Source organism: Polyodon spathula, chromosome 8, assembly GCF_017654505.1.
Source record: "Polyodon spathula isolate WHYD16114869_AA chromosome 8, ASM1765450v1, whole genome shotgun sequence".
Taxonomy (NCBI): Eukaryota; Metazoa; Chordata; class Actinopteri; order Acipenseriformes; family Polyodontidae; genus Polyodon; species Polyodon spathula.
In genome coordinates, this window is record NC_054541.1 from 46,109,819 (window position 1) to 46,398,176 (window position 288,358).

The 288,358-nt window shown below is 38.5% G+C and overlaps 1 protein-coding gene across 9 annotated transcripts; it reads right to left on the reverse strand.

Annotated features, from left to right (window-relative positions):
- Nucleotides 1-11,001: 11,001 nt before the first annotated feature.
- LOC121320039 (neuron navigator 3-like) lies at nt 11,002-169,834 on the reverse strand. Of its 9 annotated transcripts, XM_041258175.1 has the most exons (41): nt 169,405-169,834; nt 119,842-119,959; nt 119,463-119,515; nt 108,633-108,705; nt 105,422-105,605; nt 99,868-99,936; nt 91,616-91,758; nt 77,764-78,799; nt 71,434-71,549; nt 65,617-65,725; nt 63,194-63,583; nt 61,754-61,873; nt 44,700-44,838; nt 43,788-44,064; nt 42,489-43,164; nt 40,495-40,980; nt 39,747-39,788; nt 37,791-37,951; nt 37,282-37,473; nt 36,878-36,930; nt 35,987-36,010; nt 35,643-35,720; nt 27,990-28,073; nt 27,204-27,315; nt 26,201-26,322; nt 25,985-26,005; nt 25,171-25,194; nt 24,233-24,399; nt 23,516-23,599; nt 22,936-23,089; nt 20,643-20,832; nt 20,050-20,147; nt 19,544-19,639; nt 18,930-19,098; nt 17,064-17,299; nt 16,175-16,329; nt 15,086-15,157; nt 13,954-14,150; nt 13,149-13,267; nt 12,438-12,641; nt 11,002-12,041 (listed from the first exon to the last, which is right to left on the reverse strand). In XM_041258175.1, exons 1-41 carry the CDS (start codon nt 169,648-169,650, stop codon nt 11,922-11,924), a joined length of 7,209 nt encoding a protein of 2,402 aa, XP_041114109.1. In that variant the 5' UTR covers nt 169,651-169,834; the 3' UTR covers nt 11,002-11,921. The 9 variants fall into 9 exon arrangements, with proteins under 9 accessions (XP_041114109.1, XP_041114101.1, XP_041114100.1 ...); XM_041258167.1 differs by lacking the exon at nt 23,516-23,599; XM_041258166.1 differs by lacking the exon at nt 23,516-23,599 and having other exon boundaries at nt 19,544-19,642.
- Between the last annotated feature and the right edge of the window lie 118,524 nt (nt 169,835-288,358).

Below are 288,358 nucleotides of genomic sequence, written 5' to 3' on the forward strand. Positions count from 1 at the left end.
ATACATTGTAACTGAATACAATGTTTTAAGTTGAATACACTATGTAGTTATTCTCACCTAGAGTAGCATGTGCTGGAATAGTACTGACAGAGAAACGAAGCTGTGCATTATAAAAGTGATGCTGTATAAAAGTGTTGATGAAAATGTTCTGGTTAATTCCACTGAGAAAGCCAGGTCCCAATTTTGTCACCTCAATAAATCCATATAATTGTTTTCTGTCACTTCATGTTAAAAAAAAAATACAGATGTTTTTCTGATACATTCTTTGGAGTGTCAGCAAACAAATCACTGATGTACCCCTGTCATCCTCAAAATGGAATGAATCCTACACAAAAAACATGGAACATTCCACAATACATCAGCTCTTCAGCTCCCTCTTCTGTCAGCTCCGAGCTCCACCTTCTCCAATCACACCTTCAATACAAAACCTGGAATCCCTGTTTACACACTGTATAGGACTCTTCTTATTGTTGTCACTCTGTATATCATTCTATTTGTAGCTACAGATTTTGTGTTAGGGGTTCTCTAGTGAACCTCCAATATAATCCCTAATCAGTTCAATCTAACACAGTGTCTTTTTCATATTTCTCAGTCATGTCCAACAATAATAGTAAGCAACATTGTGTCCCCACCTCTGTGTGAGGACAGGGCATTTTGAAAGTAATTATGCGTGTCCATGGCCTAACCTGACTGACGCGCACAGTAGAGACATGGCTACAGTCCTTTTTCACCAGCTTGTCTTGCTGTAGTGGTTGCTACATCTGTTAGTCACACATCCTGCTGCATCCCTGTATAAAATGTATTCCTCCTCAGGAAATCTGTCATGTGATTTAAAAAGCACAGTAACAAAAGGGAGCTAATTCCACAGAGGGCAATCCACTGCACTTAAATTTTCTATGGAAACACATGGTAGGCTAAATCCCTGAGGGATCTCAGAAATCTGTTCTCTCAGAGTGCAGGGGAGGCACACATGTCATACCGTGTAGAAAACAGAAAGTACTGATTAGAGGAGAAACCTCAAAATGGAGCGAGGTAACTAGTGGAGTACCACAGGGATCAATATTAAGTCCTCTGCTACTCCTAATCTACATTAATGATTTAGATTCTGGTATAGTAAGCAAACTTGTTAAATTTGCAGACGATACAAATAGGAGGAGTGACAAACACTGTTGCAGCAGCAAAGGTCATTCAAAATGATCTAGACAAGATTCAGAACTGGGAAGACACATGGCAAATTACATTTAATAGAGAAAAGTGTAAGGTTCTGCACGCAGGCAATAAAAATGTGCATTATAAATATCATATGGGAGATACTGAAATTGAAGAAGAACTCCTATCTAGGAGTTTATGTTGCCTCAGAAATGTCTTAATCTAGACAATGTGGAGAAGCTATACAAAAGGCCAACAAGATGCTCGGATATATAGTGAAAAGTTTTGAATTTAAATCAAGGGAAGTAATATTAAAAATGTACAATGCATTAGTAAGATGTTATCTTGAATATTGTGTCCAGGTCACCTCGCTACAAAAAGGATATTGCTGCTCTAGAAAGAGTGCAAGGAAGAGCGACCAGAATTATTCCGGGTTTAAAAGGCATGTCATATGCAGGCTAAAATTGAGTCTTGAACAAAGACGACTACGTGGCGACCTAATTCAAGCATTCAGAATTCTAAAAGGTATTGACAATGTTGACCCAAGGGACTTTTTTGACCTGAAAAAAGAAACAAGGACCAGGGGTCACAAATGGAGATTAGAAAAAGGGGCATTCAAAACAGAAAATAGGAGGCACTTTTTTACACAGAGAATTGTGAGGGTCTGGAACCAACTCCCCAGTAATGTTGTTGAAGCTGACACCATGGGATCCTTCAAGAAGCTGCTTGATGAGATTATGTGATCAATAAGCTACTAACAACCAAACGAGCAAGATGGGCCGAATGGCCTCCTCTCGTTTGTAAACTTCTTTATGTTCTTAATATTGAATCTGGTCTTTAGTTTGTTTTTGAACCTTCTTTCAAAACTGTCGTCCTGTGTACTAGTCTAGGAAAGATATTTACCAACAAAAAAAGCAGATTGCTCTAGTAGTATAGGAAAGATAACTAAAATGGCAGACCAGTAAAATAACCGATATTCGAATATCTTTATCTAAGCCCGTTCTAATGTGTTGTTTCAGTATACGACTGAAAGAGTTCAAATAAAAAGGCTAACTCAGTAAGTGAGTCTTCTCAGTGAGACCGAGCAACTACCATCGAACAGCTGAGCCCAGCAGCAGACAGGAAAACGGCTTATGGGGGAAACATGGACTGACCAAACATCTCTCCCTAGTTACTAACTCTTAGTGCTCTGGAAAAAGGATACTTTCTTATGGAAATAGTAGCTTTGACATAACAGTATAAGCTGGTTTTAATAGCCTTCTATTTATAGAACCTTCAGAAGTTGCAAAAGACAGCTGACATAACAGTGCTCATCATAATAAAAATGAGTCTGCTGGTAGTGCTTTGTGACTATGGTCCTAAATGCCCAATTTGGACTGTATAAAGCCTTCTTTAAGATCATTAGAGCCAGCGCATTGACGATATTGGCATGGCAGACACATGATGCAGCAACCAGTTTGAATACGTCACTGTACAAAGTAATGCCCCTACTCTGGGCTTGGTGTTTTTCTATATCAATTCTTATTGATAAATGCAGATTCCAATACAACAGAAAAGATCCAGGCCTTTTTACATACAGTTTTAGTGAAAGAATACTAAAGCGTTGCTTGTTGCAGCAGCTTGTGATCTACTGGATGAGATCTCTGCTCATGAAACTCTAATGAGGCAGTAAATGTCAGCTGTAGTCACAATGGTGACAATTCATAAGCAAAATGGGAAGTTTATCAAAAATATTAATATAGTGAATAATTAGAGAATATTTTCACTTTGTAAGATACCGCAGACTTACGTCATTGCGAAGTAATGAACCAATGGTGCTGTGTTGATGTTTTATCAATATTAAAATTGGCAGCTACTAAACCACCGATTCCGGTGGCACCGTGCCAAACTGTATTAATGAGGCACATTAGGTATCACACCTGTGATGTGCCTACCCAAAAACAATAAGTCATGCGGGTATTTAAGGTATGAGACAGCTCTTGAAAATGAAAATTAATGTTGTTTCCTGTCATGGTTAGGTAACAGTGTTTTAATTTAGAAAAGCCTACTCAATCTCTAGTGAAATTCCGTAAGGCAGTTCAAACTGTTCTTTTGAAGACTCTTCTGTTCCATCTTCAAGCAGATTTGTTACTTTTAATTGGGTTTATTCTACTCATCAAGTCATGTGTTTTATTACACAGATTGGTAGAGGCTACCAAAAAGAGCAATGATAAACTGGTTGCAGACCGCAATCATGCACCCTGGTACAGTACATGATTAGCCTGCTTGCTGAACAAGTCTCAACAGTTCATCAAGATTATCTCCTTCTCTAAATGTTAGTCTATAGGAGTCACATAATCAGCAGGTACATCACAGGCAGCTCAACGATTGGAAGTAAGAAATGTCATATAAGGCTGGGGTAAAATACACTTCTCTCCCGAAGTGTGGTTCTTTCATGATGACCATACATTAGAGACATGCATACATTTGTAGCAAGTGAATAACCGTGTAGCATTAAGGCAAATTCATTTATTAGCTTTTAGTGCTTTAATTGGCACTGTGCATTTTACTTTTTGTAATTCTAGTCTCTGTTAATTAGTATTTGCAACAGAGCGTTTCATATAGTTTTGATAGGTATGATAAATATATGAGCTGATGCTGTACTCCTCTGACAAGTTTGCCACGCTGAATATGAGTTCTGTATTCTGATAAGACACGGTTACCCCCGGTCAGGGCACAGCAGGAGCAGAGTGGCATTCCATCTAGGAATGGATGTGGGCTGCTTTTTTCATGTCAATAATGTTCTTATTCCCGTCACATTCGCTTTTTTCCACATAAGAATACCTCTGCATTAATGTAAGCCTTTCAGTCTTTCTTATGTTATGAAATTAAGACATGGTAAGAAGATGACCTCCCCTAAAAATGTACAAAAAAGAGGTATCATTATTATTTGTAAATAATATAGACTAAAAGCTTTTGATCAAGGTGTCAAGATGTATTTTGCTTAAGTTTTGAATAAAAAAATAAAGATATCTTTACAGCTGAGGGGGAATGCAATTTTCTTAGTCCAAAAAGCAATCAACTGGTAACAGCAGCAATTAATAGAAAATGTATGTTCCGACACTTCAGCAAGGCATTTTTTACAAAAAACCCCAGGGATTCGGCTCTCTAAGAAAATTTTTAGGTAATTTATTTTCTTCTGATAAGAAATTTTAAGTAACCTACACAAACGTCTTGAATTAGGAAATCACTTTAGGGGATAGACATTTTACACCATGTTGTTCACTTTACCTTCACACTGAAAAACCTTTTGAAATTATTTTAAATGATCAGCTTTCTGAAACATTATCTTTTTCCTAAGCCCTCTAATTCAATTTGCAATCTTTTTAAATCCTCTATGGCTGCAACGTTACCAGGGGGATGGGCCTGTATGGCAGTGGCAGGGTGAAAGCCCTGCTGTTGCATGTGTGCATGTTGGGGTGGGGAATATTGGGTTCTCTCTCTCAAAACACACACCCTGAACAGCCACGAGTGTATAAAATATGTGTTCACGGGCGGTAATGAGAAGATCAGAGTTGATGCTGGTGATAGAGGTGGAGGGCTATGTTCAGTGTTCTGTACTGTGCTGTTTGTTTATTTTCATGAGTTTTTGTCAAACTTTTTGTTTTGGCCCTTGTGCCCTTTATTCGACCAGCGTGGTTTTGTTAGTGTTTTGTCCGTTTTGTTGTTGTGTATTTGGTTAATTAAAGAGCACATTTGCGCATTTAACCATACAGCTTTCTGTGTCTAAGTCTCTGTCCCTGCCTAAACCACCTGGGCTAGGAGGCAGGTAGTTTGAAGGGAATTTATTTCAAAATTAGTTACAGGTCCAGCCTGCCACAGAAACCATGAAGCTTTTAAAATCTACACTCAGACTAATAGCACATAAAAGAAAGTGAATTCCACAAAGTGGGTTTGTAATTGAAGTGTAATGAGCTTAACATAGATGCCAAATACTTTGCAAAGGAGTCTAATTGTGCATTTGGCATTGCATGCTACCAACAGTTTTAATGAATATAACCTTTTGTATTTGGCAAGTTTCACTGATGTGTGATTTACCTAAAGCTACTTGCATGTGGCTGAGACACCCCATGCCATTCAGGGAATTATGAAATGTTGCTAAAGCAAGAATATGGTTCTCCTTATTATCAAAGCAGACCCTTGCCGAGCTGATCTGTTACACACAACACACCGGTTGGCTTTATACCTATTGTGCTAGTGACACCTCAGGGTGTAATATCTAAGACTTTAAAAACAATGTCTATTTTACCCCTTGTCAGCATTTATTCATTTATTTAAAATTGTATTAGCTGGAAAAGTCACAAACAGCTTGTTCACAAACGCATCCCAAGACAATTCTCACATTGTTTTTGCAATATAATTTTTGGTTTTCACACTGACTTAGAAAGAGAGCCCACTTATCTTGCTGCAACACCACAGTATACATTTGTAGTACCATTATTCTGACCCCACCAGAGATTTTATATTGCAGCATGCCTGGAGAATGGCACCTACATCGAAGGATATAAAACAAAGCATGCCCTCCACATTGTGGTCAGGCTGACTGGCCTGCCCAGTAGCCATTGTTATTAGCATGACAACTGCATTGACAGCACTTACAGAAAAGCCCTGCATGCAAAGCTGATGTCGGAGGTAATTCAATACAGAGAATGATTAGAAGGTAACATTACTCAAAATCATATTCACCCCAAGATGTTCCTCCAGTCCTGTGTTAGGTGACCTGTAACCTCGCTAGCTAGCTATTACACTTCCGGGCCCCAAATAACACTTTTATAGGTAAATAAATTACAACACTTTGGCCCAAAATGCATTTCTAGCACATATAGATGCATCACTCTGGACTGGCTAATCCACACCAGAACTACGGTGCATTGATTTTAATGGGAGAGCTAAATGCTGCCACCATATTATCCTTTCACCTGTACTGTAACACAGGAGGTGAATGGAGAGAGGAAGCCAAATCTCTTTAATCAGTATATTGCAGTCAAAGTGAAAAAATAATAATCAACACAATTAAAAGGGATGTTTTGGGTAATGTTTTAAAACCTTGATTATAGCATCTTTAACAGCACCCTCTCATGGTGCATTATCCTCTTACTGTAAATACATTACTCTCTGTTAAGACCAATTGTAATTATTTGTTACTGTCTAAAATAAACCATTACTATCATTGCCTTCAAACTACAGTGATAAGTAAGGGGCAGAAGGCAGGAACTGGAAGCAGTGAATGCAGGTACTGTACACAGAACGCTAGAAGGAAGTAGAGAGGCTGAACAGAACACTCACCAGAAGCATTATTTTGTTTTCAAATCTAGAGTGTGCTAGTTTGCTTTAAAGTTTTGGGTCAACTAAATAAAATGTTTTATTCTATGTGTTTAATAATGTGTATATTGTCACTAGGTGGCAGCAAATCTCGCCTATTAGAGAGTTCATTGTACTAACCTAGGCAAAAGCTACACAGTGCATAATATATATATATATATATATATATATATATATATATATATATATATATATATATATATATATATAATTTATTTCTGTATTTAAATAATGATAAAAAACACACACATACAAATCATAATACATGTAGGAGAAATACAATTTGAAACAAATGTTTCTCCTTTCCTTAAAGACAAAGAAGATTGCATTTTCATACAAGTTCACTTAATATTGAGAAACCCAAATGTCAAAATGAATATGGATTGAATTGGTATAATTTACCACCTACAGTAGTATAACACAGCGTGACTAGGCTGGATTGAGGCACAAGGAGTTAAGTGACCTTCCCATGCTGGGTTTGAATTCTTAATCATTGTTTTAACCACTGGCTCAGGGTCACATAGAATAGGACTTTATGAATATTTCCTGAAATCAATTGTCAGAAATGATCCAGTGTAAAAAACAATTTGAAGATCAGAATGTTAAACTCAGTTCTTCATATTTTAACCTAAATCTTAAACATGTTGTGTGTAACAGATTGATGACTACACAGGGATGTACTTGGATTTGAAACTATTGAAGCCATTATTGAAGCTATTGTTCTAGGAGAAACAAAACCTGTACATCCACACTGTCTTTATGTATTCACAACACACAGCTTCTGTTAAATTACCCTAAATACACAACATATGGAAGCTTGGGCATTGGGCTCCAAAACAAATCAGTGTTTGAGTCAGGTCAGTTGGTAGCATTCATTTTGATCACAGCTGTTTGTTACTCTTGGTTTGTTGTACAACACAGAATAGGTGATACAGTAAGTTGCAGCTGGCAGCCGGTATGAAGGGTATCATGTATCTAGAATCATGTATCTATGACCCCATGCTACAGAACAGGGTTTCTCTTCCCAGCTTTGGTGTATGCTATTTAACAGAACTGCACATACATTGCCTTGTGAAAATGGAAAACAAATGTACCATTAGCCCTCCCCTGCATGGCACATCTGCATTTTGGGTCACTTGATTACCATATAATTCTTGTACCAGCATAGCTGTAAAAATCAGAGGAGACACAAAAACCTGCCTTAACATGCTTCCCATCTATAGTACGGGACAAATAATTTTTAATACGTAAGGATTATTATCATCTTAATTACCAACCATTCTACACAGATAAAAATGCATAAGGTAGTAATTATATTTCATTCTTTTGTACCAATTACTGGTTTCAGTCTTTTTTATTCACCTCTGAATGGAAAGATCAGTTTCACTCATATTTTACTTGTAGGAGTCCATGAGGTCAACCAGTCTTGCATGTTAAGGCTACAGTGCATTCTTTGAGAATATGAATGCCTTGGTTCCATGTGCCACTGGGACTGGGTTGATCAGCTCAATATGGGACCACGGTCGGACTGCCATCAGCAGTGAATAATTCAATTAAATAAAAGGAAAGATTTAAAGAAAAGGTCATGTGACAGTACTCTTGTGACCACCTCTGAAGAGCATTGCTGTGTGCACTGATCACCTCTGAAGAGCACTGCTGTGTGCATTGATCACCTCTGAAGAGCACTGCTGTGTGCACTGATCACCTCTGAAGAGCACTGCTGTGTGCACTGATCACCTCTGAAGAGCACTTCTGTGTGCATTGATCACCTCTGAAGAGCACTGCTGTGTGCACTGATCACCTCTGAAGAGTACTGCTGTGTGCACTGATCACCTCTGAAGAGCACTGCTGTGTGCACTGATCACCTCTGAAGAGCACTGCTGTGTGCATTGATCACCTCTGAAGAGCACTGCTGTGTGCATTGATCACCCCTTTAGAGCACTGCTGTGTGCACTGATCACCCCTTTAGTGCGCTGCTGTGTGCATTGATCACCTCTAAAGAGCACTGCTGTGTGCACTGATCACCCCTTTAGTGCGCTGCTGTGTGCATTGATCACCTCTGAAGTTGACAACCGGGTTTGATAAACCTCTATGGTGCGCATCTGCTAACAACAGTACAATGGTCAGCTCCTGCATAGAATGGAATCGTGTTATTTTCTTCATGGTGGAAGACTTGTCACACCTTCATCCAAGCTACATATAAGACAATACAGGTATAGAAGACAACTGAGACATTTGTTTCAATAAATAATGACTTTTAATGGCAAAGTAATAATTTAGACAGATACAGTGTGCACATCTGCTAAAAATATAGGGCAACTGGTTTACAAGCTAGAGGTATAGCTTTAAAAAAAAAAAGAATAGGAATACATCATCCAGTTTACCCTGGTGATGTCAAATACTAATTATCAGGGCTTTACAAATACTACAAAATTCTTCAGATGATTGAAATCACTGTTTCTGTCTATTTACATGATATGTTACATACAAATGTACAAAATATAAAACATTTAAAGACAAATGTTTCACAACAAACTTTTTCAAAGTAGGAAACTCTATGCACTCACTGAGATGTATTGGTTGAAGTACCCACGATGGCCTAAACAGGTTGGTTTGAATGGTTCACACGACTGATCATCAAGATGTTGACAGAAGGCAAGCCAGCAGGCTCTTCAATAACGCTGTTTCGCCTTATTATTATTATTCTTTTTTTTGTTTTAAACATTGTGGAAAAAAAGTAGCTAATTACTGTCAGCTCTTACAATGTGTGGCAGATGTATTCTGTAGGTCTGCCGGTTGAATAAAAAAAAAGGACTATCCTGAGGGTTTCTGTTAGTTTTTTTGCAATCTTGTATTTATTTGTTTTGCCCAGCAGCAGCAGCATCACGTTCTCATAAATGGCCAGTGGTTGGCTGAGATAGTTGTTAGCACCTGTGTTTTACAAGTCCTAGTTAATGCACTCAACCCAGACAGCTCTACAGGATATCACTGCCAATAAATGAACGCCTACCTCTGTTAAGAAATATAGGTTTGTAATTGCAGGGAATTGTCAATATATTAGAAAATATGCTAAACATTGCACACAGAAGCTAATATAAGATTCAGTAGAATACTGGAGTAGACCACAGCGTAGACCGCTAATGTGTGCTCCTTATAAATCAACAGAAGACAACCACCTTTAAAAATAATCCACAGAGAGAGGCTGGGATTATCACTGAGAACTGCAATTGCTGGCCAAAAAGTGTTCTCATAAATTCAACTGACATTGATAAAAGAGAAAAAGATTTAATATACACCCAGATAAATTTAGCTCAGTATACCCTTACAAGTGAACACAATAATTTGAGTAGCTTTCTTTGGAAGATTTCACTTGTAATGGGGTCTGCTGCATAGCTCTCTGTGGGTTAGGGTTGGAGGCCAAGGTTCATATTTCATACAGGCTCAGTATTTGTTCTGCTTGATTTTGTCATCGCATTGTTTTTCTCTTGACTATTTCATTGTTTAGTTATTTTTGCTTCATTTCAACAGAGGTATTAAAAAACATGCTTGGCTTCCTTAACAGTGTATACATTTGTGTTTCAACGTAACGTTATCAAACTGGCACATGCTTCTATATATTGTGAAGCCCCTGCATAGGCAAGACAACCAATCATTACAGGACAATGCACACCTGTTGTACTAGCTTTTAGGTTTGCATTTTTCTTTAGAAACTTTTTTTTTCTTTTCTTTGCAAAGTACACAAAATCTCAGCAAGTTAAGCATAAGTTGACACCAATAGGGCAGAATGCATCGTTGTTTCACTGTGCAAGACTTCTTATTTACACCCCCCCCCCCCAAAAAAAACTGTGCAAAACCAACCCGCATTTATTTATTTATTTTCAAAACTAAAATGCAATAAACCTTCCTTTCCTTCTTCAACATTGCTTCATTCGATTTGTAAAAGTAAAAGTTTAATGTACATATAGAAAAATCAAAACAACATGCTCTGGAGCTATAAAATCAAATTTGTGCTCATGCTGATTCAAGTGCTCCCAGCTCAGCTGGGCAAAAATAAAAATAAAAACACCCCTCCCTTCAAATGCTTGTTTTTTAAAAAATCTTAATGTTTTAGTTATAGCCTATTTTAGATTCTAAAGTAAAAGAAACATAATAAAATAAAAATAAAACATGTAGCAGTCGGTGTGATCTCTGGTAAAGTGTTGCTTCCAAAGCTAGGCAGCCAACCCTATTCACAAGGGTTGAAACTTTGAGAATGTTGACGAGAAAGAAAAATGGGAAAAAGGAGAAATTTTTTTGTGCTCGACTTTTTTTATACATCATAAGAATAAAACACTGTGTATATATATATATATATAATAGATAGATATATATGATATATATAATATATATATACATACATATTCATACTGTATTACTGTATTTCCTGAAAGTATGACATAAAGGACATTCTTATTACCTGTACTAGACACCAAGTTTCGTATTTGACAAGTTCTTAGAAATTTGCTAGGAACTTTAAGGCAGTGAGAAAGCACCATTATCAAATTTGTTCCCTTCTTGCTTAGGTTCTTAAATAATAATAATAATAATAATAATAATAATAATAATAATAATAAAGTGAATGCTGAACTGCAGCCTTTCACATCTTTCTATTGGTATAATGCAATAAATCTGTAAAGGTTGGGTGGATGACATGCATACCACTTCATAAATTATCAAAAGAAAAAACAAAGAAAGAAAGAACAATGTCTATTGGTAAACTACGCAGCAACTGTGGGTGTATACATCACTGTGCACTTGACAGCTCTAATAATGTATGATTGGCACTTGTCCAGTGTTTCACAGTAGTGGTTGTTTGGGTTTGCACAATGTCGCTTGTGCTTGTCATGAACAGGTTGCATGGATCTCAGAATGGGCGGTGGTGTAAACCAAAGACTGGTATAGTCATGTGACCAGCACCATGTGGCACAACTGAGGTCCGGATTGGATGAGAACAGCGCAGGCTGTTCAGGTTAGACGGCACCTCAGGAAAATAAACAGCAGAGCGCCCTGTAAACGTTAGCAGTCAATAACAAACAACAGGAAATTCTAAAAGAAAAACTAATTCCAGTTTGTTTTTTTTGTTTAGTTTTTTTAAACCGTATGTGCAGCCATTTTTTAAGTGCCCTTAATTTGAGCTTTTTTTCCCAGTAGACAAATGGAGGTCTGTCATTCCATTATTATGGAAATACCTTGAATTCAAATTAAATGTGAGCTTTCGAATCTACTCCGCTTCTCTGATAAAAGCTGCTGCCTACCTGCAACACCCCATTACCGTTTCAAGTCTCTGGTGGGTTGCTTTTACTTGCACTGGCAGTGGAACAGGTTTTTGTTTTTCTCTACGAACGCCTCAACCCCACTACTTCTCGCTTTTCCTATAGAGTAGACTCCAGCGACGAGTCCAGTATGTCATCGTGGTGGCCAGTGCTGTCGCTGTCACAGCTCTGTGCACTTGAATAATTGGCAGCCTCTTGCAGTCTCATTAACATATTCATCTGGAAAAATAAATAAATATAAAAATGGGCCACGGTATAATGTAATACAAAAATGTAATCAACAATCTATGCAATGCTTCTTTGTTTCTCTTCATGGCTCTCACATAATGAGTACACAGTCATGACAGAATTAGGTCCAATAGGGGAAGGTGACTTTCTCTTGTCAACAACATAAAAGAATGTATAGCAGCAAACTTGTTAAAATGAAGGTTAATCTAGTGATACAAATAAACGGCTGTTTTTTTGTCACAAGAAAACACCATAGAAAAAAAAAAAAAAACATATCCCGCCTGTTTCTTGTGGACCTGTAACTGGCCAACCCTGCTGAGTGGTTCTTGCAATGCAAGGAGGTATATAGTAAGTGCTACATCCCTTGGCTTGGCCTGTTGGTCTTACCAGTGGATCGCCCTCTGTGTCACTTTGTGAAACCTGCTTGGAGGAGCCTCCCTCTTTGGCTGAGGTGTACCCTTCATATCCCACATCTTCAGGCCGGAGCTGAAGCAGTGCCTGCCAGTCGTGCTGCAGAGATGCGGAGCTCCACGGATAGGTATCAATGACCCATTTTGAAGGGTCTTCCCATGCAGCTCTTTTACCATACAGCTGAAACAAAGGAAGATGAGAAGTAATGGGGTGGTAGCAACGTTTTATTTAACATCAGCATCTGCAAGCAGTTTTCTGAAAACACAAATTTAAAAAAAAAGGTACGTTGAAATGTACAGGTTTGGACAAAATTTTTGCATCACCTAGAATTTTAGGATTGAGACATCATTTTAAAAAACTACCAAAAAAAAGCTTATGAACATAATTGAGATATTTTATTCAACATTATGTAATCAAAGAAACTACAAAATGACACCGCTACCGGGAGCCTTTACAGTAGTACAGTATTTCATGTTAGATTTAAAAAAAATGTAATTGTTGTTTTATTTTGTCAGTTTTCTGTTAAGTATACGGAAAACTACAAAGCAGTATGTATTTCAATATGTTAACGTAACATTATTCAGCAGGTTTCTTTCAATATTATGAAGCAACATTTGCTAATTCTAAGGTGATACAAAACTTCAGGCCACAGCTATACACAATGAAGTTCTTTCTCTGTCCTCTTACCTGAAGCCCCTCTCTCACAGCCTCCAGCAGGTATGGTACCAGGGAATAGTTCCACAGGTCTGTGAACCACACTCTGCAGCCATCTGCATCCATAGGACAAGACAGGAAGAGTCTGGGACCTAGAGGGCAAAACCATTAGAAGACAAAGGGGGGAAAGGACCTCTCCATTTTTAACCACTTAAGGTACACAAGGAATTGAGCGGTTGTTGTTCCAACAGTTTCTTCTTAAAATACATTTGAGAGTGACTCAAGTATCACGTGGAAACTGACAATTGGATCCGACCTGTCAGTACATTTTAAACCCTGTTTTGTGCATATCATTGCAAAAATAAGAAATTTAGCATCACTGTATTTGTGGGACAGATGTCCCTTGTACCTTATTCTTGTGCAATTCATTTTATTTACTCTGAAGGTATAACGTCCCTTTTCAGCTACAACACTTGCTGTGCCAACACACATGCTGTGCCCATCCTACAATACTGAAACTGCTGGCCAGGATTACTACCTGCAGACTATCAGGGGGAGGTGATTGCTCTAACGCTGTGGAATTTTAGAGAAGTAACAAAAGATCACATGAGAAGCTGAACCAAACAAAAATGACGTTAGTAAAACTTCTGACGCTGACAATATAAAACCTTAAACGTGGTCTTATTACAAAGAGCAGTGATATGATCAGAGGGGAGAAATCCCACCATTCACAATACACTCTTCCATCTTTCAGGGCTTTCTTAACTCAAATGTATAGTAAAAAATTGCATTCTGGCCTGTCGTGTTTTTTTAACAGTTCCTCATCTGAACAGCTTACCGATGGTGACGTCGGAGGAACTATGAGCTTCCAGGAAGGTGTTGAGGTGCTGCCAAGTTTTGGGGATCCAGTCAATGATTTTGATGAGATCATTGTTCCTCATGTTCTTGTCGATCTCTGTCTCAATGAGTTTTCTCCTGAGATATCGGCCCAGGAACCCCTTTACTGGTTCTGTATGATTGGCACACAACACCCACCTGCAAACAGGGATGAGTCATTACCATCTGTTAGCAAAATCCACAAGATCACGAAAAAAAAATATATAGTCCCATGGTAGTCAGGCTTGAGTTTCTAACGTGAACACATTTTAAATCGATAACATTAACTGAGAAACAACTGATTAATCTGATTTATAACTACATTTTGATTTTACTGCATGATCATCACTCCAGGTACAGCAGGGTTTGTTTAAGTGAACCAGATGGGTTCAGAAGTGAGATGAGGTGCTGGGGAGTATGGGAGTGGTGAAGGCTCAGTGAAGCACAAGTCATGGATTCCACCCATATGAGATAAATCCTGAAGGCTAAACATGTGTCATTAATAGAGCTTGAATAAAGCAATCAATAAACTGAGAGGCAGACACAGAAATGTGGAAAATGTACTCCTTCCAGAGTATGACCAATAAGAGTGTGAAAAGTGAAATATTTCACCCCACTTCTGCCTTGCACTTTGAATATCAATTTAAAAAATACATATTTTTAGATAAGTGGATTGAATATATACTGTATAACAGGAAACAACTATCAATTGCATATCAAGTTAAATGATTTAAAATGAACTGCTAACACTAACAGAACTTCTATGTAAATGATCTTTTCAGACATCCTTTTAGCAAAACATGCCTCACAGACATGCAGTACACATGATTCTTGCTGAAGCCGGTCTTAGGCAGGTACACAATCAAAGTGTTCATACTTTGCAAAATGATTTGCTTAATAGCACCCAAAGGAGATCATTCCTCTTTACAATAGCTTGCTTTAGGTCCACTGGTCGCTGTCCTCAATCCAACTGTTTTATAATGCAAATGTGAGGACTTTGATGATGAAAATTTGTTTTATGAGCCTGACAAATGGTAATCGAAGAGACACAGAGCATCACAAGCTTCTTTGTAAATGACTGCGACCCAGTTTACCTGAAGTTGTGGTGGAGCTCAAGGTTTGGTGATGAAGAGACAGCCTGGTTCATGGTTCCAATAACATATGGACTAACAATAACAAACAACAAAACAAAACACATAAATAAGGTAAGAATACAAATATATTAGACATTCGCATGTTACGCTACTTTATTGCTTGTTTTATTTACTCTCTTTGTCAATAATACATTGGGGCATATTAAAGAGTCAATTCCTATTTTCTGAAAATAGTAAAACATCTCATTTTATAAAACTAGAACAAAGCAATGGTACGTATTAGAATACTAACTTTATGCACTCTCTTACATGTATTGAGTGTGTTACGGAATACACAGGTTATGGGTTATACACACTGTGTATAGTATTCATATGGGGTCTTCGTTTTCAGTCTTTATTTTTGACCACTTGATGTCCTTGTTTTTGAGCAAACTCAAAAAAGTGTTGATTGTGAAAAAAGTTCACTTTAGTTTTTTCTCATGTAACTTGATTGAGACTGTGATTCTGTTTCATTGATAATGTAAAAGGCAGCTCCTTATTTTGTATTCAAAACGAACGCAAACAGCGAGTGAAGTTAAATTGATTTAATTAAATCATAATGAAGAGGAAACTATTTCTCTTACAACAAGTCATTAAGATGTTCAATCCAGGAAAAGCAATTTAACTGATAAAATAAGGAACTGCCTTTTTTTCACATTATCAATGAAACAGAATCAAAGTCTCAATCAATAAAGTTACGGGAGAACAAACTAACGTGATCTTGTTTCACAATCAACACTTTTGCAAGAGTTAAATAAAGAAACTGATTTGGTTCATATAACTTTAAAAGTGAAATCACGCGACCAAAAAAAAAAAACGAAAACAAAGAGCCCTAAGTTTTCTATATATTACACTACAGTGTTTTTGATAGGGTACTATACACAAGGAAAGCAATCCAAGGTTGCTGAGTCATGTGACTTATACACAGGGTGCACCTTATCCTATAAAAATTACTGTAAAAAGTGCTACTCTCAAGTCCATTAAATTCGGCTGATGCCATAAGGAGTGCTTACACGAAGGCTTTGTGTTGCAGAATCACACAACACTTACCATTTACGGTATTTACAGTTCAGGAATCCATTAAAAATGTCACTAAGAGAACCAATATGGTGGAGGTTATCAAGTATAACCACTACTGGAAGATCAGCTTCATTTCCTTCAGAGTTGCATTGATCTGCAAGATTTGATAAGTACTGCCTCAACTCCTTAAAACAAGACAAAACAAACACATATTAGGAACAGCTAGCCCTGTTGATGACATCATTATCAAATCAAATCAAATTGTATTTACAAAGTGCCTTTCAGGTGCAGGTGCCCTGTGACTGAATGTTCTACTACCTGCCCTTTGCTTTAAAATCCTTGGGACAGATAACAGCCCTCCATCTTGGGAGCCAAACCGTTTAGGGCTTTATAAGTGATAAGAAGGACCTTAAAGTCAATCCTGGACAGCACCAAGAGCCAGTGCAGGGCTGCTAACACTGGGGTAATGTGCTCACCTTTTGTTTTGTTTTTTTAACATCCATACCATTCTGAACAATTTAATTTATTACATCTCAAATTATTTGGGAGAAATGTCTCCTCATATAATTAACGATGTATTTGTATTATTATTAAAATAGACTAGAATTATCAATGCACGTGTTATAGCTATAGAGAGAGAAAACGTTGACCTTCAAAATTACTTTAAAACACTTTTTTAAATCTCACTTATATTTAGACCAAGTGTTTTTTTTTTTCTTTTCTTTGTAAGCTGCACTGGAATGCATTTCATGAAGGGAACAATAGTTCTGTAATTTGCATTTTGGTTATATCATATTAAAACACTCTACCTTTATTGATTGTGCTGATCTGCTAGCTTTAGGCCATGGTCACTGGTCAAGACATTCCTGTTTCCTATATAAGCCTGAAAAAATGTCGCCTTGCATTACTTTTCTCTCACCTTGCTAGATTTTTGGTCCACATTAAAGCTTGCTATATTTCCTTCTCCATTTTCCCTCCCGGATTTGCACACTACGTATTCTGCAAGCTTGTTGGCCAAGAAGGTTTTGCCGGTTCCACTGGGTCCGGACAGGATTATTCTTCTGTGTTCTATTAACAGGTTAAGGTATCGCTGTGAAATCGTTTTGGGGATTAGTGTGTCAAACACCAAACTGTCAATACTGTTCTCTTTAACACCTACAACAAGAAAAACAAAAAGACACAAAGAGATGATATTTCACCAGGTGGTACAGCAGCGACTATGATAGTGGCGTATGTTAAAATAATATCCTTCTGATTTATACTCTCTGTTGAAACCTGTGTGGAAAGCAAATGTTTTATACTGTTTTGGGAATATACTGTGTTAAAAATATGTATAATAAATCTATCTAACAAATGAGGTCTAAAATGTAGGTTAAAACCAGTTTTCAGTCCACAGAATCTAAGGGCCCGTTCACAAAACTTTAAGGTCTGTTTTTGGAAATAAACATTCTCTAAGCTTCTAACCCTTTCTAAAGCTGTTAAAATGGGGTTAATGAATTGCAAACTGATTGAATTATAAAAAAATGCACTATAAAAATAACCCTCAACAAATCATTCCCTAAAACAGTCTTGAGAGTAAACTCTTTCCAGGGAACAGAACAAATCCAGCTTGAGGTGGCAAAGAATAATCAGTCTACTGGCAGCACTAGCTGTCTAGGTAAAGACCCAGCAATGAGACTGGCAGCTGTATGTGTATCTGATAAGGTGGAAGGGTAATGGTGCTGAAACCTGATGGAAATAAGTGCTTGCTGGGGCTTCTAAGGCCACAGTAATTGCCAGTTGATCCCATTATGACATGAATAATGGCTAACCGCTAAACAGCATTACAAGCTACCGACTTAAAAACTCAATTAATTAGAGCCGAGTCCTCTCACATTGCATTGATGGGGCTCGTACAAATCAGGGCTCCGTCTTGTTCTCATGGAGGGTGTTTGTGAGCAACATTCTGTGTTTAGAGTTATGTAGTTGAAGCACTCTAAGCTTAATCTTTGTGTTTCTTTATTCTCATAGAAGTGACGTGAGTTAGGTGTCCTTCGGTATTCGCACCCCATGCACAAATATCCATTTTAAGATCTATTTTATTATCACATTGAAATCTAAACAGTAAAATATCATTTTGTCAGAACCTAGGCATCTTGCTGAATTGGATAAACAGGTGTGTGTCTTTTTTAATCTCCTTTTGTTGAACTACATTCCATTATATGTCTTTTTTTAGATGTTTTTGTTTTTCAGCGATCAACCTTGTTTTGCAAAAAGAGGTTCTTTATTTGGATAATCAAAGCAATTCCATATTATTCATATGCTGTCCAGTTTTACAAGACATCTGAAACCACAGCACTTCCATCCACCAATCAGGAAGCTCCATTGCAGGGCATTAGCGGGTAGATGACCGTGAACAATTCAGATGAAATGTTTATATTTAAAACAATGAAATGGTAGGAAAGCAAAACCTTGAAAAGGTGCATACATATCTAAAATGATCTATATAAACAGTCAACACACTGTTTACCAGTTTCACAATTATACTCTGCTCATAGGACATTACCTTGGCAGTTGACCTTGTCTGTATGATAGTACCCTTGTCCTTGCTTGGACTCTTACCTCCCAGACACGTTCAATTGCTTAATTAAAACTATAGGGATCAATTAGCTGCTAGGAAACGGACAAGCATCACTGAGTCAAACTGTATCGTATTCATAGCTTCTACATATAATACAAAAAAAATATACATACAAAAAACAGGCTTGAAATACTGAAATCTAATATGTGCAGAATAGGCTCATACCTTTGAGGTTCACAGTGATCACATTATTGACGCCAACCAAGTATCCACATGGCAGCAATTCAGGGATTTCTACATTGTGGGCTCTGACAATATCCCCTATTCTGTAGCTCTCAATGCTGTCTGAGTTCAAGCCCAGGGTTGTCAGAGGATCCACACGGAAAATATATTCCTATTCGACAAAGCAAACAAGTAGACCAGGGTTACAAGAATTGTAATAATTGCATTGGTTCTAGAAGATAATAAATGAGGGGCAAATATGTTCATACCTCTGGCTTCCATACACATATATATTAAACCATTTTATTACACTAAACATTTTATGTTTTGTTTTAATATTACAGAAGAATAATTAAGAAAATCAAGTTCTGTCTTTCCTTCTTTCTTTCTTTCTTTCTTTCTTTCTTTCTTTCAGTCAGTTATGGGGGTAGGTGAGACCTTTAGATGATGCAGACCATTGTAGCCAGGAAGTGGAATTCTAAAAGTTGATATACTATGTGATCTACAACAATAATATCTTAACGACAGATACTTAGAGGACTCACTTCAAAATGGTAACATTTGATCAACATAGAAAAGAAAAGTTACATTTTCAAAGTTAAAAGGAGTTCAGGTACCTTGAATAATCGTCGGATGACTCCATCAAGTACATCCCATTTCGTCTTCCCACTGACACCTATTGACCCAATGAGATAGTCCTGACACTTGACATCCTGCTACCAGAAGAAAAAAGTTATTTATTCAGAAATAAAATACATAAAATAAATACAAATAAAAAGAGCTGAAGAAATGCCTTTTGCAAACTAACACTGGGAGTTTCTAGTCCCAGAACAGTACTTGATCTCGTCCATTCATGCTAATTCTTGCATGAACGACATTCACACTACTGTCAAGTCTGATACAGCTGAACCGATCAGACAGCACATTTCACAAGTCATTTATTTAAATAGGATCATGTGCTGACAGTCAGTGGTTGAAGGAGAGCCCACAGCTACTCTATTCCCACCTGACTAGAGGCGTTCCTGCCTGCCGATTGTCTAATTAATGGAAAACGGAAATGGACATCTGGAATGGTTTCATTGTTTCTATTTTTAAAAGTTGTTTACATGGATTGGCGCTTTACCTTTGTGTTATTTGAACCTTTATGGATTGTAACGACGATCCTCACGCTACGGCCTTCTTTGCGCATCGTTCCTTCATATCCATCGTTATGCAGAACATCTGCAAAATAAACAGATTGGCCTCCACAACTTTAAACGCTCAGTCATGCATTATGAGGCAAAACTAGACGGTGTTATGCTGGAGGCATAGGGTTAGGGTTAGGGTTAGTGTACAGGAATACTTTATATTACAGGATTATGTTCTTCTGGAGGTATGAGAGGTATTTCACATTTATGGGATTACTGAATTAAAGCTTTTGCTTAAGCCCATCATTATTTAAATATCTGAATTCCAGACTTTAACCAGTAAATATTGGAATGGCAAACAGTCCAGGCTGCTATGGGTCTACAGCTGCAGAGTGTACCGTTGATAGGCATGATATCCCACACACTGCATGCAGGCAGTGAGCAAGTTGTATTGACCAGAACACGAGCTGGGAGTTTTTAACCAAGGACTGGTGGCGTGGCCGCTTTCTTAGGAACATTAATGTGTGGCATTGTATAGTGTTGCTTAACCGTCTGAGGTAACTGACGACCTGTGCTAGGTTTGACTCACCCGACATGATGTTGTCTGTGACATTGAGGTTGTTGAGTGACAGTCCCAAAGACAGTCGGGAGGAAGACGAGGAGGAGGTGCTTGACGTTTCTGAGGAGGGGCGTCCAGTCTTTGACCTGGCGGCCGCAGGGGTTGGGCTTCCACTCAGCTTCAGCCTGTCATTCTCAGCTTTCAGTAGTTCAATTTCATTCTGAGGAAAGTCAGGCTTATTATCAGTTTGTGTGCTACAGTGTGTACACATGAGTCAAAGCTAGTTGACATAATGGGAGTATATGAGAGGGTACTGCAGACAACGATAAAAACCACTTGGATTTTAATATACCCTACTAGCACGGCTTCATAGGACTTCAGGGGTAAGCTCAGCCGTGGCAAACTACAGTGATGAAGCTAGAAAACTGGATCAAGGAAAGACAAGCAACTAGTGGATAAGGCCAGTCTGAACCTTGGAAGGAAAAAAACAAGTTAAATAATTGAAAAAAGTCTGCAGCACCAAACTTTTTTTTAACATGATTTATATTCTTAACTTCCTTTAAATATCTTCATTTATGCTACATTGACCTTTAAATCTGTCTGTTATTCTTCCCAAGACAGGATCTTCTTGACACTAACGGTCCCTGACAGCTAAGTAAGCAAAGCTCTGGGTTGTCGACGGTGCCAAAAGATTACTGGGCTTGTGCAGTTCAAATGAATGGACAGGCTCAACAGAGCCTAGCACTAGCTAGCTATGACCTCTCTGTCACTTCTGCCTCATATCACAAAGTATTATTTCCATATTTAGGTATTACAGGAATTGCTTGTCATATTGTCTAACAAAATCGAATTTCCACCCTATCTACCTTTTCAATAGTGCCAACTCACCCATTCAACTGCTGATAAGTCTTTTGAGTAATGACACTTTTACTGTCATGCTGTAAGAATACAACTCCCTCCCCAAACAAACCCCAATATAGCCTCCATTTACTGCTTGACAGCCTGAATGTGGGAACATCTGAGAAACAACTTGAATAATTTCTTCCTTGCAACTGATTTTGTTACCTGCAGTGTATTGCTTGTTGCATTTCTGTTCTTTGTGTTCCAATATCAATCTCACTAATTGACTCTCACTAAGCTATACAGGTATGGTGCAACATATAATATACATTGAAGGACTAACTAGCACAGATTAGCAAAGCACTCAGGAAGCTTTTCATTGCAGATCTTTACCTGCAAAGCTTTATGGCAGGTTTTACAGAGACAATGTTTTTCAATGTTTTTTTTTTTTGTTTGTTTGTTTTTTTTTAACAATTTACCTCAGCCCTTAATAACATATATACAGTTCTGTTTACAAGTAAGTTAGTTTCCAGTTCTGTTTATCCTGCTAAGTACAGAAAGCCTCAACAATTAATTTTCCAGATTTTCTTTGCTTACCTCAGCTACCACTGAGCTACACACACAACGTTTTCTCTACACAGAAACTGGGACACAAGAAACCTGATTTAGCCCTTAAATACCATGGCGGTAAGAATCCTTTATCAAACTGCAGGTCTTTGAAAAGAGGCAAGTTAGAGGATATCAAGCAGCTCACTAATGATTATGTACAGCTATAGCTACACGTTTCACACCTCCCTACAGAATTCACCCATTTTGCTTCATAAAGTCGAAATATAATTTTGCGTTAACATACTGAATTACAAACCACTTTGTAGGTTTCCATATACTTAAAAGTTGAAACATTTTGAAATCTAACATGAAATACTCTACTACTATTATGATTTCCAGTAGGCTTTTACAACATAATTATTGTAGTTTCTTTGATTACAATAAAAAATCCAAATTATGTTCATATAGTTTTTTGTTTGTTTGTTTGTTTTTTTAAACGATGTCTCACTCCTAAAATTCTAGGTAATGCAAAACTGTATGTGTGTAAGGTGCCAGGTTGACCACAGCTGAAGGGTGGGGTCCTATTTATCCACACAGCAGGCACAACATTAGCAGATGCAAAGCAAAAATCCCTAAGCTGTACCTGATACCATATCTGTAACAAGGTACTCTAGTCCCCCTTCTTCCAGCTTTTAATGTTTATATGTGGAAGAAAAAAAGAGTTTTGCTGGAATTTTCTTACTGTGAGGTTACAAAACCCACTACAATTTACAAGAAGAGGGCTTTGACATTGATTAAAAAGCTGGTAAGGAGCATGTGCTTGCAATCAGCTCCAAGCCAGCTTCACTTCAAGCCTTGTCAAAAAGAAATAATTTCAGATATTTGGGTCACAGGCAGGAGATGAGCCTTGTGTGGTGATTGAACCCAGACAGACCTGCATTCTGTTCATGGCCTCCCGGATCTGGTCGAGGTGGTGTGCTGAGCTCAGAGCCTCTAGGCGGATGTCAGTCAGCTTGAGCTCCTTCTCTCGAAGCTCGTTCTTCAGCTGCAGAATGATCTCAGCCTCAGCCTCTGTGCACTCACACAGCCTGCGGCAGACGCACCCAGTTCAAAACATGAAATTACACAAGATACAATTCCTTCACAAAAACATCAGGGTGAGTTTACAGTACAGATGAAGATGCATTAAAATAGCACAGCACAAAACAATACAAGGAATGCTAGTAACATACATACATCCCCCCGCAAGAACATACATAACACACACACACACACACACAGACACAGACACACACACACACAGACACACACAGACACACACACACACACACTTCAGGTGTCAGTACTGTGAAAAAGATCAAACACACAGAGACCTTATAGTTGTAACTGAAGAAATAGTGATTTATTTCACACCCTAGCATTCAATAAGTTATATAAGAAAGTTTGCAATAATGGAAAGAAAGCCACAGCACTCCACACAACAATGCCAATGCACGCAACTCCCTGAGCTGTACCGAGATCTGTGCTTGTAGCTCACATGGCCATTTTGCCTTTTCTTTGGTATCCAAATTGAAGAGGATTTAACACAATCACACTCACTATAGACAGAGAAACAGACATAGGGGAAATGACAGCTTCAAAAGGCAGAAATTAATAATTTAATACAATTTGAAAAAAATAAGAAAGGGTTTGTATACAAAAGCAGACATCTATTTTTTGGGGAGAGGGAACTTCTATCCTTTTGAAATAATGGGTCTATAAAATAATTATTTAGGTTATTGTTAAAGAAGACACCAATATTCTAAATGTGTTTAACACAAATTATGTGTTTAAGCTTTATGAATAGGGTCCATTGCATAGTGTACTGTAGTATGGTAGGCTACGTTAAACATCTATTTAAAAAGAACACAAAAAACTGTGACAAACTAATGATCCAATGATTTGTTCAAATCCCAATAACCAATGTAAACTTTGCAATAAATGCACCTGCAAACTTCCCTTTTTAGTATCTGTAATTGTGGTCCTTTTTATTTGTAATAACCTTACATGGAAAGTATATTTAAATCAGGAAATTTGAGTCACTGATGTTATCCATCAGTAAAGAAAAACTTTTTTTAAATGTAAAAAATGAATTGGATCAGGTGGGAAATGGAGATGTTATATATTGCAGTGTTAGGTGATGGCATTTGCATGACACATGAATTAGCCTTTGTCACCTATCAGAAACTTACTCAGATGCAGACTGGGATGTTTTCATTGACGGGCCCTGCTTTGAGCTATGGAGCAGCTTGGGCGACGACGGAAGTGAGTGGTCAGTGAGCTCTTCAATGTCTGAATGTGGAGAAGGGGGCTTTGCAGATTTCTTTTTACCAAAAGCCTGTTTGAACGAGCTCCTCAGCTGAAAGAGAAACCCGTATTTCAGTCAGTTGGCCACGTGCTCATTCGTTAATGTTAACAAAGCAAGTGCTTCTTTGAGGGTTAGTTCATTTGAAATTGCCATTCAACATTCAGCCTCAGGTCAGTAAAAGGGAAGCAAAGTTTAAAAGATGAAACCGTGCATCTCAGATGATGAGCTGCAGAGTTTCGATACAGCGTTTTTAATCAGCAGCAGTGTAACATTATGTATGAAGTTGTTTTTACAATACCTGTAGATTTAATGCTTTGTTTGAAGGTTTTAAACTGTAAAAACACACCTCAAATGTTATGCTTTTACAAATGCATCACCTGGTTTCTATACAAGGCAGAATGTTGTGTTGGGGGTTAATTGGATGTCTTTATTAAAATATATAAATTAATTTACATAAGCTTAAAAAGTAAAGGGAAAAAAAATATTTTCATTCTTTATTCATATAAACACATTCATTTTTTTTAAATGTATTTTGTTTTATAGTTCTTTTAAATGGTGTCGAACTGAAAGCAATGGAGTCTGAAGTTCATCTATAGCACCTGCATGTGCTTCAGCCCTGACTGTGTTAATGTTGTTCAGTCTTGGGAGTGGGATCAGTTACCATGGCTTTGACCTCTCTGAGAGACTGCCAGTTAGTTTCAGATGGGATGGTGGTATTATCATGCGGACCCCTGTCCACTTCGAACAGGGCTGAGCCCACCGCAACTCATTTCACACAGGCCAACCACCACCAGATCAAAATGACTTTCAAACACTACTGACCTGGGCTGGAATGGAATCTGTGACCTAGAGGTAAAACATACTCACTATTACAATGCTGTCTACACATAGAACCCAAATGAAAGCAATACACAGCAGGGGTCTACAGGATTCGGAAATGGGCCCAATTGAAAAACAGGCAAGGAATTTGATGGAAGCACATTGAAAGTTTCCCATTTCTGAATCCAAATCTTGCACACCCTTAAAATCCAGTAAGGTCTTCTAATGAATGCTGATAACGCATGTCATACGCACATTATATTAAACATAGAATCATATTAAATCGTTGGGGCAGATGGAGGGTGTATGGGAGGTATTGAAGGGTATAGGACTAATCAGTATGCAACCCTTCGATACTTTATAACTCCCAGAATTACAAATGTATCACTAGGAATGTGCTACCATTATAATCAAAATGAATCAACCTAATCAACATGAACACCATTCCCAATGACAGCTATACTATTTAAAAGATAGTATAAGATGTATAAAAGTATCTTTATACAGTAAAATTATGAATGTATTTGTAATCACTAAACAGTGACAATGCCATGCGTGTTTGTCATTAATGAACATTAAAATAAAGCGGTATCCACTTCTTTTAGGTAAAGGGAGACAGAAATAAATAAAAACCTGTTTAGAAAATAAGTCACAAGAGCTCTTTCATACAGAGGGAAAAGCTCTAGAAAAGGCAGCGAGAGGCAGCGAGGCAGCACCACACCTCTTCTCTCAAAGCGCTAAAGGCTGGCAGCATGCTTGTCTGTAACATTTTGTTCTGTGACCCACATGCCGACCTATTAATTCAGTTCATATTCACCTTGTGTCCTTTTGCCTTTGCCTGGCAGGTTGATATGAAAGATGAAAGAAGGTGGAATTACAAGGCATGGAAATGAAATTCATGACAGTTTAAACAGGCAAACAACAACAACAACTGGAATCAGTCTGCATGTTATTAACACACCACGCATCTACGGTTGATGTATTTGGGGGGTTGTTTGCTTGTGAAGGCCAGCAGTTCTGTGTAAATTCTTACCCAGCTCTTCTTCTTCTTCTTCTTGGCTTCAGCATCGTTTGTGCTGCCCACACTTGAGAGGCTCGTAGCACTGTTCATGCTGGAGACGCTGTCCGAGGAGTGCTGCCGTCTGATTCGCAGGTCTAACAAACATAAAAAACACACACACAGTGGCTGTAAAGGATGTGTGGTGACTGTTTCTTTGCAGTTTTGAAACTGTGGTGCACCCACACAATACTGAATACTATGACTACTACAACTACTACTACAATGACTAATAATAATAATAATAATAATAACAACAATACAAGAAGCTGTTTTTAAAACATATTTAAAAAGGTTGTTTTCTATGTTTATGTACAATGTTAAGTGTACAAAGAAAACCAGCATTTGGGGAAAAAACAAATCTTGAGCTAAGATTGAGAATGCTAAGATTGAGAATACTATTTTTAACCCTCCTTCTTCTGAAGGTAGTAGCAACAGCAGGTAGGGTTGCCTCACAGGCTAATAGTTACAGTATAAAGGCTTCAAAGGGTTTTCAATAGGTTTCAAGGGCTAAAAGTAAAACGTTTTCAACGATTACATACAGCTAAACTGTGGAAGATTGTAACAAACAGATATTAATTAAATGACTTTTAGATTAAAATTAAACACTGCCCACACAACTACAATAGTAGTCTTTAGTAGAAGCCTAAATAAACACGGCTGTATACTGCTACAGAACACTATGATATTTTGTTCTGTGCAGGGAATCCTAATTTACTTGTAGTGACCTGAGGTTATGCCAGCATTGACAGGAGTCACAAAGCTGTCCTCATTTTGAATACGTCTTCTTTGACAGATAAAAGCAATCCCAAGATTACAAGCTTAAATGCTGACATCTTGTTCAATTAGGAATCACAAAATAGAAAGGAAACAGAAGGTATGATACATATGATACAACCCTATTCACTGCCAAAGGGAGGTGAGCAGCATTCTCTTGTTGTGTTTGGACCCAGTGACCTGTTTTTTCTTGTTTCCGTACCTTTATGTAAGTGGTCAGGACCATTCAGCGCTACCTGGATGGCCGTCTGTGCATCAGTGTTCTGTGTTTTCAGACATTCAATGGTTTCTCTTAACTCTACCAGCTCAGACTCCTAAAGAAAATTGCACAAATACAAAAGATTACTTCTGCTCCACGGAGAGCAGAGCCTGCAGACTGCACGTACCTCTGTTATGAAAATACAGACAAGCCTCTATGGAAAAAAAGAGGCTACTTTGAAAAATAAGCAGTTTAATAGACAGTGATATAACAAGAATATATATACTGTAAACACTAGGATTTTTATAAAGATTCTAACTTCTACAGAGATTGTCTAACACAGGTTTGATTGAATGCTGTATAGATACAGTAGACTCTCTCAACATTAAGACATCTCTCTGTAAGCACCTTTTCATTTGAAAACAGTCTGATCTGAAAGAACACTGTTAAGTCTAGCTTTCTATTAGACCCTATTAATCAGTTCCTTTGATGTTAATAGAGCAGTGTTTGGATATTGATGGATAAAAGGCAGAATGTAATCCCCTCGTAATAGTCTGACTCTTGTTTTCAGTGAGTTTGTTAGAACAACTACTTCTTGCATTACAGAGGCGGGTGAAACGCTTATTTAAGGCTGCAAGAACTGAAAGAAACGTCATCTGCGCACGAACTCTTTTTTGTGAGAACAGTCGACTAGAAATGCTAACTGCTTTTTGAATGAAATGATTTAGTCATATTGGGGAAGGTATTGTTTAAAAGCTGGGAATGAAGTCTGCCCCTGATGAAACCCACCTTTTGTTCAGCTGTCGTTGTCAAGCTGTGCAGGCGGCAGGTCATGTTGCTTAAGCTCTTTTCAAAAGCAGCTACTAGATGAGACTGAAAATAAAACACAAATTAAATGTGGAGAAAAACACATTATCTAAGGCATCAATAACAAAAAGAAAATTAAACAAAAAAAAAGACACGTCAGACATTTCACGTCAAAAGAATACGTTCCTTTTTTGCACTTTCACACAGTATGTCCTATGATTGAGTGTTTCTTATGGATGACATAAGCAGAGGGATCAATTAACTTCCTCTAGAGACTCTGAAAAAGCTTAAAACTAATTATTGAAAAAGTAATTTATGTTTTTTATAGTGTTTTATTTTCTAACCACGCAGTACTGTAGTAATAAACACTTTGTATACCGAGCTGTACTGACCCTAAGAGAATAGTGCCTAACTTTAATCATTTCTATAAGATTCAGCTTGTTGCTTTGTTTAGCGATTTATGACCTACAACTCAAGTAGACTATTCTATTTCAAGTGGACTTGCAGTACACTTAAATTAACTTTCACTATAGGTGTCTTCTCCTGTGCCTCAATCAAAGCTGTACTAACCAAGCAATATGGCTTTCAGTGAAAGACATCCGAGGCCTGGCACACATTATAACAATATGGCTTTCAATGCAGAAGTGAGAGAAATCCAAGGCCTGGCACGCATTAAAACAATATGGCTTTCAATGCAGAAGTGAGAGAAATCCAAAACACTTCCCACAAGTACCATAGCAGTATTTACAACAGGCATTTAAGCATGGGTTATGGTTATTTAAGTGCCAATACTGTTTTTATTTACATTTTTGACCAACATTTAAAAAAAGAAGCCAGACATTGGTTCTTAAAAATACTGCAGAGTATTACTGTCGTACAATGATAGCCTTGAGGTAGTTTAATTGTAACATACCATGCAGCAGATGAGTGTGCACGGCACAGAAATTATTTTGTGGAAGACATTATCCCTATTAGAAATTATTTGCCCTCTGCCGTAATAATGGATTTTAAACTCAAAACTTGAAAGGAATGTTTTGACGACTTAATTTTAAAAGCCTGTTGCACTTCGTGCACCTTGTCCAAACATTTTTTAGATTAGTTTATTCTCATTTTTCAAAAAACCCCAAATCCTTAAGAGGGACCTGCACTGCTGGCCACATAATAAACAACCACATACTAAACAATTGTAATTTTGGCTCTGAAATGTAATATATGAAATGACAGCAAAACTATTTGACACGCTGAGTAAATGTTTATTCATAAAGGCCTTCAATGGATCTGCAGCTGGTAGCATACTCCAATATTACAACAGCAAGCGAACATTCAAAGAGGAGATTAAATGTTTAAGAGATACAAATGGCAAAATCGTAGATGAAGAAAAAAAAATAGCAAATATATTAAATGATTACTTTTCACAAGTTTTTACAAAGGAAGATACTGACAACATGCCCCACATGTCATCCAGTTCCTATCCAGTTTTAAATAACTTTAGCATAACTGCGGCAGAAGTGTTAAAGGGACTAGGAGCTCTTAAAATAAACAAATCCCCTGGGCCAGATGAGATCCTCCCAGTAGTACTCAAAGAAATGAAAGAAGTAATTTACAATCCGCTAACCAAGATCATGCAGCAGTCTCTTGACACAGGAGTGGTACCGACAGACTGGAAAAATGCAAACGTAATACCGATCTACAAAAAGTGAAACAAAACTGAACCAGGTAACTACAAACCAGTAAGCCTGACTTCTATTATATGCAAACTTATGGAAACTATAATAAGATCCAAAATGGAAAATTACCTATATGGTAACAGGGTCCTGGGAGACAGTCAACATGGTTTTAGGAAAGGGAGATCGTGTCTAACTAACTTGCTTGATTTTTTTGAGGATGCAACATCGATAATGGAAAAGCATATGACATGGTTTATTTAGATTTCCAGAAAGCTTTTGACAAAGTCCCGCACAAAAGATTAATTCTCAAACTGAACGCAGTTGGGATTCAAGGAAACGCATGTACATGGATTAGGGAGTGGTTAACATGTAGAAAACAGAAAGTACTGATTAGAGGAAAAACCTCAGAATGGAGTGTGGTAACCAGTGGTGTACCACAGGGATCAGTATTAGGTCCTCTGCTATTCCTAATCTACATTAATGATTTAGATTCTGGTATAGTAAGCAAACTTGTTAAATTTGCAGATGACACAAAAGTAGGAGGAGTGGCAAACATTGTTGCAGCAGCAAAGGTCATTCAAAATGATCTAGACAAGATTCAGAACTGGGCAGACACATGGGAAATGACATTTAATAGAGAAAAGTGTAAGGTACTGCACGCAGGAAATAAAAATGTACATTATAAATATCATACGGGAGATACTGAAATTGGAGAAGGAATCTATGAAAAAGACCTAGGAGTTTTTGTTGACTCAGAAATGTCTTCATCTAGACGATGTGGGGAAGCTATAAAAAAGGCCAACAAGATGCTCGGATACATTGTGAAAAGTGTTGAATTTAAATCAAGGGAAGTAATGTTAAAACTGTACAATGCACTAGTAAGACCTCATCTTGAATATTGTGTGCAGTTCTGGTCACCTCGCTATAAAAAAGATATTGCTGCTCTAGAAAGAGTACAAAGAAGAGCGACCAGAATTATTCCGGGCTTAAAAGGCATGTCATATGCAGACAGGCTAAAAGAATTGAATCTGTTCAGTCTTGAACAAAGAAGACTACGTGGCGACCTGATTCAAGCATTCAAAATTCTAAAAGGTATTGACAGTGTCGACCCAAGGGACTTTTTCAGCCTGAAAAAAGAAACAAGGACCAGGGGTCACAAATGGAGTTTAGACAAAGGGGCATTCAGAACAGAAAATAGGAAGCACTTTTTTACACAGAGAATTGTGAGGGTCTGGAATCAACTCCCCAGCAATGTTGTTGAAGCTGGCACCCTGGGATCCTTCAAGAAGCTGCTTGATAAGATTTTGGGATCAATAAGCTACTAACAACCAAACGAGCAAGATGGCCTCCTCTCGTTTGTAAACTTTCTTATGTTCTTATGTTCTTAACCAAAGGCCTCAGGAGACAAACCTCCTGCACTCTGCGCTCACACGCTTCTATTTGAAAAGTGAGTCACTGGAAAAGCCAACATAAACTAAAGTACAAGGTCTAGAGAACAGAAAGCTTCCAAACTGATTTTCAGCTCTAAGTCTTCTGTAAAAAAAAAAAAAAAAAAAAAAAATACAACAGCTAGATTAAAATTATATAATTAAAAAATATATCACACAAAAGGGACAGTTTATGCTAGAAAGCGTTGTATTCAAGTTGGACAGTCTTTTTCAAGGATGAGTGTAATTGTATCAGTCTGATGAGAGAGTAGTGTCTGCTCTGTTTGGGGTATGGCCTATCTGCGCCTCCCTGTTGACAGATCATTTCAAACAAGGCATGTAGTTGAGCCAGACATCATGAAAAGCCGATTTTGTTCCCCTATTTGTTCTATACCATTAACTGTTGACCTACTGCACATTCACAAATTATAACAACAATTAAATCAAATTCTGTTTAAAAAATCTGCTTAAAAAGAGTATGGATGGCTAAATATATAACTAAAAATCATTTATATGATTGCATATGTTTACTTGTATGGCCTTTTTATATGCTTCCAAACAATGAACAAACATTAAAAAACAAGCTTTCCTAAATGCATGTCTGCAGGGTCCAACAGGTCTGTCTCACTGATATTTAACAAAGTCCCGTGTCTTCACTGCTGTAGTTCATCATTTATAAAAGTAGAAATACCAAAAGGAAATCAAATCATAATACAAATAAATGATGCTACAGCCAGAAAGCTTACTCTACAATACATGATTATTCCAACTATACCTGCTTATGTGTATAGTCTTCTGATCTTACCTTTTTTTCTTAAGTTTTTTTTTGTTGTCACATATTGGATTTTTTCAGTACTGTGTACTTCTAAAACGACTGCCTGCTCTTATTTTGAGTTTGGTCAATCGAAGAGATATAAGAATCTCCTATCCTAATAAGAGATATCTGAGAGCTACCTTTATCTTCTTCAAAGCAAGATCGAAAGTTTTCTTTACTTCTCTTCTTTAATTAGCCACATTTGCCTCATCTTCCAATCTGTAACCCCTACTATTCTCCATGTGACATCCATGTGACATTCAGCCAGTACAAAGAAATCTCCCCACCTGACAGGCCTGGTGAAAGGGCTGTGCAGCTACCCAGATGTCCGGACTGTGAGTGGCAGGCCAAGCCTTGCCTCTATTGCGTCTCCCTGATCGCTTCCTACAGCTGTCCTGCCGCTTCACAGTGGGATACTGATTTAGAGCTGGCCACACCACAGGCTCTGCCAGAGAGCTGCCTCTGCTTTCCACTGACATTCTCTCTCTTCAGACACATAGCAGTCCACACTCAGAAATCGTCTATTGCCTATAACTGCCGAGTGAGTGAGCAACAGGGGCGGGGAGAAGAGCTGTGATCTGAACTCACCCTAATGGGGGGACTGGGGCCTTTGACAGTCAAAAACAACCTGCAAGCTGCTGATTAGTTGCCTGTAGTTTGTCTGATTAGAGCCTCAGTCCTTCCTTCTACAGTTACACAAGTACAGAAAAACTCTGATCTTGCAAAACTGTAAATGTATAGCTTTTTGGCTTGCCTTTGTTTACTTTTTTCAATCGCTTGAGCCACAATACAATTGGGCCACTTTACAAGAGGTAAAAAGATCAGTGCAAGGGGTTTCTGCTAATTGAGTATGCATCCCTGCTAATGCAGTGAACTACAATACCTTCCAGTGCAACACAAGGAAACAGACCAGAGGTTCAGTAAAGTGCCCTGTAATCAATCCCAGCGATTCAGTAAAGTGCCCTATTAGCAATCCCAATAGAAAACAAAAGAACAGATACATCTAAACAAAAATAATATCCTTTCAAGGCTAAATTATAATAAAACTAAGACATAATTTGAGACAATCCAATTCATTGGTGTTTGCTTCTTGAGTCACATAGCTTTTCTACTGCAGTTGCAAATGCATGCACATTTCAGCTCACAGTGCTACATTATAGCATGCAGGCAGTGGGGGAACATTTAGTCTCAATAGCTGAAACTAGAAATACTAAATGAAGTTAAAATTAAATGGCAAATGTTTAGCCCAGAAGTCTTTCAATGTCTTAGGAAAACAAAACGCTAAAAAGTGTTTAATAGGGATGAGACACTACAGAAAACAGAAGCCAAGATCATTTATTTTCAGTAAAAGCAGACGTGATTGTGTGCCGTTTTAATGTATGCAGCTACCGATAAGCACATGTCTCATTCCTAGTCTCTTATCTCATCCAAACCCTGCACTATTAGCTTACAGAGGTCATATCTTATCATAACCTCCAGAACACTGCATCAGCTTTTCACTCTTGCAACCTGTTTCCATATGGCCAAAGGTTCTGCACCTCCCTATAGAATTAACTTAATGAATTTTGCTTCATAAAGTCAAATGAAACCTGCTGAATAATGTTACGTATAACATATTGAATTGCATACCGCTTTGTAGTTTTCCCATATACTTAACGAAAACCTGACAAAAAAAAAAAACATTCGAAACCTAACATAACAAACTGTACTACCACTACTACTATGGCTTCTGGTAGACTTTTGCAATATAATTTTTGTTAAATAAAATACCTAAAATATGTTCCTACAGTTTTTTTTTTTATTTGTTTTTAATTATGCCTCAATCCTAAAATTCTAGGTGATGTAAAACGTTTGGCCACAGCTGTAGAATAATATCATTTATCCTGCCCCCATCGTCTTCTCTTCCAGCCTAGAGCAGTTCTAGAGAAACCGCAGGGAATTATAGAAGAGCGTCCAGGAGTTCAGGAAAATAATGGAGATATACTAATGAAATGTTAACTCCTGCAGCTTTATATTGCACAGTAAAACATGTAAGCCAGTAACATAAAAACTGTTTTATACATTTTGCAGCAGTGTTCATTTGCTTCTTTAAAACTATTCGTGAGGCACCAAATCGTTTTGAAGAAACAAAAATGCCAGGTTTTGACCTTGTGTTCCTTTACAAATCACAGTGCAAATAGATACAACTTGCTAATAGATCAAATTGTCTAAATCTTTATATTTTTTGAGGACATCATTAATAGTGGCCTTTGATATTTTATTAAATTTGATGTAACCCTCATATAAAGCCCAGCTAAGAAAGTTTATCCAGTCAGATATCCTGTTTTTATGATTGCTAAATAATTACACAGCTTTACTGTATCATCTGATCTTAAACCTATCAATCTTTGTTTGCTTTATATAATTACAGCCAACATTAACACATCATCAGCTACACGTTCCATTGATTCAGTCTTGTACTTCACCTTTACTCTGTTTAGTTCACCTTTACATATTCAAATGAACAGTCAGATTTTATTGTGTACAGTCAGGGGACTGTACAAGACTTGTGATTTAAACAAGGCTTAATCCAGCACATTCTCTTCCCCTGTGGTCTGAGTTTAGAATGTCAAATTACATGCAATTAGTATTAGTGAGGATGCAACATTGTGACATCTGCATGAAACTGGTTTGTGACCCCGGAATTCTTCCAACCTACAGTCCGAGATAATTCTACTGACCGCAAAGATCACACTCTCAACTGTACAGCTATGGCCAAAAAAAATTGCATCGCATAGAATTTTAGGATTAAGACATAATAAACACTTTTTTTTTCAAAATGAACAGAATTTAGATCTTTTATTTGACATCACGTAATAAAAGAAACTACATTTTCTTTGGAAAACTACAAAGCAGTATGTAATTCATATTGGCCTTAGCCGTAGGACAGTGGCAGACATAAATACCAGCACGCCCTCAAATGTCTTCAACTGCTGGGGCTCGCACCTTTCAACAATACTGCTGCTTTATTTAGCGATGCCAATAATTAGTGCAGCCAAGGATAATAAGTGTTGCAGTTCAGATCATTAAATCAGACTGGTTAAAAAAAGCAATACAGTATACTTCAGTGAACTAAAACAACACACAAAATGTAATATTAATTGAATGTTGACACATTACTATTCCCAGTGGAGATACTATGAACACAATATGTTTCCACTAGAGATTTAACTTCTGACATTATAAACAACTGGTTTCTTTGAAATTAAGACACACACCATTCTCTCTGCTTCTAAGTCCTCAGAAACTCCCCTCGCCCTGCACATTCTTGACTCTGTCGTTTGGTGATTAAAAGGATCTGCGATAAAGAATGGCTTCATTTCTTCTTTTGATCAGCCCTTTCTCAGAGAGACAGCTGATGACGTTAACTTGGGATTAACTTGGGATGCAGCAGAGTAAAAAAGCCATTTGGGTTTCCACTCTGATTAACGAAATGTTTGGTTTCCAGTTTCTATCAGCTCTAGCAGTCTGGGCACCAAGGGTACCTTGACTATGATGAACTTAGAAGCTCATTCCTATCTGTTAGTGTTACACGTCTTTATTTGCCAACATTACAGGGGTTAGAAATGCCCTGGGATGCACCATATGCATACAAGTTTCAAAAGCTATTGTGAAGAAAACATTGGAGAAAATGTTTTTCTGTGGTTACATCTATTTTGTTTAAGGGAATTTGATGGAATATACTTACATTTGATGACATCTGAGAAGTTAACGTGGCAACCTTTTCCTGGGAGGCATCAAGCTCTCTTCGCAGCTTTCTGATTTGCTGTTGGCAGAAGACAAATTCCAAGTCATGCCCCCATTGGAACCTGTCAGCAACAACTACACATACTATCGCTGAGAGTGCAGATCTTGCACTCAGAGTGTCAATGACAAAGCATTCTAGGCTTTCAGGTAAAGCTTCAGGTTAAAAAAATGCACCATCATAAAATGGCAATGTACTGACAAAACTTTCATGTAAATGGGGTGTAAGTTTTGTTGGTTGAGGGAATGTAACTCCAACCTTTAAAAACAAGAAACTAATGTAATTACCTCTGAATATGCCTTTTCTTCAGTCTGCAATGAAAAGTAAATGATTAACAGCTTATAAATAATGACATATTGTACAGAAAGTTAAAAGGAATAATTGTGGGCTAAGGAGTCTGTTTAATCAACATGCATTGCAGCTACCACCCCCAGGCTGTATAATGTTCTAAAGAAATCCAGGGGTACCGTATCCCATTTGAGTACAAGTTAATAAAATGAACCCCTAATTCTCAAACAGGTGTCTGCAAGTCAAACAAAAAGTGAAGAGCCCACAGTCCAGCAATGGTGTTTGATAAAGGTTACTTCACTTGCAGGTAATTGCAAATAACAAGATTTTCGAAGAGATCATTTTGAGATTGCATATCTTTAAGAATCTAAATTAAAACTGCTGAATTATGATAAATCGCCTTCTGAACTTAATCACAACATTGTCAGCGAATTCAGACTTATGACATGAATTCACCAGGAAGCAAACTGGAAGTAGAATGCCTTTAACTTTGTGCGCTTTTTGCAGCAGATTGCGTGTCAATACTATTCTTTGGTTTTAAAATTAAAACAGGTTTCAAAACAGGACGATCTTTTTTGAAAAAGAAATACTGGCACTCGACATGTTTGTGAACTTTCAGACAAAGGCACACATCCATAATGTATCTTGTTAAAGGCAATCATTGCAGTTTAATCTGGCAAAAAATAATGGAATAAACTCTCCATGATGTTAATTGAAACTTCCTTTGTTTTCAAAGCTGCATGGTGTGTCAGATATCTACCACAACAACAACATACAAGCCTGGCTGAGCAACTGAAGAGAGGAAAAGCACATTATCAGATATATCATGCGCTTTGTATAAAAGCAATTAAAACTACCAAAAGAACACATTTTCATAGAAGTATACTCACAGCTGAATACAGGGATGAAGTACTGGAAACCAGTGACAACGAAGAGCCATGGACTGCAAAATCACAAGACAACAAAGGATTAATTACGAAGACAGCTTCAGAAACCAAGCTAATCGTGAATATCCTGCAGTGAATGACAGCTTGATACAGCAGATGCAATTATTGTCAGTCAAGTTAAATGCAACAAAATGCTCTGTTAAGTGGCAAGCACTTTCTTTAAAACCTCTTCAGTAAATGGCACTAGCCACTTACTAAAAATGACACTTACAAAGCCTGTCCTTAATTCCGTACACATGTTCTAACAGTATTCTGAATGTATTTGTTTTGCCTTGAAAACAGGGTTAATTTCTAAATGTTCCGATTTCAGAAATCTATCGTTGCTGTGCACAGCAGCACCCCCCTACCTTCCTCCATGCTGTCTCTGAAAGACTCTGATCGGCTCATGCCTCTCGGCCGCTCCTCCAGAGACACGGCGCTGCCACCCAGGATGTGAGAACCCCCGTACAAGTCAAACGAGGACTCCTGCGCTGGAATGCTATTTGAGCGCATCATGCTGGGTCCAGGAAGGTTAAACTGGGACAGATTTGTAGGGCTCACTGAAACACAGTAATGACAAAGATTATGGCTATGACAAATACTACTACTACCAATGCTAATAATTTAAAAGCAGAAATAATGACGTTATAAAAGGTGTATGTTAAATTACAATTCTGATATGATCAGATAAAAAGATACATTCATTATAGATATTGCTTTACAATAGTTTTATTTATAAAACAACAGAAGTATAAGCCAGTGAAACAGACTTTTTCTGCACGTTTTTTTCTTTGAAGCTCAATGAGTAATACTACCATTGACCCAAAATGAATTCTGTTTCTCTCTTTTGATATACAGCAATGCTCTTGTCACCCACCCAGGTTGGAGTAGTGGTACTTCCCGGCTGTGGAAGAGGAGATAGCCGAGGGTGAAGCCAGGGGAGACTGGCTGCCTGTGTCCTGCAGTCCTCCGGTCGAGTGAGAGCGCAGCCACTCCTTCCCCTCCTCCTGTGAGGTCTGCCGAGACGATGGGGTGTACCTGAACAGCACACAAACAGAATGGTACTCACACACACACACACCACAGGGGGGCACTGAATTCCAGTTGTAAGCAGGTTACTGTAAGACAGCACAGGCAGATAAATCAAAGAACAACATGTGTTTGGTATGTTTAAAGGGTGTAAGCTACAGCAACAGAATCTTTGGGTGAAAAATGATTATGATTTTGAACAGTAAAGCACAACATTGACAGATAATTACATAATAATTGTATACAGTAAGGTTTATTACTATCAGTTTACCTAGAGAGAACTATAGAGAATTTGAATACGAACAATAGCATATACCAACATACCTGAAGACTTTTAACACTACTGTATTTAGCTGTACAAAAAGATAATCGTTCAACCCCTTGTGCAACTCGTAACTTAGTTTGTATAATTGATTTAAACTTCTTATGCTGACATAGTTATACAAGTTCTTTCCATGGGCAAAGTAGGAATTTGTGTGACCTGGAACTTGGCCTGGTGTGTTGAGTTTTCTTTTTCTTGACTTCTGTACTCACCTGCGTAACTTGCGACCTTCAACTTGCCATAGTTAATACAGAATCTAGATGTACAATTATGTAGGCTGCACTGATTTTGTAAGTTAACCAGGCCATACAATCTGCACTCTGAGCCATTTCTTTTAAAACTACAGTACTTACATCACCAGAAGGCAGATATCTGCTGTACTGAAGTCTGAATCCCATTTTAAGAATGCAACTCATCCACCCTAATACCCACTCACTGTAAATAAAGTAACATTATTTCTTCTGACATTGAAGACAGCAGTGGCTCCAAATTGCATTGGCTATAAAAAAAATACCTTACTTTAAGCCCCTGTTAAAGGAAGGGTAGCAATTTAAGATCAAATGATTGACGGTGACCGATCTTTACCAGGAATGCAACAGCTGCTTGAAGAAGCACATTACTGCTGCATGACTATAAACAACAGAGAATTGGATCAGTATTTGCTGTAACCTTTCTATTTTAGAGGGCAGTAGAAATGAAGTTGATGTTTTATACGAAAGGACACTACATGTAGCTGTAACGTGCACATTAAGTAGAGAGCCTAACGTGCACCATCAATCTAAATGTACCGTCTCATTTACTAACAGAGAACGCACTCATTTACAGGAACGCTATTTGACTAATTTACATATCATAGCGTGCACACTATATGTATTGTGAGCAATAATTAATGTGCACACTAATGTCCAAGACTTGCCCATGACCACCGTGATATACAAAGCCCCAGCAGTCCAGTCTTTTGGTCAGTGGTTTATTGTGAAAGCTGGAGGTGGCTTACATTGATCAAAAATGAGCAATCAACGGACACAGCACTCAGCAGGGGACAGGCAGAGGCAATGCAAAGTAAAACTGCACGCAGGGGAGTTAGAAATTCTAGTGGAGGTTGTTTTAAATGATAATACCTGGCAGCTTTTTACAGTTGGCTGCATTTTGAAATGATTTTCCATGAGCAGCAAATACCTCATTAATCTAAATGTGGTAGACCCTAGATAAAACCTATAGACTGTGTCTGCACCGTATTAGGTTAACACAGTAGACATAGCACTAATGTAGCATAAATGAGTAAATTATTAATGACTCATTTAATAATTACGTTCAGAGATATTAATCTTGTCCTCCATAAAATGTATCCAAAATGACGATATATAATATATATAATATATATATATATATATATATATATATAACGCCTGAATATATATATATATATATATATATATATATATATATATATATATATATATATATATCGCGCAGTAGTACCTTAGTCCCTTTTTGGGGAGAGTGTTTCTGTCAAGTTGCATGCTGTTAAAACAAAGAAAACAGACAAAAAACAAATAATTATAACACATACAACATGTAATTTGTCATTGGCTTTCAAATATTCTTGAGAACACTGGTGACATTTATAACACAGCTGAGATGCCATGAGTGAATACAAGTGGGGCTTGTCATTCAGATTTGGCCAACAACCGATTCTGCTGTCCTCTTCAGTGTGCCCACAGATAGACCATAGATTTCAGCTTGATTACAAAAATTAGAAACACAGAACATGAAGAACCCATTCCTAGCCAAATGCATCAGGATTTTCATTCTGTGTTTTATACTGCGTTCCAATCACACATTGTACCAGTCCCTTTGAATGGAATATAAGAATAAAAAGGCTGTTTTATTAACAAAACAGACCACTCAACATGCAACATATTAAGGTTAAAAAAAACATAATTTCTTGTTCGGGTAAATTTCAGTACTTTTTTAGATTACAGTACATGGTTTCCAGTAACTCTGTAATTAAAGACAACTTTTTACAGTACAGTGAAACCCTGCTATTAAAGCAGTCAAGGGACCAAAAAAGTCTAGTCAGGGGATGGTTAGGGGCAAAGAGGTTCCAAGTATAGAACAGAGGTTGACATTTAGGGACTTTGCATTCTGTAGTTTCTTAATATTATTAGTGATGTTTCTCTTGGTTAACAAAAGAAAATCAACACTCAGTAAGAGCAGTGCCACGTACCCCTCTGAGACAGTGGACTTGACGCTGCCAGTTCTCATCAGCTGGCTGTGCACCTCTTTGGGAGACGTGGTCAGTCCACTCAGGGAGCCGTGGTGGCCGACGGGGAGGTCGATGGACTCGGAGCTGGTGTGCAGGCTGGTCAGAGACTGGTAGCTCAGAGTGTCTTTGCTGCCGGCCGAGGAGCTGCTGAGGTTGGTGGACCACTGTTTCCCTCCCATGGTCAGGGAGTGAGCGGACGCAGAGCTGGAGGCCAGGGACTGGCTCAGACTGATCACGTCCGTGGTCAGGTCTGGGGGTTTACTCAAGAGAGGGCTGCTGCCTCCACTTTGCCCACCCGCACTGCCCATGCTGCCTGTGCCCGATGAGGGAGACTCCAGGCTTCCTTGCCATGTCAGAGTGGCATGAGGATTGCTGATCACTGTGGAGACTTTTGACTCTGGGCTGGCTGTAGAGCTTGGCTTGCTGCTGGCTTTGGTGCCAAATAATCTGAAAAGAATAAAGGAGCACTGGCTTCATGTAGCTTATTCACAGTAATTTAGCCTTGACATAGATCACCTGCCTTCTAATGCTTCTAATGATTTTTTGGACATTAATTACCCAATGGAATTATTTAATAGAATAAGCAGTGGCTATAATGCTTACACAATGCTTTACACTGACTCTCTGTGATTTACAATGTTTGCCTACATACTTTTGCTATGCTTTTACCCGGGGGGGGGGGGTTAGAAATAAAACTAAATCGAGTTCAGGTGTGACAACGTGGCCAGATTTCCCCTACCAGTAAGAACTTCACATTAGGGAGTGCTTATTGTAAACCTGCAGCTTAAACATTCCAGACAGCCTGATGCTTTAGCAGCATCTTAATGATAAATGATGTTTTAGCAGCAGCTTAATGAATCCAATGGAGGTTTAACCTTCACAACAAGTCAAGATTAATAATGCCAAAGAAAGAGACATAGTAGAATGCTGCAGCACCTTCTTACATTGTATTTCTACATTATTCAACATATTAGATGCAAGTCCTACAAGACGCCACAGGAGGGCATTCTCATTGCTGCTGCTCACTGTTCTGAATGCACCACAGCAGAAACCTGCCCATACAGACACCTATATATAGTTTTTATTTTCCAACAGTTAGTCCTTAAGAGAGTTGGTTGGATCTAATGACATGTGGGCAGAACAACAAATAACAGTACTCTATATTTAGAACATTCCTGAGTTGTGAATTGTTCTGCCTTAAAAAAAAAATTAAAATCTGCTTCTTATTCCATGCTGAATCACCTTATTCAAACACAAATCACACCATCCAATGAAAAAAACAACTTCAGTTCACTTATTTGCATATTAATGAGTGTGACACTTATTGATTTTGAGTGATTGTCCAGACAGTACAGGAGGCAGAGGCCTATGTGTGGCGTGACACATAAAGCAGTGAAAGCCATGCTTTTGCTTGTCGGACTCCTGAGCAGAATGCCAGCTCTGTAAAGAAAGCCCACTTTGAAAAGTTTTAAATCAGTTAGCTATTTTGGATAAAAGCCCTGAGCAGGCTGACCACTTCTCCCAAACAGGTGCACAGCCTGCTGATGAGAACAGAGTCAAGATAGCCAACATGCTTGAAACTACATTGCAATATTGAAAAGTGAAGTTCTTATTTTAAGAGCTTCAGCTTTGTGATGTGCATGTTGTAACACTGTGCTTGCTTATTATCATATCACTATGAGCCCTAATCACAAATCTTTAAGGACTGTTTGAAGGAATGTTTTTTTTTGTTTGTTTGTTTGTTTGTGTTTGTTTTTTTAAGTGTTTCTAAGTACTTTTAGGTTAATCAGTGCTTTGAGATTTCATTAAAAATTGTTTTAAAACAATCTGCTGGTATTTTCAGCTGTTTTAGAGAGGGTTTATCAGTTTAATCTTATTTTTTTAAAGCATGACTAAAAACTATTAGCGGAAGTAATTCAGTATGACAGATCATTTCAAATGAGTCTATCTCTTACCTGCGGAAGGTAGGGGAGGCGATGTCTGGGTATTTGCAGCCTGGCTGTCTCAAACTTGTCTGGCTAGTGGAGGTGGGACTCGATTTAGGAGAGCTTGACAGAGAGACGCTCTCCGAGTCCGAGACGGCCACTTTCTCTTTATCGGTCTGGTTGATTGTTACAGGGCTGCATCGGCCTGAACCCATCTTGGGCTCCCTACGCTTGGTACTGGAAGTGGCACTTGATTTGCTGCTAACACTGGAGTCAATACTGCTGGAGCTGGAGCGGTGCCCTCCCCGGGCCACAATCCCGCTGGAGCTGGACTTGGCAGGGCGAGGCAGGCTACGGTACTGCAGGGGGGTTTTCGAGCTCACCAGCGAAACCCCATCATCCTGGTTCTGGGAGCCATCCAGGCTGGTTTTGCGCCCTCCGTTTCCCTTGTCGGAGATGGCTGAAGACTTGGGGATTTTCCCCAGTGTGGCTGAACCGCTGGTCACGGTGGCTCCACTGGCAGTAATCAGAGCTCCAGACCCTGTCTTCTTAAACCCGAAAGAGCCAGTGGTGGGCGGCCTGGCTATGCCAGAGGGTGGCTTCTTCAGTTCATCACCGCTGCTTTTCCCTGCGTCAGAGGGAGACCGCTGTATGCTTTTGGAGGGAACCTTTCCTTTTTCAGAAGCCTTGGCATCATCTGTTTTACCTATAACAAAAAATAAATAAGCTCTTCTGTTGAAACAGTCTGCATCTAATGAAACTGAACTGTCCGCTAATAATAGGCTGGTACAAATATTTGAATATTATAATTGAAACAGCAGTTTAAAAAAAAGGAATATTCAGCAGCAATGTTTTCCGAGAATGTCTAAAAGTTAGAATGTGTGAACTTTGAACAAACTCCTCAGAGTTTGTATCAGCCCATGGCCCAAATACACATCCACAGACATTCACAACACCTTTGGTCATGTTTCAGATCAAGAAAAGAGCAAGATGTCGCAGCTGGTTCAAGATGCACATTGGCTGCACAGACTTCTAAGAAAAACTATTTGGTCTGAGAGCTATTTTAAAGCTGAAGTGCTCCAAAGTTTAGCCTTCTGTGCATCCTGTACCCACACATACTGTATTGAAATGTGTCTCCCTCCTGAAGCATGTTTGCCAGTACTGTACCTTGGACATTTCCTTGCACATCCATTCAGCAGGAGGTTTTAATGCAAATGTTCATGGTCTTGTCTGGAACACCTCAGTAACATGTCTGTTATACACAACACCTTTTACGGGAAAGCTCTATATATGCATACCCGGTATGCATATATATATGCATAATCCTACCCGGTGTTTTGAGAGTGCCGATCGCAGTTTTGGTCCGAGGTGGTGTTATCCCAACTTGTGCCGTCATGCCCCTTCTCCAGGATCCTGTCTGAGAAACAGATAAGTTTGTCTTCTGCCCTCCTTTCTCTGAGTCTTCATAATGCCCAGAGGAGTTACCCTTCCACTTGTTACTGGAATCCATACTGCTGTCAAACTCTTCTGCTTTCTTCAGATCTTCAGGACTGCCCCAGGTATTCTCATTGTCTGGGACGGAGTGCTTCTCCGAGTCTGTCTTTAACTGAGAACATTTAAAAAGAAACGCCTCTCATTATCTCATCACTATGTGATGATCACAAGCAGTACACATGAAACAAAACATATAACAGTAACATGCATTTAACTAAATTAGGCTGTGTTCACAACTTTCACAAATTCAGTTTAATTAAATAATATGGCTAAAATGCAAATACTGTAAGAAGAATATACTGATAAAGAAAACATAAATAAAAATAATACACTGATGAAAAAATAATAACATAAAAAAGAGGCAAAAGGGAATTGAAATGAGGAACACTGGCCCACAACCAGAATAGTTATTCGTCACCTGAATTAGCACGTCTGATGTTTTGTACATCAAACAGAAAGGTTAGAGTGTGGCTATTCTGTATAGCAGGGTAGTCCAACAGAGTCGTCTTGATTTAGGTGTGAAAGCTGGATATTTGGTAGTTTTTGGCAGAAGCAAGTCAAAGTGCAAAATGTTTAAGTGGCTAAACACGTCAAATAAGCACAAAACACCTAAAGCAGTGTGTCTTCCAGTGAAAAAAAACATGTTAAAGGGCTCTTGAAGAACTCGCCAGTTGTGGGTATGTCCCTTTCAAAGAGGTGTGGCAGCTCTGCTGTACAGGTGGATGGTTCAGTAGAAAGGAACGATACCTGAGGGCCCTTGCTCTTCCGTGTAGACGCAGCGATGTTGGAATAGGAGTTGACAGACGATGCTGTGTTCAGGTCATCAGTGCTGATGTTATCCAGGGTGTCACTGAGACCACTGCTCACCGAGCTGCTGTCATCCCAGCTGTAAGGGAAGACAGGAGAGATCCGAGCTCACTCTATAGGTTTCATCATGCTGCCAATCTATACACCCAGGACAGCAGGTTGAGCTATACTATTCCATTCCCAATGGGGGTTCTTCTTCTACCCAATTTTACAGTTGTGAAGGCTGAAAGGTCAAGTGCGAAACTTATTACATTGCACTGTACACAGTCATGTTAGAGGTTACCATTACTGGAGGAAAGCAGAATTGTTTAATTAAGAATATAAGAAAATGGATGAACGCCATTTAGCCCATCTAAGCTTGTCCGCTTCCAAGTAAGTTGATTGATGTCAAATCTTTGTCAAAAAGTTGGGTCTTAAAGAACCCAAGTAATTCTGCCTCAACATCATGACTAGGAAACCCATTCCATACCCTCCCACTCTGTGTTTTGTTTCCTGTGCCTAAGTCTATCTCTACTTGATTTCTAATTGTGTCCTCTGTTCCTGGTTTCTGAACAGCACTTAATAATAATTCATATTTTTATATAGTGCCTTTCATAGTGGACTACTATTACAAAGCGCTTTACAAGATACAAGACTAGGGTGTGTAAACTATGCATCAGCTGCAGAGTCACTCAACAACATCTCACCTGAAAGAAGGAGCACTAGGGGGTTAAATGACTTGCTCAGGGTCAACAGTGGCTGAGCAGAGATTTGAACCGGGGACCTCCTGGTTATAAGCCTGTTTCTTTAACCACTGGACCACACAGCCTCCTATAAAGTATTGGTTATTGTTAATTATGTACGCTTAAGATTTTAAAGACTTGAATTGGCTGCCAGCTCCTAATTCTTCTTTGTTCGAGGCTGAATAGATTTAGTTATTTCAGCCTATCTTCAGAAAAAGCAAAAAAGCAAAATAAAGCATCTTCACAAACGAGTTGATGGAAACCTCCCCAGTATAAGTCACTACAGGTTGTTCTGTGAGATGTTCAACCAATGTTGTAAAAATCTACTATACTTCAAATAGTATTTTATCAGTGCTGTGCCAGTATTTTAGAGTTACAAACCACAAAAGCACATGTTTTGCAAATGTGTATATGTATATAATGATTTGCTGTTATGTATTTTAAAAGCCAAGTCAAGTTTTTCAACTTGAAGGTTTGTTTATTACATGCAGTGCAGTTTAAAAGCACTCCCCGTCCCCCCATTAGCTTTTTCAACTGCATCTCTAATATACTGTTAACTCCTTCAGACAAAGATAACTAACTAGTTTCTGCACAGCATACTAAAGTGAAGTAGAACACTGCCTCTAAGTACACTCAAGGCCTCCTCCAGCTATAGGTATTGTATGACAACTCTATCCTTAAGATCCTGTTTTTTAAAGAGAATTTAGTTCTGATTCTGAGATTGACTTCAACTGAACCAGTTATGCTGTTGCTAGGCAGCCAGTGGGCTCTTTACTACAGTTATTTCTCCAAACTGGCCGCATCTTGCTCTTGCAATATAACAGCATTTGGAGTCCCAGTGAAAGTGAATGGCAGAGAGATATCCACACAAGATTATTTTATGGGTCAGCTGTTCTGAATATTTTCCAACTGTACACTGCAACAATGGTCTGCACGTTTCCAATGCCGTTTTTCTAGATGTACACACAGTGTTGAAGGAATTAATGTTGGCTTTCATTAAAAATTCATGTGGGAGAGAGTTAACTCTGCTTTAATCAGATTCCTAAAATTCTTTCTAGACTGTCATCTGTTCTTGTTCCACAGCCTGCTTTTTTGTCATATTAACCCATTTTCTGCTGGTGGCGTCAACAACTACAACAACAACAACAACTTGGGGCCTCCCTGATGATCTCCATTGGTTTAGACGATGCTACTGTCTTTCACGTTCCCTTCCCCACCTGCCAGGCTCATAAGAGGCGATGGTGGAGGAGAATATAAAGCTATAAACTAAATGAATCTCATCCTAGTGCACTGTAATGTTTCTACAGCCTTCCCAGGGCTTTTGTGAGCAGACCTTTTCTAGTGTCATTTGACTGACAACAGCTTTCAGCAATGGAAGCTAGCAAAGGAAAACAAATCCTATTTATCCATTTCTCAGACCACTATTTAAAGCTGTGGCTTTCAAACCCACACCACCGTAATTATGCATATGTTCAAAGAAGCAGACACAGTATCGAAGATCAAGAGATTTTGTTTTTAATTTAAACAAGATGTTAGGCTCTTTTATTTGTTTACCTTTTCAAAGGAATTTCTTTTTTTTCCCCCCCAAAAAAATACTGCTGGCAACCAAATGTGATAATATTAAGTGTGGATTTCTGTACTCTGTGCCAGCTTGTAAAATCCAGATCTGAAATCCTTATACTGTTTTCTATAATAATGTCCTCCTGTATGCATTTAAGAAGTGTGGATTAAAGTCATATTTCATGTCTTGGAATTGTTCTATATTTGCAATGTCTACAGTAATGTATGTTGCTTTCTTTTGCAATTTTCAAGCTATTCTCAGTCAACATCTGGTACTGCCGCAACTACTTACAATCAAAAAGCAGTGTGCGGGCCTATAGATGCTCCTTGAAACAAAACTAAACCCAAGATCTATTGGTTATATATAATTTCTAATTAGATAGTTTATGTATTTTTTTTATTATTATATATGTATTTGACAGGGAAAATGTACCATTTTTTAAATTTATGACACGTGATAAGATGCATTGCACCCAGATTTAGCTAATCGGGCAAACACAAAAAACAGAAAATAATACAAATAAAGTAACATTTACAGAAGGGAATATGATTGAGCATCAGATAATTGTATACGACTTGCATATGATAATGATGGTGTGCCACTGCTATCACATACTCGTTTTACATTTGAACAGATGGCTTTTTCTTTTCTTACAGTAAACTTAACAATGATTGCAACCGTGTATCTTATGTTATAAATCGACAGCCACATGGCTTTTGATTTTCCATTACTGAATAACTTTCTTAAAACATTGCAATAAGAAAAAAAAAATCTATTTTATCTATCTAAAAAAATCTATCTAAACCTATTTTAGTCCCAGGGCTTGCACAGTGAAATACATAGTTACAAATCAATGATGTGAAAAGAAAGATCCTTTATTGTAGACTCTATGCTCTGTACAGAATGGTCAGCTTCAGTGCCTACCTATAGTTCAGCTAATAGACAGACATTAGATTAAGGACACATTCATGAAAGATCTATAAAAGTGTTTTTCTGATGATTATTTAACAACAACCTGGAGGTACTTCGTTTTAGTGATTCCTTTCATCTCTGGATGTGTGGGTTCAAGTTAAGAGAGTATGGTGGTCTCAAACCACCACACAACTCTAGATGATTTTCTCAGTTCAGGATTTAGATATTGGGCAGGATGTACTGTACACAGTATGTCTGAAATATATAATTAACAACGGAAAGCCTTGTGAGCCGTCAGTTGTGATGCCAGGGTTTGTGGTTACACCGCAGTTTGGCACGGTCATAATCTGAGATTCCTCTCCAGGCTCTGCTACTGCAAACAAGCAAAATGTTGCCAGGAAAGCATAGGATCCCCCCTCGCCCAAGCTGGGAGGCACGTTGTATCAAGGTGTGAATATTTATTTTTATAGCTACAGAAACATAGACAGAAACAAAATAAAACAATTAATTGAAACACTTTTATACCCTTGACTAACGAGATTAGCATTGTGCATTGTTTTCAACATTCTTTTTGGTCAGTTAGAGCTGCTTAACCAACTGGGACTGGCACAATTCAATTTATATACAACATGTGTTTATTGGTCTTGCTAAGCTGAACTAAAACTGGAAATTCCATGTTTTTTTTTTTTTTTTTTTTTTATTTATTTTCTTGATGATCCAACCCATACCAAAAGAAACTCACAAGTCATTTTTTTATGATTCAAACTGATTCATTTAGAACAGATTACAGTTCTGACGTAGGCGTCCCATGACAAATCATTAATAAAAGTAAAGTTAAATGCAAAATTCAAACTGTAATATGCAGTATTTCTGGAAAATTGAACATTTTTTTACAAAATGGTATCACTAATATCATCATTCGGAACCCCCTATTCACAGTATGTATCGCTTTCTAATCTGTGCATTGAGAGTGGAATCATATTGTGGTGCAAATTATTTGACTTGGGTGACCTTTTCCATAATGTGCCCCACAAAAACAATGTGTCGTGCCCTCCCCCCTGTGGTGGTGGACACAGCCAAAATGTTGACTTTCAATCAGTTTGTCTGTCTAGATATTAAAGGCAGAATAAATAGGCAAGCAGACACAGCACCATTGATGGTTTAAAGCTGAAGATGCACCACTGAATTCACTACATATTGTATTAACTTGACATCCCGAGACATTGGCAGCTGCCGAAATCAATCTGTAATGTCCAGAACAAGCATACTATTCATAGTCTCGGACATTACATACTGTATAATGTAAACACACTTTTCCCTCCTTTTGCTAGAGTTTGCCTTTAAATGGCACGTTGTACAAAAATCAACAACTGCATCAAAGGGAAGGGTTTTGCAGTCATCAGTTACCTGCAGCCACTGGCCAGACTGCTGCACAACCACCCTCTTATTACTCAGCCAGTGCTATACTTCATCTGTCAGGCTCCTGCTTTCCTCCGAGTGCAGTGTGAATGCTGCAGTTACTCTGAAACAGCTCTGAAAAACACTGTCATACTATACTTGCTTTTATTTCATATTACCCTTTACATATATTCATTCCGCTTCTGTACAGGGAATTAGTGGTTTATCAGAAACAGAATCAAAATATGACACATTAAAACCCTGATTATTACTGAATTGCAAAATAAAGGAAGAAAGAAATGGAAAAAGTAAAATTCAATACCAAAAATATATAATTTTCTTTGGGGAGATTATCTGAGGAAAATCCTTTATCTTTATCTGTGAAACTCCAAATAAGCCTACCCCATGCCCCATAAATATGATGAAAACTGATAGTTATTGGTCAGTAGCAAGGAAGACTAATGCACTGTTTTGGTAACTGTCAAGTTGCCCTGTTATTGATTATAGAGTACTAGGCATCTTTTAGAGATATGTCATAAAATTATTGCATTCTGAAAAGCCAAAGTCAAATGGACAATCAATAGGTGAAAAAGCCCTTGAAAATGTCCTAGAAATGAATTGGGCTCAACCTCTACCACATGAGCACATTAAAACATATTTCCAAAATCTCACACAGACACACACTTTGCTCTTTTAACACCACTAAATACCAAGCTGAAGACCAATAAATAATGGCTTAATAGCTGTACGCAAACAAACATTTAAACAACAAATCAAATGTATGCTGACATCAGTCCTTTAAATATATCAATACTCTGAGAATCACATTTAAAGTAATACTTTTTTGAGCAGACCATTAACTTTGCTTTCACTTTCTGGAAATCACTTCCAGGACTGACAAAAGCAGTTAATTTCTAGTAATTTTAAGAAATTAAAAATCTAGATCACATGCTGACACATGCAATTATCAACCACCAACATCAGTTACTGCACGATATGTGAAACACCACACTGCAACTTAATTTATCACACACACCACCCTTACAAATGCTGTTCAACCTCATTGATCTTGTAATTAAAGATCATATGATGTCTAGCCAAATAAAATGCTCACACAATCTCTTAAATGACACTTCCATTTACACGCTACCCACTAAAAAGAACGTAAGGAATAAAGACCACCCCTTTCTTCTTTTTTAACTATCTTCAATTACCGCATGCCATCCACCAGAACACCACAGAATCTAACCCAATTCTGACAGGTTGAAGAGCCTCTCAATAAAAATGAACTCACCTCTCACACCGATATATGCGTTCAGTTTTGTTTGAGTGTTTTTTGTCGTTTTATTTTCACAGCCAAGTGAAGGAGCTCTAGAGTGAGACAGCCCACCTGCACTGCTGTGAATCCAGCAGTCTGCTCCTCCTCAGTGGAGGAAAACAGCACCACCTCACCACATCTCCACACTGGCTGCCCACGAGTCACTGAGCTGCAGAAAGTGCCGGTGTCACAAAAAGCCAATCAAAGCACTCCAGATGCAGTCAAGTGAACAAAGAAAAATAAATACTTTTTATTTTTTATTTTTCTTATTGATCCATGAACTGCTACACAGCAAATGAGAATGTCGAGAATGTCGTTCACTCCAGTGATTTACAGCCATCCTACTCACTGTTAATGGGAGATGAAATTCTATTGTATTGTCAGTCAATTAGTATCCAAGTACACTGAAGTACTAGTATGTATTTAAAAATATTTAGACACTATGTGAACACCATTTATCAAAACATAGCTAATGTTGCAGCAGTACTGTGCTTTTAAATGAGTTCATCCTATTAGTGGAGAATGATGTGCTAACAAGGGACATTCCCAAACTTTTCTTATATAAATCACTCATGTGGCTATGGTAACTAAAATCACCTTCTGTTTAAGATCAGCTAGCTTAATAGTATATTTACGCTGTTATGTTTGAACGTTACTTTAAAGCAGGGCGGGCCATTCCATTCAAGAATTAACATGTAAAATTATAGTATTAACTACGTCAGGATCTGGATGGTGGTTTAATTGATCCAGTTAAACAATTTAGAGCAAGGTTGTGGAAGGGGCAACTTTGTCCCTGTCCCACCCCCCACGATTTAAAAGGAAAACCTCAAAGTTTCAGCTTCAGCCTTACAACTGTAATCGAAGTTTACAGAGCAGCAGATGGTCAGAGGAATCTGTTTAAGACTGCACTATGTTATGTAATAAATATTCCACCACAAGTTATATATATTATCTGGTATATATATATATATATATATATATATATATATATATATATATATATATATATATATATATATATATATATATATATATATATATATTATAAAAATAAAAAAAAAATATCTCAGCTGTATTTCAGATGCCTTGGGGCATTCTCTTCGCAATGATTGTATATAATGCGTCCTTATCTCCTCCTATGCATTAAGCTCTAAATAAATACCACATATTTATGTGTTTTCAAACCATATGGGGGGAAAAAAACAGATAAGTAATTATTATTTTAAAAGGGGGAAAGATCAACAAAAGTATTTAATAACCCATTCATCCTTCCACGTTCAGCAGCTGCTTGATATAAGTAGTCTTGTAAAACAATAATACTGAACAAACTGCATTTAATTCAGTTCAACAGTTCATAGGATTCTCAGTGCTGTATGGGATTTTTACTCAGTACTGTGGAGTTTTTTTAATATTTTTCCTGCTTATCCAGACTCCAACGTTTATTTAGTTTTCTGTAGCAATTAATTAACATCAAAGGGTTAATGACGTCTTGCAATTACTTATGTCAGAGCTCTGAAACAGTCTAGTGCATGCCTTTCTGACTTCAGAATTTAAAAGGACACTGTACTGAGTATATATTTGTTCTGTATTTTTTTTATAAAAATTAATGTCTGTGTGGGATTTATATTTGATATATATATTTCCGCAAGCAGTGTTACAAATGCCCTTCCTCTGCAGTCATAAATAATCTAGTAAAATGAAATATTTAAACATCCTCGGCCTCTTTACTATTTTTATCCAAATGTTTCAAGGCAGCCTGTGTTTGATTTAATGAGGCTTAGCTCTTAGCAGAAATTTTTAAATCAAATATAACAATATGTATTGATTTTATCTAAACACAATACAAAACACTGACAGTGGTGCAGACATGTGGACTCTTTGTGGGGTACTAAGGTTCGTTAGGAGAGCACCAAAGTGTTGGCTACTCTCTTAGATCTAAAGGTACCGTACTTTGAATGACAATCAAAGCTCAAATGTTTCTAAGTGCTAATATTGTAGTATTATTGTTTTCTCATGATCGAGAATCCATTACATGCACTGTATTAAATTATGGAGACGTCAGTCGTGGAGCTCTGAGCTTCATTTACAAAGTGATTATCAGGTCATTTATGGTCTTCTCCAACCTAACAGGATTATTTATACTCTATATTTATATCAGGATTATTTATACTCAAGTCTGACCGTCTCTTTAGAAACCATGGCAATAGCCATAAAACATGTAGACTCTGCTATTGATTCTTCAGTTAGTCCTTGTCTGCAATGTGCAACAGTGCCTTTATGTGGCTTGTTCCTTCACGCAGGACAAGGTTTGGGACAGTTTTAGAGTTTGGTGCTTTTCATTTTAACACCCCCCCCCCACCCCCACACCTCTCACAAAAACACAGAATTAGCTGTTTTATGCTATTATACTGTTTTGCCATTTCGGCCAATCAGAGCACAGACAGTCATTCATTTAATAGAGCAACAGCAGAAATCTAACCCTAGAAATGTTTATATACGCTCAAGCACCCAGGTACACTGTTAAACGTGTAATTATAGCTATGCCATCATACTATAGCCCGGGATGAAAGCTGTATCACAACTGAATTAGATTGCATGCCATGGTTCAGTTCCAGTGCATCACATCAAGGTCATGTTACTAGAGACTGAGGAATAATAAGACTTGGTCAGTGTAAGCATTTTCCTTTGGCTTGTAATTATTCCCTTGGTATACGAGCTCTGCTGCATGATTATTCTATTTTTTATACACTTATTATTTTACCAGTCAAAACACATTTCAACACTGAAGACATTGAGGAAGACTTACAGTGAACATGTTTGTCATTGAATTTTACAAGCTTATTTTAGCATTACTACAACTGAAACACAGATCAAGTAAATGTTGCAGTTTGACCACATAAAGCAAAAAAGACAGATTTAACATTAAAGTAATAATCAGCAGTAGAATATATCCACATAAAATTAAACTGCGACATGCAACAAATAAATAATCAGACTTCTTTTCCTTTCAATGATTTATGCCAGCATCACGGCATCACAGAATAATCATTCATTTGAAGAAAAAAAAAATCGATTTTATGTATAATATTTGTCTAATTTCTTTAGGGTTACTCTCGTTAATGATGAAGAATCTTAACAACCCTATCTAATAGCTAATGCCCTTTCGAATTCAAGGGCCAGATTAAATTATAATGTTGTAAAATTGCCAATTGGAAAAGCTTTTTGATTTCATGGCATTTTTGGTTTCCCTGTGTAATTCTACATGCCTTGCTTAAAAGATCCGTAAGGTTCCAAAACCTTGATATGCATGTCTGTCACAAACAATTACAGTCTTTCCCATTGAATACAACCACTACGACAATCTTTGTTCTAAAATCTCGACTTGGGGATTATTTAAAGATTGATGAAGGTCAAGGGGGGTCCTGAAGGCTCCTTGTGTTTCTCAGCCGCCCCCTACAGTGCGGGGGTCTGGAGTGCTTTCAAGCTAGAACTAGCGCACTGCAGGTGCACATAAGATTCGCTCTATTAGCTCATGAAAATGATTTGTCTTTATGTCTTGTTTTGATTTGTTTTAATGAAAGGAGGTTGCAATGGTTGGACACCGTAAATGTAAAGTCTGCATTACAGTTTATTTCTTTGGTTAACAACATCCATCGCCTCCTTTCTTTTCCTCCTACAGACCTTACGCATTCACCTTTTCTTCCTTCACAAAGGCTGGCAATGGCTAGTTTATGTAGGACGTCTGAAACATAATTTGTTCTTGAGATCTCTGGGTTACAGAGTCCTTCAGGTTTGTTAAGGCAGACTTTGGTTTTCTAGCTGCTAATTCCCTTCCCCAGCCGTTACCGTACCGTATAACAATGCATCATAAAAGGCTCGTCAATCTCCTGATTTTATCTGTCACACGGAGCCCTGTACAGTATATCGCTAATTGAATCATTATGCATTTATGAATGTATCACAGTAAAGAAAGTCTCTGAATTATCCAAGATTAATTGCCCATTGTATATAGTTATTTTCCCCTTCCGTATTCTTTTTTTTTTTTCAACAGCAAAAACCAAACAAACCGAAGAATGCATTGAGTATTGCTATACCTTGCTAGCCTATGTCACAGTTCTTAAACAGTTACTTGTCCAGAAATGTGACTTCCAAAGGCAACTCAGCTTCCTGCCACTACAGTGATGGGAGCTTGGCGTTTATCTGCTGCGGGCAGGAAGTCTTCAGTTTAATGACCTTGACTAAATGAGATAGACCATTCACCAGTTAATGGGAAATGCAATTGATTCTCTCTCCCCTCCCCCCCTCTCCCTCCCCCTCTCCACTGGCCACAGGAGCTGTTCTTTAAGGATTTCCACTGGACTGAGATAAAGTTTCTGAGGTACATTGCAGAAAAGTCTGCAATACAGGTAAAAGAGCTAATATCTAACTGGCACACTTTGCTACAGCATGTAATACCCTTATCGGATAGCAACCAAATGACTTTAAAATTGTACTGCAGTTTCCCTATGATATTTAATAAATAATAGGCAGAGAAAAATAATATATGCAAAACATTTTTTCGTAAAGCAACTTGAGATTTCTGTTTTTTTTTTTTTTTTTTGTGGCTATTTCTATTATATCTCTACTGGTGTGAAGTTATGCAATGATATTACAAACTAAAATCAGGTCAAGTAGAACACCTACCAACTGGTTCTGGCCAACACTTTACTTCAACAGGAATAGGCCAGATACTGTATTCCTACAATGATATTTGGATTTAATTGCTGAAACCCACACCAGGTTTCAAACATACAACACTGCAATGCCTAGACCCCACTGTCAGTTTTTTAAAAAGCTTGCGATTATCAGACACACTCTTTCTTCCCATCATTAAACCCCCTGAAGCTGCTTTGTCAACAATAACAACTGCACAGCCCATGTCAGCTTCTGTCAACGTTTCTACAGAAGGGACGCTCAAGAGGCTTCTAAAAGTGGGGGCTTTTAGTAATTCATAACTCAAGAGGGAAATGCGCTGCTGTCTTTAAATGCAGTTGTTTATGCTTTACTGAATTTACCCATCAAAAACATGCAAAAACTTTGTACTGCCTCACCTATACTGCACTGTGGATATAGTTAGAGATAGGGGTGGGTTAGAGTACTCTAAATAATTTATTACTCAAGCACTCAAAAACATGTAAATAATATCTCTTCATAAATGCAAGTTCAATATATTTTAGCGACCCGGTCAGTTCTGGTTGGCAGACTTCACACGCAAGAGCTAACACATGTTACTTTCATTTTAAATTAAAAACTGATTTTGCTTTTATAGTTTTGTATGTACATATACCTGTTGACACACTAGTTTCTTTTAAAATGTTTATTATACAATTTTCATTTTTTGTACTCAATTTTTAACGCTCGAGTATTCAAGTACTAAATTACTCAAAATTCACACCCCTCGTTAGGGAGCCAAGCTTCCCTCTACAATACACCTTATGCTTTACATTTAAATACTTTCAATTTACATTTTCCTTTTTTTTGTTTGTTTGTTTCATATAACTAGGAAGTGAAGAGCAAGCGAAAGCCATCCCAGAGGCAGGAAAATATACAAGAGTTAAGGTTTTACTATCCCACATCTTTGATTATAGAACTTACAGTACTGTGTACAGTATGTGATACAATGGAAGTGTTGAAAATTGCACTATGGTGATACAGTATGGTACTGTTGCTCAATTTTGTTTCTATCTGTTGATTACAGTGGTTGTTAAACGATATTCAGTTTGGACACTGATTTGTATTTATTGATGTCATTTGTATATTAAAATAATTGTAGCAAAAGAATAATTAGTTCCATAAAATGTCCCTGCCATGCACATCTATTCACTGTATAGATCTGCAAGGTGCAGTTTTAAAAGACACTTGATATCTGGTACTACACTAGGTTAAAGAAAACGTCACAAAACATGCCTTTATTGTACTTGCTTGGTCATTTCACCTGGAGAATGGAAGTGTCCCCACCCCTTCACTGGTTTCTTTTCTGATAATAACCAATCAGCTGCTTGCCCCACTGGCTGAAATGCATCAGCTTTGCTGAGGTGAAACTACCCACTCAGTGCAAATAGATAACACAAGAATAAGCAGCAGAAATCATGTGTTATTATTATCATTTTCTTTTAACTGCACAAAATGGAAGGAGGATGATGGGATTATTTTGTTAGATAGAATTACTTTAAAGCCTTTGCAGATGCAACAAGCAGACACAAGGACAGGCAGTAATGCACGTACTGCACCTTAACCACACTTATAGCACACCCACACACATTCGAACTGATCTGAAAGCAAGTGCATGCTCCCTAGTGAGAAATCCCTGAAGGAGACTGAAGACAGAGCTATGGGACGTAATCATTTTTGAAGCTGTGAGACGGTAAGTATTTTTTACTCTAGTTTGTAAGGCATGTATAATGTTAAGTCCTTTTGTTTCACACTTGACCTTCACACGTGTTGCATTCACATAAAGATGTCAGAAATCAAAGTCAACACTTCATTTCCATCAACAGATATGAGGTGATTTCAAGATAAGAAACTGCAGACTTGATCAAAATTAAAGCCCAAACCAGACATGAACAGGGACAGTGTTACCATGAACAGACAGGATTCAGTAATATGAATTACACAATTTAGCAGAAATTTGTGTGTTAGTCCATATATGTACACTATATTGTTATATTGGGTAAAATAAGTTTTAAAAAAGGTGTTACCATGTAAATGTACTGATAAAATATAATTTAAATTATTGTCCAGCATTTATTTTTTCATCTTGTATTTAACTAACTGATTGTAAAATATCTTTTGCACATTAAGCAACATGATAAGCTTGGTCCATCCCTAACTCTCAATCATGAATCTTGAAGTAAAACTGGAAGCCTTGACTAGGAGTTCTACTCCACCCTATACTGCTAGCAGTACGGTATTCTTTTTATTGCTGCTTGTTTTACAGTTCACTCTTCATTCCCTGGGATATCAGATGGGATTCCCAATAGAGTTGATGTCTAGCGAAGTCAAGGGGCCTGCTAATGTCACCATATTAAATATTTGGATTAATCATTTTCAATAAAATGTTGGTTCACTTTAATTTCCCATCTGCCCACCCAGCTTAGAGACAGGGCATGAAACGGGAGCTCTGGCCAATCCTCTATAAGTATACCTAATATATATATTTTATTTAAGCTCTCTGGCTCTGGAGTTTCCTCATCCTGTCAGGTGGTGTATTTTAACTCCCAGATAAATTTAGCTCAACTGATACAGATAAAATTGCCTTTACCGATCGCCAAGGGAGCAGCCAGACAGAAGCAGCCATGAAAGATAAAAGCTCTCTGCAGAATGTTTATCTTAAATGAGCTTTCATTTTCATGTTTTTATGTGTCATTTACAGCACCGCATGTATATCATACATCATCTAGTCGAGGAGTATTATTGGTCAGGGAAACCAAAAAGCTAAGTAAACATTGCCTTATTTAATATTACCCTGATTCTAAATGTTACATAATATCACAGCCCAAGAGCTCCCCCAAAGAAGCAGTCATAGGATTAGTATCTGGGATATAGCAGGGTGTCTTTTTCAATATTTTCAGAATAACACAGTATTTAACATAACCAAAATTAATCCAGACCCTCTCAAAAATGTCATTTATTAAAAAACTATTTGGGCTTTTTTTTTTTTTTTTTTTAACATATTACAAAAGTGTTTGAAAAATAGTTCATAGCTTCAATAATGACGTACACAGACAAAAACATAAGTGAATTCACAGCTTTAAAAAAAGACTAAACAAAACTAAAAAAAACAGTTTCCCATCTCTCCAGGATACTGTCTACAAGAAAATGAAAGGTTTTGTATCAGGTCCTCTGTATTAATGTTAAACATCTGCATTTAAGCAGCTAGATGAGAGGAGTCACTGTAGTAAGATTTTGAGTACATAATTACCTTTAATTTACAGTATCCACCCACTGAAGATTCTCCCATCAGCTTGAGCTCTGAGCGTCACCTTTGCTGTCTTACACACACACACACACCCCAGACACACACAATGACGCTGAATTTATTGACAGTTTAATAAGAGATCTTTGGCAATAATACCAAAAATGGGGTTTGTAAGGGCATGTGAGATTCAGGGCCAGTTGTATTATGTGCAAAGAACAATGAGAAAATAATCAATGAGATTTAATAATCAATGTTCATGATGTATAAAGAAAACACAGCATACTAACCTTGAGAAAATCAATAGAAATGCAATCCATTTAGAGCTATCCACTGGTGGCAAATCAGACTAGGGTGGTGATTTGAGCATTTGATCACACACTGAGAGAAAACAGAATGAAGCTCTTCAGACAAGCTCTGCTAGACCAGAACAATACAATGCACATATTCTACAGCCTTTTTACCTCCAAGTATTGTGCTCTCCACTGCTGATAAAGCATGTTTACAGTATAGGTACTACCTTCTATAGAAACCTCGACTGAATTTCTTAGCGTAAGGTAGAATCGAAGACAGACTTCAATGAGCTCAATCCATTTCTAAAGCTAGGTTTGCAATGAACTGAGAAAAACGGGGCATTAAAGAAACAGCGGACTGTAAATGAATTCCAGGTTAGTAGATAAACTGTCATCAGGAAAAGATGTATCCTAAATAAAGCTGTGAGATTTGCAGAATCTCATACGGTAGAATTACAACGACTACTTTTTTTTCTTCTTTTAATCATCCGACACTAAGCTAACACAGGATGAAGTGAATTAAGGTAATCCCTAATCAAGAGTTTAAAAAAAATGGTGTTACTAGGCTCAAAACCGGAAATGTATATATTTTGTAAACGTGTTTTGGAAGTGCATGTGAAAGGTGTTTTGGGAAAGTGGTTCCCGCGATGGTACCTGATAGATTCATGGACAGTGCCATTCTGATGCACTGAGAGGAGATCTAAACTCATTACAGTCTACTTACACTGTGCTCTTTGCTGTGATACCAGTTGGGAAATGTCTTTTTATTTAACATTTTGGAAAAAGTAGGCCGCTAAATATCTCAAGTGGAAATTGAACACCGTTCTCTACTTATCCATAGTGCAGGAACAATTTACCCACAATACCCCACAGACGTGCCCTCACCCTACTCACACTAATGCCTAGGCTCTCTGAGAGGAGGTATTTTGTTGTTTGTGATACAGATTACTGTGTAAAAAGGAGCCTGACCTTCATCACCAACCAGATCAACTTCAGATTACTATCTGGATTTGAAGTAGCTGTGAGAGGTTTCATATCCAATTAATTTCCAATTGCCAATCCACTGAGCCAACCAGCTCTACTGAAGAAAAACCACTCAGGGGCTGGGGAAAATGTAACCTGGTGCTATACTTAAACTTGAGAACAATTCATATGAAACTCTTGTAAACTTATTTTATTATAGCATCAAATATCCCACACACGCACTTAATAAAAGGAAACAATTAAAAAGAACAAAGAAATAATACAAGTAAAGCATCTGACATAATAATGAAAAGCCAAGTTTCATCGATTTATATTCCAGGCTGTTCAAATGTTTTTAACCATCAAACAAACTATGAACTATTTAACAAATTATCTGAAGCTCATTTGATATGCATCTATATGTAGTGCCCAGCAAACCCGGTAAAATAATGGGTGAATAACGTTATGAACTAGGAACATAACATATCAAAAATATAAGTACTTCCGATACACTAACAGATTCAAACATGGCAGTCTGGACCACCACATTTGAAATTGAGTGTGCTGGATACAAGCAACGTAGACTGGACTGTAAAATAAATAAATAAATAAATAAATAAACACTTTTATGCAGATGCACATTCTAAATTGGCCCGCATTGCCCTGTCACTTAATCTCTTGACACCAATATATTAATGTCAACTACCTACCGCCATTAAATCTGACATCCGCTGCTTACTGTATAAGGTATAATTTATATCTTAAACACAGCATTATAGTCACAATGGAGCTTTTAAAAGGAAGCCATGAAATATGGCAATGTTCATTTGCAAAGCAAATATGAACTTTTAATTTAATCAATCATTCATTTAGCTGGCACCTGCTGTATATTACAATGTACAGTTCCATTGTTACAATGTAGTTTCCAATTTCTGTTTCATGGACGATCTATGCAATCCTTTTACAATTGCACAAAGCAAACCTTGTTGATGGTCCAGCTTTAATTACATTCTAAAAAGCAAAGGTATTTTTACCTGCAGATAACTTAAGGTTAATTAAGACCACCTCTATTTATAATTAAATTAAATTGAGGTCACAGCACTTAATAAAGAACCATGTATGTTTTGAAACAATGGAAATTACATCAGTTTACAGTAAATGCAGACCGGGACTGTTCACACAAGGATAAATCTCTATAAAACCTAATAATTCAATTGTTTTGAAAACCTTAACATTTGGCCTTAATTAGATACAATGTCCCTTTATTTCAGGCAAGAATAGACTGAAATGAGATGAACAAATAATGCATGGTCTACCTGACTGAAATGTTTTGCTTCACTATTATTAAGCATGCAATTTGTCCTTTTTTGGACTCCATGTCATGCATTTGACTTTGCATTTCGAAATGGAATTTGAATTTGAATTTAGTCACCGAGGCAAGGAATTAAAAGGGCAAGGTCTTACAGATTTCTCACTTGAATGCTTTGCAGATTCCTCTAAGAACCCCAGAAGAACCTCAGCACTTCTCTGAACAAAGATGTACCATTCTGTTAATAGTTCTGTCAACGTATTATGATGAAACAAATGTTTTCAGTTATTTGAAGGGTTTACCCCTTCTTGGTTTGATATTACTGGACATTATTGCATGTTATTTATTTTTCTCTTTATTCACGCTCCTCCACACACCGCCCTGCCACTACGCATTAACCTTGCTCTGGGCGTGACATCATGCTCATTTAATGTCTGTTGCTAAGGTTACAATCACTGTCAGTTGTGGCTGCAATTTACTCCTACCTGTTCAAGGTGAATAAAAACCAACAGTATTCATGCCAAGGGAGCGGTTGATACTGTATAAGACAGTGGCTTACTGTACCTGTCTGTGTCCCCTATCCCCTCATTCACCCCCCTCTGGATCACATCACGTGAGGCAGCCAGGTCTGGAATGCGGTTCATATTGCGAGAGTATAGACTTAGCCCTCCATCAGTCAGATATCTGAAAAGGAAGCATCACTTAGTATTTAGTAATTGTGCCATGTTGTTCAGTTTCCTATCTATGTATCTATTTTATAATGCATACATGTTTTGTCAAAATTATGGCAGGGCAACTTCTCAAACTCCCTACGGCTCACACAAACTGTTTAATTAAATGTGTGACTGAAGGGGTTAACAGTCATCTATTAATTAGCAATTAATAAGTTTACAGAAATAGATTTTTTTTTTTATTGATTTTTTAGTTTGTTTTGCAAAAAAAAAAAAAAAACTGAATGTTTTCACTGAAACAACAACCCACTGAAGTCCATACCGTTTTAATGAAATCCTAATATAGTGTTGGGGATGAAGGGTGATACAGGTGAAACATGCTGTTTGCACAATAACCAAACTACACAAGTATCGTGCTACTATTGCAGAAGTCCAGGGATTATTATAGTGAAACAGACTTCTTTGATTGCGCTCCACAATCATTTATAACTGTGAGAGACGGGCCAGAGACAGAGTACACACAATGACATTTTGTCTTTTATACTATTAGTGCACTGAAGCTCAATGTTCTCTTTTCAGCATCTCAGAGCAGAGCATTGCAATTTTGTCTGGATTCAGTCAGATAGGTATTTTAAATATTTACACCTCATTGAGACACTGTACATTTACGTATGAGTAGAACTGTTCTTCTCAATGCAGGTTGGCTATCGGGTTTTGATGCTTGAGAACAATGAACATTAAAATTGCACACAAATTTACATTGTCATATTTAGACAGCAACAAAATATGACAAGTTTCCCTGGACTGCTCTTCATATTGTTTTAATTACAGTAAAGCACCTCCCAGTAGGATATTGCCTTGTACTGAACTTTGTTATTAATGATGCAGACAAGCCCAGACTCTAGTGCAAGTGTTCTTAATCAGCACATATTACAGTTTCAGCACGTCTGGATAAAGTCACCAGCGTATTTTATCATTGTGGTAAAATAGAGTTTTTCAGATATTTTCCGCCTCTAACAAACTCGCTGCTTCAGTGGTGAAGAAATTACTAGTGTGCTTTTCTAGTGGTCATCTCATTACAAAAACTACTCCCTGCTCAGACAAGCTTAAACATGGCAAATATCCATGAATGCTAAAACAGTAATACATGAGTATGTTATGGTGTTTCAGCATGGTATTAGCAAATCAGTGTTTCTGTCTCATCCATCTCTTTGATATTCACACATTTCAATGTACAAACTAAAGGAAATAACACATGAATTACTTTCTCCTAACCCTAATTGCTTTAATATACAGAAATGTTTTTTTTCGCGCAGAGGGGGGTGTTACTTACCCACTGCTGATCTCATCGGTCCTCATGTTCTTGCTGAGGAGGTCCCCATCGCTCATGTAACCCGTCACATCCAAAGCCTCAGGCACTTCAAGGTCCCCTCCTCCCTTCTCACTCAGGTCCATGTGAGCCAGGTTCCCAGCCCGGGCTCCCCCCGTAGCTCTCCGCAGGGGGGTCGTGTACATGAAGCGTGAGGGGTCCGTGTGCATCAAGCGACTGCTATTGCTGCGAGGTGGGTATCCGCTGGGCAGCGAGGGGGCGTCGCCTGCCTGCAGCCTGGGACTTGACTGACCCAGCCTCCAGGCCATGTGTGACGATCGGCTGGTCAGGCTCGGTATACTCCTGCCGTTCACCTCCGTGGTCACTGTGCTGTCAAATGTTGTTTCTAAGGTGCTGTCGGGGCACAAACCAGAGAAATACAACCATGAGAGGCACAACGATGTAGTCTGGTTTAAAAAATCAGAGAACTGAAGAACAGCATTGTTTGTTTATCTGTTTTTCTGATTTCTGAATATTTTACTGCTCGTCTTCACTTTGGATTTCACAAACTCTAAGACCTATGACTAAACTTAAAACATAAACTGATATTCTTTACTGCTTGCAATTATTGTTTGTTGTACCGGCTGTGTTTAACTTTTCTATTGTATTTCGTTAAAGCAGATCATTGTTTTGTTTGTTGTTATTCTATTTTACTGTTGCAATTATATTAGTGTGCTGTTCTAGCTAAAATCCACCAACTGCCACAGATAAAATGCCTTTGCAGAAAATATCTGTTGTGACTGGCAATGGGAGATAAAATGCCACCTGCTCATGCAGCTTAAGTCTATAATATTTGTAAAGGATTTGAACAAGCACTAAATGGCAAGCAGGTGTTCATCTCCAGATTCCATTATGGTTTACTAGCTACTGGTGCCCTCCACAAACACTTGAGACAAATGACAGTCAATACACCTGCAAAATGTTCAGGCAATGAGCCAGCGATTGCACTGTTAGTTCTAACCACTGACCTGCACATACATTTGAAAAATATCTCTGAGAGTTACATTAAAAAATAGCTATTATAAGGTACTCCTCTTGGTGTGAAATGGAGCATGCATGGGGAGCTACTACACAGATTTCTGACTCTGGTATCTGGATGGGTTCCACAATGTGTAACATGTCTAGGAATTTAGTCTTGATTTATTACCAGCGGAAATGGTGTTTTGTTCAGCCCCCAATCAGTGACCACATATACCTACACCTTATGTGATGACAGTGAAAAGTTTCAAAAGAAGAATGCCAATGAACAATACTGTGCTGAAATTAGTGTGTGTTCTTCAACCAAGTAGCCAAAGCACAACAAGTTTGGGATACATCTTAGACAGGATCTGGCGGCTGATAAATACTGGCACAAAATTACGCTCTTGTCTACACCTAGCAGAGCGCCGTGTTTTCCTACACTTTCCAAGTTTCCCCATTAATATGTTGGCTTTGCCACACAGTACTGCAAAATTAGAATATGTTTTTTTCTCAGATGAACCTTGTAAAAACAGACGAAAGAAATCAACTGTCTACAGACATTCTGGATCGAATTCTGACTATCAAGGCTACGAATAGCACCAGATTCATACCAACGAAGCAGATGAAGCAATCTGCAAATGTGTCCATGTATGACCATAAGTAAATAAGACCTAAATAAATGTAAGTACATCAAACATCATATTTTATTATATATTTTATTGTTTCAATATTTTTTTTTTAAATTATGTCAGTAAAAACAATAGTGTCAGTAAAAAAAAAATTTAAAAAGCCTTTGCAAAAACTCTGGGGTTTATATGAACACAGCATCTGTGTGTTTCTATTTAAATAATTGAAAGTAGCGCACTGCAATCTGATCAGGCAGCTCAATCAATATCCATACATTATGTGAAGATGACTGGAATGAAAATATGGGGCTTCATGAAGGGAAAGACAAGCTTGACAGATTTTACAACAATCAGTTTGATTCATTGTTTGATGGTTGTAACATGATGGCTTGCAAATGGTCTGTACAAAATTCCTCCACACAAATAAGAATGACGAGTCTTATGAAAATTTCCCAGAGTTAGTTGTTCATAAATAAATAGGCTGATAATGCCTACAGTATTTTTTTATATCACTGTGTCCAGATCTATACTTTTACTAATACAAAGTCATACAGCTCAATTATATTCAGTGAGTAAGAGATAGTTAATTGATTACTTTAGAAATATGATTTCAACGAGGTAGTACTGATGATGCAGGAAGTGTTGGGTCCCACAACACAATATCGGCTCCTGGCCTACGTCAGGACAATATTCCGGTAATGTTGTTTAACATCAACAAAGAGATAACACGTGTGTTTCCCCCTACTGTCTCCCAGTGTTCTGGTTTCAGCACTGCTTGGAGGTTTCCGTCTGGTACAGTACCTGTGACTGATCTGGGTCCCTCTAAGGCTGGACATTGTCTCTTCTAAGTTTTGCCGCAGATCTGCAATGTTCTTCACTGTTCGCATTCTTCTCGTTTCAGGGTCCTCCCCTAGGGAACCGAACCAAGATAAAACTGATCATGTTAAGTAAAAAAATAAAATAAAAAAACAACATTGGAACCTCTTACATATGACAAACAAGTCATTCAAGTTAACACCAAAAACACAAGACAGCATTTATAGTTTGAAGTGACTTTAAATAGGGGAGTCAAGTTAAATATAAGCCTCAGTTTATACAGTACTGTGTAGCGAGTCACTACATGTGCACTCATAACAAAACAAAACAGCCACTACATTCATTTGGGTTGTTGTTGACTTGTCTTACTGATGCATGCTGTCAACCCAACTCTAAGGTAATAATACATTGGCTGATCCCACTGAATAACTTAAAAATGATACATGAAAAACAAAATAACCATGACACCACAGTCCTAGTATGCACGTGTGAAATATATGTGTGGCATGCAGGTACAGTGGATGGACATCTTTACTCTGGAATTTTCAATAATTGTGCTAAAGAATGTCTGGCAGCTCTTTAGATTACTGAGCATGACTAGTCGTGTAATTACATTGTAACGGATGGGTAGTTACCAATGACTACTACTCTTCTTTGGTAACTACTGTGCAATTAAATTATGCACTTATTCCACTAGTAGTAAAACTCTGATGTACATGTGACACATCCATGCATTCACCAGCTTATGATACTCTTTGCCTTTAGCAGATTTGAAAAGAACTTCAGATCTGTGTAAAAAGCATCTGTTACTGCAAAGAATCTCATCTCTTGCTCTGTCAAAATCTACAGTCCTAAGAGACTGTCTACATTCAGTATAACTTATCCTGTTCATACTTCTCCTCCTACAAATACAGTTTGACAGATCAACTACAATGACCTGTTTCTGGTGTGACCAAGTATAGCTGGAATGAGTTGATACGGTCTGTGTACTCAGGTCTGCATCACACTCAGTATTGAGAGACTAACAAAAGCTACACAGGACTGAACTGCTGTTATGATCTTTTTTAAAATTTGGAAATGGGTACAGTAATTACAATCTGCATATCAAAGTATGCCAACGCGTTCTTTCATCTTTAAAAATGACAACCACCAATGTGGCAAACACTATACAACTTTTCATACAGCAGAAAAGAACGCTTTGGTTAAAGCGTTACAGTAAGCGTCTTCAGCTGGTGTAATAAAGAGGAAAAAGCTTCCTCTCTCCAGCAGCAACACTGACTATACACTACATTCAGCTCATTTCATACATCTGGAGTTTGTTATAATAACCATATTTTGTAAGACCAAAACAAAAACGCTGCTAAAAGAATGGTTTGATGTTATGCTTTATTATATTTAAATGCTTAGGCTTCAGTTAAACACGAGGAATTAAATATCATAAATATAAAGTAAGATGGATGTCACTTGCCATTATCTGAAAACACCTTAGCAATGTTATTTTTAGTAGAAGCACTATAGGGAAAGCTTCTGAATGTAATTTATATGGAAATATATTAATATGTACTTTCTGACAAATTATTATGGGTTACAGAGAACAAAGTGCATATCATTATTAAAAACAAGCTCTGCATTATCCTAGTGAAGAAGAAGAAGGAGAAGGCGGCATTCCTAACCATATACAAATATGCAATGTACTAAGTATAATTATTAGACCTGAATGTGATGTACACATAAGGAGAATTGTTTATGCTTCAGGACAGACATATGAAAGCTAAAGCAAGCCAATGCAATATCCACCAAAAAGTTACAGAACAGCACTTACTCATTATGTTAGTGTACAGGGCCTGCTCTAGGTCCCCCAACATTGTCAATATAACCTCCTGATCCAAGTGAGCGGTCCCCTCGCGCTGACAGCCAGCTTCCTCGTCTGCCCAGTACTGGCTGCCGGTAACATTAGAGCCACAGAACAGGGCAGTATCATCATCTGACCTGCTGCTGCTGCCGCTGCCTTCCTCGTCCGTGACTTCACAAACTTTACTGGGAGCTTTTACTTCAGCCCACTGGCATCCCAGACTTGTGCATCGCTTTCTGCTGCTGCTGCTCACAGCACACAGATCCGCTTCACTGACCCTCTGTGCTGCTGCAGCCCTGGCAGGGGGGCTACCGTGGAACAGAGAGTGCTCGGATCTGGAGAGAGTCCTGGATAAGGAACCTGCTCGCTGCCTCCCATCCTTGTTGAGGAAGTTGTAACTGGTTTTTTTTGGAGCCTCAGCCTCTTCCAAATCAAAGGAGTACACCCTTTGCTCCCCCTCGCTCAGGTGTGTAAGGTTAATCAGTGATTTCTGCTTTCGGAGGCTGGACTTTCCCCTCACCGCAGGGTTCCTGCCTTGGAAAACTGATAACTCTGTGCCTTTATGCATCCTCTGAGCTATGATATATATATATATATCCACCTGCTTTGTTTTCAATGGGTTTTTCACTGCAGCAACAGCAGCAGCCTGTTCTAGCAGCAATGGATCAGAAAAGAAGCAGGCTTCAGCTGAAGGGCTTGCTCAAAGCAATGTTACATCCTTCGGGGTTTCCACCTAGGTGTCCTGTGCAGCCCATTCAACATTGTTCACAACCAATAGCATCCCATCTAATTGCAAATATCAAATATCCATCCAGACTTCATTTTACAGTGTATACTGCTGCTTTGCCCCAGCAGCACTAGAATAATCCTCAAGCCACAGCATACTTATGGTCACTAGCCAATAACTAGCTAGCTCCCTTCCCTCCAGCTGCAATTTTTTTCTCTTCCTCCTTTTTCCTTTGCCATTCCAAAGAGTTGACGTTGAGGGGGGCGGGATAAATATAAGGTTATCTTTCCCTCTCCCATTCAAGTGAGTTTAAAAACAGAGACTCACTCATTTTAAATTGCTGCCACACTGAAGGAAATGTGTCTTCCACATCAGAGCTCAATAAGAGCCGAATTGAGTCAGTGAAGCAGAGCTTAGCACAAAATTCGCCTCACTTTTAGTATTCAGCCTGCATTCACAGATCTATGTCTCCCTTCTCCTGCTGCATAGTATGATGCTGCTGCCGATGCTGGCTACCATGGCAGCAAACATCTTGGCAAATTACAAGAGCTGTCCAGTTTGTTACAGACAACAAACGGTCTTCCCAGAGTCAAAACTGCTGAGACTACAAAGGTAAACCAGGAATGGATAAAAGCAAAGCCCTTACGCACATGTTGAAATATGTTACATGACATAAGGCTGTTTCTCTCCACGCAATTACACAGTATGTGTGTGTGTGTGTATATATATATATATATATATATATATATATATATATATATATATATATATATATATATATATATATATATATATATATAGATTAGTATGATCATACTGATTTATATGAACTTGAACACAATATTAGTAGGCCAGCATGGTGGTTTTGATATGCTAATTGCTCAGGTAACTTGAGAGTTGAGGTGATAAGTTTGCAAGCAGGCATAATAAGGAGATTTTGTTAATGTATTTATTTAATTGTTCTTTGTAGGATAGCCAAACTAAGATGCCTGACCTTAACTGCTGCCCAGTGAGGTCCTGCTTGTTTCTGTTTATTTATTTTTTATTTTTTTACAGTTGGGTGGGACCTGGGCTCAAGGATGTAAAGCCAGTTCTGACTGTGGGAACTGAGTCAGTCAGTGGCTGGTGGAATGGCTTTATAAATAGGGCTTTTAAAACTCCCTGTCCTCAGCTCTAACCACCAGTGCCACATGCCAAAGAAAACCCAGCAAGTGAGTATTTTAACCCAAGCCTTCCCACTGATGTTTGATGTAACTTTGGTATACTTAAAGGGATATGTTTAGTTATCAGGAACTGGTGTTTTTAAATATAGTACTATACTATTACAGGGATGGAAATGTCATATTGCATAGCAGTTTCATGCATTCTAGGTTTTACTACGAGGTGGTTTAGCCACAGTGTATAGGTAACAAGCTCAAGTATGTCTGATTACATTTTTTTATAAAACCCTGATGGATCAAATCGCTATGCAATGGGAGTTTTATTTCCATCTCTGTATTAGAATACAAAGGTTAGCACTTATATGTTGAAAATACATCCATGTATTTATTTTAACAGTAAAATACAACCAACTACAATATACAATATGCACTGCAAAAAAAATGAACATACTGTATATATGAACATATCAGGCTTAAGGATAGGGAGGTTGGGGAGTAGTCTACTCTAATAAATAAAAAGTAAAAACAATACAACTTTGACAAGGGGAGCTTGCTAATTACGACACTACCACAGAGCAAGGGGATGAACCATAATCAGCTAAACAGGTATAAGATTATATAGATATATTATATATAGATATATAATATATATATATATATATATATATATATATATATATATATATATATATATATATATATATATATATATATATATATATATATATATATATATATATATTGTAGCAGGGAGAGATCTGTGCTGACTCTGCTGGCGTGTTCACAGTGCTGCAGGAAGAGGGCGGCAATCGCCCAACAACCGCCTGTGAGTCATGGCAGTGACACGGGGAGGTGGGAAAGTGGGTGTGTGGACTTTCCCCCTCTCTGAATGGCTGAGAGGCGAGTCTTGGGTGATTGTTGGTCCTATAAAGTAACGCTCTGCTGTCTCCTCAGGTCTGCCCACTTAGACGCACCGAGAGTGCGGAAGCTCTGATTCAGGACCGGGAATCAGGCGAAACAAAGAGTGTTTCACAGCGAGACAGAGAGAGCGGGGAACCCTTGGGCAGACCCTGGCGTATTGTAAAAGAGCAAGCTAGTTAGCCTACAGAGTAGGACGGTGATCCGGGTCGTGCGGGTAGCGGCGACCGGGATAACGCTGCCGAGTGCAGCACCTTTTATTTGTAGTTTTATTACTGTTTTATTTTCCATTGTTCTTTTTGCCTTCTGTTTTCATTATTATTTCTTTGAGCACCTGCGAGTGCACTTGCTGTTCGCGTACCAGCTGTGGTATTTCCGTTGTGCTGTCTATCATCGTTGATAGGCAGCCCACGGTCAACAGTGCCCTCGGCCGGAAAAAGTAAGAACTGTCAAAAATAAAACTGGGCACCTATGTGGTGTTTTCAATTACACCTGTCTGTCTCCTAGTCAGTGAATTACCCACACCCCTATATATATATATATATATATATATATATATATATATATATATATATATATATATATATATATATATATATATATATATATATATATATATATATATATATAGTACTGTATAAAAAACGAATTGTGCAAACTCAAAATAAGACAACAGATTGACTACAGATTGTCAATCCATTCCATTCTATCAAAAGATTAAAACAGGCTCAAAGAAGCAGTATCAATTATAATCAAGTAGAATTAGAAACAAAGACAGACAGTCTTCTCTGCTCTCTGCAATGCCAGCATTAATAGAAAATGACTGGTAGAACGCAAAACTCTGGTCACTGCCAGCCTCGGAGCTCACAGGTTTATGAAGCGTATTGTAACAATCAACAGGCCCGATACAGACCCAAATAACACAAACCTTCAACACCTGACACGACACACCTGTACAATGTTCCACAGGCTGTGCATTGTGGGCCTTGGTAGTAGGTCACGCTCATTGTACAACTGCAGTGTACGGTGATGACACGAGAGGTTATACTCATGGTCCTGATAAAACTCTCTCTTGTGACCTTTACCCAGACCTTAAAACCAGCCAACTGTTACCTGTATTCCGGCTGTCAAGTGTCGTTACCTACCAGATATCTCCTCCAGGCACTGTTTGGCAGTCTTGTTGTAATACTGATCCGCTTTCGTGGGGCTGACACAGCAGTCAGCAGGGCCAACGGCGGTACAATCGTTTTCAGAGTAGGTTCTGAAAGAAAGTCACAAAACAAAAGCTTTACATCTGCAACAATGTCTTCAGAGCAGAAGGTTAACAATGGTCACCAGTTTTAAGGGTTAAGCTGAAGGAAAATGTAGACATGGTGGATAAAACCACTTCTCCTTTAAGATGATAATCTTTACCTTTGATTCCAATGTGGATTCGTGTGCAGGTAGTCATTGTGTGTATTAAATGCTTTTCTAAGAGAAAGTTGCAGATTTCCATTTCTACACATTTCTGGCTGGCTGTGGCTTAATGCTGCAAGTGCAGAAAATTATAATACCATGTGTACAAAATGTAAAATAAAAATTCTTATCTGCACATTTGTTTATAGCAGAAAATCCCCAACCTGCTGTAATATGGGAGATAGCTCTGTGAACTCTACTACAGAACAGTCCACAGGCACCTGTCTATTTGCAGATAAATATTCAAATTTATTTTGTGGAGGATGTTCTATAAAATGGACAAGTCTGCACTATTATGAAGCTTTGGAAAATTGACCGTGCAGTAAGTAAAACAGTGGACTTCCTCAATGCCAAAAATCTCGATACAATGAAATGTGTCACAAACAAAGACTGTTGTATAAAGAGGTCATATCATCACAGGTTATAAACATTATATTTTGAACCCCTTAAGCAAAACGTTTCATCGTATTTGAGGTCATTAATGTTCACAGTACAGTGGTGCACAAACACACAATATGAAGCTTGACACTTCCTTTTATTAGTCTTTGACATTTATAGGTGTCAAAGATGTAATTTCCTCTCCCACGAAAAGACGGAAATAAAAAAAAGCCATCAAACAAAGCCGAGCTGCTTGAATTTTTGCGCCAGGAGTGGCATAAAGTCACCCAACATCAATGTGAAAGACTGGTGGAGAGCATGCCAAGACGCATGAAAGCTGTGCTTGAAAATTAGGGTTATTCCACCAAATATTGATTTCTGAACTCTTCCTAAGTTAAAACATTAGTATTGTGTTGTTTAAAAATGAATATGAACTTATTTTCTTTGCATTATTCGAGGCCTGACAACACTGCATCTTTTTTGTTATTTTGACCAGTTGTCATTTTCCGCAAATAAATGCTCTAAATGACAATATTTCTATTTGGAATTTGGGAGGAATGTTGTCAGTAGTTTATAGAATAAAACAAAAATGTTCATTTTACCCAAACACATACCTATAAATAGTAAAACCAGAGAAACTGAAAATTTTGCAGTGGTCTCTTAATTTTTTCCAGAGCTGTATATATATATATATATATATATATATATATATATATATATATATATATATATATATATATATATATATATATATATATATATATATATACACACATTATATATATATATATATATATATATATATTTATTTATATATACAGCTCTGGAAAAAATTGAGACCACTGCAAAATTATCAGTTATATGGGCAAACTTGTAAGACATTTAATTACTGAATATGTGAACCTTCATGACACATTGACACTGGTTAGATAATTCATATAGGGAAAACAAAACATGTGAGTCTCTTGTTTTTAATGTTGTCTTAAGCCACATAAAAACAGTATATACAGTATGATAAACGAGGCACATACAGTATGCACGTTCTATAAGGGTAGCATATTGGGATAAGGAGAAGTGCTTTAAAAAACTGTATATTAAGTTTCTTAAATGCAGATTTATTTTTACTAAGCTAACGAATGCAATGTACACTGTAAGCAGGACGCAGCTGATTGTGTGCATGTGGTGGAGAATTTGACTCCAAATGTTCAGACGGGAAAATAGAGATGCTCTCCCTGCACAATAAGAGTTTAATTACTTTGATACCATTTCCCCAGCAGACTAATAACCCATTAACTGAATAACAGAATCAAAACAGAATAAAAGTGACGGCGTTAAAGCCTGCACAGTGTAAGCCTGAGCGCAGTTAATGTAACGTAGTTAATATATAAACCCAGAATCTTTTAGCTTTTAAGAGTTTACTCCTCAAACAGGAGAAGATGTTATGTAGGTTTAAAAACAAATAAATAAAAGCAATTCACAATTCATTTCTTCAGGCAGCATGCACTCAAGGCCCATGATGCTTAATCAATGGTGTGCAATTTTGCTAAGCCTGATTGGCAGGTCATGGAATAAAAAGTCTAATTGCTACTGGAATGACACTACATTGTAAAGCAGCAGCAGTTCTCTTTCCTAAGGGAGGGAGTTAACAGTTTCTCCTGGAGTGGGGGGTTGACTGTGATTATCAGAGACTGTGTGCAAGCGACAATGTATTAAATGCTACATACTGTAGCCTTGCTTACTCTGCTGTGTATGGCAAGTGAAACAGCATTTTATCTCAAGCTCTCTGACTGAACAACTTGTACAATTACCATTCAAAACAATGTCAGTAAAAAGGCTTCTCTGGTATCTTCATCATCATCATCATCATCATCATCATCCCTAACTTTAAAAACTCAGTCTTTCATTTTGAGGTAAAACAACAAGAAGCCAAGGCTCTGCTCCACAATGCTTAAACCCATTGGAAGGTTTATGAATGAAGGTAAACATGAAATTAACTATGGACCAGGCCATGTTCCATGTTTTAACAATATTGAATGTTTTTGTTTAGATACAATACGTGCCACAAGTAATAACAGGAGATCCGATTACCTATAGCAGGCTCAGAAGGTACGTGACAACAGTTTGTTATCCTGCTATCAACAGAAATTAGTTATTCAGCAGTTACTCTGTTCAAGTGCAACCAACCACTAACAACTCTCTTTTGCAAAGTTACTGTGGTTAATTGTTCACCATATTTCCTTCTTTCCCATACATCTCTGCACATGCTTTATCTTTCACCATTCTCTGCCAAGTTACCTTAGCAACGCTACTTATACCAAAGCCACCTCCAGCAAACTAGTTTACCATGACATGTTCACTACAGCATTAGTTACTTAACAGCTGTCTTCTTTGATTTATTAAATTACACATTTGAGTTTTATAGGCATGAAACTGTCAGGTGGTTGTTAAAGAAACCAACAGAACAGTTAAGAATATCAAATTTGATTAAATCCATCATAACAGGCTATAGCACCTACAGTATCTATGCATTCACCATTTTACCTCGTACTGCTGTGTGTTCCTTGCTGGTCTGACGTCACCATTAAAGCCAGCTGGTCACAGGCCCCCTCTCAAATGGAAGACATTTTCTTCAGTGAGGGGGTCAATATGTTTGATTCAGAACCGACCACCATTTCTTATTTTTGTTTGTTTTAAATAGTCAGACAGAGTTTACTGACCTTTTGTTTCTGAAGAACAAAAACTAAAACTTTAAAGCTGTAGATACAACCAAGGTGTCACTTTTGGGGAAAATATTGTGAAACGTGTCACAGTGATGCTGGTGTATCACTGAGTAGAGGATATTCATTGTACCAAATCTCTTTAGAACAGGGGTTTTCAATCTTTTTAAGCTGCATACCCCTTTCTAAAAAATGTAGTCCAACGTGTACCCCCATCTGAGAGAGTCATAATAAAATAAAAACAGAAAAAATGGTCTGTATAATAACATAATACAAGAAAACAAACAAACCTTGACATGTGTGATGGATACAATTATAAGTTACTGCATTATAACAGAAAAAAATCTATTATATTTACTTTTGGATAAAAATAGTCCTTCAAACAGGTTTTTAGTTGCAGGAATCAACATTTTATTGTAATTACTAATTAAAATCAACGTAACCTCTGTGCTAGCCTCAATCACTCAGAAATGACATAGGACTATTCCTTGATAGCAAATGGCCATCATGTATTTTTTATTGATAATACAATTACAGAAAAACAGGCAAAGAAAAGTTCACTATCCACACATCTCTACATTTGACCTTATTATGAAAAAATGTTATTGGTATTTTTAAATTCTTGGTGACTAAAACGTACAGGACTGATGCAAATAATTTTTTATTTTTTTTTTCAAGGTTAAACGATGGCCTGTGTTACACAGAACACTAAAAATAAAATGTCAAATATACAATTTTCATTGGTTTTGTGTATTTGCTATACTTTAACATATTGATATAGTTTGGAAAATGCTACTTACCAAAACTCTATTACATAATAATTACCTTTATTCTGATTCCGGTGGGGTTTCCTTAATGCAAGATGTATTGTAGGCATATATACAGTGCTGTATAAAATCACATACACTATACATATATTTTTTTATCACGCCGTTATAGGCCTACTGGCGAAATGGCCAAGAGACAGTTGGTGCTTAACACATACTCTATTATTTTGGCTGTGAATTTTAGCATTTTTTGTCATTTCACATACTTTATAATGTTAGCAAATAGATTAGTTTATAGCAGATGAATTTCACAGTATTTTTAAGCACAAATATAACAGCCTACATTTCAACAGTCACTGCCGAAGCTGATCGCTTATTCTTCCAGAAGTAATGGTTGGGTGTAACGGGGATACAAGGTTGTATTTGTGCTGGGCCATGTTGTTAACAAGCCTGGTATTGTTGCCCAGGCTTTACTGTGAAACTGACTGTAACCAGGGAGGGTGTGCGTGCATCCTACTGGACTGGAGAGTAATGCGGCACAAGAGTTTAATTATGAAAACGCAAGTGTAAACAAACAAGTAAAGAAGATTAACCTGTCGTCAGACATGTCATGTTAGTACAGAATGCATAAATTTACTGCGTATTGGTATTGCATCTGGTCTGGGAAGGGGGGCACATGGACGTGTTAAGAGCAATTCAGTGGGACATTTTTTATTTCAGGGGGACATTGGGGCAATGGCGCGGCCTAGCGCGAACACTGGTACTGTAAATTTCCTGCAAACACATTACCAGAACAGGTGTGTTTTGTGTGGATCCGGAACTGAAATATTAAGGCCGGCTGTATGCTACTACAGTGACTCAAGGTCCTATGGCTTTGCTTTTTTATTTATTTATCTACCACTTAAATCACAAAACTTGTTTGTAGGCCACCCCCAATGCATTGATTTGTAATCAAGTTGTCAACACTCTTCTTAGGATCAGTTTATTCTAATTGAAGGCAACACTTCTCCTCCACACAGCAGTAGCTGATTTCCTATTAGCAGGCCTCTTGTAAACAGGGCAGAACACACAGTAAAGGGGATGACACCAACTCCTGGTTAGTGGGTAATAGCATGACGCTTCATTCCCAGCAGTGATTGGCCAGATGTCAGCATATGGTTTTTTTAAAATAAAACTGGTAAAGCAGTTATTATCATAATACATTGCTTGTGACTTGAAAGAAATGCTGGAACAATAATATGTAAACAAATTCGTTCTACCACAAGTTACATGACGTGGCTACTCAGGCTGTAAAGGGAGGCAATGTACTGAACCATATTTGCCAGATCTGATTGCTTTTTGTTTCTCTAAATATCAAATATAGCCACCTTGGGTTTAAAAAAAAAAAAAAAAAAAAAAAAAAGACGAAAATACTGTTCCTTGTTATTTGGTTTCTTCTGATTACACATTAACATTTTCTGTCTTGTAGATTCCCAGAAGGCCCTTCTGCAACCGTACCTTAACTCTTAACCAAGCTGGGCATGTCAACTCTTTGATAATCACAGCGAGCCAGAAAAATAAAATAAAAAACCTACACACATTCTTGGACATAAAAGGTTAAGTAATCAATTTTGAGCAACGTAAAGATCATGCTATGTTTTTCATTCTTTATTCTTTTTGTTGTTTTGTGTTTTTACCAATAGCATATGAGTGGAAAGTTACATCACAGTGAACTCTAGAATGCACTAATAAATTGTCATGTGCAGCGGTTTATGTCACACCATTTATTGTACAAGGTTAAAAAAAGCCTCCTATTTACTAATGGTTTTGTTAATTGTGTAATGCATCATTACATTTAATTTTAGTAAATGTATAAATCATTTCGGTCAGTTGCCTTGTGTAATCCATGTGTAATCATGAAACCTGTTTTTATCGAAAGAAAAAAAACAATGGGTATGTAATTTAATTCTGTTTTTTGAAAAGCCCCTGTTAATTGTAAAAAAAAAAAAAAAAATAGAAAACAGCTGAGAAATATATAAAGCTGTTTAAACCCTCTTTTCTTTGTTTCTTCTGCGTTCTCTTTTCAAAATTATATGCTAAAGTAAACATTCCAATATTGTTTGGCAGTATTAGCAATATACTATTTAACAGAATAGCACTTTCAAATACTTCAGCTTACCTGTACATAAAAGGAGCAACTGTAGCCGTGTTGGGGTGGTTGTATTGCTGCTGCTGTGGGAGCTGGACAATGCCGTATCCCCCCAACTGTCCACATGCCATCACCATGGCAGCCGAAAGTGCGGAAGTGCTTGTTGATGAAACCATGCTGGTCCTTCTCCCCTCCGCTGAAGCCAGGCTGCCTGGGGTCCTGCCATCAGCTGGGGATTTCTGAACATAGAGGCTCTGGTTCCCTTTTCCCGTCCTTGATTTCTCCGTATCTTTGGCGCCCATGCTGGTAGCACTGCCTGCTGTCTTTCCCGTGGGTGCAGCCACTTTCAATCCAGGTTTTGGTATTCCACTTGAAGCAAGGAGGGAGTTTTCCTTCTTGACTGCAGAGGCCTTCCCTCCCTTTGGGATGAGGCTGGCGATTTTTGAGGTTTTCTTTGCAGGTTCTACAGGCAGTTCTTTCTCCTCTTTGCTTGGTGTGCCAGCCTTCCCTTTGCTCTTACTCTTATCCTCTTTATCCTTAGGTTGGGGTAGAGACTTCTTATTGCTCAGTGTTTTGCTGCCAGTTTTCGAAGGTGGTGTTGTCACCTTGGTCGGCTGCTTGGAGCTGCTACCTGTAGAGCCCCCACTATTCAGACCGCTGCTGAGACCATCCGTCTCCCCGCACTCTGATAAAGCACTGTCTTCCCTCTCACCTCCCTCCCCGCTGGGCCCCGAGCTGGGGGACAGGGTTGGCCTGGAAGCAGTCCTGCTGTTGATCAGTTTGAATTTCTCCAGCATGGATTTCTGTCCAGTGTTTGAGGCCTTGGCTGCCTCAGCAATGGGTGGTTTGAGCCGGTCTGAGGCAGGGGGTGGTGAGGTTGCTGGGCTGGGCTGCTTCACGGACAGCATGGGGGACGTGGCTGTGTGTTTCATGTTCATGGATTTGCTCCGCCAAGGCTTGCTGGCACTGGGAGAGGGGATGGCAGAGGCCTGCTGCTGCCCGGTGCTGGTGGGGGTTTGGATGTTCCCATTCATGCCTCCTGGCTGTGGAAGTCCTTTCACTGATTCTGAAAGAAATGAGTAAAAGAAAGTTACTTAACATAGTAGCTAAGGTCACTATCGCATTTTAAGTTTATTGATCAGATGTCCGGTAAAGACTAAAGTTCTATGCCATTGTGAACCACTGCTGCATCTCTGCATTAAAATAAAAAGTTATTTCTACAACATAGTAACTAAAATAGTGGCATATCAACCCAAGTTACATGTGAGTATAATAAAATGTTAGCAATATTTTGATATACAAGGAAATATAATAAAGACAGCATGTAACTTTGCCTTGCTACTACAAAAACAAATCATAAAAAAATAAACAGTATGTGGGATGCCATCCGTCAAGAGGCTGGGTTGTGCATCCTGCTGGTATTAATGTCATCTCTACGATGGAACCCAAATAGTGCCCATAATAAAACACATTGAATGGTGACAGCCACGTCGAGTGCCACCGACAGCCCAGTTTGATTGCTCAGATGTGGATGGGATTTCCACAATCACATTAAAAATGTACCCGACGTCTTTACAAGCAACCCCAAGTTGTATCAAATGGCTTTTTGAGTGAAATAAACATCCACAATAGCACTGTTCTTTCGTTCCTTTAAAATGAAACAAAACATGTAACCTTTGATTATAAGGAAGGAACTCGCTCACCTCCTCCATGGCTGTGTTTCAGAGCTCTGATGCAATAATATAAATCTACTTAGTGTTAAGGCTGGTATAAGGACCTGGTCCCTCTAGGAAAAAATATGCAAAGTAAATCTATTAGTTCCCCCACGGGACTATGGACTTATTAAAATTGTATGACTTCAATCCTCTTGCTTTTGTTTCACATGACAGTTGCTCCACTCAGACAAGCTTCTGTGTTAAATGTCCACAAATTGCAACAGACATTTCCAAATTTGCAAAAGTTGTAGAACATGGAGAAAGAAATCACAAGCAAATTCTATTTCCTTTCAAGAGCTGAAGATAGATAGAGATAGATTGAGATAGATAGAGAGATAGATAGATAGAGGTTGCTAATTATGTAGCAACATTTAGATATCTGATCCATGAGTGAAGTTCTTATAAATTGTGAATTATGTACTTCATCCTAGATGTGGAAGGCCAGTATAATTTGTATCTTTCTGTATGTATGTTTGATGTTTATATGAAGGCTTGTTCAGCAAAATAATAGGTGACCCCATTGTTTTAAATATTATTAGAACTAAAATTATAAAACAAAACTTAGAGTATACATCAATGAGATAAAAATAATTAAGCAAGGAATGAACTTTCAATAAGGAGCAATGCAACTGTGTACACAGTACTTTAAATAAATGTAGACAATCATTTGTAATCATTTAAATTTGCAAAGATATTTCTCATGGAATAGATTAAATGAAACTTGTAAAATAGAAACATTGTCCCCTATTCTTTACCATACTTCTACATGCTTATAGTAGAGAAAACTGGATGATCAATGCTTTGTTATTAAAACTGTGTCCTCATGTAACAAAGTGCCCGCCCCTGTGTATATTATCTGTTATGTGTTGCGTGTGGTGTGTTTAAATGTTGGTGTATAGACATTGGTACACGGGATATAAACGGGTCTGTGTAACACGAATGTTTAAAAATGTATATGTGTATTTAGGCACGAGGATTGCACAGCACTTCACGTGCAAGTAAAATGTAGTAATATGTGAGCACGGGGAATTGCACTTTATTAATTCACGTGCTGGGATTCAAGTGAATAATTAATTGGTAATTGAATCCCAGCACAATAGTATATATAGATGCACGTTGTCACATACTGTGGTTGGGTGTTCGGTGAGCGGAGAACGGGATTGGAGACGGAGGAAATAAGTAAAGTAGTAATAATAATAACAAAGTATCTGCTCACCGTGTTTGTCAGTGTCTGTCCGTGCACTGTTTTGTTAAGTTTAGTCTGTTTTCATTTGTCTATTTATTTTGGGGCGTAGAGTGCCGTGTCCTGTGTTTTTCGTGTTTGTGTAAACCTTTTATTTTGTATTAAACCGGCGCCAACAGGCGTCTTCATCACTTCATTTCATCCGTCCTGTGTTTTGTGTATTGCATTACTTTCCTGGTTCTGACGCCGCCCACTTCGGCCGTCTCTGTGACACGTGGTGTCCTGCGTGGGATTTAACAGCGCCTCCAAGCGTCAGACCAGGAGAGGTTTTTTTTTGTGTGGGAGAAAAAAAAAAAAAAAAAAAAAAAGGGGGCGTCTTTGGATTACAAAAAAAAAAAAAAAAAAAAAGAAAGAAATGGGGAGAAGCAGGAAAGAGGATAAAGAGGTGAGGGACAGGGAGGAGGAGTGCCGCCTAAGGGCCAGACATCCCCGGCGATGTAACCAGTCCTTGCCGGGGTGCCTCCTCTGCAACCAGGACCATCTCTTTGCCAATTGTCCCTTCCGCTGCCCCTACCAGGAGGGAGAGGAGGAACTGCCACAGAAGAGGAAGGCAGAGGTCCCACAGCTGTCTCCACAGCCGCACCAGTCTCCTGCAAGGGAGGAAGAGCCGCACCAGTCCCCTGCAAGTGAGGGAGAGCCGCACCAGTCCCCTGTATCAAGGGGAGACTACACACCGCTCCCACCTCCACCACCAGGAGACTACACGCCGCTCCTACCTCCATGGGCAGGAGCAGAGCAGCAGGAGCTGCCTCTGCCTCCGCCACCTCCACCGGCAGGAGCAGAGCAGCAGGAGCTGCCTCTGCCTCCGCCACCTCCACCGGCAGGCGCAGAGCAGCAGGAGCTGCCTCTGCCTCCGCCACCTCCACCGGCAGGCGCAGAGCAGCAGGAGCTGCCTCTGCCTCCGCCACCTCCACCGGCAGGGGGAGAGCAGCAGGAGCTGCCTCTGCCTCCGCCACCTCCACCGGCAGGGGGAGAGCAGCAGGAGCTGCCTCTGCCTCCGCCACCTCCACCGGCAGGAGCAGAGCAGCAGGAGCTGCCTCTGCCTCCGCCACCTCCACCGGCAGGCTCCAGGAGCTGCCCCAGAGCAGCCTGCTCATGCCTCTGGGTCCCCTGTCCACCAGCAGAGGGTGAATGCCTGCTGGGTCCCTGTCCACCAGCAGAGGGTGAATGCCTGCTGGGTCCCTGTCCACCAGCAGAGGGTGAATGCCTGCTGGTATCACTTCCCTGTCCACCAGCAGAGGGTGAATGCCTGCTGGGTCCCTGTCCACCAGCAGAGGGTGAATGCCTGCTGGGTCCCTGTCCACCAGCAGAGGGTGAATGCCTGCTGGGTCCCTGTCCACCAGCAGAGGGTGAATGCCTGCTGGGGTCCCTGTCCACCAGCAGAGGGTGAATGCCTGCTGGTATCACTTCCCCCACCAGCAGAGGATGAATGCCTGCTGGTATCACTTCCCCCACCATCACGAGGAGAGGAGCTGGAGCTTCCTCTGCCTCCACCTCCATCAGGGGGAGAGGAGCAGGAGCTGCCTCTCCCTGCACCACAAGGGCCAGGACTAGATGCTGGCGGTCCTCAGCAGCCCTTGCATAGGCTGCTGAGGGAAGCACGGGGAAGAACCTCCCGGCTGCAGTGGCCGAAAAGAGGGCCAACACCCGCACCCCAGCTTGTCCTGACTTGCCAAGGAGCCTCGCTTCGCCCAAGGATGCCAGCCTCGCTTCGCCCAAGGATGCCAGCCTCGCTTCGCCCAAGGATGCCAGCCTCGCTTCGCCCAAGGATGCCAGCCGCTCTGCATCGCCTGGGGTTGCCCGCCGCTCTGCATCGCCTGGGGTTGCCCGCCGCTCCGCATGCCCGCAGCCGGAAGTACTGTGGCCGCCGCTCTGCACGAAGGGGAGCTGCCGGCCACGAAGAAGGGGGAGGAGGTCTGGAGACCGCCAACCCCAGCAGCAGTTTCGCTGCCGGAGGAGGGGGAGGAGGTCTGGAGACCGCCAACCCCAGCAGCAGTTTCTCCGCCGGAGATCGTGGGGGAGGTCCGGAGACCTGCTCCCTCTGCAGTTTCTTCCCTGCAGGAAGAACGGTGGTTGAAGCCCCACCAAGGGGAGCTGCCGGCGCCGAAGGAGGGGGAAGGTCAGGAGACCACACCCCAAGCAGCCTTTCCGCTGCTAGGACTACCCTGGCAGGAGAATGCTACCCTGCTGACAGCATTACGACCTGTGGGCCCCTGGAAGCCTCTGGTCCTGGCCAAGGACTTTGGGCGGGACTTTTGGGCTTTTAAGGGGGGAGGTGGCCATTGAGGCCATGTGTGCTTTGCACAGGAGGGGGTATATGTAACAAAGTGCCCGCCCCTGTGTATATTATCTGTTATGTGTTGCGTGTGGTGTGTTTAAATGTTGGTGTATAGACATTGGTACACGGGATATAAACGGGTCTGTGTAACACGAATGTTTAAAAATGTATATGTGTATTTAGGCACGAGGATTGCACAGCACTTCACGTGCAAGTAAAATGTAGTAATATGTGAGCACAGGGAATTGCACTTTATTAATTCACGTGCTGGGATTCAAGTGAATAATTAATTGGTAATTGAATCCCAGCACAATAGTATATATAGATGCACGTTGTCACATACTTGGTTGGGTGTTCGGTGAGCGGAGAACGGGATTGGAGACGGAGGAAATAAGTAAAGTAGTAATAATAATAACAAAGTATCTGCTCACCGTGTTTGTCAGTGTCTGTCCGTGCACCGTTTTGTTAAGTTTAGTCTGTTTTCGTTTGTCTATTTATTTTGGGCGTAGAGTGCCGTGTCCTGTGTTTTTCGTGTTTGTGTAAACCTTTTATTTTGTATTAAACCGGCGCCAACAGGCGTCTTCATCACTTCATTTCATCCGTCCTGTGTTTTGTGTATTGCATTACTTTCCTGGTTCTGACGCCGCCCACTTCGGCCGTCTCTGTGACACCTCACTACAAGCATCAGCGCTGTGGCATCTTTGGCATGGACCTGCAGAGCAGACTGCTTGCTAACCAGATCTTTATTTTACTGTCTGTGATGAGATTACAAGCAGCTAGAACACACATTTATGAATCCAGCGAGGCAGAAAATGAACTGCACTCAGAGCAATCTTTAAATATTGATGCCTTCCAAATAGCAGTTTGGAAATGATTTACCCTGGGTGCTTATCTCAGTGGCCTGTATACTGTTCATTAGTATATATTTATACTCATCTATACAACCGCCTTACACTAAAGGATCAAACAACAAAAATAATTCACGGAAAAAACAGTAAGCACGCTCTGTCTCTTATCCCAGCCTTACGTTATTGTTATAAATGTTGTCTGATGCACTGTTCTCTAATCTTTTTTGGCTGAATTTTATTTAAAGACAATCCTACCAATTAATTCCCTTTTCACTGCTCCCCATATCCTTGTGTACTTCATTTCTACTAAATGTTCTTCCCATCGAAAATTTAAATAAAAGTGGAAATACTTTGGTCTGTACCTATTACAGCTCCAAATTATTTTTATAATGTATTTATTTATTTTTTCCAATTATCTATTTTCAGTGATGGTTTCAAAGAAATTAGAAGTTCAACTGAGCAATGATAAGGGTGGTAGTGAAATGCATTATAAAGCTATTTCAGGGGCAAAAACAAATGACTGCAGGTTTTATTTCTTCTAATACTTAATACGATCAAATGTATTATATATTAACTGCATCTTATCATACAAAAAATAAGCATTGAGTTTCTCAGTATCACAGCACAGTAGTTAAAAATGACCATCAGCGTAGTTTAACTGCAATAAAAGGCACAGTAACTATACTGAAACTTCAGTGAACTTGTCTTCCTACAAAACGTGCTCCTGTTTGGGAGACAGGAGCATGAATGGGCTCATTTTTGGATTGGCACAGTTACTGCACAGACTTATGTTAGTTGCATTGGCAAAACTGGATGAATTAGTTGGGTCGGCTGGAGGGCATCCACCAAATATTGGTGGCCGTGCCAAGCTGGCATAGCATTCAGGTACACGTCATAAATGGGAGGCATACACTGTCTTGTACTTTCTTTCTGCCTGTAAAATAAATAGCAAAAACTCAAATTTTCCCTTCAGATTTTACCTAGCTTTTTTTTCCCCCCACAAACAGTCATACTGCTGTCAAAAATCACAAATGAAAACAATAATAAACTGGGTAAACCATCAACCTAGATTTGTTGAATGCCTCGTTTCAAACCTCCCAGGTGTATTATTTAAAGCAGAACAGAGCGGTGACTGTATACGAGCAGCCTCTGAATCCAATATGCATTGAAAGCAATTTATTTAATACAGTCAATCATGTCAGGTACCACAACCAAAATGAAAAAAAACATTCTAACCATGTAGCCATTATCTCCACCAGTCAAATAAATCTAACGTGTTAATAATAATAACCCAAATATATCCCGCACAAGCGTGTATACAAGTTATGTTTAACAAGAACACAGCAATATAAAATAAAACAGAAATGTGAATTAACAATATTGCATTGGGATATGAATTGGATGGGGTATCTAACAAGGTCTTTGGAGATTATAGCCACTGTAAAATAATGTGTCCATTGACTGGATTACAGGACACTAACACACTTTTACAAATAGGGCAATAAAAGGCTGACATTATAAACTGCCATGTTTGTAATGTGCAGTGAACCAGTTTTATGAGTCTGACCCATGGAGTCAGAAAGGAAGCTGTTAATTGGAATCCTAGGAATGCCTATTTAGTAACTATTCAAAATCACTTCAGCAGTTACAGTACGTCACTTCTAAAAACTTACCATGGTACTCTGTGTTTACCACAGTTTATAGTTCATCATTTGATTTCCTTTTTCAAAAATGGATTATACACAGGTATAAAGGCTACAAGCAGCCTTTATACCTATCTGTCTGTCTCAAGCGATACAGTCATTAGATTTCCATAGTAACAATTTAACAAAACTCATTCCATCTGGTGAAAATAAAATGTCAATTCAGCTATGCAGAGAGGCCTTTATATGTATTCTAGGAAGCATAACTTACCCACTCGACTTAAACTCGCAGAGTATGCTACAATTCTGAACAAAAATAAAATTTCTGAAAGTCCTCATCTCCACCTACCAATATTAGCTAATGAATACTGAAAACTAGAGCGCATGTTTGTCAGGGAGTGTGACAGAAATACAATGAGTTCTGGTGATAAATCTACCTCCCGACCTGTGAGGGTGCTAAAGAACGAGAGGAGAAGTATCTGGAAGGGCTGGCCTGACAGTTCGTTTCCGGGACTGGGAAGTGGGTCAGCCTGGAAAGAAGTGAGACTCTGTTGTAAGACCATATTGACTTGAAAGGTAAACGAGGGGCAGCTGCAAGTAATAAGGCAGCTGCAACCATTTACCTAGATATCATGCAGGATTACATATAGGGGCCACGGTAACGCTGATCTTTCCCTTTGTTTGGGTTAAACGATCGGATAGAGAGAAGGATTGAGAGAGGAGCTCTCAGTGTGGGTAAAAGGATACGTGTTGTGTGTTATTGTGTTTGTCCTGTTAATTGTCTGTTCTTCACTTGTAGACAGTTAAAGCACACCTCCGGAGCTGTCGACTAGGGTCAGCACTGTTCAGAGCAACACTGCACTATCGTCATGAATGACCCGTGTGTTCACTCAGCACCAGCACGACTGCACTCACCCAGGACTGGTGACCGTGTGTTTGTTTTTGTTCGGGACTGTGCCCTGTTATTGCTTTCCCCGCGCTTTACACATTGTTGTGTATAGCCAGGGATTTATTATTTTACGGTCACCAGACCTGGATTACAAATAAAAGCACTTTTTCACTGGATATCGTTGTCTGCCTGTCACTCCTGCATCGCATCACCGCTACATCTATTCCCCTTCACCAGCCACTTTGCCACACGTGGTGTCAGAACATGGGACAATGGACCGCAACGCGCTGGCGGAGCTGCTGCAGGTGCTGGAGAGCAGACACGAGGCAGAGAAGGAGGGAGGAGCGCTACACGGCCGCAGCAACGGCCCCTACCACAAAACCGCTGATGTCGACCCACGAAGGCACGGGCGATGAAGATGTCGGTGGAGGATGACCCAGGGGCGTATTTGGTGGCGTTCGAGCAGCTGGCTACCGCGGTGGCTTGGCCGTGGGAGTTCTGGGCAAGCCAGTTGAGATCCTGCCTGATCGGGAAGACTCAGGCAGCCTACCAAGCCAGAGTGACCATCACGCCACCGATTACAACCTGAACAAACAGGCTATCCTCCGCCGCCTGAATATAAACACGGAGACCCACCGGGCGCGGTTTAGGGAGTACCAGAGAGCCCCGGAGACACGTCCCAGGGTGGTTGCAGAGCGGTTGTGCGACCACATGGTGCTTTGGCTGACCCCCGGAAGAAGACCACCCAACAGATGGGGAAAGCCATTGTGGTTGAGCAATTCTGCCATGTGGTCAGCGCCGAAACCCAGGCGTGGATACAGCGCAACAACCCTGACACCCTGGAGGAGGCGGTCAAATTGGCGGAAGACTTTGAAGACTCTCTGACTTCTGCCCGGATCGGGATCCTGTCGGTCCCTGCCCTTCGGAGCAGCCGACCTCTCCCTCCCTCTCCTCCAACACCACCAACACCACCACCCTTGTTCCCAGGACCCAGACCTAGAGTGCCGACCCCACTGGGGCCCCCTTGCCCCCCCCCATGGAGACCAAGGTTGGCCCCTAGCTGGGGTGGAGGTGCTGCCCCTGCCCAGTTGCCATACCAGCAGCGGGACAGATTTCTAACCTATGCCCCCTCTGTCCCTCCTATCTGTTTTAGGTGCAACCAGCCGGGACATCGGGCCAGGTCATGCCCCGCTGCCATGGAGTGTGACGTGGCCATGTGCAATTGGGCACCTGAAACGGGTAAGTGTGGGGAAAATGGTCGGGAGGGGCCTTGTCTGATTAATGTGGTTTTAGGGAATGTGAAAACCCATGCATTAGTGGACACAGGATGTGAGCAAACCTTGATTAGGAAGCTCTCCTGGGCAATGTGTTGTGGTGGCCATGAGGTCAGGTGGCCATCTCCTGTATCCATGGAGACACGGCGGCATACCCCACATTAAAATTATATTTATCAGTAGTCACCTTGTAGTCGGGGTGGCAGAAAGGTTGCCACACCTAGCCACACACAAACGTGGCAGAAAAAAAGAAAAGGGAACGGATTGGTGACTTGTTTCCTTTTCACAGTGAAATGTTTTCCCCTCTTTTCCGTCCTACAAAAACAAATAAGGAGAGACGGACCGCAAAAATGGGAGGGAGCGTTTTTGAGACAAGGCTGGGGTCTGGTGGAAGAGTGCTGCAATGGTAACAAACGGCAGTCGGAGGGAGTGGGAACGCAGTGTGACTGAGAGAGCGAGGTTACTGGGCCGACTAGGGCAGAGGCTATTCCAGCCCCTCTCAATGTACCGGACCTGTGGTACTCAAGTGCGGACCTAGTATGGGGCCAACAGAACGACCCGTCATTGGTGCAGGCTTGGGGGCAGGTCCGGTCCATTGAAGGTAAGGATGTTGATGGCGCTGGGGCACTAGTATATCCACATTTCAGTATAAAGGGGCAATTACTGTATAGGGTAAACCTAGCCGCGGGCACAGGACAGCCTGTAACACAATTGTTGGTTCCCTCGTCTTGTCGGACCGAGGTCATGAGGCTGCAACAGAGTTCAACGGGGTTCTCCCCTTTTGAGCTACTGTACGGCCGGCAGTCTCGCGGCATTCGACCTGCTGAGAGAGGAGTGGGAGGAGCACAAAGGCTCGTCCAAAAATGTAGTGAAGTATGTGCTCCTACTAAGAGATCGCCTGGATTTGGTTGGTCATTTGGCCCAAGACAACTCGGCTCAGCACCGACAGCAGCAGCATTACAACAAACATGCACGGATTCGAACCTTTAGACCAGGGGACAAGGTAATGCTGCTACTTCCCTCATCAGAATCAAAACTGTGTGCTAAATGGCAGGGGCCGTATGAGGTGATTCGGGCTAGAGGGAAAGTAAATTATGAAATTAGACAGCCCGATCGCCTAAATGAACGTAAAATGTACCATGTTAATTCTTTAAAGCCCTGGCAGGCAAGGGAGGTCTTATTTATAGCCCCAGGCAATATGGAGGATGATTTAGGCCCCTGTCCAGAGACCCCGAGCACAAGAGTGATTTCAATGGGGGAACAATTGGTTCCGGATCAGCAAAGAGAGCTGTGTAAGCTTATTGAGGAGTTCAGCAATGTTTTTTCTGATGTGCCCGGCAGAACAAACTTAGACAGCTGAGTGTCAGGGAGCATTTGATACTATTAAGCATAGACTTTGCCAGGCTCCCACTCTTATTACTCCATATTTCACCAAGAAATTCATCCTCCACACCAACGCATCGGATGTAGGTTTGGGTGCAGTCTTGTCCCAAAAAGTAGCTGGAGTAGAACACCCGATATTGTACCTGAGCAAAAAAATGTTACCTCAGGAACGTAACTACTCCGTAGTCGAAAGAGAGTGTTTGGCCATTAAATGGGCTACTCACTCTTTACGATACTACCTGCTGGGACACTCATTTGATCTGGTCACAGACCACGCCCCACTCACATGGTTAAGCACAATGAAGGACAGCAATGCCTGGATAACTCGGTGGTATCTGGCATTCCAGCCCTTCATGAACCATATGGTACACCGTGCGAGGAAAGACCACCAAAATGCGGATTATTTTTCCTGGGAGGGGGGAGTAATGGGAAAGGTAGATTTAGCCGAGTGTTCCTTCGGCTCCACTCTGAGCAGTGGGATATGTGACAGAAATACAATGAGTTCTGGTGATAAATCTTCCTCCCGACCTGTGAGGGCGCTAAAGAACGAGAGGAGAAGTATCTGGAAGGGGTGGCCTGACAGTTCGTTTCCGGGACTGGGAAGTGGGTCAGCCTGGAAAGAAGTGAGACTCTGCTGTAAGACCGTATTGACTTGAAAGGTAAACAAGGGGCAGCTGCAAGTAATAAGACAGCTGTAACCATTTACCTAGATATCATGCGGGATTACATATAGGGGCCAGGGTAACGCTGATCTTTCCCTTTGTTTGGGTTAAACGATCGGATAGAGAGAAGGATTGAGAGAGGAGCTCTCAGTGTGGGTAAAAGGATATGTGTTGTGTGTTATTGTGTTTGTCCTGTTAATTGTCTGTTCTTCACTTGTAGACAGTTAAAGCACACCTCCGGATCTGTCGACTAGGGTCAGCACTGTCCGGAGCACCACTGCCCTATCGTCACGAATTACCCATGTGTTCACTCAGCACCAGCACGACTGCACTCCCCAGGACTGGTGACCGTGTTTGTTTTTTTTCGGGACTGTGCCCTGTTATATTGCTATCCCCATGCTTTGCACATTGTTGTGTATAGCCGGGATTACAAATAAAAGCACCTTTTCACTGGATATCATTGTCTGCCTGTCACTCCTGCATCGCATCACCGCTACACCTGTTCCCCTTCACCAGCCACTTTGCCACAGGGAGTTACTGCATTGATTCATTGACTGTTCTCGTCTATATATATAAACTCTAAAACAGTTATTAAAATTGTTCATTGTGTAAATTAGTCAATCTGAAATGCTGTAAAGCCACAAATCTGAAGTTACAGCGTAACCATAGAAACTTTTACAGTTTGCTTTACATGTCGAGGGAGACATAAGTGACAGAATATAATTAATCACAATTCAGGATAGTGTTAATATAGTAGTAGTTGAGAGAAGACAGGACAGTCTGCCCTCTGCATACACATATTCATCAAAGGAAGCTGTCACAGAGCTTCCACACAAGTACAATATCTTACTTTGTGTTGTCTGATTTTTGGGTGCATTGAGTCATTGTAAAAACATTACTTAACAAATACAGCAAGTGTAACAAGGGATTATGATCCTGTATAAATATGAAGCACCGGGACTGCCAAAACAAACCCTGAGATATATTGTATTCAGCTGGGCCGAATGACTTATGTTTTTTTTTGTTAAGCCGAATGACTTGTTGTTTTTGTTTTTTAAATTCTCCTGCTAAACAATTTCTAAGTCATTCTTTTCTATGTGCCAGGGAAGAGGAGTATCGCTAATTCTACAAATTCAGTAACAGGTCAAGAAATCAATCCCTATAACTATACAACAAAGTATTGAGGGTGCAGTTCAATTGACTGTTAGCTGGGGAAAGCGGTATTAGGAAACTGCTATGACACATCATTATAAACACCTTGCTGACGTTAACCGTTGTCCATCCTTACTGTATATGCACTCTCCCACCGTCACCATGCCGTTTTACAAATGTTTACCTGTTACTAAAAAGAAGCATTTTTTTAGACCCAGGTCCAAGCACCAGAACGCAAGTTAGAACCAGCTACTGTTATCACATATCCATGGCAGATCGTAGACTTTTGGCGTTCGTAATAACCATTTGTGTAGCCTTTATGCTGAGAGCTGTGTTCTTGATCGAACCTTAAATGTCACGTCCTCAGATTACGTACTAATTTAGGCACGCATGCTTTTGGCCATCAACCCCCCTTTAAATCAATTGCTGCCTACAATGACACTTGTATTAGTCATGGAACTTGTTTAAAAGAAAGGTGATACAGCACTGTAATGTTTTTAATTGCATAAAACAAAACAGACTGGACATTTTCCGATTTTAGGTATCTGCTTACTGTTTTTTTTTTTGTTTTTTTTTTGCGTTGACAGTCACAGCCCAGGTCTTGGTTAAAAAGAAAACACAAAAAAAAAACAGAAATGTATCCAAAGGCTGTTCTCAAATCTAAAATATTTTTCCCTTTATCCTTTGAGAGCTAATCATTTTTTAATTCTCATAACAGATTGAGTTCCATTGCATTTCAGCACTACGGTCAAATTGAATTACTTACAGTGCTTTTGTCGTTTCCCCATCCCTTACCTTTCTCGGTGCCGCTTGCATATTGGAGAGGCTTGCTTTTGTCTATGCTGTTAAAGCTCTGGCTCCTCCTGTTCAGGTTTGAAGCTCCTTGGACCTTGCTGGTACTGCTGCCTGCAGCTGGCACCCTTGAGGGCCCAGGAAGTCTGGGAAGAAGGAAGACATGTATTAGGGTCATTAAGAAAAACACAATTCCTGTGGGGACGCGAGATTCAGGTCAAAACTAAAAAAGAAAAATTAGTATCTTTAAAACAACAGCATGAAAAAAGACACTACCGCTTTTATTATTATTTAGGCGGCTTTCTTTCAGTCACATCCTAGTTTTGTGGTAGTCCTAGATATTGTTTTATGTTTTAATTGTGATTGTATATATGATGTGCCTTGTGCACTTGAATTGTATAGCTGCTGTTACCAGCAAGAAACTGTTAATACAATGCGCGATCTGTTATTTTTATACATTATTCCACTTCATATATATTGAATAAACAAAACTGGCAACAGAACAAGCCATATGATACAGCAAAGTTTTCTTCATTGGGTCCCTATTATTAAATGTGCAGAAGTTATGTGCTGTTACATAAACATAAGAGGCTTTCCAAACCTACTGATTACTGGCTGCTGTTATAAAACTAATCAGCCATTGTAAACCTGGTGCCGATAATTTGCAGCAGCATAAAAACCTGGGTGTATTGATAAGGCTCAACACGACTAGCTGTAATATTTTACAACCTGTGATTCAAAGTAGGATTTTGCTAGGGGGTTTAATGGTTTAGACACCAGCAGCTACTTATGCAAGCACCACGTTACACAGAACAGAGGAAGTCAATAAACTGTTAACAGGCATTTCTGCATTGTCTCTTTCAGTTTCTCATTTGTAGACTTAAACACAGGGATGTTTGCAAGTTCTACACATTAAATGTGGGTTAGATAACATTGTCAAACCTGTCCGGAATATTAAATCTGTAGGGCTAACCCTGTCCTTCTTGAAATGTATGTCTTTCACGCCTAATATTGTCTGGTTGAATGGTATCAGATATTTTTGGTAGGGGTGACACTGGGTCTAAATCCATTTTCAAGTTCTTAAAAAAGAAAACGGAAACTGACGGTTTTGATGAATACGAGAGAAATTAAAAAAAAAAAAAAAGTAGGAGTGTGTGCACAAATTCTCACTCTCTCGAAATCAGGGCATGTCAGTTGAGTATCAAAATACATTTTAATTGTCAAATACTGCCACCTGCTGAGAACTTTAAAAAATGCTCTGTACTCTTATTCTATTAAAAAAAAAAATGCAGTATTAAAACACTGTAGGGGTATTGTATTACTATTTGGGTTGAATTATTTAGCCCTTTTAAAGACAGAACATTCTGAACATTATTGAGAAGATGGACTGTTTTTATATATTTTTATACAACATATTTCTCTCTTTTTTGTGACAATCTAGCATGTACTGTTACTAGTGTCATATTTCTGTAGCAACAGATGGGACAAAACAGATTTTGCTTGCAATTTAATGTGGCTCTTCTGGTACAGACAGTTTAGAGCACACTTTCTAGATGTCAGCATCTTCACTGTTCCTTAGTCAGCACTGATGCAAGTACTGAGCAGCAATGGTTCTTTAAACCGGATCGCAGGTACAGCAGACTGAAGAACTCCTGAGCAAAACCCAACGTAACTCCTTGTACAGAACCGTAGCATGCATGCATATATATATATATATATATATATATATATATATAGATAATATATATATATATATATATATATATATATACACACACACACACACACACACACACACACACACACACACACACACACACACACACATATATATATATATATATATATATATATAAACTAATTCATATATATATATGAATCAGTACTTGGAGCAAAAACAGACTGAACTATTGCCCTAATGTCCTTACACCACCGGCAACAGTCTCCCTCTGACACGTGATTGGTTCACATCACTGTCAGTCCTGCCCCTTGTGTCTACAACACAGACATCATGCGGAGTCAATTCAACGAAGTGACTTACAATTCAAACAAACATTACTTAAATTACTATGAATATTATAATTGCCACCCCCATTTCTTCCAATCAATATGGATCCACCCTACTATCACACACCTTCAACACATCTGGTAAGGGGGGGGGGGGGGGGCTCGCCCAAATCTATAACATCCTATAGTGCGTCACATTTAAGCATTTTACAGACTTTTTAGATTTTACAACCTAATCTGTTCTTTGTTTGTGGTGTTCTGTTTTCACACTGTGTCCACACATCTTGATTAGATACCTGCTATTCTGGCTATCTGCCCAGACGTCAAGCTACAAGAGACTGCAAATGTCTTGCTTCGCTAGTTACACATGCTATATCAAAATATGAAAATAGCATGCAAGTAAAGAAATGTATAATCAAATACATAATACTTTATGCAGAATCTCCTACAGATTATAGATAGATAAATAAAATTTAAAAAAAAAAAATATATATATATATATATATATATATATATATATATATATATATATATATATAAGAACATAAGAAAGTTTACAAACGAGAGGAGGCCATTCGGCCCATCTTGCTCGTTTGGTTGTTAGTAGCTTATTGATCCCAAAATCTCATCAAGCAGCTTCTTGAAGGATCCCAGGGTGTCAGCTTCAACAACATTACTGGGGAGTTGATTCCAGACCCTCACAATTCTCTGTGTAAAAAAGTGTCTCCTATTTTCTGTTCTGAATGCCCCTTTGTCTAATCTCCATTTGTGACCCCTGGTCCTTGTTTCTTTTTTCAGGCTGAAAAAGTCCCTTGGGTCGACACTGTCAATACCTTTTAGAATTTTGAATGCTTGAATTAGGTCGCCACGTAGTCTTCTTTGTTCAAGACTGAACAGATTCAATTCTTTTAGCCTGTCTGCATATGACATGCCTTTTAAGCCCGGAATAATTCTGGTCGCTCTTCTTTGCACTCTTTCTAGAGCAGCAATATCTTTTTTATAGCGAGGTGACCAGAACTGAACACAATATTCAAGATGAGGTCTTACTAGTGCATTGTACAGTTTTAACATTACTTCCCTTGATTTAAATTCAACACTTTTCACAATGTATCCGAGCATCTTGTTAGCCTTTTTTATAGCTTCCCCACATTGTCTAGATGAAGACATTTCTGAGTCAACAAAAACTCCTAGGTCTTTTTCATAGATTCCTTCTCCAATTTCAATATCTCCCATATGATATTTATAATGTACATTTTTATTTCCTGCGTGCAGTACCTTACACTTTTCTCTATTAAATGTCATTTGCCATGTGTCTGCCCAGTTCTGAATCTTGTCTAGATCATTTTGAATGACCTTTGCTGCTGCAACAGTGTTTGCCACTCCTCCTACTTTTGTGTCATCTGCAAATTTAACAAGTTTGCTTACTATACCAGAATCTAAATCATTAATGTAGATTAGGAATAGCAGAGGACCTAATATTGATCCCTGTGGTACACCGCTGGTTAGCACACTCCATTCTGAGGTTTTTCCTCTAATCAGTACTTTCTGTTTTCTACATGTTAACCACTCCCTAATCCATATATATATACACACACACTAAGAAGTATACTAGATTATGGAAGCCAAGTTCTAGAGGCAGTGAGCCAGAGTCAATTAAAGTTGAGCAATTCAGACACAGACATTAAGAAGATGTACAGGAACAATGAGATCAGTCTAAGCTTTGCACGTAATGACAGGATGCCACCAAAATTAAGGAGAACATTACTGAATATAAGATAGTTGAATAAGATTAAACCTTTTAGTGAGGAACATCTAGTGAGGGGGAGTATCGGGACAAATTTGTATCGTGAAAATGAAAAGTGAAAATCGAAAAAAGCTGCCGGAACATTGGCATGCAATACGACAATTTGGGAAAAACAGATTAAGATTGGGGAAAAGATGATCAAATATTAATGCCAAAATGAATGTTTAAGAAACCAAAATATGTAAACTGTTACAACAATAATTAGCAGGTATTTAAATGGAAACTAAGATAAAAGGACAGGACTATGCTAAAAATAAGGAAGAGATGTTGCAGATATACACAGATTGATCAAAAGATCTTAGATCTGGGAAAACAGGATACGATTACTGTATACAAAAAAATGTAAAAGGGGAAGCTTATTAAATAATACATCAGTACTGCAGAGCTGACTGCAACACTAATGGCCATATACTAGATAGAGGAATATAAATAAAATAATATTGTGCTTTTTACAGATTCTCTAAGCTAGACACAGGCATTAGATAAAGGAACAGGAGATAGGATAGTTATCATATGTGAAATTATTCAGAAATTACATTCCAGCTATAAAAATGGTAAATACTTGATAGCCTGGATTCCAAGTCACTCAGGTATTTTAGGAAATTAAATTGTGGATTTTGAACCAAAAAGAGCAACTCTAAATAAACAAATAGACATAATATCTTTGAGTCCTGCAGAGGTGAATGCTGTGTCTAAAAGAAACATAATGGATGCAAAAACAACAGGAAAACAGTGGAAAGGGAAGAGTTTATTATAAAAGATCACTCAAAAGTATGAAAATACAAACATATGGGGAAAGGAAAAAACAAGGAGGAAAAACTAATATTAATAGACTATGGTTAGGACACATGGGATTACATTATAATTTATACAGGATTGGGAGTCACGAGAATGGGTTATTTAGTAATTGTGGTGAAGTCATGAGAATGGGTAATTTAGTAAATTGTGGTGAACAAGAAACAGTGGAACATATTTTCAGGAACTGCAATACATACATTTATCAGTTTAGTGATCAGGAATGGTACTTTCAAGCAGCCAAACAACCAAACAGACACACGTCTCTTTTGCGACTGCCATCAAAACCCAGACAGCTCAATTTACAGTAGCTAATGCAACAGTCCTAACGTAAAAGTGGTGGTGCACCTACTGCACTCTTTTTAAAACTGAACATAACAGCCATATTAACAACAACAAAATATGATCAATACATGGTCGCAAAAAATCCCACAGCATGATGTGCATTTAACATCAATAATTGTATTTAAACAGAGATGTTTTGTATTATTATTTTTATTACTTGGATGTTCCCAGTACTGAAAAATGCTACTCAAGCCTACAGAGCTGAAGGGACTAAATGTATGTGTAATATATAGTCTTTAAAAGTATTATGCACTTATATATATATATATATATATATATATATATATATATATATATATATATATATATATACCATATATATATATATATAATAATCATTACCTGCAAAAGATCCAGGCCACCCGGGTATTTTTTAACGCTGGGTACCCAGTTCCGGATTTTCTACCTGTGCTGACCTCGTTATATATATATATATATATATATATATATATATATATATATATATATATATATATATATATATATATATCTCTCTGACACCAAGTAAACCAACTGTAGAACCGACACAAAACTTATTTTTTAGCGCTTACGTGCACGTTTAATAATACAAAATAAACAATTAGCTCCTTCAGAGCGCTAACTACACATTTATGCAAGTCCCTGACTAGCTCGCAGGATGGCTAAGCTGTTTACCTGGCATAAAATAAAAAATACACACATTATTTTAAGAATACACACAGTACTCACAATGGTGACTGCTTGAAACAAACTACACCTCTTCTGCTTCCTTCTCCTCAGCAGCCCCAAATGAATACTCTGTGGGGTTTTTATTCCCCATGAAACAAGTATAGGCAGCTGGAGCTAATTTACAATAATTTGTCAACTGCCAAAACAATTAAACAAATTAACAAAACAATTAAAAATTAACAATAACACACATTTGTACATGTGTTTGGCAGGAAGCATTTTAATCCCCTCCCATATCCATATATATATATATATATATATATATATATATATATATATATATATATATATATATATAGATAGAGAGAGAGAGAGAGAGAGAGAGAGAGAGAGAGAGAGAGAGAGAGAGAGAGACACACACACACACACACACACACACACACTGCACAGTATATAATGTCCATTCTCACATGCTTAATTTCATTACATTAAGACACCTGTACAAGCAACTTATTCTATAGCCTTTTCAATATTAGCTTCCAAGGTCTCATTCATCATTTATTTTTATGGCCCTTGCTGGCTGCTAGCCTGCTCTCCCGTCTCACTCTGGGGACCTCAGCAGGCTGACACTACTCTGCAGCTGCACACGTCACAACCTTTTCCCTGACCCATGAGTTCTACTGATCTCCCGTTCCCTCAAAAGAATCAGTCAACCGAAACACACACTTAAAAGTCCATTTGTTCTATTTCATTAACTTAATTTAGGTAATGAAGGAGAGACAGAAAGAGAGATTGAGGGGGTGATGGATTTGTGCGAGTCACTGCACTGTAAAAAACAATAACAGAAATTGACTAATATCCTCTGTCATCAATTTGTCTTTCAGGTTTTCTTTTGTGGTTTAATTACAAATATTACTCATACTTTTATTGAAAGCTGCTAACTGTTTTTACTCTGTAGACATATCCACAGCAACAAAATCTATGAGACACTAACTTAATATTACTAATAAAACATTTTTACAAAGACTCATTTTTTGCCAAGTGTTTTGTGAGGCCATATATTTAAATATAAATACCCTATGTTAATATATGACCCATATAAACCACTTATTAAAGAAAAAAATTATCTTTTGCATGGGTACCCTGTGGAGCAACTTGTAGATTAATGAAAGAGAATGGTAGTGACTCTATTAAGGTTATTCAATTTGAAAAGTGTAAGCACTACCACATTATTTTCCAGGCAGACTTATTTCCATGAACAGCAAATGTGAGACATTCAGCTGCTCTACTGGTAATTTAAACTCTATGTGCTATGTAAATGCACAGTGTGTAGTTTACCTGTAACTCCCCCAAAATAAGGATTTAAGGATAGGAAGATGGGTAATGGAAACATACTACACTCCACGAGTTTACAGATTCTCATAACACAAATCTGTGATTTATTCCTCATACTCTACTTTGTGAACTCCCTTAAACAATACTGAAGTTCACCATAAAAACCAACACTAGAGCAGTTCCCTTATGTGGCAGAGGAATGAAATGCACTGCAATCTGGTTAAGTGGCTGCTAAAATATCACAAACTATTTTCACTATCACACCAGAAATATGAATCAATATACAACAAAACATTCTAGAAGCCTTTTTAAACAGTCAATGAGAAGAAGCTGTACTGCCATACAGATAGCAGTTTTGGTCATTTATCCCTAAATCGCTGCCATCCTTTACCAGACAACAGCATCACCCGCTATGTCTGAGACCAGGATAATGGTATAAACTTACAATCTAACATTGTTAAATCTCACTGAAAATCAATAGAAGGCAGAAATAATGCCCGGTCAGAGAAATCAAATCCAAGCCAGTTAAAATCACTCAAAACGAATAAGCACAAAACAAAAGCCAGTGTTTGTTTACTTATCCACAGGAATACCCTGCTAACAACTTGATAAGCTAAGAAATACAATTGGTTATGGTATTAAAAATAATAAACAGAATTGCTGAAAAATATATTACAATTCACATCACAGTAGTTTTAGTTCTGAATTATTTTCTGTACCAAGCACTAAGCAATGTTTTCTCTACAGCTATGGCCAAAAGTTTTCCATTACCTAGAGTTTTAGAATTGAGAAATAATAATTTAAAAAAAAAAAAACTTTATGAACATAATTTAAAAATTTTATTTAGCAAAGAAACTACAAAATAATATCGCTAAAGTCTAACGGAAGCCATAATAGTCAGTATTTAATATTAGATTTCAAAATCAATCAGTCAATCAATCAATATTTATTTTATACAGCGCTTTTCATAGTGGACCAACGTCACAAAGCTCTTTATATTTATATCCCACTTTGTCATATTTTTTTTTCAATTGTTGTCAGTTTTTCATTAAATATATTGAAAACTACAAAGCGGTATGTAATTCAATATGTTAACATAACATTCAGCAGATTTCATTTGACTTTATGAAGCAAAATGTACTAATTCTATAGGGTGTTGCAAAACTTTGACCATAGCTATATGTCAAGAACTAGACAGTATGTTTTGTCTATATCAAGAACTAGGCAGTATGGTTTGTTGAAAGCAATACAATGAACCCATGTACACTCAAACCTGACTTGCAGGACCTCACTGCGAAATATCAAAGATAAAATACCTTACCTTGTGTTCTTTTTCTGACTACTTGCTATCCCACTGTGGCTGGACTGAGTTGCATATCTGGCTGCCAGACTGTTCAAAAAGAAAAGTGGAATACAACACAGCCTTAATAGGTTTATTAAATCTTGGTTGCAGATATATGTTTGTGAGGCGCAAATGTAATAAAGAAAAGTCCATGACTCAATCTCAGGAAGACGAACACAAGAACAGTAAGCACGGCCCAGTTAGACACTACAAACAAACCAAAAAAAAGCACAGAAAAACAACCTCACACATGTTCTATTGTGTTGGGATCCTGTTGCAGCACAGCTGAAACAAAAACCTTGTAAAAGATAAAACATTAGAATCCACCCCTTATAGTTCCATTTTCATTTAATTTGATAGATTATCAAACCACTGTGCGCACACACAGATGCACACACACTAATGGCTGGAAATAATACAAAGTTCTGTATCCCAGACGCTCCAGTCACACACACAGAACTGTGTGTTCTGAAGAAAAATACAACTCAACTTCTGAATGATTCAACTCCAAACAGGAAAAGGAAATACTTCATAATGAAGTCACTGTTCTCCAGTGACTAGTCATTCTTAGTCATTTTGATGGGTAAACTGAGGGCTTGGTTTCACTGTGGGGTTGTGTGTTACGAAAACCCCTCTAAAATGACGACCCCCACAATAAATTGTTTCAATTGTTATCTCAGAAAAAAGATCTCTTTTTGTAACAGACACAACCTATTAAAATCATCTGTAAAGTGGTGGCAGTGTAGTTGTGAGGTTCACCCCTAATTCAAGCAAACCTCCACACACCAGCTGGTCTCCTGGGTAACAACCCTGCACGTTCGAAGGATAGAACATTAACCACCAGTAAATAAACAAAGGAAAGCAGGTATAAATGAAAACCATTAGCCTATATCTCATGGTTTACTCCTGCAAGGTTAACCTTTTTAGGAAGCAAAATGGAATTTGACCTGCCCACAAATATTCCTTCCCCCTTGTCTATTTCTGTTTCAATGCTGCACACTGGTCCTTTTAAACCATTGTAGCTAATTCATACTGTCACTGACATATACAAAAGTTGGTGAGGTAGATAGAAAAGGCTTCATAGACCGATGACCTTTTATTTCAGTTCTTGATAACCAACTCTGTCAACAACAATTAGGTAGTGTAGTTAACACTGATTATCCAAGGTGAATTAGTCCATTGGATGCAGATCACTGTCTCGTTTAATATGTTCTTTATAGCCCGCTGTTTGGGGGAATGGACAAGGTATTGGAAAATTATTGGAAGGTATTGGAAAACTGTGTGTTAGCTGGTAGAAAAGTAAAAAAATGTAAAAATCTCTGAAATTACTACACCGTGTAACAAATATATATATTTGTGTTTTGTTCCTGGGTAGTAAGTGTAATGTCCTAATTGCTTATGCCTCAAAAGTATAGAAAATGGCTATTATTCCCCACAAACTTTGCTTTTGTGACCACGACAGTGATATTTCAAAATATCACTATTTCCAATGGGAAAACGAGCAAATGTGTGTCTTTTCGTTCGCATAAAGTCAGAAAAAAAAACATATGAATCCAAATTAACATGCATTTATATTAAAGTAATACAAAAATGACTACAAAAGATTTAGAAGTGAGTAGTTTTTCGAGATTATTCTCGAAAAACTAATACACCACTTCTCAACAGTGATGCTTATGGTTAGGTAAGCAGGCTGTCCTTGGCTACCATTGTCTGCTTCTACCTGAAATCCAGGTTAACCTGACATGGGGTAAGCACCCACCTGATTTGACAGGAATCCTAAAACTGGCTGTTTTTACATAAAATATATTGATTTGGTCTTGACAGTGCTTTCAATATTGACAGATACTAATGGAGGCTCTTGAAAAGTGAACATGCTCATGCAAAAGATTAAACTTTCACAAAATCTGTTACGTTAAGTAAACAAGTATTATTTCAAAACAAGCCTACATCAATATTATTAAACCAATAATAAAGAAAAGCACTGAACCACAATATCAAAGACTAAACCATTTAGATAAGTCATATACGATTACTGTTTCTACTCTTCGGATGGCTCATGGCTTCAGATAAAGGCTGTGTTAACGGTCTCGTATAAGGCGTGGAGTTGAGCACCCTGCTTAAACATACACAAATAATTCACGTTCACTGGGGTTCCACTTTATATGCTTGACTCCTTTAAGCACAAATGCCTCACAACAAAACAAGGCAGTCATGGGCTTTCACACTGCAGATAACTCATTGGGAATTGATTAATGAGTCAAGCAGGTCCCTGAATAAGATTATTCATATGGGCATAGCAGCATAGCTTCTGAGCTGAAGATGAACGTTTTGTGCACTGCCTACTTTTTTTTTTTCTTGAACTGGAGTACTGCTGGCTTTTTCCGACATCAGTTGTACTGGTTCATTTGTACACTACACTTTCTTTTTTACAGCTCGTTATCATAGCAACATAAATAAACAGGCTGTGGTGATGAGCTATGAACCTCCCAGCTGGTAAGAGAAAACATATGTGGAAAAAATGTCACAGATACTACAGAGCTATTGGTTTAAGTCAGCTGTCAGCTAAATTCCAATACAATGATCTCAAATGAGGCACCCCAAGTTACCAAATGTAGAAATGACAAGCACAGATAGAAAATATGATTTATTTTTAACCACCACCTTTTATTTACCAATTGGTACTGGTTTCCCAAACCCAGATTAAGTCCCCTAAGTGACCTTATGGAAAGAAATCTTTCCATTCAGCAAATCAATTAAATAATAGTTCCAGCAAAACTTTGAAACGGGAAACAGTTTGGGGGCTTAAATTACTAGCTTTTGGTCTCAGGACTAAATCGCACTATTCTGTTACAAATCCCAACATAACAGTTACCCTACCTTTCACACCGTTTTCACCCATTAATTGTATTAAAGTAGTTTCATTTTCAGTGGGTTCTGAAAGTGGATTGAAGTCTTACTTCTCCTTCTTCTTCAAGGGAATCTGCAGTCACATTGTGTCCAGCTCAGAGAAAAGTCTCCTTTGCTTAGTACTTCACAGGAGAAGGACGCTTTCCTATACTGAGAGTATAACAGCCTCCAATGTCTGAGGGAGTCTCTCATCTAATAATACACACATGCTCACAGAACAACCACCACAGAGACAGCTTGCTCTTTACCATAAGTTGTGAATGAGGGGAGCTGAATTTCAGCAGTAACAACATGTCAACAGTTTTTTTTTTTACCCTCTGCCCTGGTCTGTGCATGTGCTTTCATCAACTTCAATCAAGTCTCCACTAAACTGTACTTGTTCCATGATAAATAGATTCAGTCCCCTTAATTTATATTCATGATTCATTTCGTTTATCCTTGGGATTTATTTAGTGAATCAAGTGCTGGTCCTTGTTCATGTGGAACAGAGATGGAAATAACCTTGTAGAGGGCTGGGGGTTGGGAGTGAACCGGTGACCCTGTACACAACATGTGAGCATCTTTACCACAACCCAAAAGAACTGGGCTTGTCTACTGTTCATGGTTTTATAGCTTTTAACCTTTCATCTCACGACAGGGGACAGGACAGAAGGCACAAAGAATCTCACAACACTGCCCGTTACACTGGAAACAGTCTGCAATACAAACTGAATACCCCCTTGCTGTTTGAAAACTGCAGGAGTGAAAGAGTTAAGCTCCTTCAAAATCAAAAGTTCAGAACATTCAGAAAATCGTGTGCATACACTATTTAAAACAACTGTCACCACAGAGGTGATTTACACATGTGGTGCTGATGTGCTAATCCACTATCTAGCATACTTCGAAGACTTTAATCTACATTGTTGAAAGAAGACGTTGAGTTGCTCAATAGGTTTCATTCGACTTTATGAAGCAAAATTAATTAATTCTATAGGGTGACTCAAAGCATCTGGCCATAGCTGTGCATCAGAGCATGTGAAATAACTTCTCCAACGCAAAGAAGAGTCCTTACAGAGAAAAGTATAAGCAAAAAATAAATGCCAACATGACTTAACAGTGATTTATAGAAGCACACATTATCATTTGATGACACCTGATTGTGTACAAATTGCCAAGTGGGACATGAAGGTCAAGCTATTTGACCTGGATGACTCTGAGACAGTGTGTGGGACCTGCTGTATTCCTATTTCCTTCTATTTCAGCAGTTAGACTCACAGGCGCCATGGTGTCTGGTAGACTAAAGTAGAACTGTGCTGGCCACTGGTATTGAGCAGAGACTAGCAGGTGCTGGTTATACAGTAGAAAGGCCTATTGGTAACTAAAGTCCTGCCCAGTTCAGTACTAATTTTAAATTGGATGGACACACTGTTGATTCTGCATGGCCCCCCGCCACTGTTAACTGATAGTGTTAGCAGTATCCCAAGCCAAAGGGAAAGATGCTTAATAGACAACAAGGTGGCAGGCCACTTGGTTAACAGCTTCCACCAACACATTGTAAAGCCTGACGCTCATTTCTGTATGGTGACAACATCTTGTTAGTGTCACGCTTCGACTAAGTGGTCTGCAAGTTATCATATTTAACTGTATTGCTGTATATTACTTTATTTTTAAGGAGTTGTACCTTAATGTGGTCTATGTGCATGTGACATTGTCAGTTTGTTGTCTTGAATCCATCAATAATAGATGTTGCTATAGAAGAACATAATAAAAAAAAATAAAATAAAGTTTTTTTCCGGCAGGGTCACTGATATCTCTTTACCTTGTTCTGCTTCACTCTATCTCACTTTCCATTAAAACAGGGAAGGGGAAATGGAAACATATTAGAAAACAAGTCAAAAGAATAGTAAAATAAACACAATGATCCTCAACTCAGTGTTTTCTTGCATCACGTTTAGGACTCACATTTGACTGTCTCCTCACGGTTTTTAGTTATGCTGAGCTAATCCAATATGAATGAAACCAATGACCTCCTTTTGGTGGTCAACACAAGACCCTGGCATCACACTGGTAAGCTGCTGCATACCTCCATAACATGATTCAAATATTCTACTGACATTGCTTTTGAAACATTCTCAGCAGTAAGCTTAACACCTGTCGCTGACTATAAAAAGGGGGTTATATAAGGAATGAGGCAGCTGCATTGACTCAAAACTTGACAGAGAAACACACCAGTCAAGTCAGTAAACAGCGCAAAGCAGTGTTGTCTGAAACATCGAGCCTGCATAGTTTACATGAAAACCACAAAGAGGAATGGGCTTGCATGCTCAGGATTCATTAGGATATTAGATGTCGGTTTATTTATACATTCCTTTTTTTATCTTTAGACAAACTAAATTGCACAATTGCTGAAATAATCAAACAGTATTTAATTACAGCAAGTTAAAGTAGCTGTTGTGCTAACTAGTCCCATTTTTTACTTGATCTTTCACCTCAAATTTATGCTAGATTAAACTAACCTGTTAAATTTGGCCCTAGTCAACGCTTCTTTAAGAGATTCTTAAATCCAACCGTAGCTCTGCAGATTTGCAAGAGTGAATGATTTCTTCCTCTGTAAGCCCTGCAGAAGCTTCTGGCTGGGGAGACCCACCTGGATTGCATGTCTTGTGTCTTTTGCTGGCTGCTTGGAACAGCACCCGAAGACTGCTGGGTAACTTGCTGCTGGAGTTCCACCAGGGACTGATAATACTGCTGCTGCTGCTGCTGCTGCTGCTTGTAGCGGGACAAGCTGAAAAACAGCCCTAAAATGGCTTTTAAATTTCCATTCCTTATTTCTGCAAAAAGAAAGAGAGGGTCGAAGCTCAGTTCAAAATCAATACTTTTGTAGCATCTTCCATAAAACTGCAGTTTCTGTGTATTTTTGGCTTTGTACTGCATGCTACTTTGCATGAAGGATTTGCAACAAGTCTGCAATACAAGTTCTATAAAGTATACATTGTTCTCTAAAGCTCCATGATTGATTGAAGGGGAGTTTATGTGATTTATATTATATAACTCTTTCCTGAGAAAATGTATCAATCCTTACAGAAAATACCAGGGAAAAATGTTTGCACACAGCCCCCCTGGACTTGTAACCTGTTCTTTGGAGACTGTAAAAGCTGAGGTAATTATATATTATAGTATATATTAGAAAGCAATAAAGTATAACCTATCAGGCTTGAGAAAAACAAGCCAGACTTGTAAAATGTGACCCACAGAAATACCACAATACAGTATACTGGTCATTCCAATCCACAGTAATGTCCATGTGCACTAAATCATGAAATTTTTTGTGTACAAGTCATACCAGAACCACACAGTACTGCAAAGCAAGTAGAGTAAACCATTCTAACATGGACATTTTGTATCCTCATTATCCCCAGGACCAAAGATGCTCAAGTTGGTATAACTGAAGGGAATATCTGAGGTTTACAATGCTATAGCAATTTCTTTACACTGTATACAGTGACACTTTCAAATCACAGTTCATTTTAAAACGTAATTTCAGGAATACAGACAAAACACCCACAGTACATACACATACTGTATACACACCAAGCATATTTCACAAACAACACGACAAACACCCTACAGTATATACACACTGTATTTCACTTTGAAAGAGAAAAAGTGACACAAAAAAGCTTAAAGTAGTAAAAGGATTTTATCAATTTATTTTGTATTGTTTTGTTGGTGGTTATACAGGCTTGTTTATTTTAAGTGGGGATTCATTTGGCCTGAACCTCTTTCAATGGATTGTATCTGCTGTAGCAGCCATATCCCTAATGAGATTCATTTTAAATATCTGACCTCATTTATCTGAAATTTAAACATTTCTGAAAAGTCATTTTTCTCCACATGCAAAAAAAAACTTTGCTTTGTCATATCCTTTTTGAATAATAATGTTACATAAAATGAAACCCACAGCAACAAGGGAAACAAAGCTATAAGCCAGCCAACAGTTCAGCAAAACTACTGGACCCACAGTATTTGATTTTGCCTCAGAACTGAAGCTGCTACAATGGTGGGGTCTTTCTAAAACTCTTTTGCGTGCATTCCCTGTCACATTACCCCATTGAATTGCTACTCTACCCCCTAACCAGGATAAAAGCTACTTTGGGCTTACCATAAATCTATTTAACCGTAAGGGCCATCACAGTTGACATGATTAAATACACATTAAAATGGTGAGCTGGAAGGCTTGGTGTTATCTCGGCCCTGAATGCATGTCAGCAGCATTGTAATGACCAAAACTGCAATCCGTGCATGCATTTGATTTCACAGCTATGTCCCTGAAGAGCCCCAGGCTAGCATCATTTAGATTCAGTAAGGAAGGACAATTGGTTATTAATATGTTGGCTTTGAGACCGTCAAACTGAAATGAATGAAAAAGTTAGAGTTTCAGAACATGTTGGGATTTGCTTTGTAACATATTCCTTTTATTATTTGCCAACTTTGGTAACACGAAACACTGGGGTAAGTTTAAATAAAAAACAAAAAACAAAAGCACTGGAAGATACAAGTATTCACAACTTCTAGGGTTAATATATTCTGCTTTATAACAGTGGGTATGATTTTTGGGAACAGATCTAAACCTTTTAGAGCATCAAACAGTCCTTTTTTTGTTGCGCCGTAAAAATATAGCACAGCTACTTGCATGTATGAGAAATCCTTAGCATGAAGCCGTGCTGCTAATTTAATTGCGAGTCTATTTTTTCCAGCTTGTGAAAACAACATATTCCGTTAAGCTGAAGAACACATGGCTCCTAATAAAGCATGCTCTATATAGGACACAAAGATATCAACCGAAATAGAATTTAAAAGTAACCCTATCGTCTTTATAATTAGAATCTCTTAAAAAGGTCAGTCTGCAAAGCTGCTTTACTTTCTGCCACAGTTACGAGGATCACTTGCTGCTCCCGCTATACGCTTTACTGTATCCGAAACGTGAGAGGCGAAAGGGTGCCCTACTCAAGCAAAGTTAACTAACATGCTCCTGGGAGACACAGCAGCCTTAAATACCATTCGGCTGTCAAAGTTAAGCCACGAGCAAACAGAAAAAAATGTTTAAAAAGAGCTGATGAAAATCCCCTGGATTCTGTTATTTTTAACTTGGCAGTCATTGCTGGATTTTGACTTTCCTTAAAAGATGAGGCTTGTGTAAATTGCAATATGAAAATAACAGGGTTTATTTTAATGATCGACGCAGTGAATATGAATACCGCCGTCTGGTGTGTTCCTTCAATTCCTTTCATTGAATCCCTTTATTAACATCAATAAATATAACACGGTCCATGCTACAGCAGGTTTGTAAGTTCACAGTATTTCAAACTTAGATAACATGATTAAAATATCCTACCTATTTACTGTAAAATGATGCACGCAGAGTGAAAACATGAATTATCACAATTTTTAAACAATCAATCGGAAGTTCCTTTGAGTAGTGTATGCTCAGGTACAATATGAATATACATACATAGACATACATACACATGCACATAAAATGAAGAAGACATGTCACTGATAAACTGATAACTCACTGTTTTAAGAATGAGCTGCAAAGTTTCAGGCTTCTAGACTGGCGAAACGTGTTTTTTTTTTTTTTTTTTAATAGTGAGTTATCAGTTAATAGTGATTGATGAGTAACCTGTTGGGTCCTGATTCTCACTGGGTATAGAGCTGTTAGTTGTTTCTGAATTCTCTGTATATATACTCAAGCAGGCCTGCAACACAGATTTTTTTTTGGAAAAATACACTGTTTGTATACAGTAATATATGACAGGAACTTTATACTGTAGTGTGATGATAACATGATTTCTTACCTTCTGCTGAAAGTCCATGTACATTCACTCCTCGGGCTGCCAGAAAGCTGAGGCAGACATCAACATTCTCAATCTGCAAATGGACAGAAACAACAGGAGCCTTAGAACTTCTCAAAACAAAAGTGTCAAGGAAAGATGCATGAATACTTCATCACATACTAGAGCACTCTGCAAAATTTAAGAAGAATGATTACTGCTAATTGGGGGATTGCTATAAAGCTTTCATTGTCCACTTGCAGTTGATGTCCAACAATTCATAAAAGTGCCCTATCCTGAACGGCATGCCAACTACTCAACAACCCGCCTACTTAACATTATACTTGTGTACTACAAATAGTGGGGGCAGAACGCATACAGGATGAAATGGCAGAGCGTATATCTGGAGATGCGGATCACTGCCTCGGTGAAAGAATGTGATGAAAAAAATATGACAACAGTCTCTTTGCATTTACATATTTATTATTTTCTCTCTCGTTCTGCTACGCTGTGCTGAAGAGCTCTTTTGTATCAGTAGTGCAGACAGGCTGCTTAGATAAGGCACCAGCCCAGAAAGCTGGGTAGTGTAATGGGCTCTCTGTCTACACACACTGGCCTGTCACCTTGTGGGACCTTGGAGGCTGGCCAGCTGAAACATGACTGGCCGCTGATAAAATGAACTCACAGACAAGCACTCAGGCTGGTACAGGTTTAAAGGACAGTGGGGCAGTCATACTTAGAATGTGGAGGGATAAGCTTCAATGAATGATACAAAGATGGCATCTTCATCATAATAATACAGAGATGTCCTATTCGAGATGTTTATTGTATGCTGTCACAAAGACGGCTGCAGTGGGTGACGTCAGACCAGAAACAGGAACCAACACAAAATAAACAGAGGTGGAGTTTTGGTGAAGCTGAGCGAATGGTTTCGCTCAGCATTTAATAAATGAACAGGCAGGAAATAAAAGGCTGTAAGACAAACAAAACACAGGACATGGCACTTTAGCCAAAACAAAGAGACAAACAAAATGGACTACACAGACAAACACGTGAGTTGAAATCAATTATTTACGTTACTTTTGCTTTCTCCTCTACACACCCATTCTCCACTCATCGAACACACAACCGTGAGCGAGTGAAAACATGCTGCTTTTATGCAGCTGTAACGAGACTCGATTGCTAGTTAGTCATTCAATTGGAGTCTCGGTACAACTGCATGTGAATTAATAAGTGCAATTCCCCGTGCTCACATATTACTACATTTTACCTGCACGTGAAGTGCTGTGCAATCCTCGTGCCTAAATATAAATACACATTTTAAACACTTGTGCGCATACCCCATATTGCATCCCGTGTACCAATGACTATACACCAACATTAACACACTACACGCAACATACAACACAGAAATACACACGGGGCAGGGCAACATTGCCACACATGCACACAGAGGAATCACTGGAGTTATTGAGTTTTAAAAATAAAAAATAACATCTAATAATACCTTATACAGTCGTAAACAAAAGTATTTGGGCAGTTAAAAATAAATAAATAGAGAAACCAAAAAGAAACAGATTTTTATAATTTCTAATTGTTCTATTGAAAGATATACATTAAAATAGAGATTCAGCTTTATAATAAAACAACAAATTATTACATAACATATTAAAACGAATTCCATACTTTGCAAAAGTATTTGGGCACCCTACATTAGTAAGGGTCTGGAACCAACTCCCCAGTAATGTTGTTGAAGCTGACACTCTTGGATCCTTCAAGAAGCTGCTTGATGAGATTCTGGGATAAATAAGCTACTAACAACCAAACAAGCAAGATAGGCTGAATAGCCTCCTCACGTTTGTAAACTTTCTTATGCTCTTATTTTCTGTGCCCACCCTTTGCTTCCTTTACAGCTTGCAGTCTTTTTTGTATTTTGAAACCAGTTCCTGGCATCTTTCCAGAGATATTTTTGCCCATTCTTCAACACATGCAGCTTTGAGTTCTGCAGACGACTTTGGTTTCCTTTTTGCAACAGCAGCCTTCAAGTCAATCCACAACATCTCGATGGGATTCAAGTCTGGGGACTGAGATGGCCAATCCATAACAGTAATCTTTCTTTTTTCAGAAATTCCTTTGTAGACTTTGCAGAATGCTTAGAGCCATTATCCTGTTGGCATAAAAACTTCCGTCCAATAAGCCTTCTAGCACTGGGTAACAAATGCGTGTAAAATTTCTTGATGTTTTGCAGCATTCATTGATCCTTCTACAATACAAAGGTTGTCAGTGCCTGAGGAAGAAAAACAAGCCCATACCATCACACAACCTCCCTCATGTTTAACATTGGGCATAATTACCTTTTCTTTACATTCTTCTCCTCTCTTCCTCAAAATATATTGTTGCTTACTTGGTGAAAAAATATTTTGGATTCGTCTGACCTTAAAATTTGTTGAAGAAATCATCAGGCTTCTTCAAGTATTCAATGGAAAACTCCAATCGCTTTCTTTTCTGTATTGTTTTTAACAAAGGTTTGCATCTTGTTTTTTGCCCATGGACATTCACCTTGTTAAGGTTTCGTTCAATTGTTTGGTCGTGAATTTCTTGACAATCTTCTCTCAATTCTTGTGTCAAATCTTTTCCAGTAATCCGAGAATTTTGCCGGGCTTCTCGAACGATTCTTCTTCCAGATTTTGCAGAAATCTTTCTTGGTCTTCCACACCTGGAGCTAGTTGCAGTCATTCCTGTTCTCCTGTGTTTGTCAATAATAGCCACACAGTGATTTTTGGTACACCAAGTCTTTCTGCTATTTTTCTGGTAGCTTCTCCTTTATCGCTTAGTTGTATCACTGCCATTTTGAGATCGTTGCTGTACCCTTTAGTTTTAACCATATTTGTTGCTGTTTTGAATCACAAATTTCCAATTTATTTTTCAGCACTTGATAATTATGTATTTATGTATTCTATAATCATTATCAGGTGTTGGTTCTCAATCATGATAATTGTCAATAATTAACAATGAATGGGTTTCTTACGAAATATGTTGATAGCCCAAATAATTTTGTCAAATTATGAAATTAGTTTTTGCATGTTCTTTTTCATTGTGTGCATGTTATGTAATAATTAGTTGTTTTATTATAAAGCTGAATCTCTACTTTAATTTATATCTTTCAATGGAACAATTAGCAATTATAGAAATCACTTTCTTTGTGACATTGTGCCCAAATACCTTTGTCTGCGACTATAAGCACTTCAAATGTAAATAAATTCAGCCATAGAGGTGCTTATATTCGCTTATAGTATACAGTACACAGAAGCGATTGGGCTTATATGTGAAGAATTGCATTTTGATAGAAAACAGAGTAAACCCAAGTGCAGTATAATGTCAACAGTATACTGTAATGCATTCTAACTATGCTTCAGCATATGCTTTTATCAGCTATATCCAGTAGGTATTTATACTTCTACAGCTACTAATATCCACTGCTGTGTGAACATATTCTCTACATCTGCCACATATTCTGTCACAGCAGTTGAATGCATAAAAACCAAAAGAGACATGTGCTGATTGGGAACTGTATTTTTTCTTAACATGTGGTTAAACTCACATTTTTTAGCACATGTGCTGAAAGTCTAACAGCCTAATTGTTCAGCATCATAAATTGCACTTAACTCACATACACATTTCTAAACATCTCATTCTTCATGGCACAGGAGAAAGATCAAACGTGTAAAGAAGCTTTCAAGCTAACTGGAGGCAAGGGAGAAGAAAGCTGCCAAGTAAATCGTTTAAGAATGGTTTCTAATAGTGTCGTGTGATGCCTGTAGGAAAGAACACTTTGTGACAGTTATGTTTTTTTAAGTTAAATAGGAACTGATGTCTTATTAATTAAAGCATTATGTATCCTTTGTTGAATTCATTGAATTCTGGGTTGACAGCAATGGGGAATGAAGTCCTAGGTATTAACAACTTTCCAGCACACATGGCTGGCAGTGCGCCTAGACCATGACTAGTACGAGCGACGTAGTTTAGACTACTTAGTGATGCAGAGATTGTGGTTGGTTGTGAGGTTGGTTTTGTGAAGTAGACCGCAGACCTTGTCTTTGGCCATCAAAACTAATTTACTTTCACTACCAACCTCAACTGGAACTCAACCAGCAGCCTAGAAATCAAAGGACTAGATCAAACTGCCCTGCCGGCCCTACAATAATTCTTGAAACAAGCCTCCACTAGTGTTTTCAAGAGAGACCTTTATACTGTTGATTTAATGGACAGCGACACCTGTGCCTTCTGCCAGTTCTGTTGTCAATTCAACGCTTGTCCTCTTTCTATTCCTTATGAATATTATCTTCAATTATTGCTCATACTTGTTAGACAGCTTTTTGGGTCTTCCAGTCCTGGGTTTGTCAATTACAGATGATGTTTCTATGTACTTGTTGATTATGCTTCGGATACCACACCTTGAAAATCAAGTGATGCGAGCTATTTCACTCAATGTTTTTCCTTCTTTATGCAAGTCAAGGTTGTTAGATTAGTAGAAAACAGTAGTGGAGGCTTTAAGTAAATTGTTGATGCTCATAATGCATCAGAGTAGAAAAATGCAACATTTCAAAGACTTTTGCACAGCAGTCTATATATAATGTTTATAACATAAAAGTCATCGATGCATTACAGTAAAGTATGTGCAGTCTAAGCAATATTCTCCGATGGCATGTGGCAAATTACGTGGTAGCAAGTAATATGAAATACCAAATATGAAAATAACCAAGGAAGTATTGAGTTGCATCAAATTTAAATCTGATATTATACAGTTGGAAAATGTTACTGGGCAAGTCAGCTGAAGAGGCACTGTAGAAATTATCTTGAAATGGATAACAGCCCCTTACTCCTGGTTCCTGGTTTCAATCCAGACCTTCGTTTTGGTGGTCCACATCACAAAAACCGCCATCAATGAAAATAATGATATAAAAGTATGTGACAGTTTCTATTAGACAAAAATGTGATACTTGTGTTAACACATAATACACACAGGGTTACAATATCATGAATAGCTTTCAGAATAATTAGACACACTCACGCAGGCACACGCACACACACACACACACACACACACACACTCGCCCCCCAATAAAGAAAATAACAAAACAAACTAACAGCAGATGAAACTGTGGTTCTTGGCTGTAAGTTCTTGGGGTCACTTAAATCTAATTAGTAACCCACTCATTTATATTGAAACCTTACACGTTGCAGAGCTTTTCTTGTATGAAGCCATTTTAATGACCCTGAGCTGAGCACAGTTGCTCTTTGAACCCAAAACATTAACAGCCCTGATACATTTTTTTGTAAACTAAGAACAGCTGACCACCATTACAGTGTTATGAGAATTAGGAACTACAGTATATGCACTTCCCAGTGAGTGAAGGTTTCTGCTGTACTTTGTGTTATAAAACCAAGGCAAATTGTCACAGGTAGTGGAGTGGAATTCTGGCAATTCCTCTTGCTATTCGAGCTATGCCCACATTTACTTGCTGAACTTTCTATCTTGCAGTAAAGTTTGCTGCTCTTACAGTACACCAGCTAGTTTCCTTGGTTACCGAGATGCCATCTATTTCATATTACCCTTTGCTCTTCCTTCTCTTATGCCTTCGTCCATACAAAAGCATTCTTCATCACAACAGACACCTGTACCCTAAAATGTGACAGGCACATGGTCCATTCTCAGGCCTGTATTTTGCTATGCTTATAGGCCCACAGCAAACTCTGCGCAATAATGTTTACCTCTAGAGGCTGCTTATTGATTACTTGCACTGTACATTTTAGCTGCAGTGCAGAAATGCATTTGAATTGATTATTTTGTTCATAAAATCTACACATTAATAGGCCTCAATGTTGTAAGGCTACAGGAGGCAGGGCTTGAAAAACCTCACACACACATCATTTTTACCTCATATGTGTGACATAGTTATTCATAACACACAGCCAGAATGTTGTTTTAAAAATAAATGTGGCATACATTATCTATCTACTATCTGCTGGGCAAACATGGAATACAAAAATCGGAGAGCTAATGTAGTTTTTTTTTTGTTTGTTTTTCTCAGAACACATACATTTTTTCAAACTGTCATCAAGAGATAAAAGAAAAGAAAAGAAAAGGAGTGCCCCTAATTGTGTATCTGCATTAGTCACAGATGCAAGGTTGAGGTCCTTGTATAGGATAGCTAGAGCTGTTTCTGCATTTTCCTTCATCTGCTCTGTGAATTCGTGGACATCTTAACAACTTCTATCAAGTGTATCCCAGGGCGATAAGTGCCACACCAGTCTAGTCAATCAGCTGGGCTTTTGTATTATCTTTGCATTAATCTGCCCTACATCGACACCCTTAATGTCTGCCTATAAATGAAGTCATCCAACCAGCTCCTGTGACTTGTTTGACTTTGGTATGCCTTTTGGAAATGGGTAGAACCAGAAAGAAGAAAGCCCTGGGAACTGTTCAATAAAATGGCTGTTCAATAAAATGCTGCAATTCCGCTCCAGCAGAAACCTGAACGATCGTGACAAGTTAATCATTTTAACAAGGTGCAGAAATGTCATTAATAAGTCAGCCCACTTCTGACAAAACTCTAACCAAGGTACCCAGTGACAAGTACTTGCAGTGCATAAGGTCATCCCGGTGACCTCAACTGAACCTCTTACACCCAGAAACTACTGCTTTTTGATTCTAGCAGTTCAAAAGAACAAAACAAGTTTTAATTGGTGCCAGATAAACTCGACTTAGCATCAGACAGTCCTTAAGCTTAATATAACCCTCACTGCTGCGAGGTTCCACATAAGCAGAGCTCATCAATGTCTCTGCACGTTCTACAAACCAGCAAACAAACTTCAAAACTTAACAAGGATAAAAGGGACTCCATTTAAATGGAAAAGACCCAGAACACAGAGAGCTATTGAGGACTTCAGTGCATGTTCGCACTTGGCTTTCCTTTACTGTTGCACTTGATTCTAAACATGTATGGAGATGAACGGTTTTAAAATGTGGGAGATATCCTGGAAGTAAGCTTTCATACAAGCTATCAAGCCAAGTACAAAAAAAAAACTAAACAGAAAAAAAAATATAGAAAAACAAAGTGAAGATGCCTTTTTCAAACCTCTGAATTTCAAACTGACCAACTTCTTTACCTCAACTTTGCAATTCTGTAGGGTTTTAATGACATGTGCGGCACTCGTGGGATGAGTACAAAAAACATATTTTAAAAGCTCAATAAAATTGATAGTAGTGTGTATCAGAGAGCGGTCAGACACCGTGTGGACTGTTAACAGATGGAATACAGTTGATGTCTTTTTCTCTACCAATAACGAACACTTACTTCCACTAGACATCACATGCTGTGCATTACAAGGAGGACACCAAGTGAAAATGTAACGCTACCTGCCAACTAGAACCTTTGAGTTTTACAAGAACCACTGCATTTTTATTACTTTCTTTTCCTTCGTCCCACCTGCGGGTAGCAGGAGGAGTAATAGGTTCAGGACTTCTTATAAAAAAAAAAAAAAACACTCTAATAAGTTGAGAATCATTTTAAGCAATTATGTTTGGTACATTTTGCACCACCAAATTTTTTGCTGAACAATGTTTTCTAAATAGAGTATGTTCAGTAACTCATTCTCAGGTCAGAGAAAAAACAAATCAAAAAACTCTTCTGTTCTCAGAAACTGAATGCAAGACGTTGCAGTTGGCGTCCAACAGCTTCAACTGATAAGAGGACATAGTACATTTTAAGTCCAATTGTTCATTTTGCATTGCTTCCTTCAAGAGAGTAGGAGACTCTTCTGTACACAGTCATTACTGAGGTTATGGAATGTGTTATCTAGTCATGCTGTTGATGTTAAATCATTGGGGACCTTCAAGACGTGATTAAACCAAAGTGTTGAGATCAATCGGCTACTAGGAACCGATCAAGCACTGATGGGCTGAATGTAAATGTTCTTATGTTCTCATGTATCTGTGAAAATCCTGATTTTTGCAGTGTGTAATGTTACCTTAACTATGGATGCTACTGCCAACAATACCAAAATTACATGATCTGTGCTAGTAGTATTACAATGTGGTTGCCTATGCTGTGGTGCCACCATTTCCCAAGTTTCATGGCTCTGTAGTGATTGAGAAACAAGCTTTTTAACCACCTTGTGTATTTCTACTATAGAACTAATTTTGTGTCTCAGTAAAAATCCTGAAATAAATTGAGTTTTAATCATCCCATTCTTTGAATGTCAAGTACTTCATTTGTTCAGCTCTGGTGTATTTATTATACTACTGTTTGCAACACTACAGTATACTAACTAAACTATACTATACTATACTATACTATACTATAGACCAGGAAGGGCCATCAAAGTTGAAATAAGGAATAGAAAACACGTAAATAGAAAGTTACACATCAGGTTATTCAGGATTTAAACTACTGTAAATTAAAAAAACATCACTGTATGAAAATATAAGCTTCCTCATTATGGAAACGTCTTGTTCTACACAATGTTTTGGTCCTCAGTGGAATGAGGACGGTGTACAGTAAAGATGTTATATCTCAAAGCTAAACCATTTTTGATTTGTCATTAACAGAATCGTTATGTACTTATAAACCAAACAGTATGGGCACGCTGTGGCTCAAGCTTCAATTTATTAACACTGGTTTTCCAATACCCATATCTCACTGTAACATTTTGGTTTAGCTGCATATTCTAAAAGGCACACCTGCTATCCAGTAAATTAGAATGCGGTTGGAATTAGAGCAATTCCTTACATGCAAGTTATTTCCCTCTGCACAACTTTGTGTCAGACGTCAACTGAAATAACTGACTACACATAGCACTGTAGAAAGAACGCACAGTACTGGGGCAATTTGAAGTCAAACTGGCTGCCACAGGAAATTTGGTAGCACTCGACAATAGTGTTTAAAATGAACCTTTAAGCTTCTTTACCAGTTCAAACAGTTAACACACTGTCTTAAACCAATCTAAACTACACTAAAGGAAAAATACTAAAGAAATAAAAAATGCGGAATAGTTTGATAGAAAAAACATATTAAGGTCATACAGATGACTGCACTGAACATCACAAAATACTTACCTGTACAACGTTTAAACCTAAAGATCAACATTATGTAAGTATTAGTTGTGGCCAATTTAAATACTCCTATTACTTTTCATTCTCCATATGTACACATATGCGGTAATAGCATGAATTCACAACATACAAATGTCAATATAAAACACACATTCAAAGTGTGAATGCCCACACACACTTTAATTACAGATTATGGTGGTTAGTCCAGTGCTCTGCCCTTTCACATAGGTGCACACCACAAAACCACAGTTAAAATACTGTACTCCTGCTGCAGTTCACATATTAGTTAGTATAATTAATTTCCTAGACCTAGAACCTAGACCACCAGCATTAGAGTCTCTGTTGTTCTCCTCATTAAATAGTGAAGGGAAATATATTCACTGATATGTCACGCTTTGAGATGATGCTGTTTCATCTTGACTTGCATAGATGCATTAAGACAACAAACTAATTTCGTCATTCAAGTACTACAAGTCACCAAAGCATAATATAATAGTATCTGAAGCATCATCAATATAACCAAATGAATCTGCCTTCCTTAACATGAAATCCACCAACAGTCCATATGCTCCCCTGCCTAGGGTGCTCTGCAATACCTTTCACCCACACATCACACTTGCATCCAACCCTAACAAACTTAGGAAAAAACACTTCATAGCAATCTGTCATTACCTTGTAACTGAAAGCTCGCCGGTGACAGACTAGAGAGCCTGACGTTTAGCACAGGTGTGCAATAGCAATCCAGCAGGACCACACAGCCACAGCACCAAAATATGATAGTGTGCTAACAGTACCAAATAACCCCAGGCAAGAGCTGCACTGAGCTGCATTCACTTCGAAAGCTGAAGTCAAAACATGTGAACAGTTCTCACTTCCTTTTAATGGAGTCTCATAACACTCAGTAGCAGAGAGGACAGGGTGAACTGGAGGGTATACCTCTGTTTCAACTGTAAACAGGTTGCCTTTTCAGGAAAAATAAAAAGTTAAAACAAAAAGAAAAAAAACTTTGCTTCTTCCAGTCCAGCCCCACAGTGATGTGTGCTGGCTTCTGCGCACCTCCCAGTGCTATTTGAGAAAGCCCTCAGTGGCCGGAATATCTAAATGGACTTGACTGTGGATAAACTGAACGCTATTTATATTCTGCAGCAGGAGTCCATAAGAATTGCACCCTACTGTTAAGTCACTTGTTCTGAGAACCAAATGCAGCGCAGAAAATCTCCCTTCAGAGAAAGGAGTGGGGCTCTTGAAGCAGGAGTTTTGCCATCAAAGAGCAAAACAGGAAAACTTTTAAACCCCCTTTAATTAAAAAAAGGACTTCTGACAGGTGGTCTGGACCACAAGCACACCCCCACAACAATTCTGCCATGCCATAAGGATTAGGGTATTTGGCTCCTGTGCAGATACCATGAACAAAGATGCAGAGAAATAATATATGTGCTGTGTTTTTGGCATGACAAACATCTGTGTCACTAGGACAGTCCTTTCACAATTAATGGCGCAAATTGCACTTTGGTTTACAGAACTTGACAGATATGGCCTTTTGGTTAAAAGATATCAAGACTACTGAAACACAACTCACAAGAAAAACATTGCACCTTAGGGCCTTCATGTCACACAAGAACAAGTATTTCAACTCAAATACCAACACAGACTAATTGTACAGAGGCAGAATTCTGACCCATAGACAGCAGAATAAACCTTCAAATAATAAATATATCATTTTAAAATATATAACTTACCATTTGAGACTGACTCCCAGGACAGCCATTGATGTCTTCAACCTTTTCATTGGCTAGAAGACACAATAATAAGTGTTGGAAAAAAATATCTATACATACACACTATCTCTCTCTCTCTCTCTCTCTTAAAAGACAGCCCAGAAAAAAACTAAAAAACAAGCTGTATGAACCACTTCAGCTAGCAAAACACATACATGGGAGGCACATGGTTTCATAGAACACAGTTTATTTATTTTTTTATTTGTTTATTTTTAACAACCCAGCTTCACGTGCTGGATGACATATTGTGCCATTGCTTGAGTCAGCTAAAAAGGGGCCACTTCTCCTTGGATTGAAAAAAACTCTCAAGACATATTAGTATATTTACAGTGATGCTTACCAATGATCTGGATGATGTCTGCCAGTAGAACTCCGTCTGCAATGTCCTGCTGTAGGTCCTTGATCAGCCTCTTGTGGCCGGACTTGGCAAGATAGTGATTGGCCCAATCAGTGTAGATCTGCATTGGGAGAATAAGGAGGATAAAGAATGACGTTTTAAATGTGAAAGAGGAGGCTATCCTGGACAGCATTATTCAGCTATTGCTGAATAGGAAACCCTGTGCTAAATAGATTTTTATGATTTTCCTATTTTAGAAATGAGTCACTTTTGTTTAAATACCAGGGCCATTCTGACCACACACGAAAACTAACACAGCGTTCTTTAGGAAAAGTGCTGGTCGCAAATCAGTCAGCCCCTACTCTCTGCAAGCATAACTCGCAAGAAACAGGAAAAGCTTACCACAGTACAGTACTTGGGAAATTGTAATTCATCTCAAACTCTGGAAACAGCACACTGTGTTTAATGACTAAGCAGACTGAAAGAAATATTTATCAACTTGTTTACAAGATCACTTCAGAGTACAGACATTAGCACCTGTCTGGAAACCCACATGTAACCTTCAAATTCCGATTTAAAAAACTAATACCTAATGTACAGAAAAGGAGACGATAACACAACCTAATTTAATTGTATAATATGGTTTATATGAGGTTCAACCTGGAAGGGCCGAATAGGCGTAGTAGTGCTTTCAGAGGTGTGTATCCCAATGCAAAATCACACTCATATTTCCCACAACACCCAAGAAGTTCCACAAATATAGGGTACAGAAACTCTGAAGATGTGGTAGCATGGCTCCAGGGTTGCAATAAAGTAAAAAATATATTGTATATGTTATCAAGTCTGGTAAAACTACATACCTTTTAAGCCATATCACTCGTTAATGTGAGGGTGCTAAGAACCCTCCCTTCCAATTCCACCAGTGATGTTCCTTTATTTTTGTGTTGATTAATGTCTTTATTTAAGTAGCAGAGAACACATCCCCTATGCTACCAATGCCCTCCCCTTGTCATCAAAAGCATGCAGTGTAATGTAATCCACTGCTGCGGTTTAACGCTGGCTTCTTCAGAGAGCAGAACTCGTGCACTCAATACCTTTTACAGAAGACTAATTAAAAGTTTCAGCTTAACCATCAGACCAAAGTAAATGTTAACCCAAGCTGGCGTTCCAACTGATGAAAGTGGTAAAGGCCGTGGTTCGTTTGCGGTGGGTAAACGTTTCACACTATCCCATAAGACACAGCGGGGGATTCAAATAACTTCATCCGGGGGACTTGATTCTGAAATTTGGGCAGTCAGTTTCAAATCACGGGGTCTGTGAAGTTAGCCTCTCTGTGATTCAAGCAGAGGCCTGCGGAGGTCCATCAGGTTACTGAACAATAAAACCTGGGTAGTCTTGCTCTGTACTTTTCTGTGTTTGTGGTCTTTAGATTAATCCAGATTGCTAGCCAACTGTTTACTCAGTTCCCGCCTAATCTGTTTAGCTATGTGGCAGCCACACCGCAGTTTATTTTTCATCCACTTTAGTTTTGCTAGTTTAGTTTATAAACAGGAAAACCCACTTCAAAGTATATGACCTGATTCCATAAGGAAACTAAACATCATAAACAATATCAATTAGCGGGATTGCTTTCGGAAAAACTATTTCCATAGCTGAAGTTGGTTGGTCATTCACTGTTAACTGTTTTTTGTTACTTCTTTTTCTTCTTACTTTAATAAAACAGACATTTTTCCCCCTCCATGTCTAATTAACGGTATCCCTTTCTTTCTCTTTTGATAACGTATCTCTGAAATGCATCAAAAGGACACAATTTCAAAGGCTTATTTGTTGTGGTTTTTTGAGCTTTTTCCATAAAATGGAGTTAAAAGGAACAAGTGAAGTGCCACAGTCACAGACTCTCAACTTCTTACAGTAGAACAGCTTCTAATCCACATTTATACAGCCTCATTAACTCTACGCTGCCTGTTCTTTCAAAGCACAGACTCTCAACTTCTTACAGTAGAACAGCTTCTAATCCACATTTATACAGCCTCATTAACTCTACGCTGCCTGTTCTTTCAAAGCACAGATTTCTCAACTTCCTCCAAAAAAAAACCTCTTATACAAGTTTATATACCCAGTTTTAAATGATCTGTTCATGACTAACCTGTCAAGTACAAGGATAATACGATTCAACAATGGCAATGCCCCGGCACTAACACAAGTTTAAGGGCAGGAGCTTCATTCTGGCGTTTGTGTGGTCCTGTTTGCTTCCACCATCTTTTCTAACCTCAAAAGGCACAATAATTAAAATTGCAATTTGCAACTGCTAGAAAAAAAATAAATCCAAGCCGGCATTTCTGGGAAAGGAGCCGTCAATCAGCATTGCTTTGGTTTCCTTTACACATTCTTTATTCACCCCATTTATTATTCACACAGAAAGGAAGCAAATTAAACAGTGTAGCAAATACCCAAATATAGCAATACACTTCTCTGGCATCTACATGCGCACTGGAAGAATGGTGCATGGCACAAATGAGCCGGGTATACTGTTCCTTTCCAAATCATTTTCTGCTTGTTTAACTTACTAATTCTTTAAGCATTTAAGGAAGGCAATAGAGAATGAAAATGGATTGGGTACTGCTGTTTTTCTCCTGAGTGAATTCTTTTGATGTCACTCATAGGAAAATGCCACTAATTACCCTTAAATAAATTAAGTGTCAACTTTGAAAGTCAGGTGAAACGGTTACATACTGAAGAGCATTTTTTTTCTATTAGGTTTGTTTGCAGTCATTTTTTGTAACTATATTTAAAGCTACTGTACACATACTGTATCGCGTTCTCACTTACAGGGGCCACATTTCAAGTACAGCATCCTATCATGTGTTTCTTTCTACTGAAACATAATTAAAAAGAATGTGCATGTCTGTATTAAAAAGTCAGCTTGGCATATATAGTATACTATCATCAAAATAATACATTACAATTACATGATTTTGATATCAATATAAAGCTCCCACAGTATATAGAAAGATATATAATACAGACACACACACACACACACACTCACAATTGATGTCAAGCACCACAGAAGCAAAACAGTTGCATATCAAAATGATCTACAAGGCATTTCTAAAATAAATAACAGAAATGCATCTGACCCCGTTTCCCACGCGACCCAAAACATTAATAAAATCATTCCAGCATCTGTAATTCCAAAGATGGGCTTTTGTTGCAGCAAGAATCTGCAGCCTGTTAAACAACTGATTCTTTCTCTTTTCAGTCCCTGAACTGTGGACTACTCAGTATGAGTCCATCCTCATACTGTGACCCCTCTAGGTCTCAGGCACCGTGGACCTCATGTTCGTTCTCAGTCAAGGGGGAGTGACTCACGTCGTTTTTCTTTCTAATCACGGGATGCCCTAAACCTGCCTCATTTTTCCACTGTACAGCCGGCACAGAAGTCAAACATAGAGCTCTGAGTCTCACACACATCAGACACCCCCCCCCCCCCCCCCCCCCCAAAAAAAAAAAAAGAAAAATGAATTCAGCCTCCCCTTGGCTTCCCATCCCTCTCATTGTACCTTGAATGTGCAGAAGACAAGTCATTCTTCAGCATACTCTCTAAACAAAACAATCTGTTCCACGCCAATGTGACTCTGCTTTGCAGATAGCAGATGGATTGCTTTATAGTCTGGTCACATTGCAGTGCCTATCGGTTTTGCAGGTAGTGTAAGTAACATGCAGTAGCTCCAATCATCCATTGGGAGGTGTTAGCTAACCGATGTAACTGAGAAGCTTCTGGCTACAGAACGTGCTAGAGCTGAAAAAGTCAAAGAAGCGCATATATATATATATATATATATATATATATATATATATATATATATATATATATATATATATATATATATATATATCTCAGCAAGGCAAATGCATGGTTTCAATGCAAACTAATAGTTTTATAACCAGATTTGCAAAATGATCACTATATTCATTGTCACCAGTCTTTTTAGTCTGTCCCGTCTTTGCAGAAGGACATGAAAGAAATTAAAAAGAGCAGTCTGCCAACACCCGCACGCACACACACACACAATTATATTGAAAATAAATACAGTTTCACTGTCCGCATTCAGATGGATGCAAACGGTTTACAAATACAGTAACACTTACAGTATGACCTATTACTTTTAGAAGACTTATTGATAGTCCAGTTTGTTTACCTCAAAAGTAGTTTCACTTCTAGGGGTACAAGCTCCCCTCCACCCTATGACAGTAGGAGGTTATACATGACTTCACAAGCTCTGTCTTAGTTAAGCTGGCATTCTCTGTCTACAAAACAGCAGCAACTATTTAAACAAAGACCTCAGCCTGCAGTTGGAAGGTGTCAGAAGTTGTAAGAAATAAACTGAATCTGAATAGTTTTTATACGATGAAAACTGCAAGGCTTAGAAAAGCAGTATAATGTTTTTATTCTCACTGCACAATATCAATTGTGGGGCAAGATCCAGCAGACAGTAGGAATATTTCTCCCCAAGATACACAAACAAAAACCCAAGCAAGCTTTCAAAGGGGCACGTGGCATTCATTTGATCATTTGGTTGCAGATTTTGAGAATCTACAATTATCGGTTTGTTTAGCTATAAGCTGACTTCATCAGCAATCAATTCAAGCAAGCCATGAAGTTGGAGTGTGCATGCTGAGTGTAGCCTGTGCAGCCAGGCTGTATCTTCCGCACGCAAGTCTTTATTTTCAGAGGAAATAAAAGAGGCTCATCCATCAATATGTGCTTACTGCATCTTAAGTGGTCCCCCAGCTACACTCTATCACTAAAGTAGCCTGCTTTCGAGACGTTCTTTATGAGAAGCCAACTTGTACGGCAATTAGCGTATCCGGTTAACAAGCTATAATTGTAACGAAGTGAACATTTTTTTTTTTTTTTTTGTAGAAAGTCCTGTTAGACGATTAATGCACCATGAAGTTAATGGGCTTGATTTATTGAGCAGAGTTTTTGATCCAGTGCAAACAAGGAGAAGAGTAATGTCAATGTAGCAAAACTACAGTCCTAGCAAACGCTGAAGAATGTTTTAGGGCTGCAAGTAGTTTATGAAAAGTTCTGACTATATATATATATATATATATATATATATATATATATATATATTATATATATATATATATTTTTTTTTTTTTTTTTTTTTTTTTTTTGTTTCACATATGTTTATATGTCACTGACGAAAAACAAAGAAAAAAAAAAGCTTTAGTATTTTTACAATGCAATACAAAAGTATTATATCAGCTATCAGTCTCACATCTCTGTAGTCTTGATTTAAATCCCAGGGACAAAATTCCATAACTCCGAGACAATATAGTGACTGAAATCTATTCAATTTCATTTTTAATACATAGTAGTTCTAATAAAAACACAATAAACACCTATAATAACTAGTACATACTAAATATAATATGAACAATACATATAAAAGCAATAATACATGTATAAGCATGTACAATACATGCTACCAGTCTAACAATGTCCAGCACCAAGCCTTTATTTCCCTGGTTTCCCCAGAAAATGCTCAATATTAAAAATATTACAATGCAGCATTCAGTAAATGACACTATAGTTGGAGATGTACAATCCTAAATGTTAATACCACCTTAAGCAGTTTGGTAGCAGTGGGACACAGGGAGCTCTCATACCCAGAAGAATATCGAGGAGACGCAGTTCTTAAATTCAGCTGCGGTATACTTGCACAAAGAAAGTAGGCCACAGATCAGCAATCATATTTTCAGTCGTATTTGTTTAAAACTCTTTAACCAGGAATACCTCAGTGAGATGAATATATTGAAATCGCTTTCTATGAACACCCCAGAAGACATGCACAACACTTTCAAATGATATCCATATTCTTTCATGTCAAAAGGACACAATTCTGAAATACAGAGAAACTACATTCCCCAGTGGGATGAAGCAGCACTTTTTACTGCACTGTTTAAAGGTATACAGTGCTTCTTATTTTCCTTTTGCACTATGCACTCCTTCCCCAACAAGAGTGTAGTCATTTTGTACATATTTAAACTGTATGTGTTTGACATATTTCCTTATTTTAAATAAAATTAAAATATATTTTTTTTAGAATTTACACTGTATGTGTGCAATTGAATTATAATTTTCTATTACAACATTTAAAAAAAGAGAACAAACTGTGATATATTTTACTATTAACGCATAATTCACATCTTCACTCTGCACCCTGGATGAGTTGCTATGCTGATATGGGCTAAGCCCGAGGGCACTGAAAGTATTGTATGAGTATTGCACACTCAGAGCAACTAATATCATCACCAGTGTATCCTGTCAGGATCACTGAAGAGCAGAGATGTGAAAGCCTTCACAAGTCGAGGAAGAAACAAAGCTGAAGATATGAAGTGCTTCCTGTTGGTGGGCTGGAAGTACTTTACAGTACAAGAGTAAACAGAATGTGTACCTTTTACATCTTACCCAGGCAGTGAACACAAAAAAATTCACAACTGGACTTGGCATAATTGGCATGCAAGCTTTGATACATGTGGCCTTACTGTCTGTGCCCGTGGGTACACTTTGCACATTTTTGGATTTTGTGTATTTGATGATGAGCACTTAATGCCACAATCGATGCATGTGTTGTGCACATCTGCCCCCCCCCCCCCCCCCCCCAGTGTAAAGATTAATTTGTGGCCTCCACCTGCTATGACCTCAACGCTCCTCTAGGTCACATCATAATCTAAACCAGCAGAACCGAGATTCATCCTTGTGACATGGAGCGTATAGAGAGGGATGACATATATTAAAATTCAGTGGTGTGCTGAACAGTATCCATGCTGGTTATGCAGGATGAACTCACAATCCAAAAGTTCAAAAGCTGCAGGGTAGTTCCCCCCGTTCCACTCCAGCAAAATCAACCACATTCCAGAGCACTGCATTAATGGGGCACTACAAACTTTGGACGTATTCTCTTCAAACATGTCAGTCAGTAATCATTTGCACACTTCAAAAGACCCTATGAGAAGCCATGCTGGAGCACTGAATATGACTTGCTTGGCCCAGCCAAAGTCCTTAATTAGGACCAGTTACTATAACGGTTTCTGCTGGCAAGAGGATCTTAAGTACTTAACCAATTCAAAATGAGAATGGCCGTGGAACAGGAAACCCAGACAAGGACATTTATCCGACAAATAAACACCACACTGGCCTTGGGTTCTCGTTAGTTTATTTTTTCTCTGAAATGACACACTGACTTTGGCCAAAGCAGAATGTTTGAATAAAATTCTTGTGCTTCATGATTTTATATAAGCAATCCTCATACTGCTAGGGGACAAAGGTCACATCACTATTACCCTTTATATAAGTCTTACAGAACGTCTTGTAAGTAGTATGTAAATTACTCTGGTATTTAGTGTGCGTCTTTCATAGAACAAAGCAACGATGCAAACAGACTCTGATCATTCTTTAACAGAAATCAATGTACTGATTCAAACAGCAATCCAAACACTACTAGCAGAAAAAAAAGGAGTTTCCAGCAACTATAATATTTGATGTGTTTGAGGCATTTGGTTCTTCTCTCACTTTGTATTCTGGATCATATAGTCAAAATGTGAAAAAGCAGTAGAGGTCATTCTGTGTCAACTCAACCAGAGCTTCCCACCTCAACATTTAGATTTTGCTTATATTTTGTTTAATGGAAGATACAGGTCGGGTATGAAATCAGGCCAAATATTTATGCTCGATGATGAAAATTTACTTATATCACCAGAAGTCCTTCAAACGCTCATCTATAACTCATGAATGCTTGTTTCAGAACTTTGCAAGAATCCATTTTTAAAAGATGGCAGCAAAGAAATAAGAGGTCAACAGTACCTCTGTAGCCTTATGACAAACTACTTGCACGTATAGATTAATTTTATGAATTTATTTATTTATACACATTTTATGGTTTCTCTTGTTTTAAACTCAAATTATTTGCTAATATTGTACAACATAACCCAAAACAACAAATGTGAAGTCAAGTCAATTATTTTACCACAAGTCCTTCAAACCCTCACCTATAAGCCCACCAAAGGCTAGATTAACTCCTGTCCCTCACGGGGTTTCAGCCCTTCAGCCCATTTTCCATACTTTCATCCTGAAGTATTTTTTGTGGGGCTATTAAATCAGACAGTAAAGTAGGTAGACAGTAGCATAGCTACATTCAAAGAGTTGTTAAATTATGAACACACCTAAGCAATGAAAAGTGATATATCTTCTACTTTAGAAGGAACATGCCCTTAAAAATCACATGACAATTGGACAATCTTTCAATTTTAAGGCCCCCAGCAACACAGAAATACTAAAGCGGTGGTACTTATTTTGCATGAACGCTACAGAGGACCTACCTGGCTATCTGTACAGAAGCATTCTAAATATCATTTTTAGATCCTCAAAATCACTCCAAAATGAGATGTGTTTCAAGTATGACTAACCCCTCCCCCACAACAAAAGGGGGTGTATCTCAGCAAATCTTCATCACTGAGCTTAAATATTTGGCCTGGTTTCATACCTCACCTGTATCTTCCATTAAACAAAATCTATGCAAAATCTAAATGTTGAGGCAGGGATTTTCCTGGATTTTGGTTTGACACGGAATGACCCAGCATCCCTAACGTCATTAGTAGCGTAGTAACAGTTACAGGACTTAATGAAACATGCAGTCTTTAGAGGAAGCTTGTTTACAGTATCCCAGTGTAGCAGAGCAGCAGCAGTGTATAACCATATATTTTTTATTGCATATTAAAGTTTCCCTTTCAAGTTATACACTTATCATGCTTTTCTAGTTAGTTTCTCGTGGTGCCAAACTGCATGTAGACCCCCCCACCCTAGCTCAGAGTTGGCAAATCTCCCTCCAATTTCTGTCTCAGTGAAAACTTTAAAACAAACCTCTTTCTTGGCTGGCTTCCTCAATGCACATACTATACAAGATGTGGCTCTTTGTTCTATTGTTGCCAGAGTAAGCCTTGGCAGATGACCTACATTTGCGATGAGAATGCAGTTTACAGACCTCTTTTTAGTTAAATTGAGCAACGGATAATTCTGCTGCCTTAACATGAGTTTCATCAACCTGCCCACTACATAAAACCTGTTCTTAATCACAGTGAATGTGGATTGTCCATGAGAACAACAGAGATTAATGAAAAGCTCAGCATTTGTGGATCAGTCTAGGTGAGCCATTATAATAAAATTGCACATTGGGTAATTTCCAAGTTTTGCATATCAGGGAAGACAAAAATAATTACATATCAGGTAACTTAACTGAAAAAGCACTAATATAAATATGCATAACAAAAGAATATACTCCTTTAAATTCAAATAAAACCTCTAATGATAAAGGTACCCTACAGTATGGTAGCTCAACATTATTACAAAAATGTCAACTAATACGTATTTAAAAGCACATAGTGCTAAATAAATCACAGTAATTCTTATCTAACATTATAATAACACAACTTTGCGCATATTTTATATATTATAAATGTAAATATGTAATAAAAAATAAAAATTAATAATAATAATAATAATAATAATAATATATAATAATAATAATAATAATAAAAAAAATTTAAACTTACATTTTTTTTCTTGGCATGATTCTAGAGGCAAAAATAAATAAATAAATAAATAAATGAAATAATATCTTGTAAAATGTGGTGCCTATTTTTCTTCCAGATGTTATCCTCTAATAAGCTACATTATGTGCTTCCTCTGTCTGGCAGCAATGTGCTAACCATTTCAATCATGTGCTTCCACAAATCAAACAATAAGCTCTGTGTCATAAGGTATGCATGATACAATTAAAATTAAAAAGCATGAAATAAGAGCAAAAGCACTGCTTTTCCAACACCCCATCCTCCATTGCCTACATGCTTTACCTTAATGAGGTATTCTCTTCTAGTCAATGCTGGCCACACAAAGGAAGAGTATAAATGTTCATAGTTTTCCCTGGCCATCTTAACCTGCTAAATTTAATTGGCCATTCCAGCACTCTTTAATTAGGATGCGTCCCACTGTCACCCACGTAGACAAGGGGAGTCAAAACCTGTTAATATGAATCATTTCTCAATCCTTGCCCACTGTTTTGCTCTCCTTGAATAGTTTTATCAACGACAGGCACAGTTAGGAACATTATTAGGACAGCAAAAGGTGTGCATGGTGGACATTAATTTAATCAATCAGGAACTTGGGACTTAGCTGGACCAGGGATGTCTGTTCTGCACCGTTTAAGCTAATATTAAATAAGTACTTTATAGAAATACAAACAGAATACAAATAGGTCAACTTTATGTCCTCTAGCTAAAGTCTCTAGTCTTAAGTATAATGCATTTTGAGTGCAAGGTTGCCACATGTTTTTTTTTTTTTCTGTGTCTTTTTTTCTTCTTAAATGCATTGAAAATTTTAACTAGTAAGAAATAACTCAAAGCTCTAATTTAACCGTTCCTACCTGCAACAGAGTTGTGAGGGCTGCTAGCTGTGCTCTTCCAGTCATAACAGGATTACCAGCACAATCTGTACAGAGCCATATGGGGTCGCACCATAAACTTCCTAAGAGGAATTAGTATTTCAAAATCTCATTGAAACTGCAGTTAAGATCTGGATGAGCATGTGCTCTCTGAAAATGGTACAGGAGCAGTGCCAGCATCTCCACAGATTCAATTTGGTGGCCGGTGGAGCTAATGCTCTGTAATGGAAGCTCCCTCACAGACTGGGCCATGGCAAGTTGGCAGGGCAGAAGGTGGGGAAACTGTGTGTGCCAAGTCTCATCTGTAGATGAAACATTAAGACTTAGGGTTTTCAGGGCCATACATTTTAACAGTGATGTATTCATAGTAATCTTGCACTTAAGAACCACATATGTCACGGAAGAGATCAGTCAGGTGACCAGTTAATGGGATTCCTAAAAACAACATCATCACCAAACATGTATAGCCTAAAACCACTAGGTACAGCTATGGCCACATGTTTTGCATCACCCTATAGAATTAACTCATTTTGCTTCATAAAGTTGAATGAAACCTGTTGAATAATGTTACATTAGCAGCACACATAAGTTTATCATGAATTTTTGATAAATTCTGCCTTTATTCATATGAAAACCCTAATAATGTGAATTGTCTATTGTGTTCCCATTCATTGCCTGAAATGTTACCATCAATTCATGCAGTAATAGTAGAATTTCAGGCTTCAGAAGTAATTACATTTGAAATATAAAAGGGAGGCACAGTGAAGTCAAATGGCATTGTGAGTCTTGTTACGGTGTCACAGCAGTCCTAAGAACACCCACACACATGGCCAGTGGAGACTAACCCATCGTGTGCTCACATTACATGACTCTACCACAAATTATTCAAAAGTTTCCCCCATTACACAAACACAACACACAGCATAACTTCCCCTACTTATGAAGGAGAGTGCAATGTCTGTTCACCAAACAAAGTAGTGGTGCCTATTTTTCTTTTACCAGCTGTGAGCATTTTCAAACCCTCCAGTCCAATGCTTTCCAACCATCCTCAGATGAAATGAAAGCAGCCTTCCATGCTGAAACCCTGTCAACGCATTTAGCTTTCTGTATATTTCAATCTTACCTTTCTGTCATCTGGCGAGCTCAGTACTCACCTCAAGTGAGGGTGTCTTGAAGCTTTAAGGGCAAATACAACTCCTCTAAATGTTATACACAGCCTCAAACCAGCAAATGGCCTATCAGGAATATGCACAACTGTTACCACCCCTTAGCCACTTGCTCCACTGACTAAAGTCTATTTCTGACAGCTGTATCAAATTTCTTTTTTTTTTTTTTCCTATGCTGTCATACACAAAATCTGAAAAATAAATTGTTGTAAAATAATGTTAATCACGCTATACACTTGTAGGATGGAACAAATGTGAATATAGGGGCTGTTTTAGTCACTGTTCTTCATGTAGTTAAATTGCCTGCTGGGAAATTATCATGATGGCAAAACCAGCAAAACATGTCTTTGATCACCCTGTGTAAGATGAGGTAATCTCTTCTCAGTGTCAGACAGACCTCCCCATACCCCAGTACCGAAACTGTTGCGTTTGCCTGGTTCTTTTCATCCATATTGCATCCTACAGCACCAGCTGGACTGCTAAACGTGTGGTTTCCGTCAATAAATGTAGTCAGACTGGAAGACCCAAAAAGCTGTCTAACAAGTATGAGCAATAATTGAAGATAATATTCATAAGGAATAGAAAGAGGACAAGCGTTGAATTGACAACAGAACTGGCAGAAGGCACAGGTGTCATTGTCCATCAAATCAACAGTACGAAGGTCACTCTTGAAATCAGGACTTAAAGGATGTGTTGCAGTAAGAATGCCTCTGTTAAGAAAGGGGAACAAGACTAAAAGGCTAAAATATGCACAAGAACATAGAAATTGGACTATGGAACAATGGTCAAAGGTGCTTTTAACGACACCTGTGCCTTCTGCCATTTCTGTTGTCAATTCAACGCTTATTTTCTATTATCTTCAGTTATCGCTCATCCTTGTTAGATAGCTTTGGGTCTTCCAGTCCTGGGTTTGTCAATTACAGATGATGTTTCTCTGTACTTGTTGATTATGCTTTGGATACCACACCTTGAAAACCGAGTGATGTGAGATATTTCACTCTATGTTTTTCTATGTGGAGGCTTTGAGTAAATTGTTGATGCTCATAACGCATCAAAGTAGAAAAATGGAACATGTCTAAGACTTTTGCACAGCAGTGTATGTGGTTTTTAATCTGTTTAAATAAAGACTATTACTTTTATTGAGAAGTCCTTTGCACTGTGGACTTAATTGAAACGGGAGTTCATTTCTCGTTCGATGGGATTTCTCACTGGAGGAGACCTCTAATTATATATATATGAGACACACACACACACACACACAATAAACATGGTAACAAATTCAAATAATGGCCGCAAAATCATAATGCACCATATAATTAACGCAGGTCATTAAATTCACATGAACTAACAAGGCTGAATTCAAAATGTATACCTTGAGAACTTGGAGGAAGATCATAAGCTATTCAGGTGTTATTCCCGTGGTACTCAGCCAGAATTCATTAATTTGCAGCTGTTATTTTAAAGTGTAACCATGGAAATGCGGGTGTAGTCCTGATAAACCTCCAGCAGGGGGAGCTCAATGCCTGCTGACAGAAGCGATACAGCGCAGCAAAGTCAGACAGCTTTCCTGGTACTAAACCAGGGTTCACTGTGTATCACAGCTCTCTGGAAACCCAGGGTTTTATACCAGATACTTCTTGCACAACATCAGCATGGAGTTCAGAGCTTATGGCTTCTATGTAAAAGACCTTGCTGAAGGCATAAGCTGGTGAGAGCTGGCGATTTTCAGAATAATTCATAAAAATAATGTGTGTTGTATAAAAATACAATTTTTCGGCAGTACATTGTGAAGCTTACATAATGCTATCTTTAATTTCACTTCAAGAGGCTATGTATGAATTCCACTGTGAATGCTGCCTGCAAAACAGTAAAGGATCTTGTAAATTCTCAGTGTGTGCGTCAGAAATGAACTCTTCCACAGCTTTAGTAAATGCCATCACACCAAGAAACACAATGGTGAGGCGGAGATACGGCAGCAGCCCGGGCCACAGTCATTCAGGATTTCCTTTCGGGCCTTCTAAAAATTCCCCTCAAAAAAGTAACAGGGCTGACTGAGGGAAGCCATCCTGGATGTGCAGCTCTCTGGAGACTTCCTCCTTGCGCTTTTAGGTGAGACGTCACCTTCCTGTTTATGTTCCAATGTGACATACCGCAACGGTTTCGAATTATTGCATATGAGTGTGTCACTGAGAATGTAAACACCATAAAATGGTTGCTACTCTCTCATAGCCGTTGTACAGCAGCAATAGAAGAGTCAAGGGAATGCGCTTTTCACAGAGGGAACATCATACTGTCCAGCTGGCAGATCTTATATACTGGATTCTATCCTTTGAACACAGGCTCTATTTCGATGGTAAAGAAAGATCCAGTTTCCAGGAATATTCTATCCCCGCATTTATGAGGATAGAGAAACCTGAAGAAGATTCAATTTGCCAAGGAATTTGTGAAGGATAATGAGGCTACCATCCCTGGTGTTCTTTGAAAGAGTGCCAGTGGATCTCTATAAACATTAGTAGGCCTTGATTTTAACAGCTCATCCAAATGGGGCATCTAAAACAGCGTGGTGCCCCCTAAAAAAAAACTTTTCAATGAAGAAACCAATTTTCCAGGCCACTACAGTATTAATGTTAAAAGAGCCCCAGTTGTTTTAAACTATTATTAGGTTTATTAGGCACATGTCTTTATCCAATGTAACTTACAGGTGTAACCATTTTTAAATTTTTCTTATGAGATTCTTATTACATTGACTCAAGCATTATGTGCTTTGAGTCCAGGAACTGCTGTTTAGTTCTAGTTATCTCCACAGATATGGTTTATATAGACGGCACTACACCCTGGACGGGGTGCCAGTCCATTGCAGGGCAACTAAGGAGCAATTTAGAGAGGCTAATCCACCTAGCCAGCATGTCTTTGGACCGTGGAACAGTGCATCTGTGAGACAGCAGCGCTAACCACCACGCCACCGTGCCGTCCTAGGTGAGATAAGCCCAAGTGAATTTATATTAGTGAGTGCCAGGACCATGCACTGCCATCTATGGTGCTGGCTCTAACTGTGCTTCCATAAAGACACTGGGGATCTAACAGATATAACATATGGCATGGCAGGTAAAAAAAAAAAAAAAAAAAAAAAAAAAAAAACTGAACAGCATCTTCTGAACTCACAGTGAAAGCACCAAACACAGATTTATACAAAGATAATCGCTGCAGTAATTGCAATAGGATCGCAGAATGATTACAAACATCATAGAAAGGTAAGGGGCAGCAAAGCATAAGTATTATTATTTACTACAGTGATGTATATTCTCATCCAATGTAACCCTTAGTTAAACTGTAGGAGCAATAACAAGAATCAAAGGAATCGCTTTCATCTACTTGCCAATACTTCTAAATGTACATGACGTCTGCCTTACTGCCTTCATATCCTTCTCATTTTTAAGCCTCTCCAAGTGTTTTACTCTTTTTTGTGGTCCATTACACCTGATTGTTTTAGTAACATGTCTCAACATTATTATTTTTCTTTTCTAGAACCAGGACTGGGTGCAGGACAATGAAAATCCCTTCCCCCCAGTTTGCTGGGTTTTCTCAGTACAAGTACTAAAGACAGTGCTGGCGGCACAATCAATTGTGCAGATACATTACAAAGCAGCTCATATCGTGGTAAATGACACTATTTAGGTCATCGCTTTAATGAAACTTTTACACTTTATTCTGAAGTTGCAAGACAGCAAAATAACTATAGGATTCTTCCTACTTTGATTATCATTTCACTTCCAGCAGGACTAAGAAAAAAAATAAATTCTATTCTATTCTATGTTTCTGTCATAAGTATGGATGGATCTAAACTGTGGTGTACTAGCTATCCACAGACTTTAATACTGAAGACACTGCCTCCACTCCCTTTAAAATGTCCTCCTAGAACCAGGCAATGGCCTAGGCTGCAAAGAAACACATTTTCATTTTGGGGCTGCTGCTAGATAAGCACAGTGCACGTTACTATCTGGATTTATGAACACAAGTAATTTCCTGCAGAGTTTCCAGTACTCCCTAATATTATCTTTTCTGTGCCAGGTCAGAATGACAATACAATATGCACTCATGTTGTTATTCTGTTGGAAGCATCTTGGAGGTTTTAATGGTATCAACAGAGACACAGAACACCCAGTTCCTTCCACACTACCACCCTTGATCATACAAGCGGCCTACAAAATTTCCATGTGAAATTTTTAAAAAAGCAATACATTTCACAACATATCCACAGCAATGGAGTCTTCCTGTTATATCTTCCTTCCTATTGATTAAAATGATACTACCAGAGATGGTAACAGTGTCCAGGGATACAGTCCAGAGATTATTATTATTAATTTGTCATTTAGCAGACGCTTTCATCAAAAGCGACTCAGAGACTAGGGTTGAACTATGCATCAACAACTATTGCAGAGTCACTTATAATAGGACCTCAGTTTTACGTCTCATCCGAAGGACGGAGCCCAAGGAGGTTAAGTGACTTGCTCAGGGTCACACACAGTTAGTCAGTGGCTGAGCGAGGATTAAAACCAGGGACCTAGCCAGCCTGAGTATCAGAGTAATGCAGATTTATACAGAGTTACAATATTGTAAATACATTCCCATCCTACACGGGAAGCCATGCACATACATGTTAAACCACTTGTAAGCTAGGAGCAAGGAAGACTATCTACTTTCCCCTCTCTTTTTTAAACTGCAAATTCTTGCAATTTAACAATTACAATCAGTGAGTTTACATGGCCAGTAATATTCCACTAGTATTCGGAATACTGAATAATATGAATACATATATTCCACCATGAGATATTCGGAATATGAAGAGGAATATTCCACCTCTGCATATTCAGAATATTGGAGGTGGCATATTCCACTAGCATGCAGAATACTAGTGGACTATAAAGCCATGTAAACAGCATATTCCGACTATGAAGCGTAACCCACAACAGACACGCGTAATGACAAATACAGCAGTGAACACTTTTGATCTGATGAGGAGACATCACTTTTATTAAGGATTTTAAAGCGTAAAACAGCTTGATGGCAAGAAACCGAGATGTGCAGAAGTGTTTAAAAGGATGGTGGAAACAATCATGAAGGGGATTTGAGGGAAATGTGGATCAAGTTCGTCATCGATGTAAAGTTTTAAAAGCACAGCACTATAAAGCAAAAAAAAACAAAAAAAACAGAATTGGGGCAAATTTATTACATCTGTTTACTGTAGACTGTTGACGATGTATTTGGTTAAACTGGGGCAACTCATCCTCACTCTGTCTTCTTGTTATATTAACAAAGACATAAGCGTGGATGTCTGCGTGAACACATTGCACTGAATTAAGACCCACAAGCATCTACACAATCTCAAAATATCAGATTTCATATCTGAAAAAACAAAAACAGAAATATATGACACCACCACCTCTTTACAATAAGCAACAAACTACTCTACTACAATCAGCACTCTTTTGGTTTGCTGCGGGAAACAAGGTACGCATGCGTTAATGGCATAAAAGGAATATTCCGTTAACCATGTAAACGCAGAATATGAAAGGAATAAGAGAATTCCCCCTGCAGGTATACAGAGCATTCAGAATAAATTCTAGTATTCTAAATACTTAATATTCTGAATACTTGTGCCATGCAAACGTACCGATTGATAAAGTGGCAATAGATACATATTCCAGCTTCAAATTGGGGCCAGCATGCATCTGTATGGAATATCTGTGCACAAAAAATGGAAGACCATTTTTAAAAAGTGATTTGTTTGGGAGCTCTCTCTGGTGTGTAAATACCACTGAAGTGCAAGAGGGCTTTCATTTACAAGCATTAAATGTCTACTTCAAGCTCTGTGTGTGGTCAACGGGCAAAAAGAACCAGAACATTTAAAGCATGTTGAGTCTGCAAATATTCCCTTTTAAGTGCTGCTATGTGCCTCACTCGAGTCGTCTACAGGCTGCACACTCATTGGTGGACTCCTGATTCTAAATGGAAACCCACTTTACTATCACTCTCTGAGATAATGTAAATGTGAAAACCTGGTTAACGTTACTTCTTGCATTTCAACACACTACGACGACCACACATCAACCGCGGAGGATGCTCGAGCTGAACTTCTATTTCATTGACAGCTTTATATAGAGAGCTTGCATAATCAATGTACTGCAACATTAATTGCACAGTTGCACACGCTGAGCTGCGTCATGTAAAAAACGGTGCCGTCAGAGTGGAAGAAATAAAAACTGACGATGTGGCAAAGTCAAGGGCTACTGTTCATAAGATGCTGAAGAGAAAATAGGTCCCTGAACAGATTCACCTTTTTCCAAGTAAACCTGGGGTCTCTCCCAACGTATTACATTTCTCCTCACTGCAGCAGATGACAATTTCCCTGAGAAAAGTGAAATGACTGACCATGCCAAAGGCTTTCCATCGGTCCAGCCTGCATATCTAATAATAGCAGCATGCTGACAGACCAGGAAAGGTTGATTATCACTCAGCCTGTGGCTCTATCAGCACAACATGTCTGGGAAACTTGCAAAATTAATCCATAACACCTACAGCTCACACTTTCAATAAACTAGTCAAGCTGAAGGCCTTGCAAAGAAAAACTTAGGCAGTAACTACATGATGCTAACTTTTGCAACTAGCCAGAAATCTCTAATCAGTCAGCTAGAGTGCTTTGGAAGTTTCAGTGTGACTAATCTTTGATATTAAATACACTGCTCACACCTCATGAGTTCCTGTATACAGCACAAAACACCCTTACAAAGAGGCACTACTGGTCTACCTCTACTATACTGAAACCCATTCGTCACTGTAACAGACTTGCATTGTATTGGCAGTACGTAATTAGGATAAAGTCCATTGAGCAACCATGTGATTTGCAATCCTACATTTTACTATTACAGTAATCTGTCGTGTATCTGACTGCGGTGGGACCAGAGTCAGGGTGGATATGTAAAATGTCAGATAAATGAATCCTGTTTTAAATTCCATTATACACAGCTGTAACAATTACTGTATTTCACAAAATTATTGTTTTGAGATTCAGCTTTTATTAGGGAGCTCCCCTAAACGGTTAAGGTGGATATGAGATAGGCGGATACACGACGGATTACTGTACTTCTTCTGCGTGACAGTAGTAATCAGGTACTGTAGTGACTAAAAAGTGCAACCTAAACACCCTCCATACATGACCATACATCCTCCATGGTGTGTAATGGCAGATTAAACATTAAAAGGCACATATTCACTGCAGATAAACAAACACTTTAAAAAGATAACTTCAATGACTGGCAAATGGTTGAAGCATTGGAAGACCAATGTCTGAACTAAAGTGTTTTGACGTCCACAGGAAATCATAAGATGCTTGGTTTGAGCCTCATGATCTGGTCCTTGTACTGTACAGTCATTCTTTTAAGCACAAATACATAAAGCCGGGATGCTTTATTTGATTCTCATTTTTTAAAATCACTTCAGACATCTGGTCCTGCTAGCATTATCCTTTGGGGGCAGAATTCAATTGTCTTCTGTATTCCAGCTGTTTGTCAGCTGGAATTTTTCTTAACAGTCTTCTGAAAAAAAGGTAAAACATTATTTTAGCCATATTATAACTATAATACTGGTTTCCTTCATCCCCAACACTTATTCCTCCTGAAGGCTCTACTTTGGTTCTGACCAGTGTGTTTTATGTCTTTGTTTTGGTTATCAAGCTTTCATAAACCAGAGGAGATGTATCCCGCAGGTTGTGGACTAGGATTCCCTGGTGACAACAATCAACGCGGACAATGGGTAGGGAAACCAGACACTGCACATAACCTACAGGCACACAAAGAAACATCAGATACTGCAAATGAGGGGGCCAGTCCATCCTCATTAAAATGAACCGTTAGTGCGTCATATAAAAATAGATATTTCTAATAAAAGATTTGCCAAAGAAAAGGGTTCTAAAGCATTTCACCCCTGTGGCTTCGGTTGCATGTCTCCTACTGTTGTGAAGTCATCTCAAGTCTGTAGCTGTCTAGATAAGGCTATTCAAAAAAAGGAATGCATTCTGAATAAATAAATCTGTTGTTAACACTGGCATCAAACTGTGCTGTCGCTTTCTAGACAAAGGGCACTACTGAGTGAATTAAGTAAACAGCAGCTCTCAAAGACAGTAACGCAATGTACTATTTTAATACGGTACTCAAGAGAGACTACGTCATGCTTTTTGTGTGGAGTTGTGTGCAAAACCTGGCTTTTTATTTTGTCATGTGTTCCTACCGTACATGGCAGCAAGCCAGAAGACAGCCCAACAGTGTAATGTGCAAAGGTAAACGTAAACCTGGCATAGCTACTTTGTGTTGTGGTTTGTGAGCCGTTGTCTGGAAACTTTACATGATCAGCCTCAATATAGCATGCCTTACCCAAAACTAAAGGCAGTAACTTGAAAGTATCACACACACACACACAGACACACAGACACACACACACACACACAGACACACACACACAAATAGCATACATCCTTATAGCATACATCCTAAAGTCGGAATTCTCAGCTGTCTGGAAGAGCTGGGCTGATGAAGAAAGCAGGTGCACCACACTGACATAATCAGTTTACACTACAGTAAAAAAAACAAAAAAAAACACAGGCCTTCTCTGAAGAACTGTTATAAAACTTGATTGGACGACTGGAAACATTACCGATTTTAAGTGCAAATTTGATGTTATATATATATACACACACACACACACACACACACACACACATACATACACACTACCGGTCAAAAGTTTTAGAACACCCCCATTTTTCCAGTTTTTATTGAAATTTAAGCAGTTCAAGTCCAGTGAATAACCTGAAATGGAACAAAGGAAAGCGGTAAACTGCCAGAGGTTAAAAAAAAAGTTTAGGTTACCAAAAACTAAAAAATAATGTACATTTCAGAGTTATACAAAAAGGCCTTTTCCAGGGAACAAGTAATGGGTTAACAACTTACAGCTGTTCTGCAGCAATGGAAGTAAATTAAGCCTTGAAAGTTGATGCTAACAATTCCTACAGGTGTCCCAACTTTTGTTGATTACTTACAAACCCTCTGTCTGTATAAAAGCAGTGTTGGAACAGACTGTGTTACTACACCCTCTTAAGCATTATTTCGACAGTATTGTACTGCAGGAAATAGTATATTGCTATCATAATAGCAAGAAAAAGGCAAATAACAAATTAGGAAGGCAGACAGACCATTCTAACCCTTAAAAGTGTAGGTCTTTCCTTTAGAGAAATTGTAAAGAAAGCCAAGGTGTCAGTGAGTACAGTTTCCTACACCATCAAAAGGCACTTGTAAACTGGAGGAAACTTTGACTGGAAGAGGTCTGGCAGACCCAAAGCCACAACAGAATCAGAAGACAAGTTTCTGAGAGTCAACAGCTTGCGTGATAGGCAGCTCACAGGACAACATCTTCAAGTACAGCTTAACACTGGTCGAAGTAAGCAAGTCTCAGTTTCAACTGTGAAGAGAAGACTTCGAGCTGCAGGTTTGACAGGTTGAGTGGCAGTAAGAAAGCCATTGCTAAGATGGCAAAATAAGAAAAAGAGGCTTGCCTGGGCCATGAAGCACCACCAGTGGACTACTGATGACTGGAAGTAGGTCTTATGGACCGACGAATCAAAATTTGAAATCTTCGGTTCATCACACAGGGTTTTTGTACACCGTCGAGTAGGCGAAAGGATGGTTCCTCGGTGTGTAACACCAACTGACAAACATGGAGGAGGAAGTGTGATGGTCTGGGGCTCTTTTGCTGGATCCAGAGTCGGCGACTTGCACAGAGTGAGTGGCACCCTGAACCAAAACAGCTAACACAGCATTTTGCAGCGCCATGCAATACCCTCTAGTATACGTCTAGTTGATCAGGGGTTCATCCTACAGCAAGATATTGACCCAAAACATACATCCAGGCTATGTCAGAACTACCTTAGAAGAAAAGAACAAGACGGCAGGCTACAAATCATGGAATGGCCAGCACAGTCTCCAGACTTAAACCCCATCGAGCTGGTTTGGGATGAACTAGATAGAAGGGTGAAAGCAAAGCAACCTACAAGTGCAACACATTTGTGGGAACTTCTGCAATAGTGTTGGGAAGAACTTTCCGAACAATATTTGATTTCCATTGTAGAAAGAAAGAGTGTGTTCGGCTGTTATATCTGCAAAAGGTGGCTACTTTGATGAGTCAAAAATTTAGATTAAATTTTGTTAAACAAAACAATTCCATGATTTATTTTTTATCTCCAATTGTTTATTTGTTCTATGCTTTAATTTCAGAGTACATTGAGACATTAAACTGCATAAATTTCAATAAAAACTGGAAAAATGGAGGTGTTCTAAAACTTTTGACCAGTAATGTATATACACACAAACTATATATATATATATATACACACACACACACACACAAATATTTTAATAAAGTTTTACAAAAATTGCAAAAAAAAAAAAAAGAACCTCAGTTTTATATATGAAAGCTCTGGTGTATTTTAACACCGAGTGGCCGATCGGATGTGCTCCAGCAATATGCCTCCAAATCCTTCCCTAATGAACAAGCACTCTGCAGTGAGCTGACCTTCACATATGACCTCCAAAAATATAATCCCCTCCTGAGGAATCGGACACTGTATTTTCTCAGGCTCTGGCTGTTTCTCACAGCAGCCCCTAGACCATAACATTGATTTCAGGCTCTCTTTCACATCGTCTGCCTCTGTACATATAGGGGACTGAAAAATACATTAGGAATATGTCATATGTAGCACAGCATTTTGTGTACAAAGTAGATACATCTATTTAATTGTTTATTTCGTAGTATGCGATCACTCTGATCAACGATCACGATCAACAGCTGATCTCATAGACTTTAACAGGGATGATAGTAGATGCTCTATTGGTAGGTTATTCACTATTTACTGCTCTAATTACTGATGTGTTTAAATTAAAAGATTTGATAATGTTAGTTTCCAAGCCTTCAATAAAAGGTGTGCTGAACCTTTGTCACAAGTGATCACATGCAATACCGTATTCCTTGCATGCAAAACAATGCTTGTATCTCACACTGAAACAAGTACTGCAGCACAGCATTCAGGCTAATCCCAATTGTTCCGACATGAAAAACAGACACTTGTGAGTTGCAGAAAGCTACAAAACACTGAGGTGCGGTTCAAGCACTACAGAGTGAAGTGCGAGTTAATGGCCTGCACAGGATAAAAGGTGTTAAGGTCTGTAAAACTGTAAAAACTTCAGTTCATACTCTGGACTTGGCAGACTGGGTGTTTATATGGATCACTATCCACTTTATATCATCAAAAATTGCTTCCAAAAAGATTACTCATGGCTAATTGTGAGGAAACATATTATTGTTACACAGGCTAATATATAAAGTTTCCCAACACTAGTTGGGAGTCAAACAATATATGAGCAAGTCCAGGCTTGTTACAAACACTTCAACCAGAAGGAGTAATGCATACTGCAGTTGATACTTATAAAACCATATAACATAGTATACTTAGTGCTCTGCCAAAAATTACATTGCAAATGTTATTTAATAAGGGGGCCTGACAATGCTATACCACAGTATACTATTGTTTCATATGGGTATTCTAAGTACCTTTAAACAAATGTGTTGTTAAATCTATCAATCTGAGCATTTTGTTGGACAGGGGCTTTTGATTTAAAATGAAGTGTCATATTAGCTCTTTAAAATGCAATCCTGGGGAACGCTTTGTAAATGATACTGTGCTTTCAAATAAAGGTTTAAATCTATGGCTTGAAATTGAAGACTCCCTGGTGAGGCGGTATGTGTCAGTGATTCTCCCTACTCAGGGAATGGGATATTTTGCAGCCTTGGGGAACGCCACCACAGACTTATCCTTGTAATTATTACAGAAGATTTGCAATTTCAGGAAAGACTACACAGCAACAAAAAAATAAAGAATGTTCTCTTCTTTATGAATTATGCTTACAAGCTGTCATGGCTGGTTTACGTGTATTAATGTAGCATAAGTTAACCTGATTCCACCACACACTGCACTTCAAAAGACATATCTTGTCAGCGCGCACACGGTGCTAGTCTGCATCAGACGACACAGACAGTTTGTAGAATATCTATTCATTTTGCATCAATTTATACGCCACACGATATCTATACCAGTGACATTTTGAAATCAAGCAGCACCTGCGATAGATATTACTTTCCGTAATTCATGTTGTCAACTTAATTTTTTTTTCTTTTTGTCTAACCCTTTTTTCTTCCAGTATTTTCATGTGAGGTTATCAGCTACTACCCAGTTTAACAGCAGAAAAAAAGTCTCTATACTCAACCCCTGAGTGTCTTAATCTTTTGCTTTAACCATTTGACCTCACTGGCTTCCAGAATGTCTTTAATTACTGCAGAATACTGGAGTAAAAGCATTGCAGAGTGTAAAATACAACGCATTAATAGGTGTGGTAGAGGAGCAGTACAGTGAAAGATTTGTAAAAGTTTCAGAAGCATCTCATTCCCTCATCAGAACCTGATAACATACTTTGTACTGTAAACAGGCAGGGTGAAAGGATGTGCAGTAGAGGGTCGAGGGAGAGCGACGTTTTCTGGCTTTTGTAGCCTTTGACATGATTGGAATCCCTTGTGATGTGTAGCTCAAAGATGACAGGCTGAAGGTCTGGCGTATACATCTGGAAAAATTGTACTCTAATTGGTTACCACTATCAAATATGGAGATGTCAGTTAGACGTATCATATGCTCTCCTGATAGATTAAACATTGCTGAGCCCCAACACTAAACTATAACACTGATCCCAACTGAAATCATTCCAGGAGACAAGAGAGTGTGAGATCCAAAGGGCTCAATTTCAGCTCTGGTCCCAATGGCACAGGCCAGCATGTAATAACTGCAGACCTCACAATACAAAACAACCTTCATTTAGAAAGGATCTTTTGTGAGCCTTAAAAAGCACTTTCCAGATTACAACCAAATACACAACATGCAGTAAGGCAACAAATAAACACGAGGGCTCAGTTTTGATACGCAAATGAGAAGACTGCCAGTAAGCTAAGTCTGTTCACTAATCTCGTATTTTATTTTATACTGTTGAAATAAATGAAAAAAAACATCTAATAGTATGCAAAAAAGGGTTTAAATGGTGGCAGTATTAATTATGCCACTGTTTAGATCATTACTTGAGTAAAGATTTTGAAGGATTTAACCAATATTCATTCAGAGATATCTTTGTTCTCCCATAATTATGATGTTACATACTTCCCTAGTACCGCTCTGGAAACAGGGCAAATGGCCACAGCCAACTTTAATCACAGTCTGTTTAAAACAGGAGATTATTCTTTCTTCGCTGCATCGCTGGTCACTTCCAATGATCTTTAGTCTTTGTTCATGTTCAGATTAGAACTGCAGTAAAGAGCTTGTGTTTTTCTTAATGTTTGCTAGCTGTCAGTAGTTGACTGGGGGCTCTTTAAACATAAGCTGCTCACAGGACAGGACCCTGCCCTAAAATAGCTATTCTGGTAGATTAGACCAACATCATTCCTGTAGGCAATAAAAAAATAAATACATAAATAAATGAAAGCCAATTATATAGTCGCGACTTGCAGAAGCAGCTGTACTCAGGTCATGGTATTCATGTAGTAGGTGACCATAGTATACAGTGGTTTGCAGAAGTATTCACTCCCTGCAAAGTTTTCACATTTTGTTGGCACCATGGTTTCAGCCTGTGTGTACTCAAAGTGGTTTAACTTGTAGATAATTTCCCTCAGGTATATAAAGACTTTCAAGCTGCAACTCACGTAGTGATCCAACAAAGCAACCATGAAGACCAAGGAGCTTTTGAAACAAGTCAGGGATAAAGTGGTAGACAGGCACAGAGCAGGAGAAGGGTACAAGAAATTTCAAAAGGTGCTGATTATCCCTCTCAGCACAGTGAAGTCCATCATTAAGAAGTGGAAGATGCATCATACCACCCAGACACTACCCACATGAGGTCGCTTTCCCAAACTGAGCAGCTGGGCAAGCATTCTGAATCTGAGATGGAAGTCAGTGTTCACACATCAATAAGCCAGCCCCTACAAAAAGCTGGCCTGTATGAATGGGTGGCAAGAAAGAAGCCATTACTCAAAAAGCATCATGTTAAAGCACTACATAGTTTGCGAAAAAGCATGCAGATGATACTGCAGACATGTGGAAAAAGGTTTTGTGGTCAGACGAGACAAAAATTGAACTTTTTGGTCTAATTTCCAAGCGTTCCGTCTGGCGCAAGCCCAACACTGCACATCACCCAGTCAACACCTTCCCAACTGTCAAGCATGGTGGTGGCAGGTCAAAACTCTGAAACTGGGGAGGAAATTCACATTTCAGCAGGACAATGACCCAAAGCACAAAGCCAAAGCTACACTGGAGTGGTTGACAAGATGAGAATTAATGTTCTTGAATGGCCCAGTCAAAGTACTGACTTGAATCCAATCAAAAATGTATAGCGAGAGTTAAAGAATGCAGTGGATCGACGATCCCCAACAAACTTATCACAACTTGAGCAATTTTCCCATGAAGAATGGGCAAAAATGTCACCAGCCTAGTGTACAAAGCTATTATATCCAAAAAGACTCATAGCAGTAATTGCTGCAAAAGGTGCTTCTACCAAGTACTGACTTACAGTACAGTAAGGGGCGGAATACTTATTCAACCAGTACATTTCATTTTGTACATTTTCTTTGGATGTTTTTCTGACATTTAACCTCCTCATATAATGGTATTCAGTTTAACCACTACAGCTTTGAATAAAAAAAAAGTTTGTTTGAAAAACTGTGTACACGTTATTTGTAATTTAACAAAATGTGACATTATTGGTAGGGGGTGAATAGTTCTGCAAACCACTGTATGTGGTAGGCTGTTTCAAGTTTATTTTTATTATAACTGAAGGTCACCTATGACGATGTAATACTTAGTATACAACCTTAAATAGAACTTGGGTCTTGTAGCCCCCTAGACTGGAAAAATGCAGAGGTTTGTGTGGGGTTCTAGAGTGACTCAACCCCATTGGAAATTGAGGTAATCCGCCTGGACAAAAAATCTGAAAGCACTAGTGTAGAAATAGACAGGGACCAGGGGACATGCATCACCAGCAACTGTGTCACTCTGGTTTAGAATTATAATAACGATAAACTACCTGCCATAGACTAGGTTTCTTTTTGTTGACCCTATACTATGAATTTGGCTTTGGTTCAGTTACCACAGCACAGTGAAATATGTACTGTAATGGCTGAAGACTACTGACAGGATGAACTCTAACTTGTTTCCTCAGATCTCCAATCCCCTCCAAAACACAAATCACAAGCACTGCTGTTCACATGACCTCTCCCCTGCTCAGAGCTCTCAGTACAGTCCAGGACACCCTCCTGAAGTCTTGGATGGGCTGGTGCTTTGAGCATGCACTGGAAACATCGCAGCAGGAGAGGCTAATCAGCCAGGGTGAAGAGCAGCTGCTAATAGTTCCAAGTGGGTTTTTTATACTGCAGGTTTGCAGGAGCCAGAATAAAACACAAAGTGAGCAAACCAAGATCCCCTGGGCTGTCTGTGGAGGCCTGCAGTTCTGACTATGAATAGGGGTGATGACACGACAGGATGTGAACATGGCCAGACACTGAACTGCCATGGCCCTCTTACAATTATTTATGCATGGGTGGTCTGCACACAGCTTTTGTTTATTTATCTATTGATTGATTTTTAAGAAGGGGTGTTATTTACAAAAATAAAAAAGACAAAGACAGCCCAAGTCATTCACATATTTAGAGAACAGTACTACTGATGCTGTGTTACTCAGCTCTCTGTAGATAGCGCTGAATTACACAGCACATTAAAGTATTGGGCTTCAAAACATAAACATTCAGCAAACCAGCTTACAATAACCCAAGCAGCCTGCTCCCTGACACTCACAAGCCACTTCTTTGGGGTGACTAGTCAATCATTTTGCCAATCCCCTTCTTGCAGCCTGGAGGTTTACTACCCTGGAGAAGCATTTTCAAAAATCCTAGTGCTGACATACATACATTCATACACACATACACACACAGAGTATATAGGGGTTATAGTCTTTTGTTAATAATCAATAACACCCCATAAAACATCAGATTATAATTTTAATTTTGTGGAGGTCTATCCCTGTGCAGGAACATAAACATACATACTTATCTTATTTGAAAATATTACATTTTAATCAAGTTTTATTCATACAAAATAGAGTACAGTACAGTGCATTTATTCAGGTGCAAATGATGCTAAAATATTAAACATTCCAATAAATCCATCTATTTAATCTTGCTTGATGTTGCGACAAATCAAAAGATGATAAATGAAGCTTTTTGGCACAGGAACAGGGCTCCATTGGATGTTAAACTTCAAACGCTGACTTTTGAAAAATAGGAAGGCTGACATTGACAAAAATGTATGCCTTTCCTCATCTCTTTATGTACTGTAAACTACCAGGTGGCCTTCAATCCATATTTACCACAGGCAACATCAGAGCAAAGTGACTGTTACAACTGAAACCCATACATGCTGCTGATAAGATCACCCTCTCAGAAAGCAATGTTCCTCTGATGTATCGGGCTGTAAATGTACTGCTCATAACCTCGAGCATGCCAAGAAAAGACACTGATGATGAAACGAATACGGCTGTGGCTTTGATGGGTATCCATAGCTTTATCTGGCAGGCTTGATTTGGAGTTGCAGATAAAGGTTCACTGATGTGACAATCACCCAACTAAGGGAGGACGATCCTTTTATCTGCCTTCTTATCCTAGTTTCCAGGTGAACCTAACTCTGTCCATTTGACAAAAAGATTCTCACCGCCCATGGGGAAATAGTGTGTAGAGGTCTATTCAATTCATATTATCAGTGGTAGGTCTAAAAACAAACATATCTGCAGTGCTTGTGAGACTCCTTAGTGGATTTCTGTCTGTAAGACTGTGTAACAGGGAGGGCCACATTTTAAAGAGTAGGTAGAGGGGTGCTGAAGAATAGTGTTGTACACCACCAAGTGTTGCTACAACTGTTTAAATGACGTACCTGCAATTTTTCTTTTCATTGTTAACATTGTTTTATACTTATAAACGTAAAGTCTGTTTCTAAGGTATTTTCAAGCAGTCAGCCAAGTGCACTGGGGTTTGAGAACACAGGCGTGTCCTTGACCCCAGACCCCAGCAGGGAGTGCTGTTAGAAACAGAACTACAAGTCCTCTGGCTTTGTGGTCCGTGTGACATCATGGGATTGCTGTGTTATCTGTTTGGCAATGTGGGCAATAACCCTTACTCTATCAGCTATAATAATAATAATAATAATAATAATAATAATAATAATAATAATAATAATAATAATAATAATTATTATTATTATTATTATTATTATTATGAAAAGTTTATGAAAGGTTTCTTGCATATGTTCAGTCCTGGGCTTCCTATCTGGCAAGCAGGTTGATTCATTCAGTATTCATTCTAAAGATCGAGGCTCTGCCCCAATCCAGCAGCAGCAGCAGAGACCAGCACTATTCCTGAGGCTCTGTCCTAATCCAGCAACAGCAGAGACCAGTAACATTCCTGAGGCTCTACCCCAATCCAGCAGCAGCAGCAGAGACGAGCACTATTCCTGAGGCTCTGCCCCAATCCAGCTTCAGCAGCAGAGACCAGCACTATTCCTGAGGCTCTGTCCTAATCCAGCAGCAGCAGCAGAGACCAGCACTATTCCTGAGGCTCTGTCCTAATCCAGCTTCAACAGCAGCAGAGACCAGCACTATTCCTGAGGCTCTGTCCTAATCCAGCAGCAGCAGCAGCAGAGACCAGCAATATTCCTGAGGCTCTGTCCTAATCCAGCAGCAGCAGAGACCAGTACCATTCCTGAGGCTCTGTTCTAATCCAGCAGCAGCAGCAGCAGCAGAGACCAGCACTATTCCTGAGGCTCCGTCCTAATCCAGCTTCAGCATATGGGCATAGACAGCGACTATTCTTAGGCTCTGTCCTATGCCAGGCAGCAGCACAAGCCACTACTATTACTGAGGCTCTCCCAATACCATGCTTCACGGCAGCAGAGAGCCTATCATATTCCTGAGGCTCTGTCGACGAGACCAGCACTATTCCTTAGGCTCTGTCCTAATCCAGCAGCAGCAGCAGAGACCAGCACTATTCCTGAGGCTCTGCCCCAATCCAGCTTCAGCAGCAGAGACCAGCAATATTCCTGAGGCTCTGTCCTAATCCAGCAGCAGCAGCAGCAGAGACCAGCACTATTCCTGAGGCTCTGCCCCAGTACAGCAGCAGCAGGGAGCAGAACCAACAGAGGCCTGCAGCATTCTACTGGAGAAAGGGAGTTTTACTCTTAGTCGTGGACTGATTGTTTTGCCTTTAGTAAAAGACACAGTTTTTACTGATCTGAGTGAGTATAAACACTGTGGAGTTATGACTTCTTCAAACCCCAATTACAAAGCTATGCAATGTACTTCATGCTCTGTTTACTGTTGTTAGCTGTAATGATTATCTGGACACCTATATATGTTCAAACTGCAATACCATTCAGGAATGAAATTGGTAAAATAACAAATCTATAAGAACAAATTTGCAGCCTCAAAACACATTGCTCAACTCAAACAGTGTATTGATAATTCATTTACCAACACTACCCACAATGAGACTGTCAATATTACAAACAAAGCAGTGGAGGAGGAGCATGCCTGAGCAGACTTCACGTCAGATACAGGGGTTCCCTCCCCTCCCGCCTCTCTACCACCACACTTCCAAGACAAATGGGTCTATCAAAGAAAAAAGTTGAGAGCTGTGCCATCTTCAAAAATCAATATTTGCAATCCACAGTTTCTATTCAAAACAATAGCCAAACTAACTAAATCAATAGAAAGAACGCTCTCTGGGTGCACCACCTTCAGCTAGCAGCAATGATTTTATTAACCATTTAAAAAAAAAAAAAAAAAAAACTAATGATATAAGAAATCAGATTTCTAATACTACTGACAACTTAAACAGGCCGCTCAGCAGTAAAGACACAGTGATTTGCCCGGGTTTATCCCTAACCCTAACCCTAACCCTAACTACACCTTTGAATCTTTCATTTTAAATCAATCACCCAGATCTTATTGGCCTAATTGGTAAGACTAAAACCACCATGTGTGATTTGGACCCCGTTCCTACTAAATTGCTCAAAGATATTTTTCTAAAATAAATAACACTGCCATAAATATAATTAATAGCGCTCTCTCATCTGGCACTGTTCCTGAGTCTTTCAAGGTTGGCCACTGCTTAAAAAACCTGCCTTTGATCCACAAACACTGAACAATTTTAGGCCTATTTCAAATCTCCCCTTTCTATTTAAAGTCTTACAGAAAGTGGTAGGTAACCAATTAAATTCCTTTTTAGCAGCCCATGACATATGTGAGAAATTCCAGTCGGGTTTCCGCCCAGGACACTGTACTGAAACTGCTCTAGTAACAGTGGTGAATGATGTCCTTATGTCTGCGGACACGGGTTCACCTACAGTCCTTGTTCTCATAGATCTAAGTGCAGCTTTTCACGCCATTGACCATGCCACCCTGATTGACCAGCATCTTGTGAGATTGTCAGGCACTGTATTGTCCTGGTTTAAATCACATCTCTCAAATAGGCAAGAATATGTTAAAATTGGGGACGACGGCTTCTTACTATCTGAGGTCATGTGTCCATAGACAAGGGGTCAACTTTCACTGCTATGCTGATGACACCCAGCTATATCTGTCTCTAAAACCAGGTGGTGTCTCTTACATAAAAAATATGAGTATAACATATAAAAAGTATGGATGTCTAATAATTTCCTTATGTTAAATTCAGATAAAACAGAGATAATGATTTTGGGATCAAAAGATCAACAAAAACAAACAAACAAACATATATCTGTTTGCCTTCACAGAGGATAGACTCTCAGAAAACAGAAATGAGGAATCTGGGTGTCATTTTTGACCTTGATCTCTCCTTTGAGCCACATATTCAGAATATAATTAAAGTATCTTTCTTTCACCTTAGAAATACTGCCAAGGTGAGACGCTTCCTTTCACAGCACGATGCTGAGAGACTGATGCAAGCCTTCATGTCTTCTAGGATTGATTACTGCAATGCTCTGTTTTTTGCAGTTCCAAACTGTGTTGTGTCACGATTGCAGCTTGTAGAAAATGCTGCAGCCAGGGAGCTAACCAAAACAAAAAAAGTGAGCACATTACCCCAGTGTTAGCAGCCCTCCACTGGCTCCCGGTGCTGTCCAGGATTGACTTTAAGGTCTTTCTTATCGCCATTTGGCTCCTGCCTATTTGAAGGATCTTTTAGTCCCGCATGTCCCTGGCCTGCCACTCCAATCCCAAGATGCAGTGCTGCTATCTGTCTCAAGGATTTTAAAGCAAAGGACAGGTGGTAGAGCATTCAATCATAGGGTACCTGAACTCTGGAATGCTCTACCATGCACAGTGAGAGACACAATTTAAAACACACTTTTACAATAATGCTTTTATATCTTTATAATATTTATTTTTTATATAGTTTTATTCCTGTTTATTCAGTTTGAGTTCCTCATCTGTTGCTTTTATTTGCTTTAATATTAAAATGTTGTTCTCTCTTGCTGTTATATTGTTTTTATTGTACTAAATGTACTTCTGAATGTCCCTTTTCTTGTTAAAAGTGCCTTGGGATGGCTTCGTCATGAAAGGTGCTTTATAAATACATTTATTTATTTATTTATTTATTTATTTTTTAATATAGTGGTCACCAATTATTTGTATTGTTTTCTCCCCAGTTTAGTAATGTCAAATAATTTTTAGGCTCAGCCCACTACTATCACCCCTGCACTGACTCGGGAGGGCGAAGACAAACTCATGCTGTCCTCCAAAGCATGTGCCGTCAGCCTCCTACTTCTTTACACACTGCAGACTCACCATGCAGCCACCTCAGAGCTACAGCGTCGGAGGACAACGCAGCCCTGGGCAGCTTACAGGGAAACCCGCAGGCGCCCGGCCAGAACACAAGGGTCGCTGGTGCGCGGAGAACTGAGGACACCCTGGCCAACCCGGATGTTAACGAAAAGAAATTACAGTTGAATGAAATTACAGTAAATTCATTTAAAATCGTTGTAGCATACAACGATATGCTATATTTTTCAGAACCCCACTACTTACTCTTTAAGGACAATAATAATAATAATAATAATAATAATAATAATAATAATAATAATAATAATAATAATAATAATATATAATCATATTTTTATTTTTATACAGCGCCTTTCATAGTGGCCCACCATCATGAAGCAGTTTACAGAGGTAGGCTGTGAACTGTTCATTATATGCAGAGTCACTTACAACAGGACATTGATTTAACATCTCATCCGCAGGACGGAGTGCAAGGAGGTTAAGTGACTTGCTCACGGTCACACAGTGACACAGTCAGTGACAGAGGTAGGATCATTAATATAATTGACTAGACCCTACAATGCAAAGGGGCAGAGTAACCCAGACAGAATATGCAGGTTAGGTTTTTTTCACATTTCTGTAGTGTAGTTTACTGTACCTCCCTAAAATCTAACCCTCCCACTTTTTTTTTTTCAATAACAGAAACAGTGTGTCATTGTATACGGTAGTAGGCCTTTAACAATGAATCTTCTCGGTTTGATTTTGTTGTACTGTTTGGGAGGCTACCATGGGAGAAGCTAGGGATTTTGTTGAATAAGAGTCAAAAACATATTGTGAGAGAACAACAATAGACTAATTGAAAGGGTCCAGCCCACAAAGTTAGTGGGTGGCATGGCCTCATCATAATGTTAGCCAGCCCCACACCCTATCTACCTGTTTAACAGGATTCCAATCTGAACATGGATTTTACAGTTACAAAGGAGGAGTGGGAACGCACTTTGTTTGGTTCATCAGATACATTACGTGGTTGTTTTTAGACAGTAATTGCAAATCCCTTGCATCTAATGCTACTGTATCCCCACTATTGAAACTCTTTTCCCAGCACTCTTCCAGGGCTTTCTGATATCACTCCAAATTACAAAGCGATTTCTGGCTGACTTATACTTTTGTCTCCACTAATTATTCACTGGAATCAAATATGTGCTTCTGATAAATGCTTTGGTCATAACCCAGCTGCTCCTGAAGTCATTTTTCCAGCCTTCAGAAATGCATACAGTAGTACACAGGAGGCAGCAACAGTACATAGTGAGAATGCTGTAAAAGCCACATGTTATTTTCTGACACTTATCAAATATAAAAAGCTATGTCTACTACTATCTGTACTAATTTACTGCTGTGTAGAGGGGTTACAGCTAACGGAATTATTTAGTATGTCTTACCTTTCGTGCACTTCTATTTACTATGCTGATCTCACATGTTTAGAAATAAAAAACATCTTTGTTTGGTTTTTATTTTTTTATTTCAGGAAACTACATCTGGTATTTTCAGTCATTTTGCATGCCTTACTTTCAGGTAGTTCCACTTGACTTGTCTAGGTCATTTCTAGGTCAAGGCATGTCACTGGCAGCAAAGCATATTCTTAGGAAAAGCAGCTGGTTGTTTAATGATAGGAAAGAAGGTGCTATTGGATGGAGATAATTTCCCCGCCCAGGTAAAAGGAGATGCAAGTGCAAATGCTTATACTCATCCCACACTGGTTCACCCCCCAAAACAGTCACTGTATGATTAAAGATGCACGAAGTTTAGGAACATGTCGAGTGCAATCAAAGCAACAAGGAAAACAACAAGACATACAAATGTGTTTTCTTTTTTTTCCTTTTCTTGTTGACGCAGATGTTACAGTATAATAAACATTTGTGAGAGGCGATGGTATAATTTTGTGGCTGAGTCATTTCTCCCCAGTCTGTTGTCTTGCTCTTCAGAAGAGCCCTAGTAACTCATTGACAAAAACCTGAGCTTAACCTAGACCTTGCATGATCAGCACTTCACCCTCCATTCCAACCCTCACCGTGCAGCAGAAACTGGAAAACACACTTTCCTTCTCTCTCTCTCACACTCACTTGACTATTAATAAGATAAAAAGCAGTCAATCAAGATTGTCAAAAACACATCATAGAAGATAGTTGATCAAGGCAAACTGAAATGAAAGAATCTAAGCTATCTAAAGCTTTGGGATAATTGGTTAAATTAATTAATTATATTTGTTGTTAGTATGTGATATATTTTCCTGTCGCTGCCAAGTCCAAAGTGCAAACAGACACCACTGCTATTACAACACCTGATGGTGCATTGGTGTCATGAGACCCAGAAATCCCTGACTAGCTGGTTCTGCTTTCCAGGTCACACGTAACAGGTTGCCTTCTGCCTTTTTTCAGATTTCAATTGTACAGAAGCCCCCTAACAGCAGACTGAGACTCACAGGTGAAGACCTCAAGTGCAGAATGAATGCCACCTCTGCATAATTCTACCGAATGCCACGTTCCCACCTTATTAAAACAACCAGGCCTGCAGTATCCTTAGTCACCATGATGTAGAGCTCTTTATTAAAAATTAAATAAGCACTCTAAATCACTCCCATTCTAAAGTATTGCTTTAAAAGACATCAGGCTTTTCCCCCTGTAACAGGGAGAGATCTGTGCTGACTCTGCTGGCGTGTTCACGGCACTGCAGGAAGAGGGCGGCAGTCTTCCAACAACCGCCTGTGAGTCATGGCAGTGACACGGGGAGGTGGGAAAGTGGGTGTGTGGACTTTCCCCCTCTCTGAATGGCCGAGAGGCGGGTCTTGGGTGATTGTCGGTCCTATAAAATAACGCTCTGTTGTTTCCTCAGGTCTGCCCACTTAGACGCGCTAAGGGTGCGGACCCTTTGATTCAGGACCGGGAATCAGCGAGACAGAGAGAGAGAGAGAGCGGGGAACCCTTGGGCAGACCCCGGCGTATTGTGAAAGAGCAGGCTAGATAGCCGAGAGAGTAGGACGGTGATCCGGGTCGTGCGGGTAGCGGCGACCGGGATAACGCTGCCGAGTGCAGCACCTTTTATTTGTAGTTTTATTACTGTTTTATTTTCCCTTGTTCTTTTCGCCTTCTGTTTTCATTATTATTTCTTTGAGCACCTGCGAGTGCATTTGCTGTTCGTGTACCAGCTGTGGTATTTCCGTGGTGCTGTCTATCATCGTTGATAGGCAGCCCACGGACAACAGTGCCCTCTACCGGAGAGAAAAATTACAAGGAAAGAAAAAGAGCCGGCCTAAAATAAAACTGGGCACCTGTGTGGTGTTTTCAAATACACCTGTCTGTCTCCTGGTCAGTGAATTACCCACACCCCTTCCACACCCCCAGTTATGAGCAGATAAGGGGCTTTTCTTATATATTCTGACTATCATAAGCACTCTGGATAAAGAGAATTGTGTTCTTCACTTTTAAAAACAAGGAGACAGCACTTTACATACAGGGCAAGACAACAAGACCGTAGTACACTTTTTCTATTAGTGCAACAGTGTATTTTCTCTTCTTCTGAACACACTGCAGATGTTAAATAACAATATAAGAAACAAATTGGTTATTATTACATTAAATAAAGACCATTCTAAAAAGACCAGTTTTACCCTTGAACTGTCTTAAACTAAAAGAAAAAGAAAAGGCTGTATTGAATCAATTCTGCAACAGAAACCTGCCTCGGTCTGGTCTGTGGAACAAGCAAACATTTGTATGTTCTTCACGTAGGATCTGCAAAGCCAAGTCTGCACTCAGAAAGGGAGCAGGTGGCGTCTAGCGCACAGAGAATGCAGTGACGAGCAGCTGATTGAGTAAGCAGGTCCAACACCTCTTGGCACAAACATGCCGATGAGCATTTGCATTACAGACATCCAGAGCAGTCCATCTACTGGCACACTCAGGGGTGCTGTCTACTGTAACCAAAACAAACACTGGCCTGTCATGCATTTTATTAAACATCAGGTAGAAGCAGTAACAGAACAAGTGCTTAAAAGGAGCGCAAAAACTAAATAAAAGCTTAATGATGGGTACAAAATATAATGTGACACCAGTACAGGGTAAGCAATGCCACGTGAAAGGGAAGCAGCTGTTTGTACTGCAAATAGCTTCTTAAATAAAAAGAAATAAATAAATAAGACATCTCAGATGTTTTAGAGGGAAAAGTTGTAATTCAAACTGCTGCCGTTGGAAATCTTGTGACTGAAGTCAGCTGACTTGGTGTTTACATTTGCCACATGTAGCATTGGAGGTGTTCCGCTAATTGTTTTGAAAAATCTCTTTCCAACATCTAGCTCCCCGTGGATCACAAGACAATGTGTCACCTCTCTCATTGGTTAAAGGGGTTATCTTTGTCCAGTAAAGCTTTCTTACTCTAGAAAGCTACACACACACACACACACACACACACACACACACACACACACACACACACACACACACACTGTGTTTTTCTAAAATTAAACCATTTTATTACAAATTATTCCTTTCCAGAAAAAAAGCAAACACTTCAATGATAGTAGAATCTTCTCTCACATGGATACCAGAATAACCCACTATTTTTAAAAAAGAAAATGTACTCAGAATGGTTTAAAAGCATTACTGTTTAGTTGTACTGGGCCCACAAGGAATTAGTTATTTTGTCCTTTACATTTCAAGGACAGTCACTACCAGCTCTCCGCTATTACTATAATGTTATTCCCATATCGTACATCAAGAGAATTCCATGATAATATTTAAAATTCCTACCCACACTATTTTTGTCATTAAACTAAAATCTTCATGCCCTGGCCAGCATAAACATTCTCAAATTATTTGCCAGACTGTGCAGAGTCTGGCTGTTCTGGCATCTGTATTGCACCTCCCTTTCGCAGATGGGTGTAAATCTACTTTGTCATTAAAGGGATCTGAACTAAATACATCTTGCTCTCACTGGGACCTGACTCACTTGGCTCTGGGGCTGTGGAACATCACTGATTCCCTGAAGATTACCTTTAGCTGATCCGTTCCGCAAAAGTCTGAACGACTGCAACCCCACAGAGAGTTCTCTTCTAGTCAGAAACGCGTGTGAAAATAAACTAACGGCTGTCCCTACTTTTCCACGCTAGATTTTGCTGCAGCGATGAGTCTTAGCTCAGTCTAGTGTAAGGAAGCCAATCAGTCATGATGGTCTCTGTCTCTCTTATACTCTCTCTCTGTCTCTCACAGCTCCCTTATGAGTTGCAGACCACAGCACAATTTTAAGATAAGAGTCAACATCTGGTGAGGCCTCTGAATTGAAGGCCAAAGTGCCCTCTAAAGAACTTGTGAACCTGCACTTAAGAAGTATTGTCGATTTCTCTAAACAATACTAGGTGAAAGATTTTCAGCAAGAATATTAGGCTCTGGCTATATTTACTTTGGCAAAAACAGAAAATCCAACATTTGGCAGGCACACATTTTCTTTCATCACCTCATGTACCTGATTAGGTCTGTAAATCTATATAAACCGCTTATATACTACATGAAAAGCTCTTTGATACTGGTAATTTCATGCAATCGTCTGGTCTCTGTATTTTGCATAGCCAACAATATCATTGATTTCCAAAATAGCAGTAATTTGTTTAGTTTACCCAACAGAGTACCTGAAGTTTTTGCATGCAGCCAAAATTCCCAGGCACAGTTACATAACCTCTAGCTATACTAAAATGGCACAGTTTGAATGTGGGTCGTAAAGCCACTTAGCGAAGGAAAATTAGGCATGCCATGCAATAAAAATACCAGGCCGTTGCCAAGAGGGAAACGGTAACCTCCCCAGCATTGGCTGAAGTTACGATGTATAAAAAGAAAACAACCGGTGTGTTAAAAGGGAACAGCTTTGGTCCTGCAGCCATGAGCTGCTAGAATGTAAAATAATCTGTGAAAATGACATGCAGAGCATGTGCAGCACCAACAATCTGCACCCACTCCTCCTGGCCTTTCTACTTCATTTACTTGCATTTACACTGCATGTTTTTTTTTTTTTTGTTCTTTTTTATATTTGTTTGTTGCACCAAACTTTGACAACTCATTTTGTTTTCAACAATTTTACATGTTACTGTTTTTACACAGTAATTGTCTCTATTTTTAGTACTAAAATAGTTTCTATTTTCTGGGTACCAGCATTTTTTATTGTGTCAATTGCCCTACATTGTGCCTTTTCATGAACTTTCAACTAGTATGTTTAAAAAAAAAAGAAAGAAAAAGTTACTAACTGTTACCCCCACCTATCTTCGTGGTTCCTATGGACATGCACATGTGTTATGAAGTAAATTTGTATTTTTTAGGTTCTTGCATTATTAGGTAACCCTACCCTCTGACTCCCCCCTGGCACTGCAACCAGGGCAGGAGTATTAGACACAGGATGCTATTTCAGACCGATTACAAGGAATCAGTTGCTAAAACATAATGACCTGCTCACGGAAGATGTGTTTTTGTTTTCAGTTAATGTGCTTCAGAAATCATTTCAAGCTTTGGCAGGAATGACTGGGCCATGCACTTACCAGTTTTTTTCTGTATGCAGACCACAGTTCTTTATTGCATCTGTAGCAAACGTAGCTTCGCGCAAAAGGATCACAACGTTTTAAAAAAAGTTTTTGTACACTGGAAGACCCAAATAAATTTCAGCGTGAGCTTATCCTCGAACAAGGAAAAGGAAGATATTTTACATCACCTTCTACACTTTGACAGCAACTCCGGCTTCTGTACATTTCCCAATAAATATAAGCTCAAGGCATATTTAGATCAAAGCCAAGGAAAACAGACCAGACTGATCAAATAGACCCACTTAAAGAAAGATGGTTTCAATTCTCAAGCCTTATTTCCTTTGTAGCCTAATTAAAACAGTTTGACTTTAGATTACTGAAATATTAAGTTCCTTAGCATTCAGAGTTCTAACTTGCGATCGGTGCCAACATCAAGACCCCCCCCCCCCCCCCCCCCCACAACTACCATTCCCATCTAAAAACCATATGCTATCTATGAAGGGTTTAAAACCTGAATTAGGTATCTGAAGCTGCTTCCAATATTTCGACAGTTAAATTCTCTGATCCACATCTTCTTTGAATGAAGTGCTGTTTAACGTGCCAAGCTACACAAGTATGCCAGTCCCGTAGTCAATTGAAAAACTGTTTCTCTGTATCAACAGGTTTCAATGTAAAGGTCAGGTGCTATGGAATGGTGGTTACTGTATCTCTTGAAGCGCCTGCTGCTCATGGAAAACAGCCAGCGTATACAGGAGATGTTTTAAAGCACCATCAATCGTGTGATGTGTGTTATAAAGAGATGGACTACACCTCAGGTCAATGGATCTATGCTCTAAAAGCTGGAAGCAATACATTAAACAAAGGCAGGAAAAGCAGGTTCTCCACAGCTCCAGCAATTCTCACAGGACATTCCATCAACTCTCTCACAAGGCACTGGACATCTAGATGAAATGTGAGAGTTTGTAAGAAGCACTTCACATTTCAAATAAATCAAATTAAAAGACTTTGGGGACAGAGTTAGAAATGGAGTAGTGTTGGACTTCGGATGAACAGTTTGAGGCAGGGTTCCCTCCCACACACACAAACAGTGGTGATGGTATGGATTGGGTTACCTAGCCATGCTGTTGCTGCTTAATATGTATATTTTAAAAACACGCCAGACAATTTTGGGATCAATCAGCTCTTTTGAACCGGATAAGCATTTGGCTGAATGGCCTCCTCTCGTTCCACACAAATAAATGTAAAGGGAAAAAAAAGGAAGAGAGGTGGGAGCACAAATTCACGTATCATTACAGCTACAACCCGCTTTAATGGCAAAGGGATTATGTCAAGTGTTAAGATGGAAATTATATTCTCTGTATAAGCGTTTGAGATGGAGCACAGTGTAGAATACAGTGGAGCTGTGCGATTTCCAACCAGAAAACATTAAGAAAAAAAAAAACTCCTAAGCAACAAAACTATCCAATTACTCCAGATGCCATAACCATGTGCCCTCTTTAATGAAACATATACTTTCACAAAATGATCCATGTCTAACAGTTGTCATTTATTCAATGTAAGCAAGGATCTGCTTTGTGTCTAAACAACACAGCCCAGCCGTCACGCTGCATTTTCAAAGTCAATAGCCCAGTGCATCTCTCCTGACCTCTGCCCCGACCACAGACCATGCATAAAAGGGCCTCGATTTGTCAGTATTATGCTTAAACAGCTGGTAGATTTCAACAGTAACTTGGTCTGAGATAGATGAATATTGTTCCAACATTGATGATAACATATGTTGTATGGGTATTATCATTTGTGCTTCAGAATGTTTTTCCTTATTTTAAATAATCATAATCATAATCATGACCTGTTCTGAGAAAACTCAGCCCAAGGCAGGTGAAGGGATTCACTTTTTCACCTGCCAGTTCTGGTTATTCAAACTGCCTTGTTGACAAGTGATAATAAATTGAATGATCAGGTGCCAGCAATCTTGTCAAGTGTTCGCTAGCCATGATAGAGTTATTATAGGATGTAATTAGTCACACCTGACTGTATAGTAGGTCTTCAATTGATTGTTTAATTGATACAGGAATAGCTTGAGGTGTAACTATGGGTGTGTTTAGCATGATTAACACTCTTAACGCCATTCTGCCAAATGCTCATCCAGTTCCAAAGAACTGACTGATCCCAAAACTATCTAGCATGTAAAATATACATTTTAAGCAGCATTAGCATTGCTAGGTACTTGATATTACTCTTATAATAATGACGGTAACACTTCTCAACAAGCTAGTTCTAAAAACCCAAATTGGGTACAGAAAATGCAGAATCAAAACCAATTATAAATCTAGTTCTTTTTTAATATACAGTACACATGTAGAGTTCAGCAGCTTTCACACTGAAGCTATGAAGTCACATAGACACTTTGCACTACTGCTGTGGGATGGAAAAAAAATTAACCACATATCAATAAAACATTTTATTTCAAGTATGAACATGTCTTTTTCTTATGCAGAAGAGATAAACCAGAAAAACGTGTCTTTTTTATTGTGTATAAGTGTATGTGTTTATATTCACAACAGTGTGTGTGTGTGTGTGTGTGTGTGTGTGTGTGTGTGTGTGTGTGTGTGTGTGTGAATATGGGGAAATTGAGCACATGACTGAAAGGGTCAAAAATCCTGCAGCTGACCTCTTGAAAATGTTTTGGCTGCCCCTCTTTACATTGTGTTTTCTCTTCCTATGTTTAAGATGCCATGAGAAAGCTGTTTATGGTGCAGTTCAATGGGCAGGAAATCCCATGATTGTGTTTCTGGCGAGTAAAGCTACATACTGTACACGCATTCCAACACACAACATCTTACTCACCCCTGACCAACTTTCTGAATGACTCACACAGTCCTTTCCCGCTTTGGTCAGTTTTACAGCCCTCAGTGGTATGTCAGCTATCTATTCCAGGCCTGTCTGATTACTAATTACCCCTGCACTGTGGTTTTAAAGATGTACCCTGCAAATCAAATCCTGATGCATAACAGGAAGAGTCCAGAACCAAAAACTCTCTGTGAATCTACTACATTACAGTGCAATCCAGATGTAAACAGACCCAGGTGTGAGACTTCTGTGTTAGTTTAATAAACAAATCTTCAAAGGAAAGACTAGGGGTGATTTGTTTCCGCTTTTTGTTTCTTCTTTTCCCACTTTTTGTTTTTTTCTTCCCCCATTTTCTTTTTTTCTTCCTTTTTTCCTGTTCCTGATTTCCCTTTTATTCTTGCATTTCTTTTTCTAATATGGGTTTGGTTTTAAGGTATTTTTATTTAATGTTTAGTGTATGAGACCTGCAGCAGCTTCAGTCGAGCGCATGCATTAATCCACTGCACTCTCCCTTTTAAACGAACGAGAATGTTCCACACCATGAAGCAATGAGAACTGAGCATTAATAATTTAAGTTTTTCCCCTTTAAAGTATGTACAAATATTATTCATTTAACTCGATTACCTTAAAAACTAATAGAAACCGCCAAGAAACAGGAGCTCAAAATGCTATTGCATCAGTTTAGTACAGTCCTGAATATTAGCGGTAGACTGGTAATATTACATTTACCATTGTGCATTTTTATCAGTTAGGGAAGCTTTGCTGTTAGATAGCAAAAATGTTAAGGCTGACATTCTGGAGACATGGTGAAGTGGCAGTATTTATATTCACTGAGATTAAGAGAAAATAAAAGTTAAGCTGTTCCATGCAATCCTTGGAGAAAGCATTCTCATATTGTGCTCCGTGGAGTTGGAGTAGACTACCAGTGGCCTTGAGAAATACAGAGCAACGAAGATATTTTAGACGGTATTGCATCAATCACAGAATGAACCATGTAACAGTTAGCAATGATCATCCAGTATCCTGTTTTAACTGTTATATGTTTGGTATGTGTAAGGAAATGCTTAATTAAGGGATATCCTGGTGACAGAAATAAATAAATAACACAATAAAATCACCAGGTAACCTGAGGCTACAGGTCTCCTGAATCCGATTTTTATGAATAGGAGTGTAGCTCATTAAGTGTGCATTATTTTGCCCCTCAGTGAATTTCTCCTTTGTCTGGAGGCCATTGTTGTTTTTATACTGTCCTTTGATGGTGATCTTATGTTCCAGACTTTGTTTTGAAACAAACAACACTGTACACGTCCATCCTTATTAACCACAGTCTGATGCATGTGCTCGTCGACAGCAAGACTTACGCCTGCTCGTATTTAGGAGTGCAATGGTTTTTTGGCCTATTTTGTACAATTGGTCGAACAAAGATAGCATGTCTGTCAGCTTGAGCCCTCAGGTATTATTACAGGTTGCTCTAGGAATGTTTAAGCCATCAATAAACGTGAACGTGGACTGTTTGTGGTGTTTATTTAAATATAATGGGCTGTGCTTGGAAACTGTGAGGCACTGCTGAACGCTTCAGGGGATTAACCATTCTGAACACTGTTTACAACCCATTCAATACCTATCATAACTATCTCAGGTGCTGTACATGCTGTCTCTAACAACCTGTCAGCATGCAGACCAGGGTCACAGCTATATCTACAGATATATCAAGCTGCACCAGAGACAGCAGAAACAGCAAGTCATGACTGAACACTGCAACATGTTTGGTGACGTGGTAAGGTTCTTAATAAAATGCCCGCCCCCCCAAATCCTCACTTACTTATCGCCCTGTGGATTATCAGCAAGGAAAGTGATCATTCAAATCAGTTCATATTTCATTTGATATAAGAATTGGAATTCAAATAGATTAAGCCCCAATTAATGTATGACAATTCAGGTGTTTTCAAAAGGTGTTGAGAATCAGTGTGTAGGGGTAAGCTTAATTTTTATATTTTAATAATAGCATTACATTGTACAACTCTGTGTGTATTTTGTAACCTGGTTCACTTCTATAAATGTCTTTAGCTGGGCACAGTGTGTTGAGAGGTGTGCTTACCTGAGACATGGGAACTTGCAGGTAAGCCATATATGTTAGTAAATGTAGACAATTGTGCTGGGCACCAAGATAAGAAATGACAGATCAGGCCTTAGGAATGACAGACCCGCCCTTAGGCCGACCGCACCCACCAGTGTTATAAGGGGACCGGGGTGGCTGGTTCAGGGAGTCAATATTTCCTTTATTCTGTACTAGAATATTAACTAGAGACTGATATGTTTATATGGTGTTGCAATTTTAGGTACCATGCCTACGATGTTTAATATTATTGTTAGTAATAAATTGGACTGAACAGAACACAATGTGGGATTGTAAAATTGCCTAGTCCATGTTTTTTTGTTGTTGTTATGCTTTTCGTTTATTTCTAGTTAGATTCAATAATGAATTGCTCATTTAGCGGTTATTTTTAATATGTTCAATTGTAACATCATTTTAATCTATGGGTTACAGGTGTGTGAGTTGAATTTACCTTTTAGGAAGACGTGGCTGGGCTCCAGTATTATTGTACTATCTTTAGCTGCCCAAGCTATTTTCAGAAACATTCCCAATACCACTTATCTAAAGTTTCCTCAACACCAACAGTAGCAATGCTCTTCACTTGAAATGTTCACAAATTAGAAACCGGACCTTTCTAAAATCCTCTATTAACACTGCACCCTGCTATGAGCCTAATATTTTCCTTCCTGTCCTTTCCCAAAGTTTCCATCTGGCTCCACAGTTTCACAAGCTGTATTTACCCACCAATGCCATGCTGTAAACAAGATAATCTTCACATTTTCCCTCTCCAAAGCAAAACACTGTACTTCTGAGTCACCGCCACTCATTCAAGAACAACACTGTGCAAAGAAGGACTTTGACAGTTAAGAAATTAACCCAGAAAAGATCCTTGCTGTCTGCAGTTTTTGCTTTCACAAACAACCAAGACTGAAAAAGACAGCAGCTCTTCACAAAAGCCTTCAAATACAATCAAAATCATGCACATGCATATTACTATACACTTATATAATACATGCATTGAGAAAACTTAAGCCATACAGACCAATAATCAATGAATCAAAATACATTTTAAAAAAATATATAGATTGTACAGTTTTTCAGCCATCTAATTAAAGATGTAGTGTCCCACATTTATGTTAACAAAAGCAATAGTTTAACATGTGCCTTTGCTGCCTAACACTGGAAGCTTACTTGCCATTCTGTACTCCAGCTGATATTCTCAACATTGGCTTACAGGTCCTGTGGAAGGGTGTGAATATTCACTGACACGGGAGACAGAAAAGTGTATTTGTAAACACCGCACAGGTACCCAGTTTTATTTATTTATTTTCTTTTCCAATGATTTGCTTTAGCCCACAGAGGGCGCTGTTGTCCGTGGCCTGAATATCAGCGATGGTAGACAGGTCCCACAGGAATACCAGTTTTGGTAGACAGTTCAGTGCTGGCGCACTCATAGGCGCTCAAAAGAATAAGGAAAACAAAAGGTGAAAGAAAAAGGGAAAATAAAACACAGTACTAAAACTACAAAACAAAAAGTGCTGCTTACGCAGTGCCCCCACTGCTGCTATGCCGGTCAGCTCGGGTCTCCGTCCTACGCTTCACTGTGCACTATACACTGGGGTGGCCAATGTTCCCCTATCACTACACACGTTCCCTTGGGTATGTAATCATTTATTTTAATAACTAGTTTATTTCAGGCTGTCTGTCTTCCTCAGCCATGCTTGCCTGCTTTTGGTCGCGCGTTCCAACCAGCGGCCTTCTCCGCCGGCGTCTCTGTGTATTCTCAATCAGGGCCACCCAAATGCACAACCAAGTGTAGTTCTTATGGGCCGAGCAATCCCCCAAGGACCACCTCTTAGCCACTCAGAGAGAGGGAAAGCCCACGCACCCTCTTTCCTACCCCTCCGTGTCATCGCCATGACTGACAGACGGACTCTGCGGCACTGCCGCCCTCGTCCTGCAGCACCATGCATGCGCCAGACAGTCAGCACAGACCCCCCGTTACAGATCCCCAAACTGTTTTTAATACCATATAGTATTCTCTACGCTTACTGTTGTACTCACACTTCCATTTTCATCTGGAGAGTGAAATTCTGTTCAAATGCCCTTGTTTTCTTCCACTAATGCATTACCATTGCTGAGGTGAAGTGAACCAGGAAGAGCAAATGACCCAGTGACCCAGACTACCTGCAAGTAAGGCATGCAGACTGAGATCTTTCCTCAGTATGTTGCAAGATATGTTTTTGGTATTAAAACATACATGTAAAAATGAAAATACACTGCCACAAACAGCACATTGAAAGAGGACAACAGGTAAGACGGATGAAACTCACTTGCTCGCTAGAACCCATTTTTAACAAGTCCAGAATGCTCAGCATACTGTCATGTACAGTTGAGTTAACAGAGATTAATCCTCCAGTTTGATACAATTAAACTGCAATGGAATTTTCCGTTGCAGCACAAAAGAATCCTATGGCGAGTCAATAAAGAGCCCATCTTTTAAAGTATGTTTGAGCTGCAGCTCGGCTTAACAGTGAGTCATGTTAACAAGAAGAAATAAAAACAGACTGGGAGGAATCCAGTTTCGCAGTATAGCTGTGGGGCAGCATAATTAATCCAGGGATACTAAATGTAGAGACAGATGGCAAGTAACACAGTTAATCTGTTTCTGGTGGTGGGGAGAACTGTGTGTTATCTCTTGGCTACAGAGATTTTGTCATAAGACAGGATACCTAAATCAGCCAGACAGCAAAACAAGAGGCATCCTGTTGTTGAAAGGGAAGATTTCATCCTTCTCAAAACTGCTCTCAAAACAAGGCAGCTTGTATTCTACAAATATCAACCCATTCATTCACATTCATCCCATCAACAGCAAACTGGCTGCAAACGCTGTGTATGCATCTTAGAATAGTAACAGTGCAGTGATTCGCAGCCGTCCAACTTTACAGAAAGGCCAGATTGTTAACACAATGCTGCTGATTAAGGAGGTCTGATTTCAAAAGTATTCAGCACATTACCAAAAGAAAAATCAAGTTCGATGCATCCTGTGAGCGTCTGTGTCCACACTGTACTCAATCTGTGTTGCAGTTAGGGCAAGCAACAGCTGATGGGCTCTCATCTCTATCGCAGGAGTTCTTTCTTCTGACAGCTTGTAATAAGACCATGAAGTATGGCTTGCAAGAAGAATGCAGGTGCTGCACAGGACTGCTATAGAAGAGTCTTCCATTTAATACTTATACATTACCGTATAAGGCTCAATACAGTACTGATCCCTGAGTTTGCTTAGTTAGGTAAACTGGCAGAGCTACTATTCAAACTGTAGGTACAATGTCTACAGTTTGAATAGCTTTTACATTATTATTATTATTATTATTATTATTATTATTATTATTATTATTATTATTATTATTTAATTCCTGAGCTTGTTGTCCTTAAACACTTACTTACTGCTCCACTGCGAGCAAGGGTCAGGTCACAGAGTGATGTACTGGCAAGCAGCTACTTCCAATTATAACTTATTGAAAGGAATATCTACAAACTGGACTGCCTTTTTTCTAGGTGCTAGAATAGTAGGCTAAACTATGGAATAATGTAGTGAACAGACATTTAGAAATTTTAGTTGAGTATTATTTTACAATTGAACACCCTTTAACACACTTGGTGGGCATTTTTCCTGCTAGGTTTAGGGTTAGGGTTGGGTTTAGGGTTAGGGTTGGGGTTTAGGGTTAGGGTTAAAGCAGTGAAACAACAAGTATTGTTAATCTCACCATACACCCAGAGTAGACATGTTATATTTACAGTTTGCAATGTGTTAACAGCACTAACAGAACAGCTGTGGTCTAGAAATAACAAATACACGTTCACTACAATGACAGCACACATGGTACACATCACAACAAAAATACCGGTCTGCCATGCCTTAATAGGGTTACTGCAAAACAAAGCATACTATAATTAATGACTAATTGACATTTTTCTCCTCCTTGAACAAAGGCTAGACTGGGAAGTGCTAAGAAAGTTCACTTTTAAGTATACTCAAGATGAATGCATTTTATAAACAGTAACTAAAACTTCACCAAAGCCTGGGGTAGTAGCCTGTTAAGCTGTGGAAAATAACCCAATAGGTTTCCATTCCTCCTCCCACTGCTTGGAAGAAGGAACAACCCCTCACTCAGCACCTCTCTGGATACCGCGCACAGATCCAAAAGTGGCCTGCCTCTGCAGCGGCTTTGATGTTGCACACATTTCCTTGAGGTAAAAATGAAGCCGTTGTGCTAGCTCAGTTAATGTTGCGAGGTCGTGAACTCTCCTGGAATCAAAAGGTAAATGAGACAACCACTGGGGTTGTTACATAAACAGGAGAGTCTGTTTACTCTATCAGATAAAACACAGTACACCACAACTGAGAGTCAGGTTTAGTCCTCTCCTCCTCCCCACCCCACCCCCCCTTTCTTTACACCTCTGCTCACAGCTCTGTGGCTAACCTCTGTGCTACCTGGATGTCGCACAATTCTTTTTAAGAACTTGGGTACTTGGCATCAGCTTTTATGTGTTAGAGTACTTAGTAAAATACTATGCGCCTATCATTTTTCAGCCACTCCTGCTATGAATGTTTAATACATGACAGTGAGTAAAAAGGATTAAGAATGAGCTTTAGGGAAACTGATAGCAATTCATCTGGAACAGATCCTCAACTTAGCAATCGAGATACAAAAAAACAAAACTGGGTGGTTTGTTTGAATTCCTGCCAGGTAGTATGCAAAAGGTTTTTTTTCACATAAACGGCTTTCGGGAAAAGATGATTAATATTTATTGCACCTCAAATATACACTCGCATTTTTTCTCCTGACCATTTATACAGATGCAACTGAATACCATTTGCACTGTTTAGATGTTGATGCACACACACACACATGCAGGACCTGTCACAACACTGTCCATAAGAAGCAATTTAGGGAAGCAACTGCCTACACAGTGGCTATCAGTCCTCTATCAAAGTCTGTCAGATCTGCAGTCTTGCCAATTATAGACTCCCTATGTATAATATTACCCCCTTATGTATATTAGTAGTAGTTATATTATTATTATTATTATTATTATTATTATTATTATTATTATTATTATTATTATTATTATTATTATTAATATGTGCAGTAGCTGTTGTAAAGATTCTTTCAATTTTACAATAGCAGCAGTAGAATCAAACGAGTTTTTAAATCTGTTTGGTGTAGTGCAGTGTTTTTAAAGAGGCAATAATTATAATCTATAGCTAAGTGTATTAATGAATACCTTATATCACAATTAATCATACTAATAACATTATATTTTTGAAGTCCTGCATGTCTGTACATTATGAATGTGCCCAGGGGATCAAAAGGCAAAGCTCCACAGGGTGCAGTTTGCACTTCTTACAGACCTTACTGTCTTCAGCCTCCTTGGTTTTCCCCTGAGTTTCCTTCTTTTCCCGAGTGTCACAGATTGATTTCAAGGACAGCTGGTAAGACATCATTGAGTTGTCTGTCCCTCTCATCTCCAAAGTCCTTGGCAAGTACGCTTGTGACACAGCAGCCCTGCCAAGACTGGGAATCGGGATTGCGGTGTGAACAGGCTTTGACCCCCCTCCCGGCTGTCTCAGCTTAGAAGCAACCCCAACAACCGGCATGGTCAGTTCAAAAATAAATAACTGCGCTTGACAAAACACAAGCACAGCCACACAAGGAGGAGAAACAAGAACTCAAACAATCCTCTTGAAGTCCGACAAGGAACAAATAAAAAAGAAATACATTTTTAAAAATCCTTTAAAAGGGAAGGAGCAGCAGCAGTCCTTCTCAAACGAGTGTTCAGTGAGTGAGACTCTGAGAAGCAGTGAGTCTCCCCCCCACCCCCACCCCCCCCACACACTCTATCGCACACAGCTCAGTCAGGGTTTCACTACAAAACTAAAACACTCCTTTGGGGCGTGAATTTTTTCTTGAAGGTAACTGGCACAAAGCTGTCTGTGATTAGAGAACTCATAAGTTTGCTTTTTTTTTCTTCTTCTTCTTCCCGCTAATAGCATTCCAAAGTCGTGCATGCGCTGAATGAGTTGAAAAACAAGCCTATACTCCAACTGTCAAAACACCGCAGTGAGCCTACAATACTGGAAAGAGACACCTCTTCCAGACCACTGCAATAGCAGCCTGCTATATGGGGAAAAAAAAAATAGATTCTTAGTAAAAATGGGACCTGAGCAGTGGCCAAAGCAAACAGCTGTTGGGAAGGATTTCAGCCCGGAAACAATCCCTTCACTGAAGCTGTTTGTCTGATTCCTGACTATTTTTCACTGCTGACAGCTACGAAGATTAGAAATGCTGCTTCCTTTTCTCCAACCCATCCCTGTCAAAGTGGCTTGAGTCAAGCTCTGTGTAAAAACAGTATCTGTTGCTCCAGGATGCAGAGCATTTTCAATTACAATACAGGCATGTACAGTTACTGCTTTGCTCATCCACTCCTATAAATTAACCCAAATGCTAATTACCTTTCTTTTAACAGAGACATGTTGTTGGAATCTTCTTGATTGCAGCTATTTTACAAGAACTATAATAAAGTTACATAAAATGAAATTCATTCCTTGTATATAATATGCTTAAGCCAAAAATAAAATAAAAACATAACTGAATAATTTCAGCTGCTGAGAAAACAGCCATTCGTTACAAGTTTACTGGGACTTTCTCATAGCCGAATAAGAACATTCACAACACTCAATGCTCTTCAAAGAACATTTTAAAAAGGGGGAAAAAAACACTAAATATACTTAAGTAATTAACTGAATAAATATGCTGCAGGAAAAAAAAAAAAACAGTTTCCAACCTGGTGAGAAACACAAAAAGCTAGTGAAAGTTTTATGTGGAAAGAGTACATCTGGTCTGAGTTAAACAGTGAAATGTGTGAGAGAACACACAACTATTAGACTACACCACAACAGGAGGATCTTACAATCCATTTCACTCACTGCACAGTATTACTGGTGTTCATTCATGAAGCTTATAAAAGATGTAGGGGCCGCCCAGGTAACAACTAGTGAAAAATCTACTTATAAATTTAATTTGGGTCTGAGTTTGGAAAAAACTGAAGTGTCTTGCCATGTATTGACCACTAGGTAGAGTACACCTGGTGAAGATTTGCTGTCTATGCCCCTATTTGGGTTGAGAGCTTGGTTTAATTGCTCTTGTCCTTTGTTTGCTTGTTTGTCAAATAGGTTTGCAACGACATGTTCAACCCACAGAAGGTTTTAAAGACCAATCTTGTATATCATGCAAAATACCATGGCGCGGATCACTTTAAAAATCAAAAAATAAAATAAAAACTACAGCAAGCAACCCTTTATTTTTAGGAAGATAAAACAAGAATTGACAGAAAACAGAATTCACAAAGGCTGTTTTTGTGTTATATATTGTTCTTAAACTGTGGTTGTGCTCAGATAAAACATTCCTGGTTAATTCCTACGTCCAGTAAAGAAACTGCAAATAGAGACACAACCCAGTAACTGAACAGCATAGCTTCTGAGAAAAGCACCTGTGTTGTGGGAGTACAGGGATATGAGAATTGCATTCCCTACATTTGGGGGCTGCACTTTCATTTCTTGTTTTAAAAAGCCCCTGTAAAAGTGTTCTTATCGTACAAGCATAGCAAGGAGTAATTAAGCATAGTAAAGAACAGGTAAGCATTGCAAAGCACAGTGACGCATGGTACAGCACAGGTAAACATTGTAAAGCACAGTGAAGCATGGTACAGCAGATTACATTGTGGCAAACTAGATAGATAGTATAACCATAGGATAAGCATGGGGACAATGCAAAACTGCCAGTTCATAGTGGACCACCATCACAAAGCACTTTACAGAGGTAGACTGAACTGTGCATTATATGCAGAGTCACTTACAATAGGACATTGATTCAACATCTCATCCGCAGGATGAAGCACAAGGATTTTAAATGACTTGCTCAGGGTCACACAGTGAGTCAGTCAGTCAGAGGTGGCATTTGAACCGGTGACCTTCTGGACCTTCTGGTTACAAGCCCTGGACTTTAACCACTGGACCACACTGCCTCTTACTGTAGTAAACGTTTATAAGGGAACTGATACTTCATGAAAATACGTAAAGAGAATAAAAAACATAAAAATTAAATTAAACGTTAAAATACATTTCACCACCAGGTGGCTGTTCTGTTCAACAGTAAGTAAAAATCTCATTTGAACCACTGATAAACATCTTAAAAGGGTTTTCCTAACACTTTCTATGTTTTGCAATCACTGTTTAAGGGGTCAGTGCTCACCAGAAGTATGTTGCAGAGACACTGAAAATAATGACTGGTATACTGCAAACTGTTTTCTGTTGACTAAGAATGTCCAATCCTGGCTTCTTGTCAAAGCGATTTGGAAGGGAGATTTTAATACAGTACCTTAAAATACATAACTTTTTTCATCAATCATTCAATCCTGGATTGTTACACTTCCTAAAAGTGATTAACTCCTGCCTGATTTTGGCAGCACAGGAAGTAATCTTTGAATATGGGCAAGCAACAACTTTGTTGGATGACAGCAACACATGATGTCCCAGCACTGAGCGCCATATCTGAACTAACAAAACAAACACTGCCTCTGCGCCAGAGATATATATATATATATATATATATATATATATATATATATATATATATATATATATATATATATATATATATAAAATAAATTTAACACCATGTAATCAAAGAAAGTACAAAATGATATCTCAAAAAAATCTATTAAGCCATAATAGCACTACAGTGTGTCATGTTAGATTTTTCAATTTGTTTCAGCTTTTCATTAAGTATATGGAAAGCTACAAAGTGGTAGTATGTAATTCAATAAGTTAATGTAAAATTAGTTCATTCTATATGGTGATGCAAACCCTTTCACCATAGCTGTAGTTCTCCCAAGGTCTCCATGTCATAACAACATCTGGGACAGAGAACTGTAATGACAGTCACACACCTGGCCGCGTTGATCAGCAATCAAAGGCTTGTTTGGAGTTTTTTTACTCTTAACTTCAGAATAGTTCACTGAAACTAAAAAAAATAATCATAATAAAAAAAAGAAAAAAATACCACCAACCCCAAGTCTGCTGATTCACAAATTCCAAAGAATTCAAACATTGTTTTTCTGCCACACTGACACACATTTAACACCAGCAAAATGTTAAAAAAAACATTTCCATCGGCTGCGTTGTCATGGTGGAAAACTACATTTAGAGTTGGATGACAAAATTGTTAATAAGGACAGAAGGGATAAAGTTATAGCTCAAATTAAGACTTCATTAAGAGTAGTATAATGGTTTACAGCCATGTTGTTTGCACAGTCTTAATTATGAGTAATTTTCACAATTAACTTTTATTACCTTCTGTTGTCTGACAATGCAGGGCGTTCTGTTTTATAACTCAAAGGCATGCTCATTTTGAATAAACTTAAATACAAATTAACAAGCTGTCACTGAAGAATAGGAAGAGAAGTTGCATCCTGGTTCTGAGCAGCAAATCCTTTTGCTCATCTCCGCAGAACTTCATTCATGTCATGTGCTGGTTGTTACCGTACACAGCTGAATTTTAAGTACTGGTAGTGCCTGATACATTTGAACACTGGAACACCGTAAAGGATTTTTTTTTTTTTTTTACAAGTGAAAAACAGAGTACTGTATTGCTGGAATAGGGTCAACTGAATGTGTTGCAGGCCAATTCAGGCCTTGGAGATGAAGAGATATGTCTTGGTGTATATACAGTATCATACTGCAAATCAGATAATTACATTAGAAAACAGCATGGTATGCAAACCTAGTTTGGGAAATTCAAACACAGTTATCACATTTTATGAGAAGATTTTCCTGAAGTTGGTCAGTGAAATAAAATTAGCACTGTACAGCTGATTAGACCAGAAGCTTCAAAGGGAAAGATAAGAGGCTGTTTCAGTATTCTGACCACGAAGATCTATTCAAACACTCAGGAGGTTACCTTATAATCTGAGAAGGAAGCGTTTCATCTCTTTCAGATTTATTTTCATACATTTTCATAGAACAGGCTAATAGCTAGTCCGCTGCATCCCTTGAAATGTATCAACACAGCTGTGGGAGGAACATGAATTTCAAGTGCTCTGTCTCTGTCCACTTCCTTCCTATACAATACTGTAACCTTACAGATTTGGGGCTCTTTGCCAGTGGTAAAAACCATCACAAAAGTCCTGCAAGCAAAAACTACTGAAGCTCCAGAACAAGGAGGCACCTGGTCACTTTCCCAGTACAGCTACACTTAAAGATCTACCTGGACAGGAGCACAAGACACACAGGTTGATTATGAAACCTCACATCATAGCGAAGTAAATCTGCGGTATAGAACACAGCACATTATTTTTGTCATAGGGGCCATACACTTTACGGTACTGTAACTTTTTTTGGCATGTTTTCATCTATCCAGGAGTGCTTACATTACAGACGCAATTAATGCAAGATATTAAAAAAAATTGTCACAATTTACAAATGTTTTGATACATGTGGAATAAAATTTAAAACTATTGTGTAGTACCCTGCTGTCCCTCAATAAAGATGTTACTTAATCTACAATATAAAACTACTTTTTTATCTTCTTGGCATTCCTTATTACTCATCAGATTTCAGACGAAAGCAAATCTGAGCCATGTCAATACTTGGAAGGATTATACTGATTTAAACTGCTTCCATGCTTAGTTTACTGTGGTACACCACCATAAAAGCACAACAAAGGGTGGGGAAAGCAAAGTGTAAAGATGGTAATGCACAGATTAGCATGTCAGTCACAGGTCAGTGTAGTATTTGTAGCATAATAAAAAATAAAAAACACATAAGCTGCAAAGCAATACTGGTACATGTACTGTATATACCCCAAAATGCAATGCATTCTGTAACCTGCCCAGATTTCAAACATAACAGACACGGTATACGTCAAGCACTTCCCAAGTTCCTAATTTGTATCCTTTTTTAATCTTCAGACAAGTTCCTCAAGTAAACTCTCTAATTGCTACCAGATAACCTTCTACAACAATAACTGGCATTATGTCTTGATTGGACAGCATCCTGTTTGCTGCTGACAAGTACTTCCTGTACTTTCTCAGCTGCCATCTCTATTGTCCATCAAGTAAAAACTTGGCTCGCCACTGGATAGTTTGTCACCGCACTGGGTCCGTGTGGTCATCTTCATGGCCAAAGTCCTAAAAACATTCACAGCAGAACACCCTGCAATTCAAGTTTTGCAGCATGTCTGCCTTTTTAATGCAATGATTCCAACTTTCCAGGCTTGTGTTAGCTTTAGTAATAGTATTAATTGCCCCGCTTTTATTGAGCTGGTTCTTAACTTGTAATTATTTCAAACACATGGCAATAGATGCACTGCAGCATTTTAGTGCCATTGCAGTAGGAAGAGAATACAAGCAAATAAGTAACCTTTACTAGATGAAAGAGCCAGTGAGAATGAAACTAGAGTGATGTATAAACAAGTTCTTCCAACTGCTCCTTTAATACTTCTACCAGCAGTTCAGATAATGTGAATACCTTTATTCACCTTTATTAGCCTGGCTTAATAAGTAATTACAGTCACACAGACAGACAGCTCATCTAAATGGATGTTTAGTGGATCTTTGTTGGTTAAGCCAGAATTCAGTAGGGAAGGGTATTGTGTTTCAGTGCAGTGGCACCAGGTGACCTTTGCTGGGTATATCAGTATTGTGTGAATGCCACATCTGCCTGTAATTATTAAAGCCTGAAAAGGACAACGGTGATCTAGGTACACACTCGGGTTACACAGACAGTGACCATCTGAACAGGTCAATGGAAGAATGAAGCAAACATCTCAAAATCTGTAGAAAAACAAGCAATATATGGCTATATATTACACATTGTATGTTTACAGATTAATTTGGGGCCGAATACAGATTTACTGTGGCCAGAACATCAAAAATAAATAAATAAAAAAGCAGAGAAAGAAAAAGCTTAGTAATAAGCAGGAACTGTGAAGCCTGCGTAATGACCTGTGCTACCACCACCACACATGCAAAGCAAACCCTATTAAAAAAACAATAAGCCACATGCTGCGTCAGACTGCTGCTGGTTAGGTTACAATGTCTGAATTCAAAACCTCTTTCAACTCAATTTCACAATACCCTGAAGCACAAATCCAATTCAATTGTTTATTCATTTTTCATACAGGGACAACATTGCCTTTTTAACCCCTAAGACCAGGTTAGTTCACATTAAGATTAATTCATTTGAATCTGAAAACACTCAACTCTTGATCCATTATTTCCTCATTTATCACTGCATATTGGATTATGAAATGAATGTCTGACCTTTCGGTATAACTATTGAATATATGGTGATATGAACTCTATCATGGTTGATACCCGCTGCAGACAGCCCTATACATTAGGTGCATTAAACAGAATAACTAAAGTGGAGCAGACTTTGATTCTCATTAAATCCAAGTTATTTGTCTGTACCTTCATCTAATACAGACAAAGAGAGTCAAGTATTGGTGGACATATATTATCTTAAGCAATGGCTAAACACAGATTGTCTGAAGCAGTGCCCAGGTCATGTTTTTGACAAAAGTATTACAAAAGGATTTCCATTGAAAGGGTAGAATCGAAGCTACAGTACTGGCGCCAAAAGGGATTCGGAAGACATGCCCACCATGTCAGGAATGCACTTTCTGTTTATACTCTGGTCTGAAAGCAGGGCTTCCAGCTTATCTGAAAAGGCATGTTGAAAGTTTAATTGTATTTGTTTTTGGTCTCTAAGAGCACTGAAGATGGTACACCCACTTTTAATTTTTTGAAAAGATACACTTTCAAGTTCTGAGCTTGTTCTTAAAACTATTAAATGGAATTTCAATGGATTTACAATCTGCTAATCCCTGTAATCACAGGATCATGGGAGCTAATCACACAGTGCATACAATGCTGTACAGTAGGTACAGTATAATATAGAAATTAAATGTATCTATAACTTGGTGTTGTGAAAACTGACCAGCATTTGTTTAACAACTCTCGGTGTGCTTAAACAAGCATGAATTCCCTCTGACACAAATTGTTTGCATGCTTATGTAATTTTGAGATCACTCTTTCCACACAGTGTGCATATGAAGTATAGGGCTTACTATACCTAAGCACTTCAACCAGCTCGATTTGTAAGGGGCAGCAATAACAATGTCCTCTCGTGTATTAGCAAGACTGCTGTATATTTTCGATGCCACATGTTATTATTTAATATCTTTAATGTTTTCCTTTCCCATGTTTGGCACAGGGTCCAGTTTTGTTTAGATAATCAGCACAATACATTTTCAGCAACCCTAACAGTATGGCATTTGGTCCTTCCCCTTGTTATTCCACTTCAAATATACACACACAACGAGCCTTGTCTAGGTGCTAAGTATACAGTATAAGAACCAGCACTAGCACTCCCCACCCCATGCATCGTCCAATGGTCACCTCACCAGTACCAGTCACACATTCACATGTTAGTTCAAAGTCCATGACATGAAGCCTACAGAAGAACCATGTCACAGCATTTGGAGCCGAGCGACTCAAAAACTGGAATACAAATTGATTAAGTTTAAACATTTAAAAATGGAAAAGTGAGAATTCTATTAACCCTCAATGTCATCCCCCATTTCTGCTCCACTTCATTTGAGATTATTAAAGATTTTCTCCCCTTTCATCTGCTACTGTACATACTGTAATAGGACTTCTCATTCACAGAGCTTCACTGTATTGACAGCAGAGCAACACCACGTGGTGGGTGATGATACCGGAGAATTGTCAACAAAATTCGAAATGAAAAGGGGGTGGGGGGGGGGGGTGGGGGGGGGGTAGCTTCGAATACCATTTAAAACAGGTACTGTATGACGTCAGTATGAAAGAAACCAAACCAAGAACCTCTCAGAATCACTGCAAACACCATAAAATACATGGAAGACAAATGTTGGTCATACATAGGCCAGGTTTCCTATTTATTCATTATAGGATTCACTGTTTTGTAGTGAAGGTCTATCCACAGTAGCATCAGCGTGAAGTGGCCGAATGACTTTTCAGCCACCCTGTAATCATTTTGATTACCAAACCGTGTCTAAATTACCTTCTATGTGCACATGGAATTGAGGGATGTTTAAAATGGCAGTTCACCAAGTTGATGTTAAAGTAACACTTGGTGGTGAGTTTTTTTCACATCAAAGTCTAGTCTAGTAGTTAATAAGACACTTGTTTCACATTGTTTAAACCCATACAGTATCAGCCATCATCTGCAAATCATTTTGTGTCTATGTATTTTTTTGGGTCTCCAACCTTTCTTGGTGAATGTCTCAATTGTTAGACATTCTGTTGCAATTATTGAATTTTGGAATAACGCAAAGCAGCACACTCGGATACCAGCTGATAATTGTTTTTTTTTTTAACTAATCAGAACTTCAAACGCTCACTCATAAATTAAAATGTGAAAATAACAATGAACGCAAGCCTTGCTTGCAGATCATCATTTCGTAAAACAACTGAGCAAACAGTTTATTCCCCATCTCTCCAACAATCCCCTTCAGCTTGAGAAATACTATCAATCATTCCAAAAGTACTTTAAATTTCTTCAAATGCCCTTTTCAACTTCCTTCCCAAGCCAACATTTTTTTTTTTTTTATGTAAACCGTTATATTTTAGTTTTAGTACATTGCAGTTCAAGCCAAAATACCTTATAAAACCAGTATTGTTTTCCTTTACTGCACCTATTTAAGCATATACTTCAATATATGCTTAAAGATTTCAATAAAAATATAGCATAACAATAATTCAATAAAATCAGAAAAACATATAATGTAGAAGATATCATTTGAAGGTCAACTTTGCTGCCTTTAAAATTAATGCTTTTTTGAGCATTTTGCCTTAAGAAACGGCTACAGTACACCCTATTTTTTAATAAGGCTGTCGCCACCACAATGTACTGCACAAGTGTCTAACAGTCTCAAAACCTGACAACCCAGGACAAAAAATAAAGTCTAGGCTTATCTGAATATAGCAGCATTCTTTTAAGAGCCAGATATTAGTGTCATGTGCCAACAGTATACTAAAACCAGTCATAAATTATCCAACTCAACCTTTGATCAATTAATTACATAATGATTGATGCCATCAATCCATCAATAAATTGGCAACCGCCACTACCAAATTATACATAGTCTAAACAGTATGGAAAGATATTTTGGTTTTAGTAGGCTTCCAGAACACACACATTTGACTGGGGAATAACACCTTAAATTGAAAAAAAAAAAAGAAAAATTAGAATTAAAACACTTTTCTTATTTTTGGCAAAACACACCTAATACAAACAGGAAAGTGAAACAAAGGGCAAGGCCTATTTGCGTTACGGCCAACAATATCCTATTCTGTTCCACTGGCTCCCAGCCCAAACCTAATAGTTTAAGCACGGCGCTCCATGCAAAAAAAATTTAAGATGAACATGCTATAGTTATATAAGGTGTTACACATTTTAAATATTGCCTTGTTACATCTGGCTGAGGAACGACTCTCCTGAATGCCCTCCAGTGCTGTCCTATACTCGGCAAGATAACTGAAACTCACCTAATCCAGCACAACTGACTTGTCACAAATGTCCTTGTGCCCAGTGTTATTTTAATGTTATAATATTCAGTTACAGCTGCGCTATCAGGCCTAAATGCCTGGGATTAGCACTTTGCAAACTAAGGCCAAGCTTCATGGTTACTAAATTACAAAATGACCGTGGGTGTCGATCTAATATTACTTTGGTGTGTGTTTTTTGTTGGGAGTTAAAAAAAATATATATAGCACGGCTTGGAAAAATAAAAACCTCTGACTGGTTAAACAGCATTATATGGGTTTCCGAGTGCAGCATCCAGTAAAAGCGCTCCACATGGAGTGCAGGATGTGCCCTATAGTATGGGGATCACAGGTTTGAGTCGAGACAGTGACCGGGAATTCCTAGGGGGAGGTGCACAACTGGCCGAGCGCTGCCCAGAGAGGAAGGCTTAGGTCGGCAGGGGAATCCATGACTAACCCCGCATCAGTGACCCCTGTGGCCGATAGGGTACCTGTGGTTCTGCAGTGTAGCCGCCAGATCTGTGTTGTCCTCCGGCACTATAGTTGTGGTTGCATCGCTGTGGATTCGCAGTGCGAAAAATGATGGATTGGCAGGAGCATGTTTCAGAGGACGTGTGCTCCAGCCTCTGTTCCCTGAGTCAGCGGGGGTTTTGCAAGCGGTGAGCCAAGGATACTGATAACAATTGGGTACATTAAATTTGGGAGAAAACAGGGGTAAAAAATTGGAGATGACTAAATTTTTCTAAACCCCCCCCCCCCAAAAAAACAGCATTACATGACCGTGCGTATATATATCGAATAGCGCGGCTTATTTCTTGGGCCTTATCACCACCCCAGGCATGGTACGTATCATGGGAACCGCACGGCCCTTTGTGGTTTATTCCTTACATATACACTGCTGTGCAAAAGTTTTCAAGGGTGTGGAATCCAAAGCATAATCAACAAGTACAGAGAAACATCATCTGTAATTGACAAACCCAGGACTGGAAGACCCAAAAAGATGTCTAACAAGGATGAGCAATAGTTGAAGATAACATCCTTAAGAAATAGAAAGAAGACAAGCACTGAGTTGACAACAGAACTGGCAGAAGGCACAGGTGTCATTGTCCATCAAATCAACAGTACGAAGGTCACTCTTGAAATCAGGACTTAAAGGATGTGTTGCAGTAAGAATACTTCTGTTAAGCAAGGGGAACAATACTACAAAGGATAAGATATGCACAAGAACACATAAATTGGACTATGGAACACTGCTTTGGAATGTTAGACAGCTTTTTGGGTCTTCCAGTCCTGGGTTTGTCAATTACAGATGATGTTTCTCTGTACTTGTTGATTATGCTTCAGATACCACACCATGAAAATCAAGTGATGTGAGCTATTTCACTCAATGTTTTTCCATCTTTATATAAGTCAAGTTTGTTAGATTAGTAGAAAACACTAGTGGAGGCTTTGAGTAAATTGCTGATGCTCATAATGCATCACAGAAGAAAAATGCAACGTGTCTAAGACTTTTGCACAGCAGTGTATAGGCAATGCCTCAATAGGATATTAATCTAGATTTAAAAGGACCCCATAGTACAAGCACACGGCAACCTCTTGCTATTGATAATGCACTTGCTGAAGTAATTGCACTGAAACTTCCATTTTTGGGGGTTTTCTTTTTCATAATGCAGCCTTTACTCTGTCATTTGAGAATAGTGCTGCTTTGTAAATCCACTTGCATAAGTCTGTTGCAGATATGCTTGTATGCACAGTATCAGCCCCATTGATAAGGGCAACGGCTAAATAAACCAGTATTATCAGAATGGGTGCTACATGTATAATTTTTCCTTGAAGTCAGAGTATCTCCAAATGCCAGCAAGTTTGTGGTCACAGTTTCAGGTTAAGCTTCAGAAGACTTTAATATCACCATTTTTAAAGTTGTTGGGATTTTTTCTACAAATACGTGAATACTGCATTCTCACTGCTATCACAACACAAGTGGTGAGGTTGTGAGAGATAAGACTAACGTATCTCATGAACACTACAATTCTACATTCCTGTTGCACATCGAAGTTCAGGCAGGTACTGTATCAGCCCAGCCAGTTATTTAGCTATATGTTTTTACATCACAAGGCAGGTCACAGTTGTGTGGCCCTCAGCCACGACACACACAGTGCATTTACACTTACAAGCATGCAATTGCATTAGAATTTGGACCACCCGTTTACACGCAAGGCTTTAAGCCATCTTTGGTCTCCAAACTGAAGTGCGTGTCTGATGACATCATATCTCCATATCCCAAAGCCAGCTTAAAACAGACTAGTGTAAATGGGGTAGTAGAGTATGTCTAATTGATGTGAGAATACTTATTCCATGCTACAAAAACCTACTTAATGAGAAAGCTGTAGAGGAAACATTTGCTGACTCCCAATGAGGAGCACTTCTCAGTGCATACTTCTGAGGAACACCATGTATCCTCACTGTGTGCTGTTGATTTATCATTGCTATCCTTCTCAACAGGGCTTCCACACAGCTAAATGGGGAGGGGAGACAGGACTCCTTCTCGGATCAGACAAGCTGAATATCACAGCACAGCCAAGCATGATAAAAAAAAAAACGGAAAGACTTTGCTGGTTAGGAACACCAGGCCGGCTTTGCCTACGTCGTTCTTGAGGTATAGGCATATTGGCTTCCTCAAACAGAGGACAGATACAACTATAGGAGAGGCACTGAAGACCATTTTCCCTATGAGGATCTATCAGTTGGCCATATCCAATGTGCCTTGTTCAAACATTGAACATTTTAAAATAGATAAAAATACCTAGAAAATATTTTTGATAATTTATTTATAATTTTAACAATGGTGGAATTTAGACATACAGAATATAATATAGAATTAATCATCCCCTTGAGAATCAAATGTTGACAAATGAAAAAAAACCTTACAGAAGGATGATGGTTAACTTAAGAAAAATATAATAAGATAAATCGCACAGACAGACAGCACATCAAGAGACCAAATGCAGGGAATGCCTTGTAACCTATATTTTTAAATAACGAAAGAACAGCTTTGCATATTTATTTGGGTATAGTAAATTGGTGACACTGCCACAGTACATGACACCCTTCAATTAACAATGATCACGGAGGCGCCACCTAACATCCTGGCAGCGTCTGTAGGATAGGGACATCACTTTGTAGCCAGCACCATAACATGGATTTGACAGCATGCTCAGGTTGAGGAGCTGTTCCTTAAATGGATTAAATTGAATCTGGTTTGCCATGACAAAGGGATCGACTCCAGGATGATTACAGTGTTGTTAGTACAATTGAGCTGTGCTCACAGCAAAAGACAACAAACAGGTTTTATGTTTGGGTTGTGAAGAGCAGAGTTTGCGATTCAATAAGCCCTGTTTTATCAGTTAATTGTCTTTAATTAACACTAAATGTGCAGAATAATCTGTTCTTGAAAATGCTGGTTCCACTGTATTGCAAGGTTTTTCTTCACAGAGAAAACACAGCTTAAAAAGTTCATATTCTATTGCATTTCTGTCAGTAATATCTTAAAACAGGACCTAACTAAATATAGAAAAGGAATTACTAAGAAAAAATAGAGAGACAATTTCCAGAACATGACTTGAACCCACTGTTTGGCAAGTGGGTCCCCAATGTAAATATTGGCAGCCCAATATGCTACAAAAGTTAACATTTCTGCACAGGTGGCTTTATAAAATGTCAAAAAAGAAAATATTGTTTTATGCATTGTACATTTAATGAACTCAAATGTCCTCAATGTTAAGGGTAATTTTGTGTAAAAATGCTGATTATCCTCATTATTCATGGAGTTGCATTGCAGTATATGGTTTACTGGACTCTCAAAACTAAGTAACTTTACAGAAAGGAGACCGTATGATAACTGTTTAAATAGCTTTGGTGTTTTTACACTGAAAACAAAAAAAGAAAGTGCATATATATACATAATAGGATCTAAGAATAAAAATGGTTTGATGTTTTAGTTTTCAAGTCTGCAGTGTTGAAAGAGTTAAGTAAAGCTACTTCTGTAATCCTCAATGCAACCTTTTATAAAGAAAATGGTAAATTGTCTTTATGGCTTTTTAACTGAATATTAATGCAACTGACATGTTAACAATATGCTTGCTGTTATGCTCAGAATCCGGTTAATTTAAACGTTATCATTTCCATAAATTATAGCATGTGTCTCTCATCTGCCAAACATTTATTTATGGGGCATATGTAATAACTGAAGGATAGAGATGCAGAATGGTGTACAATTTATTTTCCCCAAAGATAAGCAATATGGTTGTTGTTTAACAGAGATAACACTATGTAACACAATTTTTGTTCCTGGGTAGTAAGTGTTATTTCCTAATTGCTTATGCCTCAAAAGTATAGAAAATGGCTATTATTCCCCACAAACTTTGCTTTTGTGACCAGGACAGTGATATTTCAAAATATCACTATTTCCAATGGGAAAACGGGCAAATGTGTGTCTTTTCGTTCACATAAAGTCAGAAAAAAACAACACATGAATCCAAATTAACATGTATTTATACAAAAGTAATTCAAAAATGACTACAAAAGATTTAGAAGTGAGTAGTTTTTCAAGATTTATGATTATACTGTAAATACAGTATACGATGGTATACAGTATACCAATACGTTGGTTCCAGACCCTCATGATTCTGTTTAAAGAAGTGCCTCCTATTTTCTGTCCTTAATGCCCCTTTGCCTAATTTCCATTTGTGACCCCTGGACCTTGTTTCTTTTTTCAGGTTGAAAAAGTCCCTTGGGTCGACACTGTCAATACCTTTTAGAATTTGGAATGCTTGAATTAGGTCACCGTGACTAAATAAATTCAATTCTTTTAGCCTGTCTGCATATGACATGCCTTTTAAACTCAGAATAATTCTGGTCGCTCTGTCAGCCACTTAATTAGTCTTCTTCAATCGCATTATTTTTTTATCCTCCAAATAAGTCATTCCAGAAAAGAACAACGAGGTGCCAGAGTCACAAAAGTAGTTCAAACATGAGTTCTGGGTAATTTGGATAATTATCTCAAGAGCATTAGTCTGCAGATCATGAGTGAGCAGCAGTAAAATTATATCATAGAACTTATGACTGGTATTGCACTAGAAACCCTTTTAGCTCTGCCATTATTCCAGGTGCAATAAATTGTTTATCATCATCTACTATTTATTTGGTACCCTTCTTGAGAGGGTGACAGTATTAAAATGCTATTAGTGGGATGGGATAGTTCACCTTTCACCAAACTCACGAGACAGCATTCCAAACTAAAGCATGAGTGTGATTTATACAGAAATAAAACTTCATCCATTACCATACATGCTGCTCTGAATCTTCTGGCACTATGTCTTTGGTTTGCTATGACATCACAACTTTTGTGTCTGTCCTAAACTAAAGTCCCACCTGCAACGTTCCTGCGGCTTTCCTGTTCTCACAACACAAAGGGCCTTTTACTAAAATGACATCATTTTTTGTTTGTCATCTCTCCACGGTAAGTTTTTGGAGAGTTCTTAAGTGGTGGTACTACAACTGTTACAACTCTAGCCACCAAGCAGTAAAGAAAAGTCTTGTTAGTTGGCTGAAAATACCAAACAGAGGCCAATCAGAGATTTAACTTCATTAACATCTTTAGCTATTTGTGTTATGGTTACAGTCCAGGGTTTGAAAACAGCGTCCTTCTGCCAGTAAACGTTTGAATGGGCACGTGACATTAGTGGCTGCTGACATGATACCTTATCAAATACTTTGGGGCCAATACGATGGGGGTATCCAGACAAGAGATCTGAGCAAAAATTATTCCCAATCGTGTCCAATGGTGTAACTTACAGTGAGTCAAGTTAAACTGCGGCTATCATTGTGTGGGTCTGTTGTCTGGCCCATTTTGCTGGGCTGTAGAAAGCTGCTGATTTTATTAATACCACAGTTACCAAGATGTGCATGATATACCTTGAACTGTTCATCACGGATGTCGAAACTACAATATAGAGTTTCAGAATCAGGAACAGGCAACACAGTGATGAAAGATACAGAGATATGGCTGTTATACAGGTCTCAAAATAGGTTTAAAACACTCTCACAAGAAAAAATAATACTATTTCAGAAAATGTGTGATACTGCAAAAAAAAATCACCATACACAGTATCCTTACAACATATACATACTCACTCTCTAACGGTATTATGTGAATACACACAAAAATCACAGCTGACTTGTCACACGTTGCCTGTATCTACAGCAAATTGTCCCAGAGGGGAAGGGGCTGTGTGCGAGACAATAGAAAAGCATACTGCATAATTGCTGTGTTAGCCCTAGCCCAAGCTCTATCAGAATGTACATTCCCTGGGATTTAAATTCATGAGGAACGGGAACGCTATGGAAGAGTGACCTGTACCCTGCATTCTGCCTCACCTGGGACTACTTCTGCTAAATTGCTCAACTGAGCACGACAATGGAAACACAATGTTAAATGTGTGTGCAGGAATTCCATTCCACTATTGCTTTCCTTTAGTTCAGAGAGATGTTATTGCATCCTGTGACTGCTGCTTCATAGCAGGGCTTTCATGAGTTGCATTTCACACATTATTGACAGACACACTATGTTGACCGATTGGAAGATGTATAAGTGTATTGCTACAGTAATACAGTACTTCACAATAGGAAATGTGTCATGTGCAACGATTAACTTACCTCACATAAAAGCACTACCAACAGATAAATGCAGTAAACGACAGAGAGGTATACACTTGTCACAAAGTGATGTATATTGCATTTACAGTACTTAGATAGTAAGACTGGCGCAGCCTCGTGTTAAGTGCAACCTCTAACATACTAAAATTCATAAGGTGGAGGAAATAAATTTAGAAACACAAGCAATATCATTAGTTTCACAAAGATCAGCATTTTATCAATATGGTAATAACACCATGCAGCTTATAATAATATCTCTCTTATCAAGATCTTAAAACGCACTTTTCTATTTGCCAAAACCTTACTTGAAATGTTACTCATTTTTTGAGTTTTTCATAAGTTCATAATTTCAACATGCATTAGTAGTACAAAAAATTAATTAACATCAACGTACACATTCAGTTTGTCAATCTCTTTTGCGTAATAAAAGACTTCTCTTGTCACGACATCTGTCAAAAATACTATTGCACTTAATTTGTTAGTGCCACTGTATTATTACATTTTTTAAGTCATGGATGGATTATTAAATCAAAATATGGAATAACAATAGCAGTCTAAAAAGTAATTCTAACTGAATATAACCAAGTTACAAAGAATTATAAGACAAAAATGTACCAAAAGGTTAAACTGCTTTAAAACGTCTCCACACTTGTGCTTCAGCTATTTAAAAACAATAACTTCTGAAGTTGAAGTTGTTGTGTTTTCTGTGTTTGTGTCTGTTAAAGCCCAGCATCACCACTTGTCACTTTTTGTCCTCTGGTCACCTTACCTGCTTGGCGGACATCTCTCCCCGGGAGTTCATGCTAGGACTGCCTGCTGGGCTTGAGGGGGCACTCTGGCTCCCAGTCAGTAGCGACCGCAATGTGTCCAGCCACTTCATCCTTGCGTTACTGATCAAAGAGCCTCTTCAAAAGGTAAACAAAAGCCTGCCCCTTTACATGTCTGGGTAACTTTAAACTAAGCCCTGGGACTTTGATCCTTTTTTTCTTTTATTCGAAAAACAAATGTACAACAAAAGGTTATAAAGGTTTAAAACCAAGAATCTGGTCCTTAAATAGCACTTAGTGGCACTGGCTACTTCATAAGCCATTAGGTCAGTGTCACACTGTCTCTGTCTCTCTCTCTCTGACTCTCTGTGTCTCTCTCTCTCCTCCCTCCCTCCCTCCCTCCCCAAGGGACCGCCGGTTCATAATTGTCTACAGTCTGTTCTAACAAATGACCAGCATTATCAATGCCAGCCAACTATGACAGGCTCAACGTCCCCTTGTGTGAGCAGGTGGAAATTGTCTGGGAAAGGTCTCAAATCTGAGCCTTATCTCAGATGATAAAAATATCAAAGCTGCTAGACTATTAAGCACACATACAAGCCTGCCGCATCCTTAGTAAGTAAACCTCATTATCCATTCATACAGTGGGCATTTTTTGACAGCAGTAAATATTTGTGTTGTCATGCAAATTATTTACCCTCTATAGCTAGAACACATACCCATTACACAAATCCATATACATTTAGGTAAAAAATTTTGTTTCATTTTTTTAATGCATGTTGAATAACCTTGTCAGAAGAACAGTGTTGGGCTTTTTAACTTGCATCTCTCCATTTGCTAAGCATAGATTTCCATTCCCCTGTGCACCCTTCCGTTCACTGTGTAGAACAACATCAATTCAAAAGTGTCACTACGCACCACGTCAAAATGTGACCAATCCCGACATGCCAACACACCTCATGCCATCACACCACTGATGCACAAAGAAAATGCAACAGTCTTACAGTTTTACATCAATAGCTCATGGGCATGTACGTAATGTTATTTACATTTTAAATACAGAGCACATGGCTGTCTTTAAAAGTTGACATGACACTGATAGTGATACGTCAGTAAAGGAAGGAGTACCCTATAAAGTCTGCACCGCCAAAGAATGAAATAAGCACCTGTGCTTTAGATTAAGAGAGGAATGGGTTATAATGGTCACACGTGGATTAGGAAAAGTGCAAATGATTCAACAAGAGTTTTTTACACATCATGTACAAAAGATTTTAGAATTGTATACTGCGGTGAAAACATTGTAAAGAAGCATAAGTTCATATATAATTTTGAAATACTGTTATTAAATATACAGTATAAAATATGTAAACAGTCATCTGTTGTGTCGTCCCCCCCCCCCATAGGTGTACCGTTTGACACATTGAGCAAGATAGTCCTAGACTGTTGCCAATGCATATTCTATACATGCATATTTCCAGTACAACCAGTATGGTCAAAACAGCTAAGATCCCTGCCTTAGGATGTTTGCCACTCCCCTTCTGGACACTTCTCAATTCTCCAAAGCAAGTCACTCATTTAGGAGAGCTCATTATTGTAACAAAACCAGTATGGAACAATGTTAATTGTCTGACCATAGGCAGCAAATTCCTTCCAACATAAACCCATTCAAAAGGCCCTTTACTGTGGAAGAAACCACAGATTTATAGATCCATATGCAATACGGATTGACTGTCTTTCCTTTGAACCCAGCTGATGTGCAAATATCAGGTTCAAACTGTTAAGTTTCTTTCTTCATTACAGGGAAGGGGTTTTCTATTGCCAGTGCATGCTTCCAAACAAACGTTTGATTAAGGCCAAGCACAATTTGATCCAAACCAAAAGTCTATGAAAAAAATAAGGTTGAAATAAATGCTACTGTCATAGTTCATAAGAAAAGCTATTAAAATATAATTTGGTTATGATTTTTTTTTTATCTCAGCCAGAAGGGTATATAAATATTAACATTTACACAAAAAAACTGTTTTGCCATCTTTATTAAATACGGTTGCACTATACCTATTGTTATTACAACAGCGTTCTGATAAATTCATTATATTCCATAGAGGATAACAACTGCTTAATCAGAAGTGTAGACCCCATAGCCTATTTAAGAAGAAGCCAGAAGTGTAGACCCCCCCCCCCAGCCATCAAATGAGATGACAACCGACTGGAATAGAGCTGGAACACTGGAGGTTAAAGGCTTCACTTCAAAATTACCAACCCATTGAACCACCCATAGACCTACAGTGAATACAGCAAAACTGAATTGATTAATGCCATTAGTTTCATAAAGGGCAAGGTAAATATGACATAGAAGAAGGACGTGGTTAGTGACACAAACAAGTAGCATACAATTTATGATGAAAGCATGGCAGCATTGCACTGATGCAAAATGCTTGAACTTACAATGATACATGAACAGTGAAATATTGTGTTACTGACACAAATAAAATAAAACATCACTGGTTTTTTACTTAATTTTGAAAGATGTTCCGAAAATCAATTAAGATTTAGAAGGTGTCCCATACAAATACTGCCTCATGAGAGAGAATGTCTTTTGCCATTTGCAGGAAAATCTTATACTGCATATAGCAAAACATGAGCAAGGATTTTATTAAGATTACACAAGCACTAACATGATGCAATATTCAATAACAAAAATAAAAATCCCCCTTTTAATGTCAGCAAATCCTACATTTAATTCACTGTACATGAAAATCATTTCAATTCCTATAACATATCATAGATTGTATTTAATGCACTGCATCAGTATTTAAATACAGAGAATAATGAATATAATTTATGTAGAAGTGAGTATGGATAAGGTGAAAGGCATGCTCAGGCGCTGCCATTGGCCCATTTAATACTCTTTAAAATAACCTTTGTATTGAGCTTGTTCTGTTTACTGTTGCAGATGTTTTACATCCCATCACTTGCCAACAGTAATAAGCCAACAACAGCCTTTCAAGGACATGCTTTGGTGAGGGATTCTCAAGCAGACAGGTGTAAACAGTTAAGGAGGAAATGAACATGACAGCAAGAACAGTAAGCATGGCAAATCAAACGCTGGGATATAAAGCGAGCTGAAATGTTTCCAACAAGACTGTGCAATGAGCTAGCTCGCTATTTTAGGCAAAGTTTAAGACAAAACCTGTTCAATACAGGAAGGTATAAACAACATGTGATGGTACAAAGGGGATGTGAAGCAGAATGAAGTGGGGGAGGCAGAATTAATTAAAATGGCAAAACAACTCAGAAACCAATGAAATAAACAGAAAAAGCATGCAAATCTCTTAATCTACAATGATGCACAGTGTAGGTTGTATAGCTATCCTTGGGGGATAATGTTGGGTTGAAACAGTGCACATTTTACCAAGTCAATCTTGTCTGTTAAAATAAATGCAAAGGTTACCTTACAAGGTGTATTAAGTAGTCACTTGATCAGTTCACAGATAAGCTTGAGAATATCAAATTTGTCAGGTATTAACGCAAATCATGGTTTGGTTGACACCAATAAAAAAAAAAAAAAAAAAAACAGGAGATAACGTTTTCACAGCAAAGCAAACATTAGACCTAATGTAATGTAGGCTTTCAAAAAAAGTTTTTTTGTTTAGAAGAGAATAGAATAGAAAAAGGGCTTTGCCAAAACTGGGCACTGCCGTTTCTTTACACCACTATGAATTATGAATTGAAGAGGCCTTTTCATCAGTGTTCCAGTTGATTGAGTAACTGATGACACTATGTAACACAATTTTTGTTCCTGGGTAGTAAGTGTTATTTCCTAATTGCTTATGCCTCAAAAGTATAGAAAATGGCTATTATTCCCCACAAACTTTGCTTTTGTGACCAGGACAGTGATATTTCAAAATATCACTATTTCCAATGGGAAAACGGGCAAATGTGTGTCTTTTCGTTCACATAAAGTCAGAAAAACAACATATGGATCCAAATTAACATGTATTTATACTAAAGTATACAAAAATGACTACAAAAGATTTAGAAGTGAGTAGTTTTTCGAGATTTACGATTATACTGTATTTACTGTAAATAAATACAGTATAATCGTAAGAGGGACATCTCAATAGTGCAGTAGACCATATTCAGTAATAAACAATACAACAATTATTATACATCCAAAGTAATATCAATAAAAATACACACACACACACACACACACACACACACACACACACACATATACATACAATACACAAATTAAAAGACAAATATATTTTAACAGCAATTTCATTACAACTAAAACAAGTTCACCTCAAAACGCAGATGACGCTGAACAGTTTAAACCCAGAAAGGCTTGACAATGCACAATGGAACATGGAAGGATATTCCAATTACCCCGAGGCTGTGCCAAAGAAAGAATAAGGTCTGATGGACAGAGCAGCTCTGTGGAGACCTCACAGGCCAGGTCTTTTACAAGCACAGACTGACACAGAGGTAGAGCACAGAGAATACAGAACCTTATAGAAATGAACAAGAATAAAATAGAACCTTCTGCCACTTAATGGTTTAAGAGAAGAGTGACTAAGAATGATGTCATGAGTAGAATCACTGTCCAGTCATTCAATACAATCCTACAAGCACATTTTCTCACCTTCAAGCTTCTGGGCCACAGGCAAAAACAGTGGTACTGTAAAATACCTCTTAACAAACTCTTGTAAAGATGCAAAACACCTAGAGGCCTCTCTAAAGGAACGAAAAAGAAACCCCAAAGTTTCACACTTTGTTGCAACAATAAATCGGCATGGTGTGACCAGAGCAAGTTAGATACTCCAACCACCAGGAGTTTAAGAATGAAGGAACTAGTTCTAGTTTCAGACACCGCAGCCAGATTTTATTGGTTTAGTTTATACTGAAACATTTAGGTTTTGCTTAGTGTTTAAAAAATATATTATTATTATATTATTTGATAAAAATAAAGGCAAGTCCCAAATTAACCATAGCTAAATCTGTGCTGACGCAGACAAGGCATCACTTTCAAAACAGTTTAACACAACAGCCGAGGGACTGTATCAGGGTTGTTTAAATCTATTTTTGGGATGTGTTGATTGCAGTTTTACAGAGAAACATTTCGGTTTTCCTGTCTGTGTGACCTTTGCACCTGCATCAGTTAATTCAAATATCAAACAGATATATGAAAAACAGCATACCGTAATAGCATTATTACTTACGAACCCTGAACTTTCACAGATGAAAAGCGAAATATTCTTATTTTATATGATAAGCTTACATTTTGTTTAGAAACATGTATCGGTACTGGCTTGCAAACACAGAAGTGCATTATTTCAAGAAAGTTGTGGAAGAGGAAATATTAATAAATGGAGAAACTGATAATGAGGAATAACAGCACAAGTACATTATTTAAACAGTTGTAGCAACACGTGGGGATGTATAACGCTATATTTTTTGGAATCCCGCTTCTTACTATCTAATGACAGCAGAAAGTTTGTTTTATGTTTCCACATCACAAATAGGCATCTGCCAAGCTGTAATGAAGAACAAAAGTAAATTGTAAATTATGCATCAGTTGTGGATTTGGCAATAGTGTCAGACCAGTCTCAAAAGAAAACTACAACCTTTTATAGAAACCATAAAACGACCGCACTGAGTACAGGCAAAACAGTCTGGGCAAACAAAACTGCTGGTTAAACAAATCCAAATTGCATGGAAACTTACACACGTTCACAAAGGCATAAAACTAGGCCATGGGCAAATCATATTAAGGCTTCTAATAAAAGTTATAATACTACATTTTTAAAAGCGTTTCAAAAATATTAACATTACAAGTTAGAATTAGGTAATATTATTACCCTGCCATCTGTATATTCTTTTGAACATGATAGTTAAGGATCAATCGCACGAATACCATTAAGTCTACATTTCTGCTAACCCCAGGGTCATGTCTACCAGGCAACTAAGCTATCTGTTTCATGGAACTCAACCTGCAAAGTCTTTCATGTTATGAATTATGGCCATGAATACACATTCACAGTCTGCAATACAGTTAAGCACACACACCAACTGAGACACGCATACTGTAATTATTCCATTATGACTAAGAACTTCACAGCCCGCAACAAAAGTATACTGTACTTGAGCATCCACCCTCACTTAAACACAAACACACAAAAGTTTTAGTAACCTTATGCCACAAAAGGGATTGTTTTATTTCACTGCACACCATAACCAAACTTGATGGGTCTGTTCAATTGATTTAAACCGTGGTGGAGCTAAAGACGGCCATTGTTAAAACTGTCAGGGACTCTCCCTCCTCATCATGCTGCAGCAAACCCTGCTGGCCAGTGAACTCAGAACGGACACTTGCAGGGCTGGCCTTTGTCCTCCAGAGGCTGGTAGTTCACTGACATCCGCTCTTGAGTTCCTGGGTGTAAAAGAGGAAGCTGGTTTGATCGTGGGATCGGAGGATGGCCACTGAACCTTCTGTTCTCCTGAGCTGTGGGGAATTGCTGTGATGAGGGGAAAAAATAATAATTGGCGAGAAAAAAAGGGGCTAAAAAAATTTGACACACAAAGTACATTTTTTTTTTAAAACTACAGTTCAATTATTGCTTTTCCTAAAACACTTGTGCAAGTAGATTTCTTTCTGTGGTTGAAATTACCTTTAAAATACTCTCTCTCTCTCTCTCTCTCTCTCTCTCTCTCTCTCTCTCTCTCTCTCTCTCTCTCTCTCTCTCTCTCTCTCTCTCTCCCTCTCACACACTTCTAGCAATCTTTGGAAAGTGCTAAAGCAATACTTAACAATTAAATGTTTTAAAACCAAAAACTTTTGTGCCAACATACTGTCTGAAATCCACAGATTGAAAACCAATTCATGCTGCTTATTAAAAAAAAAAAAAAAAACACAATCCAGTAGAAACAATCCATTTCTCCTGCGGAAGAATCCGTCTTTTCCCGGATGGCGATTACACAACACAGACACACGAAATGATCTGTATGTTTGCAATGCAGAGATGGTTTTTCAAACCGGCAGCCAAACACATTGTGTGGGCCATGTACGGAAACCTTTCTTTAATGAAGATTACAGTGGTAAGCCAGTGACCAAATCCTTCAAAAACATGACTAGTGCTGCTTTTCCCCCCAACAATAGACAGCTGATATCTTACAGATGTTAGCTTGGACACTGAACACGCAATCCAATTTGCCATATGTTGAAAGCTAATGGTGTTTAATCCCCTTCTGTCAGAAGCTGGAAAGCTATAAGCAGTCCATATCATATACTATATATACATACCGGTATACAGTATTCAGTAATATTCTGCCGGTTCTCAACATGATGAGCAGCACAACAGGCTTTGATAAAGAATGCATTTCTCCCCTCAGTTGGCATGTGTTTCCTTATCTAAATCACTGAGATTTCACAGGTTTCTCAATATGCTTGACTCTGCTGGCCAATATGGAGAAGGTACTTCACTTGTGAACACAGGGAGGCACTTGTTCATCCAGAACAAACTGAATACCTTGCAGAACACCCTATTGAAAGCACTGTGGCAGGCACTGTTTCACACTGGTCCGACTCAGGGGTGTATTAATGTCCTTTATCCCCATTGTTTAAATGTGTTTGTTTGCCTGAGCTACAGTTTGAGAGTCAAGTCCAATAATGTTTCTGTCAAATATTTCTAGATTACAGTGAAACATGTTCTTATTTTAGACCAGCTCTTTATCAAAACCACACAGTCCAAAAGTAAAAGCCTCTGTATATCCAGTACAGTGAAGATCACCTACTGAACCTGACCACAGTCTACTCGGAGTGTATCCAACCACAGGAATCCACACCACAGGAATCCACACCACAGGAATCCACACCACTTACAAAAATATATAAATCGTGTACTCACTTCACCACCCCAGATTTATTTATTGATGTTTCTGCTCTATTTCAATGGCACACAGTGATATTGAACTTGCTTGAAAGCAAATCCCATACTGTTAATCATTGATGGCACCTAATGTATTCTATATATATGTGCATATATATATATATATATATATATATATATATATATATATATATGTGTGTGTGTGTGTGTGTGTGTGTGTGTGTGTGTGTGTATGTGTTTATATACTAGTGTTATGCGTACACACATATCATTATCAATATGCAGCTGAAATAAATCACGATTATCCCCCATGTTTACTTTTACAAAACCTTTGTATTTGATTAAATATAAACTAAACATTATTATACATGTTACAGAAGCAAGTTTAACAAGTAACATGGTATAATAGCATAATAATCGATAACCTCCCAACCCTTGTATACCTAATTATCACAATCCTCAGTCAGACCACCAGGTCCCACCGTTCACCAGTAGTACACTCCTAGAACTAAGAGCCGAGACATTGTAGTTAAATGGGATGTATTTCTTAGCTCCCTAAGTCTGTAAGTGGAGAGGATGAGGCACTGAACTGGTGACCCAAACACAGCGGTGTCACGTTCAAGAGTCACAGTGTCTTCTGGTTTTCATTCCAAGCTCTCAAGTAACATAATTGGTCTAACTATACATCAATTGGACATATTTAATATTTTTCAAGGTCTTTTACAGTTGAAGATTTAAAAAAATACACTTGAATCAATGTACATTACCTGCGAAACATTGATTAATTTGTCCAATTAATCAAATAATTAGACCAATTAAGTAATAGAGAGCTCGGGTGGAATGAAAGCCTCCCGGAGTTTGACACCCCTGTCTTACAATGAATGCAGGCTGCTCTAGTTGAGTATGGTCTAGAAGAAGAAGATTCAGAATCTCAGGACACTCCTCTGTGTTTTTCTCTGTGCATTGTGGAAGCCAGAGCCATATTTACTAGACCTGGGGTCTATTACAATTACAATTACAGCACAATTGGTTGCTGCAATTACAATTACAATGCTACTGTGTTAAATTATAATTACAGCTACAGTATGATTATGCTGCAGCAATGACAATTATCACTACAATTTCAAAAAGTAACAAACAACTACACACATGATGAACATGTTAACTCTATTTACACTAGATAACCCAGCAATAATCACAGGTACACATACAGAAACATACTACACAACTTTTTTTTTTTCAAACAAATGGGGGTCACCAAAAAAAGTGGATGAAAATACAAGAGTAATAATCAAATGACAAATAAATGCATAATGGAACAGTAATCTGTCAATTGTACGGTGTGCCAGGGTTCAACTGCAATTACAAATATATTGTTACTGCAACAAATTTCACCATTCCAATTGTAATTTACCCCAGGTCTGACATTTACTAACTAAAACAACATTTCAAAATGATGCTGGAATTGAGAGCGCCATGGTGTATCAGCATCACTGCTGGAATTGAGAGAGCCATGGTGTATCAGCATCACTGCTGGAATTGAGAGAGCCATGGTGTATCAGCATCACTGCTGGAATTGAGAGAGCCATGGTGTATCAGCATCACTGCTGGAATTGAGAGAGCCATGGTGTATCAGCATCACTGCTGGAATTGAGAGAGCCATGGTGTATCAGCATCACTGCTGGAATTGAGAGCGCCATGGTGTATCAGCATCACTGCTGGAATTGAGAGCGCCACGGCATATCAGCATCACTGATACACCTGGTGGTGTACTGTGCATAACAATCATTATAGCAGTGTCTCAATAAAACAAAACAAGGATTGGGTTTGCATGAGGACTGCTCAAGCGTGTGAGGCACATTAGCAGAAGAAGGGGCACCCCTCCCCGGTCTAGCCCATCTCACAACTGCCTCATTTACAGCAAACTGAAAACCAAAGAGCTGACCCAAATATTCACTTCTAATTACATTTCTCAGGGTTTCTGACCTATTAGTTTGTATTTAATAACATTCAAGGGTATCTTTAGTACATGACAAAACAAAACCTAGAGAAATTGGCAGGATGAAACCCATAAAACAACAACAGGAACATTTTATGGATGAGTGATTAACAGCATGACTTTACTTCCTTTGCGATAGACTGACTTAGTGCTTCCTTGCACTGTACTTTTAGTGCCCTGGCCACTGCCAGTAATCTGATTAATATGCAGTGAGTCAATCAAACCTCTACGCTTTGTTGTGAACAGTGTGTCACAACACAAAAATGCACTGTGGAAAAAATGTTCCCTAGGACCTACAGTATGTAAATGAGCTATTTCAAGCCAACACTTGACACACATCTGAAAACTTAACGAGTTATGATACACTTTAGTTAAGAAGAGATTTTCTAACAGCACTTATGTTTGGTCAAGTGTTGGAAATATAATCCACATCATATGAGCAAAGCTTAAATAATGTATAAACTCAAACCAGTTAATAGAACACAGAAAGTACAAAGGCATTTAAGATCAGTAAAGCATAGTCTAGTGGTAGTGAACACACATAATTGTTCAGAAAGAAGTATAGTTATTCATTTTGTCTTTGAGTTTGCTGGCTCCTCATTCAAAAGTTTAATAATTTTCCCACTGGGTTTTTCTAACACTGACATCCAGACCAGTGCCAAAACCACATCCATACTTGCAGCCCAGTCATTTTGAGGGACTGTGTTTTGTGAACTGCAAAAACATTGTGAAATGCATAAACATGCCATGGATTTTCTCATGTCTTACTGCTTCAAGATTGGATTCTCCACAAAATCAAAATGATAGCCTTTGAAATTATGTGTGGTACAACATCCTACCTCAGACTTAATCTGAGGAATTTCACTTATAATAGGAATTTGGTTGGTGGTTGTTTTTCTTACATTGATAACAATATTAAAACATTGCAAAGACATTATTTTGTCTGGGAAAATGAAATGGGATGTTTGTTAACTCTGTTTTGCCCTGACGCAATATTCAGAATGTTTAGCTACACTGTAGCCCAGTTGTCAGTGAGTGAGTAATCCAGTTACACTATTTGAAATGCATCTTTTTAGATCTCTCATTGTATCAGTGCTTGCACTGTTGGGATATACAGCACCTGTGCTTGCCTCGGCTTGCACGAAAGTGAACAAACTATAACAGGGCTTCTCAAACTCGGTCCTGGGGACCCCCTGTGGCGGCTGGTTTTCATTCCAACCGAGCTCTCAATTACTTAACTAGACACTTAATTGAATTAATAATTTGCTTAATTAGACCATTTTACTTGTTTTCAGCTCTTAAACAGTTGCAGTTCAATTTACTTATAAAATGTTATAGCTAACTTGAAATCTGCAACTGTTCAAGAGCTGAAAACAAGTAAAAAGGTCTAATTAAGCAACTTATCAGTTCAATTAAGGGTCTAGTTAAGTAATTAAGAGCTCAGTTGGAATGAAAACCAGCAGCCACAGGGGGACGCTAGGACCGAGTTTGAGAAGCCCTGAACTATAAACTATAAAGTAAACTGCACTGTAAATAATATACATACATTTTACAACACTTACAGGTACAACGTGGCAAGTGTAGGACATATTTACTTATTTGGCAGACGCCTTACAGGGGTTACAGGGCAGTACAGGGTCACAGTTGTTTTACCCAGTGTCTTCCCTTTCTTGTACACAATCACTATGTACCTGTATATCATTTTCTGTTTCATTCACACCCTGTGATTCACACTTATGATAACTGAAAAGCTTAATGCACCGCTGTGGACGTAAAAAGGACTCCAATGACTAACTGCATGCATCATTGTGCTAAAACCACTCTCTCTACTACTTCTACAGCACCACCATGTGGCCAACATCAGTATCAGTCTGATCTACATTTAAAGCAATTGAATAAGTGCATACAGTAACTAAAAACAGCTTGATCCAAGACACTGACTGCACCTTTAATTTAAAGCTCTGAAAGTGCCTCACTCTGTTTGTTAAATAGGCATTATTTATAAAAGCGCCTATGTATTGTGTTTCAGTATTTGCTTACTGTAAATATAATTATTTAAAAAGCAGCTACTTATATCAGTGTATGAACATTAAAAGTACAGTCTGCATAGATGGCTATTAAAATGTCTTGGAACCATCTGATCAATCCATGAAACTTAAGTTTACAGTGCACTCAAAGGCAAAATGCCTTTTAGCCTGCTGTGCTCTGCGTTCTGCCATGGGTAATGGTTTGGATCCCCTTCACCGTGTTCCATCAACCATACAGTACGGTGATGCAAACACAGGGAAAATGCTGTGGCTGAAAAATATGTAAGTTTGCATTATAGTATTTTAACTCCCCTACCAAGAGATGCTCTACAGATTACTGTACCATCCCCTCCAGGGGAGTAGAGGACTTTATCTAGCATTTAAATACAATCTCTTCCCTGCATGCGTCCGTTTTCATTTGAGCAACTGATACTGATTAAAAAGCATGTTCTGACCCAGTGGAGGAGCTCTTTGTCTGCCTCTGGCAAGGGCATGCGTAAAGGATACACAAGAGGAAACAGGGAAATTATGAATAATAATCAACCACTGAAAGTGTTGTCTCTCTTCAAAACCATAAGGCTGTAATAAACAGAGACTTGAAAATTTGAAAGAACCAACTGATAATAGCCCATCACTTTGAAGGTATACAGTATGCTACTATAGAAAATTGGTATGCCAAATAAATAAATAAATAAATGAACTGCAGACCCTGGCTACGTTTTCAGTGTAAGAGGTGCTTATTTAGGCAAGTACTGTAAATGTACCATTGAGAAATATACATAAAAGTGGTATAAAACGGCAGGCCTACATTATTAACAAATGTCAATCGTTTGTCATTATTGACAAATCTGTTATAAACCGGAACATATTATGGTAGCAAAGCCTGCTAACGACTTTATATGTCAATAAGGCGCCAAATGAAATTAATGAATTAAAAAAGATTACAAAACTAAATGCATAAAAGCACTCCAGTATTTCTGAAACAATGTACAAAATCCATGCAGTCATGCTTAGAAATGTGAAAAAAGTACATTCTACAACCCTTTTTGAAAAGTAAACCCTTATTTATCTGCAGGATAAATGATCCACTGAAACTTGCCTAGAAACACTGAGTCACAAGGCAAATGAAATACTGGCCGACTCAGATTTCCCAAGCCACATATACCAAAGCTTATTACTATCCCTGATTACATTTCCCAGTTCTCTTAGAATTTTAGGATAAATGTCTGCCTTAGCAAATAAAAAAAAATTAAAAAAATCTCTTCTATATTACTGTAAAAATTCAGTCTTAGCTGCTTGAATTTAAACCCCATACTGTACATACACTTCACTGTCTGTAGCTTATGTTAACTCACAATGTAGTTGTTTAATTTGCATGACAGAATCAGACAGTGCTGCAGGGAGGGTGCCCTCCTCCTACACAGGATAAGTCCAGACAAAGCCCTGCCAATACTTTGTGTTACAGGAATGGGCAGAGTTCAAGGCAGGGGGCTAAATCTGGAACACACCTGTCAGCAGCAATGCGCACAGCACTGTCACTGTGTTAACCTTTCTGGGGTTCAGGTTGCACTGTTGCTGTTCTTTTTATTATTTTAAAAAGTGTTCAAACTGATTACATCTCGATGCTCGGGTAGAACTCCTCCTCGTGTATGGGGCCTCGACAGAAATCTCTGCAGGCAACACTTTGAAAGCGTACAGTAGGTGGGTGCATGTGAGTGATGCTGCAGAGCCGCCCAGAGTAGGGGGAGAAAGGGTATGATATCAAATATTACAAAAGTGTTCATAGCTTTGGATAACACAAAATGTCACAATGCATTGCTAGAACATTCGCTTTGGGTCATCATGTTGCCAAGGAAGCAGTGCCATGGTTACAGCCAAGGTAATCCTGGGTTCAGATCCACCACAGACCAATGATCACCAGCCGGTTATTTCACAGTACGTGAGATCATGACATTTGTGAAACAGCTCTTGTATGAAGAGTGGAACACACGCTGGCTTCAATTTAACATGATCCCTGCAACATAAACCCACGCACACTGGTATTCCAGCCCCATCAGCAAAAACTACCATGGAGTGTGGTTAAGGAAACTGTATCACTACAACGTACCACCAATTAAAAAACTAAATCAGATTTGAACAATTCAGCAAACACACATTTAATGAGGTGTAATAATCACAGGCTATTCCCCCTCGAAAGACTGTTAGATGCTGTGTTTTGTCTTTCTATTTAAATAACCCACGTGTTACACCATGCCTGGCCTTGCCACAGCAAAAAATTGTGCCTGAAATCCCTTTTATTACAGCTGAAGGCAATGGTCTCTGACGTGTTGGCTTTCTAGAGAAAATGTATAACAATAAAAATTGTATTTTATTAATGCATATAAGAGCTGTGCAATACTCACCCTGCTTATCAAAAATGTAATGAAAGTATTTTCTCCAGGTGGAAAAAACAAACATATATACTAAATGAAATTATTATTGTATCTTAAAATAGACAATAGTATGTAAATTATACAAAGTACATACCTGTATGCAGAGGCTATATCATCTGCTAATTAAATACATTGTATTGTTATAACATTACATATCAAACACTGCCCCAAGGCATTTTATGTTTGATATATAACAATTAGTTAGCTGAATAATTACCTAAGACTTAGGAAAAAGGAAACATAATAAAAACAGAAAACCTTTTCACATTCTTGGACAACAGTTGCAAGTGCATTAACGCAAACTACCACAAGGTGACATTGTCCAGTTTATAAACTAAAAGGATGCTCCAAAAAGTCACCATCCACCCGCCATTCATCTGCTCTTCAGAAACTTAAAATCCTGATGGATAAATGCCAGGAAGCAATCACCCACTGTAAATATTAGCTCTTAACCATGTAAACTATTTCTGGGAGGCGAATGTTACAGTCCCCTGGTGGGCATGACCAAGTTTCCAGATATGAATTTGCATTTGATTTTAATAAGGAGAGACACTATGTATATTACACTGTTTGGCATTCCACACCTAAGAAGTTGGAAAACAAAAAAACAACAAAAAATTAAATCTGCAAGGCTCTTTTGTTTATTTTTAGCACTTTGAACTGCTGACCTATTTTGACAAGTGCATCAATCGTCTTTCCTGCTTTACATATAAACATGAACACTGTTGTTTACCCAGGACCCTTTCTCATGGTATAATTTGTCATTGGAGACTGTGCAGTGAATCGCCCCAGTGAAGTGGAGAATGAGGAAGGCTTAGGCATAGGAAGGTCAATTGCTTTCATCAGCACTTCTTAATAATCAGTTTGTAACACCAACACAAAAACGCCTACCCGGTTTCTTAACTATGCTGCAACGTATTGAACACCTCTCCAGAAAGCAGAGAGAGCTACGACAAATAGCACCTGACCAATAGCAGTAGACAAACGACTGCATAAAGCAAAATACAGAGCAGTGTGCAAATCCAGGACAGATGCACACTGCGTGTGTTCATGAAAGAGAGCACAGTTCTGTGCTTCAATACCAGCACATAAAACCAGAGAAAACGAAGAAGAGGAGGAGGAAAATACAATTGGGATGCAATTAACCCCAGGAGGCCAGCGGCTGTAATTGAACTGTCAAGCTGTGACTCATGTCACTAATCGAGTTTTTAATGGCCCAGAGTGTGCTGGTTTTACAGTGGTCACATTCGAGCTGAGCCTTTTCAACACATTCTCGCGTTCCTGTTGATAAGACCTCTGTTAATACAAACTCTTGCAGTTTCTGGAGTTAAACCACCTCCTGCTCTGCTCTGATAGAGACATATTTCTATCAGTATATATGAGAGACTAGTTAAAAAATAATAATAATAATAATAATCTGGAATTCCAAACATGCAGTGAAAGAATTCTGTATGCATTACAGAGTATATTAAAATACATTCTCAATCATAACATCTTTTATCATATCATCTTACATGCTGAAACAGTTTAGAATTATCCAGCTACCAAGTATACAAGTGGAACTATTGCCTTATATTGAGTTAACATACACTATGTGTCTAGTTCAAATCAGGTTACTTAAATTGTTTATTTTAATCAAGAGTCTCTTATTTGATCCCATTACTGAAGTAGTTTGATACCATCAAGTGCAACAATTGAACTTGTAGAACACGATGTGATCTACAACTGCAATGGCCTTGTACGCAATTAAGGTAACATTAGGAAGATGGATTTGAGTATGTTCCTTCTATAGTCCGGTTTAACTAGCAGTGTGGCAGAAAGGCTAAAACCATGATATTAAGCCATAGTCTTTATAAGAAAGGAAGCCAGTGCAATTACTAGTTTTAGCTGACAGCTATGGAGTGAACTTACAGCCCTTACAGTGCCCTAAGGTTAAGGCATGGACCGACGTGGCTTTGATGGAATATTTAACAGTATTTGTGTTATTTAAATGTCATGCTTATGCGATGAAAGAACTAGAAACAAGAGCTGATAGAACATAGGCTGCTGCAGTATAAGCTGCAAAAAAATAAAGAAATAAATAAAAATGTCCTGACAAAATTACTCACTGGAGCTCTTTATGGGAGCAACAGTTAACTTGTCTTTGAGAAACTGTCAGCCAAAGTGCCAATTGCAGCCATTGCAAAGATAGTTTTGTAATACAGACAACCATCTTCTAAGAACTTTACAGCCCGGAAACCAACAACCACAGGGGATTTTGACAACTGACTCTGTCAAACTGGCTCCATACAAGAGCTTTGTATCACCCAGACATTAACCCTGCGACTGTTCCATAACTTACTGTGCCATAACTTACTGTGGCAAAGTGGTTTATGGTAGACAGGTGCAGAGTGTGAAAGATGCAGACAGAGATAATTGAAATCGAGTTTAGAAATGTTTTCATTACATTTCCAGATCTGGCGACCAAACAATTGTTTCCCGGTACTACAGACCAATTTGTACAGCATAGGGTATATAACAAGAACAGACAGACAGTCTCAAATAATAAACAAATATCAATCCCACAATAATACAAACACGGTCATCAGTCCTGGGTGCGTGCAGTAGTGCTTGTGGTGGGTGATACAGTTTTATATCTGTGACAAAGGTACAGTGTTGTCCGGTTTTGTGCTGGACCCTGGTGACAGCTTCGGAACTGTGTTAACTGTCTGGTAACATACAAGACAAGACAATTACAAACAAACAAAAACACAACACTCACGTTTTTAGTAACAAATTACTTTCACTGTCCTTCTGGCTTTTATTCACTACAAACCAACGCGAAGGAACAGATTACAATTCACCGTCCACCTTATATGCTGTCATGCATGACCCCTTGGTAAACGAATGTAGCTGCCTTTACAATCTGCGGCTGCTACACAGTTTCCCTTCCAGGCCAATATGTTATTGCAACGGAGTCTCACCTTCTTTCAGACTGAATGACTTCCCAACCCAGGGAAAGAACTGTCAGGCCAGCCCGTCCAAAGAACGCTGTCCTCACTTAGCTCTCACGGGTCGGATGGGAGATTTATAACCAAGGTTCATTGTATTTCTGTCACAATTACTTAAAGGATGTTTTGGTAAAAATCGTTTGTCTTAAAAACAATAATTACTGTTGTACTGACCTGTCTGTTTTCCAAAAATGATGACACAACTACTTTATGTATTGAGCATATTTGCGCTAAAGCAGAACCCTGCTTATGGTTTTCTTATTAATTATTTGTCCACACCTAAGCCCCATTGTGCTTAACTCACATTGGTCTGTGTAATGCATAATGTCCGGGGCCTCTTTGGATCTTCAAAGCAACTTGCACCGGAAAGGTAATGCTTTTGTAATCGAAGAAATCTTCAAATGTGGCCACCAATCATATTATAGACATACATGTTAACAAGCTCTCTAATGTGGCTTTTTCTTCTTTATGAAAACATCTAAACAAGGAAGTCATTTTGTAACTACAGCCTAGACGAAGATTTAATTGATGATAGAGATACGTGGAGCTATAATTCATGTTAACGGGATTCTGGAGATAATAAAACATGGCTGTTTGTTGATTATGACTACAATAGTATTTAGCTTAATAGGAGTTATATAGGATTCAAACCACATTAACCTAGGTGTAATAGCCAAAAAGCAGAAAACTAGATTTATTGATTTCCCCCGTTTTTTTTTTTTTTTAGGATAATACATCAGAAAACATGTATTTTTCTATTGAACATGTACAGCTTTACCATATCCAAAATCAATATTAAATCATGGCAGCCTCTGGTTTCCTTCTTTAACATCCAGTCAATATACCTTTTGGCTCTAGTATTTGGTGTTATTCCTTTATATAGAATCCCCTTTCGAAAAACCCATGAAACAAAGCTACACCATTGGTGGAGAAACAGTTATCCAGAAAGTTATTCATAATCTAATCTGTGTGGAATAATTTAGGGATATTGTAAAATACTGAGGGTTTTGTCAATTGGCTGTGCATACATAAATCAATATTGATACACATGGATGTTCAAACATAATAATATTATAAACCCACAGTTCAAAAGCCAGCGAGAATGGCTATTCTGGTATGTTTTACATAGTAAGGTACTACAATACGGTCAGAGGGAATTAATCCATTTAGAACACAATACTTATCCAAAGATGTGCAGATTTGAGCTCAGACGAGCACTTTGATTTCACAAAGAGTGTTTTCCACTGAGTTTATTCAAATGAAACTTAACTCTGTGCTTAGCACATTTATATGCTAAGCTTGAGAAATGTAAAATGGCTCGGGCTTGAGTAAGTATAGCTGACTGATATGGTGTCCTGCTAAGGGGAAGCAGCGCTGAAGAGGAGCTCCTGCTCTCAATCCATCTTTGTTTTTACACATTTCTTCAACACAAATAATAACAAGCAGGCTGAAATCATATCCAATATCTCAGTGAATGCCTAAAAACAAAAGCAATAAAGCAACAGCTCCATTACAAGTGAACCTGACCACACCGATAACCAACAACAACCAGTGTAAGTAAATTCAAAATGGACGATACAGCGGGGAAAGAATTCAGGACTGCAGAATTAATGGAAGAATAGCTGATTGAAATATTTCAGCACATTGGTTAAGGTGGTACACCATTTTCACTCTGGGAATACCTACAAGAACATGCATTGTTCATACCTGTGATCAGTATGCATTTAAGTGACAGGTAGTTAAATGCCTTAGCATCCCCAAAGCTCCAGTGCCCCACGCTGTGAGGGGCACCACACGAATTACATATTTCCACTGGGATCATTCTAGTTTTTTTCTGCACCTGTAGGCCTTTTGGAATTTAGCTGGTATGATAGTCCCAATTGATAACCCTAACATAGGGCACCTGGAATGCTAAACAGCCTGCTCACTGGCACTGAGAAGCATTCTAGAGAACACGTAGAATCTATTAAAAAAAAAAAAAAAGAAATAAAACCTCAGTCACAAAGTGCTAATTGATACACTACCGGCAAAACGGTTCTTGCAGACGACAACCGTTCTTTCCTTCATTGTTGTCTACACATGTGAATTGTTTTTAATGATTCAAAAGGAATTACCGGGCCAGCTTTAAGAACTCACTGAATCATTCATAAAACATGCTATAGGACAAGTATTCTGTAAACAGATTACATTTAAAATCCAGCGTGCACACAAGCTTTAACAGAAATTACTCTGTGTCAACGGAGTAGAACATTACGTTGTACACCATATCTACACTGGTAGAGGGAGAGAAAGACAGAGACAGAGAGACAGAACGCGAGATAGAGAGACAGACACAGAGAGAGTCAGAGACAGAGACAGAGGAATACATGAATTACTCTGACAAATAAAGAACCAAACAAAACACCCAGTTAAAAAATGTATTTCATTTGTTTACCCCAACAGCAAACTTCAGTTGAACGACTACCTAATAGGGTTATCCAGTCAGCTGTTCCATCCCCATCACAAATTCCCATTGAATATCTATGGCCAATTGAGTAATAATAATGAAACAAATCGGCTGATCCAAGTGGCACCTCACTGGGCTGATTTAATAAGCCCAGGGCACTGCAAGAGTGCATCGAGGCAAGATAAATGCAGAAGTTGACTATCATTTGGTCATGTCACTGTTGCTCTTGTTGCAATGAAGGCACTATTACTATCAACACCCTGCGCACTTTCTCCCCTTTCAAAAAAAAAAGAATGAGCACAATTCATGACATTCTGCTGCCAAATTACTTTCTGATTAAGGAAAAACTTTTGGCCTATGGCCTTGCTTTTACACAGCACTGGTGCATTCTCCAAGCTGAAGTACCGTATGTGCTGACATATTCACTTAGTATTCCTTTTCTTGTGTGATATGAAATGAAAGCTTGTGACTTCTGGAGCTTGTAAAATATTCTTATATGAAAAAATAAATAAAATGACTGCTGTTGCTGTTTTTTTTGTTGTGTACCTTCAGTATTAAGACCACCACCATAGGCAAAATTGTGTTGGTCCCTTGACTGGCCTGACAGCAACATTTCACTGGTATTTGGAAAATACTACACTATAAAATGTAAGCATTTTATTGGTCTATTCTGATATTCCAGACTTGAATGCACTCTTTTACTATTTTTATTAAAGAAAATTGTCTAACCCATTTTAAACTGACACAGACACGTTTTACTGCTGTAATACGTGAACTGATTATAAAGTACTGTATAAAAAGGATTTAAAAAGCAGCATTTCACATCAGGGGCTGAGAGGGGCAAATCTTTAGCTTTAAAACTTAAATTTCGAATGTGTTGAGGATAAGGGAAAGAAAATGCGTGAAAATAAATATATTGACAGTACAATGCAGATAAGCGTTTATCACTCTAATCCTTTGGCTTCAGGAAGTACAAGAGCACATTACAACATCCTTTACAGAGTGACAAGTTAATTACTACACCAGACAAGGCTTCGTTTGTGGGAGCACATTAAACTGTGATACCATCACCTCGGCTAACAAAGTACCCTTTGGGACATTTTAATCGCATTAGGAATATTCATGCGACAGAAAATCAAACCAACCTCTATAAATGTAGCATACTGGTACATGGTCATTTTGTTTTTTTCAAGATTTTACATGAAATTTATAATAACAAAAACATAACAAATCTAAAACAGCAAGGATTATAACATTTCATTAAAATATATTTAAAATAACATAATTGACTAGCCATTTCATAAGATACAAATGCATATGTTCATAATTAGTCAAAGAATGCAAAATAAAAACAACCTTTCAATGACCCAGAATAGGTTGTAATGAAGGCATCTCTGGTCTAAAGGTTGAAAATACTTACATTATACCAGAGTTGGATATATTCTAAGGTTTTGCGAGAGCAATGGTGGGTAAGTTCTGTATTGTTTTGTTTTTTTCGTGTATAAAGGATTGTTTTTTTAGCTAACAAAAAAAAGTATGAAGTAGTTTAATCTCTTGAGCGTGATCTAACAACTCAGATAGCGTTTCCAGGTTTAAGTCATAACGGGTTAAGAGCTATTGATTTTGGGCAGTTCAATTGTAGGTCATTCGGCCATTACAAACAGCACCAGCACAACACTAATAAACAACTAAATATAAACCCTGCTGAAGATAATCAGAAATGATTAAGAAATAAATGACAATGTAATGCAATAAGATGGACAGTTTAAATTAGGACATTTGATGAAATGAGTTAATGTGTTGTTTGTTATTTTACATTGAATTTTCTATCTAATAATACCTGTGGATGACCAGCCCCAAAATCATGAGTCATCATCAAGGTCCCCCAGGATACTAATACTGTAAAACATGCCCTGAATGCAGGACAGTGTTCTGTCTTTATTTAGGTTAATTGTATCCTCTGTATAGCAGTAATTAAAAACACTGAACAGTTTCCTGTGTATCTACAAGAGACCTGGCTGCTTCTGTGCTTACAAATCTAGTTCACGTTTTCTCACGTCCTTGCTTAGTTTAAGGAAATGTTTATAATACAATAAAAGATTATCATTAAATGTTATACAAAACACTAAATTAAGCAAATTAAGTGAAGTTCTAGATGCAGTGAACTTAAACGATTACAAAAAATGTTTTAAGTCCTCTATTCACTGGTACTCTGTTCTGACATTGCAGTTATACTCAATCTGATTATGAAATTGACACCGTATGTCACAGATGGCTTTGTGTGGCGTGTGGGTGGTGACGTCAGGTTCAGGAAGCAAGCAGGTATGGGGCAAAACTGAAACGCAACAGCGCTCAGCGCATTTATTAAATAATAAATAAAATAAATATTTATACAAAACACTAAACAAAAAGGCCACATGGGCCAAACAAACAAAGTGTAAACAAATAGTATGCTGGTTGTGAAACCAGCATACGTAGCAGTTGTTTAGTTCCTTTTTCTCCACAGACTTACGTCTTCTCTGACACTCTCTGCCCTCCAAGCCTAAAGTGCTACCAATGCCCCTTTATGAAGCAGTCATTTTAATTTAACCTGTTACAACTTCTGGGCATTAAGCACTCCAGAATATTTCTTTATTTCTTTATGCCACAGTGATTGAAGAGATTGTATATTGAATTTTTTTTTTTTATTTATTATTTTTTATTTATTTTTACAAATACCAATTTCACTAAAAGGTTTAGAATTAGTGTTTTAAAATCCATTTCCTTTCCTTTAATTAGCTTCACTGAGGGTTAGGAGCAACACAGAAAAGAGTGAGCCACTTTATTGAGTTGGAAGAATTACAATTGAACTCCACGGTGGCAACGGTACAGGGATCAGTGTAGCACAAAGGATGAATATGGGCAGGAGAATGGAATTTTAAACCTTGCTTTGGTGACCACAGGCAGATTTGAACCCAACCTCCTGAGGTTAAAGACCATTCTTTGATGCAACCTTGAAAGTGTTTACAGAATACCCAATATACACACAACTGCTACAATTGTTTCTATAGCTAACAGCTATGTGCCATTCTCACATCACAATACACACACACACACACAAAAGAATCGAGGCAGGACCTTGACACTTTTTAAAAACTAGGTTTCAAATCGGCGAGCCAGGGAGGGGTAAGACAGCTGTCTAGGTCCTGCTACCCAGCACCCTGTAGAACTCCGATGCGGAATTTATGGAAAACGATGCTGAACTCTGCCGCTCTTGTTTCGTTCCGAGTCTTGTACAGCTACGCTGCATGAACAGAATCCTGCCCCGGCCTCCTTGTGCCTGCTTCTCTGGGATTAACTGGGAGACTGTCATGCTAATTGCAGCTGTGGCCTGCTGATTGCAATTTAATTCTAATTTTCAATGGCTCAAACCTTGGATCCAGGTTACAGTGTTGAATGGTTGATGCATGCTCCTTAGCTGAAATATAATAGGCTAGCTTACCTTGCCAAAGCAATCGTTTAAGAGGTAAAATAATTAGGGTCTGATGTAATACACTGATGCAGTCCAGCAGAACTATCTTCACACATTGTTGTAATGATACCAATTACTACTGCATGTTCAACACTCTTGCAGATTTTTTCTTAACATGTTGCTTGTGAATTTAGAGGTTTATAAAAGGTGACAATGGCGCTGGTTACAACTTTCACCTTACTACTATGCAAGTGCAACCCAATTTTGACCTGACAGCCCTTTGCCACTGAGTAATAAGCCACTCAAGCAAAGTTTACAGCTGGTGTTGAATTGTATCAAATTGTGTGCTGGTTTCATGATGTGTACCAACAGTCAATTGGCATGTCAAGTTGACACCAACAAGCCAGGTTTACTCGTGTGACTTGAGCAGGATTCCAGCCCAGGCCACCAAGGCAGAAAGGCCAGTGAATGAGCTGCATGACATGGTCCTGCTCTGTGTGTGTGTGTGATGATTTTAAAGCAGCATTGCTCCCTACGGTCGGCTGTTAAAAATAGATTTTAAATACAGTGCGGCACTTCAGAAGGTTGCTGCTTGATGAGCTCACTGTGAAAATGGGATATTTCTGACTGAAATTTAATTACAGTGTGATCCCCATTTACTCCTGTTTTATTACGTAAACAGAAAAGCGCTTGCAAGTGATATTCACTAATATCATGCAGCTGCAAACAATGAATGCTGGCATTAGAAAGCTGCAGACAAAGGGCTCCTGAGTGGCGTATCCAGTAAAGGCATTGCGTATGGAGTGCAGGATGAGCCCTATAGCCTGGATGTCGCTGGTTCGAGTCCAGGCTATTCCACAGCCGACCGTGGATGGGAGCTCCCCGTGGGCGGCACACAATTGGCCGAGCTTTAGAATCCTGTGCAAGTTAGCTGCTTTACATGGACTTCACACACACAATGAATTCAGTCGCAGAGGAATTAGCCATTGCAAGTTAACATAAGGGGAGGTCAGCATTGAAACAAATGTGATTCTGTCTTAATTAACATAACCTCTTGGTTCATTGTGATGGGAAATGACAACATTATAAAAGGCTGCTCCAGGGATAAGTTTGAAACAAAAGCCCAATCAGCAGTCTGGCGCAGACAGAGTACACTGAAGGGGAGCTCTGACCTTGTCTGACATTTTGGACGTCGCTTCAGGATTTTCAGGAGTGCATCAATATTTCTGTGGAACCGGAGCTGCTATCAGCAACATATTCTTTCAATGCAACACCCAGCGTTATCACATTCATAAATGAAGGCTAAGTGAGGTCAGCTGCAGCCACATTAGACCAGTCTCATCTATTGCGGATAGTGCATAAGCAGTATGCCTGCATGTACACTATGGAATTCAAGGGGGTGTAACCATTAGGAAGTGATACAAAATGTCTGAAGTCTGTCTTGTGAATAAATGGGATAGACACAAGCCCCTGATCCACCACTGTCAAACCATAAATCTCACAGTCAGCAAGGCAGGGAGCTTTATGCTGAGCAGGCTCTCCAAATTATGCTGAGCACAGGATGCAACTGAAGATATTAATCAGTATGAACTGCTGCCAACCTAAATTGAGAACAAACAATACCAGCTCAGGTGCATGGTCCTGTGTAAACAAGCTTTTCAGTGTGGGAGAGCGTCAAGTCTAACCACTTCATGTAAACATTACGTAATTATTGCATACATAGTGATAAATATACAGTAAGTGTGATTCCAGTTTGCAGTTGTCCACCATGTGCTGGTGTGAAGACGTAGAAATTGACTGGGATGAGCAAAACTTAGGCTGCTTATCAACACATCGTGCTACTAACAGTTACAGATACTTCAGTGATTGAGGCTCGTTCTGACTCTCTTTGCAGCATCATTTACCCTAGACTTGGAGCCCTGTGCGCGCAACGTAAAGCCTCCCCCTTTCACAGCTTTGTTACCATTTTAAAATGCTGGTCGTTACTGTCTTTACTACCACCAGCTACCTGAATATACCCCAGCCTCCAAATGTCTTGTGGAGTAAGGGAGGGGTGGGGGGGGGTGGGGGGGGTAGGGTCCAAATACTACAAAACTAACTTAAGTGTTACGACCAAAGTACTTCCTTTTAAAACAACTTATGGTATATTTCAGCAAGATTCAAATGAGCCTATTGGCTTGATTAATCAAACAAACTTCCAGCTGTTACTGAATTTAATCTCAGTGGTGTTTGCCAAATCCAGGAAGGTGAGACATCCATGAGCTTGCGATTGCCTTTAAATTCTTATTATTGTGCGTTTTTGTTGGTTGAATACAAATGTTCCTTTAAAATACCTTTTACAGTATGTCACTGTCGGTCACAAAATGGAAGCCAAAATGTAAGGGTTTTCATGAATTCAAGTGCGCAAAAATAAAACACCATGGTCTTTGATGGCGTGCATAACCATGCAAAATGTTGGGCTCACTTATTTTGAAATAAAGCCGTCCTATTTTCAGGTAAATATAATGCAAAGCCCTGGAACCGTGTGACGTCTCACTTTAGCTGTTCATTATACAAGGCCCAAAGCAGTTAGAAAACTGTTAGCTGGATGTAAATTTGTAAAAACAAATGAATGAGTCAATGACCTATTCTCACATTGAATTATATGTACTATATGGCTTAGTTCAGTTTCCTCTTGTTATTTTAACATGACCCTTGTAAAGCTTCACAGATTTAGGTTCATAGTTCTCAACATGTTCTCAACCTGGCAGCTAAATACAAATTTTAACAGAAATCCAGACACAGTGAACCACAAGCACAAACCTAGCAGTTTCAGAAATGTGCTTCAACACTACTTGCGATAGACCACCCTTTCACAATAACAGCAATAACAAAGGAATTTCAACCTAACTCATTAAGCTGTAAGTAAACAAACGTTTACAAAAAATAACGGTCCAAGAATCATTTAATTCCACAGAGATTGAGACATTTTCAAGAGAACTTTTAATGTGTTCCTGGTTTTTCAAAATGTACATAAAATGTGCAATTGTTTTTTCATGAATGTGTGGTTTACTTTATGGTGAGATAAGTCTGAACATCACATCAACGATTTTTTTATTTTTTTTAACCTTTACAGTTTGCAGAATGAGAAGCTAGTACAACCGCTACTTAGAAAAATCATCCTTAAAACCTGCTATTCAATACAGAGAAATCGCTTATTAATTAGTCAAATGTAAGGTTGCCTTTATTGTTTGCCAACGAGAAGATTAGTAACGGGAAAGGATTCAATACATTCCTGTCTCCTCACTCTCAACACACTGCCACTACTGTAGTAAACCCCTTTCAGAGATGACCATCGGTGTGAACACGGTACCATTTCTACAATTGATTTACAGCTGTCAGAGGTTCTGGCAGTGAAAATCAGCTGTCTGCAAGCTAAAATCAATCTCTGGTCCTTAATACGCACACCATCAAAAATCTCCTAGACAACATCTGTGTAACTAACCCTGTTTGGAATGTGAGCAGCTTTGATGCACTGCTGAAAGAGGAATTACATTCATAAGAAAGCAGTGGCTGTGCTAATGAGCAGGAAACCTGTTGCAATGAACTCATTAGTAATACTGTAAGAACCATAAGAAGTATATTATTTTTTGATGATAGGATGTTAGTAGTTACGGTTGTCTGGGACTACAAATCACTGAGCAATGCAGCTTCCATGTGATTTTGCTCTCCGAGTCTACAGAGCAAAGACACTAGTGTATTGAATCCAGCAGGGTGCAGAGAACATAAGGTTACAGTATGAATTGTAGAAATGTCATGTTCCTTTTTATACAGTATGTTCTACATTTATCAAAGCAAAAACACTTTAACCCCGTTCCAAATAAAAACATGCAATATTCTACAATCATAATAATATACAATATACTGTAGACATAGTCCTTTATTTCCAGTTTCCACCAAAATACTGCAACAAATTTATTGCCATACCTTTTAAAGTCAAAGGTAGCTCAGCTTCTCATTGTGGCAACCCTTAATTTACTCCTTAGTTTCTACACCACTGAAAGACAGCAGAAAGTGTAGCAAGGCGAAGGGACTTGATTAGCAAACCAGACAGACACACACTATTACATCTGCTTTTGAAGCAGTCCTCCTTGTCTGTTTGAAAGCTGTGCTAATAAGACAGGTCTACAGCTAAAGAAAACTACAGTACCATGTGTGGATACTGAAGTTAGTTAGTTTTTTTTTTTCTAACTTGTACAATTAATTTTATGTTTAAATCGAACAGCTTTAATTTGATAGCTGATTATTTTCTATTAAAATCTTTTGCTTTTCTATTGTACCGTACCTGGATAGCTCTGCCCGTGGCACTATTAAGTTTCAAGATGTTTCAATGACTAAACCCAGTGAGCGCTGAACGATTATGTTAGTCTAAATATATGATCTATTGTGGCATTTTCTGAGCTCCTCAAATATAGAAACAGAGAATTATGGGCATTAAATACACTGCCTGTTTTTGAACCCCAGTGAGTCAGACCATTGGTTTCTTGGAGGAAGGAGTTCTTTCATAATCTGGTCACATACAGTAAGTGCTGATTGCTCTGTTACTCAGAATCTTGATTCAAGCTGTAAAACAGCAACTGCTGACCTCAGAGAGAGACCAAGGGAGGGATATACGCCAGCAGGTCGCTAAAATAGCCAGAACCCATGCCTTTCACAGTCTCTTATCAACTCTCGGCAAACAGGCACAATCCCCTGAACCATTTGATTCATCTCAATGTGAAACTAACTGGTAAGCACTATGAATGAATGTTGGTATATGCAGGCTAGTTTTTGTTAAGGTGTTTTTTTGGGGGTTTTTTCAATCCAACTGTAACCTAGAAGTTTCCAGAACATTTGTCAAATAATTGTCCCATCTACAAAAATGTACTATAGTGGGTTTGTTTGTTGTTTTGTAAATACTGGTACAATTATTGTATTATGCAATGTATGTTATACTCTTTTAAGAAACTGTCAACATTCGCAGACAACAGGCAGGCAATTGTAATGTGTTGGCTGCTGCATAGTTATACAAATTTAGTGATGAGCAAGTCAACAGAGCTATTATAAAAAGCCTTTGTTATGCACGTAATAACAGTACAAGATGTAAAGCGGATAACGAGGACACTGCAGTCAACATGCCTGTTGCACTGTGCACATGTTAGTAGACCCTGATTTTGATGTGATACAGCCATCTGAAATGTATCCGACAGGTACAATCGGACAGCTTATATCAGATGGAAATGATGTCCCATTAAGATTTAATTTACTGTTTACACATTAATATATAATGTATGTGTTAATGTTAGATGAGTCGTATTATAATGTGTTTTATAAAAACTATAACACAGGGTTGCAAGACTAGAAAGGTCTGTGGCTCTGGCCCCTCAAGCAATTGATAGAAGCCTGTATTGTCCAGCCTCATGTACAATATTACTCTCTTTCGCAGTCCCCATGGCAAGACACGATGGGAAGCCATTTAGACGTTTTAATTAGTCCACAATTAGTCATTTCAGATAGGGAGTTGTTCCTGTTTCTAACAGTTCGTGTTCTGTTGAAAAAGCTACAATCTACTGAAGTTGTAAATATAAGTGTTGGAAAACATGGATTGAGAATTGATTAGCAGTTTGCTACGCATGTTTCGACTGGCAGAGCTATACTGGTGTTTTTTTCTGAAAAGAGACTAATATTGCAGATAGCAGACTGTTTGGTTCAAATTGCATGTACTGCTTACAATTGATAGAGACGTTGCGTCTACAAGCTTCTTGCCCAGCATTGACTGCAAGCTAAAAAGATAACAATGCTGTGGACCAGAAGGGGCCAGGCTGTAAGACTTTGGAATGCAAAGCATAAAGGGGCTAAAAGGCTCCCAGGGACTGGCGTTGGACCCAGAGGTTCTCAGAGAGATCGAAAGAGATAATGCCACTGGGATCAAAGGGGCAGATTTATGGACCTTTTTTCTCCAGGAGTGTGAAGAATGCACTGAGTTCAGAGGTTGTCACACTAGACTACACACACATACACACATACATACAGACACACACACACACACTAAATTAACAGAATAATGTGTTGTACCTTGACCATTGGTTAAGTGTCAGAGAAAGGGGAGGTGGACCATCTATACAGAAGGGTATTTAATGTCATGCAAACATTGTAATGTTGAGTATTATTTGTCCTGTACCTGGGACCAGACTCCCTGCATATCTCAATAAACCTGGCAACTGACTGAAGAAAAGGACTCTGAGCATTTTCTTGAATCTACTTAATCACCATTATTTTTTGTAAGTTACTTCAATAAGGTATATTTAATTGTGAGAGATTAAAAGTACAGGTTTAGTGTTTTTGGTTTAACAATGTCACTAATTGTGCTTTACTTAATTAATGATTGTGTTAAAACAGCTTGTCACTCCCCCACATGGTCTGTTTTAGCTCCAATGCCTTTTGTATTTTTTTGGTATTTTTTTTTTTAAATTAACATACTGCCTCACAGCTTAAAAATAAATAAGATTTTTAAAAAAGACAGGTTTCTCAAAGCCCTTTTTATTCTCTACAGACCAATGACAGTCAGTACACAGATTTCACCAGAGGGTCGCAAGAGACTTTTTGGCAATCTTGTGTAAGGTGACCAGAAGTCCCGTTTTCACATTACTGTGCAATATTTACAATGCAGAGCACTGAAGCTTGTCTTGGTTTGAACACTAAAATAAAATATCCCATCACAACAATAGAAGGGGCTGTAAAATGTAACAAAAATATTTGGGAACATATTTTCTATTGAAATAAGTCTATATTCACTTTCAATTTACCACAGGTTCTCTCCAAGAAACGTATGTTTGTGAATAATACAAAATAAATTTATGAACTACAGTGTTCCCTCGCTGTGAAGCTCTCAATTATAACGCGCCCCGGATATAACACTCCTACAGCATGTCCCCCAATTCCCTATACTGGTGATTCTTGCAATATTTCTACAGTAAATACAGTACCAGTCTTGTTTAAACTGTCTTCCTTTTCTGTCTCTCCCTTTTGATACAGTATCTGAACTGAAGACAAGTGTGCTGGCACTTTATAACACAGACATCTTATTCAGCATTCGTTTTATAACTAAATAAATATTAGGTCTATTACGTGGTTATCTTTCCTAATGTATTTACTTTTTTGCTGCGAGAGCGGCTGCAGCTTTCTCCAGGAGACGAGACGCTTCAGCTTTGCTTTAGCTCCGCTCCGGCAGCTGAACCTGGGGTGAGCCCATTCCCTCTTCCCCTCTTCCGACCCGCTCTCCTCTCATTTGCTTGTTTGCTTGTCTGTCGCTTGGAACTGAACTCCCAACCACTATTTAGCCAAGCTATTTATAGTTTAAAATCTGCTAATTAAAATGATCCACGAGTGGGAATGTTACTTTCTTTTTTTTTTTTTTGTAAAAAATATAGCGTTAATTACATGCCCCCCCTCCTCCGTTTATAATGATCTCGTTTATTACGCTCATATTGTGTCGCATATCTGTTGCATAGGTATGATAGCGCTATAAGTTATTTTAGAAGTATTTTACTATCACAGTTTTTAGTTTAATAGAAGAAAAACAACACATTGATAAAAAAAGTTGTTTGTTCTTCAGCAAAAAAAAAGAGGCAAATGTCAGGTCTCAAATTCATGGGGATCCCTTTAATTTTCTCCAAAGTTTTATTTCCAAATATCCTTTTTAATATGTTTCAAGCCGACAGGTATCACTTAAAAAGAAAGGAGCCTGTTAAACATGTTCATTGTATGATGACATTTCCTGCCTTGTTATGCAGTTTTTCAGTATTAACCAATGATAATGAGAAAACGAATAGGCAGGAAATTTCATCATTAGGCAGAAAAGGAACTAGTAGATTTGCACCATAATCAGCAACAAAATAGAATCTCGGAATTTGATATTATTGAATTGCTACTGTATAATGTAATGACTATACCTGTTGTGTAGAAATGACTTTACAAAGATAATTTATTCACAAAAAAAGTTTTTGAAAGTAAAAGATTCCACTCTGAAGATCACTGTGAGTCTCTGCATTCAATATGATATTAGATCAAACATTACCAAAGTCAAAATAAAAACCAGAGATCTTCCCCGTAGCTTTGACGTCGAAAGTTAACAATATTTCCATACTGTCCCAGTTTAAGGACTTAAAAATCTGGTCACTTTAACCTTGGGGCAAACCTTAACATAGTTTTGAATTGGGCTGACTGCACAATACAGGAATTACCCCTGAACTACTGCGTGTGCCTTGTGGAAGACAGCATTGTATGGCTATTGCCAACAGTAGCTTTGTGCGGTTCAGTAGACTGGAAATCTTTAACTTAACTAGAAATTAGTATTTTGTATGAAGCTTCATTGTGCCTGTGCTTGGAAAATGGTTGTAAGCAAAGCATAATGCCTTCAATAAGGACTAAAGCCCCCCTGGTTTCCTCTGACATCATCTAATGTAGTCCCTGTGAACACATTTCAAAACATCAGAAGAGATGCAGCAGAAGATATGTGGCTAGATACTAACCACCCATTTGCTGTGATCAGGGATTCTGTCACCTGTAGAGTGTACAGTAGAGAAATGCTGAATAATAAAGAACTAGTTCACAGATAGTAATAAGTGTATAATTATTTTGTATTTGGTCTTCTCTCAATTTGATTATTATTATTATTATTATTATTATTATTATTATTATTATTATTATTATTAATATTATTTATTTTAGTATTTATTTATTTATTTTTTAAATTCAAAGCAAGGTCTTTCACATGTGTTGAGGAAATGGGCTACACATTTTTTCTGCTAGTACCACATTTGGCAGCTGACAGAACAGAGGAGAGGTTGCCATAGCAACAGAGAAAAAAAAAACACAAAACACCTAAGCCAGAAAACTAACACTATTATGATCACCACGCTTAAGGAATCTTCCCATGTACTACATATTGTTTGCAGAATAATAAGTAGATTTTGTCTTTACTGGCTACAGGCAACTCTCAGAAATGCAAAAATCTATAGGTAAGGATGAGGCTCAAACATAACCCAAATTCTGTCTGAAAACACCCTAGAGAGTTTCAATCCAATTAAATTGCTGTTTCTGCTCTATGTCTAACTATAGGTTTCCAGATACATAGATCTGGTTCAGAAAAAAACGGTCCTCAAGCATTTTGCATCATACCAGGAACCTGAGTCTTGGTATCCAATGGCCTTGTCAACCTGACTACCATCAGCTTGCACAACAAAACAGCTTGAAGAGTTTGCAAGTCAAGGCTCCTAGTCTGGTTGTCAAGAAAGAAATCCTGTCAGGGTTGAAAGGTAACAACAACATAGCTGGTAACAGCGACTGAACACCACGAGAAAGAAGCTCCGTCCCCTTCTTCAAACGTACCACCGCAGTGCAACACTTAAAAGGAAGCAAACATACTGCTTTTTTTTGTTTGTTAGCATTTAACTGTGATCGAGAGTTTACAGTATTTACATAGTTTGGGTTGGATTTTTGGCATTGTTCTCCAACTGGCTGTCAACCTTGAGTAGAGGTGCAACAATGAGTCGAATAATCAATTATTAATCACCCTGGCTTTTATTTTGAGAGTCTCGATTTAAATATTCATTGATCAATTAATAGCCCAGGTGCCCTATTTGGGGCCTCACATATATACTATATTAATAAGCACATGCATGCAGGTTTTCGGTTGGATTTGAGCTGGGGTCAACTATAACTACAACTAGAACAGCCAGGCAGTTTTACAGCTTCCAAGCTCAGTAGCAGTTGGCAATTTTGGCAAGCTGTAGCATTGCAGCACGAGTGTCAGCAACAGATCGATTTTATGGAGCAGTTTCAATTCAGAATACTGTATTAGTTAATTTTCACACAATGCGTTATAACTCTAAATACCATAGTAACCATGGTCCAATCTACACACTGTAAGGAGTTATTAGCTAATTTTACATTTAACCTTAAGGAGAGGTCAAAGGTCATGATGAAGGTAATTTTTGAATAGAGCATATATTGGTAAAATATGTGTTGTATAGTAACCATAACCCTATGTGCACTGTAAGAAGTTAAAAGCTAGTTTCACATTTGACCGAAGATTTTGAAAGGTTTTTAAAGGAATGCTTCAGGTGGCCATATTGGTTTACACACTAACCCATTTTGGCAAATTTGATGGCAGCCATTTTGATAGTAAAATTTATCGCAGCAACTTCTGCTTGGCAAACTTGAAGCGGGTTGGTTGCTGATGACGTATGCGAAGTTTCAGATCAAATCAGATCACGAATGGGTAATAGGTATTAATTTGTGATTGTATCAAAATGTCTACAGTTTCCAAGTTGTCTTGTTAAGCAGCCAATTGAAGTGCTGGTCTCCCGTCATTCCTGTAATTACATTTGTTTTTCTCAAGAGCAGTTGCATTAGATTCAGTAGATTTAATATATTTAGCAAAACTGGGTCTACTGTGCCTACTGTAAACTAAGTGCATTACACACTTAACACTGAATAATATCTTTTGGAGCACCACACAAACCATCAACCCCCCCAGGCCAATAATAAATGTTAATGAATATTGTCCCTCCCCTTTGACTCAAACAGGTCTACAGCCTTTAAAACAAAATACCTTTGCATTGCATATAAAATCGAGAATTCTTTACCAAATTTTAACGTGTAACAAATGTATTCCTGATGAAGCTTCGATTGGAAAGCATTGTTGTCCCATTCCACTTTCAGAACATGTGTTCTGTAGTGCAGAGCCTAGAGCCAAAACACTGATTGCTGTAGACTCACAAGATTATTGCAGATCATAGTCAGGCTCTAGAATATGTGCATGTTCACAACCAAACTGATCAATTACACATTGCATAAGGGGCAGTGTTAGGGTCTCTTTTGCACAGTGGTCAGGACGCTCACTTGCACTGTTCTAGTCGCCATTTCGCACCCAGCCCCCTATCTATTACAATTGCATAGTACTTTTTAAATGTTTTTAATGGAAAATGTAAACAAGTGATGTACTACATACAAAAAAGCATTATTAGCCCAAATGGTTTAGCTGCTGTAATGTGTAACTTGCCCTTTAAAGCATATTATAAAATATAATACAAGCAGACAGTGTTAAAGTAACTGTGGGAAATAACTTTGTATTAAATCTAACTTAAGGCTTGCTTTTGATTATATTTTGTTTTTATTGAAACCTACACTGATCCAGGACTGACTGACTATCTGTTGGATTGTAGTTTATTATAATGACCTGAAAAACAGGGAGCCTATGGGTGAGACAGTAAGAAACCTCAACATGTTAGCAGAAGATAGGTAGTCTACACAGCAGCTACTACATGGCATAATTGTACTTCTGTGTTAATGTCTTCCTCTCTCACTGTTACCCATGTAGAATCATTGTGTCTCATATTTACAAAGGCTATCTATCAATTTGTTTTAAGCATCACTTGTATTGAACCCCATACCCAACAGCATGTATCGGATGATATAAAATGGTACTTCATTCTGAGGTTCAGAAGAGCAAAAGTTAGGTATATAATAAGTCTGGCTGCAGCTCCCTTCTGTAAAAAACATGGTCTGTTCTTTCAGATTTACAGTGAAGTAACTGTTACTGCAAACAGACATCAGCCTTAAGGTTCTTCTGGCTGAAAAGGGAATGCAGAAAGGAGCTAGAATTAACAATGATCTACAATCCTATCTGAACAAAAATTAAGAAATACCACATTTTTCAGCAGTACTGTCCTTTTCAATGTGTGCAAAGGATTCTCAAGTACTGAAGGGCTATATATAATATATATATAGCAAAAACATATAAATATATATATATATCAAAAACATATAAACTAAAAAAAGCTTTGGGCAGTGATGTTGTATTTTACTTGTATAACAGTCAGCCCCAGTCCAAATAAAGGGGAAATTAAACAGGTTATGCATTCCTTTAATATCAATAAATGTGTACTGTAACATCATGAACCTGTCCATTAGTATTAGCTCGAACGTTAGAGTTTACAGTTTGTGTAATGAACAGATTAATAGTAAGTCTTTCTACAGTTTATTGATTTATTTATTTTTAAACAGATGGCACCGTTACCTCTCCACCTCTTAACGGTTGCCCTGGAAACCGGAATCTTCTTTCCAGACCAGGAAAGAGCTTTGAGCCCACCAAATGAACATTGCCCCTACCGACCTGGCAACATCACAGAAAGAGGCAATGTAATGTAACTGCATCCTAATCTTCACGTTTCCAGGCCTTTCCAACCAAACAACCTATGAACCCATTCGACACCTAGCGCCGGAGATAAACTTAAAAAACCTGTTCTGTTTGGTCTGATGAAAGCAGACTCTTCTATAGCATTCCCAGCACTTAACATGATGGGAAAGTAATTCTGGAGCACACTACTTGAAATGACATTTTCAGCAACAGTGACAACAGGCACAGTCAGTGTAAAAAAGAAACAAACAAAAAAAAAAAACATAGCCTGAGGACTGGATGATCAATATTTAATAGAATTGCTGGTGAAAATAGAGGGCACCGTGTTGACATTTGAAGGAAATCTTCAAAAAGCAATCAAATCTTTGACTCAAGGGGTGAAGATAAATATAATCTGTTTCCCCCCCAAACTCCTAACACAATTTCATTTACTAAATGAGTTTGTATCATATATATATATATATATATATATCTATATATATATATGACACACACACACTAAAACAAGACTTCACATTCTGTCAGACTTTCATTAACAGCTGTTAATAGATTCTGTGTACAGTACAGCCTTACTGCTGATTAGTTTAGTTAGAGGCTGGCAGGCAGTATGATTGACTGCAGGTGGTACAAATTAATTGGCCTAAGGCTAAATCTACAAAAAAAAAGGTGTAGTGCATTTCTAGGTCCTTTTGGTTGTGAAAGCAGGGACAGTTTGACTGTACAGCATGTTTGCTTATGCTAATGAATAGTAGGAAATAGAATAGGCTGCAAGAGGGTCAGTGTGATAGATCAGCACCTTACTACAAAATGTAGTCTTATTGTATAAATTATATGATAAGAGGGGTCATCTAATTTGGATTGATTGGAAATACATTTCAATCAATTGTTAATATACTGAAAAACAGTAATTCTTCAATGCTTATTTCTAGAGAGGCTTGGGAAGAGTTTACTGCACCTGCAGACATGACTGTGTTAAGCAGGAAGTCTTAGTTTTTTGGAGGGGAAACAAGTTTTGCTCCTCTGCTGACAGCACTCGCCCTCATCTTCCCTTAGGTAATTGTTTCACAGGATTAATTTGCACGTTAATTAAATTATCTATTGTCTGTTCCATGCCAAGCATACACAGCAGTCTGAGTTGTTGTGTGTTGCACACTCAATTGTTTGTTTGTTAAATGGAAGCTCCTGTGACTTTGCTGTAGCCCTTGGCATTTGGAATCAGAAGGTGAAAATTGCCGTGTACTATGACAAATCATTTTAACACTATTAGTAAATAGTGCTGATGGGCAACAATTGGATGCAGTAAGTGCATGAATACAAGCATGGTACTGTGCTTAGTCTTCAAGCAAGAGGTCCCTTGCTTGTGGCTCAGGGACCCCTGAGTAAATCCCTAATTTAGGGTACTGCATCTACCCATTCCCATACACCCAAACCATTCGAGCAAACACTAGCACATTTCATTTGTATGAGTTGTTTTACTGTTTGCTAAACCCTAAATCTTTCACCTGAGTTCATGAGCTGCACTCATTTCTATGACCGGCACCTAGAACGGAAGAGTAGCTCAAGTTAAAAGGACCTTAATGTGAACTTACCAAAACTGAAAGCCACATATACCAGTATTCTGTATATATTTGAGCTACTGCATTTAAGAACCACTAATGATTGCAAACATGAAGAAAAAGCATGTAACTGTTACATATTTTGTGTAATTACTATAAAAAAAATTGTAAAAACATTTTCAAGTTCTGTTTTTGAAAGTTTTGCTTAAATTGCATGTTACAACTAATTGTTATTTAAGACACCAACCCTTGATGCTTGCGTATTCCTGCACTTACTGTAACATGCTTGTCTTGTGTTACCAGAGTCACAAGCCGTTCTTCACTTGTTCTTGCAAAGCGCCACTATATTCCATCACCTGTATGATTGCCTTTGGCAGGCTGCTTAGCAATTCATCATTTCATCTGCCAAAAACATTACGCCAGCATGTGAAACAGAAACCCACGTGCGCTCTGCATGACGACTGGGCTTCTGTGCTTAATATAGCCATGTCCACCCTCCAGGCTACAATGCGGTGTGGAGTGAGAACAGGATCACAATTCTCTTGTCTTCGACTGTGACAAGCACTTTTACACAGAACACTAGAGAACAACATAGAAATGTGCTCTTTTTATTTCTTTGGATTGGGGTATATATTTTGTTGTTTACAGACCGAGGTAACTTCAAAACCTGTCAACAGGACACTCAACACTCTATAGACTTATATTTCTGTAGTGTTTGTTTTTCCTTCTTTTATAAAAATATTTGACCATGAGCGAGCCTCTTTGAAGATGTTTTCTCTGTCACTACACTATAAGGAACCATCAGATTACAAGAAGACAAAGGTGAAGGTGTTGAATTTTATTTTATTTTCTATAGTGTGTCCACTTGACACAGCCACAGCTGGATGTTTTAGTGCATCAAATCAACCCCTTAATTGGTTATAGCTTGTGACTGAAGATAGGGATACCAGCAGCAAGCACTCATTAGCACCTAACCTTCAATACCACCCTGAAACGCCTACAATGTTGAATACAGTACATACAACTGTACAGAAATTGGATTAAGAAACACGGTACAATGCACGTACGAAAAGATTCCACTCAGCGTGGGGTACAGAGTCTACTTACTGACCACAATGGAAAATCTGATCAATTGTAGTTTTCTGTATTATTTTTGAACACAGTGCTGAAACAAACACCACCTCTGTTTTAAGGAGCCCAACGTGATTCATGACTCGTGAGTCCTGTCGGAAAGCTGCCAGATCCAATAGCTACACATGTGCTGCTTTACATTGTTTTGATTAATAGGTGTTGACTTACTCACACTAAATGTATGTAAAGATTGCTGCTGCGACAATGACGACCTGTATTACTGTTGACGGTGTGCCAGCAACATTTTCCAAACGTTATCTAACTGAGGAGCTATCTGTGCTATAAGCATAGCGGCCAGTTTCTGTTAGCCACAGTGAATGCCTATATTAACGCTTATTTAGCGCAAAGCAACTGATTAAGTTGTAGCGCATGCCGAAAAACAGGCATAGATATACAAATGAGAATATTAGGTATTAGAGTAGGGAGTTACCAGGTCTGGAGTGTTGCATTTCATAAATGTAATGATAAAAAGCCTACCATTTTAACAGCGCAGTTATAAAAATAATAAAGTCCACTAAATTACAGCATCTACTTAATATACTTTTGAACCCACAACAGAGCTACACAACACCTGTTTGGAATGAACCACTAACTAGCAAAAGTAGTAATTGCACTAAGATGCTGAAGTCAGGGGATTACATTTGTAATGCATCCTAAAACAAACCAAATTTATGCAAATAAATTACAAAATCTATGTATTTATTTTAAAGATTTACACAACAACAAAATAACACAACATATACTTTGTAACAGATTAAATCTTTTTAGCATTATGCATGAATACAGAAATATAGAATTACCTTGTGATGTAGATCTCTGCTGTCTCCTTCGAGGCTTTGTGCTTCCACTGAGTTTTTCACATGCTTTGGCAACAAAAGTCTCCCTGCTTTAAACTTGCAATGAACTTCGTAAGAGTGCAGGATTTGTGACAGGAGATTAACACACTGGCTTGGCTTAGCAATTGAGTCTATTCTTGTTGTTTTTGCCTACATTCGAGAGATTGCTCTCACTTTATCAGCTATCTAAATAAACATGACTTGTTTGGAAACAAGGAAGGTATTGAGCCTCACAAATACCTATATCAGGTAAAACATACCTTGCACTCACAAGAACTAAAACTGCAGGAGACAAATCAGCACTTCCATAATGAATAGCTTGAATTGCAAGCTGTTTTCATTGCCATGTCTTAGACAAGACCATTTCTACAGTACCCAGTTACAGAAAGACATCAGGTACCACACAGTGCATGCTAATTATTGCAAGTAAAAACACTTTGCACAAGTTTACTTTGCATTCCAAAGACTTCTTTGTCAGCACTGTACATAAACAACTGACTGCTTTTCTATTTGAACTGAGGGACATGTTGAAAATGTTACATGCTGCAGGGTTTATAATTTTATCAGGTAAATGTACTTTTAAATATATGAGCAGGAAGTCTAATGTTATATGCTAAAGTGACTTTCCTTGGAATAGCTGCAGTTGCATAAAAACTACTGTATGCATTGAAGTCCTGGCTAAAAAAATGTAAGATTCCTAAAACTGTATTAACACTAGGTTATGTACCATACATCCATTAGTTTCCACGTGCTGCACTAAGTGTTGCTCTTATATAGGATTCTTGTATGACCACGGTGGCTCTACCCACCAAATATAATTTCTCAGCACTAAATATCTTTTCCACAATTCCCTTGGATGTTTGCTTCTTGTTGTCATTTTAATAGGATTCATTTTTCGAACAACACGCACCATGAAATTTAACTGAGCAGCACTGCTTAATCTGATAATGCTGCAATTGCTTTCTCCGCGCTTTCATGCATAATTAAGGCTACACGCTGCTGGCTGTGCTTCTGAATTGAAATTAAAGCAAAATCAGCATCACCTGTGGAACCCAGGTTATAATTGATAAAGCTCATGCTGAATGAACCCGATAATGATGGCAAATGGACGGAACTTATCTGAGCTGAACTTCAATCATTAGTGTGCAGTCCCATGGTGGTAAAAAGCATCTGACAATCATATGGATAACAATGCATGAAGAGAAAACATACAGATAACAAGCAGACATACTGGACTGTTGAAAGAAAACCGCCAACCTCACAGTGAATGGTATTTAACCCTCTGACAGCCGTCCGAGACGTGGAGCAACTACTGGTTTATGATTATATTAAAAACATGCACATCAAAGATGCTTTTTAAAGCACAGAGAGCTTCATTACATGATATAAACTACCAAATGTTTATGCGCAGTGTATGTAATTATGTACTGATAATAATGTTCTACTGTAAACCTTTTAACTTTACGTTTATAGTTGTCCAGCTGTTATCCATATATGATTAAAGCTCATTATTTGTATACATCTTGTTTGAAAATTTGTCCTAGACTTAGGAGGAGACCCATTTGTCGAAACTGTGGGTCATCAATATTATAATACTGACCTGCCAAAATGGAAAGGCAGGACTTCACAACCTACAGTATATTGGTGAACTGTTGTCATGTCACAATGCCCCCCCACACACACACACACAAAAATACATTAGGAAACCCACATGACAATGGCAACCAACCTCCAAGTTATATTTTTCAAATATATAGTTAATTCAGCTAATACAGATTTATAAAATGTGAGGATAACTTCACTTTGGCATGTAGGTATCCATCAATGAGATACGTTTCGTCAGTTAAAAATCTTGTCCTTATTGCTGGTCAAGTGTCGTTGGCACTGTTGTTGGCACTGTTGCAGGTATGGTCTAGCATCCCTTCCAGAGTGCACTGGCACCTGGTGATCCCTGTATCTTGATGCTTGGTTCAGTCATTATCTGTACATTTTACAGATAGTTATTCCTAATAAAAAGCGTCTGGACAGCGCATAAGGTAAACATAAAAAAGATGAAGAGCCACTGTCTGCATTGTGTCTGACTCTACAGAAGAGATGCAGGCCACAGTGAATAGACAGCAAACAGAAGAAATGCAGGCCACAGTGAAGAGACCACAGTCAGGTATACCACTCCATATGTTCTTCAGAGAGTGGCTGTTCACAGAGTGAGCACCATACGAATCAACAGCCTGCTAAAGCAGCAACTCCTCGGTTTGCGGGTTTGATTCATTTTCTTTTGGTAGTTGAGCAACAGTATTATCACTATCAAGAGAACCATTATCACTGTAGTGTTAGACTGCTTGTTTGGAGCTGTTCAACGTAGGGCACAGTTAACCTTGCTGTTTAAGATGGGGTTCTTCCATGTAGACTTGTTATTGTTTAATTTGTTACATTTCAATCCAAAGACCGATAGTAGCTTCTACTGTATTTTTCTAGTTACAATGACGTCATCATTGAACGTGGAACAGACAGCATGACTACAGTAGGCCTCTCAGGCCCTGTGTTGATAATTGAAGAGGTCCCTTAGAAGCCTTTTAAGGCTTGATTCATGTTATCGGGGTAAAAACAGGGTACGGTTCCGATTTTACTTTTACTAAAGGATCACCAAACCAGCTTCAACAAACGACTAACTTAACTGATTAACTTAATGAAATGCCTTGGTATAAATGAGCCTCAGAAGATAATGTTCCTGAGCTGCACCACATCGAGGCACAGAAGTGATTATCTGCTGTTACAAGCTGGGCTGACAGAAAGATATTTATTTATAGGTGTGCTATAATTGCATTATTTTAACAGTAAACAATTCAGTTCTTACCTGGACAATCCAGCTAGCTACGCAGTATAGTTCCCGTGTGATACACGTACTGCACAGCTTTGGCTAAATATAGAATGAAATCATTTTACTTCATAAAATAGAATGAAACTTGATGAATAATGTTACATTAACATATTGAACTACATACCGCTTTGTAGTTTTCCCATATACTTAACGAAAAGCTGACAAACACTGAAAACATGTGACATTTTAAAATCTAGCAATGAAATAATGTAGAGTAAACCCTTGTTAATCCGTGCAGATTGGGACAGATCTGAGCCTGAATGAAAATGCGGATTAGACAAAATTGAGTTTACTGTGTCTCGCAGTGGTGGTCTTACTTAACAATTTCCCGGCTTTTTTGGCTTTGTCAGCTCTTACTGGTCACTTAAAATGTAGTTTTTTGTATTTAATTTCCATTGTTTTTTCACTGGAAGGCTGATTTAAAAATATATTTGTCTATGCAATGGAAAGTATGATTGTAGACCTCTGGGCTTTTAATCTTTTAGTTTACTGTCCTTTGCAACAGCAGAGATTTCGACTTGATATCACCATTTTACTTATCTCCCAGAACAGCAAAACAGGAAGTAAGTACCTGTCAAAAAAACAAACGATAGAATATCTCTGACTAAACTCTACTTTACAGAGTGAGTCCAACTTGCAAAACCCTAAGGCTTCTACAGTAGTACGAAAATAAGTTACCAATTCCCTTACAACATACGAATAAAACTAAATAAAAGCAGTTAATCTATTAACATCTATTACTATACTGTTCAGCATTAAATTTGTGCTATAGACTATGATAAACAATTGACCAATCTATTATTATCATTACATGTTTGTATTTATTATTTGGTTTGTTTGTTTGTTATTGAAGGTACTGTGTAGCTTTACAGTTGACTGTGTGATCGCTCCTCGGCTCGGCTAAAGAAAATCGATGGGCTCGGCTCATTATAAAACAAGCAACAAGGGTGACCAAACGTTCTGACATTTGACCGAAGTGCACTGGAGTATTTTCAGAGTTATGAAAAAACGAACCACACATGCGCGAAGAAAAGTCCAAATAACTGGGTATTTACTTGATCGATTTTTGTTGGTTCCACAAAGAGGCACTCCTCGTTAAAATTCTAGGTGACGCAAAACTTTTGGCCATAGCTGCTGTTTACCCTCTACTGGGGCAGTATTGGGACACTCCACTCCACTCATACATGCATTGTGTCAGAACATATCCAGGGGATAATGTGCATATCCAAGTCACACATGCTAGTCAGTGACATTTCTCAGAGATAAGATACTGTGTTCTGTCAATTGTGCTTCAAAGGTGTGTATATAGTTAGTCCAATCAATCACCTGACGTGATGGAGACTTCATCATCTCATTCACATATAAATCACAACAGCAAACACACATTTCTGCAAAAGCTTCACGACAAATGCTGAACACAGCTATTACAGTACAACCACACACAAGTCATCCATTACTGATCTCATTTTCAACTCCAGAACTGAAAATAACACTGCTCATGCTATCCATTGGATTAACATTATAAATAATTTTCAATTTTATCTAAAACAGTTATAAAAAAAAAAAAAAAAAAGCAGCCAAGAGATATGTTTGCCTTCAAAGCACTTTTTTTTTTTTTTATCAAAGTCTCTATCAGGTTTCATTTTCTCAAACGTGAACTCAAGGTTATAGCTTGTAGTGTAATTCACCTATTTCTTCATTAGAGTTACTTAAAGAAGTGAACCCTGATGAACTCGCAGTACATTACCTTCTGCTAGTTGACCACATTGGGAAACTAGTGAACAGTGCCTTTATCGTTATTTGAAATCTCAAATGTACAGGTTTATTTACCTATTGAATTTACCTTACAATGGTTCCTTCTGGATGTTTGTTAGTCAAATTATTTGACAGCTGTCATGTATTTAACCATATCCTTACATTCATAAGAGTCTGTCATAACTTGCTCACACTTGCCCTGCGACATCCCTCAAAATATTCTTGCTAGCATCAGCATCAGCATCGTGTTAACTATGCATCTCCCGGCATGTTCTGCATCAACTGTAGAAAATTTACACCTCGGCCGATAAGATTCTTCCCAAGATAACATCTAACCAAGGCTGTTATGCCAAGAAACCCCAAAAAATAAAGACAAATTAAACCGAGCATGACCTGCTTTAGTTTCGATGGCTGTTGCATCATCACCTAGCTGTGCACGCTAAACGTGGAGTTAAAAGATTAACTGATAGCAGTCCATTTAGCATTCTCATATCTTTGGTGTGCTTTACTAGTCTCTGCTGCGCTGTTTTTTGAGTTCTCAAATTAAACTGGGAGGTGTTTTAATAATGGGCTTTATTAAGTGAATTCCAGCCGGAAGCACCACACTTCATCTGAATAGGATTTTGTAAGCGTACAGGGGTAGAATCCTCAGAATGGTATAAAGTTGACCACACTCTCTTAATCTTCATCAGTATTTTTGACTACACACCTCACCAATTGTTGATGAGCGCTACACCTCTTTGTGATTAATAAACTAGGATTTTTTTTTCCTACTGATGCTAGCAAGTATATTTTGAGTGAGGGCAAGTGTGAGCAAGTATATTCACTTTATTTTGGTACTGTTAACAGACTTTTGTTATTGACTTTCCACGTGGGCTACAAACAGCAAAATACTAAAAGTTTAATTTTGAGTAAGGTCCTGGTAAAATTACAACAAAAGCTATTAAACGAACATACATTTTTACTTAGAACTGACAATGCTCAAAGGATTACCCAGGAGACAGACACTGTTCTGGGATTAGGATTGCCCAGCATGGGGTCAGACTAACGAAACAGCTTTCTATTGTGTCTTCCTACCTAAAGATTAGGACATGGATTACTGATTGTCTGTGTAAATCCACTGGTAATTACCACAGGCCGGCTACAACTCAAATTGCAGACTTATTTTTTTTTGTAGAAAAACAAACAGTGTGTTAAAAATACACCTCACCGTTAGGAAATTGCTTCCTATGATCTGTATACAGCACCATGAAAACCAGCCGTAGTTTTTAAATAGCTTTAAACTCTTGGCTCCCTTATTTCTTAGACACAGAAAATGCTTCTTTTTTTTTGTTTGTTTGTTTGTTTAAAGACGCTAGCAGAGCTCCTGTTTCACATTTCTCAGCACATGCACTGTACAGATTTTTAGAGCCGTTTACATTGTCTTCTTTCTGATACACAGTTGCACAAAAAAAGCTGTATTTACTTACTGGAAAACCAGGTTTTATCATTCCCATCTCCAACACATACACAATATGAAAAAAAAGGGAAATATTACAACTAAAAAATAGGCATTTTTTTGTAAAAGGTACTATAATATTTACCTAATTAAAAAATCTAGCAAGTGTAATTAAATAAATAAAATAAAAACAAATAACTGCACTAATCAAATAGGTAACTATTGTTAAAGCTGGCTTGGTATTTGTATTTCAGTGATATAAATTAAACTACTGAAGTGGGTAGTTACAGTATTTCAATAGAAGGGTTTCAAGGCACACATGACCAAAACAGCTACCTCCATAGTTCAAATAGGATGAATCTGCAATGTATGGCAAGTTGGTAGTTTATTGCTTAATACAGAGAGTGTGGTCATGTGTATTATTTCAAAATGTCTTGTAAAATAGTGTGTGCAGTCTGTGTTCAGTTTTACTATTGCTGTGAAATGACAGCACTTGGATGGCAGACGAGTTTAAACAAAATACATATTTATAGTATATATCCCAAAAGCTTAAGGATTGACTGAGAGCAGTCTGATTCCCTCCCTTTTGTCTCTGGTTTTGGGACTTTGCAAACGTAAGACCAGTTGTCAATGTAAACTAATGCTGTTTCACTTTACCCTTTGAATAGTAAGAATCATCTTGGGTATGATTACAATTTTCATTTTTACAGACCAAATGCCACCTATTAAGTGACACACACTCCTCAGATACTGACAGCACCTAACCTCATCCATAACAATTCAACAGTGTCAGATCTGTTACTAATAGGTATCAGTATGGGCACATCTCAGTATTACCAGGAATCAATGTGAAATTCAAGCCAGCAGCAAAAAAACAATCTACTCTTGCTGACATGTAATACACGATAACAATAACATGCTATTGACTATAGAGGATTTAAAGCATGGGATGACAGTCCTGATGATATCAGGTTCATGAGCAGCAAAACAGGGCTGAACAAGGCTTCTAAATCATATCTCTACAAACATGTCCGTCTCCTAGTGAAAGAAAAGGCTTGGGGCTCAGAGTATACCCCTGTGTAAATATCATCTGTGTTCTGTCAAAATCATGCATCTTCAAAGTCCATATTTTTCAGAAACAAAGGACGCCTACCCGGGGGGGCGGTGGTCGGGGGGGTGGGGGGGGGGGGGGCGGGGGCAAGACATGTAAATGCACACTGAATACAACAGAATTCACAGAACCCTTGAGATTAGCCAGAACGCAATCCTTTTAATACTATACCAGAGGCTCTGTGTTTCCAGTCAAAACTAAATGGACAGCAAAGCTGTCTAAACAGTCTTCCCACAAGCTTGACTTGCAACACAATTTGGGGACTGGGCATATCTGAAACAGTCTGCATTTTCCAGTAGAAAATGATGAACGATCAGCCAGGACTGCTGACCTGACAGGCCATTTTGTTTGGTTCCACTTGTTGACTAAAGAATCAAATTGTTCCTCTGTACAGCAGGGCAATAACTGCACCACCATCCAAATCCCCTGAAGGAATTATAAGCAGAAATTAGATAAGATATAAAAGATGTATCCATAAAGAATAATGCAAACACCTTGCCGACTCGCTGCCATGTTGAATCGGTCCGCCCATGGTGCCCTTGCAGTTCTACCGGTGTGAAACGGCCCTCCAGGACTGGCGGTTCCTACCACTGTAACATGTTGGTTTTCCTATTATGCTACTATAATACTGTTTTGTTTTCTGCTGGCAAGTGTGCACATTTGAAATAATTTAATTATTTGGTCTAGATTTAATTTAATTTGATTAATATTTGTTTGAAGCCAATGCAAAAGCAGGCTGCTTGTCACATCTGTTAAACACTGTTTGTCTGACTGGCCTAGCTACCCATGGTGACCCTACACCATACTGGCTACGTTGTGATCTTTTTTTTTTTTTTTTTTTTTTTTGCTCATCAGGAAATCTGGATAAAGATGAAGGCAAAAAACTTCAGTGAAGAGAAACAGCTGCGGTGAATGAGGTACTGTGAGGCTGTGTGTCCTACAGTAACACTGCTGGAGAGCTCTGTCAGCATCTCACTTTACAGGAATAAAAGTAAAAATAATTTCAACCTTCATGGGATTATCCCATCACAGGGAGATTTTGGCTGTACCCTTGGGCGCCTGGTAAAAAAGAAAATCAAAACACATCTCAATTATTAACTTGTCAAAGTTTCAAACCTCTAGGCCCGCGCCCTAAGCAGTGTAGCCTGTTGCTCAAGAGAAACTAGAACAATATGAATATTTCTATCTAGCTTGATTTCAAGTTGAAATCTGTCCAGCTTCACAAACTGAACTTTGCAAGCTGTTTGCATTGAACTCCTATGTAAAGCTGTACTGCACCTTTAAGGTGTTATTGTTGAAACCACTCCCCTTCTGCAAGCACCTCTCCTCCCCACGCCACATGCAGAGGGCAGAGTAGCTGAGAGAAGTATGAGGGACATGTAGAGGCAATTGTATTCGGCAGCCAGTAAAAGCAGTAGGAAAGGGTCCCATGTAAATAGTTATGTGTGTATGAAACTAACCTGTCAAGAGCTGTGCATGGACCACAGGATCCTGCAGTTTTAACAATAAATCAGAGGCTTGATGCAACTTCTGAGCATTTGCTTCCTTCTCATGAGCCTTTACACACCTTCATCTCCACCCACCACAGGCTTTTAGCAGTCACAGCATACCCCATTCCCAGACCACCTCTTTACTGGTTTGACAACATGCAACATTTCAGAGCAAGTCTCATTTCTCACGTCGCTTTCTTTCTCAATGAAGACAAATTAGAAACAGGTGTGTATGTTGAGGTGGGGGAATACACTCATCTCAAATGAGTTCATCTAATAGGGCTTTTATGATGTTTTTGACAGAAAGCAAGCCATATTAAAGCGGTTACAGAAACACAAAAAGCGCTATGCAGCATTACGAAAATTTTATAAAATGAGTGGAATAGCTGGCCAACAGTGTGATCCAGACCAGTAACGGCTGTACTGCACTGAAACTAACAGTGCACAAGAAGGAATAAAACACGTCTTTACTATCTGCAAGCTGTACAGCATTATCGATTTATTTTTTTAAAGAGCAGAACATCGTTTAAAAACTATAAGCTGGATAACAGCATTTCAGTACAGAACATGATTAAATGATCTTAGACCTTGCACAAATGGAAATGTAATGAGTATCTCAACTTGCTTTAACATGAGAAACAACAAAAACATTTTAGGTCATTCCTTTAATAACCAAATGCATCTTCTGGATATAACAATTTGCAATTGTATGTTTCATGCATAATGATACATGATTGCATGCCGAAGGCATTATTTATTCAGAAATGTGACAACCTAAGTGCACAGCATCTCTTTCCTGTTTAAACAGGCACTGTTCTGGTAATAATGACACAATTGCAAGCACTCACATGGACAGCCAGGTCTGAGTGAGAAATCATTTTACCACTATCTTGTTTTCACAACAACATTACAGTAATCATAGTCCAATGACAGCTATATTATTCTGTAATGAGCACAGTTCTGCCAAAAAATGCTTAAAACATTCTAAGAAAATGGATGTGTTTTCTACGGCACCCCTGCTTCCCAAACTGAATCCCCTGCACAGTATTTGACCTGCCTATTCTAGCGCCCGGGCGCTCTCTAGTGCATTCCTCACATACTAAACCACAGCTCCAGATAAGATAAATGCCATCCAAGCCACGCCTATCAGCAAAGATCCACCACCTTAGATGTGTTAATCCAGGATTTATGAACTGCAGTCCTCTATCTTGTGCTGCCTGCGCCCGGTGCTACTGGGTGGACCCAAAGACAAGAAGGTGCAGGGATCTCAAAGTAAGTATGCCTGAGCTGTGTACTCAACAGCATACTGTAAAAAAAAAAAAAAAACACTTCTCCTTTAAAAATCTACTCGCCACAGTATTGATACCCTGTATTGTTGCACTGTGCTTGGGGTTGATTTACTGGAATTACTTATGTAACTACACATGCAGGCAATCAATAGCAATGTGCAGGAAATATTGGAGGCTATTATGTGGACGATTTTCCTTTAAGATGGTTTGGCTTTTTAGATGATCCAAAGCTTCAAATGTAGTGTTTTCTGTCTCATCATCAGTGACAACAGTGCGTTAAATTAAAAGGAGTAGTAGAAAATTATATTTTTTTAAATAACGATTGTGGATGAAACCTAAAGTAATGACAATTCCTCCATGGATTCCAGGTAGAGCGAGATACTGTGATAGACAGATACTGTAGAATATATGCAGTATGTATCTGTCAGGATAGCCTAGCTGAACTGCATCATCTTGGTTAACCAATTTCATAGCAGAAGCACTTCCAATGAGTTGCTCAGGGTCCTAATAAGTCAGTAACCAATCAGCACTTCAACCCTGACCGAATGCTTGCTTCCTCTAAACCGCTGAGATTCTGCTATCACAGATAAAAAGAGTCCTTCATTTCTTTTTATTCTTTCAGGGCATGATCGATCTGAACAGCCCTTAAGCCTGCTAATGTCCAGCAAGCCACAAAATCAAGACAAGACATGTTTCTTCTACTTTTATGTTTTCTTCACCCAGGGACAGTAACATAAACTTGAGCATGCAGTGGAATCTCAGACAGGTCGCTACTGTCTCTTCGAATAACAAGATCTGACAATAAAATGGCCTTGTATAAACTTTTCCATTATACTGAAGGTGCACACACACGGTTATTAAATATTCATAGGACTCCATGTCTCCCAAAAGAGGATTAAAGTATCTGACACCCTCTTTATTGTTCAAGTTTTACCGCTTAATGTGCATCTCTGATTTCAGCCTGTAACACATCTCTCCATTTCCAGATTTTGGTGCAGAACTGTATGAGGTTCAGGGAAATAAAAATACAGCTGATTTCAGAATGCATCTATTTTTTAAAAAATGAGAAGGTGCAGTCGAAATGAAGAACTGCAATTAAGCATTTGGTGTGAAACCTGTCAGTGGGGAGGGACACTTGTGTTGTGAGACTGCATGCTGAACGCATATAGAACTGCATTGTTGAATAAAGACAAAAATAGCAGGTTTTGTTGGTGCTGACAAAACTAGCTAATACCACAACACCAACATGGACTGACTATGGATACCCTAGAGTCCTAATGTATACCTGATAGAGCAGATCACTTCAATCAAGTCTCTGCTTTCCCTTCTTTTTTCTAGGCTGATTATTTTAACCTTTCTTCATAGCTCATGTCATGAAGTCCTGGGATCAGTCTAGTCGCCTTTCTCTGTACCTTCTCTAGTGCAATTATCCTAGTAGTTTAACTGTGTGCAGATTCCACTGTGCTGTATGGCACATACAGCTGTGCACTGCTTCTACATAAAATGCTGCAAGCGTAATAATAAAATACAGACTGTGGAATGAATCCCTTTTCAACTCTGTTTATTCACATCAGCTTTATTTCAAAATATCTGGCAACATAACAGTGGAACTTAATGAATTAATTATATTCTCTAAAGGTTAATGTGCTGTCCAAGGTACACATAGTGCACACTTGGAAGCTGAGAGTGTTTTTTCCGCATACAGATTCTGTAATGAACTCTCTAATATTTGGAAAGGAGTGACTCTCAGGGGAAACTTCCAGTTTATTGAAAGCTTGATCCATGAGAACATTCTTAGTCAGTAATTTCCTAAACTGTGGCGATACTGTATAAAAAGATTTCAGCTACTTAATTGGGAGAGCTTAATAGAACATAAAACAGATTTAAGAAGACAACTCTCAATTACAGTGGAATGCTTCTACCAGAACCTGTCACAGATAAGAAGATAGGAAACCTTTATTTTATCAACAGGAATGTGATTCCCAGTGTAGTACAGCTGTCTACTGTACTGCCTCACACTATAGGGTTGGAGGGACCCTTCAATAACTGGATGACTAGAGTCATCCAAACAGGAAGTATTTATCTCAGACGACTCATACACTTCACACATTTGCTCAAAGACAATAACAACTTTCTTTCTTCTTGAAGTTGATTTAACCCCTTCAGGTACACAAGGAATTGAGCGGCTGTTCAAACAGTTTCACATTTGAGATTGACTCACGTATCACGAGGAAACTGACTATTTGGATACCCAGATCCAACCTGTCAGTACATTTTAAACCCTGTTTCATGCACCTCCTCATTGCAAAGATAAGAAAGTGAGCATCATTTTATTTGTGGGGCATGTGTGTCCCTTTTACCTTAAACAGTTGAGCAACAACCAGAGGGTACGTTAAGAGTACAAGGAAATAACCATCTTAGTGGATAAGCACCGCTAAGGTTATAATACGGTTCCAATGTTGTAGGAATCATTTAAATGTACTAACTCTTTATGATGTGCACTGTACAGAAGCTGCCCAACCCGTCCCTTTAGGAGTGTAATCATTATAAAAAAACATGTTAATGGATGTGAAATACACTCGTTAAAACACATCCCTTAGGAGATGAATTATAGGTGATTTTAAAGCAGCGTACATTAATAAAGTCAATTATAATTGGCTAAGAGTAAGCACTTAATAATAGGGGGTGAACTATGCATCACAACTGCTGCTGCAGAGTCACTTCTGAAGGACTGGAGATTAAGTCACTTGATCAGGGTCACACATAGTGAGTCAGTGGCTGAGACCGAACCGGCAACCTCCTAGTAACAACTGGCAACCTTTTTAACTACTGGACCACCAAGCCTCCAGATGGCTAACTACCTACACTATCAGAGCTAACTACCTTAACAGATAGCTAATTACCTACACTATCAGAGCTAACTACCTTAACAGATAGCTAATTACCTACATTATCAGAGCTAACTACCTTAACAGATCGCTAACTACCAACATTATCAGAGAGCTAACTACATTAACAGATTGCTAATTACCTACATTATCAGAGAGCTAACAACCTAGATTAACGTATTGCTACCTACATTAACATATTGCTAACTACATTAACAGATTGCTAACTACCTACATTATCAGAGAGCTAACTTCCTACATTAACAGATCGCTAACTACCAACATTATCAGAGAGCTAACTACACTAACAGATTGCAAACTACATTAAAATATTCCTAACTACCTAAACTAACAGATACCTAACTACCTACATTATTCAGAAAGCTAACTACCTACACTAACAGATACCTAACTACCAACATTATCATGCTTTCACAGCGATAAAGTCTGCAGTTATACATGAATAATTTTCATCAAATCTGGTGCACAACCGATATTTGCCCTATTCGACTCAAACGTTCCTGCGACATTGTAAAAGTATTTTTTTCTTTTTTAGTTTGTGCAATTATAATTTTTGCCCTGATTTTCTCCCATTTTGGAATGCCCAATCATTTTTCTCCACATGGCTCAGGAGACCCAAAGACTCAGAGGGCGTCCTCCGATCCCACGACCCATGAACTCTAGAGCAGGTGTCAGCGAGCTATCGACCTCTGGAGGACAAAGGCCAGCCCTGTCTGCTGAGTTCACTGGGCGCCTGGTCAGCAGGGTTTGCTGCAGAGCAATGAGGAGAAAATCCCTGCCAGTTTTTTACTCCCTAACCCACGGGATTACCTGAGCCAACGCGACGCTCCATTCAGAGTCCCCAGCAAAGATCAGCCTACTTCACAGCCAGGACGCGAACATACACTGTATGACTCACCCTGCACACCACGCGACTGCGCTTCTAGCAGCTGAGCCACTTGGAGGCGCCTAAATAGTTTTCTGTTTATGGCTTGTGGCATATAAATAAAAAGAACAGCAAAATGCCTAACAAGTCATTCATTCTGGTGCAGACTTGAGGTGAATATACATTTTATTTTATAGTAACTGAGCCACAACAACAGGGGGCCCTTGCTGCCCCGGGGCCCCATGCAATTTGATGGGTTGCATGTGCCTAAAACCGCTATGGACCCTTGGCTCCACCTGTATAGTTACACTTAAGTTGCAGTTTAATCATTCTGATAAATGTTTGGCACTATGCAGGCTTTGAACAACAAAATAATAAAACTAAAGAGTGAAAATTCCTTATAAACAACCACGCTCAGATTAGTGAATCATAACTGACAGACCAATTCTGCTAGGAATTGTACAGGGGTGTATTTGCATAGTTTAATTGAGTACATTCTCTTTCATAAATTAGGTGTTTAAGCAAATGCTGCCCACAGTCTTGTAACATTAAAGTAAGGAGCAGTATGTGTACCACATTACTTATGCGATAACTACAGGGCACATCAAATGAATGGAGAGATAAATAAACCTGTATAGTATCGTTTCATATGGAATTCCAATAGAATAGGCCGGCAGAGAGATCCCCCTTGTCATACAAGGACAGGATATGCTTATAATATTAACTATTGTGTGCTGCTTCTGATATACTATAGCCACACAGGCTTTCTTATAGCCATTCAGTGATGTAACTGTCTTGCCACACTGTACAGTACTTGAATCAGTCTGTGATGCAGGCTTATTGCAGCAGGGACAGGATAGGGTTTGTTAAACTCCATGGAAAACGAGCTTCTGGTTCCTATACTTTACGGTTCTGTACATTGGTAAAGATTAAAGAGATGAAGAAAATGCAAGTTATATGAAGGTGAGTGCTATTTGCACACCGTTACACTACCTTTTTAATTTGCATCAGTAAATTCTAAATGTTACGCAAAGGATTCCTACAACCATATACACTACAACATTTGTTACAGAGCATTAATATTACAGTATGTCAAAATATGCAAACTATGCATCAAACATGTCCTATCTAGGAATCCTTAAATGAACAGTGCATTCACATGCCTGAGAAATTAGTAATCATCTTACCTTTTTCTGATCTTCCAGCTTGTGACTTGATGACTTCTTCCCATGCTTGCTTGTTTCCGATGGTAAATCCATGCCTAGACCAATAGAAACTTCTTCAGAAAGACAATAAAAAAGCCAATGCAAAGGGAGGGGGCTACAAACAGGCAGTCAAGCTGCTTCCCCGAAACACACTTTGGCTCAACTTCAAGGACTCCATGGAACCATTCAAAGCCTTGTGGATCGGAACAAGAGAAAGGAATCGAAGAAGCACGCCTGGGATAATCCCAATCAGCATATCATCAGAAATACTGAAGAACTGACACTTCAAAAAAAAAAATAACATCCACTGGGGATTCACAGATTCCTGCAGTATCCTTTTCTCATTCTTCTCTTGACACAAAGACTTTGTATCCAATTGTCACATTCTGTCTGTGCACCTGCAAAACAGAAACTGCATATCAACACTAAAGTAAGAGCTATTTACCTGTGTTTCTATTTGGAATAGAATGGGATTTGAGTTTATAAAGCACTTTCCTTCACACAGGGGTTTGCATTTTTAACATATGACACAGGTACTCTTCAGTAGCTTTAATGAAATACAAAACAAGCTTTTACAGTGGGCAGAACATAATTACTGCTGTTACTGTCTTTTTCACAAGTTCTGTTAGATTGTGTGTTTTGACAAATCAAGCCGTCATCACCAGTCTGACAGCATTCCCTTTGCAAGACCTCCACTTCTGTGTACAGGATGTACAGGGCACTGTAAAGAACACTCGGTTAGTGTGAATGGACTAGGACCCTTGAGAACCAGTACACGGTGCACTTGTGAGATGGAACAAATTAATCTGATTTCCACAGGATTTATAAAGACATTATTTATGAGTTTGGTGTCTGTAGTCCAATCAGATTTTAAAATATCTTAGGTTTACATTGCCAGCTGTAAGCAAAATAGTAAAGCTATTCAGATAAAACTAGTAACCCTTCTCTATTAAACTTATTTTAACTGTCCTTATATTGCATTCAGAAATCACTCGCACTGGCCTCAAATCGGACTGTTCCCCCAGGTAAGCTATTAGATCATTACTTAAATCAGCACATATACATTTCCCAACATAATTACCAATTGATGTAAGATGCTTCACTGTTTTGTAATGACTGTATCATATTCTGCAAAATTGTATGAATAACACACTGCGTACACTTCAACTAATCCCTACATGGCAAGTCAATACTACATGCCACAAAGTTTTCTTACTTTTCAGCCAAGCACAGAAGTGTCTGTAGCAAGTGGCTGTAATGTTTGAGTTCAGAAGAAGATGAGAAGCTGTGTAAACAGATCCTCTTACAAAATAACAGTTAAATTACATTTTAGGACAGAATAAACCAAGTGATGAATGCAGTATTTTCAAATGTGTTTAAAGTATTCATCAAATACTTGAGACATTTAACAAACATATAGAAAATACACGTTTGTTAGAAGAACTAGATTTCAACTGTAAAAGACAGTTTGTATTGTTTAGATCCATCTTTCAAAGCTAAAACATTATTAAAGCACAACTACACAGTGTAAATTAAAGTTCCCTGTGTAATTGCGATGCCCATCACAAATCAAATGTGACTGCAAAGCCATTAATGCATCCATGTACAGTAACACTTTAAAATGACTTGATGGGCCGAGGCAGTCCTGCTTTCAACCTATGTAGGAATTATCTTGTAAAGTCAAACACTCAAATAAAGGAAAACAAATAAAACATGAACATTCAGGAACATTTCTCAACCTATGCCAGGGATGAGTACCTCCTGTACTGGAGGGTAACTATATACCAGGTTTAACTGGTATAATGTAAAAATTAAACCACTCTGGGACCTGGATATATGTTTGACTGGTGTCTCTAGACACTACACACTGCCAGAAAAATAGGTTATGGTCACCTATCTTGCAGTCTTCTAGTACAGGTCTTTGTTCCATTTTTAGATTAAGCCAATTGAACCCTTGACCTCAGTTCTTAAAACAATCAATCAAGTAATTATACAGACCTATTAGACCTGTCGTGGAATGGCCTAGTCAAGATTAAAGTTGGACATCAAATGGCCAAAGCCCAAGAACATCACATTAATTTATATCCAGCAACTAAAGCAGACCAAGGAAGAAGTGTGAAGTACCCACACCATCTGTTGAGTGTAGGGAAACCATGGCCACGAAAGACCACACTAACCCAACATATTTAAATGATTCTAAAGGGATACCCCTCATTCATTACCGCCTCTTATTTCTTTAGAGAAGTTGGAGGTGGAAACCCCTAACAAGGATTTTTCTCCAGTGTCTTACTGTGAGAGATCTGACTTTGACTTTTGCCTGGTTTCATCTGAACACTTCCTATAAACCCTGTTTCTGATAAGCTGCTGAGTGCTGCAACAATATATTCAAGGACCTAATGTCTTAACTGCTGGCAACCGGTTTAAACTCATAAGCTGCTGGTTTGCCTGGTATTCATACTGGCTTTTGGTTTTATTCTAGTTAATGATGTTGAAAATATAAACTCAAATTCAAGTTTTGACACAAACAGTGGATTTGGCTCAAAACACCCTGCTTAAATATATCTCAATTTTAACTAACCAGAAAGTACTCGCTGGCTTTACAATATGTGGTCGCTTTTTAATTTATTTTTTATTAATATTTATTATTTATGTCCCCGAGAGATACTGTAGACTGCTATTTTAAGTACAAAAGGTACATTTACAAATCTGGGAGGAATACAAAAGAAAGCTGTTGTATAATTGTATTCAAATTATTGTATTCTTGTTGTATTTGCCAGTATTATTTTGAAGCAAGTACAAAGACTAGTTTTGTTAGAGCAGCTAGCAACAATAACTAGCAGTTCAAATGAAGTATAGTTACTGCTAGTTTTATATGGTTAAAATAATTGTATTCCTATGTGAAAATGTGCCTTAGCCTTGCTTCAACTACGACTTCTTTAACCAAACCAAAAGGCCAGACCACCATGACCTAGACTCCCACAACCTCAATAACCTGTGTAAATAGAATCTGGTGCTAAATTCCTTTGTCAGGGATATTCCTTCACACGGGTATAACACAGGGCTTTATAATTTAGGATTTTTTTTTTCAGTGCTCTTATTTAAAATACAATTTTCATAAGAGTTGCCTAGTATGCAAATGAGGTACTGGTGTTTACAATAAGCTACCACAAGCTCCTCCATAGCAACAAGAGTCTGGTACACACAGTTCATGAGCTCAGGCTTGCATTTACTCCAAACAGGCTAATTATACATGGATGTGTGAAACATCTGGAAAGACCTAGTGTATTGTACCCAAACATCTAGTATAATCCCAAAGGATAGGCATGTCATACAACCTTGCTTTGTATTTCCATTCATTATGCATGTTAGCATTCAGTGAGGATGCATGCAATCAAATCCTGTCTGGAGCACATTTCTATCTTGGTTCCTTTGCTGCTTTGCAGCGTTTGTATTAAACACGCTGACTAAAAAGAACTAGCAGCTTCTATAAATTGCAAGAGCTGGAGAGAAGAGCGTGTGTTTAATGATTTAAGTTGGGTGCCAAAGCTCATTATAAAATGGAATTGATGTTCTTTAGCTCTTTATCTGATATTTGACCTATTAAAATGAAAAACTATTTCAAATGGGTTACTGCAAGAAATTTCCACGTTATACTGAAACCACTGGTGGTGAGTACTGCTATACTGAAATCAAATGTGTGAAAAGCAGGTACTGGCTCCAAATGTGGATTTACAACCTCAAAAGTACATCAGATATTTTCTTTTATTTGTTTTTTATTCATGCTAATAATAATCCCATAACATTTACTAGAGTTGTGCACAGAGCCTGTTGTAATTATTGGCTGTGTATTGTAATAGTGTCCAGTGTTTAGGCTGTCTGGAAGTGGGTATTTTGCAAAAACATATAAACATGAACATTTCTGAAATATGGCAGTTTCTTGTGATGCACTACCATTACAGACTCTAACCATGAATGCAGATGAGCCAGCTGGTCACCAGTTCAGGCCCAGCTCCACTCTGTTACACATGCATGGCACTCATTATCTTCTTCTGCATCACCTATGACTATGATGTCTGTTCAGACACTTGTTATAATCTCCTGTTCATTAAACAGACTTAACAAAAGCCCTCTCAAAACACAGTGAAAATGTTACAACTAACCCTTTGATGAAAAAAAAATAAAAAAATGTCTTAATGATTAAAATATTGGCTGCTCTCGGACCCTTTTTTTTATTACTATTATTTTTTTGAGCATGACATCTTTTTTTGATTAGCCGGGGTGTGGAATGGGGGATGGGGAAGTTATTCCCTGCCGACTCTTAATAACAATCAGTAACGGTGGTGAAGCTGGATAACAAACTGGAATCTCACAAATGATTCAGCAGCCCTAGCTTTGTGACTGCTTAGCACTTAAAACCACGGCTCATCCATGCGAAACGACTACGACCGCTGAACGAAGCTCATACCAAGGAGGAGAACGCTGGTGCCCAAGGTGCTGAAACACATTCAATTTATCACTTTTTTACAATAACAGTAAAAGGTGTTTCTTATTAGGCTTTATATTTTTAAGACTTGAAATAATATGTAAAGTATTGCTCTGTGCAGCACCATTTATAGCAGGAGACTAACATCTGGTGGGCTTACCTCAATGACGGCCCAATGAACTGTTAACCCAGCAGACCTGGGGTTGAAGAGAAGGGTAAGAGGGGGATGGGAAGCATTTTGTGACATAGCTTGGATTTGAACTGACAACCTCCAAGCTATAGGGCACATCCTACACTCTGGTGGAGTGCCTTTACCGGATGTGCCACTCACGAGCCCCTATAGTTAGATGATCTTTACATTACCTGTGCAAAGTGAAACAACACTATAATGGTGGATGCATTCACATTGAAAGGTGAGAGTGCGAGAGCATTCCAACTGGGCAAGCTCAATGTGTTCAATCATGAAATGTCCTACCTACTGCCACATTAAAACTCTGTTGATTCAGGGGGGAAGGGAGTATTTGGAAAACACGTCTTCCCACCTCATTTTTATGTTATTTTTTGGTGTGTGGTTTTGGGAATGAGCTCTCTAATGTTGTTGTTTTATGGTTGTATAATAGTTGTATAAGTTTACTGTATATCTTTAATAGTTATTACCTATTACACTTCTACCAACAACTCCTAATTAGCCAGCAAAGTTGTCCAAAACCAGAAAATGCACCTGCTCATAAAGGTCAAGCTGTAGGTATCACTACAAAACAACCGAACGTATTATAGTGGGTAAAGTATAATAGCAAGAAGACTCCACTCCCTTTAGCCTCATGCAGTAACTTCAAAGGCAATGAAGCAACGGCGTGTCAAGTTTTATTATGATTCAACATGGTTAATGCTGTACGACACAACTGATTCTCCATTCACCTTGAATGGATAGACTGTAGAATGGGTAAGTTCAATATCACATCATTAATATGTCAAGTTAAATTGATTCATATTTTTACGCATGTCTCCATAACTCCATAAATGAAACATTCAATCACACAATCTAAGTACGACTAAAGAAAATTCTTAGTCTAGCAAACTTTATTTTTCGTATGCGTCTTTAATGAAAACAAGACTTTTTTTTTTTTTTTTCCTGTTGATACTTGTGTATACTAAATTTCCTTAGTTTACTCAGATGCTGAACATTCGCAGGGAAAATTATTATGTTAACATTATTATTTTAACATTTTATACTATTTTTACTGTTTTTCTACTCGATTTGAATGCTGCCTCTCTTCTGTAGCCCACTTGCCATCCCGGAGGAATGAAATCACAGATCACCTCCTTTCACCATCCAAACCTACAGTGTATGCTACAAAGCTACAGAGCCCTGGAGGCAATGTAGGACCCAGCCCCGGAAACCTCCCTCTGACTCGTCAGGCACCTGGAAAACGAGGTTCACTGAAGTGCCATGAGTTGCTCCCCAGTCAGTTCCCTCCCTGATCCTGATTGAGGACAATGGCCAATGCAGAACTCCCACCCAGGATTCAAACCAAGCTCACGTGACTCATCCTGCACTGCAAATACCACTGGTTTTATTAAATAAGCCACTATGAACCCAATTCTGCCATAGATTCTCATTCAGTTCAGTGAGCAGGAGCAGTGTCCACCTGCACTTGTTTACAAGCAGTGTAATAAATGCCATTTCAACATACTGCACTGTCAATTAACAAAGCCCTCGCTGTTTAAAGAGGACAGAGCAAGACAAAAATGTCTCTCCGTATCCCCTGTTGTCACGGTAACTGGCAGGACCAAAGTGGTCAAGATTCAGGTACTGGCTATAGTTTTATAAATCAACCAATTTGATGGTTTAAAGGATAGGGTTTGAGAAAAACAGCATTTGTAATTCAGTTCTGACTGGCTTCTGCCTGAAGTTCTGTGCGTGTCTCAATCTTCACAGAAGTGGTCAATGAACCCCCTTGAGGAAAATTCCAGTCTAACAATAAAAACAAACATATGAAAAAATGGCATAATAATAACAGACATGCTGCAAGGTGTAAAAGCTGTGGAATCATTAGTTATTAAAAGCTTAGCATCCTATAATATTTGCTCATTTAAACATATTTAATTGGAAGCCCTGATGCATACAGTACACATACTTACTGTAGGTTAAATTCTGTGAAGCGGTTTAACTGAAAACTATTTCTGAAAATGGTAAACAGTTTCAACTGGCCTAGATTAAATCAATACAAAACGAATCACTATACTTGTAGCAATACTCAATCATTAGTGACTCTTGACCCTGTAAAGTGCTGTTAAATCACGATCAAATCTCCCTTTGTCAACACACCAAACTCTTTTACTGTATACAGACAGTATTCAATTTGCATTTTACATCTTCCACCTCACACATTCACTACAAACCCTACTCACGTGCATTTATATCAAGGTCAGTTATGTACTTATTTATTTTCCTGTTAAAACTATAACACTGTATTTTGTATGAGGCTATCTATCTCCAAAGAAAAATCTGGTTAATATTAAGAATGGTATGTGTCCTTTTAATATTCTCTAGTGTAACAAATAAGCTTACTGTATACCTTATGTTGAATGCAAAACAGATGTAATTACTATTTTGACAGGGGATCATTTATAACAACTATCGCATATTTCACCCCCAGCAAAATTAATCAATGGGATATAATCACATCAGGATTAAATTAAACTCTTATTACGGAACTCAAAAAAATTGCCAGTTAAAAGCCTATTTAAATGTATGTAATGCTGAAAGAAAAAACAGTGAATCATACCATAAAATCACCATTTTCACCGCAAACAATTTACATCGGAATAGTGTCAACCTAGCCAGGCTAAATTCCCTCATCCTAATTCACAGCATACAGCTAAAGGCTAACAGCTGAGAGGTCAAAGGTCATGGGCTGGAGCAGCAAACTGTATCAAACCTGTAATTGAAGGCTTTTCAAAGACCCTGCTTCCACAACCCTGTGAACCATCCAAGGCTATAGCAGCAGATGTATTGTTGTATAGTACCACACAACATCAAATCCAAGACAATTAAATCTCTAAAAAAAAATGTATTGCCTGTTTTTCCAGAATAAGTTTTAGTGTCACCTTTTGTTTTCAATACAGGTCGGACATTTATATCCAATTTAAAAGCTATAGCCTGCAGGGGGAAGAAGAAAGGGAGGACAGCCCTATTAAATAAAAAATAAAAAATGCCAAATAAAAAAAATACTCCTAAGCTCTGTATTGGGATAAACTAAACCCTGCCCGTACTACCAACTGTGCTTCCTGCCAGGTAAGCCACAGTCAGGATCTTGAGACACATTCAGCCTGAGACTCATCTACCCCTACTATACAGTAGTATACTGTCCAACTGCAGTATATCCCAGATATGTATTCATAATAATAGTAAAAGTCAAAATACATCAAATCCTCTAAATAAAACCCAAAGAGCTATCGAATTTAATAGAACAGGCCAAATATAAATGCCATCTGCGCTTGCAATAAATCTGCAATTAGAGCTGTAATCTACAGATCGGTGCACACTTCAAGCCAACCAGTGTCCATTAGATTCTTGAATAAACCTGAAACTTACTGCATGGCTTGCGCTTTACTTTCATCTGCAGTATTTTCTTATGCCATTGCAATTATTTTTAAAGGAAAGACTTAACAAATCAACAGCTACAGTTGCATTGTGTTTATATGGGAACCATTTGCAAGGGTAGAAAGGACTTGACCCACTCTGGGATCCTCCCAGTGACTTGATGCCATTAGACCCCATAAATTATTCAAAACATACACCATACCCACTGAATATCACAGACATCTCTCTCTCTCACTTTACTGATGACAGTATTATCCAAACCAGCCCCCTTTCATAACCTCACTCCTGTCTATCCCTGCACTGCCTGAACTCACACATGAGGTCAGTGCCTGAAGACAATGAACCACCTTTCCAGCATTCAAGCATGCATCCCATGACATACAGCCTATGCTGGAGTCCTGTGTATCGTCATAAAGACCCTGCTATATTGCCTTTATTTAGTACAGGAGTGTCCCATCCTGGTCCGGGAGAGCCACTGTCCTCCTGGTTTTTGTTCCAACTGTACCCTAAATTAATTAATTGGGGCAATTAAGCTTCTAATAAGCACATTTATATAATAATGTAGGGTACAGCTGGAACAGAAACCAGGAGGGACAGCGGCCCTCCAGGACCTGGATTGGACACCACTGATTTAATGGATCCAGTCACAGTATTGCTAAGTCTCCACTTGCTCAGGTACTACCCATCACACGTGTCAGAGACCAGTAACAAGTCATGCATACAAACTCACACATGTACTGTAATACTGAATGATAACCATACAGATTGCATGTCTACAGAGAAATCGATTAATTACATACCAGCTCAAACAGCTCAATGTTAAATGTATTCATTTCAGACAGTACCTCCAGAAAGCCAGCACCAGGTTTATTCTTTAATACGGTTCCACGCTATGTGAACAGCATTTTAACTGAACTGTACACATTTCTGAAATGAATAGTGCTGATAAATTAAAAAATTCTAATAGAAACTAAAATTCAATGACAAATGTTTCGACTGGAAGTCTTTTTCAATGTGGCAACATACTATGACAGTACTGTAAGCATGGTATACTAAACTGTAGTAACACACACACACACACAACATGAGGCAAATATACACCCATTTGTGAAAAATACAATAGCATTTTAATTCCTAGTACAGGCCATCAAAGCCCGGTAACCTACAAGAAACTATAAACACATGCTCATTCTGTTTAAATTATCCTTACCTTGGCTAAGGCTTCTCGCATTCTACAACATGTTCTCAAAACATCCTAGATAGTCACTAATTTCATACACATCCCCCAATCAGCTGAGAATCTCAAGCACCAACTGAAACCACCGTGCTGTAGCCTTCACTCCATTTGCCATTCTGCATTGAAAGAAGCAGTGAGTGTCATCTAAACAGGGCTACAGGATGTTCTCCAAGGCCAATGATTGTATGCTGCCAGTCCTTAATATGAATGTCTCAGAGGTCTGGAGAGAGCCAATAAACATGCAGGTCGCAGTGTTTGATTAAAATTACTTACACTATTACTTGTGTTTCGCACGTCCATCTGTGCATCTCCGCACACAATCCTAAGCAATCTACCCTGTGGGGGGGGGGCACTGAAAATTTTGCCTTTCCCCTTAGAAGAAGATTGCATTGTACTGATGAAATTTTAATGGGTCTTTTAGGAAGAATAATGAACAGGCTTGTCCCCTGGGATCTCTGCTCTCCACACACACACACACACACACATCAAACACGGTGACAGCTCTCCCCCTCCCAGATATCAATACTGCAGAAGCAGGAGAGACCCAACAGAGATGCTCTCAAAGCTCTTAACAGGAGCTTGTATTACAGCTGTTGGTTGTGTGCAGCTTTCCAAGCAACTACCACTATCAAAATAAATAAATAAATAAACTAAATACAGTATAGCATTAAAATAAAGGCAAGTACAATACAACAACTGCACATGCTGTACTGCATTTCAATATAGTGAGGACACTGGATAACATCATGCACTACTGTATAATGCTTTCTTTGTTGCCAATATAAATCACAAGCTTAGTTTTCATAATACAATTGTGTTATTAGCAAGGCATTAATCTACCATTGTGTGTTTTTCTCTCTATCAATCTTTTTTTTTTTTACCCAAGAAATGGAGATGAGGCTCCAATGGAGTAAGACAGACTGAAATTCAGGCCTGAACACTCCTGAACTCCTGCTATTTTGTGTTGTCTGCAAATTTAACAAGTTTGCTTTCTATACCAGAATCTAAGTCATTAATGTAGATTAGGAATAGCAGAGGACCTAATTCTGATCCCTGTGGTACTCCACTGGCTACCTCGCTCCACTTTGAGGTTTCTCCTCTAATCAGTACTTTCTGTTTTCATACATGCACTTCCTTGAATCCCAACTGCATTCAGTTTGAGAATTAATCTTTTATGCGGGACTTTGTCAAAAGCTTTCTGGAAATCTAAATAAACCATGTCATATGTTTTGCAATTATCCATTGTCTACGTTGCATCCTCAAAAAAATCAAGCAGGTTAGACACAACCTCCCTTTCCTAAAACCATGCTGACTGTCTCCCAGGATACTGTTACCATATAGGTAATTTTCCATTTTGGATCTTATTATAGTTTCCATAAGTGTACATATAATAGAAGTCAGGCTTATTGGTCTGTAGTTACCTGGTTTGGTTTTGTCTCCCTTTTTGTGGATCGGTATTACGTTTGTAATTCTCTAGTCTGTCAGTACATCCCCTCTGGCAAGAGATTGTTGCGTGATCTTGGTTAGTGGTTTGTAAATAACTTTTTTCATTTCTTTGAGTACTATTGGGAGGATCTCATCCGGCCCAGGGAATTTGTTTATTTTAAGAGCTCCTAGTACCTTTAACACTTCTGCCTCTGTTATTCTAACGTTATTTAAAACTGGATAGGAACAGGTTGACGTGGGGCATGTTGCCCGTATCCTCATTTGTAAAAACTTGTGAAAAGTAATCATTCACACAGACAACCTTCCACACAGACAGCACACAAACATTTCACCCTTCTTTTATACCTGCCTGCTTAATCACAGAGAGCTATCCCTCATTTCATTAGAGCCACTCCTGTGGCATTCTAGAGAATGTAGTCTTGCACCAAAACCCCTGGACTACATTTTCTCTCTTTCCTCCCCCTACTCTGCCACACTTGATATACTGTACCAATACCTATCCAAAACATGGATTTAATGAGAAATTAGACTTTTTTTTTTTTAAAGAAAAATAAAGCATCTCTAGTGTAGGGGGGAGGGGGTGACCCCTCTCATGAATTGGTTTGTAAACATCAAGTGATATAGATATGTGAAAAAAATGATACGTACTGTATTATGATTGTAAAATTGAGGACGTAGGAAGGATGTATGATTAATGGTTTTAAATCTAATAGAACACAGTATGATATAAATGGACTTTTTTCCTGGATGATTTCCATACTCATACTTTACAGAGAGAATCATAGAGTACAGTGAACCCTATTTGAAAGCAATATTTCAAAGTGTGTAGAGTTTGGAAATAAAAAACGTTACATATTTATTGATTGTAACAAGCCTGAATCTCCAATGGCCTCTGAGATATGGCTGACAAGAACATTGAGCATTTACACGCTAAGTTATCAGCCAATCAGGGTGCTTTTACTATGTCACGTGTTTCCTTGCTCGAATAGCTGTTGTGGGACCCGGACTGTAACTAGCATGAAGAAACACTTAATATTGCGCAGGTTAAAAAAAAGCAAAAGTATGAAGATGAATACAGAACCCGGGAAGAAATGGAAATTGAATTTTTCTTTGTGCATGGCAATGAAGGTAAAAGTGTCTGCTTATTGTGTGACACTGCACTTGCTCAATTCAAAATATCGAATTTGGAGAGATATTTTCAAAAAAATCATTCTAGGATTGACACCAAATTTCCACCAGGCAGTGAACTCAGAGATCAGAAACTTAAAAAACTAAAGCAGCAAGGAGTGAATCAACAATGCATGTTTCAAAGGGTTTGTAACATAAACCAACAAGTTACAACAGCTTCCTACAAAATCACACACAAAATTATTAAACGAATGAAACCCTTTGTAGACGGTGACATGATTAAAGTCTGCATCTTAATTTGCGCGCACAACACTGTTCTCTGACAAAAAGGAGCTTGAAAACTTCAACTTTCAGATTCTGCTCTGTCAGCGAGGGCTTTGGACATTTCTGAAAACGTTGAAAATATCCTCAATGAAAGGCGGTCTCGCTCCGAGTTTGTTAGCTTTGCGTTGGATTAAAGCCTGGATATCAACGATATCCCACAGTTACTGATATTTGTCAGAGCTACAACTGCAGAACTTGATGTGATAGAAGAAGTTTAGGATATAATCCCACTTGGGGGCGCATGCTAGCCCATTTTCTGGACGTGTTTGAACCACTCAAGCTTTTCATTGTTGGATGTAGAAAAACGGCACATTCGCCATTGGTGGATAACACTGACTGGTTGCTGTGTGTTGCATTTCTGACTGATGTAACTCAGCACCTAAATGACTTAAACATGAAGATGCAAGGAAAAAACAAAAACAGTGTACGAGCTGCACAGGCAAAACCGTCTCACTGTCCAACACACAAAAGAGTGCCTTCAAATTGCTGTCTCCACTATAGAGCCCAACTTCATAGCGCTTGTTTCAGAGATGGAGTGCCACGTATCTACAAGTAACTGACAGCCACATATGCAAGGATCATCAGATGAAGTTTTGACAACACATAATTCTAAACATAGTTTAAATAACATGGTTTGAATAACATCAAGATTTTTTTTCTTTCTACAGTATACAGTATGTGTGTGTGTGTGGGTGTGTGTGTATATATATTTTCCCCTCTGCCATTCTGTTTTAAATATGAATATGTACTACTGTGGCTCTTTTGTGTACCTGTTTGCTCACTGATTTGGCTCTAAACCACTGTTTTAAATTATGCATTCAGGAATGATGACAAGCTGACAAAATTAGAAATTAAATTGGATTCAGTTTCCCCAAAGGTCTAGAAGGCACCTTGTGTGATTGCAGCCCTGAACTACTGCTACAACACTTTGAAAAGGTGTGATAACCAAGGATTTCAAATTCTATCTGCAGAAGGCGGTCAAGCTGCAACTGCAGAATAAGGGACCAGGAATAATTGGTAGGAACACTGATTAAAAAGTCTTGGTTATGAGTCGAGGCAGTCCAAATCTGCGGATATCGGAATTCCTCCAAATTTTACTTGATTGACATTTGTATAAGCCACTATTAATAAAAACACAGAAGACGCTCTGCAGAACACTCTGTAGATATCTACGGTCTGCAGATTTTTGCAGATTTTCCCACAGATTTGGACTGCCTGTAGTTATAATTAATTCTGATGTATTGTTTCAACCTCCCACATCTAAAACATGTCACAAACCAACCATATACACCAGGGGTGTCCAATCCAGGTCCTGGAGGGCCGGTGTCCCTCCTGGTTTTTGTTCCAACTGTGCCCTAAATTACTTAATTAGAACAATAATTTCTAATAATTGGTCTAATTAAGCAATTTAGGACACAGTTGCAACAAAAACCAGGATGTACACTGGCCCTCCAGGACCAGGATTGGACACCCTTGATCTACACTATATCAACAAATAAAAAAGAGTATTAAAATATTGTCACTAAAAGAGCCAATTCAGCATTTTGAATGGTGTAGTGAACACTGTTAGTAACACATGTGGGGGATGTGAAAAAATAAACTCAGCAAGCCATGTAATTACACTTGTGACTTTAATATCAGCCAACATGGGACCAAAAAAAGTGCAGAATTTGATAACTTATTTTCAGAAGGCTGGCAGATGTTTATCTAGTGAGTGCAGTTTAATCAAAATGCATTAGACAAGCCTGCCAGCCTGGCACTGGGCAACTAAAAAAATGTTCTAGAAGTGCCTTGTATTTAAACACAATACCTTAATGTTCCTGTGATGTGTTCTGTAAAATCCACTGGTTGGTGGTATTGTAGGGAATAAGACAGGGTGCATGTTGTTGTGAAAAGGTGCATGGATAGGCATGAGGCTGGGCAGCAATCTAGTGTCTTACTGTGTTTATAAAATGGCCCACTCCATAACAAAGAAAAAAACAGAGTAGTACTAGAAAGCAAAAGAGTAGTGATGATGGGTTACTGTGAGTATTGATGGAGACCTCACATGCAGCACTCCCATGCAGTTATTCTCTCCTGTCATTGGCTCACGGCCTCCAAACACATGTAGACCAATAGCATGTTCTTACAATGTGCCTAAGTTTGGAACAAGGTTTGGAGCTTGTTTATGGCACATAAGCAGCTTCTTCAAATCAATTATCAGTCCATGTCTGCAAGAACTAATCTCAAAACAGAGACCACAGGTATGCATTCAACAAACACACTACATTGAAACACACGTTTGAAATATATTCTGTATGATCAAAAGCCTAGACTTCAAGTCCTCACGACTAAAATGAAGAAACAATAACATCTTATAAAATGTGGTATGACTTACTTTGGTGACACACAGACTACAACCATTTTGCATACAAAAGGGAGGGAATGTTTACAGAACTATACTGTAGCCTGAAACTATTTTTAGATTACCTTTCTGCTTCAATTGCGTGCTTCAGAAAAAAAAAGCAGAGTGCAAACCTGATTAGAACACTGTGCAGACAAAGCCCACATGTGCGTATTCTTACTGTTAATTCTGCAAAGCAGATGCTACTTTAATTAAAGCTCTATTTTGAAAGCTAGATGTCCCTCACCATAAGATGAGCAACACAGGCTCCACTCTTTCTCAGCTTTATCTCGTCTCCAGATCTGGCTTTAATTACATCAGTAAATGATATTGGGAAAACGCCAGTGAACTCTTTAAAATAATACACCAGTTATTAATGTCATTCACGGGCGTCTTGGTAACACCAGGTGCAAGTCTGTTTATAAAGCAATATTTATGAGGTTACAAGTGCAAATGTTAAAGGAATTATGGTAGTTATCTGCAGTCATATCTCAAAATAAGGCAAAAAGAGAGTGTGGACCTTCCAGAGGTTTACTCTTCCATTCCATTCATCTTGCAAATACTGTACACACAGTGCCATTTTTTACTCCAAAAATTCCAGCTTTTAAAATTTTAAATTAATAATATATATATATATATATATATATATATATATATATATATATATATATATATATATATATATATATATATATATATATATAGACACACACACACACACACACACACATTTCAAGTGACAAGTGGCTGAATGCAATATTACACACTCCAAGACATGACTTATTGCGCCACAAAATGTGTAAATATGCTCCCAGTCCAAGGTCTGGCTAGTAATTTATTATACCAGCCTACATAAACACAAACTGTAGTTCTTGGAAACGATAGCCTTTGGCTGAAGTTCAGCTATATCATGTGTGACTTCCACATTTAAAATGTAGGCATGCAAATGCATCAGTTTGGATATATTTTGGATATAGAGCTTCACTGCCAGAATGTGGAAGACAGTGTGTGCTTTTGCTGCTGTAATGTAAGTGTCTTTTGTTTCACAGTGAATAACTGCCATTCAGAGGAGTCTCCAGTTTAACTTGACTAGACATGAACTTCCAATGTGGTATCATTTTTGAAAGTCCTATGCTGAAATAAAAACAGAAAATCTTTTTTTTTTTTTTTTTTTTTTTTTTTTCCCGCAATGAGAGATATAACTTAGCTGACCAATCATGGAATCATGTGCATTAGCCATAACATAAATACACTGTTGGGTGAGAACACATTCGTAGCCCATCAGCCTAGTGGTGGATTGTTGTACTGGAGAGCTAATCTTTGCTATAGGAACTAGCTGCAAGAGTAATCGGTGTGTTTGTTTATTATGGAGTTGTTACATTTATTTTTTCAGCAGCTTTGGAGCCTTTATTATATTCAATAGGTGGATTGATTGGATTAAAATCGGTAGGCAAGATTGGGTCAGAAAACCAGCAAAGACAAAAGGGCAAAGTACCTCAGGGTTTAAGTACAGTATGTAAAAAACAGATGAGAGAACAGATAGGTTAACAAACCCTCCGGATAAATGTATTGTAGGCCTAACCTCAACTTTCTCTTCATGTTACAATAATTCACGTTCTGTTTTAAATGTCTTCTTATGCTATGCTATATACTGTAGTATACGGGAGACATTCAATGGTGTGTGTGGGGTAGGGATAGGCATTAGACATCTGTAATGTTATGTTTTAGCCTACTGCTAAAACTCGAGAAGGCCCTTATTCCCCAGGCAACTCTGCAATCCCATTGTTCAGAGGTCCTGCAGGATATTGAATCTATAACTCAATAGTGCCAATAAATAATCGTTGTGTTCCATTCTAACTCCCTCTTAGGGAACTGCTTACATTTGAGAACTGACTTTGATTCCCACAGGCCAGAATTAGACTGTGGACTGAAATTTGGAGAAAAAAAAGTCAACTGTCATCTTGGGCGACAGAATTTGAACTCACAACCCTGCTCCAAAGTTAGGACATTCAGGCGAGCTAGGGAGTCATCTCCTTCAGCCATGTCTATTGGAGTTCAATATTTTCTTGATTATTTGTGTCCGTCATTTTGGATCTAGTTATTTCCTCAAAATCAATAACAAATACCACATACAATATCCTCTCATTCCTGTCTTAACAGTATTCGTAAAGACTAAAGTATCATTATTTTAAGACGTCTCATGGTAATATGGTTATAAAAGGGAGTTATCCAAGAATGACAGCTGTGAACTGATGTTCAAAAAACAGCCAAAACACAGACTACAAAGAAAAAACAATAGTAGAGGTAATAGTGGATCAAAAAACTGCAGCTTTCCAGATTGTAATTCCATGTGAAGTTTTCTGTCATTTCTTGGTGAACCCAAAAGAGCCTTTCATGTATATAGTGTGTGTTTGTGGGAATGTAATTGGAGAATGGCCAACAATCACAGGTGTGGCCATTCCCCAAGTAGGTAATTGGTCCTAATTGGGGATCGGTCACATGTATAAAGTGAATCAGAAAACCTGTTTGTTGGAGAATGTTGGGAGGGTGAGGGTGAGGGTAAGGGTAAGGGTAAGGGTAAGGGTAAAGGTAAGGGTGAGGGTGAGGGTGAGGGTAAGGGTAAGGGTGAGGGTGAGGGCTGCGTCTTTTGTATTGTTTAACAATGTGGTATTGAACGCTAATGCCACGCCCAAACAGTTATTTGTTCAAACCGTTTATTTTGGCCCACATGCCATGTTTATTTTGTTCCTGTTTTGTGTTTGTTTTTGTTTAATAAATGTGATCACCAGCACTTAAACTGCAGCTTTCTTTCTCTGGGTCCAATTCCTGCAGGTAGCCAGCCTGGGACGACGCTATCCTCACAGCATCATAAACACAGTCTATAAAGATAAAAGTACAAGTCATGGGACAAGCTCAAACTAAAATAATTAAAAACAGAAGATACAGTTATTGCAAAGGCTGCAGTGTTGTGTAAATAGCTTACTAATTCATACACAAATACCCAATTTACACCTCCACATACAGAACAGGGAATGGTCACAGTTTTGAGGCCTGGAGAAATGTTAATTAAAATCATATCAGACATCAGGAATCTTCCATGCAAATCATTGTTTTTTTAATTCCTTGTTCCACTCAGACGTTCCTTGTTACTAAGTTTCCTTTCCTTAAATCAATTCTACTACAGGCCTTTTTTGTCACCATTTCTTCCCTGCCTCTTTCTCAGATCTCCCTCTTGATAACATTACATCAGCAGCCAATAGGAGACAAGGTGCTGTCTACAGTTTAGCCACGCAGTTGCAGATTACTATAGCAACAGAAAAAGCCAAGACTCAGTGATAACAGACAGTTCTAAACTCTATTAAAATGGAATGCAGTACTTGAGACATATAAGGTAGTACATAGTTGAGCTGAGTCTGCAGTCATACAAAAAAGTAATAATAATAATAATAATAATAATAACATTTTGTTTCCATAAGTGGTGTTCAGGGGAGACTGGTTACAAATATTCAAGAATAATAAAACATACATCCACTGCACTTACAGTTGCCAGGAGAAATCTAGAATAAATATTCTGCCAGTATACTTGTGGTCACTCTCCCAGTACGAGTGAGTAGATGACTGTCCTTTCTTGCTGCAGTACGCTTCTGTAATCTGTAACTGTCATTTTGAAAATGACTAATGGGACTGTACAATTCCTGACCTTTTCCACAATCAAGAAGTGTCTAGAGCAGGGACGCCTAAACTGTGGCCTGCAGCCATACTTGATTTGGTTTGGCCCGCAGAAAGGTACCATACAAATGAATTCTAAATAAAGCACATTCAAAAGTACAATTTGTTTAGTTTCCGCTTTGAAAGTGTATGACAAAAAGTGTTTAAAAAGTTTTATTACATAAATATATTTTTATTCATTTTTTTACAAATTGAAGCACTGTTTTGAGTTATTAAATTATATTAAACCGCCCCCCCAATCTACTGAAAATCACCCTGAAATGAAAGCTATGGTCACGTGTTCTCAGTGTGAGGAAGATCTTGCTTATGTGCATTGTTGAGAGAGATATAAAGTAGTTTCAAAATGGATTGTGGGTCAAAAAAATAAAAGGGGAGCACAGAAAAGAAGCAATTTCAAGACAAATGGAGTGAGAGTTATTTTTTCTCAGAAGTTAAAGAAAGAGCTGTTTGTCTAATATGTCAAGGAGCCATTGCAGCAATAAAGGAGTACACTGTGCGACGACATTATGAAACAAAACACGCATCGTCATACTCCAAATATACAGGCATCACACAAAAAGAGAAAGCCAATGAAATAAACAAGAAGTTATGTGCCCAACAAGATATGCTATAAGAGGTTCTCAAATACAGGAAAATGTCACCAGTGTGAGCTATGACATTACAGAGTTAATTTGCAACAGCTGTAAACTGTTCGCCATGGATGAATTTGTGAAACAATGCCTAACATTGGCTGCTGAAAATTTATGCCCTGCAAAGAAAAATCTGTTTTCTAACATCAGCCTTTCAAGAAACACGACAACTAGTCGCACTGAAGGGATGTCCCGGGACATTTCATAACAGGTCTGTAAAAAAGCTAAAGATTTTTCTTTGTTTTCTATGGCTGTTGACGAGAGCAATGACATATCTGATACTGTGCAGCTTTTGGTTTTCTTAAGGGGTGTTAATGAAAATTTTGAAGTGACACAAGAACTGGCTAGCATGCAGAGCCTACATAGGTCATACAAAGGGTGCAGATTTGTTTGACTGCGTTGAACGGGTAATAGATGAGTGTGGACTAGCATGGGAAAAGATGGCTGGGATAACAACTGACGGGGCACTGGCAATGGTTGGCTGCAGGAGTGGACTTGCAGGAGCAGCTGTGTGCAAAATCCATTGGGTGATGCAAGCAGTGATTAAAATCATGAATTTCATCAGATCGAAAGCACTGAATCACCGGCAGTTCAGATCGATGTTGGAGGAACGGAATGCAGAATATGGAGAGGTGCTTTATCACCAGGAAATTCGGTGGTTAAGTCGAGGGAAAGTCCTAAAGCGATTTTTTGATCTCCGACTAGAAATTAGAGTTTATCGAAGAGAAAGGGGGTGATGTACAGCTATTTTTAGAAGAAAAATGGCTTTTGGATCTTGCCTTCTTGGTCAACATCACGAATTTCCTTAACACTTTGAATTTGCAGTTGCAAGGGAAAGAGCATCTTCTTTATCAGTTATACAACAGCGTTAAGGCCTTTTAACAGAAACTGCAGCTACTGGAATGCAAACTAAGAGCTGCCAATCTCATGCATCTCGTGCACTTTTCAAGCCTGAAAGAAGTTAGTACAGGAGGCGCTGCAAGTGAAAAAATGCAGAGTATGCTGCATTCATCAGAGACCTGCTGCAGGAGTTCCAGTGTTGTTTTTCTGATTTTCGTGCAAGTCATAATTTTCATTATTTTTACACCCATTTTCTGGATGATGCGCCAGAAGAACTGCAAATGCAGGTAATTGAATTCCAGTGTGACTCGGTTTTAAAAGTAAAATACAGCACTGTTCCACTCCAAGACTTCTAAAAATATATCGATTCGGACAAATACCCAGGGATAAGAATGCACGCACGCTCAGGGCATGCTCTCTCTTTTTGGAATTTTATATTATATATATATATATATATAATATATATATATATATATATATATATATGATATTTACTCTTAGACAACGAAATGAGAATCTGTTGCTATGTAAAAAAAAAAGAAAAGAAAAAAATGGAAAAATTGGAATCACACAATGTATTTTACTTAAGCACTGAGAAAGTTCAGACTCATTTTGTGTGTCCCATATCATCTTCTGAACATTTTCTATACCGCTTAACTCTGGATCAAGTCGATAAGCGTGAGGGTTTTGTTGTTCTAGACCACGGATGCCCCAACTTGAATGCCCGGCGAGCCGTTTACCAGTCTTCATTGTAGACCAGTCTTCATTGTGGTCTAGAACAACAAAACCCTCACGAATTTAATTTAGTGAATTTAAAAAAAATATTTAGACTGTCATTTTCTTTACTGGCAGGTTACTCCAGACTGGAGCAGCTTTCAGATTAAAGGAAGTTAACACTTCTTCTGACACACTCGTTTTCCAAAGCTGTGCTGGGGCAGGAGATTATATGAAGCTGGGGATGTTTAACGATGCTTTACACCAAAAAAACACGATAATGATCAGAGAGCATGTCAAGTGGGTTTAAGCCTTGCACTTGGAAAGTAATTTAAAAAAAGGAATTATTTCTAAATGCAATCTGCACTTAACTTTTAAAATAATTGCATTTTATTATGTCTCTAATCATTTCTATAGTTGTATGTGTCTGTGACAGGGTCTTCCTCGGGTCACACGTGTGGGTAGCCGCTGTTCAAGCATACAGAGAGACAGAGGTGGTGTTGAAACGCCGGCACAGGCGCGCAGGTTTTATTCTCACACAAAAAGAAAACGAAAGTAAAATAAAGGCGGTCATGTGATGTTACCAGCGATGGTAACGCACAGAGGACAAATACAGCAAACTGTACAAAAAGTGCAAAATAAAATACAATACCCCAAACTATAACTCAAAAGGTTCCGTGAAAACGGCAGGCCTTGCAGCAGCCCCGATATGGTTTTATACTGACGCTCCGCCGACCTGCCCACCCGCCTGCTGGAACAGCTGATTGCTTTCAGCTGCTGCTCCACGCAGACGGGTAATCGTCCCCAGCGGAGCGCCACTGCAGATAAACAATTAAATCAATATTAACAATCAACACAAACATACAATAAACTAATCAACTCCAAAACGATACACAATAAACCCATTCCCACATATAAACCACACCAACACTAATTTACCACTGTGCAAGGCAATCGCACTGCCAGTGTCATTGGCAGAATTTTATAAAATGATGAAGAGAAAGTGCAAATGGTGCCACTATCTATAAACTAGCTTTGTAACACTGATTTGCACACAGTATGTAATTCATTTTTATTCTGGTCATCCTTTTTGGCCATGTTTCTTGTGCTAGATAATAATAAAAAAAATTTTAATAAAAAAACATCCGTGTGAAACATTTCCTCTGGGCTGTTCTTCTGACTGACGTATCCATGTTGTTCAGACATTTGCCTTTGACTTTAGGCAAAAGTGCTTGTCTAAAAACAGGAGCATGTCTGCCATGTTTGTGAGCCACGATGTAGGAGTTACCATGCATACAGCAGATCACCAACAGCTTTGGAGAGATGTTCCAAAGACAGTCTACCTGGTGCGTGAAGAATATTCTGAAAGGACTTTGAAACTCTGTTGATTTCTGCTGTCAGATTATCAACATGTTTTATTTCTGGAAGAGATGCTGAACTCAGGACTGTGTGATTCCACACATGGTATATTGGAATGATCCAAAAAGTATGGGATCTACTGTACAGCCTCTCATTAACTCTATATTAAACACCCCTCCCCCCTTTTTATACCCACTTACTAACATTACTACTGCATAGAACAAATAATACAGTGAAATGATGTCTGAGAGCAATCCGCTTTATACATTTCAGGGTGGTGGTATTAAGATCTGTTTAGCTCATTAAAATATACCCCATTGGAGATGGGATTGTATCTGTTGTCTCAATGTTGTATTCAAACTTCTGGCCCAAACTGCACACACCTTGTGAGAAATACTTGACTCCACAGTAAAATGAGTGGGTGACGAAAATCAACACACAGATTAGATTTGGAGGTCAACCAATTATCCTCAGTTTAAAAGAACATGACGCACCTCCTGTGATCAGAAACCTCAAAGAAATCTCCCATAACCCTCCTCTGCTCCTTGTTTGGAAAGCTAGTAATGGCATAATGATGTCTGTGGCTGGCGATTGAAATCTCGACTTCAAAGAAACCAGACACATTTTTTTTTTCTCTCTTCCAAGACTTTTTTTTTGCTCAGTGCAAAAAGGCTTTTCATTTTTTACTGTTCAATGGTTTTTCAATTTGCTTTGTTTTGTGAAAATATTGTTATTTTATTTTTATTATGACCTCTGAGGTACATACAGTATGTATGGCGCTCTTATGTTTGTGCCTATACAGTATCTGGAGAAACGCCTATCCAGTTGTGATTAAACATTCAATTATGATTTCCTATTCTGTTATTTTCTATGCTGTACTCGCTGTTGATATATAGCACGTTTTATCATACCGATATCTTTCATTTTGAATCACAGCCGTGGCAGGGGAAGTATGTTACTGACATACTTCTTTATAAATTCACACCAAGGTGTGCAAGGAAACATTCAATGATTTGTATTTTATTTGAGTTGATATACAGCCCCCCTTAGGATCTCTTTAGGCTGTTAGGGTTTCTGAAGGCGCAAGAGAGCTAATACTGAATTGTCACATTCTGTACTGTAGTTTGAGAGAGAACAGCGATCGGAAGAAACCTCATCCTTCACTCTCTTATCAGTACATAAACCTGAAGTTGTCAAACATATGTATCACTACAGGTGATAACAAAGGTGCAACTTGGAATCCTAGCAGGTCTTCAGACTGGAGAAAGGCAGTCTACTCAGTGGTGTCACCAAGCTACACTTCAAAAATGGACTGCCTCTAATATAAGTTACGTTTCCTTTCAATATTTGGTAAATTAAGATTGTACTCATTGAGAAATTAGCCAGTGTTAACAATGATTGCCATTGCCAGAAAATTTAGAGGACTCACAATGAACGTATAGTAATAAATGGACTAGCTTTCATTATAAGTCAAGCCCTTTGATGGCATAATATAGTTTCCAGCTTAAATATCAAGATGGTCTGCCATGTCAAATAATGACTCCCTCTAATTGAATTTCCTTTCACTATACGGTGTGAGTTTTAGTGTAAAAGGTCTGACAGTGGGCTATGAGCATGCAAATGCTGAAAGCATTACTGTTCACGGTCTGTAAGCTACAGATGTACTAGAAAGCCTGAGTTTGCCAATGGAGTAAGGCAAAGGTGCACAAACCTGGTGCTTGAAGGTCCGCAGTCCTGGAAAGTGGTTAAATTGGAGCGTTTAAAGTAATTCAGGGTATAGGTGAAACAAAGACTGAGAGCTCTCTGGATTGTGTTCAAACTTGGCGCAGGAGCAGTAATTCCATTGGAGTGGGCGGGGGCAAGGGTATGTGGAAAAGGGGGAAAGAGACACAGCCATCAGGGCACAGTAAAGAAGACACAGAGCAGAAGACTGAATGGAGGGGAAAAGAGAGAAAAAAAGGCTTCAACACCATTTAGCTTGCAAGACATCACACAAGGTTCCACTTTAGCCATCTCACCATGTCATATCATGTAATTTAAATCAACTTTTCCAATTTCCCCCCTGCCGTCTTTAATTATCCTGATACTATAGAAGGCAATAAAACCTTGGCCGTGGCAACAATGCCAAACTGATAAATGTTTGCTCACAGGGGAAGCAGTTTTCCATCAACAGTCTGTCAATATGTACCACAAGCTCAGCATAAAAGCACTGTGCCTCTCCTGTATCGAGACACGGAGAAACCCCTGGTCGTCTTTAACTACAGTCCACAGGATAAATGTGAGCAGATTACATTGTGGAGTAAAAGATCTTAACCACCAATAAAAGTAATATTTTTTAAGCCAATAATAAGTTTGTGAAAATGAAATAGAGACTTCATAATGCATAACAACAGGAGCCACAAAAGTGAAAATATAGCTGACTGACATTTAAAAAGGAAAGTAAACCAAAGAAATGGGGTTAGCAAGCAAAACAGCAGGTTAAAATGGATGACATTTGCATTTTACGTTGACATCATCCTCAAGTATGAACAATAGAAGAGACCTACAAAAATTACTTTTGAAACGATATCCACTAAGAATCAATTCATGTAAATGCTCATTACTGTTAAGAAATATTGGTAATCCCCAATGACAACCACACTATTTTTTTTTTTACTGGTGTGCCTCTTGTTGTGCCTCGTATAGAACACCTTAGCATGGCTGTGTTGTACTTACTATAACCACTCCAATATCAATTACAGAGAAGGCACGGTACCTCTGCCAAGAAAACTGAAACCAGTTTTGTGAACATTAGTTCAAAATCAAGGCAGTTATCATGTTCCCTGTGTACAGCATGGCAGACAGAAACAGAATATTTAACAGCAAGTCTTTCTGATAGAGTTTAGAAATCTTCTCATCTGTGTTACTGCTTTACTATGGTTTCTAATAGACTTTTTTTTTTTTTACCTTACAGTAGCTGTGTCACCGCTTCCCTCTGTTTCACGACTTTCTTAAATCACCTTTTTCAGAGTTGAATGTATTCAGTAACCCAGCATCATAGGTGTTGGTATTCCTTCTCTACAAGTGTGTATAGAGACCAACCCCCCCCACTTATCTTCCATGGCTAATGTCAAATTCCAATTATTTTCCCTAGCACAGGTAAAATGATTCCTCTGACCTCTGCTTTAAGAATTAAACTTAGAAAATTAAAGAGACTCCTCTCCAATTTAAACCTACAGTGATACTATTTAGAAAAAGACATATTTCAAATGTATTTTGATGAAGGCCTAAGATCAATAAGAAGCCAACCAATATTACCCTCAAGATCTCAAAAGGCACCAAGTACAGTGTCTCGCATGAAAGGGGGAATAGCCACAGAATATACCTTCCTTTACCTACGTTAACCTAAGGAGAAAAATCAATCTAGGGGCAAATATTTCACCAGAAAAACTCCTCATTTACAGGGATGCCCTAAGGGACGCCACAAAAGGCTGCCACAGCTCACATTGATTCATAGCTAGAGTCCAGCAAACATCATTCTCCCAGCATGCCGTTGCTGCCCTGGTCCACCACTCTACCTGCACAAATCACTCCACGCTACCATTGTACAACGGGTGTTAAAACATGAAGAACGCTTATCCATAAAGCAGCAGGGTTATTAACATGCTAAATAACTACAACAATATACAGTATATTTTACCACCTTTACTTTTACATAATAAAACAAACAGCCATTTCCCAGTATTGCACAAATGATCCAACCATTCAAAAACACGATTCAGCTAATTTGGTGTACTATCATAGACAGTGTTCCCTCTAAGGCTAAAATATGCGCATTTATCAACCACACTACACACCGTTGGTTTCATAAAGACATTCTGTCTGGAGACACGCCTCTATTTATATCTTGCAAATAACACTGCAGAATTAGGAAAGAAACAATTGAGAGGATTAATTATGTGTTTACACTAAAAGGGCGCTATTTAAATTACAATCAGATAATACATAGCAGTGAACCTGTTTTACAGCAAAAAGTCATTCAACACGCCTTTATCAGTGTTTCATATATTATTCTGGTTGTTATTATAATGCCAGTAAAACGCTAAACTTCACTTGTGGAGTACTGTACATAGGATTACTCTCACATGACATTGCTGGACTGTTACTAAATTTTCATATTTTTTATTTTTATTGTAAATGCTAGCAATAACACCTTTATTCGTAGACTGAACTACTGTGTTAGCTGGACGTTTGGTTTTCTGAACTGTTATAGGTTTTACTGTATTAGGTTTTCCTGCTTATTTTAATGCCAGCAGTGAGCCAAGTGATGCCTATAAACATTATGACAGGTTTGAAGTGTCTTCAGGTGCTTTACTTACTATTACAGCAACAAGACTTTTACTTATTTTACTTTACTTATTTTAACTACAAACATTATATTTATGTTCAGATGCCACATTTAATTATTGATACGTTGATAGAAAGTAGAAACAAATGGAAATGACCATTTTTGAAAAACGGAATTTGGTATTCAGAAGAATAGAACAATCAGTAGCCCCTAAAGATGGTTACAATTGAAGGCAGTGCAGATGCCAGTGTTTTATGCAGTAGTATAAATACATTTTATGCAGGCCACCAGTTAAGCATGCAGTTTATATCTATGATAACAACTGACAAGGCTGCACAGGATCAGAGGACGATTCAAAATCAGAGGCAGAGCTACAATAAATGTCTTGCATAAAACTGTAAAGTAATTTGTAAAATTATTGAGATACTCGTGTTGGAATATTGTTTCAAAATTGTATAATGCAACAAAAATATATTAAAAGGGCTAATGCGTGGTTGAAGGTTTCTCACCGATAATTTACCCTTTCTCAGTCAAAATGGCAAGTTTCTCAGTATCTAAAAAGCTTAGAGGGCACGCTTATCATAGACAACATGCAGGTCAAGAGTTCACATAGCCAAAGGCAAGACCAGAACCATCATATACAGCTTTTGTAATGGTTCGCTCCATCCGAAATCTTTCCACTTGAAATTATACAAATCAAAGGGTCTTTTTAATAGATCTAAATAGTAGTACATTTTGAACAGGGCAGATCTGTTGACCTTTAAATCAATTCAGCAGACCCCCAAGACTCAATTTAAAATTGTTTAAACTCCTACACCTAATATCTGGACAGAGTCCTCCAAAAACAGTGCCTAAACAAGCACAGCCATTAAAACGTATAGGACTGCATTTCCCGGAAATCATCTGCATTGTGCATTCAGAGCCCAGTGCATAGTGTTCTGATTAGTTTGTGCAATAAAGACTGCATTTAAAAATATATATATCAATGCTGGCATAATGGCTGCGTGCGAACAGGGTGGCTTGCAGTGGTGACGTCAGACCAGAAACAGACTTAAAATAACGAGGAATGGCGGGGCAAAGTGAGGCGCTACGGCACTTAGTACTTTATTAAATAATAAACAAACAAAACTTTTAAACAAAACACTACAAACAAAAAGGCGCGTTGGCCAAACAAATAAACACATAAATAACAAATAAGTATTGCGCTTAAACCAGCACGCTTAGCAAGTGTAATATTGTTCCAGACTTACGTCTCTCCTCTGACACTCTTAACCTTAAGTGCAGACAGCTGCAGGCTTTTATATTCTGGCTGAGGGGTTAACTAGCTATTAATTAATTACCTTATTATCCCTCGGCCATAGTCTGCATGAGATTAATAAGGACGCGTGACTGTCAGCTAGTTAAATAATCAGTAGCTGATCAGTCACGCATCCTCACGAGGTTTTAAAATCAAATACAAAACAATAAGATAACAAATAATAATAAAAGGGGTGGGACACTCAGCCACACTGCGTAATGATCTTCTTGGGTTTAATATCTCACACCACGTTCACCTGTAAATATAATCTGCATGAAGCAGGCAGAGAGATAATACACCTCTCCTTTTTTTTAATATGCGGCCGAAATTCAGAGGTCAAAATAACGTCTGGCGCACTGAAGAGCTGCCAGAATCGTAATCTTTCAATCACATTGGAATGTTGTGTTACATCATTCAAAGCACTAAGGGCCAGTTCCCAAAGGACAATAAAAGATTACCTTTTCCCTTGCCTTTTTACAATCGTTCCAGCCATTCTGAGGGGTTTTTATATCTACTATTTAACTCTTCCGTTCTAGTTATCTGCAGTACTCATATGCAACATAGGCTAGATCAAAGTGTCTTTATATTAGTAACCACTAGCACCGTCTACATCCTCAAGAAGCAGAGTGTTGCAGGGGGACAGGTTGATGGTTACACTCAGATGTACCACTCGGACTTCAGAGAGAGGATGCTGAGAGCTCCACTGAGGACACACAGATGTGTTAAAGATAAACATACATTATAAGTATACATTTGTTAAGAGAACTCTAATATTTCAGACCCATTCCATGTGGCTCTTTAATATAAAACTGTATATGGTTAAAAGGCTGACTCATTGAATGCATAACAGGGTTTTAGGATCAATAACCAAGAGTATGTCAAGAGGCAATTGGAGCTTCTCCAGCACTGAGCGGTATAGAATGTAACCACGCTAAACGATGATGTCTCCAAGAAAACAGTATGAACTTACTGTTTCAAATGACTGTTTCCAATATTAGCTTACAGCTATTCATAACCTACCAGGTATATTTTACTGGCGACTGTTTTGTGTTTGAAATGTATTTGCTAACTTCATCCAACTTGAGTGAAATGTACCATATCAAGCTGAAAGCAAGACAGCTGTCCCCACTCCCAAGCATTGCCCTGCCTCACCGTTCTGGAAGAACAAACTTCAAGTACATTAAGAAGTAAACAAAGAACATACAGCCACCCACAAAGAACTAATCTGAGACCTCTAATCTCATTTCAGAAAGTGCCCCCAGCAACCACTAGATTGAAATCATTTTCCTCTAGGTGTGTAATAGATGGTCACAAAAGCTTTTGACTTTTTGGAATGGACTCTTGTATCTATTGGTGACAATTTCTATTGCAATCACCCTCTCCAAAAATCACTGCAAGGCTTTGGAACACCAGTTCTGTACATACCTGAAATAACAAATCAAAATAAATACATAAACTCCTATGGAATTGCTGTAGGATTATGATAGTACAGTATATTAGCAATTGTTGCACCCTATTTATTCCAAGGAAGAACAGAGTACAAGGAGTTGAACGGCAGTATATATTTTTTAAATCCCTTGTCGCATTTTGATCAGTCTGTTGAGGTACTAAAAGAAATAACCAACTCCACTTTACACTACTTACAAATCATGATTAGATGACCTGTCAAACAAGACAGTTTATTGAAACAGATATGCATCTGTCTCCCACAGAAAGGCTACAAATTAATTATTTGCTTCAAATGTGATTTAGATATTAAATTCCCTAAACACTGCCCGAATGCAAATACAATTAACATCCTGATGCTGTATGCTTATTGTGCAGCCTTGGGAAAATATTATCACAAGATAAATCATTATTGCATATCCTACATTTCTATTTGCATAATTTTTTACAGTAGACGTTTCATATCATTTGCATTTGAGTTAAGCATGCAGTAACGAGACAGGAGCAGTGTGGCCTAATTGTTAGATGAATAGATTAATGGACAGCAGACAATGGGTTCATAGCTAGCCCAGTCACAGAATCACTCCCTGACCTTCGATGGGACTTGACCCCTTGATCTGGAATATGAAGTCATGACTGCACCTCAAATTAAATTACACGTTGATTATACCGCTTGCTTGTGTAACAGAAACATACATTAAAATGTGATAAAGCTCTAGGTTTTACTCTTTTCAAGTAAAAAAAAAAAAAAAAAGATTTTAGTCAGGCTTTGTTTCCACTCATAGACACAAAGACACAGTTGATGCCTAAAGTAACAACCACACAGGGAACAGAGGTCCATAAGAAGGAAGTCCAAGAGACTGAAATGTCTGCAACGCATTGGTTTTGAAGCACACCACCTGGGAGGAATCATGGGAGATGCAACATCACAAGACTCACAGGAGACTGCAATACACTACGAAAGTATGACATCACCACAGGGTCATCTGCATGGTGAGGACAATTTATTCAAGATAATAATTACTAAATTAATTGATTAGCTTGATTCTCAGAAGTTCAGAGATAGCAACTGATGGATTATATTTTGCCGAGACTTGTGCCATACTAATTTAGCTCCTAGTTTTAAATGCTACAGTTTTCAATTTTACACCTTCCTGTTGCAACAGACCACCTCGAGAAATGTCAAACCATGTATGTATACCCTGTATAAATATTTTAAAAAATCTGTTTAGACACATAAAAAGCGTGCATGCTAACAATACTTGATGTAGGCAATAGTTTACCTACTTTCCATAAAGCTGACAGTAAAAATAGTTTACTACCTCAAACAAATGTGATGGGTTTTTTTTACATTGTCTTTAACTAGACGTGCATTGTCTCTGTTATATATTAACTTCACTACAAAAGGTTTTGCCTGGAATCCAAAATAATAACCTTGGTGTAATTATTCACTCTGTAACCCCATAAGAAATCAAATATCTTTCTGAATCTGTAATACCTACCACAGAAACTGAACAAAGAAAATCTGCAGCGTGTCAGGAGAGTTGCTTCTAGCTCGTTATGTGTTTTAAAACAGGTACGGTATACACTCACAGAAAGAAAATGTAATCGGTTTTGACAGTCACCCTGAAAATACTGTCAGAACAGTGCTGAGTGAGAGGAATTGTAGATAACCCCCTCAATGTCTTTTTCTTTAAAAATGAGAAAAAGCATTACCATGGATTTCCTGCTAATCCCGGTCAGTTAAAACATGACTGAACAGATGCCTACAAACTGGATTGGCACACTTCACATTTTAAAATGAGCTTGGCAGTGAAAATAGCACTGATGTAGATATATCTTTGACAGACAGTGGAGGACTGGTTTCTGAATGCTTCAGTTTGCCCCACATTAAGTTGACCTTCATACAATTCTTTTTGCAGTTGTCCGTATAGTGTCTATGCAACTTTAAATAACTAATTTTATAGCTTTTGAGCCAGATTCCTTATTTTCCTGTTGTTTTTTGGTCCCTGGACATTAGCTGTCGTTGTCATGACCACACAGCTATTTTTGGACAAAGGAGAAATCCCAAATACTGCTGTCTTTATCCTGTACGAAGATATTTAAACAAGCTCACTCAATAGGAATGCTGCTTACTTTAATTAAATAGAATGTCAGAATGCTATCGCATAAGTAAAACAATTCTAGTTCAACTACAATGGATAGAAACTACACAACAGTTTTTATCAATCTCCAATATCATTCAGCACCCAAACTGCAGTTAAAAGAGATCATTTGGTCTAGCTTTGTGCACTAATTTGCAGCCCTTTAATGTCAGTTAAAAGTGGACTGGATACACAAGCATTTACTGCAGCACTGCAGCTGTACCATTTTATTCAGAAACATACCAGTCATGTTACAAATTAAGAGATGACAAAGGTGTACATAAAGCCTTGGACTGCCACACTGAATTATTTGCAAATGGTCATTTAAGGTGAGAATTATTGACTGGGGAAAAAGATTGTTTCTGTAAGGGGATTTGACATGCTTATGTGAAGTAGCAGGAAAGGGACTCTTATTGCAGAGCATTGTTACCCATTCCAGGTTTTACTACAAGCTTGATTAGCCACAGAAGAGGTATCATGTTCAGGGAGCTCTAGGTCGTTTCGTCTAACTGATAAATTCTGATATTACTACAAACAACAAAATTCCCTTAAAAGGCAGACATGCAGAACACACTGTCACTTCTTCAGCAGTTTCATTTGTAAAAGTGATGCCATTTTTACATGAAATGTCATACAGCATTGAGGTTTTCAGACTGCCAATGGTGCGAAATGACAATACAGTTTAAGGCAAGCCTTCGCTTTATTGGTTTGTGGATATCAAGGCGATATTTGATGTCAAACCAGTGTGACAGATGAAATGCTACAGATTGTGTCTGAGGAGACAGACACCGAGATGCAGGCGTGCTGAAGGGGAGCTAAAAGGAAGCAAAATCGCTAATGAGATAGTTTCATCTTCCTCGTTCAATTCTGTGTCACGGCAACACAGCGAAGCTGAAAGCTGGAGGCGCACCTCGTCAAGTCTGAGGAGAAAACATGTGACCCCAAAACCCCGTCTCGTGAAACTCTTTACAATTGAAGAGTAACTTGGAACAACCAGTCCCAGATTAATACTGTCTTTGGCAACATTCATTTATGATGTAAAAGACATTCAGCTGTGCTTCTACCTGCAAGCCTTTCTGAACCATGCAGAACACCACAGAAGCAGAAGTCTTCGGGCACTACATTGGAATACGCTAGCCTTCAACCTGAAATTGGTTTGGAAAGAAAGCATATTATATATATTTTATCTCAACCGCAATCATTTAATCTCTGAGCAAGAAAATGACCTGCTTTTATAATGAAGCCATTCCAGAAGCACGAGGCCAGACTGACCGATTCTGCTGCATTGTCAAAATGATTACCAAACATTTCTCGTATGTAATATAGCACACTAATAATAAGGAACGGGTGCATTCCTGCCCTTGCTGAGAATGCTGTGACTTCCCTCTAACAGTGTGGTGAACTGCTAAGTTTCTGCAATGAAGCGTTTGTGAAACTGAAACCACAGCAATGGGTACAGCAGGCCAGGGGAAGAGTAAAAATGAGGTGATGGTTAACAGCACAGCATTCAACTTATAATCAAAGTAGAACCTCTCAATGCCATGTTAATGCTTTCTGGTCGTATTCCAAGAATGATTTTTTTAAAATGGTTCCTTATGTATACTGGGCTCAACACACATTCAAGCACAAGTACACATATATTAAATCAGTTGTAAAATAACTGAAAATGAACTTCTGAGACGGTTGCTTTTTTATTTTTTTTTAAAAAGCACACATTTTTAAGATGAAAATTAAGAGAAAGCAGAAATCCCTGTTTGACACAGAACTGTGCATCCTCTTACAGACCCTGCACTGTACAGTGGATATGCAGGCTGGAAGTTAGTTTGAAAGTTTCACTGCCAAGTGATTATCAGTATTTTTGTATTTCTGTTTAGTCACACGTTAGCAAGCACACACTCGTATCACTAGTTTAATCTAGAAGGAATTTGAGAGAACTGATTTGCAATCTGACACTGTCACCTATAAACTGGATACACGATTACATGAATTATTCATTCTGGAGGACTATCAGGTATGAATTGAAAAACCTTAGCCTGCTTAAAGGGGATGAGCTACTGTGTGTGCTCTATATTCTCTGCTCTGTAGTGGCATTCTTTCCTGAATCCATTGGTTGAGTCTAAAAGTTAAAAATGTTACTCTGGTTGGTTGTGGGAGTCATGTTATAGCCCTGTTATTTGTATTTCTTTAAAACATGTCAATCGGAATAAAAGCTTGTTTCTGAGAGAGTTCATATTTAATGAAGGCTACTGTGGATGTCATCGGGAAAGAAAGGTGACGTGACACAGTTGGGTGTTGAAAACGAATAGGCAAGCGGTGGCATTTAAATTTAGAGAACTAAAATATTTCTGTATAGAACTGAGAGTCATTCAAATCATCCCAAGTTTCTGTAATGGGTCTCTGTTGGTTATGAGCAGAGCAAAGAATCAGCTGGTTCACAGCCAGATAACCAGACTATTCATTGTAACTGAAGAGAATGAAGAGACCTGTCCTGGTCTGTACTGTAAGTGCGACAGTACTGTTCAAGTTGAATATTCTACTTTTGTTTTTTTTTTATTTAACATATCTCACACACACGCACACAATACCATTGCCAGATCAGTGATACAAATGACAAGGAAAAAATGGACCACCAGAAATGATGCTGTTGCATTAGTCTTTCTTGAGAATAGCACATTTAAACTCTCTTTCCTTACTCTCTATCCACTAGGGTTGTCAAGTTAAAGCTCGCTAGTTAGCCGAGTGTAGCCCTTAAAGTGCTGATCGTTCAGTTCAGTCTTGCTAGGCAATCTCAAATCTGGAAGGCAGTTTTTCTCATGTCAAATGCTGAGTGTACTCCTCTGCTGCTGAGTGAATTTCACATTTTCTTTCAGAATTTGTCTCTGGTGTCTTGTTGCTCAATAAAATCTGAACATTTGTATTTCTAAAACTATGATTGTTATACACACAGATCGACTGACAGACATAAATATTCCATATACATATATAACTGACCCCCACTGCAACAGAACTCATCCTGTCCTTTCAGTGCAATGGATCAACATGTCCATTGTGTATATCAATCCACCACATGAAGCTGTGAATAAACATTTACTCTCTGCCATCAACTCCACTGAATGTGCCTGTAGCAGGGCAGCAGGAAAGCCCTGCTTAAATGTTCAGGTTTATTTTTAGAATGGGGTTATTTTGTGCTTGTATTATGATTTATTTATTTGTTTATATACAGAAATGTCGGCGAAGCTGTGGATTTGTTATTGTTTTTATATGACAGCGAAGCGCCACGTTTTGTTTTGTTGTTTTTGTTTAAGTGTGTTCTGGCAGAGGCAAGGTAGCAGCTTAAACGTTTAACCCTGCAGGGCCATTTCTGTATCTCGTGTGTAAGGTAGCCACCCCTCTCTATATAATTGTTTTAATCCAGCCAGAAGTGTTCATATGCAGTACATTATGTGTTGTCTGACAGAAAATAAAGTTGTTTTGTAAAAGAAATGTAATTAAGCAGCTTTCTCATTTCGAAAATGCTTGGGCTTTTCAGGGTTAAGATGACATAAAACACAATTTAATTCCCTCATTCCCTCAATCTGCTGAGATTCTAACATAAAATACTGAGTGTGTAAAAGGTTTGTACATAGTATCAGTCCAATAGATCTTCATTTTAGAATACTTTACCATTTCTCACATTTATGGCAGAAACAGCTTTGCTGAAGTACTATGTCTGTTCTGGAGATTAAGGCAGTATTTTTTTTCATTTCTTAGTGCTTGGTTATCTGAAAGCCATTGTTCATGCACTGCATGCCAATGGAAAAACATTTGACTTAATAGGAAGGGGATTCAAACTGCCTCCTTGGTGTAAAGTATGTGTTGGTTGAACATCGTACTCAACCTTAATAACTTGGAAGCTTCCCCTAATACTGTCCCTCGATCTTCGGATCATGGTTATGTTTAGAAACACTAAAAGAGACGTATTCAATTCAATGACAAACATTAGGTGTTTAGAAACACTAAAAGAAACGTATTCAATTCAATGACAAATATGACTAAATGTATTGTTCAATGTTGGGTTGTATCGGGTTTCCCAATGATCAAACATTCCCTTTACTCTTGGTCTCAGGCAGCAGAGCTGTAACCTTGGATGTAGCATCAGTAGACCCCTGGAAGAGCATGGTACTGTATGGTTGACAGACTTTTTTGCTCTGACCTTTAATGAAATTTAACAGGAGAAAACTCATTGTAGATGTTACAAAACTGAGAAGCAAACAACTTACTGCAAGACTGTGACCCTACTTACTTAGTTATTTTCTTGCTTTGTTCTCTAGTCAGTTAAAGACTGGAGTTGAAAATATGCCCTTTATGCCATAAAGGGCTCTGCTATAGGATCACCTAGATGACATTCACAGCCAACAAAGGGGCTTGCAAGGCTTCCATTATACAGCCTATTAAAAAGCGCATGGCTCTTGTCTGTCTGCACTGTAGAAATGGTGGAAAGCTGCTACATCTCATCTTGGAATAACCAGTCCAAGATGTGATTAATACTGTCACAGTCTTCTGGCGGTTCATCAGAAAGTCTATACCGGCAGCGTGAAGGGTTCTTCGAGGGCTTGTAGTCAGACTACAGTTAGGGGATGTCCGGTATGTGAAAGTTCCATGGCAAAGTTCCATTTGGAAGCACATGTTGCTCAGAAAACACCAAAAGGGTGTGTGGGTGTGTATGTGTGTGGGTGTGTTTGTGCCCACACAGGATCCAGCATCTGGAAAAGGGAACCACAAGAACAATTTACTTTTGTCAGGTCACTTGGAGCTCAGAGAGGGATGACTGGATCTTCTGGACTGACATGTAGTTTGGTTTAAGCTACAGAGACATGCAAGTAACCCAAAGCTGTTTCATCTGGAGGTAAAAGCATCTGTGCAGTTTCTCCTCGTGGAACTAAATGAGGACACATTAAGCATCGATAGGCAACTGAGTTTTGAACCACCATAATTGTATTAAACTGAACTGAATTATGCCCGGAAACACTGCTGTTAACATTGGAATAACAACGCCTACCCAGACACAGGGAGGATAAAAAAGTTCCAGTAAAATAAACGCAGTCTGGCAGCACAACACAAGGGACACGAGTGAGGTTCGTGGGCAGCTGGCCCGAGCAACACATCCGCTTATTTAAACACTTAACAAAAGTACCACAAACAAGCCAGCAACTGAACTGTAGGCTCCATAACGGATTGTACTGACTGTACCATGGGAACTGAAGAGTCTGATGAGGTGTCACATCCTGCAATCCTTGAAGGGGGAGCATGAGTCCCACCCTATATTTTTTTTTTTTTTTTTTTTAAATGAAGTCATGCAATTCATGTCTGCTTTACATTTAAAAAAGGGACATGGTAGACATTGAGTGGCATTGAGTTGAGTTGAGTGGGATAAAGTCTCCCGCCATCCAGCCCAGATCAGTAAAGACTGAAAACATATTTGATGTGTTCTCTATAGTAAGGATCTGTATGATCTGGCACAATAAAGGGAGAAGGACATGCATGGATAGATAGGTGCTGGTGGTAGATGGTGAAGCTCTCTGACTGTTAGAATGATGGTGCATTTCCCTAAAGTGGCCAGTATTAAAAATAATTTTTCAGTCCCTATATCATACCCTATTATCTATATACAGTATATACAGTATATCGATAGATAGATAGATAGATAGATAGATAGATAGATAGATACAGTGCCAAGAAAAAGTTTGTGAACCCCAATGATAATTATGTAAATTCCATAGTTTTACCATTCTTAGCCTACCATAGACTTCTTGAATCAAAATATTTTCTTAAATAACCAATAGGGTTTATATTAACCAATTCCATGTATTTTGAAACAAAATGATGTATGACTTAGACAAACAATGAGTAATTAAGATTCAGGGTATGTGAAAAAGTAAGTGAACCCCTGCTTTTATCAGCTTAATTAAGGGGCTAATCAGAATCAGATGTTTAAATAATTAGGTAGATCTTCAGGGGTGAGTTTTGGAGGCCCCACCCTATATAAAGATCAGAAACTTTATGAGTTTGGTCTTCATCATACAGGTGTGTGGAAACAATCATGCCACGATCAAAAGAAATCTCTGCGCACCTCAGAAAAACAGTTATTGATGCTCATCAGTCTAGAAAGGGTTACAAATCCATTTCTAAGGATTTGGGGTGCCACCAATCCACTGTCAGACAGATAGTCTACAAATGGAGAAAGTTCAAGACCACAGTCACTCTACCCAGGAGTGGTCGTCCTACCAAAATCTCTCCCCAAGAATAAACGGGAAAATCATCAAGGAAGTCACAAAGAACCCCAGAGTAACATCCAAGGATCTGCAGACCACTCTCGCCTTGGCTAATGTGAGTGTTCATGACTCAACTATCAGAAAAAGACTGAACAAGAATGGTGTTCATGGAAGGATAACAAGGAGGAAACCACTGCTTTCTAAAAAGAACATTGCTGCCTGTCTGAAGTCCGCCAAAGAGCACATAGATGATCCACAAGACTTCTGGAACAATTTTCTCTGGATAGACAAGTCAAAAGTATAACTTTTTGGCCTCAATGAGAAACGTTATGTTTGGCAAAAACCAAACATTGCGCTCTAACAGAAAAACTTCATCCCTGCAGAAGAAGAAATTCTGCGTTTTAGAATGGCCTAGTCAAAGTCTGGACCTAAACCCCATCCAAATGTTATGGCAGGACCTGAAGCGAGCAGTCCATGCAAGGAAGCCCTCAAATGTGACCGAGCTGAAGCAGTTCTGTAAGGAGGAATGGGCCAAAATTCTTCAATGTGAGAGATTGACCAATGTTACAGGAAACGCCTAGTTGAAGTTATTGCTGCTCAAGGGGGTGCCACCAGTTACTGAATTAAAAGGTTCACGTACTTTTTCACACATGGATAATGAATGTTGAATCATTTGTGGATAAACAAATGTTGAAAAAGTATCATGTTTTTGTGTCATTTGTTTAATCAGGTTATCGTTACCTATTATTAGGACTTAGATTAAGATCTAATAGCATTTTATGCTATATGTGAAATAGGTGAAAATCCTAAGGGGTTCACAAACTTTCTCGGCGCTGTATATATACACAATAGGTAAATTAAGTTCACAAAGTGTCAAATCAATGATTTTTAATGGTTGGTGAGAAAGGGAATGATGTCCTCCATATATATTTCAACCCATTGTCAGTAATGCCTCTAGAAGGAGGACCCAGGTATTTCATCTTGGCACAGCCACCGAACATCCCAGTCTACAAGAGTCCTATGCATTGAAACCAAACCGACTCTGGTGATGTTGTTACAATGTGCAGCATTGCCTGGGGATTTGCCAGGACTTGCCTTACCGCAATCAACCCTACACTATGCCACTGCGCAAAACTGACCACAGTATAAACATTTTTTCACCCTACATTTACAGCTCTACCAGCGAGTGGTGAGTCATACTCAAAACCATTAAAACGTCAAGAACAAGCCAGCCATCATTATCTCGACAGCTGTATTTATAAGAATTAAAGGCTTCATTATTGGCATCGGATTGATCGGCAATAATACATCAACCACACTTGACATCTGTCAATTCCTATTGAAGCTTTTTTTCCAGAGTTAATGGCGACGAGTCATCCAAAACATATTGTAAAGGTTTGCTAATAACCTAGAAGCTATCCTCCTTACAGGAAAGGCCACAGCCAGTGATCAAATAATTACAGCTCCAATAGTGACATTTTAGTCACCATGGCAACAGTATGAAAGTCAAACATCTTGCCCCTCATATCCTTAAACTCAAATATACTGTAATGTCACACATCAGCAGGCCTTGCACTGCTCTAGCAGTCCTGAGGACTTTAAAGATTCCCAGAGAATTTGCAGGCATGGATTTTAATGAATTTAAATTCCCTGAAGAATTACATGATGCACTTCAGTTAACCTATATCTAACCATTATTATTATTATTATTATTATTATTATTATTATTATTATTATTATTAGACCACATTCCAACCTCAACATCATAATAATAAGAAGAATATGAATAACAACAATTTATATTTTTACATCTAAAAAAAATGTAATTGCAATATCCATTGGCTCCAAAAAGTGATACAATAGCCACTTAATATTCCAAATTCCCTAAGCAACACAAATTTTGTATTATTCAGTGCTGTAGAAGAGAACAGGACTATCTAGGTGTGAATTAGCCAAGACATGAATCAAGTTTCTTGTAAAACGATGGGCAATGTTAGAATACAAAATTCAGATTTTGCCTTTAGTTCTTTAGTTACTATAGCATCACAGACCCAACCCCATTAAACACTGTAATGTACATATGACTACCACTGGGCTCATTAGTAACAGCCTCAAAACAGTGATGCCATTTCAATACAGTCACCTAATTTTCCTTCTTGACAGTTTCTACTTCCAGGAAACACAATGATCTGGAACCTTGCACGCTCAGAATGTACTTCACTATTTCCAGCCCTGTTGCCTTAGTGATTTCAGTCTGCCCAACATTTCTGAAAATATTACCAGGCCTCTCCTAATTTTCATATGTGTATTATGTGGGTGTAGAATGCCCTTGTGAAGCTTTGAACTGTTCAAATGATCACTGCTTTGCTCTTGTATGACTCTCCATCTACAGCTTTTTTTTTTCTTCTAAATATCTGCCAGCAAAGAAACTTTACTTATGTATTACTGTATAAAAAATCACATCAGAAAAATGCATCCAACCAACACAAATCTGGATAAGTCAAATTGAGTGTGGCTCATTTTTACCAATAGCCTTTGCAGTAAACATATAGCAAAGTGAAACCATAGTGCAAGCATGTTAAAAACGTATTTTGTATGTTGCTCTTAATTGTACTTTATTCTTGATATGTATTTATTGTACACAACTGTAAGTCGTCCTGGATAAGGGCGTCAGTTAAGAAATGAATAATAAAAATAAACAATACAGAACAGAAATACGGTAAAACACTGTAAATTATGTTAAGTGAAGGTCATTAGTGTAGGAAAAGTGTGGAAATTGCCATACATCATAATGCAGATTTACTGGAGAAAACACTGTTGTGAAATGTTTCAGGACCTGCTTTATGCTAGCCCAGCAGCAAGCACAGAGGAGGTGAAGACATGCACTGTTTATGAGTTAGGATATAAAAAGTACAACTATTGCTGGTGTCCCATTTCCATCAACTGTCTACTATATATTCATGACTGTCAACAGTGTTTGCTCCTAAAGAAGGATGAATTCATATTGTCAGAAAATATCACCTTAATATGGGCCAGGTCTGACAGCCATATGACTACAAGCTTTGTCTATGCCAAACCCAGCATGCAGTGGATCTTTCATTTGGATGACATATTCTGTACAGACAGGGGTACTGTCCGCCCCTTTTAAAAGGGTGCAGTCATCGACCCTTCCATTTGTTACTACCAATTTATCTCCAAAGAGATTCACTGTTTCATCAGAGATAAATATCTTGACCCTGTCCTGGCTAACCCCCTAAGTGGAAATAATCTTCCAGCTATACCAAATCCAGGTTTTGACACAATAAGAACTGCACACCCTTGAATACTCCATGTACTGGTTATAATGTACAAGTATGCAACACTTTACATCTGTCCAATTAATTGAATTGTTAGGTATGTTCCAATGAGATCAAATACCTTGCTCTATACTGACCACTAGTGGCTTGGAGAAGTTTGGACAGCCTATATTGTCTATGCCAGTGGTTCCCAATCCTGGTCCTGGGGACCCTCTGTGTCTGCTGGTTAAACCGTTAAAGAGCTGAATACAAGTAAAAAGGTCTAATTAAGTAAATGATCGGTTCAATGAAGGGTCTAGTTAAGTAATTGAGAGCTCAGTTGGAATGGAAGCCAGCAGACACGGGGTCCCCAGGAACTGGCTTCGGAACCACTGGTCTACGACCTATAAGCCAGCGTCAACAACAGAGGGTTTGAGATACATTATTTGGTTAAATCTGAAGGACAGTCACTATTCCCACAGTTAAAGAAATCTAACCTGATCACTAGAAAGCATTACCACCAGCCACTCCCCCTCCCCACACACTTTCACATGTCGTCAACCGTCCCAGCTGAATACAAAGCACATCTCAACAAACAGCATTGATCTGAACTCACAGCCTTCCTGATGTGTAGGGAGTCTATCTCTAAAGACTTACAAGCACACAGGGAGCATGGCTGGCTCTCCAGCTAAAGTTACAGCTATCTAACAGCATTATAACCCATCGCAGAGGTGCCTCCGAGAGGCTTTTGCATTGGCTGTAAAAAACGAAGATGGAGGGTGAGCAGGTGTTATTACACTCAGAAGTCACCTCTTGGCCTGATTGATGCATTGATTCTGCTAAGCCTGAAGCCCTGAGATAATGTGGCTTGCAGTGAACGCCAGACAAGTGAAAGAAAAGTGTGTAGCTCTAACCTTAGTCAGAAAAGTTTACTGTAACATCTGCAGTGTGTGGTCTTACCATCATTTTAATATAACACACACACACTCTTCTGCACATTTGTCAGAGAATCCCTGCATGTAATATTAGTGCTGGGACAAATATTTAAGAATCAAACAAACAGTGCTTGAGCATTACTAGATTTATTTTACTGGAGATAATTTATATAATTGTAGTATTATATAAAAAAATAGCTTTCAAGCTAATTCACAATTTGAAAAAATGTCAAATATTCATTCACATGTTCATAGAATATTCAAATAAGAAAAGCCTATGTTCCTCCCTGCATTCTGTGCAGTATTCTCAGGTAAGGGAATTCTATATCAATGTGTACAAGAGGTACAATTTATACAGGATGAAAATAGATTTTAAAAACTAGCCCACATCCAGGTCTTCAAAACTACCAATAAATAAGACTCGGATCAAAGAGTCATCTCACCTTCTGAATCTGGGTTTCCACCTGGCATTTTGTTAATTATCATTCTTTTATTTTTTAAGCTTCCAGAATGTGTCACGGCTTTTATGCATCCTCTCCAGGTGTTTGACGTGTTCTTTTTTATTGCCTGGTTTATGATACAATCTGCTTTTAGCAATACCGCAAGCACCAGATTCATAATCTGAATCCCACCAGTGCATTGGATATTGGAGACACACTAAAATAAATCCTCCCGTTCTACGCCTCCGTGTGTGTAGTACATTGATCACACACTTTCGCAAGGTAATCGCTGCTGCAGAGTGAAAGAGCTGGCAGACAATGCTGAAAGAAGCCACACTGGCCTGCCGTCACGTCTGCTCAGTCACGCTTAACGCAAATTAAAAGATATCGGAAACAATCCTCTCCTCCACAGCTCTGTCGCATCACGCAGAGCCAAATGATGATGGATTCTCAACCTTCGAGAACTGAGGGTGTTACTGAATTGCGATTGGTGAGACTCACAATGTCCAATAAGATTGATGTGCAGCTGTGGTATTGAATTTTGGTTGAAAAGCCATATGTTTTCTATTCACACCATTATTAAGCTAAACAGCCAAAAAACATGTAGAAATGATGCGTACTATCATAAAACAGAGTACGAAAATTTAGATGAAATAATGGCAGGGATGCCCACATTGTAAACAGTACCTTAGAATCTACAGTAAATGCTGTGTAAATCCTCACCTAAATCAATAAAATGAGACCCTCTGTGGTATTTGACCATATTTTTTGCAGCCAGATATACCCTAACGAGACTGGCACACACTGTTTATTTCTATTACCTCGAGACACAGAGTCCTATTTGAATTATTTGAACGGTGCTGTTATTTAGATCTGACGCTGTTTTGATCGATTCAAATCGACCCTATCATCTGAAAAGCATTATTTATAGGACTGTGAATTCCAGCACCTTGCTGAGACAATCAGCTGAGTTCTGTCCCACAGGGAACAGCATAATTTCTAAAGCAACGATTCGAGGAAAACTGCACAATAAACCATGGCTATTCTAAAAGACAATTTAAACAAATGCACTTCATTATTTATTCAAGAACAGATATTGTCATAAAATATTAAGAAGATCCATGCTCTCTCTCTCTCATACAGTAGCTTTCCTAAGGTATGCATGTCCCTTTCCCATATAAATCGACTGTCAAAACTCACTTCATATAGACGACAAAAATCTCATTAGCAAAGAAACTGTAGCTCCGATTCATCAAGAAGTGAAAGGAGAAATCACTAAACCAACCATGTCAGCCAACCAGGTGCCTCCCTCAAGTTTTTTTGTTAATAAAATGCCGCTTCACAAATTAAAACAAAAATGAGGCTGCTCTTTGGAACAAAAAAATAGGTTTTGGTTCTGATTATCTTGGCAGGTTCCCTGATCTTCTATAACAGAAGAACTGGGTAATGAAACAGGAATCCCTTTTCTAGCTGTATTTTTTGCTTTCTTTTTTTCCTGGAGCCAGGGTATACAAGTGAATCCAAGTCTTTAAACATAGTAAACGATGCATTGTTTTTGATGATACATGAGCACCTTAGCCATTTATCAATATTGTGTGTTATCCAGCTGCTGAGGTTTAAAACTGTTTCCTCTGTAAACCGCACGGCAGGCTGTAGAAAATGAAGTCTTGGCTTCAAAGATTATTTCACTTGTCTTTATTAATGTATAAGTATGCTAAAGGTCAAGCACTGCATTACTTCAGTTCACAATTCCAGTCAATATCTTCAGGCTCCCCTGTATACTCAATTGCAGACTCCAGGGTGTATTTACTGAGCCTGCTTTATGTTGTATAGGTCCATCCACTGTATCTGAAACCCCAGCACTTTTTATATCCTAACTCATAAACAGTGCATGTCTTCACCTCCTCTGTGCTTGCTGCTGGGCTAGCATAAAGCAGGTCCTGAAACATTTCACAATAAATTATGTGGGCTAATACAGTAGGTTACTTTGTATAATGTGTCACAGATAAAATGATTGCTAATGATAGACTATTTTGTTAAAACTATAAACAAGGTACAGTGTAGTTACATAGTACCAACTGTACATCACATCACATGCAGACATTTGATTATGTATCAGGATGCACAACTCACCATACAAGTAATGCAAGCATCACAGTTCACTGATACACTCATAGTGAAAAGTGAATGTACCATATCAATTCTGAGAAAACTTTTATTTTAAATTGATATGTACGTAAATTCATATTAGAATCGCACCATCGTATACAAAAGCTATATGAAGTGTTCATATAGCAAATTGTATGTTATTTGTGCACATGATGAGATTGGGTACATTATGCATTATTAGGTGAAGTAGTTTTATTTTATTTTACTTAAGAGTTTTGTTCTAACAGTAAGGGATGTTGTGGCAGACTGGCGAGTGGCCCACAGAGGCCCAGAGACAGTCTGTAGTTCAAAAAAATAACTATTTTATTATAAATAAACACAAAAATGAAAGGGCACAAGGGCCAAAACAAAGCAATTTAAACACAAAAAGAAAGGCAAAAAGCAAAACTTACAAAAATAACAATTTCCAGGCTGGGCAATGCCTTCACTGGATTCAAACTTTCAAACATACAAACAAAACACCAACCTGCTTCCTCAGCTCCCTCTTCCCAAATGAGAAGCAGAGGCCCCCCTCCACACCAGGTGGCCGGGCGCCGACCGATCGCCAATCAACCCAATCAACCAATCAACCCCAGCCACCCGAACACAACAAACTCAGGCAGGCAGGGGAAATCAACCCCATCCCTGCCAATCCAAAAAGGGCAGAGCCTTGTTCTGCCACAGATGTGTTTCTAAACACCTGAGAATCTCATTAAAACAAGATAATCTCATTAAAGCCTTTTTTTGCTGGTTTAATAATTTGTAATTTAATTTGGTGATTATCAAGTGTTTAAAATTGATTTTCATTCTTCTTTATAAATGAGTGACTTTTTTTACTGCGCTCCCATTTCTGAAGATCTTTGCTTACAGATTCTATAGATTTACTACCTGGTAACTAATTGTTTCCTGTGCTGTGGATCACATTGTCTGACCACATTGCTCTGTGCTGCACGTTCTCTGGTGCGATTGGAATATATTAACACCTCAGATTTATAAAAATAAAATGGCGTTTCACCTCATTCTGTGCTTGGTATGAATGAGCTTTAATAACAGCTCATTTAATATTATCATTGATCCTTCATTTAAAAAACAGTGTATGTTCACAGAAAGATGTTTGAACAGAAAACATTATGTCTCTAATGTCTATTGCCCTTGGCGACCTTGCATCAGAGTCTCCCAACCACCACTTTTAGCAATCAGGTCCCATACTGCTTTCCTTTAATCACAGATTTCACACCTTACCTCTGACATAATGTCTCTTACTGATCTACTGCTGAGGGCTTGGCTCTACCGTTGTAAACGACGGCCTGAAGTCAGAGGCGGTGACTACAGGACCATAAAAAGGGGCCTGCTGCTGTTAGTTCTCACTGACATGACTGGGTTTAATGTGGCTATCCATCACGCATGCAGTGTCAACATGTAAATCACACCAAACACTTGACGAGCTGGAAATCGCACCTACCCTGTAAAGCTTGGCGTAATGATGTTCTTCCTGGTAACCATAGCAATTCACTGACAGCCTCTGATGTATTACTCTCTGCCCCATGTATGTAGCAGTTCCTCAGCCAGCAAGCTTTTTTTTTTCTTTTTCTCTTGCAACGGTTTCTGTTTCACACACAATGCTAGTTGCTGTGTTGCTGCTAGATTAAAAAAAAAGTCAGTAGTAGTTGTAGTCCTAGCTGTACAGCATTTATGGTTCTTAACCTTTAACCCTTGGGAAATAAGTGCCTTGAACTCTCACCTCTTGTTTTTTTTTTAGTGCTTAGCCATTCATCTTCCATCAAAATTGTTTCTAGCATATTAGGCTATAGGTGAAGGATGATATGTTAAATCTGTCCTGTTGTAAGTGACTCTGCATATAATGCACAGTTCACAGCCTACCACTGTAAAGCACTTTGTGATGGTGGTCCACTATGAAAGGCGCCATATAAAAATAAAGATTGTACTATTATTATTATATATTATTATTATTATTATTATTATTATTAAAGGTCAGACCATTTCCTATCTTGCATTTGATTGTATACTACAGACAGTTCTTCCTTCATGAGTTCAATGATTAAGGTAATAAGGGGCAAAAACACTTCACATTTTTTCCACTTTCCACTTGAAAAAAAGAGTATATGTTTATATACTGTACTACAGCTTCATATAAGACTACACTGTATGCCACTGAACTCAGCATCATGGCAACACTTCTTAATTGTTATTTGAACAGTATATAAATCATTCATTAATGCAGCACATTTATTATTAGAATGCGCATATGTGCTCATGATATTTGCATATTCCTACTTACTGCATATGAATGCTAAGTAAATTACCAATGTACCTCACAGGCAGACACTTAAAAGGGCATTTCTTTCTGCCTTTGGGGATCAATTTATGCTGCATCAATATTCAAATTTCCGGCCCAATCAATCCCCAGTTCTGAGAATCCAATCGGCCAGTACCGGGTCAAGTTGACGAGGCTGGTGAAAAGATGTCAGGCGCCTCAAACATATTTACCTTGTGCATGCTGGGCTATCAGCAGCACCAGTATACAGTTCATTGTTTATACAGTGAAGCAGCCAGATCGACCGTATCTGATATAAGCTCTAAAGTAAATTAGATAAATGTCTCGTGTGTCAAATCATAAAAAAATCACTGACCTCCGTCGCTTCCTCCTCAACCAATTAAAATCATACTCCTAATCCCTGACTTGTTTAGTTTTTTTGTCTAGTTTCAAGCTCCAGCAGAAAGTACAGTTTGAATCCATGAACAGTACAGTTTAATTTCCAATGTTATTCTCAAGGTTGTGCTGCACTGAAACACAGTACAATTCTAGGGTCTTTGGTTTCAACTGTTTCTTATCAACCTTCAAAGCAGTGTCTGCTAATACGTGTACAAGCAGACCCCATATGGGCAGTATGTTATTGATTCTGCCATCTAAATCCACCAGTAGGAGCAGCAGGATACTGCAAGCAGGATTAATAAAATGCACTCCTCAAGTGAAATCTTTATGGGCTACACCAGTTGGGTCTACAAACCTGTGCCTGCATCTCCTTTCATACAATTATTCACAGAAACAATGTACAATGTGGCACTAATGCCTTAATAAAGCCCCTTTCACAGTGACATGGTCTACAAGGGTCGAAACCTACCCGGTGTTATCTGGGTCGGCTGCGTGATTT

Bases quoted from the DNA above. Each gene is read 5' to 3' on its own strand.
- LOC121320039 (XM_041258175.1), bottom strand. From the start codon at position 169,650: ATGCCGGTTGTTGGGGTTGCTTCTAAGCTGAGACAGCCGGGAGGGGGG. The intron at 119,960-169,404 runs GTCTGTAAGAAG...CTCCCAATGCAG, and splicing joins AGGAGGCTGAAGACAGTAAG to ATCTACACTGATTGGGCCAA. The intron at 13,268-13,953 runs GTAAGCTGTTCA...TTTGCCCTCTAG, and splicing joins TTCCTCCGACGTCACCATCG to GTCCCAGACTCTTCCTGTCT.